This window comes from Ostrinia furnacalis, unplaced genomic scaffold (assembly GCF_004193835.3).
Source record: "Ostrinia furnacalis isolate ACB-3 unplaced genomic scaffold, ASM419383v2 OfSCF3832, whole genome shotgun sequence".
Taxonomy (NCBI): Eukaryota; Metazoa; Arthropoda; class Insecta; order Lepidoptera; family Crambidae; genus Ostrinia; species Ostrinia furnacalis.
The window spans coordinates 1-288,358 of record NW_021134071.1 but is presented as its reverse complement, the minus strand read 5'-3'; the positions used below and the strand labels follow the sequence as shown (position 1 = coordinate 288,358).

Genomic DNA, 288,358 nt, shown 5'->3' with positions numbered 1-288,358 from the left:
GAAATTCCAATTCCCATTTTAACGAGCTCTAAAAATTTCAGCCGTGGAATATAGAGAAAGAATTCAATAATACTTTTCAGCGTTAGTTGAAAAAACAAAACAAAAGAGACGGCAATAGCTATAAAACAAACGAAAATAAGGAGTTTCTAACTTTCTACTTCATCATGGTAAAAGAAGAGTGAATCATCAATGAAATCGCTCAAGGATCGGCTTTTCTTATTGCCAAATATTCAATCTTTGCATAAATACTTGTGAAGATGTCTATCAAAACTTATTTTTAAAATACTAACGTCTATATTCTTTATTATTATAGCGGCAAAGGTTAGAAGAATATTTACCCACTGATCTATTTTTGAACTGAATTCCAACTACTTTTGAATTAGAAAATGTCTTAAACCATAATGTATTAGGATAGTTGATAGCATGAGATATAAAACGTTTCATATTATCTAAAGTTATAAAAGTTTGATGTATTGGAATCATTCGTTAAATATTTCATAGAAAGAGATTTATACAGAAAACTTTACTAGAATGCCTGGATTTTTCTGCAAAAGAAGGTAAATTGCGGTATTAGTAGTTATAAGTGTTTCTAATGAAGTAAAATAAAAGTTTTTTTTTTTTTAATTTCTAATAACCAGCTTCTCAAGCACACATTTCGTAATAATAGAGCATTATTAGTATTAGTTGGAAGTTTATAAATGTATTAATAACTCTATATTAATCAATACATTTGGTAAACACAAACATGTCGGTCGAGTAAACACAAAATCTGTTTATAACCTCAGAATAACCAACTGTGAATAATTTATACAAACAAAATAACACAACTATCAAATGTACTCGTAGTTGTTATATACCTCACAATATTGAATTTGACGAATGTCTTCGGCCCCTGTAGGGTTCCGTAAGTAAATAATGTGCCCACAAATCGGGGGATTTGCTTGTTTGACGTATTCATCAACAGCCCTTTACAGTCCACTGCTGGACTATGAGCCTCCTCCACTATAGTGGAGGGTTTTGCCATAATCTCCACGCTTGGCAGGCGGGTTGGAGATCGCAGTTTAAAAGATTGATGTTTTTCAGAGAGCGCTGCTGCATTCTCTGTTTGATGTGTAGTCCCTAAGTCGCCTCTTACGACACCCGCGGGAAGAGTAGGGGTTGGTGACAAATGTATTCTACTCTGCCGTCACCACACGGCTTGACGTATTACACGTTAAGGAAGACAAATCTGTATCGACTTATTGAATTATAAATATATCCGACTTTAGTTTACAACTGAAATAGTGATTTATGTGTTTTTCCTATCACATAGGTACTTACCTAATGATCCAAGTGTAATACTGACAAGTTGAGGGGACAGTTAAAACTCTTTTACCTAGACTAGGCCTGTAAAATCGGCTAAAATGACACCAAAAACACACACCTATACTTTTTTTACCGTCAGGAAAATACATAAAACAGCAAACCTTTCTTCTCCAATCCCAGATTGGCCAGTTAGTAGCGGTCTGTATTACGGATTAGCAACCTGAAGTGGCAACAGGCAGAGCACATAGCACGCAGAAGAAACGGTCGGTGAGGCAGATAGGTTACTGCCACATACTGTCAAAGTGTCAATCGCAGGGGACGTTAACTCCTAAGGTGACCATAAAGTTCATAATTTAACTCAGCGAAACTGACTGTCGATAGGGCCGCAAGATTCTAGAATGCTCATATACTATCAAGCGCAGGGGACGTTCAATCACAAGATGACCTTAGAAGGTTAACATAAATTAATTTAATTTAAAATAAGGGTACGGAACTCAGCCAATTTCCCTAACAACGTGCCAACTTGACCAATTTGTTATGCTCATCTCCAAAATCTCACAGGACGTCCCCGAGTTTGTGTAGATATTTGCCTACTTTGATTCCAGCCTCTACTTCGGGACTTGAAATTGCTTCGGGACTTCAGAACGTGCTACGGACAGGACAAACGGATTATTGTCATAAATAGATCTTTATAAAAGCGAAAGGTCACTGACTGACTCACTCATCACGAAATCTCAGAAACTACAACACCTACGAACTTGAAATTTGGCAGGCAGGTTCCTTATAGGGTGTAGACATAAGAACGGATATTACGAAACTTCACCCCAAAGGGGGGGAATAAAACGGTGTCCATGCGTACTAAGTCGCAAGCGGCCGCTAGTATTAACTAAAAGAAGCGTTGGTTCTGCATAAAATATCTAAAACTTGTTGAAGAAATTAGTGCTCTAATAAAATCATAAGATGAGCCAAGAGTTTTTTCGTTGAGCATAGAAAAAAAAAGTTTTTCCCGATATAGAATATTTACAAAGCAAGCTACAAGCAAAATAAATCAAAACACGCTAGTACTTAAGACTATAGTGAGTAAGCCTTCATTTTCGTTGTCGTCAATCGACACTTTTTTTTACAAGAGATTCATACAAATAGTGCGGTACTGTATAATTTAACTGCCATTTCATCCAATACTGCCACGGACGTAAGAAATTCATTAACTCTATGTCAAAACGTGCGGGACACTTCAATTTCCGAGTGTCGATCACCCTGGCCTAATTACAAGTGCAGGGCGAGGAAATCCGGGGCATTCGATATGTTTAGACGACGGGCACCACGTCATAATGTTGATTTGAAACAATAAAATGGTTTAACTGACAGATAAATAAAATTCCTAATAAGTTATCAGGGACCTTGTCAGTAAGTTGTGTAACGGGCCTTTGGCAGTAAGATCCCTAACCAGGAAACTGTATTTAATAAATATTTATTGTGACACATAATATGAATCTAAAACTATAATTTTCGGGTAACTGGTATCTATGTGACATCATAATGATGGAAAAAAATATTTTTTATTTTTTTAAACACTATTTTAACAGAATTAAACGTTGTATCGATCGCTACTACTCACTCCGTTTATTTGTACACTCATCATTCAGTCATTCATTCGTTCGTTCACATTATTGCGAATCAAGTAGGCCAGACAGTCAGTCGCTGTCGAACCTTTGCCGTGAACGGACGTCTAGGTGTAAATAGTGAAGTGATTGTTAGCGTTCATACCGTTCAATCATTCATTCGCTCGTCCACTTTATTACGAANGATACAATTTATTTTGTATGTAGCTAAATAGATATTTTATCATCTGATTTCAAAGTTATTGTTTTAACATATACCGTTTATGAACTATTACTGTGTGACCATCAAATTTGAGTGTAAATGAGAAGTACCCATGTATTGTAGACAGAATACTTTAAAGTATTCTTATACCTACCAAATTATTTATTACTAAAGCTTGCAAATGATGCACGTACCTTCATAGTGAGGCATCGTTGGCATCTCAGGCGGTGTGCATGCCGCATACCAATCAAGCCTTTTGTTTATTAGTTTCACATGAGCATGCTTTTAGGCGAGAAGGCTGCATGAGAATGTCACCAAATTAAAATGTTTGGCATTTTGATACCCCTCTTACGCTCTACTTTTTATCGAATAAAATCCAATCCATCCGGGACGCGCTCACTCGTTTCATCCCGCAACCTTTTAGTATATGCGGGGGTTGCGAGTGTATGGTTACAGGCTTTAATTGAGGTACCTTTGTATCTCGCTAGCTTTTTTGACATATTGTATTGCTCTAGTTTCAATCCGAATGCAACGGGAAAATAAAATGGTAACTACTACATCCATTGTTCTAGAGTTTGAGTGTCGTTACGGTATGTCATTTTTGTTCCACTGTAAAATCGGCATAAAGCACCGTTATTTTGGTACCCACTTAGCCTTTAGACATAATTAAGCTAATCTTGCCGCCTCCAACAATTCATTTATCTTTTAACCCACAAGAAAATCTTCGACCTGATGTCAAACGTTTTTGTAAAATGCCTCAAGTAGGTAAGCAAAACGACAAATATCAGTTGAGAACCGCTGGAGTGAGATGACGTGACCGACGACCTCAAGGTGAACCGCCGCAGCCCAGCCGACGCCGGACGTGCCACGCACTGTAACCTCTCGCTACCGTATACCTGCCAGTTATTTAAGAACCTTTATCTGGAAAATACTCACTCACAGTCAATTAATTTAAACTGTTAAAAATACGGGCGCGACACAGATCGCGCGGCGCGTGGCGGGAGGCTCGCGTGTAAAAGCATGCGCAGGCTGCGCGCACGCAAGTCACGATGTTGCGCGCCGCGCTGTGGACGTGCTCGCTGCTCGCGCTCGCTTCCGCGCACATCTACGAGCGCTGCGAGCTCGCGCGCGAACTACAAGCCCTCGGCGTGGAACGCGAACAGATATCCACGTGGGTCTGCATCGCCTTCCACGAGTCTCGGTTCGACACAGCCGCCAAAAACCATTACAGCGGCGACCACGGACTCTTCCAAATCAGTGAGCTGTACTGGTGCGGCCCCGGCAAGGCTTGCGGCCTCCCCTGCTCTGCATTGAGGGATGAAGATATATCAGACGACTTGGAGTGCGCCTTACGAATAAAAGAAGAACACACGAGGCTGCAGGGCGATGGATTCCTTGCCTGGGTAGTGTATCCTCAACATTGCAAGCATAACACGAAGAAGTACATTGTAGACTGCGACAGTCAGCTGAAGGACGTACCAGCGAAAACTCGTATGAGACCGCGCACGTTCAATTCTTATGAACGCAACAATGCATCTTTCGACTACAATCCGAACATCGACGATTTGAAACCGCCGTACCTCTCCATCAACTCGATTGTTCGAGGTGGCTTTAGTAAAATACTAGAATCGAGCCATTATCAGAAAAATTCTGATTCTCCATATAGCTGGTTGAATTATAAGATAGACAATATTGATGAGCTTACTTTACCCGTGTTGGGAAAGGCGTCTGAGCCGTACACAACGCCCCGAAGGACAACAACAACTACAACGACGACTACGACGACTACTACTCCTTCAACGACCACTACATGGAGCACCTATCCACCTATCAAAGTATGGAGGAGGATTGAAACAAATGATTTCCGGAAAAAACCAGCTAAAATTGACAAGAAAACTACCCCATCAAAGTGGTCTGGGTTAGAAAAACCATCGCCGTCTTACTTTGAATCATCAACGCCGAATACTACACCTTCAAAGTGGTTGGAGTTAGGAAAGCCATCACCTTCATACTCTGTATCGTCAACGCCGAGCGCTACACCTACAAAGTGGTTGGAGTTAGGAAAGCCATCACCTTCGTACTCTGTATCGTCGACGCCGATCGCAACGCCTTCAAAGTGGTTGGATTTAGGAAAGCCATCGCCTTCATACTCTGTATCGTCCACGCCGAGCGCTACACCTACAAAGTGGTTGGAGTTAGGAAAGCCATCACCTTCGTACTCTGTATCGTCGACGCCGAGCGCAACGCCTTCAAAGTGGTTGGATTTAGGAAAGCCATCGCCTTCATACTCTGTATCGTCGACGCCGAGCACTACGCCTTCAAAGTTGTTGGAGTTAGAAAAGCCGTCACCTTCGTACTCTGTATCGTTAACGCCGAGCGCTACGCCTTCCAAGTGGTTGGATTTAGGAAAGCCATCACCTTCGTACTCTGTATCGTCAACGCCGAGCGCTACACCTACAAAGTGGTTGGATTTAGGAAAGCCATCGCCTTCATACTCTGTATCGTCAACGCCGAGCGCTACGCCTTCAAAGTTGTTGGATTTAGAAAAGCCGTCACCTTCGTACTCTGTATCGTCAACGCCGAACGCTACGCCTTCAAAGTGGTTGGAATTAGGAAAGCCTTCATACTCTGTATCGTCAACACCGAATACTACGCCTTCAAAGTTGTTGGAGTTAGAAAAGCCGTCACCTTCGTACTCTGTATCGTTAACGCCGAGCGCTACGCCTTCAAAACGGTTGGAGTTAGGAAAACCGTCACCTTCATACTCTGTATCGTCGACGCCGACCATTAGTGCAAGTTACGAGCCCCGAACCCTTAGGACTTCGACTGAAGCTACTACAGTCACCAAGCCGACTACTAAAGCCCCAACCACAACCATTTCTACAACCAGAGTCTACACGACTACAACTACGCCATTCATTTGGACCACCACTACCAAGCCTACTCAACGTCAGTTCTCATCTATAAAGTTCAATACTAAATCTTCTGTTGTACCTACGACAAGGTTTCCTTCATTTTCATATTCTACAACTAGCAAACCCTCAACACTCAGTTCGAACACTGCCAAACCTTACTACCAACGAGAATTATCTATAAAGAACACAACGGAACCTTCTTTTGTAACTACGAGGTATTTTTCATCACCCACATATTTTACAACTGATAAACCCGCAACACGATCGACTACTGCCAAACCATACTATAATCGTGAACTAACTTATGCAAAAGTCACAACGGAAATTCCTACTGTATCTAAGGCAAGAGTCCCGCAGCCCACATATTTTACAACTAGTAGACCCTCAACAACTACTTCTACTCAAAACCCAACAACCACAACTAAAACACCCACAACATTTACCTTTACTACTCAAAGGCCAACAACTACAACTAAAAGACCCACAAGAACCACCTCTACCACTCAAAGAACAACAACTACAACTAAAAGACCCACAGATTGGTCCTTTACAAGAAGTCTTTCAAGTTCAAGCAAACCGATTTATGGATCAGCTATAACTAAAGGTACAACGACTACGCAGAAGCCGATAACCTTTACCAGCCGAACACAGAAACCCACAAACTCTTGGAGTTATACCCGAGGAACTACACAACCAACTACAAAACAGACGGTCGTAACTACAACACCAAGGAATAGATACAGCTTTTACCAGCCAAGCTCATCTACGACTGTTAAACCTATTTTCAAAACCACAACCGAAAAACCAGATGCATTTAAAGTTTTCAACACGTTCAGAACTTCGAGGTTTTTGACTGAAAATACCTCTCAAAGATCGACTAGTCGTTCTTTTTCGGCTTTCACAAGCCGGCCGGTGACGGCACCTTCCACAAAGGCGTTTACGCAAAGGCAAGTGACAACTCGTGGACCTACAGCACAAAGCTCGTCAACCACCAAAAGTTGGCAGTCAATATTTGACCTCTACTTGAAACCGACTCAAAGGCCGACAATGAAACCACTGGTATTCAAGGAGCTTAGTAAAAATGCATATAGACTGAAAATATTTTCAGGTGGCACCACCACACCGGTCCCGCTTAATACTTTAAGTGGGAGCGCCAAGCTATAAAAATACTGCCAAATATAAGAATGGAGAGCCTCCATTACGTATCATGGGGATTCCGGATAAGATTATATCGATCTTTCTTTACGAGCGCACCTGCTGATCAAAATCTTGAAAATCTCGAATAGCGCGCACGTTAACCTTTAAAGCAACACCAGCTTGACAGGATCTTGCGATAGCACGTGGAGGCCCTCGATACGTCAATGTGCCATAGAAACGGCACTAGTGTGTACTTTAAGTGTGTGTAAATATTAGTTTAGTATATTTCTATTTGAACAGGCAAAAAACCTTAACCTCCTACAACGTTTATTTGTCTGTTCGAAGCCATTAAAATTAAACCAAAAGGCATTTATTATGTTTAATGTTTCGATCGCAAATATAGCTTTGAAACAATCATGTTATTTTATTTAAGTAAGGCTTATTATATTCATCACACAGCTTCTGGCGATGATCTTAATAATAAAGCAGCAAAAACATAATTAACGTTACAAACACGTTTTTTAGATGAGGAAATCATAGGTGCGAATGACTGCTCTTTGCAATAATGAATATTTTGAATATTATTTGCTGTGTTTAAATAAATAATTAAAAAATAGCAAAGCGAATTGCTCAAACGCAAACATTTGATGAATCTGTGAATGTATGGACGCTGATATTATGTTTCGTATTAATAATGAAATAGCGACTCGTCAGAGAATTTCCATTAACAGCCCTGAGGTCTGCGTTAGTTTAATTCCGTGCCCGCTTTCTCTGATATTCAATTACTTCCTATTAACTAAAGGAGGATTATGTTACCTTTCACGAAAGCAGAAACCGTACATTTTATTTAAGGGAAATTTGAAAAGCTAGCGATTGGAATCAAAAATTTTCTAAGCTATGCTATAAATACTTACCTTACGAAATATTTTATTAGTGTTCGCGAAAGTATATTTATTATAGGTTTCTGTAATAGTTAATTTCACTGCCAGAAAGCTTTTTTAAGCCAAATGACATTTGCTACTTTGATCTTTACATCCAGAGGAATGCGCGAATGTCAGTAAATCATCGCAAGGAACAATAAAGTAATATTTACTTTGTATCTTAATGGCTAATTAACATACATGCATTATTGAAATCACAATAGACAAAACAGCACAAAAATAATCGCGAAAGGTCTGACAACATTCACGTTTCTATATTATTTGTATAATTTAAATCAATATGATTTTTCAATATCATTATAATTAATTACCATTTACTAAAATTCATTAAAGCTGGTATAGCAGCTTAGCATAAAAACGAAATATGACTTTAGCACTATTATAATAATAAAAATGTATGTTCATACTAAGCTCAAACGTGAATTAATCAAATTACATTTAAAGCAACCTATCGAGCTAATTGAGTCTACGTTGGATATCGTTCCTTATATTTTTCTACTGTAAAACATTTAACCGAAGGCAGAATTAATGAAGTGCGTTTAAAGTTCAAATATTAATATTCATGGGTTCTTATTAGTGTAATCTCGTTTGTCCGGTCGTGTAGACTGAATCGACGGTGACACATCACTCACTTTATTTTAGGGACTTCGATAGGAATAATAATTAATATGTTTATTTTTTAACCTTGATGTCGTTGCCGCTGTCACTACCAGAACAACAACTGTAAACGGATTTAGACTACTCGTACGATTATGGTAATAATTGTTGTTCTTATTAATTAAATGTTACAACAACTCGAACAACGCTATTTTGCTTCACGGTCACATCCATAACGTGGACCATTAATTAAATCGTAATTTATTACACACGTCCCAATAAATTAATTTTCTTTCATCTTACTATCTCATGAGAACACAAATGGCGAACAAATGTATGATCAAAGGCTTTTAATAACTGTATAAGCGGTTTTTTTATATCAGATACTATTCAACTTTTTATCCGCGTCGATCTGATCCGATAATTACGCTACATAATAGCAGCAAATATTATAAGTACAGCTTTTTGTTCGCGTCGAAGCGAATGCGCTAATTACATTAAATAAATGCAGCCTTGTGGCTGAATGTCGGCGGCTGATTGATTATTTTGCTACTGTAGGTACTGTACTATGTAGCAAGTATGTGTTAAGCTTTATGTTGACAAAAACAGACCGAATTCACGCACTTTAGGGTTGTCAGACGACCGGGAAATCCGGGATAATCGTGGAATAAGGCGCCTATCCATGTCCAGTGCCTAATGGAATTTAACGACTAGATTAATATAGATAGATTATACCTACATTTAAACTATGTAGAAGACGCGCAAGTGGATTGAGAGATTGATAGAGAGAGATGGAGGGAGATCGTGCGGAGAGTTGTATCCGCCTCTACAACCGATGTAAACAACGCCTCAACGTGACCACGACCGCTCTGCCAAGAGCGTAACGACCTCAGATTAACGACTAAGAAGAAGAAGTGGATTGATCCACTTAAGGGCAAGACTGTAAGTTTTTTTCTTTTGGCGGTGCATGAATTTTTCGCAAATTATGATCTTATGTTTTAATTTTATTTGAAATCTGCGCATCCAAAACTGGCAACCCCACTTTCACTAAGTACCGGGGCTTACAGTAAGCACCACGTTGACGGTGGACAATACGAGTAGGTACATATTGGTGTGAACGAGCGACTTGGCGTTTAAAGCTCTTGGGCGGGAAAACTTCTCCCGTCAGGTGCCGGAAAACCGGAAAAATGTTCACTGAGATACAGATCTAGAAAACTCTACACGTAATATGTAAATACATTCGACAGCGCATAAAACTACATTTTTCGTTGCTAATATACTCGTAGCAGTGATATAACACTTGTTACAGTTATATTATACCAGACTTCGTACGCGTGAAAATCATTTTTACTCGTAGCGTGATGGTATATAAATGGGCTATCTAATACTGAAAGAATTTTTCAAATAGGACCGGTAGTTCCGGAGATTAGCGCGTTCAAGAAAACTAACTCTTCAGCTTTATAATATTAGTATAGATCCTAGTATAGATGTATAAGATGCCACAATGTTAAGCTCTGAGGGCTTAATGTTAGTTAATATTGATATTTATAGTGTGAGTTTACAGTGAGAGCGCGTTAAAATAATGAAAATTTTAGTTCTTGAAAGTTTCCGCTAGGGGCGCTGTACAATCCGTCATACATTTAATGACATTTTTTTACTCGCTCACTAGTGATGACGTTTGATGTAAACTCACACTCAGACCTCTGTGCCCAGCTCTCTGACCTACATTTGTCTACGACTAGAAGCGAGTGCGAAAATATTCTGGTACAGTGACTGTCAAAAATATTCCTAAGAAGACATACAAAGATGCACTCCAACTCTAAAATAATCCAAAACAGTGCCTTTTGCCGCACTTTGCCCACCCTTTTAGTAGCACTAGTGCTATGTAAAATAGATTTTCTCTTAGAATTTTCATGTTACCCGGAAGGCTTCTAAGAAAATCTCATCATGTGATGACTTGTACGGTTAAAACGGACAAAGCCTGGCTTAAACAAGCTTTATATTTAGATGCTACTTCATTCTATCAGATCAGATTATAAGTATTTACGCGATTTATAAAACTCATAAAAAACTCATAAACATAAACTAAACTATAATTGGAACAAAAAAAAATAATGTTGACCATACAATAATTCAGGATTATAAGTAGATATTCATTATTATAATACATGCTAGCTGTGCCTTGCGGTTAAACGTACCCTATGTGTTAATACAGGGTGTCAGATATCAGCTAACAGCTTCAGCCGTTTAGACGTGAAGAAATAACAAACATACACACTCACAAACTCGCCTTTATAATACATATTAGTGTGAAGTATACGCTATCGGAGTCGTGGGCTTATGGTAGTAAACCCCTACCCTACAGTAGGTACAACCATTTTCGCTGTGGAATTTTATTCCCGACCGCAGACTGAATCAATCGGGAAAACCACTGGAAATAATCCCTTTGAAGCGGCCGCGCGTCCTTTTAACTACGCTCGTATTCGCAAAGACTACTATGAGGTCTCACAGTGCGCGTAGACGCACAGGGTGACACACGAACCAATCACAGAGCTCTATTCAACGTTGTGCGCTCGATTTGCTGCTTCACTTAAGCAAGTATCGTTTGTGAATATTATATTATAATAAGTTTGCGTTAACTTAAAAACGATATACATGCTATCGATATAAAATCATGTGTTTTTGTTCAAAGGATAAGTATGTATATTAAAAAAAACTTACATAATGAGCATTTTATGAGCATAACAAAATGAAAATGTTGTTGAAATACCTGGATAAATAAATAAAGACAATTGTTTTAGGAGTGTTAACCGTGCTATTTTAGTGAGTTGTTATTGTACCTACTTCACTATTAGGCGTTTTTAACTGTCACTAAGAAATTATATACAATTATGATTGAAATGAAGGTGCAATAATACAAACTTTACAAACAGAATGTCAGGTGCATAATTAGAAAATGGCTTCCTTTGAACAAAGTTACAAGTGTATTCGGTCGCACGGTCTCTCACACTCTACCCTATCATTTTCCCATATAGGTCTTTAAGTTAGAATACAATGTAGGTCATGTAGTGCTTTTATTATCTTTGATTTTACATGCACAAGCGCATTAAACAGTAGAAAAATGATTACGATATTTATTTACTCATTTGGAGAAATATTAAACTATGATTGCTACGAGTATTTTCGGGGTTTTATAGCTAGTTACAGGTAACTACAATGCCACATGCATTGAGTCACACGATCATACTTTTACCCTATAATTTTCCGATCTAGGTCTTTGTGCTAAATTAAATATACAATCTAGGTCATATCGTCTTTATTGTTTACTTTTCAGTTCCTACCTATTTAAGTACCTATTTCAATGTTAAACATAAAAAATGGGCTATATTATTTAACGCGACACTTGAGCCACACTGTTACCTACTTGCGACCTGTACTTAGTGCTAGTTTAAAGTCAAGCTTTAGGTATAAAACTAAACTTTGCTTTTATTAGAGAGGCACTTCTCTGACTTTGATCAGGATTCCAACAGCGTCAAACTCGTTAACTGCTGTAAACATTTGTTTTCAATTACACTGGGTCTCCCAAGAAATTGCGCGAGGAGTCCAGATATAGGGCATCCTTAGGAGCACCAACACAAACTGTGATTAATTTACTAGATGTCTGTCAATTTTAGTCAATGTTTATCAAGCGGTTCTAAGACGGCCAAATGGTAACTGATATAGACCAATCTCATATGCCAATCAGACCTAGGGTTGCTATGTCCTCTGCCACTTAATCAGTTGTAAACCACATAACGGCTTAGTTACCCGAGTACATAGGACATCAACACATGCACTGGCAGCATAACTAAATGTACCATCAATTTGTACCCAGCATTTGCAGTGCGTGAATCAATATTGCGCGGGCTGAGGTAAGGAGGGACGTGCGGATTTACACGGCCCGATTTTCTCCGTGGTTACACACGACCAAAAGCCCTCAAAGCCACTTACACAGTTGATTGGTATCCAGGTATTGTCGAGTGGATGGTTGATTTCACACAGCAAAAGTCGGAACCTGCTGTGGCGTTTGCGTTTGAATCACGAGCCCTAACGATTTGTTTGTTATACTCCCAATTAGAGATTGCAACCCGGTATGTTTCTCAACCCGGCCGGGCTCGGTAGCTTTCGTCGCCAACCCTGGCCGGGTTGTGTGTTAGCGATGAAACCTTTAAAGTATTTTATGAAAATTTCGAGCACGTTGTATATGAACAGAGAAAAACAATGATTTCGCCGCCCGGGCCCGGTTTGCAATCTCTACTCCCGATTAATGTAACATTTTGGTACAATACAAGTAAATTGTACGACGTTTGGTTCGTGAAAGGGTAACACTGACACTGAAACTAAAACATTTAATAGAGCGTTTCGTTGTTCTGTTACAAGTAAACGTGCCAGTCTATTACTCATCTTAAGAGTTAGAATAAAAGAAGACCCACCGCCGTATCAGCAGGCGTTGCGGTTCCAATGACAGTTTAACTTTACCCCCGGGACAAACTTCACCTTCACTGGTTGGGTTTTAATGGCGGTCAAGCTGTAGATCTTGCGATCTTGGCTACACAGGAGTTGCAGCGGTGGGGAACCAGAGTTGGGAATAGTCCCGTATTACCGGGCTATGTCAATTAATTAGACCCTGTTTGCAATAACCTTTTTAGATGAAAGGATCCAAGAAATTTTGAAACAATGCCCGTCTTGGTGGTTAGAATCGACTCATGTAAACATCACAAAAGGTAAACTAATTTGCAGCGTCCGTCCGACGGTCGCATTTCGGCGCTAATTCCTTCAAGTCAAATTAATCCATGTAAATACAGGCGTAACGTAATCAGATACACAGATAATCCGCTGCATGCGAATATGTGGAACGCAGTCATTTGCTGTTAAGCTGCTCGGAGGTATATGCAGTCCAGGCTTGCAGTCTTGAAGGGCTTGTTGTGAGGAATTCTTCACGCACCTCTGCCGATTTATACTGAGTTGCACTACCCAACTTTAACCGTGACTATGACGATAACCGGTGTGTTTTGCTTTTTAACCTTTGTTAAAGTCGAAGTAAGACGGTGCAACCCAGCCTTGTTCGTAAACGGTAAAATTATATTCCTGCATAAACATTTTGACAGAAACATCTACAGCAAACATAACTTGTCTGGACTCCTTAGTTTTGTCTTGATGAGACCTAAAATGTTTAATATTTAGTTACTTATTTTATAATTATCTTTTTGATTATTTTACGCTACTCGTATATTTTTGACCGTTCACTGTAAATTTTAATCTACTGAAACTGCGCGTCCTTTTAATAATGTTTCATAAAATGTATCACAAGCTCTTGAAAACACTTTATCAGTCCACAATTACGATAATAAGCGCGTGAAGCGTAGCGATTAATTATCAAATGATTGAAGGGTGACACGAAGGTCCGAGCAGCACGTCAAGCTTGACAATGTAGCATCGGATGTAGTCGTTTCGTTTGCAACAAAAATGAAAAGTTTGACGTGGTCGCGACTGTAAGAAGAAGAAGTGTGTATCACACTAATTTATAAAGGCGAAAATTTGCGAGTGTGTATGTTTATTATTTCTTCACGTCTATGCGGCTGGAGCGATTTTAATAGGTATGAAGTTAGCTGACACCCTGGATTGACACATAGGCTACTTACCGCGGGGCACAGCTAGTTAGTTAAAATAGTTTACTAAAACAATTTGGACAACTCTTTCAGCAGTATAAAGCCTGAGAGATTAAAGTTACATATTTCTGTGATGCACCGAAATACTTGTGAGTTAATCCGCGGGCAAAAGCTATAAGTTATTTACATCCTTTTTCGATTGTTCGACACAATATAATATACTACAATGCACATACACATAAGTTATATAAATCTACTGGAGCATAGAAGCGTCAAACTAATCTCAACTTTGTTTCAGTTGGCATACAAATATAGGTTTATTCAAATCTCTAGAGACGGAAAGTTCGGTGTCAATGTTGGTCGGCTTGACCTATATGTACAATGAGTGTTATGTTTTAACAATCTAAAATAGAAAAATGCAAACTACTGGCTTTCATTAATAAAACTACGCTTATCACGTCTCTATCGGATTTCATATTTATTCTAAGCTTAATTGTTTTTCGTTTTACTTTTGATATAATTATTAGTTCAAATTATCGCTTTAATTTAAGCTTGTGTGATTTGATTACCAGTGTACCTACCATGAGTTTACGTTAGGTGTGCTCGCTAGCGAGTACGTCAAAAATCTCTATGAAGATTTTGTTTCTTGGAAGTAGCCGCTAGGGGCGCTGCACAATATGTCATACAATTAATGTCATTTTTTTACGCAGTCGCTAGCGAGCACACCTAACGTAAACTCATGGTAAGCACACTGGTCATAAAACTCACAAACGCTACTAACAACTAAATTAAAGCTTATTGAATCAGTCAACGACAGCCGATGGGGCAGCAAGGTTCTGGAGTGGAGGCCACGTACCGGAAAGCGCAGCGTAGGACGTCCACCCACGAGGTGGACTGACGACCTCATAAAGGTAGTAGGAAGGCGCTGGATGCAGGCCGCTACAAACCGGCTTTCGTGGAAATCATTAGGGGAGGCCTATTATATGTTCAGCAATGGACGTCCTATGGCTGAAATGATGATGATTGCAATCAATACGACTGTAGTCGAATCTCGGAAAGCCCAGGTACACTCTAATCAAATTAGTTTTCCTTTGTCCAGACATCCTCTGCTCCCTAAAATGTCTTTGATGCATTTGCCTTTGAAAAATGCTTTTCACTGAATTTTTGATACGGGCTTTTAATTTTCTTCAATTAAGAGCACTAAGGTCGCTAATTTGCTGCCGTGGGGCAGACAGGGGCTGCGATGCACGCGCTTTAATCGCATATATTTGTTTTGTCGAGTCTTTGTAACTTTCTGTTCAATGGAAGAGCAGAGAGTTTTGGCCTGTTTTTTGTATGTTGCAACTTTCATAAAGCTTTTTTACCACAGCGGGAAAACTCTAAGTCTGTATCTCGCCAGATGGAAAGTGAAGCCGAAAGTCGAAGCCATACTCGAAATGCTCAACCACAGATAAAACTGCCTGTAATAACAGCTGCCTTTAAGTGGCGGTGCTTGTTCAACTAACCGAACGCCCTAAGCCTGGAAAAACATATTCACGAGGGCAAAAGCAATATTTGGTTTATATTGCTTTTGCCGCTTTTGCAACGGTATTGACACAAACAAATAAATCTAAAGCTAAACGGGACATAGGTAAGGGCACTAGAAGCGACAGCGCACTTCATTACACCACAGCGAACGCTCGCTCCGCTCCAAATTTCAGTCCTAAAAGCGAGCTTGTTGCGAATGTGAACAAGGCCCTCCTAATCTATGGTACTTGTTCTAATAGTCTAGCTAAAACGAAACAGACTTCCTATGGGATTACAGGTGGCTCTATAGAGTTTGATTGAACAGTAAGACGTAGATCGTAGAGTCTACAAAATGGGAAACACTTATGTAATCAGATTACATATAACTAGGTATTTCAACAAAAATCTGAAACGCCGCTTGAGCCTAACACTTCGACACACGCTCTTATCATAGATAGGTACCTTGTTTTAATAAAACATTCGTGCACTGACCAATTAATTTATCTGCAATCTAGGGCTACATGTTTCATCTTTCCCCTCACATCAAATCTATTACTGACCGGGAATTAAAATTCCTCTTTGTTTTGTTTGAGAACTCACCCCTTCTTTGCCGGTGCAGGCAGTTCATATTAAAAACTAAATTAATATTACTCCCTGTAAAATGGATTGGGGATACAAAGGGGGGTAGGGGGTGGTGGGGCGGATTTTGCGAGCTCTCCAGGTGCCTAGGGCTTTGTAGCTTGGTTAAATATTGATTGATTCGTCCGGTAGGGGACGCGGGTGTTATTGTGCCAATTGATTTATCACTGTATCGTACTTTATCGTATCGTTCGATAGTTTCATTTTAAAACACGAGTTTTAGTTTGAGATTAACTTGACTTTTGAACTAAGTATCTCCGTTCATACGTAGCAAGTAGTTCTGGCCTTTGTTTGTAGGTATGGGGATTTGTAATTCAACAGAACACTAATCTTAAGTATGAAAATTCGCTATCGCAAATCTACTCGATATTTTTGTAACATCTTCCTTAGGTCGACTTTCGGAATTTTGTAATCCACTTCCGTATCTACCTCATCTCATTTTAATAATATAAGTAGGTATTCTAAATTATGTACCAATATCCTAGCTCGTCAAGCTTCATGTGTAGGACAGTGACGAAAACATGTGACAAAAACGTCCAAAATGTGCGAAATAGGTTTTCCGTAAAACTTAATAATTGGGTCACGAGGCTGTCGGTCCGTCAAGAATATTCTTTCACAGTTGCTGTTGCTTCGATAGTGTATATAGTGGAAGTTAAAAAATTAAATGACGAGTAGACTGTACAAATTATATTATCTATTCAGACTTTGGTAACTAGTTACAAATTACCAGATAAGACCGTTAAATACGAAGTAGTTGAAGAGAGTGGCGTCAGGGCCGTTTTCGTTGATATTCGCTCGCGACCCGAACATTGCTCGTTCGTTCGCAGAACGTTCGGTTCGCGTCGCCCGCGGGCAATGTCCATACGTAGACAGGTGCGTTACATTATAAAACTGCTCTTTGATGAGGAAGACCAATATATGTATAAGTTCAAGTATCGGTTAAGCTACCTAGCTAAATTGAGGGTCACGGTCACGGCCAAGTTTCTAAAACATTTGCTATTTAGGCAGTACTTAAAGGAAGTGACTGTAAATATTTTGATAGTTGATATCATAATTATGATGAGACAAAATGAACGGAACCCTCGGCACGTAGGTAAGTATAGTTCTAACATAAGCGGATTTTGGTTAAGTACTAATAATGTCACCTGTTACGATTGTTACCTACTTAATAATAAATAAAGTCTTATTTTAAGAAAGAGAATGACATCACAATAATAAATGCACAACGTTAGTGCCTACGTATTTGTAAATGGGTAACATAGCTTCTTAATTAATAATATCCATAAAATATTTTCGAGTTTTATGAATAAATCATTGGCAACCGCGGATGGCGCACAAAAACAAAATATGTCAACTGCGTTCGAGTAATAAAAATAGAAATGACTAAATTTTTGTTACCTTTGACTCTGCGCAGGTAAACATTTTACGAATAGATAGATAAGTTCTATCTATTTCAATGATGTAGGTGTTGATGATTGCACAACTTAAATTTATACAAACTTCAGCTTCTAAATCAGATTTATCATATAAATTATTTATTATTTATATTTTTTGCTTTTTGCACCTCAGCTTAAAAGCTGGAAAATTAAAGATCATCTACGGGCATTGCCAAGTATCTGATCTATAATAAGATTAATTAAGTATTTTTATTACGATGGGCCAGCAGAAGTGGCAGGCTCATCCTGATGGAAACGACGAAGTACTATCGTTAAGGATAATTGCCCTACGTTGGTCTCCGATTATTATTATTATTAAAATAGTTTTATGATAGACACAAGGATGACCCGTTGGTTTGGATCCCAAACTAAGCCTGAAACAGTTGCAAGTTTAAATTCCGAAAGGTCATATTTTAGGGTCGGGGAGTACGATCGTCATAGACGTGAAATGTAATTTTTTGGCAATCAAAGTAACATCATTTAAGTTTATTCGTTAACTAGTCACGTAGTATAGACAAAACGACGAAACGAGACATAATCTATATATATAAAAGAAAGTCGTGTTAGTTACTTCGCTTATAACTCAAGAACGGCTGAACCGATTTAGCTGAAAATTGTCAGGGAGGTAGTTTAGAGCCAACAAAGTTCGCCGGGTCAGCTAGTGCTAAATAAACATTAGCACCTAATATGGTTTTATTTAAACTATAAGAGTGGTCTAATTTGCCAGTGACTTCCGAGATCGCTTAGTTTCGATTCGGTAACCACCTTTTTTGAAGTAATCCTCCACAAAGCTGTACACCAATATTCAAAAATATTCACGCTGCCTGCGTTTGCAACAAAACTGTGATGGACAAAAATAAAACGTCGCAATCGACGACACGCCGTCGCCGTTCACTAATAGCGCGCAAAAAATGATGGACAGGTAGGTATTGGTACTGCGCCGTGATTGCATTTCCTCCCCAACCCTTTGTGATGGTATTATCGAGGGTTGAGGGAGGATCAAACGTCCTCGCATGTACTCTAGTGCGTATGGAGATAAACAGCATGAGGGGAAAAGATAGCCAGCCCTATTCATCGGACAAACACTTTCAAATCAATCCGTATGAGTCATACCTACAATTACGTTTTGGTGGTAGTGCTCATCAACTACCATAATAGGTACATAATTTTGCCCCGGCGGGACCTAAACCAGGAAAATTCATAATGCGAACCACTACTCTTATCAAGCACAATTCATAATCAGAGATATTGTGGAAGTTATAAAATAAAATCGCTGCCTATCTGTGCGCTTTAGATCTTTTAAACGATGCAACGGATTTTAATGCAGTTTCAGAAATAGTGGAAAGTTTCAAGAGGAAAATTGTACTTTTACTAATTTTCAGTATGTAATTTGTGTTGAATTACTAATAGTGTGTTACAAGTGGGTTCAGCAGTTCGACAATTAAGTCCGACACCTTCACCGTTGGCCTATTTAATTGTCACGTGAAACGAAGTTTTACAGCACCAAACACGAGACAAGAGCCAATTGTTAAAGGATTTTCTTAAGTGATTAAAACAGGAATAGAACCTGGGACCTACTGCTATCAAAGTAGCACTCCACCCTTGAAGAATGATCGAATGATCGAAGTCTAGAAAAATACTTAAATGCAGCGGTGACCTACATTGTTGACCCACGCTTGACGCTTATCAAAATCCTTTCGGTACAGTATCATTATAGTATTATAGTACAACAGTATACATTGGACAAACACAACTTGCGTCAGAAAAAACAAGTCGAGGGACATCAATTTATGATAGTTAATGATTTACATTTACGTACTGGGTCACATGAATACATGTTATGTACAATCGAAAAATATTTACGTTGGAGCTGCATTTTAAATGAAGCAGGTATATTTTTTATGGGATGGTTACATTAAAGAAGCTTCGACCTTATTATTGTTCTGTGACGACGTATGCGCTCGTACAAAGTGACTTTCCGTCGACGTAACGATCGCGATATGAAACAGTAGGTACAACTACAAAGGGCCAGGTATTGTACTGAGAATCGACTGTTCACGTTCAAGGACTCCGATTCTGTAGTTCAGTATTCTGAGATGACGCTCAATTATGAATCTGTAAACTCAAGAACAGACGACTGAGTGTAAGTTTACATCAAAATAATGTCGTCACCAGTATGCGCGTTTTAAAAAATCTATGAAGATTTTAGTTCTTGAAAGTATCCGCTTGGGACGCTGTACAATCCGTCATACATTTAATGTGTAATTTTTTTACCCGCTCACTAGTGACGACAGACGTTAGATGTAAACTCACACTACGCCTTCAGGTCCTGTAATTAGCAAATACTGACATTGTATCATCCATATTCTTAAATATTTGCTAGAGTTTAGAGCGTGGTGTCATGTAACTAGGCTTTGATGTTAGACTTACTCGTACTATCTTACATATTTTTCATGTTCAGAACAGACTCACTGACTAGATACTACTAATTATACATAAATGCCTCAAACAAAGAATATGTATTATTCCGATGCGCTTATATTTAAAATGTCACATTAAGCTTTGTGTATTGGTAATTAACTCTACCTCCATTATGCCATGCCATTTCAATTGCAACAACCAACTGAGCAGACGTGCACTATTTTTAAATTTACTCAACCAGACACAAAGTGAGACTCCCAGTTTAAGTTACAATTCAAATTTTCAGACTATCCCTCTTTTTCCTAAAGAAAAGTGGATATCATTTAGTTCTAAACCGCCTGGTCTCAGAATCGGGCCCATGGCAAAGGCACTGAATTGTTTTATTTTTCCGAAGCGGTAAAGGGAAAAATACAGGATTCTTCTTTTCAATTTCCCGGCTCTTTTCATGTAGGTTCGTTTTTCAGTCACAACCCTTACAATGGCGTGTATAACTTGTATTGAAAAATGAATAAATATAATATAACAATAAATATGGCAAACAAAATGTCACAGTGTCAATTGGCACAATATAAGTTATTGAAAATGTATGTAAATGTAATGCACTAAGCCAAAACTTCCTTCTATAGCAAACAATCGATCCACGTGCTGACCCTCAATCGAAATATCAAAGAAGTTTCCACCGGCGGTCAGGGGGCATAAATTATTCGTACAACTATAGTATCGATTGGTACCTTCACAAATGCAGTTGACATTTGTAAAAGTGACATCGTTTTCAGCCAAATGACGTCCACTGCTGGACAAAGGCCTCCCCCAAGGTTTTCCACAATGAACGGTCCTGCGCTGCCCGCATGTTATTATAAAAAGAATAGGGCAGGTAGGGCCATTAATTAAATATTAACAGCGTCAGATTGTTATAGCTACTATTAAAGACGAAGAAAATAAGTTTATAATTTATTCATCAGTTAATACATCAGAGTCTGAGACTCAGAGTAACTTACGACTAAGGAATTCGATTTTTTGTCAGCTTTTAGTTTCCGGAATTTCGGGATTGTCTACAGACTATCATTGGATCCCAATACAATCTTCAGATTATGAATAGATTATCAAAAGACGGAGTACCTATTCTAATCTACCCTTTAATTATCTTCTAATTGCCAAAACATTCAATGTTTATACAGTAATCTTTCAAAAATTCCATTTAACTCCAACGTTGAACTTTAAATCTCTTAAAATAAAAACAAAACTTCCAAAACAAATAATTTCTGAATAATTAATAGTTAGAACAAAAAACAAGAGACTCAAAAATAATACTTAGACGAGGAATAAAAGTTCTAGACCACTAACTGTGTGACCTTTAAATAGGCCGTCCTAGGACAGTGAGGAAAAATCAATTTAAACGCCCTTCGGAAAGTCTAATGTACTCTAACTCCCTTGCTAATAAAAGTTATTTACTCGTTGAACACTTGTTTAAAGTGACGTTTAGTATGGAAATGTCACTTTAAACTACTGTAAAGGGGTTACTTAGAGCTATCAGTTGCTCTCACTTGCAAATGTAGATATAGTAAGTAAGTAGGTATGTAATAGTCGGCCGTTTGGTGTAGTGGTTCAGAACGGACTACTATGCCGAGAGGTCCCGGGTTCGATTCCCGGCTGGGCGGAAATTGAAATGATGAATTTTAATTTCTGTGACGGGTCTGGGTGTTACTATGTATAATATGTATGTATTTAAAAAAAAAGTATATAAGTAGTATATCCGTTAAGCTAGCACCCATAACACAAGCATATTAATTGCTTACTTTGGGGCTAGATGGCGCTGTGTGAGATTGTCCAAAGATATTTATTTATTATTTATTATTTATTTATATCCGTTGTCTAGTACCCATAGTACCAGCTTTGCTTAGTTTGGGACTAGAGGCGCAATGTAAAATGTTCAAGGATATTTATTATTATTTATTTATTTATTTATTTATGTCATATTCCTAGCTTTTTCAATAACACTTATTAATAAACTACTGATATCCTGTCTGTGGTTACATACCTATTTCTCTGTTATGATAGGTTTTTATAATCCTATTCACAGAATCTTACTTAGGCTTGACAGATCCTTCAACTATATTATTTCTAGTTTATGAGTAATAACATCTTTATATGATTTCAATTTCCGGTCCACCGTAACTCGTTCCGCGTTTGTATGACACGCATCATATTTTCTTTGTTAGTCTGTCGTATAAAGTCGTACATATTGCTACTCAACGTTAATTCTGATTGTTTATATGTATTACAAACCACATCATCTTACGTATTTACTTATTAAACTCTCTCTAAACGTAACCGGTTGAGATAATGTTTACAAAAGCATTATTAAAAATTCAATAGCATTCGATAGCTCTTAGATACATTTTAAAAATAATGAGAAGATTAGAAACAAAAATATGCACAGTAGGTACAGGATCCGTTTCCAAGAAGTGACGATATCATATTACAAACATACATCTAATAACGTCAAGGATTTTGTATTCTACGAATTTTTAAAACCGCATACAAATATCTGCCAGGATGACCTCGTTTCCTACTGTCGTGTTTTCCATTACCTAACCACCCACTTTTAAATGTACTGGCACATTAAGCTAACACTGTGGCATCTTACGTAGTGGTAATAGAAGTGATATTGCAACAAAAAATGTGCAGTCTGTACCTCTAGTACGAAAAACTTTCGAGTTCGTTTCGTTGCGTATTCAAAGTGTCATCGAAAAATTTTGTATGAAAAATTAAACAGCGCCCCCTATATTATAGCCGCCCTAGGGGGCGCTGTTTAATTTTTCATACAAAATTTTTCGATGACACTTTGAATACGCAACGAAACGAACTCGAAAGTTTTTCCTACTAGAGGTACTGATGTGCTTTAAACTAAGTGTGCCTTCAGATTTTTCGAAGTGCCTGCGCCTGGGCGTATTAATGCAGAGCGACACGCCATTAGTGTTCAAGAAAATCCTGGAATCGTCGCGGCAAACTCGCTGGATTATTTTCTTTTTAAACGACTGAAGTTTTCTTCTATTTTCAAGACACTCTGGAAGGATCTGTTAAACTTAACTGAACTTAGCTGAGGTTTTATTTCTCCTCTGTTAATGAAAACAGACAGACTTGCGAATTAAGATGCCTCAAAGATGTTTGTGTTGTCGTTTCGCCGTACTATTTCTATCTTCTTCCGATTCACCAGTTCCATTATTAGAGACTACTAACATTACAGTTATTGGACCCATTTTCAGAATGTATTTTAAACTGAAGTCCTAAGCGTAGCAAGTCCAATTCCAGGAATATTACGTCCTCTTACCCAGTTATACGCGGAAATTTTAAGGGCCTTGTATTGCGAGACTCGAAGGCGGACACTTCACAATAGGTGCTCCTGCCACTCAAGCTGAAAAATCGTGAACAAGATATTACGGTCCAATTCCACATAACATGAGATCTAGAGTAGCTTGCAATGGTCCTCACTTCGGAAATTGCATTTGCAATAACAAAAGACGGTCTGCAGCCATTGAATCCTCAATTTCGGATCCAATCTTAGGCCTATAATTGCTTGATGGCGCTCGCCTGCATATTACATAATAATATCCTGCCTGCAAAGCGGTACATAATGTACTGCGATGGACATCATTTGGCTTACAGAGGGACATAATTAAAACCTGTCATTCCCAGTAACTAATATGGTTAGTAATCGGGTTAGTCTTTGAGGGGCCTGATACGGCTGTGCTGGTCCACTCAACTGTATCCTGTAATTACGTAGACGACATGTTAATTATCACAAGGGGATGGGCCAGGAATCTATTAGGACTACATCTCATTATGCGTCTCGGTATAGTTCGATAATACCGTTCTAATCAAACGTTGAGAAGGCCTTGTTAATATTGGCTTAAGTAGTCGCTTGGATGAATAGGCATCGTCTGGGTTATTGAGTCAAAGCTCTATCGTCGTTCATCTCAAGCCTGAGCCATATTAATATCGCAGTAATGCCAGAACATTTGATTCTATATCCTAGAAATATTTTTTGAAAAAAAGCAATATTACCTACTTATGTCAAGTAAGAAATAAATAAGTCCTTGGTAGACCAGTTATACCGATTTTTTCTTTCCTTTTCCACATTGAGGTAAAATCAAGTTGGAAAAAATATAATAATAAGAATGTCATTTAATCTTACACTTAATTGCATTTAGTCCCAGATAAAATTGCCAATTGAAATGGCTTAAAGTACAATTACGAGGATATAATAATTGTTCGTAGAGCACAATTCTTCTATTTTTCTGGGCTTTCGCGGTTTGCGTTTAGCCACAACGGTAACAATTCTTTTAGAATCGCTTCTCCACAACAACAATCACAGTTGGAACGGGTGAAGAAAAACAGATTCTGTAGTGTAATCTATACAAGTAAAAGGAATTAAGATTATCAATAATGATGATGATGAGAATGATGATAATAAGAATAGAGGGGGCGCCACCGCGCAAAGTAAACATGAGCTCCGCGATAATTAAAATCGTAAAAATAGTAAATCAGTGAAAATTACTAAAAATTCTAATAAGTTTAATAGATAAAGTGCTAAATATTTCGTGTGAGTGTTTGCAATGTGATCAGACTGGTTTAAAAGTGATTATCTAAATGAACAATCCTACAGTGTANACAGTGAATAAGTGCCGAAAACTTTATAAATGCTTCTTTTTTTGGACATCTTCGAGTTGTGTAATAGATAAAATAGTGAAACCTATTGTTATAAACCAACATAAACTTCTAAAAACTGTTTATAAAAGTGTAAAAGTGAAAAAAACATTCATAACGTCTTTTACTATTTCAAAAGTTGTGAAGAGTTAGAGCACCAAATACCAATGTAAACGATCAGCGCCATCTAACGAAAATCTTTAGAACTACGTTGTCACTAGTTGAATTGAACAAGCAAGCACGAAAGCAACCTCTTCATTAATAAGTAACAATACTTACCGCAAGATGGCACTAGTTTGTGTGAGATGTCTGCAAACCATAACAAGTAGACGGCATTTGACTTGTTGTCGATGCAATAAAACATATGACCTGCCATGTGCAAATGTCCCTGAATGTAGATTTCGCAACACAATGACTGCGGAAATAAAACGCAACTGGGTTTGCGATAGCTGCCATAACAAACGACAAAAAACAAGCAAAGCTAACGTAATGACGAGCCCTCGCGCACCAATACCTAAGAAGAGCCCATCCCAAGACAAATCTAGCCAAGATCCAAATGTGACTATAAGAAAACCTAGATCACTAGATGCAAATGATAATGACTCGTCCTTAGATGAAATCCTTAACAATGATGACAGCTTTCCTGGAAACACGCCTATCCCCTACAAAACGTCAGCCATAACCATTGATCAAATCAGCCAGCTGTTAGATCAAAAGCTGAAAAACAGCGAGAGTAGTCTACTAAGCCTAATCAAGACAGAACTCAGAAGTTACATCCAGGAAGAAATCCAGCTCGCGCTGACCAGTATGAACTCTGAAATAACCGGCCGATTTATGAAATTAACTACTGAACAAACCGCACTTCGAACTCAATTAGGGGACCTCACCACGAAGATCAATATATTAGAAAAAGAACGCAGCCTACTCACCGAGTCCATAAAACACCTCGAGTCTAAATGTTACCATGACAGCCAGCTTTCATCCATTGAGGACACAAGTAGAAAACTAGTTCTGTATGGACTTGAAGAACGTAGATGGGAAAATGAAAATGAACTCCATAATCGAGTCACTAACATTTTTCACGATATCCTGAACATTAACATAAACGGATACATAGAGGGTCTCACAAGGCTAGGTAAAAAGGGCCGCAATCGCCCAATTCTGATCGAAGTAATAAATAAAAAAGTTTGTACACATATCTTCGAAAACAAGCGGTGTTTCATGGGAACCGGATTAGCAATAGGAGAATACTTGACAAAGGAGGGTTTGGATAAATACAGACAGCTTAGAAAACTACTTTCAGAAGCTAGGAAAGAAGGCCACCATGCTGTAATAAGGAACAACAAATTAATCATCAATGGAAAACTATCGCCCCCATCGCCCCCAGCTTCTCAAGATAATAACAAGACTAATGAACAACCCAGCAACTCCGACCCAATACAATTAAACAAGAGCAATATCAAAAACCATTCCTTTCGCAACTACGAGTAAATACAATATATTAATACAAAATGTACAAAGTATAAAAAACAAGACTCCTCTACTAGAAAGCCTACTCGACAAACAAGACTACCAGGCCCTGTGCCTCTCTGAAACTTGGATCACTGAAGAGCAGCAGCCACACGTGCACGTCGCCGACTACGAGTTCGCGGCGGCGTTCTGCCGGCGCCAGCGGCGCGGCGGCGGCGTCGCCATCCTGCTGCCCGCCGGCGCCCGGCGCAGCGCGCGCCCCGACATCGCGGCCTTGTCGGTAGAGTATGTGGTGGAATGCTGCGCGGTAGAACTGCAGCCTAATCTTTTGCTAATCAATGTGTATAGAGCCGATCGTAATATTGACACATTTTTCAATTTCATTTCCTTGCTATTAGATAAAATCAAGTCCCAATGTCATAAGAAACACATAATTATAACCGGAGATTTCAATTTGAACGCCCTACAAAACTCTAACGACTACAAAAAACTTGTGCTATTAATGTTGGAATATAACCTGCATCAAATAGTTACAAAGCCAACTAGAGAGACGCCTACTAGCGCTTCTTGTATTGACCTATTATTCACTAACAACAAGCAATTTAGTCTGTCTATCGATGACTTAGGTATCTCTGATCACAAATGTGTGTCTTACAGTTTTGATGTAGCTCCACAAGCACCACCAGCCCCCTTCTCTAAGTCCGTACGCCCCATCAACAACCCAAAATTTATCTCGGCTTTTAAATTAGAATTACGTAAAATTGACTGGAACAATATTTTGCATTCTAATACAGACGTAAACTCCAACTACAATAATTTTGAGGATAAACTAAAACATATACTTGACACTCAAATCCCATACAAAACTATTAAAATCAAAAACATCAACGGAAAAAAATGGCTAACAAAAGGATTGAAAGTTTCCAGTAAGCATAAGAGACTACTCAAAATAATGGTTAACCAGTCAAATGATAAATGCCTTAAAAATCATTATAATAAATACTCAAAGACACTAAAGAAATAAAAAAAAAAATCTAATAAAACAAATTGAAAATTTTTGAATAACCTAAAATGATATTATCATATTTTTGAAACCACAAATCAATATTTTAATTTTAAATTATTTAAGTTAAAATCAAATTATCACATAATCAATTTTTAAAATTAAAATATTTAAAGGAAATCAATGTAATATTAATAATAGATATTCACGAGATACGCCTATATAAAATCTATAAATTCCTAAATAATATTTTCCATGTTGTGTATATGAATATAAATATAATCTATATCCAGCACTAAAAAAAGAAATCAATATTAATATAAATATAGAGATATAAGATCATCTTAATAAACTATTAATTAATCTAATTTCACCTATTAAATTTAATGAAGGAGGAGCTGCTATATTAGAAGATAAAAGTAAAAATCATCATAAACTTATTGAAGGTATTAAATTTATTATACCCTTATTAATAAATAATCTTCGACTATTTAAACGTTCATAATTAATATTAGCTAAACAAAATATTCCTGAAGAACATAAACCATGACCAATCATTAAAATATATGAACCAATAAACCCCCAATAATTTATTGTTATAATACCCCCAATTACTATTCTTATATGTGCAACCGAAGAATAAGCAATTAAAGATTTAATATCAACTTGACAAAAACATTTTAAACTAATATAAAATCCCCCAACTAATCTAATAATAATTCAAATAATATTAAACTTTAAACCCAATCTTTGAAATATAATTATAATACGTAATATTCCGTAACCTCCTAATTTTAATATAATACCTGCTAAAATTATTGAACCTGATACAGGAGCCTCAACATGAGCTTTTGGTAATCATAAATGAACAAAATATATAGGTATTTTAACTAAAAATGCTATTATTATACAAAAATATAATAAATATAAATCAAAATTAAAAAACTTTAAAAAATATATTATTATTGAATTAGTATAAAAAAAAATATAAAAAATTCCTAACAATAAAGGTAAAGAAACAAATAAAGTATAAAATAATAAATATATACCAGCCTGAATTCGCTCAGGCTGGTACCCCCACCCAATAATTAATATTAAAGTAGGAATTAATCTACCTTCAAAAAATAAATAAAATATAAATAAATTTATCACTCTAAAAGTTATATATAATATAATTAACAAAAATATTAAATTAAAAATAAAAAAATTTATATAAAATCCTATTTTATATAAATTTTCTCTAGCTATAATTATTAAAATACAAATTCAAATTCTTAATAAAATTAAACCATATGATAATATATCACAAGAATATATATATCTTAAATTACAATAATTTTCAATATTAATCATTAAATTTATAAACATAAACATTATTAAAAATAATATTATTTGAACCATTCAATATATATTAACATTAAAACATAAAGGAATTATAAAAATTATTATAAATAAAAATTTTATCATTTTTAAACTATATTAAAGCTTTGAAAATAATCATTACCATGAGTACGAATTATTGAAACTAAAATAGATAGCCCTAAAGCACCCTCACAAACAGAAAAAACTAAAAAAACTATTAACATATATAAATCATATTCAATATAATTTAATATAAAAATAAATAAAAAAAAAATTCTTAAAACAATAAATTCTAATCTTAATAAAACAATTAATAAATGTTTATGTTTAAAAACAAAAATTATATTCCCAAAAATAAATATAATAATAAAAATAATTCTTATATATAAAAAAATTATCATTAGTAAATTGTTTTTATAATTTAAATTAAAAATATTGGTCTTGTAAACCAAAAATAAGATTATTTCTTTAAAAACTTCAAAGAAAAAGAAAATCTTTATCAATAATCTCCAAAATTATTATTTTTATTAAACTACTCTTTGAAATTATAAAAATATTTATTTCTTTATTAATTATTTTATTATCATTTATTATATTATTCCTTAATCACCCATTATCAATAGGTTTTATAATTTTAATTCAAACATTATTAACATGTATTATTACAAGAATGATTATAAAAACATATTGAATATCTTATATTTTATTTTTAACTTTTTTAGGAGGATTATTAGTTCTATTTATCTATGTAAGAAGAATTGCATCAAATGAATTATTTAAATTATCAATTTCACTAAAAATATTATTATTATTTAATCTAATCATTATTTTAATAATTAGAATATTTTTTAATAATAATTTATATTGAATTAATTTAAGAATCAATAACCTAGAAATAAATAATTTTTTTAATATATTTTTATTTTTTAATAATGAAAATAAAATTAATTTATCTAAATTATATAATAATCAAACATTTTTAATAATAATAATAATAATTATTTATTTATTTATTACCTTAATTGCAGTAGTAAAAATCACAAATATTTTTTATGGTCCTTTACGATCTTCATTTAACTAATGATAAACATTTATAAGCCAATTCGAAAAACCCACCCTATCTTCAAAATCATTAATGGATCATTAATTGATTTACCAACCCCATCAAATATTTCTTCCTTATGAAATTTTGGATCCTTATTAGCTATATGTTTAATTATTCAAATTATTACTGGACTATTTTTAACAATATACTATACAGCTAATATTGAATTAGCTTTTTATAGAGTTAACTATATTTGTCGAAATGTAAATTATGGTTGATTAATTCGAACTCTTCATGCAAATGGAGCTTCATTTTTTTTTATTTGTATTTATATTCACATTGGACGAGGAATTTATTATGAATCATTTAATTTAAAATATACATGAATAGTTGGAGTAATTATTTTATTCTTATTAATAGCAACAGCTTTTATAGGATATGTATTACCTTGAGGGCAAATATCATTTTGAGGGGCAACAGTTATTACAAACCTACTATCAGCAATTCCTTATTTAGGAACTATATTAGTAAATTGAATTTGAGGAGGATTTGCTATTGATAATGCAACATTAACTCGATTTTATACATTTCATTTTATTCTACCATTTATTATTTTAATAATAACAATAATTCATCTATTATTTTTACATCAAACAGGATCTAATAACCCTTTAGGAATTAATAGAAACTTAGATAAAATTCCATTTCACCCATTTTTTACATTTAAAGATATAATTGGATTTATTATTATTTCATTTTTATTAATTTTTTTAACATTAACCAATCCTTATTTATTAGGAGATCCTGATAATTTTACACCCGCTAATCCATTAGTAACACCAATTCATATTCAACCTGAATGATACTTCTTATTTGCTTATGCAATTTTACGATCAATCCCAAATAAATTAGGAGGTGTTATTGCACTTATTATATCAATTTTAATTTTAATTATTTTACCACTAACATTCTTTAAAAAAATTCAAGGAATTCAATTTTACCCAATAAACCAAATCTTATTTTGAATTATAGTAGTTACAATTATTTTACTAACATGAATTGGAGCACGACCAGTAGAAGATCCTTATGTCTTTGTAGGACAAGTATTAACAATTATATATTTTTTATATTATATTATTAATCCTATAATTAGAATTTATTGAGATAAATTAATCTTTAACTAAATTAATGAGCTTGTCAAATAAGCATTTGTTTTGAAAACTTAAGAAAGAATAAATATTCTATTAATTTATACTAAAAATATTAACTTAATTAATTAATTTTACTAAAATAATAAAATTTTTAACCCTAAATAAAATATTAAAAAATTTAAAGAAATAGGTAAATAAATTTTTCAAGCTAAATATATTAATTTATCATAACGATATCGAGGTAATGTTCCACGAACTCAAATAAATAAAAAAGAAATTAATGACAACTTTAAATAAAAAAAAATTCTTAATGAATACCCTCCCATATATAATAAAACAAATAATAAACTTATAAATAAAATTCTAGAATATTCAGCTAAAAAAATTAAAGCAAATCCCCCACTTCTATACTCAATATTAAACCCAGAAACTAATTCTCTTTCACCTTCAGCAAAATCAAATGGAGTTCGATTAGTTTCAGCTAATCTAGAAGAAAATCAACATAAACCCAAAGGAATTATTAAAAAAAAAAATCAAATTAAATTTTGATAATACATAAAAATTACTAAATTAAAATCTATAACTATAATAATTCTTGATATTAAAATTAAAGCTAAACTAACCTCATATGAAATAGTTTGAGCTACTGCCCGTAAACCTCCTAATAAAGCATAATTAGAATTAGATGACCAACCAGAAACTATTAAAGTATAAACTCCTAAACTAGTACAACATAAAAAAAACAAAATACCTAAATTAAAATTTACTAAATTAAAATAATATGGAATTATAACTCAAATTATTAAAGATAAAATAAATCTAATAACAGGAGAAAAATAATAAGATAAATAATTTGAAAATAAAGGATAAGTCTGTTCCTTAGTAAATAATTTAATAGCATCTGAAAAAGGTTGTAAAATTCCTATAAATCCAACTTTATTAGGGCCTTTACGAATTTGAATATAACCTAAAACCTTCCGCTCTAATAAAGTTAAATATGCAACCCCAATTAAAACACCAAGAATTAAAATAATAAACCCCAAAAAAATTAATAAAAAATCAATATAAAACATTTACTATCCATATAAATAAATTATACATTTATGATTTCTAAAATCACTACACTTTTCTGCCAAAATAGTTTTTAAATTTAAATTAAACATTAATAAAATTCATTAAATAAATTTAATTTAAATATTTATTCCTTTCGTACTAAAATATTTTAATATTTTAAAGATAGAAACCAACCTGGCTCACGCCGGTTTGAACTCAGATCATGTAAGATTTTAATGATCGAACAGATCAAAATTTTATACTTTTGCATATAAATTTTATCTTAATCCAACATCGAGGTCGCAAACTCTTTTTCTTATTTGAACTAAAAAAAAAAATTACGCTGTTATCCCTAAGGTAATTTTTTCTTATAATCAAAAATTTTGGATCAATTACTCACTTATCTATGAAATAATATATTAAAAAAAGTTAATTTTATTTTTTTATCACCCCAATAAAATATTATTAAATAATTTAATTAATAATCTAAAAAATAATTTTATTATATATTAATATAAAACTCTATAGGGTCTTCTCGTCTTTTAAATAAATTTTGACTTTTTAATCAAAAAATTAAATTAATTAATAATAAATAAGAGACAGTTTATATTTCATCCAATCTTTCATACAAGTCATCAATTAAAAAACTATTTATTATGCTACCTTTGTACAGTCAATATACTGCAGCCCTTTAATAATTATCAGTGGGCAGATTAGACTTTAAATTATTAACAAAAAGACATGTTTTTGATAAACAAGTGAACATAAAATTTTGCCGAATTCCTTTTATTTAAATTTTAAAATATTAAATAAATTTTTTATATAAATTTAATACTAATTTTATCATTATAACTAAATTTATAAAATTTAAAATTATTTTTTTATAANTATTTGTCTCATCATATATTTTATACCTACTAATGTAGATATTGTTTCCGAAAGCGAGCGGGTTCATTCCGTACCTGTACGCTTCATGCGTTCTCTAGAAAAAGCTGAAAATCAGTGTTCTGCCCTTTTGAGGGTAGTGTTCATTAAACTGAGCTCTTTGCTTTTTGCATCGCTGCGGCACACATCAGTCTGACGCAGGGAACTATTTGAAACGCTAGTCATCTTTATCGGTTCTATATTGGCTCACATAAAATTCTAAATCCTATTCTTTGTCTTACTACCGATTTGTGTTCATAATAATCTCTCTTCATAATTTTATTTTTCATACTTTTTTTATTCATACATTTTTATTACTACCATCGGAGCTCATAACAGTTAGTAATCATATTTTTTTTTATCAATACTGTTACTACCAAGATCCATTTAAAATCATAATTTTTATTTTCAGATCTTTTTTCTTCATAACATTCATTGATCATATTGTTTTAATTAATAATGTTGTAAGTAAGAACATACTTCAACACATAATGTTGTTGTTCAGAATAAATAAAATGGCTAACAAAAGGATTGAAAGTTTCCAGTAAGCATAAGAGACTACTCAAAATAATGGTTAACCAGTCAAATGATAAATGCCTTAAAAATCATTATAATAAATACTCAAAGACACTAAAGAAATGCATTAAATCTTCAAAAAAACTCCTTTATACGAATGAAATGAATATGGCAAAAAATAAAAATAAACAAATGTGGAATATAATTAAAAGAATAAGTGTTAAACGTAAAAACATTAGCGCTAATAACAATATACAACTTGAAACACATGATAATTTATTGATACAATGCCCCCACGACGTCGCCAACACCTTCAATAACTACTTCGCCTCAGTAGGCCAGCAACCACCGTCTCAAAGCACAAACTGCCCCCCAGCCCCTCGCGGTCACCCTGTCGTATCACCTACCACCAATTCCATGTTCCTACAACCTGTAACTGAAAAAGAAATCTTTAACATAATCCGAAAAATCCCTAACAAACGAAGCTGTGGAGTTGATAACATCCCCCCTACATTGCTGAAAGCNGCGTGGAAACAACTTCATGTAAGTGATTCCATACTTTTGCTCGCAAGTGTAGCAAACGACAAAAAGTTTTACTATCCAAGTGAGTCAGATTTAGCTTAAATTTTGGTTTAAAAACTGGGATATGTGATGCCAATAATAAAAGCTAGCAAAATAGTAAATCGTATTGGCATACCAATAAACTAAACTAACTACCTCAGCTGGAGAAACAACTCAAAGTGAATCATAGCCCCCGACAATAAGACTTTCGGTCTGTTTTGCGCCACCTCTCCAGTTATCAACGTGGAGATCGCAGGTCCTTAGTGTCCTTAGCGACTTCGTCTTCCCAGCGGACCTGAGACGACATTGTAATACCAATGCTATCTATTTTTATGCCAATGCGCGTATATGATAAGTACGATAACGCTCACCTCTGATTAGTTTTGGCACGCCAGACATAGGTGGTCGCCCACTGCGTCCGAATCCTACGTACAATGTTACAATGGACGCTGGTATATTTTTATCGAGTGATATGAGAATACTCCAAGTGAAAGATAAATCAAGGCTAGAGCTCTACTCAATGATACAGTTTTCTTCAAAAGTAAACATTGTTGATAGGGGCGTAGAGATAGAGAGAGAAAGATATAGCTTCTTGAAGTTGTAAATAATATCAATGAAACTGTTATGTATAAACTGTATCTAAAGAATAAAGAAACAATGACCGATTCGCTATTTCTTTAGCGTCCTTCATTTGTTAATCTCATTTATTTTTTGCATAGTAGGTACACTACAAAGGTGCGATGCGATGTATGTATGGCTTCAGCTTCAAACCCTACTAGGGCATGGGTTTTCAGCTAACGCACTTTACTATGACCATAATATTGATCAACTTTATTAGGTACTTAAAAAGACGACTGCTAACTTAGCTGAAAATCAAGGAACAGTAAATACCAAGAAGATGAACAAAACTGTCACTAAATAAATAAACAGGGTTGACGACAGTTGTTTAGAAAGAGGGGACGGCGACGAAGAATATCGAATTACAAAAGACAAGCATGTTTATTCAATAAGAATAACAATACGTCGAAACAAAACACCGATCAAAATGATCATGCACATAATGATGCGTACGCGCCTCATTGATATGTGAGTGAATGGAGAGAAAATAGCGTGACGTCACGCGTCACGCGAACAGTTCAGTGAGAGTGTTAAGGGGCTGACGTGTGCTAACTAGCGCCAGTTTCTTAAATAACATTAGTTTTAATATTCCTGTTAGCACCTCGTGTGGGCTTACCATAATAAATCGAAATAATGTGCCCACGAACTGACCCCCCCGCTCACCATGCTCATTAATCAGTCATTTTCAGAGGGAATTTTCCCCACTAGGCTTAAAACGGCTATAGTTAAACCTATTCTTAAAAAAGGCGGTAAACCTAAAGACCCTGGCCAGTATAGACCGATCGCAATCCTCCCTGCATTATCCAAACCGTTCGAAAAAGCAATTGCAAACCGATTAGGCAGTTTCATGAATAAATATGACATCCTAGACGACAACCAATACGGATTCCGAGAGAATAGATCCACGACCTTAGCAATCTATCAGTTCATTCAGGAAATACTAAATTTCATACGTGATAAAAGCTATGCAGTTGCTGTACTACTCGATATGACCAAAGCGTATGACAAGGTCTCCCACCCTATTCTACTAGAAAAACTACACGGCGTTGGCATCCGAGGATTGACCAATGATTGGCTACGATCTTACCTCAGTGACAGAAGACAGTGTGTACAGATTGATTTTTTTGATGATATTACTAAGGAACAGAAGCATATTTACTCGAACTATCTCATCACAAATTGGTCTATACCACAAGGTAGCGTTTTAGGATGTATCCTCTTTTTAGCATACATTAATGACCTCCCAAAAATCTGTAACTCATTGTGCCTACTATTTGCCGACGACATCTCGCTTTTGTTTAAAGTCCCCAACAATGATACGGTACATACTGACNAGGGGTCCCCGCCAAGGCGCATGCTGCGTCGAAGCCGACGGTGCGATACGCCCTGGCAACCCTCTGGGCGATGGCCCGTTGAGGTCTCCGGAGGTGGGAAGGAAGTGAACCTAACCTAACCAACTGCGTATTTCTATACTGTGTAGCCGCGAGAGCTCTTTGGCGCGCTGTCTTCGGCGAAGTATTGCGCGCGCAGATTTTGACAGCGCGAAATACCTACTTTAGCAGAAATACCAAGCCTTAAGTTATAAGTACGAGTCTGATTTTCGCTTATACCTACCGTCTACTCTTATGTAAGTAAATAACGGAATTTTCAATAGGTATTCTAAACTAGCGGCCTCCCGCGACTTCGTACGCGTGGATCCCGTTTTACCCCTTTTGGGGTGGAGTTTCGTAAAATCCGTTCTTAGTGAGTTCTTGAAGGAAACCCCTATGCAAAATTTAAAACTCGTAGCACTTGTTTCTGAAATTTCGTGATGAGTCAGTTAGTCAGACAGTGACCTTTCGCTTTTTATCGCTTTAGTATAGATTAAAGTTCGAGATAACAATACATTTAATTCGAATTTTTGTAACGAATGTTTCGGTGATGAAAAGAGGCAATTTAAAAAAAATACTTAGGGTGAGTTGCACCACCTAATTTTAACGGTAACTATGACGATAACCGATGCATTTTGTATGGAGTTTGACAGATTTTTGACGTTTGTCAAAGTTAAAGTAAGATGGTGCAACCCACCCTTAGTGTAAATTCTTAAAAGCTCTTAAAAAGTCCCAGTGCACAAAAACTGTTAGATGCTTTAAAGTAAATAAAACAAATGCACGTGAAACACAATGCTGTAGTTTGAATTACGTTCGAATTAACATTCAGTCATGCAATGTCAGCAATGATTATAGTATCACTTTGATCCGCCCAAGGTATCTGATTCGATTCCAGTCGCTAAATTGAGGGTAACTTCAGACGCAGTGTACGCTCGAGCGAGTCACGCGTGAGGGTATGTCAAGAATCTCTACCTCTCCATCTTTGAGTGACCCTTGTCACGAATTCAGGCAAATGTCTGTATAAAACTTAAGATATTTTTGTAGCACGTGTAGTGTAAGATTTAAATTGAAGGTATCTTATGCAATGTAAACGCTATAAAAGCGGTTTTACAACAAAATTTAACAATAACATAATCTTGGTCTAATATTATTAGGTAATACCAAGAGTCTTGAGGTTTTGTGGGGTGTAACACGAGTATTCCTTGTTATTTGACAACGGAACCCTAAATGTAATTAATTACAAAGTCTACAACCATTTGTAGAACGTAAAGTTTTTGTCTCCGTGTGTCTCGACAAAAACAAGACTGAACTTTACTTGTATGGATGAAGGCACTTCGAGCTAAACACAGTGGCTTCTTATCTCGTTGTAACACAGGCTACTTTGCAACAGAAATAGAAATAGTCTTAGAGTAGGCGCACACCGTTGATTTTTCGTCGGCCGATAGTTTAGTCGGGCAGTTGATCAGTATGGGCATGTATGGGAGTGCGCACACTACGCCGATTCGATTTGGCCGATTCTTCATACAAATTAAAATCAGGCACAACTATCGGCCAACTAAAAATCAACGGTGTGCGTCTACTCTTATACCGTGGGTCTCGAAGCAATATTTCAACGATATTTCTTGTTTGAAAACATGTAGGTACCATTACTTATCTTCTACAAACTTAGCAGAAAACGGCGCTAATAAGAAATCTAGGAAACGATTTGTTATGTTCAACGTAAGATAAATGAGATATCAAGCCGTTTTATAAATTGATAGCTTAACTAAACGGACAGCGGAATATCGACAATCCTTTTACTAACTACCTAGTCTAGCCATAGTTTCACTTTGCGAACATTTTGAAAGAAAGAGAAAGAAAAAACGTTTATCAGTTCTATTCTAATATTATAAAGCTTGTTTGTTTGTTTTCCGGAACGCGCTTGCAATATTATTTTTGTGTTGAATAGCCCATTTATTGAGGAAGGCTTTGGGCTATAATATAACATTAGCCTACAGCCAATAGGGGCGGAACAGTAAAGAAAAATGATGCAAAAAACGGGAAATATTATAATTAAACTATTTTCACGCGTACAAAGTTGTGAGTGGGACTGTGGGCACATCTAGTTTGTTATGTACTAAATTAATGACGAAAAAATAAAACCGAACTTAATATTTTAAAAAGATAATAAAATTAAATTAATGTACATTAGATCCTATAATAGTACACCTAACGACTTCCATTGTGTTCAAAGCAGATCGCTGAGCTTACCGACTGATAGAAGAGCTTCCGCGTTATAACGATGTCTTGAAATTAGGGATGTTATGGATATGTAGTTTCGGTTATGGATACGGTTACGGATATAGGAATAATATTATACCGGTTTCGGTTAAGAATATTTTTTTATTTCGGATATCCGAAAGTTACGGTTACGGATATCTGTGCTTTAAAATGCAATTTGCAATAGTTGTCTAACACGGTTCATTCATGGCCGCACACTTTACATCGAATGAAGAGTAATTAAAAAAAATTATAAAGGTAAATCAGACATAAAAAAGCCTTTACATATAATGCTATAGATACAATAAACAATTTAAACTGCCTACATCCGAAACTATACGAAACTTTTGAATCGGTTAGGTACGGTTACGGTTTCGGATATTTTTTATTTCGGATATCCGAAAGTTTTGGTTACGGTTACGGATATCCATAACATCCCTGCTTGAAATTCACAGAAGCTCCTTTACAAATGGCGGCTCCACACAAAGCTGCCGCAGATAGCATAGTTACTAAGTAGTTATTGTACCGTAATTATTCGGAGAAAGCTCTAAAGGCTTTCTCGCAATGGAAATTTACGGTTGTCTGTCTGTGAATATCGCATTAATTCCAGCTGACATCAATAAGTTTGCACTCTTTCAAGAAGGAGATTTGCGACTTAGTAGGTAAATAAAAACACACACACACACACACACACACACACACACACACACGCACAACCTTTTCTTTTTTGCCCCTTTGACTGTTTTTTACGAGATTGTAATAACGTAGAATTTATTGTAGAGATGAAACGGATAGTTGTTTGGCCGGATACCGGATACCGGATATCCGGCCAGCTGCTAGGCCGGATAGCTGGATATCCGGCGGCCGGATAGTTGGCCTATTTTCTCGTTGTATGTCGTGACGAGTTTAGCGCCGCACAGGTGCTTCGAACGCGACCAGTGGGTCTTTAGTAGACTAGACTAGTCAAACTTTTTAAAAATCGAATCCGTCCGAATCTCAGATCATAGAAGTTTTCCCCTTTCTATGATCTGAGGTCCGAATAGAATGTCAGATTTTGCCACTTGTCTAGGGGGCAGATCAATTCGGGCGATTTCGGTTGCCATCGTGAGTGTGTGATTGAATAGCGAAAATTAAATTAGTTTACTTGCTGCGTAATCTGACTGAACTGCATCATGTCATCAGAGAGCCTAGTGTGAGTTTTCATCAAACGCGCTCACTAGTGAGCGCATCAAAAAATGACATTAAATGTATGAGGGATTGTACATCGCCCCTAGCGGGAAACGTTCAAAAACTAAAATTTTCATTGAGCGCGTTTAATGTAAACTCACACTCAGCCCACAGACCACAAGTGAAAAAAACATCGCCTATTTTATTTGGCAATATTTCGACATTAACAGATATTTACTATTTATGTATTTGTCATTAGAGTGAATAGTGAATTAGTTTTTTGAAAGGCTTAATATGGCTTTTTTGTAACTTTTTGGAACTTAAGATAAAAGCCGTCAGTATTATAAGCCATTTAATTTATATTTATCTCAAAGATTAATGTATTTCATGTTATTAATAGGAAATTGTCGTAGTTTTTTAATATACCGGATATTAAATTTACTATCCGGCCGGATAGTGAGCTACTATCCGGTATCCGGCCGGATAGTAAATTTAGGCCGGATATCCGGCTTACCGGATAGTTACCGGATATCCGTTTCATCTCTAATTTATTGGCTGTAAGAACAAAAATACCAGTTTGTATTATTATTATAAAGATCTGTGGTTTTCTGAATAAAGAAAAATAAAATAAAAATAAGTTAAACATACCAGTAATTTCAGAACAAATGCAGAAAGGGCCTAGTGTGTGTGAAGGAATTTGGGACGGAATTTATTTGGATAAAGCCAAGTTCATTATCAAATAGCATTTCATCCCAGGACCCGATTTCCAGGTAAGGTATGGCGTTCGAAGTTGTCAAGAATGTCTTGTAGGTATTAGGTAGGTATGTGTTGGGAAAGTTGCATCATACCTATAATATCTCTCCGCCACTGCTACGATACAATTTCTGAGAAGCAGGTATTCATATTGATCATGAAAGAACTGGCGTTCCATAAATGTGTCACCGAAAAATAACAAGATCCGCAAGTTTATCAATTTCCTTCGAAATTATCTATCTAAATACCTATAACTCAAAGGTGACTGACTGACTGACTGTCATAGTGATCTATCAACGCACAGCCCAAACCACTGGACGGATCGGGCTGAAATTTGGCATGCAGGTAAGAAAGGATTTTACGAAACTCCACCCCTAAGGGGGTAAAACGGGATCCACACGTACGAAGTTGGGGGCGGCCGCTAGTCTCATAAAGGTGACAGATGCCCTTTTGAACAAACATGAACAATATGACTTTAATAGTCTCTACAACTACTTGGTAGTCAGTCTGCGAGCAATGGAAATCGATGGCTAGGATAAAATTCAGAACTAGGTCATTCGGCAAAGGCTAAATGGAAATAGTTTAAAAGCAAGATAAAGTGAGCAGAACCGATTTAAAGGTAAAGCCCGGTCTGTGAGCACGTAGAATTTTGTCCAATGACCCCAACCTACCGGTCCTTATTGCTCGCGCGACAGCAACATAATTACGCGCGAGCGGTAAGGATAGGTAGCTTGGGGTCATTGGACAAAATTCTACGTGCTCGCAGACCAGACTATAGAACCAGTTCTTGAATCGAGACAATGTCTTTCCAACATAAGGAAGGAGCTTATACTACTCAGGTACTAATTCTTCTTCTTGTCATGTTGACAGCAAGCCTAGACAGTGTCAACCCCAAACTCCGCTACAAGCCGCTGGCGTCGTCAGTAGCTAATTAACTGGATGGACCGACTAATATAAGATGGCTAAGCAAGCCTGCAGTACAGCAGTTGACTGAAATTGTGAGATAGGTATATCGTCTGTCATTTCATAGATAATACAATAAAACTTGTAGTAGCTCTACCAAAAGATAGAGAAGATTGCTCAGAGTATAAATGAGGTCAATATGCATTTTGCTAGTGTCGGTCAAAATTTGGCTGAAAAAATACCAATTTGCACTCGACTTGACTGCTCTTGCAAGGCACTCTTACGTAGTCGTACTTCACCTAGCAGTTCACTCGCAATAGCCCAGACTGATGATCTCGAAGTATTTCAGATTGTGGCCGGACTCAGGGATGGGTGCGCAGTCGGAGTTGACCAAATATCTACCACAGTCATAAAAAGATACGCGGGGTTACTGGCAGCTCCCATCGCCCACATCATTAACCTGGCCATTTCTAATGGCGTGTTTCCGAGTTCCCTCAAACTGGCACAAATTAAACCCATATACAAGAGCGGTGACAAGAGTTTAGTCGACAATTACAGACCCATAGCTATCTTACCATCTCTTTCCAAAATCATTGAGCGACTAATGAATAATAGGCTTGTCGCCTACCTTGAAAAATATGACCTTCTCTCTCCAGCACAATTTGGCTTCCGCAGAGGAAAGTCCACTAACGATGCGGTCCATGAACTTGTCCACTCCATCACCACTGCTCTTGACAATAGAAGAAANTTATCATTAATTCCGATTTACCAGAGAACTCTAAACTTTAAAATCGCTCCCCTGAAAAGTACGCAAAAATGACATGTCAAGTTATTCCCGCGCGGTACGGATATAGCCCTTAGAATCGCCTAAATTTTTCAGCCTTTTTTATGTATTTTTTTCTTTTCTTTTTTTTTTGAGATGTACATTATTAAAAAGTTGTATGTCTTTTACGTAATAACTATAATAATAAAAAGTAAAAACAAATTAAAAAGCCACCGTTTTGCATGTCAAAGGTTAACAGTTAGTANATGTAACTTTGCTACACCCTTACAGGGTCAATGTATGAATGCATGTATACCTGTATGTGCTGAATATGTTATTGCAAATGAATAAATAAATAAATAAATAAATAAATAAATAAATAAATAAATAAATAAATAAATAAATAAATACGTATAATTTGCACTGTTTTCTGTATCACAACACCACGACTCGACGCCATTTTTCTTGTTTTGATTAGCAGCGCCTCGTGTGGTAAGAAAAAGAACTAAATACTTCAATTTGCCGCGGCTATCAAATGTTTTGGCATATTATAAAGTGCCCAGGCAATTTACATTTTGCCTTCGGCATTTCATAGAGCAGCGAGCGTTTGTGAACTGACGACGCCGTTTGTAAAATGCGGAATCATACAATTTGCCTGCGACATATTTATAAGATCTATGGTCGTGAGCGTTTTTGAGGGCTATGTCAAATATTATTTTTAATGCAAAATAATCCTTGGAGATGAGCTTTTTTTCTTGCAAAATTATTGATCTTGAATTGTAGTAAAAATTATTAATCTAAGAGTAAATACAAATATTTGTAGGTATGTACAGTTTACAAGTTACTGTTCAGTAACACGAATTACCTACTTTTATGATAGGAATTAACCTGTGCATAATTAAGCCTAAGCTTGTTTTCAGTTGTTTGAATTAACAAACAAAACTACACTGATTTATCTTATCAATCCTCTATTAAAAGACTTTAAAACTAAAACGAAATGAAATGTAAATCACCATCATACTTTAGGACTTACAATCATATAAGTAAAAATGTAATACATATTATCTTAGCATGAAATAGGTTGATGACAATTTTTCAATATTGTTTCAGATGGAAGGGGACTTTTTATCAGAGAATTATATAAAATACAAAAACATGGGATTGTCGAAAGGACAAGATTTTTGTAATAGTTAAAAAAGATATTATTACACAACTGCTTCAAAGAGTGAACACTACAGAAAGGAGTTGTTACGGGAAAATATAGGCATTATTTGTTGTAAAATAACCAGAAACTCTTAAACAGACAGGTGCACTTTAAAGGGTGTTAAATTGTGCAATATTTAGACTTATCGTGTGCACTTCTTGATATCATGTTTATCAGTTGGAAGACTTTCATTTCAAATTGAGTGACAATAAGTGATATAAATAATTTTCAAACTGTTCAGTCACATCGACTGTTCGAGGTGTACATGTGGAATTCGTAAATGGCACCGCAGATCTCTAAAGTGGAAAGACAGCGGATAATTGCACTAAGACGAAGTGGGTGTAGAGTCAAAGAAATATGTGCCCAAACTGGAATAACGGTGAGTGATTTGTGTATTCAAATGTTTTTATTACAGAAAAACAGTGAACTATATAATACTTATAATCTTTTTGGTCCAATTAATGTGATTAAAAGAATGTGAAATTCTTTTTTTGCTTAAAAAGGTCATTGTTTGATAGACCCTGATATGATTGTTTTGTTTCTTCATTCTTTATGTATTGTGGCCTTCCTTTATTTTACTGATAATATAACAAAAATAAATGAGTTAAGTAACTGAGATAAGTCTGTTCTCAATTTAAAAATATCACCACTTTGGGACAACAGAATATTTGCTAGTGCGGAAAAAGTAGGTCTATTCCACTTTGAACACCTAGATTAGCTCACCCAGGTGTCCTTTGATCACCTACATAGCTAAGAAGTCCAATCCAGTCGGGTTAGGATGCACGCCGTGATAAAATCGTATCGACGATTTTAGGCGAGAAATCACAAATGTATAATCCTATCACGGCGCGCATCCTAGGCGTACAGGTGATCAAAGTGGTGGAACAGACCAAAAAACTATATTTATTAATTACTAGCTTTCCGCCCGCGGCTTCGCCCGCGTGGATTTTTGTCTGTCACAGAAAAACTTTATCGCGCGCGTCCCTGTTTCAAAAACCGGGATAAAAACTATCCTATGTTCTTTCCCGGGACTCAAACTATCTCTATGCCAAATTTCATCAAAATCGGTTGCGAGGTTTAAGCGGGAAAGCGTAACAGACAGACAGACAGAGTTACTTTCGCATTTATAATATTAGTTGGGATGCTTCTTTGCCAGCGTAAAACCGTCTACTTCTGGATCCGACGCTGGGAGGAAGAGGGCACGCTCGAGGCCAACCACCGGCAGCACTACGAGCGGGTCACTACAGAGGAGGAGGACGCCGCCATCGTCGCCGCGCACAACGCCGACCCGCGGCTCAGCACGCGAGTCTCCTCCGCCACCTACAAGGCGAGTGTGCGCACTAGGCGAGCCAGCAGCGTGGCGCACCAGGCGAGCCACCGGCGGCACTACGAGCGGGTCACTACAGAGGAGGGCTCAGCACGCGAGTCTCCTCCGCCACCTACAAGGCGAGTGTGCGCACTAGGCGAGCCACCGGCGGCGTGGCGCACTAGGCGAGCCACCGGCAGCGTGGCGCACTAGGCGAGCCACCGGCGGCACTACGAGAGGGTCACTACAGAGGAGGAGGACGCCGCCATCGTCGCCGCGCACGCCGCCGACCCGCGGCTCAGCACGCGAGTCTCCTCCGCCACCTACAAGGCGAGTGTGCGCACTAGGCGAGCCAGCAGCGTGGCGCACCAGGCGAGCCACCGGCGGCACTACGAGCGGGTCACTACAGAGGAGGGCTCAGCACGCGAGTCTCCTCCGCCACCTACAAGGCGAGTGTGCGCACTAGGCGAGCCAGCAGCGTGGCGCACCAGGCGAGCCACCGGCGGCACTACGAGCGGGTCACTACAGAGGAGGGCTCAGCACGCGAGTCTCCTCCGCCACCTACAAGGCGAGTGTGCGCACTAGGCGAGCCAGCAGCGTGGCGCACCAGGCGAGCCACCGGCGGCACTACGAGCGGGTCACTACAGAGGAGGGCTCAGCACGCGAGTCTCCTCCGCCACCTACAAGGCGAGTGTGCGCACTAGGCAAGCCAGCAGCGTGGCGCACTAGGCGAGCCACCGGCAGTGTGGCGCACTAGGCTAGCCACCGGCAGTGTGGCGCACTAGGCGAGCCCCCGGCAGTGTGGCGCACTAGGCGAGCCAGCGGCAGTGTGGGCACTAGATGAGCCACCGGCAGTGTGGGCTCTAGGCGAGCCACCGGCAGTGTGGGCACTAGGTGAGCCACCGGCAGTGTGGGCACTAGGCGAGCCACCGGCGGCACTACGAGCGAGGGAGTAGAGTAATGCGGAGCGATGTTGTGGACTGTTACTGTCTATAGAGGTGGAGGTGGGTAGCGGAGCGGAGAAATCACGCGGAGTGGAGTTGCAGACTATGTCCATAGACGCAGAGGCAGGTAGCGGAATAAGGCGGGTTTTAGAAAAGCGCTGACCGCTCGCTGATCGTCGGCGCTGACAGATCAATATATTGTATGTAATTGAAAGGAACGTTCTTGAGTGACGCTGATCGCTCGGCGCCGACGCTTCATACATTTAGGCTGTCAGCGCTGACGGTCAGCGTGCGTCAGCGTGACTCAAAAACCAGCCTAAATGAGAGAAGTATGAGTGAAGTTGTGGACCGTCTATCCAAGTTTCCAAAGATGCGGAGCTAGATACTGGAGCGGAAAAAGTATGCGGAGCGGAGTTGCGGACTGCGTTTTTCCCACAGTTTTTCCGTACGCATGCAGGGCCGCGATTTCGCGACCAGTCATTTGTTTTCCCAGTATTTCTACAACAACCGGTACTGCGCTGCCTGCATCAAGGTACTTCCCGCGACCTTCGCCAGATCGTCGGTCTACCTAGTGAGAAGCCGCCCTCACTACGTCTTCCAGCCCGTGAGCGACACTCGAGAACTTCTGCCCCAACGGCCATCATCTCTACGAGCTATGTGCCCCATCCACTGCCACTTGATTTTAGCAATTCTGAAAAGGAGGCTGACAATAGTGACTGATTTTCTTGCGCTTCTTCTTCTCAGCACTGGCCCATTTATTGTCCCGAAGCAGTGGTAGGGTTAATACAGGGACGTGTAAAAGTGCTTTTTAAAAGCCTATTTGCAAAAATAAATGAGTTTTTATGAGCTTTTTATGCGGGCAGATTTACGGACTGTGTCTGTCCAATAACTAGTATTATACAGGGTGTCCCGTAATGTAACGTCAAGCCGAAACTGGGTGTTGAGGCATGTTGTGCTGGNATGTAACTTTGCTACACCCTTACAGGGTCAATGTATGAATGCATGTATACCTGTATGTGCTGAATATGTTATTGCAAATGAATAAATAAATAAATAAATAAATAAATAAATAAATAATAGAACGCGGGTTCATCCCAGCGGGGATCGAACCCGCGTTCATCGGATGACGACCCTTTTACCGTTCGGCTATCGTGGCTTTTAGAAATGGATTTATTTTATGTCTTACAGGCTAATTATAGAAACTAACTGGGTGACAATGTCACGTGGCTTTAGGATCGCCTTTTGTAACCTGTTACAAATTGAAAGTAAAAGGCAGTAAAAAGTTAATCTACTCTTATTAAATGCCTGACATTCCTTGTACGCAAGCTTCATTGTTTCCTTTTCTTAGAATTGACCTTATTATAGAGTTAGTTACATTAAAATTGCTGGCGCTATGTGCTAGTTAACTCAAGCCAGCCTCTTAAGATGACAGTTCTTTCTTCGTGGAGAAAATTGTTGGGGCAGTCATTGTTCTTTGCTTGTTGTTTGATTTCCTCTAACGATGTTAATTAAAATAAACTACTTATCAGTTTCATCTAATTTTAAGAATCATGAGAGATTAAGTACTTCTAGCACCACGTAGACAAACAAATCGATACTTCGAATTCGATGCTAATATTATAAAGAAGAATTTGTAAGTTGAACGCGTCAATCTCAGGAAGTACTAATCCGAATTTAAAATATTGTTGTTTTCCGATAGTCCATTTATCGAGAAAGGCTAGCAACAAAACCTTAGAAAAAAAATTATGGTTAACTATCTTGGTCAATAATAGGTAACCTTAATGCAAATGACTCTACAAGGACTTGCATGCAACTAAGTGGGGTTGTTACAATAATCTGAAGAAATCAGTTAAGGTTCATCTGATAGGGCAAATGCAAGTTAAATGTTTAATGCATGATTTTATTTATAAGATAATTTTTAAATCCCCACTATCTCTTTACATCATAATCCGCCAAAATCCACTTCTAGGCTTAGGTGTCCCGCAAGGCACTTCACTGAGCCCGATTCTTTATTCTTTTTCAACCGCCACCAGTCACTTTGCAAGTCAATTTATCGAAGTATGTATTCGATATACGAGGTCTCCACTCTATTTTAACGTCATACGTATCGTCGATGGCAATTCTCGATACACTTTGTTAGACGAATTCATCAAGGCTATACGTTTCCGATCGATACTCGTTTATTATGCACCGTTCTCGATTATTATCGGCGTACTATGAGGATACAGAATGGTAGTAATCATAGAGCTGTATTGTTGTTTAATTTTCCTGATAAAAATTGTAATTAATACTGAGGTTCAAATTTAGTTTTTCATGTTTGTAATTTATGTTGAAAATTCTCATCATCAGATTATTTTCTGTGACGACTTTGTGATCTAATTGTAAGAGAATTCGACTACCCTCATTTATAAAATGTCCTGGGTTTGATTCACAGATGTAATAAAGCAATTGCAAAGTCAATATGCTCCTAGTTTGGTTTGGATCAATTTCATCCATCAAGAAAGAATATTTATTTTAAATTTCGTAATTTAAGATTCAATTACCTACGATGTTTCATCAAGTCTGGTCAACATGGTTGTTCTTGGTAGCGTTTACCAACAATAAAAGAATAAGTATCATTATTTAACAACTTTATCAAATATCCGCATAAGTTTGAAAATAAATAGTCCAACAAAACAGTTTTATCAGCGCAAAGTTATCAAAGGGATGAAGTACAACAATAATAGTGTCAGCGACAGCCGAAAAGATAAATACTATCTACTTCCTGATAACAGCGTTGAATTATAACTGTTTTGATTTACAATCTCCCAAATTGTTGATAACAGTGTTATTGTGGCAAAAAATGAAAATATGACCTTGAGTTGAACAGCTGAATAATATCCGAATATTTTTGCCAGCACGTAGACAATTCGTAATTTTGGAAGCACGTGTAAGTATTTATAAGACGTTTTATCATCATCATCGTAAACTTTTTGCAGCCTTAGGACGTCCACTGCTGAACATAGGCGTCCCCCAATGATTTCCTTAATGACCTTTATGATGTCGTACTTATAAGACGTTTCACTAGTTTAACTAAGTAAGTTCAAAATTATCAAACAGTGTTTCTTCTGATCTAGGTTTTTTTTTATCTAGTAACAGTTGTACCTACTAGGTTCAAATGCGTAGGTACATGATAAGTCATGTAGCTTAGCTGAGTTTCCCCCACCTCTTTTCAGCACCAGTTTTCTACTAAAGTGGTTGTAGTATAGGACAGGCTATACTATTTCAGGAAATTGTATAACTTTCCTGAGAAGGACCTATAATATCACATAATAATAATAAGTACCTACTCCTATATTAAGTAGTTCATTACTAATAAATAATTTGAAATTCAACGGTTTCAAAACCCAAGATTGTTGTCGTCAAGATTGATGATGACAATATTACTTGGGTCAAAGGTTACTTAAAAGCTAAAGGAATGTAGCACTTACTCACTCACTCATCACGAAATCTCAGAAACTACAAGTGCTAGGAGTTTCAAATTTTGCATGGGGGTTCCTTTTAGAACGTAGGTGCTCACGAGATTTTGCAAAATTCAACCCCTAAGGGGGTAAAACGGGATCCACGAGTATGTACTAAATCGCGGACGTGCGCGGGCGGCCGCTAATTAATAATATAATTTCAAAATACTAGCCCAATTTTAAATTGGAGCATATTTTCAATACAATGAGCTAACAATAGCACCTAATCTTATCGGTCTATTGTATTAATATTATCTACACTAATATTATAAACAGATTTGTTTGTTTGTATTGAATAGGCTCCAAAACTACTGGACTGATTGGAAAAATTCTTTCACGACTAGAATCCTACTTTCGGATGAACATAGGCGGTACGACGTTCGCCGCGTCAGCTAGTCAACAAATAAAACCTCTGTTCGGATTCTTAAAGATACTCGTAGCTCTTCCAATAATCACCTAATGATAATTATACACTCACGCCCGTATTCACAAACGATGCTTGCTTAAGTGAAGCAGCAAATTAAACGCACAGCGTTGAATAGAGCTCTGTGTCTGTGTGTGATTGGTTCGTGTGTCACCCTGTGCGTCCACGCGCACTGTGAGACCTCATAGTACTGTTTTTGAATACGAGCGTCAGTCTTTTTCAAGCCTACTGAAAACACTGATGGTCTCTACTATCCTGGATTAAAACCTGGATTCAAGTACCTAGGCCATAGTGCTCAAAATATCTTTCTTGCATTTGGTTCCCGAATCTTTATGGTATTTTTAATGCGCAAATTCGTAGTAGGTATTTAAATTACGGGTATCACAGCAGGAGGTATGTAAATTATTTCCGCAGCTAAACACACATGTAATAACTAGTTATTTAATAATAAATGAAACTGAATAATAAGTAGGCGCCTTACGCAATTGATAAGCGTGTAATTTACATACAAAACCTAGGTATTAAAATTAGGTATTCGACTTAGTTAATCTATGCACTCGTTTTGTACTTACTTTTAGACTAACGTTTTATGATTACGCGTACATTCAATACCTACAGATAAGCGAATAAAAATTCAGAGCAATGTATTGTAGGTAATAAATAATGTATAAAATGTAATAGTATAATGATTTATTATCACAGTGATATGGAGTTCGGCATATTATATCATTCTGAACATAGCTATTTTGTGAAGTTACCATAGTTTTTGTGCTAGCGTACCTACTTTTTTAAAATAATTGAATACCTATGAACATTTAAAATAGGATCTGTATAGTAGTTTTGCATGTCGTTGGTTATTTTATCGGATATTATTTATCATTAGGTTTTAGTCCAATATTTTCTGTATATTTTCCTTCCCGTTAGTTTGGTTTGGATAAAAATATCCAGTTATTTTTTACAATCCATCTATTTTATCAATTTCACTTTCATCTATTTTCTACATAGTACTCGTAGTTTCTACATGCTGAGCCAAGGGTTAAGGAAACCCTTAACATACAAAACTTGCACAAAAAACCAGTGTGAAGTGTGACCACACAATAGCTTTATAGCTTCTTTCTTTTTTAAACATCTGTTGAAGTAGTTGGTTCTGCGGAAAAATAATCCATAAGTCTTAGTGGCAATACAGCCTAGTTTTGCAAATAACCGGATGGAGAGGAAAAAAGTTATGTTTTGAACTTTGGACGTTTTATAACGCGGCACGGTCCAGCGGACTTTATCGCACGTCCTGGGGTTACTGACTTTTGCCATTATTACTAATTTTGCATTATTTACTGATAAAAATTGAATAAGGAAATTTAAATATGTACTTATTTTAAAATTGCTTAATTGCAATTTTAATAATACTGCTTCACAGCGTTAGGACTTAGGTCTATATTTCACCGGGACACCATGGCGGCGCAACCAGTCGCCGGCTACCAACAAAATGTATACAGCTCTATAGAGAGCTACTCACCTGGTGTCCGTTTGGTTGCGCAAAGCTGCATACATTTTGTTGGTAGCGGCGACTGGTTGCGCCGCCATGGAGTCCCGATGAAATATCCGTACCGCGCGGGAATAACTTGACATCTCGACCTGCACTTTTTTTTTTTTATTAGCTTAAACGTTTCCTCTACCTTATACCCTTCTGGTATAAAAAACTCAACTCGAAATACCCAAAAATACTTGAAATACAGCTCTTGTTCATAAGTAAATATCTCTAATTTAAGCNGACAGTGGTGACTGAGTTTGTTGCGGCGCTTCTTCTCAGCACTTGCCAAATGTTGGTCTCGAAGCGCTGGTAGGGTAAAAAGATTATGAGACATGTAGAGGCTCCTTAAGAGCAAAATGACGATTTGTAAGAACTATTTATTAGTCCAAACAAATAAAGAAATTTTGACTTTTTTGAACTAATTGGCGTTTTTTAATATACCACTTAACTGCTAATGGTTTCTTGTATCTTACTTGAAACTATTTTTCCTCGTTCATATTTTTTGCAATCTAAAAATTACACAGACAATAATCGTGTTAGGTATAAAATGCAATGTTTAACCAATTTTGATTTTATCTTCGTATTATTGTTCATTTTGTTTTTGGAAGGCCATTGCCTAATTTTGGGGCAAACAATTGCTTATTTATCGAACTCGTAAAAGAGGATAAATATTTTTCAACAATTAACTATAGTTATTTTTATCGAAATATCCTTTGCGTGACTCGTCCACAGGCGGGCCTTATAACCAGTTAGGCAGTACCTTCCTGGCAAACAAAAACTGATAAAAATCTATGTCTAGTTTAAGACGTAGTATCTAAAAATAAATGAGAGACCTACACACTACATATAAATGAAGTAAGTAGTAGGTAGTACTAATTTTAGGAGTCTTATAAACAGACTTTTGCCAGTTTATTTAGTATCTAGGCCAGATCCACATTTTGATAACACTTTTCAATATTTAGTTAACCCGGAATCGATCTTATCACTTGAAACTATAATACGCTTAACATTCTTAATTTTTTTTTAATTAAATTAAAGAAAACTTTTTAAACAAGTAAGTAGTTAAATATTTATATTCATAATTATTTTTTTCTTTGCTGAATACCTACAAAACTTCAAATTAATTAAAAAAATAAAAATAATAAATTGGTTTACTCGTAAGTCAACGTACCTATTTATGTGAATGAAAAAATGGAAAACTAATGAAAACAAGTTTAAAATTTTCCCATAAGGGTTATTTAAATACTTCTCATAATTGCCATAGCTCTCAAGACACATGGCAAGTGCAAAAGAAGCGCAACAAACTAGTAGGTAGCCTTCAACAAACAAAAACATACCTCTCCCGCCACTGAAATTTCGCGGTATTTTTTCCCTCCTCTCCGTACTCCTACTGAATCTCCGCTCCAACCTTTTCTGGTGGTATATCGTGAACACTGTAAAAAATACCACAAGGGACGTGTACACGATAAAACAATTGTTTTCTAGAGTCCACACAGTCAGCGACACGACGTTCATGTTTTTAATTTCGCGATCTATTAGTAAACACGCGCGCGCGCGACCATGCCTAGCCGCGGACTGGCTGGATTGTTTGTAGTTTTGTACTCAGCTTTACCGGCCTGTATCATGTGATAATCCTCTATTTTGAACTCTATTTGAAAGTAGTAAGACGCTTAAGAGCTTTTGGTTTTTCCAAAAAACTTGTAGACTATGCTATTCTTCGAAACGGCTTCGCGAGCCTTGACTTTACGAAAATAATTGATGCAAAAAAATAATGCGGTGTATAAATATCTCACTAGCTGGGAGGTGCGGAGTTTTGCTGTTACTTGAAGGATTTTGAACTTTGTGACACTGTATTTAGAGTATTCTAGAGTGGAGAATTTCTGGTTAATTATCAAACGCCTTCCGCCTTTCTTTCATGAAGTATCTAGTAATTTTATAATGGGCAGTAACTGCGTGCAGGGTAGCGAGTATGAAGGTATACTCAAGCTAATGTTGCGTATCGATCAATACTATTATTATAACTAAGTACATCTTCATTCAGCAGAATTGACTGCTTGACTATGTTTAGAATTGGAGTTTTTAAAATCGATGGTTAGATTATTGTTATAGTTTTCATGGTTGCACAAACTGTGCAGGTATCAATCAATGAATAAAACTAATAATAAAACTACGCAGTTTCTCTTAGACTAAGACAAAACTCATCATTTGGATTTAATAATTTTAATATTAATAGTTAGTTAAATATTAACTCTGTACTTGAAGATGCCGAGTGAAGCCGCTTCTGTTCTGGTCTGATCATCATTTTCCATCAGGTTTCTCGTTGTACTGTTAAATAACCTAAATAAATAACCTTGGACATTTTACACTGCGCTTCTAGTCCCAACCAAACTAAGCGAAGCTTGTACTATGGGTACTAGACAACGGATATAAACATACTTAAATACTTTTTTTTTGTAAATACATAGGTACATATACATAGAATACACCCAGTCCAATACAAACAAATATGTTCATGCACACAAATGTTTGTACTGTGTGGGAATCGAACCCGCTTATTATTTACGTGTCCGTACTTTTACACGTTACAAAAATTATTGACAAAAAAGTCGGGGCGATTAGAAATGATAGGGGTAGGTTAGTGGTAATTTTCAATTTGCTTAGCAATCCCTTAAAAGTTCGGAAAAAAAACATCTAAAAGCGAACAACGCCATCTTTTGTTTCTTAGAGTAAACTCAAATTCAGCTACAGTGCTGCCACAATAACGTTAATTTTTTTCAGCTGTTAGAAAACAATACGAAAAGGAAAAAAGAAAATCTTAAAAATATACAGGCTGTCCCTATAAGTATGGATCAAACAAAAAGATTGATTCTACTGTGCAAATGCAAAAACTTTCCTACAGGAACAATATCCTAATTCTCAAAATATATTGACGTTCCCATACTAATTGGTTAATACTGAAGACAATTTATGTATGAAAAAGTTAATTTTATTCAGAAAATTTGAGCTTCCTTCTCTTGGGGAAAGTTGCTTCATTGGACCCATAGAATCAATCCTTTTTGTTCGATCCATACTTAGTGGAACAACCTGTATGCGCGTCTATTAACCACCTTCCAACTCCATCATCATACCATCTCCATGACATCATTATTTAATTGTCATCCAAGTATTATAATTAGTTTAATTAGTGAAACATTTTTGGTGTCATTTTCTTGATTATGTTTTAAACCTGTCAAAGCAATTGAAGTGCCGCATAATACACACCTAAGTACATAATTAATTGCTTAGTAGATAGGTGTAGTAAAAATATGTAATTGTAAATTAATTACCTTTCGAATCATATTCAATCAATTAATGTTACTGCTTGCTATTGCTATAAACGTTTAATAAGAATGCGGACTTGTTAATCTATGCATTACATAACTGAGTCAGCTGAGCAAAAACTGATTTAGTTCTTACATTACTTACAGAGTTAATTTGCAGGCTTCTTATAGCATGCTTAATATAAAGCGTCCGTTTGAGTGAAACCTTTTTTTTTTCTTTGTTTGAATCATAAAACATTTATTTATTAACTAACTTAATTTTTTTATTGTTCATATTCGCATTTCAGACCGAATTACAAATAAAACTTACATACTACTTTATTTACAATAAACAGAAATGTTTAAATCTAAAGCAAACTTAACTCTATACAAAAAAAAATAACTTGATCAAATCGAACTGCCTATGTGGGAATCGAATCCACTATCTTTCGCTTGCCGCGCGAATGCTCTTCCATTGCATTCAGTTTTTTTAAGTTATTTAAAACGAACTTAATGTTTTACTCTTAGGCCAAGAAATTGCAGTAATAAGAAATGTTTCTAGTTAAAATGCAGAAGTGCAGTATAAAAAAACATTTAAAATTGTGAAAACTTTCATGTGAATAATTTTCCTACACCCTGTATGCAAATTTTAATGCAAATATTTTAACACCCTGTATGCGAAGTAATGTATTTACCGCGAATGCCCTATTTTCTCTTGATCTGGAATCGAACTTTGACCCAAATGAACTCAAGGATACGCCCTACTTGAGAATTAACTACATAAACATTAATCATATGGGGCCCGATTCTGTTAAACAGATCTATTTTGGCAAATGAAATTATCTGTCAGTATTTTTATAGGAAAGTAATTAAGTAGGACTTGATTACTAAATAATAGGTCATTCACGAAATATTTTATTACTTAAATTGTTTTTTCTCAATATCCCTACATAATTATGTTTTTAAGGCCGGCAACGCTCCTGTAACTCTCCCAGGGCTGGTGGTAATCACTTACCATCAGGTGATCCGTCTGCTCGTTTGCCTCATGTCCCCTAAACACTTTATTTTTTTGTTTGTTTAAAAATGCTGCAATATTCAAAGGAACTTAACTACATACCTATCTATACACTATAAGGGAAACTTTCTAAATTATTTTAACTGAAACTGAATATCCTGCAATACATATTATTTTTTTGATTGTCTTATTTAATTCAGTATTTAGTAACTTATTAATATAATTAGTAAGTATTATAAGAAGGTTCACAGAATAGGGGCTGTAAGGAAGACGTTAATATTATGACCTAGAAATCATTATAATGATAAGAGTATTATTATTATAAATAAATATGATAATAAATAAGCGTTATGTTGAATTAAAATCAAATAAACATCGACATAATTATCAGTCCTGCAACGATAACAGTCCTTTAAAATGACAAACATCTTGCAAAATAAGTATATATTTTATATAAAACTAGCGGCCCGCCCCGGCTTAGCACGGGTAGTGGCCCAAAGGGTAATTTACAAAAAAATAAAGAATTAAAAAATAAGCATTGATGACGAGAAAAGAATTTTTAAATAGGTCCAAGAAACTCATAAAAAGCACTCATGAAATTCATTTATTTCTGCAAATAGGCTTTAAAAAAGCACACATTAAGAGTTTCGGAACTATTATTACAATACAGGCAAATAAAAATACAGATCATCCCTCTTTATAATATTAGTAATAGAAGCATAGGTACATTAGTCAACAAATACAATAATATTATTATAGTACGTAGTGATGGTAAATGTCGCCTATGCATTTTATAATGCACTCATTGCAAATCATCAGCTGTTGACATATAGACCAAGGGACGCGGGACCTTTCGCGAGCAAAATGCCAAAGCGGCGCAGGTGCATCCTTGCAACGTGCGGTGCATAGGAAAATGTCATTGGAGTTTTTGCATCGTTGGTCTCTTAACTTTTCAATAACTCATTGAACCAATTTTGATGAATTTTGGTTTACTGAAATCATGATCTAATGTAATTAAATAAATATGAATTATTTGAGCCTTTTAGAAATAAAGTCAAAGTCAAAATTTCTTTATTTGTTTAGACTAATAAATAGTTCTTACAAATCGTCATTTTGCTCTTAAGGAGCCTCTACATGTCTCATAATCTTTTTACCCTACCAGCGCTTCGAGACCAACATTTGGCAAGTGCTGAGAAGAAGCGCCGCAACAAACTCAGTCACCACTGTCTGCCGGTTAATATAAATAAATAGAAATAGTAGTAAATAACTTGAAGGAGGTGATTATAGGATCTTTTATCAAGTAATAAATTCAAAATTCATCATAATAATGCTTTTGGTAAAAATAAGTTTAATAATTTTTATAAAGTAGTAAGTATTTACTGTAATTTGATTGAAAAACAGGCTGGCAAAGTTTCTTCCGCCACTTCTTCTCAGCACCAGCCCATATAATTATTATTATGTTGTCCCGAAGTGAGGGTAGGGCAAGATATTTGGGACGTGTACAAGCGCCCTGGAAAGGGCTTAGTACTGAATAAAAGATTTTTATTTGTATTTTTTTTCCTAATGTCTACTGCTATATTTCGCAAACAAACTTCATGTTTAAAACCGATTTCCTCAAATCAGAGAGGATATGACGTAGAGGAGTAGTGACGTAGATACTGCTGTAGGGATAAAACTATGAAAGGAAATATATTGTACTTCTGCTAAATATACCTAGTTATTAACTCTTTATTTACCTAACCTTGACTTAACCAATATTTGATTACCTACGTCTCTCTGAGGTGACGTCGGCAAGTCAATACCAATCGTTACCTTCCATAATATTAATAAGAAATTAGCACTGTCTGTTAATCTGTAATTGCGCCTTAACTGGCCCCCAATTTTTATACCATCATGGATCTCTATATAACTTTGATTAAAGCACTTTTTGTAGACTTATTTATAAGAGGAATCAACCATTTCTGAAGTCAGGAGTATAAAATCCTAAATAAATAAACTTTTTCTAAGAAAACGGTGCAAAGATTAATGGCTATTTTCACCATCAATCCCTAATTTTTAAGTGACCCCTATGAAAACGAAATTCCTGTTATATGTTACCATAGGAATCACTTAAAAATTAGGGATTGATGGTGAAAACGGGCGTAGGTCCGCCTTATGTACAGTGTTTTATGAGCATATTGAAATAAATAAATATCCACGAACGCAAACCCTGGGCAGAAGCTAGCAAAAGGTTAAATAATTATTCATGGTCGACAACAAAATACCTATCAAAATTATTCAAATGTGCGAATTTGACACTGCTAATCCAACCTTGCCGGAGGCGGATATTTTATTGTATGGAAAGTATCTTAAAATACGTCTTATGTTATTTATATTTACCTATACGACTTCTACCTTGAGACTAACTCTGCAGAATCCTTGAAGTGATCAACACTTAAGATACTGACGGGTACCTATAGGATTTATAATTTAAAACAAACTCTAAGATTTTTCTACAATCTCCACGAAACAAAAATAAGTCTTACCTACATGAAATTAGCGTATAATTACTAGGTACGCTAATTTCATGCCTCAAAACTTCAGAGGAAGTCCTTTGACGTTTAACTAAACTTTACGCTCAAAAGGTTCTCTTCTGTAGATGAGTATTTTATTAAGATCTTATCTATGCTCAATTCGGGATGGCTCCATTTAAACTTATCTTACACAAAACAAAAAAAGAGATACAGAAAAAGACACAAGACAATTTAGGTGGTCTTGTCTCTATGAAGCGTTCTCTTCCAGACAACGTAAAGGACAATAAGACTGAGTTTCACCATCTTACTTTAACCGTAACCATAACCAGTGTTTTGTATGGAGTTTGACAGACAGAGTTTGTTAAAGTTAAAGTACCTAGGTAAGATGGTGCAGTCTAAATAAAAGAGCAAAATATGCCTTTCTGTACCACTGTTAAGTGAACTTGTTTATATTGCATTTTAATTGGTCCCTATCGTAACTATTTCCAACTATCCAGTTATAGTGCTGCAACACCTGCAACACCTGCCTAGGGCGGCTGCGCCTGCGTCGGAATGTGGTCTTTCCGACACGATGCGCGCAGGACTGCGCCAAGGACGACCGGTGAAGGCTAGAACGCAACTGCGACCTAAATATAGGTCCTGGCTGGGCAAGACATTTTGATGTAGATACCTTATTGCAAACTAGGCATTTCTATGCCTAACTTGTTTTTTTTTTCTAGGAATTAAAATTAAAATGTACAAAAAAATAGGAAGATTATCTACTGCATAGTTGTTTACTTGATATTGATCTGATAGTAAATAATATGATTTTTTTATTTTATTTATGCTAGACAAGGCAGGTATTTGACCGCAATCGCACCTGGTGTTAAGTGAGATGCAGTCTAGGATGGTACATATCTGCCCTGTAAGTGCCTATTCACTATCGCCTTGAAAACGCCCGGATTTCTTCAATCAAAAAGCAATAAATGCTTACTCCTGCGCGTGAGCAATAGCAAAGTTTTTCATGGAAGCGATTTTACTACTTCTCATTAAGTAGGTAGGAGTTAGTTCGTCTAATATTAAATTGTTGTTAAGCTAATTGTATCTAGGTGGGGAATGGTTTATTATCACTGATAACTTATCAGATTTCAATAACTTACTCAGAGCAACAACAATTCCCTACTTACTTATCATTGTAAAAAAATCCAAAAACATACAAGATTTATCGATAAGTTTATGGATATTAAAACTTGACTTTAAGAATCCTTTTATTATAGAGCAATGAAAGAATTCCGATCTGTAAATCATTCCAAATTAAGACCTACCTTAGTTGACTGACAGGTAAAATATATAGTTACCTAAGTTGGGAAACATTAATCATTTCTGAAACATCGATTTGTTTCATTAATGTTGTCATTAACACCACATTTGCCAAGATTTAGGTCAGCGAAATCAAAAGACCGGAGTAGGTAGATAAATAGGCATTTTTTTCAATGGCCAATTCCTAGAAATGTGTAATCTAATCTTACGGAAAACATCGAGATTAATAAAATAGCTATCCGTGGAAAACACCAATGAACAATATATCATTCGCTTAGTTCAATTACACTTGAAAAATAACATCACCTTTCCCCAAGAGATGTTCTTGCATAAATCAGCCAAATTGAAAAATTCCTCTGTCGGTCCACGAGCTGTAGACACGACAGAACATTACTTATTTACTCCCTTTTTCAATAAAATAGGTTAATGGGCTTTCAGTTCCGAAGACAAGCTTAACATTAGGTTTGTGTTAACCTAACAAAGTTAAATTTTCACATTTCTAAACTCTATTGTGATTGACGTAGGTTTTAAATTGTTTTGAGTGGAGAGAGTAAATGGAAAGTTAAAAATACGCCTTCGGCAACGATCGGCGGTTTCCGGCGCAAGCTCGGCAGTGCGCGGTCGACCGCCCGCCCGCCCTATCTGCGCGCGCGCTTGGGCGGTTCGATTTCTAACACTAAACCTTCACTCTACCATATAATTATCGCAAACCGTTATAGTATTAAATACGCGGAATTTATAGTGCAAACCGTAACCAAAGGAAAAGCTTTAATAGTGTATATTGTGTGTGATTGTTAAGTGCTGAGTTACTTGTATCAGTTAAATATGAAGTTTACTTTTTGAACAAAATACCTTGCTTAACCACTACTTAGTTTAATAATAAGTAAAAATATTAAATATTTTAATATAAAACATTACAAAAGTCGTAAGGGAACGATATTAATAAATCCAAAAGAATGCATTCCGGTATAAAATGTCCCGCAACCGCTCCACCGAACGATGCACGTGCGTTTATTTTCATTTATAAATAGTCCAGACACAGAGCACTCCCCAGACTCAAAATGACGTCACCAAAAGAAAGTGGTGACGTCATCGACGGCAAGCACGATGAGGACAAAAAACAGGAGGTGACAGAGTTAGCCGACCTCCCTCCCAGCGGGACGTCGTTGCACAAAAGAAGGAGAGGGGAACCGCCTGCTTCTCTATCAGTTAGGCCACCTCAAACGCCATCAGATCCTGAAGGATCGTCTCCTTGCACTGCTGCTATCACGCCTGATGAGCATCGGAGCTTCCAAGATGCCGAGATACCAGATCCTGAAGCCATTTGTGATAATATCCTCCAGCGGCTCAAAGACCGTGACGACCTGGCCTCGAAGCGAGGAAGAGACCTAGCTGCCAGAACGAAGGACACCTTCGAAGCGTTAGACCAACTGGAAAAACTCTTAGAACTTGTCGACCAGTTCCTCACCTTAAAAGAACACAACTCTCGCCTGGTAAAGAAGTTGAGAGACGTGAACCATTTAAAAAGATGGCACAGTGCGTACCAGAAGATACATTTGGAGAACGAGAGGATAAAAGCAGAACGGAAAGACTTGGACCTGCTAAACGAAATAATGGACGCTGAGCTGGAATCCGAATATGGTCAGGCGATATTTGACTCCATGATTGTAAGTGGGAGAAGTATGAAGAGGACCGGGTCTAAGTGGAAAGGTCATTCCAAGTTCGGAGGGACTTTGTTGAGGAAGCAGAGGTCGAGGTCCGCGGGAGGGGAGGAGAGTGACGCTCCTCCTGGGACTCCTCTACGGAGGAGGTCTGAAGTGTTTTTCAATAAAGATATGGAGAAATCGAAGGTGTCGAAGTGGACTAGGGTTAAAGCAGCATTTAGGTAAGATAATAAGTAATCTATATTGATAATGCCTTCGTGATCTTTTCGGTCAAATAGAGTTATTCAGTCTCAAATATAGAAAAATACAAGTTGTTTCCTTCAAAATTACACGATATTTTACATGATTTTTTACACAAGCGTAGGTTCTACATAGATTAGACAAACATTTTATACTTAAATATCTTTTCATAAAAACATAAAAGATTTATAACTGTGTTATTTAGTGTAGTGCTAAGATTGACGAGTAAACACTTGTCTGTCGGTTTGTCAAAACAATGCTAGCAAAAATATCTACGAAGAAATGGGTCTACAGAGTTTTCGATCTGAATAGTAACTAGTGATTTCTTTTTGTATTAGGTACCTATGTATAGTTAAAAACGGATAAACAATTAACTTATTAAAATTAAAAAAACAATTAAAAAAACAAGCTTTTATGCAATAAAATATTGAATTCTATCAAACCCAACAATTTATTACTCGTACATTAGTGGCCTCTCACTATAGGCCTTATACAGAAGCTCAAAGTTGCACAGCGTGCTATGGAGAGGGCTATGCTTGGTGTTTCTTTGCGAGATCGAATCAGAAATGAGGAGATCCGTAAACGAACCAAAGTCGCTGACATAGCCCGACGGATTAGCAAGCTGAAGTGGCAATGGGCAGGGCACATAGTACGCAGAACTGACGGCCGATGGGGCAGAAAGGTTTTGGAATGGAGGCCGCGTACCGGAAAACGCAGCGTGGGACGTCCACCTACAAGGTGGACCGACGACATCGTAAGGGTGGCAGGGAAGCGCTGGACGCAGGCCGCTACCAATCGATCAACGTGGAAGGCATTGGGGGAGGCCTATGTTCAGCAGTGGACGTCCTGTGGCTGATATGATGATGATGATGATGACATTAGTTACTCAATTTATGGAAAAATTTCAGCTCAATAGACATATGGGATGTGGGTCAAATTTAACTTACAAGATTTGATTAATGGGACACGTGAAACTAAATAAAAGCTTGTAAAAATAGCCGGTGAATATATTTTATGACGATAACACGCCTATGAGACTAATATAAACGCACATTTCATCCTACAAACATTGTTTCCCGCAAATTTTTAAAACCATACAACCACAGTAACCGTTAACTTCGCAGTCCGCTAACCAAAAAACAGTCCTGGCTGCGGTTTAACCGAATTTTTAAAAAAGTGGAAACAAAAAATTTGGTAAATTCGGGCGTATGATATTTATGCTTTTGCCTTTTCCTCTAAAAGGAAACAACAAAACTAAATATTTTATCTTGAGAACTAAATTATTTGTTGATTAAGACAGTTTACTGAATCGCCATTTTAAGATATTTATTTCACAATTGTTGCGTTCATAGTGTGTTTTGAAATCGGAAACGTGTTATTGAAACACAGATTTAAATCGCATTGTTTACTTACAGTGGTATGTATTATACTTTTGTGTTTGTATTCCATTTTGTTTGTTTGGGTTCGTTCCTTGAGCACTTGAGCATTAAGTATTGGAAACTTACTTTTCCTAACCTATGCAGCTCTGGCCCGTAATACTAATGTTTGTAATATGGGGATTGGGGACTATGGCCTGTGTGAATATTTTGTTTTTTTTTTTGGTTCATAAGTACGAGTATTAATTATTATTTTTATGTAAATTAATACCATTTCTCGAATTTGCAAATCAGTGGCAGGCAGGACGTGTCGTGAAACGAAGCGATAGGTTAAGGTAACCATTATAGGTATTTTCTTAAAAACCGAAAGTAAAATTTACTTTAGATCTTAAGATTTCCGTTTGTGAGTAGCAAAACTTGAAAACGCCATGATTATTTTCTTTATTTTCTTATTATGTACCAATCACAATCGTGTCGATTTGATTTAGTTTTATTCAAAGCGTTTTACTCGTTTTTTTATTTTTCTATGCAAGACAAGGCAGATAATATTCGACCGCAATCGCACCTGGTGTTAAGTGAGATGCAGTCTAGGATGGCACATAACTGCCCTGTATGTAAGTGCCTACTCACTCTCGCCTTGAAAGTTAAAATGTCCAAGGATTTATTTAACCAACTTAAATATAAATGCAGTTGTGATATTTACATCAGGATCAAGTCATTATTCATCATCATCATCATCATTTCAGCCACAGGACGTCCACTGCTGAACATAGGCCTCCCCCAATGCTTTCCATGTTGCCCGGTTGGTAGCGGCCTGCGTCCAGGGACTTGCTGCTACCTTAAATTGAATTAAAGGTAGCAGTCATTATTATTGGCGTACGCGAAATATTTGTTTATAAAAGAACTTTTGTCTTACCCCCAGATGGGAGAAAGCCCAATGGCAGCCTTCAGCCATGGGCGGCGCCGCGGGCGCCGTGGCGGCCGGAGCCATGTTTGGCTCCGTGGCGCTAGCTGGCTCCTGCCCGACGTCAGCCTCGCTGCCTCCCGAGCCCAGGGACTCCGCTAGTCTGACCCCCGGGAGCGCGCTGTCGCTGACTCCTAACTCCTCGTGCGAGGAGCTGAGGATGGATTCAGGTTCGTGTTTGTTTCATTATAATACTATTGAAAGAAACCAGTTGATTTCATTCCACTGGATGCACTCGCGGTCGAATGCCCAAATACCGAAATTTCTATGAGGTAGATGGGCAGGCCATATAACACAAAAAGTGCTGCGCCTATGACCTCTAGGGTACCTACCTATTTGCAAAGTAGTTCCACGCGTAAAAATGGTCTGTTTTGCTTCATATGATGAAAATTTTATTTTGTGCTTCGGTAGGCATATCTGCTTAAAACCTTAACTTTTCGTCTGATAAGACGATCTACAAGCTGAGTTACGAGAGCACAATCATTAATCTTACGCAAACCCCCTCCAATATGTTTTTCAGAAACGATTGTACCTAAGTAAATATGAATTACGATAGCTTACTCATAGAATCCTTACCAATAATATTGCACAAAATATTTATTGCAAGTTCCATATGCGTTGCATTTGTTTACAATATCGTAAACGTGGAAACGTTTCGCCAAAGCAGTTATTTAGAAACATTAATTCGCATCGCGGCGTGATCAAAGATCGACGAATGAGTTAACGCCAGCGAAGATTAACCTGCTTTACTCATCTTTGCCTATAAATTGTAATATCGATGGCCGAGCTGAAAAGCATTTTCTAAGAATTGCGGATATGATTCAATTCATTAAGATTCATCAAGGAAACTCATATATGTAGGTAGTTAATAAACAAAACAAAGAAAATCTGGCTTTCACTTAACAGGATTTCTGTAGGTACCTAGTACCTACTTAATATTAACGACAGTATTTTGCTATAAATTGCTAACGATAAAAGCGCTGTAGCATCGATACTATCGGATTCGCATTGAATGAATCGCGAATGTATCACTGTTATTCTTATGTATCGCGAGTGCATCATGCGTGTATCATTGTTTAGAAGCACATGTACGTGTACATCGTCGCTACATCCCGCGACTGAATCATCACAGAAGCACTGCATGCAATTCTGAGTAAAGGGTTAAAAACAGAGTAAATATTATGAAAACGCTTCCATTCTTCCAGTTACTAAATAACAAATTATTGTCTCATAAACTAGAACATTATTGCAAACAAAAATACCAATAAGTACTTACCATTATCCATTAGGTATTATTGTATTCGTACCTATGTTGTTTAGTGTAAGCCGCCAACTCTCTACAGTATGTATTTCGCGGTAAAAGTATAGGAATTTACTGTAAAAAGCGCGTCATCATCATCGTTTCAGCCATAGGATGTCCACTGCTGAACATGGGTCTCCCTCAACGATTTCCATCACCCACCCTACGACCTCATAAAGGTAGTGACGTATTTCAATAAAACCCACATTTAATGGTAGGTGCTGGATGCAGTGAAAAGCACAGCAGATTATAGGTACATTTTGTTGCAAATTCGTCCCTATTCCAGTTGCATAAGATCCAGCATTGTATAGCTTGATGCGCTGTTTTTTGTATCTACTTGAACCCGGTGATACTAACGCGCAAATATGTGAATTGTTCCAGGCACGTGCCGCAAGAGCGCGCCGCTGCGTGACGACACCAACAGCGCATTCCTCCATGCGCCTACGCAGGTGACGTCACAATGTTCCTAAACGAAACATGTGTTTCGGAAGATAATGAGGAGTTCCGTTTGATTTCAGTGAATAGAAATAATGTTACTTATAACCGACTAGACCACTGTAAAAATAAAGTTTTCTTACTTCTTTCATATACCTTACATTTTGGACTACAAACTCTTAGGCTGAGTTGCACCACCTAACTTTGACCGTAACTATAACGTTAACCGGTGTTTTTTGTATGGAGTGTGACAGATTTTTGACGTTTGTCAAAGTTAAAGTAAGATGGTGCAACCCCGCCTTATACCTAGTTTTTTCTTTGGTAAAATTGCAACAAATACTGGCATAGGCAAGAGTTAATAATGGAAATTCGATATCAATAATTCCTGTAAAATACATATTAAGTCCTACTCGTAGATGGATAACACTTTATCAAAGACATGAACTTTTTTGCAAAATAATAATGTAGGTAGGCATATGGACTTCCTAAAATAGCATTTTATTCACCAGGATGACAGTTCCACCTCTCCCTCCCCGAATAAGCTTCACAAGAGCCCGTGGGGCAAGATGCGGGACATCATCCAGACCCACCGGGAGTCTGTCAAGAAGAAGTCCAGCAGAGGCTCCAAGAGTTCCCCAGATGTGGTGCCAACAAGAAGAAGGTCTTTGAGCGATGGAGGTGACAGCGATGCTCCTCCGGCGTTGACGTTGACGATTCCATCTTCTGAGGAGTTGGGTAAGTCCTGGTTTTTAGGTAGACAAAAACAACCAGCTAGGTATCTCCAAACTCACCGGGAGTCTGTCAAGAAGAAGTCCAGCAGAGACTCCAAGAGTTCCTCAGATGTAGTCCCAACTAGGAGGAGGTCCCTGAGCGATGGTGGTGACAGCGATGCTCCTCCCGCATTGACTCTGACGATACCGTCTTCTCAGGAGCTGGGTAAGTCCTGGTTTTTAGGTAGACAAAAACAACCAGCTAGGTATCTCCAAACTCACCGGGAGTCTGTCAAGAAGAAGTCCAGCAGATGCTCCAAGAGTTCTCCTGATGCAGTCCCTACGAGGAGGAGGTCCTTGAGTGATGGAAGTGACAGCGATGCTCCTCCCGCATTGACTCTGACGATACCATCTTCTGAGGAGTTGGGTAAGTCCTGGTTTTTAGGTAGACAAAAACAACCAGCTAGGTATCTCTAAACTCACCGGGAGTCTGTCAAGAAGAAGTCCAGCAGAGGCTCCAAGAGTCCCCAGATGTAGTCCCATCTAGAAAGAGGTTTTTGAGCGATGGTAGTAATAGCGACGCTCCTCCGGCGTTGACGTTGACGATACCATCTTCGGAGGAGTTGGGTAAGTCCTGGTTTTTAGGTTAGACAAATAAGTTAGCTAGGCCAAATCTGCAGATCCAATGGGAGTCTGTCAAGAAGAAGTCCAGCAGAGGCTCCAAGAGTTCCCCAGATGTGGTGCCAACGAGAAGGAGGTCCTTGAGTGATGGTGGTGATAGCAACGCTCCTCCTGCGTTGACTCTGACGATACCATCTTCTGAGGAGTTGGGTAAGTCCTGGTTTTTAGGTAGACAAAAACAACCAGCTAGGCTAACATTCCTCACAAGATTTTAGTAACGATGTATTGATTCAGAGGAAGACTCTCTCTTACAATTAAAAATTGCTTATCATTAGATATAGCCTCATCTTTTTTGGGAAGTTGGCTAAAAAGTTAAGATAATCTTAAAAACTTTCATGACGCCGAATGCATAATATCTGCTACATTAAATAAAGCAGACTTGCATACTATAGGAGCAAGATAAAAATTCTCAGTTTACAGAAAAAGGCAAGTCTGGCAATTTGCCTCGTCTATAGTGTAAAGATACAAATGCATAGAAATTGGAATTGTTTGCAGCAGTTTCAAGCTAGTGCCAGTTGTAAATTCTTTAACCAAGATTATCCTTAATCATATTTCCTGCAGAATCCGAGCCTTCCCACCCGATCCTCCGCAAGCAGCGGTCCCTAGAACTGGGAGCGAGACCTCCCCAGCACCGGCCTCCGAGGGCGTCCAAGTGGACCAAGGTCAAGAGGGCCTTCCTCACGTCTGCTTCCGCCTCCGTGCCTTCCAGCCCGAGCAGGCATTCTGCATTCTTCACTGATGCTGGTAAGTCTACTTTAATATACTTATACCTCATCAAACCTTCGTGTCAGAAACTCTTGAGATATTCAATCAGTTCAAAATTACTGTGTGAAGAAAAGCGGTCACTTGCGAGTGTGTCACAGTCGTTGTTGGCATAATTGTGCTATGTTGTTGTGTTAAATGTATTGTTATTAATTGTTCTCTGTAGCTGTGCCTTAAATAAAAAAATAAAATAAATATGAAGATGCTTTTGATAGTAAATTCTGTAGTAATAGTTGTCTAGCCAAAGACTGGAGTGAATAGGCATTTACTGAGAAAGTGTGCTCTATCTATCTTACACCTCATCATTATTTGCCTTGAATGAGATTGAGGTCAACCGTATAACTCAGTTGAGAATAAAATAAAAGATACAAACACGATTATACATAGAAACAAATAAGCTGTACGTTTTTTGTAACTATTTGCAAAACAGTTTGCAAACTGATTGATAAGCAATTAGGAACTACCTGCCAATAATATTTTTCACAAAATCGCTTAAAAGCACGGAAATTTTTCCTTGTCGCGACAAGATCGGTGTAATAAATTGCGGAAACAGATGTATGTAGTATTGAATTAAGCATTATATCACGTTCATGTTTCCAAAGATCACACTCCCACAAGATATGATGGGCAGACTGCTCATGACTGACATCATCAGTGGAACACTCGCAAAAAGGAGACGGAACTAGTTTGAATTCGTGAAGTTTATGTTTAAAGTTGCCATGTCCCGTGAGGAACTGCGACGAGCAATGGTCGACGAGATAGGCCCCCTTAATTTAATTTATTGTCCGTGGTGCATAATCTTTTTCTTAAAGGTTTTAAACCTTTGTTTGTCACCTGTCATCCGCTTTGCAATGGAGGGAAGTCGAACCTTAATTTCGAACTCCTGCTGTAGATCCTGGCTACACAGGAGTTGCAGTGGTGGGAACGAGAGGTGGGAATAGTCCCGTAAACTGATTGATAACCACTTGTTCACTCCTCGGCATCATGTCAGTTGCACTGAAAAAGCTGTTCTAGATTCGCGAAGAATAAGGACGATCTCAATCAGTCAATTTCACGTCTAGTATTCTTCAAACTCTAGTTTAAACTAGGTGGTCAACAGTTGTCCATTATCCTTTCAACAGAATCTTTCCAAAGAAATGAAAACCAGCAATAATTCATTGCACCGTATCACAATGTGGCCGACAGCTGGCAACGTTCCAGCAGTGCGTTTATACGATGCCGTCTGCAAGTTCTTTGCTTTTAGAACTGTTCGGCTGTTTCAAAAGCACCGAGAAGAATGTTTTTAGACGATACTATTGCATTAGGCTGATAAATACCGATAGTTAGTTTTCGAAAATTCAATAGTTTTAATTTTACGTAGGAATGATATTTTCGTAGTTATCTCCAGTAAGTATGTCATGAAAAATGACAAGAATATTGTTTATTTTTATTATTATTTATCTTATGATGCTCAGGCTCGTTACAGTAAGTACTTTGAATTCTGAAAGAAGTAAACTTACGCCCGTATTCACAAACCATTCTTGCGTGAAACAGCAAATCAAACACACAGCGCGGCGTGAAATAGAGCTGCGATTGGTTCATGTCTCACCCTGTGCGTCCACGCGCACTGTGAGACCTCATAGTAATGTTTGTGAATACGGGCGTAAATTTTGTGTACTAATTACGTTTCATGCCAAATCAATCTACACAATGTTCTGTTCAATAGGATCTGATAAATCGGAAAATTCTTTGTAAAAATGCTTTTAGACTTTTACGCAAATAAACCAAATTTACAGACGACGGCATTAAAAGTAAACACTGGCTTCTTGTGTAGTTGAAATAGGTACTATTTTGCAACTGAAACATGATTGTCTGATGGGCTGACGACTGTACAATCGAGTCTGGGCAGTGTATGCTTATGTCGGAGCTTTTTGCTAAGAAAGAGTTAAGATGATGGATTTTATAAAATAATGATGTACGGAACTGCGAAGAATTTGGGCATTTCTGTGTCGACGAAACATTTCAAATTCGATGAAAGTTTGTGAAGATAATTTATACTCGTAAAACTGCTTGCTATTTGCTATTGATTGTGAATATGACAAACAAATGTGTCCAAAGTAATCTATTGCATGTTGAGTCGTTCTAAGCATCATTATTAACACTAGAGTACACGCGTGGCCTACTATAGTAGACCAGGGTAACATTTTACGCTATAACTCTTTAAAAACTTGCGCCAGAGAGCTGGCATTCCAGGAAAGCCTCGATTACTAAATTTGTCAATAAGCCAGTAAAGCTTGAGTCACCAGCGTCTGCGCATTTTTCTAAAATTGGCCGTCAAAACTGCGGTTCTACTCAAAAGCCCGAAATCACTCGACAAAAAAATTATGGAAGACTTGCAAAAAATGGATTTACCCCATGTACCAGGTAGTAGAAAGTCTTGAATGCTATGAAAGATAAAAAACAAATCTTATTTTTTCAGTAAATAATTTTTTTGCTAACATGGATCACAGAGTGCAATTTTGGTCCAAAAATTTACAAATTTTAAATCCTTTTATAATTTTTGATCCCAAATAGTTTTATAAAGAAACTTTGATTATAAAAGAACTATAATAAACACCTTTATTATTGACATAGTAATTTTATTCATAAATTGCTTACAAAGTGATTTACAGTGATTTTAAATTGGCTTACCAGAGTAGGCCGCACGTGTATTGGTGTAAAAAAAGGGGCGCGTGTACTGTAGTGTTAAGATCTGTCAGAAATACTGATAGCAAATCGGTTAGGAATTTAAAAAGAGGAAAAGGTAATGGTTATTGAAATGGCTCGTGAAAATTTTCAAGATGTTTTCAAGGTGTACTTTCATTCTAATATTGTAACAATGCCAAACAACAAGACAACAATACATGTCATTGTAATGATATCGGGTATTTGGTCACATGCTAGTCAGTACGGTATGTTTTGCCCAAAACACAGTATTTGCTTTGGAATTTCGGCCAAGAGACCAAAATCCATACTATTAGTAGAAGCGCAACATTATTGCCATGTTATTGTTGTATTTAGTATTCTGGTAACATTACTCATGGTTCAGTCGGGCCTCTCCACGTCAGCGAGGACCTTGGCTGCTATTAGCGGCAATCAAAGATTTACTATGTCGATAATATCGACACATGTCGATATATCGACACTTATCGGATTCCACTACGAAGAAAGTTTGATGTTCTTGCGGTTTAATGGGAGTAAAAAAGTAGAGATAGCTCCAGTTAAAATAATAATTCTAGGCTCAATTTACAAGATTCAGTTTGGCATGAAAATAAGTTATTGTCATTAGAATTGTAGTAGTAAATAAATCAGGCGAATCTTTAGATTTCTTTCTTCTAAAGTAAAACTTTTAAGTTTATAATTTCAAAAATTTATTTCAGAAATTGGTAATTCAATTAACTTGATTTTTAGGTTGCTAATTACGAGTTTGTTCCGCAATAAATTTCCAGAATTTCAAATTTTAAGTAAATTTCCAGAAACATGTCCTTTTAGCACAATTTCAGATCAAAGTTGTCCTGAATCTTCACACATTGGTGAGTAATAACGCTGCGATTCGGCTCATTTCCCCAAATCTCGAAGCCCAAACAACGTAAGCAACAACCCACTTACTGAACACCAACAAAAACATTGAACACGAGTACACATTAAGGAACACGCGGATTCACCCATTAAAAGTTGGCAAAGAGCCACGTGAAAAATGAGTAATTAGACAACGGGGGACATTCACCTTTGCATACAAGTCTGGTGGTGAACCATAGCGTTTTTCAAAGATTTTCCATTACTGACGATAGGTCTAGCTAAGACTTAAGAGCTGGTGTTGAAAAATTTAGTAAGAGCAAAGTCAACGTGGACTTGGAAAACGTTAATTATGTAAATGATGTGACGACGTCCATTTGAGTGAGAGTGGGAAGAAGGACATGACGTGGAAAGGTGAATGAGAATGTGAAAACAGTATTTGACCGAGTTTTTCGAACCACACATACCTACGTAAAATAAAGTTTAATTACCTACTTACAACAAAATGTATTTCTGGCTCTACATTTCTAACTAGACGTCAGCTATGTTTCTACCTTCATTAATCATACTAATGAAACCCGATAGCCTACACGAGTCGAACATTCCCAAGAGATCGCGGATATCTTGAAGCACTTGCACTTGTCGGCCATTTGGTGTAGTGGTTCGAAACGGACTACTATTCCGGAGGTAGCGGGTTCGATTCCCGCACAGTACAAACATTTGTTCGCATAAACATACTTGTTTGTATTGGACTGGGTGTTTTCTATGTATAATAAGTATGTATTTACAAAAAAAAAAGTATTTAAGTATGTTTATATCCGTTGTCTAGTACCCATAGTACAAGCTTTGCTTAGTTTGGGACTAGAAGCGCAGTGTAAAATGTCCAAGGATATTTATTTATTTATTTATTATTATTTACTTACAGCTCTGCTAATAGTTCCACAACCACATCCTGCGGCCGAAATAGTTCTCTTTAATCCCTGACAAAAACAAACCACTGGAACGTGTTTCTGCTTATAGCTATTTTGAAATGCTAGAATGTAGAATTATTGGGAACTCAGTCAAAGAAATAGACATTTAGATCAAAGATACTGACTACAAGAAATACGACATCTGATTTTCTAAATAGAAAAGTTGTATATTTTTAGTTTTTCTTCCATTATCTATGGATAATTCTTTAAAAATGTTGCAATTGAAGATTCTTTCGATTCAGGGATCCGTTTACGTACCTAATTCAGTGTCAAAAGTATTTCATACGTAAATTCAGAAGTGCAGATTCATGTCGCGTTACAATAAATATGGTATGGTCAGACTACCAACATACAATTATTTTCTTTCTTTCTATCTTTCTTTTTTTCTTATCTTTCAATATTTTTCAGCAAGCGCGGCATAAAACTGCACTCGATCCGTTTATTTCTTTTAATTTCTCGTATACCCAACCATAAATCTTCAGCTGGATAAACACGAGCGGTATAAACATTCAAATGTATCGTAACCGCCGTTTCGTAACCGACCTCTTTGCGTGTGCTCGATTAAAGTGCAATAAATGCAAATACAAAAATATGTAATCATAAAATGTTACGATTTTACGCCAAAGCCAATAACCCAACTTTGATGAATTTTGATATTGATTTATATTAACTTTAGAGTAAAGATACTTTTGGTCGCAAAATACTTATCACTAATGAGGGATGTAACTAATGAGTTAAATTTGGGGGTGGGAGTACTATAATCTGTCATGTTAGCAACATGAAAACGCAATTTTATGTTGTTTGTAATAAATGAAGTTTCAAGTATTACGAGGACTAATGGCAAAGACTTTACAGCAAAACCGCTCTCAAATACTAGTATCCCAACTAATATTATAAATGTGAAAGTAACTCTGTCTGTCTGTCTGTCTGTCTGTCTGTCTGTCTGTCTGTTACGCTTTCCCGCTTAAACCTCGCAACCGATTTTGATGAAATTTGGCATAGAGATAGTTTGAGTCCCGGGAAAGAACATAGGATAGTTTTTATCCCGGTTTTTGAAACAGGGACGCGCGCGATAAAGTTTTTCTGTGACAGACAAAATTCCACGCGGGCGAAGCCGCGGGCGGAAAGCTAGTTTAACATAAAAAAGATTTCGATAATAATTATAACGTGAACTCGTGAATATTTTAGTAAGATTGAAATAATAATTAAAAAGATAAGGAGACATGTAAAGTGCCCCATAAGGGCTACCTTTTCTTTTTTTTATTATTTTCTATTGACGTTCATAAGTGCCACTTGTGGTCTAAACTGAATAAATATTTTTGATTTTGATTTTTGATTTTGAATATTAAAGACGAATTTTAATAGCAACTATTTATCACCTTTATTAGTTTCCTTTGAAATCAAATTTGTATTCATTGAGCCTAAATCACTTTGCAGTTTAGCTAGCTTCTGTTTCAAGCTTGGCTGTAATTCATCGTTATTCTCAGCAAGCATTCTTCTGATTATATCATTTACGTCACTTTTAGGTTTATCGCTTTTATGTTTATCTTTTTTAGGTTCTCTTTTATCGACATCGATGACTGTAGCATTATTTTCTTCAATAAACCTATCGACATATTCTTGGTTGTAGGTTTGGTTGCCATTGACACAGTTTCTAATTTTGTACACCAGTTGGAATGCTTCTTCTTCGGTGGTCTTGATGACTTCTATGAGGCAGGCTTCGTGCATCGCCCCGTGAGCCATGAGTTTTGTTAAGCCAACCACTCCGTCTATAAGCTTGCCGGTGACATCCATCATGGCTGACTTAATTATAGGAGACTGGAATAAAATAAAATATTGAACAAATCATCTGAGACTTACTTTACCTACTCTGACATTATTTTCGAATCAAATTAAATCCGAAGAGTGATTTCACTTTGTCCTGAATTTATAGTTTAATGTTTGGAGTTATTGTTCCGGCACGAGCTGCGTTAAGAGAAATTCAGATATTTTTAGAATACAATTCTTGAGTTTTACTATGATAGCAATTTGGGAAAATTAATGTACCATTCAGTCTAATAAGCAACCACCAAATACTCGGTCTTTATTAATTAAGGCATTGTTTTCTATCATCACGTAATCTAAAAATAGATTCTAGATACCTCACTCAGAAGATGTAAATGTTAAATAAACAAGAAATTTTAAATATCATGACTTAGCCAAAACTCTAACGAGACACAACACTATCCTTTTGTTATCTAGTAAACAAAATTCTCTCTCTCAGCTCTTGCAAACAGTCAGTAAAAGCGTAACAAGCTCATAAATGCTTGTCCATCAACGTATTCTGTTACATCAACAATGTCCAGCTCCCAATATGCATCTCAACACTTACGATGACCTACATTCTTGGAGACTCTTTGATGATTAAATTTAAACTCATCACCTTCGAAATGACGCACTTGATGACCTTCTTCAGGGTGTCGTGGTCGTGACCGCAGACTTTTAGCAGGTTGTAAATTTCGTTCTTTTGTTCGTAGAGCTGCAAATGTATTAATAGATGTAGTGTAATCCATGGATAGATGGAATAATGTTTAGTCTGCCCGATTATGGATCTTTTGTGTTTATTATCTGTCTGTCTATACTTGTGGGTTTGTTTACATTATCCACGTTAAGATTAGCAGAAATTTCATTATATTAATAGTTTTATTGTATGCTATAAAACAGAACAAAGAATAGAAAGTGGCGGGTACAACATTCAATAAAATTATTCTTATCATCTAAGATACTTAAAATAATATGACGTCTTTCCCAAATAGAGGCAGGGCTCAATCAATTTAAGACTTCATAGTTGGGGTAGTTGTACGAGTATATGACTCGATTAGATCAACCACGCTTTAAACAATAAGATGTTGTTAGCCCAATAAAATAAATAAATAAAGATTGAATTCCTTTTAAAGGGTCCTACTTTTAAAGGGATAGATCGTAACAACAGTGAATCCTTGCTTGTGTTGTGAAATATTTTATAGCATTTTTGTAACTGCCAACTTTAACTGTGATCTTACCGGCTTCAATCCAACATTGATCATGTTCTTCAACACCATGACCTTCCGCACCGCCTGCGCAGGGTCGTGGCCGATGAGCGCGTACCCGCAGACCACCATCTGGTGGAGAGCCTTCTCTGCCAGCGCTGACGTATCGTTCTGGCGGGCAATTAGGCAGGCGTCCAGCTAAAACACCAGTGTAGATTAGAATCGAATTCTCTGTACTTCTAATTTATAAACTATCTAAAAGAAAGCCTTTGCAGCGGTTATGACGTATCAGCCTATATGCCACGGTGCCATGCTAGAACTACAATGATGACAATAACATAAAAAGCTTCAATGTAGTCATAAGTTACTATTCCGTAAGTAAGTAGTCACAGCAGTCACGTAAGCGAAAGGTAGATTTTATCCTAGTGGCAAAATTACTGTTACAAAGGGATCTCAAAGAGGAAAAATCATGAGACAGATCACTTTATTGTGGGGATATAATTATTACATTGTATACCCATTCAGTTCCCAAAAAATATCAATAAGTAGATGCAATTGCTCGTGCCCTTCCCTGGGTCTTTGAGAAGAAAGATTATTTCTATCTTATGGACAGTTTCTTAACTCTTTGGGAACATGTAGAGACTAGAGTCACCTCAGTCTCGCTGTCCTTCTTCATGCCGTCGAGCTGTCCCTGCAGCTCCACCAGCCGGTCCTGGATGTGCATGGTCCCGTTCTGCAGCAGCAGCTTTATCTTCACCAGCACCATGTCCACTGATCTAAATTATGAAGATTCTTGGAATTGCTTCTCAAAAAAGGACTTTTCACAAACCGTCATTAACAAAATTAATAAGGAACCCACTGAAAAACTTTTATTTACAATGGAAAACATAACAAGGTAACTAATAAAATTTACATTAAATCAAACAGTGTTTTTAATGATGCATAAACCAATTTAGTGTGATGTTACCGCAGCATCATCCAAACTTATTGGCAGTTTTTATCAAATTCATGACATTTCTATTAGTCACTTGTATCAAATTATTTCATGGAGTACCTTTCCAAATCCACCTGGAACTTTCTCTCGATGCTCTGCAGCAGGTCCTCGGCCAGCTTATGAGTGAGCTCTTCTTCAATCACTTTGTCGACCTGGTCTTTCGCCACCTCTATGCTGTAGCTGCCTTTTGACAGCTAAAATACGAGTAGTTTGAGATGTAGTTTTAAGCTTAGTTTTCAGTCGTTTGGAGAATCGTTGAGAGAACATAGCACGTTAAGAGTGGCTCACAAATTAACACACGATTCGTCTCTACATTATGAGTTACAAGATATAAAGTATCCTTGGACATTATAAATAATACAATTAGCATCCTACCTTACGAATGATTAAAAAAATATCATAATACTAATGTATGTTATCCATATAGTTCTGTGGTTTTTAATCAAAATTAAAGTCATAAACTCACCACCAACACAGATAGCATCGTATAAAACATGCGTAGACACCCGGCATCCCTCATAATACCCGCGTTAAAAATGGCGAAAATAGCCGCGCCGAAATAACTCCTTCGAAGTACCCTCGCGTTTACGACCGCGGATATCGTAAAAATTGATTTTACTGCTATCGGAGTGTGCTGTAAAGTGCCATTCACAACTGGATAGCCGAATTTTTTTACCTAATTGCAGCCATCAATACATTTTTCTTTAATACCACCAGCCTATATCCTTAATCTTCTGTAAATCTCTCACTAGAAGAAAGTTACAGGAGGTTTAAACCTTTAAAGCCTGTGTAATTCGTCCAAATCCCTCCAAATTCTTTGACTCTGGTAAATTGCAGAGTCGTGTTGCTGTAATGGAGGCTAAATGACTGACGATGGCAATAATATGCAGACTAATAGGATTGCACTCTCCTCAACTAGCACATGTTCAATTGCCATATTTAAAAAAGCTTCATTCTTAACATTATCATTATCATTTCAGCCACAGGACGACCACTGCTGAACGTAAGTCAATGATTTCCACATCGCCCGGTTGGTAGCGTCCAGCCTACATCCAGCGCTTCCTGCTACCTCCATTGTTACCTGATTACAAATATTACAAATAAAATATTGTTGTTATAACTTAGATTTTCGTTTTTTTTTTTAAAGAGTTCATGCGAATGGGCCCTTACAGTTTTTGTGGAATAGTTAATTTCGGCCAAACGCCGGAGTGTTTGGCAACCGCCGACATCGCCTGTTCATCATTATCGTGACAATTAAACAGTTTTATACCGGTATAAATTAATCCTAAGAACTCCACTATGATCCAAGAGTATCTAGGATTAGCGTGATTCTGAATTAAATCATCATAACTGTCAGTTTGTATCTTAATTTCGAAAATAACGGAGATTTGATGGGTTGATCGTGGCCCTTTAGAAATTTTCAATGTTGTCCGTAACCAGAATAACTACGGACAAAAAACGGGTGGAATCTGAGTAAAAAAATACACAGAAATTAGTTAAAACAATATATTTAAAAGCACAAGTACAAGCATTTTATCCGCCAAATCACACTCTTCTCCGACAGCATTTGTTGCGACATTTACACATGGATTTCTTTTCCCTCACACAATCAGTGTCATCCTGAAACAAATAGAATAATTGAAACGAAAGATCTACAAACAAGTCTGGATTCTTACATAGCGCTTCTGACAAGCTGTAAAATAGTAACTATCCTTCGTTCGTTCGTTCGTTTCAGCCGAAAGACGTCCACTGCTGGACAAAGGCCTCCCCCAAGGATTTCCACAAAGACCGGTCCTGCGCCGCTCGCATCCAGGTACCTCCCGTGACCTTCACCAGATCGTCGGTCCACCTAGTGGGAGGCCTGCCCACGCTACGTCTTCCGGCTCGTGGTCGCCACTCAAGAACTTTCCTGCCCCAGCGGCCATCAGCTCTTCGAGCTATGTGCCCCGCCCACTGCCACTTGATTTTAGCGATTCTGCGGGCTATGTCAGTCACTCTGATTCTCCTACGGATCTCCTCATTTCTGATTAGATCACGCAGGGAAACTCCGAGCATAGCGCGCTCCATCGCTCTTTGGGTGACCTTGAGCCTTCTTATGAGGCCCATAGTAAGCGACAACGTCTCAGATCCGTACACCATCACTGGCAACACACACTGGTCAAATACTTTTGACTTGAGACACTGCGGTATTTCGGACGTGAGAATTTCGCGAAGCTTCCCGAGCTGTAACTATCCTATTTTAAGCAAAATATTTCAAGTCAAAACTAACGTAAATGCGCCTATTACCGCCAGTTTAAGCTGACTTCGGATAAACCTTAGAAAATTAGATATAAGACGTGGTGATAGAAAAGACACTTTAATTTATTTATAACAATGATGAAGTAATCTTTGAATTCAAGTAGTAACAATGAGTATTCAATCACACAATAATTAATAAATAGCAATTTAATCTGAAAAAGCAGTTGTTTCTATTACCGACCTATAGACGAGGTGTGTTTCTATTAACGTTTTTTCTGTTTCTATTACCGACCGCTAAGAATATTGCTCTTCAATTGGGTATATTCCAAGAGGCACGGGTTCGATTCCCGCTCAGAGGTTCGGGAACCACTTGATTTATTCAAGTTAAATTTGTTTTGCTTTTAGTTTTAGTTAAATATGTTTTTTTCAATTTATTTTTTTATTATTTAAAAAAAAAGCACGCTTCTCGGAAATAAATAAATAATCAAGCAGAAAAAGTAGAATAATAAATTCCTCTATTATACTTGATTACGCAGAACCCGGTGTTCTAGTGAGTAGTGGGGGTCATTATTTAAACTATATTTGAGTTTTAATTTAATTTAATTTTCATTTAATATTTTATTTTTATTTTTAATTTGACTATAATTTTTAATTAGTTTTTGACTTATGTTTTTGATTTTAATTGTGTATTTTAATTTAAACTATGGACAATTGGACACTGTCTGTATACTTATTTTAAATTATTTTTTTATTATTCAAAAGATCTTAAAAAGTTACATAATAGTTGTGATAACGCATGATTGGTTTGGTGCCATGTCATAAATGTTAGTTATATACAAAATACAGGCTTATAAGTCTTCGCAGGTGGCGTTATAGTTATGAGGCGGTAATAGAATTAAGTATGAATATTACTTTATTCTATTAGCGACCGTAAAAAAAACAGTAACCAGCTAAAATATCTACTTTAATGAAGACGTGATCAGTGAAGTATCATTTTTATTAGGTTTATTTTATATCAAATAGGTACTAATTAGAATTTAACAGGTTTTTATAAAATCTATTGTCATACATTATTAGAGATATTCTTTAATGTTCATTGCAGTTTTATGCCAAACCTATGACAATTAACGTATGGCGTTAATTGATTTAATTATGTGAAATATTCTTATGAATCGATCAAGACAACAAAATGGAGGTTAAATGCGTAATTAAAGATATAAATACTAAAATAAAAAACTTTATCAAAATTCTAACAACGCCATGGGTCGTTATTAGGAACCGAATTATGAAAAGTGTTTCTATTACCGCCCTTATTTAAAAATGTATTTAAGCCACAAAAATACAGCGAGAGGGCTATATTGAGGGTTTATTAAGGAAACTAAAGTACGAATTAATATTGTTATGTAAAAACATATTGGTATACTCATTTTAAATGTGTTAAAATCGCTAATTAATAACAAGGTGCACCTTAAGTAGCTGGGAGCGCGTCAGTATGAAAAGTGCGTCCGTTGCGGTCGCGTCCCATTTAATGTCAAATAACTCCGTTTACTGGTTATTTACGAACACAAACTTTAATCCTTTTGATAGTCAATAAACATATCTAGATATTTTTTAGGTAACGTGTTTTCTGGAACCTGTTATTATGTTTTTTATGAAAGAAAGAAAAATAGGGCGGTAATAGAATACAAATTTTGGGGGGTCGTTAATAGGCGCACTTACGTTACCTATCTTTGACAAGAATACAGATAAAAGTGTATTTGATTGATGGTAAAGCAATGAAAGTAGCAAGTACTACCTTGTCAGAACAGCAGCCAGCTCTGCAATAATCGTCTCGGTCGTAGGTCGACAGTGCCATGTAGAACTGCAATAGTTAACGTATAATACTGGTAAAAGTAATTTTCTTTAAGCTTCAAACGGAATCGATAGAGAAAGGTACCTTTATTTTAGCATCGTACAGTCCATCTATGGTTTTACAAATCATCTTATCAATTATCACAAATGTTTTATCTGCAAATCTGTAAAGTTTAATTTACTGAGAAAAGTAATTATAATAGTGAGAACTGTAGTATGTAAATTGTAGCGAACATAACAGACTTCATACTAAATTCTAAAGGTCAAAAAGTATTCATAGAAGGTCGAATCATCAACCAATTTCTTACCTGACCATGAAATCGTAGAAATCACACAAACAGATAAGGCCCTTTTTGTTTGCTGGGACATTTTTTGCGTCACATATTATTTGAGGATCACCAAGTGGAAGATACTGAAATATTAAATCTGGATTAAATACAAATATAAAGTTCAATACCTGCTCATTTGTATTGCCAAATGAAAACAAGAATCCATCATTAACAGCTCCTTTCCTTTATCTTTCGGAAAGTAAAGCACTTACCAATACAAAGAAAGTAGTGACTATAAACAAACAAACTTTTGTTAGACATAAAACGGGACAAGCACTGTGACCTGAAATCATAAGACATATCACTGAAACTTGTAGTTTCTTATGAAGAAGGACTTAGTTTGAGAAAATATAAGAATAAATCGAACTCACCACTATAGTTTGGTGGCATATTTTAGCCACATCACCAGAACAGCAATCACATTATGAAAAACATCTCCGAAAGCCTTATTTGCTTTCTTTAGTGACTGAGAACCTGTTATTCTCAATTCATTGTAACAAAAATATTAAAATTCACGTTGAGTTTTACTACAATTTCATGTTTTGACATTTGACGCAATCTTTAACGTTTCCTTTGAAAGATGCTAGAAATCTCATATTTTTCAAAAAGGTTCATTACGTAAATCTATTACGATTCCACTATGTATGCCACTACGTGATTCCATGATGGGATTACAGTTCTTCATTATCCAATGAAGAACAACCAACATAAGTTGCTATTGAAAACAATAGTAAAAGATAAATTACCATAATAAAACATCATACTTTATCTAGAGATTTATTATTTAATAAACACTATTATTTACACTTTTCACAGAGAGTTTTAAGTTCCAGAACCACATTTAATTTCATTACTATTAGACGTTAACTATTTTTTAGTATCCTTCCTCTCAGCCCTTGGGCACTCTTTCAAACAGGTCCTGCCTTTTTTAATACACTTTGAGCAGAATCCTTTTTCGGCCATCGATTCTTCTGAGCTTCCTGGGCCCTGTGTTGCAGTATCAGGCACTTTTAGATTCTTTGAAAAATCAGCAGCCATTTCTTTCAATTTTAGTTTATCGTCCGGGTTATCTAGATTAATTTTGTTCTTATCTTTACTTGTTCCTTCTTGTGTTGGTTCCATTTTTCCGTTTCCTGCAGGAGCTACATCGCCGTCCAGTTTTTTGCTGTGATTAGAAATGGCAGATTTTTCCCTGACGGCACTTTTTACTTTGTCTATAGGGTTTTCTTTATCCCCCCTCTCAAAGCTGAAGTTTTCATTTGATTCGCAGTATTCTCTCGTACTTAAGAGCTGTAAAAAGAGTTTTGGGTTGGGTGATTTCACACAAGACCGACGTACTCATAAATCCCATTAAACCTATTCGTCTTACAGTAACTAAGTTATGAAGATCGTGAATGTTGTTTCATTTGTATGAACATTGAACAATAAAACAACTGATCAGAAACTTACTTGAGCGTTTCTCTGACAAGTGATATTGCATTCAAAAACTCTCATAAGGTATTCGCACAAATCTTCAACCTGAAAAGGGAAAAAATGATTTAATTCACGAGGTCACAAATTAACCACCAAACACAAAAGACTAAAATGATTATTTTCTTGTCATGCGAGTTTACAGGTCACACACATTCGGTTAAGTGACTTACCATTTGTAAGAAATAGGTGACACAGTTGGATGTGCATTGGATGACCTCTGTGTAGATGTTTGTTGCAGGTCGACAAGTTCTGAAATAAAACAGATTATTTTGAACATTTAACAGTGTTTTTTGATCAAAAATCTAATATAGTCATCGAGATATTTGCAAAAAGTTATAACAATTTACCTGAGAAAATGTTCAATCAAAGCACAAGGGCAAGATTCACAGTTGCAGTCCCGACTGGGCCCAGCAACGCTGCCTCGAGCTGTTATCTGACCTTGTCGTAAGCTGGGACCTTGTAAGCCTGAGCCTTGTCCTAAATTCGGGCCTTGCCCCAAAGTCGGGCCTTGCCCCAGAGTCGGGCTTTGCCTCACAGCCATGTTAGGGCCAGGTAAGCCACTCAGGCCACTGAGTCCACTATGCTCGCTGTGTCGGCAGGAGAGTCGGCAACTGCCCGACCAGATCTGACGGATAGCGGACGCTGTTGCTGCGAATTGGTTTTGGGAGGTCGTCTGCAAATAATTCAGATACATAAAACCTGACACACAACTATTTTAGCACAAGCTGAACACTAGAGACCACTACAAGGTGGACCGACGACATCGTAAAGGTAGCAGTGAAGCGCTGGACGCAGGCTTTCCATGTTGCTCGATTGGTAGCGACCAATCGATCAACATGGAAAGCATTGGGGGAGGCCTATGTACAGCAGTGGACGTCCCATGGCTGAAATGATGATGATGATGATGAACACAAAATAAGAAATATGGAACTCCACGTAGGATCAGGACAAGAGGTTACGATCTTTGACACTGATTTTCAGCGAAATACCTATTCGCAAAGCCAGCGATGACAGAGGCAGAGGTTACTTTGTATCAGAGTTTATGAAACACATAGTAAAGCTAGCGCTTAGAACTTACGTATGAATATATCAGTGCAAATAGTATCAAGAGAAAGATGAGATCGAAGAGCATTGGTAATCACGGTTTGCCACCTGAAACAATAAACCAATTTTTCATGCCGATTTTCCACATTTTCCTCGTGAATCACAATTTCTGCGTCGTAATAATGTACTGTTTATTATGTTAACCTTTTAACATTGTAATTCAAATACTAACTACTTATGATAAAAAAAATCTTAAAATACACTTCACCAGAGATATTCACGAATCTTTTAATAGAATTGTATAAACCCGTTAGTATTTTTAGTTACTTTGTAATGATTATTTAATTAAATTTAAAGTCATGACGTGTTTTAAAGCTCTATTTAAAAAAATACTATTGCTGGAGAAAGGCTGGGGATTACAAAAGGGAATTATGATTACGAATTGAAATAACTGCTAAATCTTACATTGTTTCAATATGTTTACTTCTCATAATAACTTTTGTTAGACCATTCTATTTTCTTTGCTTATTTTTCTTCGTTTTATTACATTTTTATGCGTTTTTGTCCAAAAATGTTTCAATGGGTAAAGAATTCAAAATGACACAAACGTGACTGACAGAATTTATGATTGAAACGTAATTTTTTAAATTAATTACAGCATTGAACTTCTGTAAAGGGTACAGAGAACGAAAAGTAATTTATAAAAGAGGTTAATCCATCTACGAACTTTAAGTTCTTTAGGATTTTTCCCGATTTATTATCATTTTTATACTGAACAGCTTGTCTAGTAACTCTACTTCTTATTCGTTTCGCTCTTGGTAGAGCGGTCGTGGTCACTTTGAGGCGTTCACTTCGATTGTAGAGGCGGATGTAGCTCTCCGCGCGATCACCCGTCATCTCGCCCTGTTGGCAGACTGTCTGGTGCAGTCAGTTATGCGGTTTCCTACTGCTGATTTTACTTGGTCAGGACAGTCTAGTAACTACTAAAATAGTTATAGGTAATTAGCATTCTGAGACCTTTCCTAACATGTTTGTTTTTAAATTTCTTCCAGAGACCGAAGGGCTAAGCAGCGGCTGCGAGGCAAGTGGAGTGCGTGAGGAAATCGCGCGAAACTATGCTGAATTGCAGTCGCGGCTGGGCCGGGAGTTCCAGGATAGGAGAGGGAAGCTGCAGTATGCAGGTAAATAGCCCAAGGTCTTCAGGGCATGAGTAAACAAGTAAAACAGGCATCTTCTGGCTATATTATATATTGTTTCTGCACCCTTCAAAAGAGAATATTTTAACAAACATTGGCTTCAGTTCCAGTTAATATTGAATTAAACTTACACGGAGTATAAGAGCCGGGTATATGGCGTATAGCCTAAGTGCCTTGTATGCAAAAATATTTTTCAGGGAACCTAGAATCTGAAATTCTGAATGTATCTGAAAATCCTGGGTTATATTTTTAATATCAGACACTTATTAAAGTCTGATGAAACCTTTGACAGTATTGTAACTTCATATAAACAGACGAAACGAGATCTTTCTTTCGAAATTCAAATCTCGGTATGCGCTCGGTATGCAAAAGTCAGGGGTGTCGCGAATGTGCCGAAAGGACGTCGGTGGCCAAGTGTTAAAATTGACAAAACTGATTGAATTTGACTGACCGTCATTTACGGTCAAATTGGTCAAAAACTAGTCAAATTGTCATTTTCAGTCAGTTTGATTTGAAATAAAAATTACATTGTATTAAACCAGCTTTTGCCCACGACTTCGCCCGCCCGAAATTAAAGTAACAGATCATTATGATTATTAAAGTTTCGAAATTATTTAAGTAGTTTTTACTAAATTCAATCTACTAATCACAAAACAATACACATTTTAACCTATTCCATTCACAAAGTATTTTGTGTGTCTAACTAAATAAAAAATACAATAAAAAAACTAGATAGAAATTCTAAGTAGGCAGATGTAATTAAACTGGTTACTGTAGGTGGGCAGCCCTATCGCATGTTGTCATACTGTGACGTACCGCGCGACTGTATATAGATAGTATTACCACGGTAATACTATCTATAGCCTGACCAGGAACATAAAAACCCTCGCCATGTTGCGGAAAACTAATGGTACTAATTTCTTTTAATGGCAACAGTAACGGAAAACTTCATTGACATGTCACCTTGCATGTCAGTCTATTGCTGTCAAAGTGTAAACAAACTTTATTTTAAATGTACGCAACTGATTTAGTGAATTAAATTGCTAAAATCTTTTTATAGTCGTGAAAGAAAAGTGGTTCACAATGTGTTAAAGTATTTGACGAAGAGAAATACTAAGGGTTCGGACAATATTTTCATTGAATAATGTTTCCGACAAAGGTTGTCAAATTGACTGACATGTGTATCGTATTAGTACAGTCCACTATGAAAATTAGCTGTGGTTTGTTTCAACTACCTATTTTAAAATTTTTTGTCACTTTCTAAGTGTTGAATTTTATGGAANGACCACCCTAGTGTGGAGGTATTTTGGTTGTGTTTAGTACCTATCCCAGCCCACTAAGCAGTGACTAAGCTAACTGCTCTCCACTAAGCAGTAGTGAGAACAATAAAACATCCCGGATTTTTTATAGGTTCAAAACCCCATAATTACAGACGCCGAGTATTGAGAGGCCATTTTTCCGAGTGACCCAACGGCATGTCTATAATTTGTTGTTTCGGATCTTTAAATATTATTAACTCTTGAATTTGATGTTTGTTTTAGATGAATGGAAACGCATGAAGGAAACTAATTCAGTCCCAGCTTGGGAAGAAGAAGCAAAACCTGATGAAGTACTGGTTCAAACATCTACTGGGCTTTTCAAATTCCAAGGTAACATTAAAACAATGTAGACATGTTTTTCATTCTTTCATCTTTTGTTTACAGTGTAAATTTTTTAGATCGTTACATCCACGAAGATGCGCCCCACCATTCTTCCGCTAATGCTTGAGTGATATCGGTACCCACTAAATTATCCATGAGTGCACACGCACACTCCAATAATGACGTTCGGATTGCTCGGATCAAACCCGCGCTACCCTCGATCAAAAATTAGTGGAGCGCGTCTTCGCGGATGAAACGATCTATTCCTTATAAATAAATAAACCAATCGGATGCACCCATATATCTGGCTATAATGTTATATTTGGGTATTTCTCATCGCCACGGTTCTCATCGTCACCTTCGTGGCGAATTTTATTTGTAACTTATTTCAACTTTTTGTAAATAAAAATTGTAGCGCTTGATGTGAAGATTGTATTCTCAGTAAATCAGTAAAATAGTGAGTCTCGTTTGGAAGCTTTAACGTTTTGAATTTTTTGATGCCACGAAAGTGATTTTGTACTTCACAGCAATAATTTTTTCAAACTTTACTACTGTAAATGACTCTTAAGTGTTTATAAAATATATATTTTGTCTTATGTCCATAGATAAATAGCAATAACATAATATAAATAGGTACCTACTTAAATACAAGATAAAATTTTACCGATTACGTCACCTACTAAGTTACAAGATTCTACGCAATTGGTTTTAAGGGTGACACTGGTGGCATTCTGAAATGCTAAAGAAGCAGAAAAGGGATTATCAGTACCTCAACAAAAAAGAACTCTAACTGATTATCAGTCCTTCAAAAAAAATATATTTTTAGTTAGGCCAGAGGGCCTCGTATTTTTGTTGTACAACTTTCAAGTCAAACTTCAGATTAAATTTATGTTATAAACAGATAGACAGTCATACAGGGTGTCCCGTAATGTAACGTCAAGCCGGAACTGGGTGTTAAGGCAAGTTGTGCTGGTTATCAGAAAAATTTAAAAAAAAATCTATGTGGCATATTTTAAAAATAATAGGCATTAAAAAAAAATCAAAAATTTCTACTCCAGGTGACGGTCCTTTTGCTCGTGTTGCCACAAATCTTCACTTTTTCCAAATTTTTTTTTTGTTATGTAACCCTGAATAATGCTTCTCTAAATTGTTATCAAAATTACAAAACCAGCTGCTCCAGCTTGGATGAAAAAAATACATTATTCCCAAAAAAAATTTCAAAATAAAAATTTTGCCTAGTTTAAACTGACTGTACTGAAAAAAAATTGTACTACGCGAGTGTGGCAAGTGACGTCATAATTTGGCGCATTTAGTAAGGATTCCAAAATGGTATAACACTTGGTACATCTTTGCTGTAATTGTCGACAACTTTTGTTTTTTTGGAAATAGTCCCGTTTTTAACTTTATCTACCTTGGTTAAAAATTATTATTCTAATGTGCCCAAAATTCAAGTTTCTGTGACTGACTACCGTACAAAAGTCACCCGTGTGCGCGCGCCTTTACTACCTGCTCTGCCTGCACTTGTACTTGGTAACCGGGATAATAAGGATATGAAGTTTCGGTTATGGATACGGTTACGGATATTAGAATAATATTATACCGGTTTCGGTTACGGTCACGGATATGAAATCATTTCAGATTATCCGAAAGTCTCGGATAATTTCGGTTACGGAATTATTAGAATTGCAAAAATGCAGGTATAATACAAATAGCAAGATGCTGCGTGAGCGTGACCCACATAGCTACTTTATGTACCAACTAAGACGACACCTATGTATGATAAAGGTAAAACAGGCTGGCATATTAGATGGTGCCAGCGAATGCCAGACAAGTTGGTAACAAATATTAAGATTTAAGGTACAATTCCAAGACGGGCCGCAGACCGCAAACTGCAACCGCAAACTGCAAAACTATGAAATCGGCAGCGCGGCATTGCAGCTGCGGCGTGTATACTGCAGATTTCATAGAGTTTTGCAGTTTGGCCTTTATCCGAAACTATCCGTAACTTTTGAATCAGTTTCGGTTACGGTTATGGACATTTTTTTATTTCGGATATCCGATAGTTTCGGTTACGGTTACGGATATCCATAACATCCCTGCTTGGTAAGATGGCCCTCTCCGTCCCGCTCATACCTTTTAAAATGGCTTCTCCACCTCACTTAAGCCAGAAACTTAAATTTTGGGCACATTAGAATAATATTTTTAACCAAGGTAGATAAAGTTAAAAACGGGATTATTTGCAATATACAAAAATTGTCGACAATTAAAGCAAGATTTTACAAAGTGTTATACTATTTTGGAATCCTTACTAAATGCGCCAAATTATGACGTCACTTGCCACACTCGCGTAGTACAATTTTTTTTCAGTACAGTCAGTTTAAACTAGGCAAAATTTTTATTTTGATATTTTTTTGGGAATAATGTATTTTTTTCATCCAAGTTGGAGCAGCTGGTTTTGTAATTTTGATAACAATTTAGAGAAGCATTATTTAGGGTTACATAACAAAAAAAAATTTGGAAAAAGTGAAGATTTGTGGCAACACGAGTAAAAGGACCGTCACTTGGAGTAGAATTTTTTGATTTTTTTTAAATGCCTATTATTTTTAAAATATGCCACATAGATTTTTTTTTATATTTTTCTGATAACCAGCACAACTTGCCTCAACACCCAGTTCCGGCTTGACGTTACATTACGGGACACCCTGTATACAGTCATACAGACAGACAACAAAAATACGAGGCCCTTATTTATTTATTGATGTACTGATCTCTACTTACCAAGTATAATTTATTAGTTATTAAAATATTATAAAAACATAAACACCAGTCACTATATTTTAAAATAAACCAAAGCAAGAAATCACTTTCGTGGCCTAAAATCACCTTCGTGTTTAAAACACCACGAAGGTGATGCCACGAATGTGACGAAAATTTTAGTTTTTTATGAATTATCCCTAAATTTGACTTTAACGGTTCAAGTTGAATACTANAGTTGTATACATACAATATTTAAGCTCACATTAAGTTTTCTTATTCTAAAAACTAATGCTTATCAAAATAAACGCAAAACTCTCAAAAGTAGAATCTCGTAAACTAAGTACTACAAAAAAAAACACAGTAAGAGAAACTGTACTAAGTAGGTATGTATGTATGCAGAAGAAAAAATTGTAGGTACCTACTAGGTTAGTAAATAGATATTTTATATTTTGTATGTAATCCTATGTAAGTAGGTATATTATTCTAAATGTACACTTTTTGCACCGCCTTACTCTTTCTGCATGACCCGTGGTTGACTGGCAGAGAATGCCATCCGGCATTAAGTCCGCCACAGTGCATTGTCTCTATGTGTGCTGAAGTTTAAATAAATAAATAAATAAATATTTTATAACAGACTAGTTATGACAATTTAATCCTAAAATTATCAACGCAAAAATCGCCGTCCCCGGCGAATAAAATAGCAAAAAAGCGACATTTTGGTACCTTTTAGTGTGTTTTATTTTTTATACTTGTTTAAAATTAAATTTATAAAAAATAATATTTAAATAATGTAGCCATTTTATTGGCGTAGTTTTTCTGAAATAGTTATATTGAAATATTATTATACAAAACAATGTTGCGCCCGCCAAAGTATATTTGGGCAATAAGCGATAAAATTCAGTCAATTGCTGATGATCTGTAATTATATTAAAACATTAAAATACCTTTTTTGCAGAAAGCAAAACATAGCCAATACAGCTAAGTAACATTGAATAATTACATAATAATAAATAAATAAATATCTGGGGTCATCCAACGCATTGCTATTCTAGCATACTTCTACTAATAGATAATTTTGTTAGCTATCGTCTTAGATTAAGCTAATCTAAGGCTATCGTATGATAATACNAAAAAGCTTTTAAAACATCATATATTGAATGCCTAAAAATAAATTAAATTCAAATATAATATATATTATACATTATATTATTTACAAATTACAAACATAAAAAAAATAATTAAATAAATAAAAATAAAATAAATTTAAACAATAAAAATAATAATAATAACCCGCCAATCATCATTATTAAGTTATAATTAATAAGATGAGTAAGTTAATTACAAATATGTACATAATATATTATACTAATTAAAAATAATATACATAAAATACACTTATTAATACCAATTATAATATTAATAAATATAACGTCAAAAACTAACAATCATTATTTTATCATAAAATCATTATAAAATATCAAATTTGTCAAATTATTATGAAAACAGCCTATAAGCCACTCGCTCAAATGTTAAATGTGTCCTATCCCGTACAAAACATGTTTTCGAATTGTACCTATTCATGCTCGCCGCCGCGCCGCGTAGTGACTTACTGGATGGCTTGTATTTTATTTGCACCTACCTACTTTAAAAAATAAAAAATCACTTTTAATAGAACTGCTACGCTAAATCGTTTTTGTATTGTTTATTATTATTAAGACAAATTAATGTTTCTCTGTAAGTGATTGCATTGTAATCTGTTTGAGAAATAAATATCTTTAACCACATAAATGTCAACAGCCCCGCGGTACGTCACGGTATGACAACATGCGATAGGGCTGCTCACCTGCAGTACCCATTCTAATTACATCTGTCTACTTAGAATTTCTATCTAGTTTTGTGATTGTAATTTTTTTTTTATTTAGACAAACAAAATACTTTGTGAATGGAATAGGATAAAAATGCGTGTTGTTTTGTGTTAGTAGATTTAATTTAAAAAAATATACTAAAATAATTTTGAATCTACTAACCATAATGAGTACTTAATGACCTGTTACTTTAATTTCAGGCGGATGAAGTCGTTGGCAAAAGCTGGTTTAATACAATATAATTTTTATTTCAAATCAAACTGACTGAAAATGACCATTTTTGACTGTTAATAACTTGTTTTTGACAAAATTGTCCGTAAATGACGGTAGTCAAATTCAATCACCTTAGTCATTTTCAACACTAGCTAGGCCATCGACGTCCTTTCGGCACATTCGCGACACCCCTAACCCTAACTTTTGGATTTCGACCGCGTCCCGAGATTTGAAATTCGAAGGAAAGCTCGCTTTTCGTCGGTTTATATGAAGTTATAATACTGTATGATATTATTACCGTGGTATTACTGGTATTACCGTGTTTGAAGTGACTTCAGTTGCAACCTATACGATTGAAGAAGACAATTTAAGTTTTTACTCGCCCATGATGTTACCATACTGTTATTGCCAGTTTGTTAAGAGTGAACTATCTCCTATAGTTTCAGCCACCCGCCCCGTGGCGACGGAGGAGCAGCTATCAGCAGACTTCCGCAAGAAGCTGACAGAGTGGCAGCGCATGAAGGGCGTGAGGCAGCCGCCGCCGGTGCCCGCGCGGCAAGACCTCAGCGAAGACTTCCTCAAGAGATGGGGTGAGGACAGGGTCGAAAATGATATGATCCTAAAGTCTAGCCCAGGGGTATCCAAACTACGGCCCGCGGGCCATATCCGGCCGGCCACTGGCATCAATCCGGCCCGCGACAGCCATAGCTGGGCAGAAAATTTTAAATTATTATGGTCCTTGCAACATACCGAATTTAATTATTATGGCCCCAAGGCTTCAAAGTTTGGAGACCCCAGGTCTAGCCTATTGATATCAGCCTTCCCTTTGGAAGACATTGGTTGGCCAACCCTTTGAAGAGCATGATTGTGTGGAGTAGGGTGGTCCTTATTCCTACGAAAAAAAAATTTTTCTTATATTTTGCGGGGCACCACGTAATTTGAATATATACCATATGAAAGTCTTTCATTATTATTTTTTTAATTTTTAAAAGACATTTAGGGGTCGCTACCAAGGTTTGAATTTTAAGTAAAAACAAATTCTGTATTTGTTAGATTCATTTATTTTTAAAGCGAAAGCCAAATAAAAATATTACAAAATTATTGTTGTTGCTATGAACTAAGACATTATGTACAATGTACATATTTGAATCAATTATTTTTAAAATATAAGAGTTAACTTGTTAGTATCTCGACGCGTCGGTACCATGGTCGGTACAGAAGAGGGGTTGAGGGGAGAAGGGGACAAGAAGCGATTGTCTATTCTATCTATGCGATGTTCATTTGCACGTAAAATGTGATATAAACACTTAAATAAAACATTTATGAAACCATGATTTAAGATTTTCAAAGCTTTTGTAAATATTTTGACAGCTGGTAGCGACCTCTAAATCTTAACTAAAAAAAAAAAAAGACTGCATGCTTCGAGTCTGAGCGTCAATGATGCTGATGACTTCGAGTCGGAGTACGAGGGTCATCATTCTGTAAGTAAAATATACTCCACTTTGTTTATCTCACGCGCACTCAGTCGGATGGTAGTGTGGCGCCATCTGCGGCTGGCTCGGGGAGACTGCATGCTTCGAGTCTGAGCGTCAATGATGCTGATGACTTCGAGTCGGAGTACGAGGGTCATCATTCTGTAAGTATAATATACTCCACTTTGTTTATCTCACGCGCACTCAGTCGGATGGACAAAAAGTTACGTATTTTTTTCGCGGAGCGACGATCGACCTATCTTACCTCCCCAATGGTCGAAGCGCGACTGACGTTAACCGAATAGAACGCTGTGATTGGTTGCTGGTGTTCGGTTTAACGGCAATCTTGTATTATTACTCAAAATTTTAGGTACCTAAAATCGTGTGACCAACGTATTTCGCTTTCTCAATCCAAAATAATTATAAGAAGATATTTTTTTGACTATTGTGTGGAAAGTATATTTAATTACGATGATTTTAGTATATGCTACACACAAATTGAATGAAAATTGTGAATGCAGTAACCAAAAGTTTCATTGCAACCGAAGGTGTGACACGATGAGAACGCGAAAAATGACCCCGTTTTTTATGGTTGCATGTGATTTTTTCGTATTATTTTTGCTTCTATTACAATAAAATTTATTTTGTATGTAGCTAAATAGATATTTTATCATCAGATTTCAAAGTTATTGTTCTAACTTATACCGTTTATGAACTATTATTGTGTGAATTTGTGTGACCATCAAATTTGAGTGTAAATGAGAAGTACCCATTTGTTTATTACAGGAATATCCCGCTCCTTCACCCGCAAGCTACACGAGTGGGAGAAGTCCCGTGGGATAGCCCCAGAAGCCTCCACCTCCGCATTACTGCGGGCTGCGCGCGCGCGTAACAAAGCCCCGCCTGCGCCACTCACGCGCACCCAGTCTGATGGCAGTGTGGCGCCATCTGCGGCTGGGTCCGGAAGACTGCACGCTTCGAGTCTGAGCGTCAATGATGCTGATGACTTCGAGTCAGAGTATGAGGGTCATCATTCTGTAAGTAGAATATACTCCACTTTGTTTAACTCACGCGCACCCAGTCTGATGGCAGTGTAGCGCCATCTGCGGCCGGCTCGGGGAGACTGCATGCTTCGAGTCTGAGCGTCAATGATGCTGATGACTTCGAGTCGGAGTACGAAGGTCATCATTCTGTAAGTAGAATATACTCAATTTTGTTTATCTCACGCGCACCCAATCTGATGGCAGTGTAGCGCCATCTGCGGTTGGCTCGAGGAGATTGCACGCTTCGAATCTCAGCGTCAATGATGATGATGACTTCGAGTCGGAGTATGAGGGTCATCATTCTGTAAGTGAAATTGAATGTTCTTTATCCTACTAAGTCAAAAACCCGCCTGAATTATCACACCTTCTATTGGTGGTGCTTCTTCGTTTTCTCAATTGAGCCGATTTGAAAAAAAACTACGTAGTAGGTACTTATTATCATTCTGTGCCAAAACTTACACTTTTTTAAATAGGTACACTGATTCCATTGGTCTAACGTTACTCACAAATGTAGCACACATTAGCTTTCAGGAATGACGCCAAACCTTATTGCTATTTCAGCTGGAAGCCGAAGACGAATGCGACGGCGTCCGCGGCGCAGTTCTCGTAGAAGTTGAAGCCGAAGAAGTCTGCACCGCCGCCCCCCTCGTGGCGGTATCCCCTCGCCACACCCCGCAGAAGCCCGTGTATACGTACGGGCAGGCGGAGGCGCGACTGCTGTGCGAGACCAACGCGACCGTGACGGGAACTGCCGTGCTGCAGCCCACTGGTGCTGGTGTGGATTTGGAAACTTATTTTGTGCATGACTAATCTGTTGACAATCAGCATCATGAAGCGTGGGATCTCTCCACGAAAAACATCATTTAATTTGAGTAGTTATGTTTTCAGATTCTCGACGAGTGAAGGCCAAAGAAAAAACTGAATCTGTGGCTAAAACTCCACGTGAACAGGTAATTCAGAATAATAAAATATTAATGTGGATAATAATGCTATTTTATGTAAACGAATTTAAATTGAATATTACTCCACAGTCAAAGGACTTTGATAAGAGCAATAGAAGAAAAATAATCCGCCAACCTAGTATAGAAGAAGATGCTTTATTTATACGGAAGACAATTGAAGAAATAGAAAGAGGAAGCTCATCTCGTTTCAGGGAAGACAAAGATACTGCTGATGAAGAAACTGTGATTGAAAAGATAGATAAAGACGTGCCATCTACTAGTAAAGGGGTTATTTCAAAGAACTCTAAACAAATAAGTCCCATAAAGGAAAAACAGTCTAGTATGGAAGAAATTCAAGATGATAACAAACGGAGGGAGAACGATAAATCCAATGGTAAAAAGAAGTCAAAATCCAGAGCACGGTTAGAAAGAGAACAATCCAAACCTTCAGAAAGTGACACGGAGCAAGATGTCGATACAGTTACAGTAGAAATACCAAGAAGAAGAAAACGGCCACGAAAGGCATCTGAAAGACCAAGAACTCCGCCAATGGCACATTATCATACTGATTCTGAAGGAGAGGTAAGCTTATAATATTATATACCTTTTTTAATAAAACCAAGAAAAACAAAGTAAAATTAATGTCAATTCATCATTTAATTCCAGGTCTTTGTCCTCAAGCTAAAAGCACCAGAACCTCGGGATGGCTCACCAGAAGTAATAGTTAAGACCACAAGAAAAATATTTTCACCTGTAGTTCGTAGTGGCGAGTCAGTACCAAGAGCAGTCATACCATTGGACGTAGAAGATTTAGCTGAAGTCACACCTTCGATGGAGCACTCTAGTCACCAAAATGAGCCTAAAAAGAAATCGGAAACTAAAACGAGTAGGATCAAAAAAGATGCTGATAGTAGATCCAAGGGTTCTGGTGACCTTCAAGATATAGACGATCAGAGGCCAAAAACAAGGCCGCCCTTGCCATCATCTCCTTCGTCGCAAAGGAAGCCTCAACCAAAAGAAACTGCTCCGTCTATCCGTATCATGATTCAACGGTATAACATGAAGATCAACGAAGACGGTAAATTCTTGATGAGTTTCGTATTACTTTTTTCTACTTAGCAAAACTTATTAATGAGGAGTCATTGTTTTACAGGTCATACATCTGGAAATAGTAGTGGTGCTTCTTCTCCTGCTTGGCGATCACCAACGGCGGAAAGGCGGCGACCTCCTGACATGCCCGTAGGGGTGAACATTAGGTCAGTTATTAACTAAATTTTACTACCTACTTAGAAGATATTCGCTGGTTTGTTATCTGGATAATTTGTTACAGGAATAACCCATTCCTCGAAAGAGAAGTTCAGAAGTCAGCGAGTGCATGTCAACTATCCAGACGTGACCAAACATCGGTGGAAAAACGTCTCGTTCCCGTTCCTACCACTGGCATGGATGGCGTTTTAAAATCCCATAGCGCTAATGCCTTACACCCCGAACAGCCCAAAGTGGAATCTACCGCTACTTTAAATCACAAGAAAATCGAAGGCAGTCAAGAGACTATCAGATGTACCACAGCAAGCACAGATACTATTGTGCCGGATTTGACGAGAAATCTTCCAGAATGTTCAAGAGAACTACCCAACCCTTTGCCAGTTTTGAGGCAGATGTCTGACGTTATTGTCCCAAGTGTAGCGAAGTTGATATCAGCTGACCCTGTATGCTATCAGAGGTCTGTATCAACAGTGGCTTCTCCTACAAGCTATGTTGAAACTGAAGCTGCAGCAGCCAAATTATCGGAGAGAGCAGCGAGGATCCGAGCGGCTAGGGAACGGTTTCTTGCTTCTCCAGTGCCGATGAGGAAAGATGGAACTAGTTCTACCAGCGATTTGAGGCCAGGAGACAGGTAATTTATCTTTCTTATTCTCATCCAATTCAATTTTATGTGGAACTCTATTGGTTCTGCAACTTTTCAACAGAAACAACATTTAGTACTAGTATACGAGAAATTATCATTATTTTTCTAACAATCAGATCTAGCCGCATAAGCTGTGAGAGTGACGTCACTGAATCTCAAAGTTCCAGCACGCAGGAGTCGAACCTGGGCAGGAGCGCTTCCACCGGGATGGTCAACGTAGACCGAGAGGCCTGGCAGAGGGTTGCTGAAGGTAACTACTTACTACATTATATTGCATGTCTTCACCACATGGAAATCTACTAAAGCCTGGTCCGTGAGCACGTAGAATTTTGTCCAATGACCCCAAGCTACCCATCCTTATCGCTCGCGCGTAATTATATTGCTGTCGCGACTGTGCGACGGGCGCCCGCAGTGAGTGTGCGAGGCTTTAGCGTGAATCAAGCGTGAATCACGAAATTCTAGTTTCCTGCCGGCCGGGCTAGGATGCGCGCCGTAATATACTTTGTCAACGTCATGTATGGGCAAATTCGATAAAATGGCGTGATAACCGCTTATCGCGGCGCGCATCCTAGGCCTACTGCTTTTGGTCCTAACACCTTTTTAATGTAGAGTTTTTAGCTTTTCAGACTTCTGTAACGTTTTAATCCAAGCAACTAGGGTCGTCAACTCACCAATCAACGGTGTCATGATCAAACAAGAAATCTTCAAATGTAACTCTACCTACTTGCGTAGGTATTGAAGCATATTGAAGCATATTGAAGCAATATTCTGGTCTTCTAACCTACAAATGTATCTCCAGTGGGCGGCGGCCGTCGCGAAGGCAGGTCCCGATCGCGGTTCAGCCTGGCGCGACTGGCTGCCAAGCTGAGGCGGCGCGACGAAGGCGCTGTCTCCAGCCTTTGCCGACAGAGCCTGCTCGTGCAACTAAGGAACAAGCACTGAATAAACATTATACACTCTTTGAGCGTTTTATTCGGTTGGTACAATTCTTTATTCTTGTAATGGTTCTTGGTATGTAAAATTATTTGTTCACTTTTGCTCCCGATATAATGTATGTGGGTGTATGTGAGATCTATGGTAGAGCGAGTTTGCCTAAAAATGATACACAATATAAAAAGATGTAGATAACGTACCTAGCGCTTAGTGCGAAAGGTGGGTAGTATTTTTAAATAATTGACAGAAACATTTGGATCTACCACACAAGTCACCTGGGTGATCTAATCCAGGTGATCAGCGTGGAATAGACCACCAGACAGTCATTACGAAAGATAAGTTTAAAATTTTGCCTAAAATTTTACAAACATTTCTTTTACAAGGTGATTAATGGAATATTTATATAGGGGATTATGATTTGAAATAAAACAGCATTTAAATGCTTTCAAATTTAATATCATCCGATCACGACAATACCAATCGGCAGTCCACCACATTCAATATTCTGGTAACAATAATTACCATATCAAAATGGGATAAGTTGGAACTAATTATAACTTTATTATCAAAAACACTACAATTCAGTAATTATTAGTAATTATAAGACTCAAAAGAACACTTACAAACAACATTAATGGGTAATTTGGTTGAGGTAGATTCAATTATAAATATAACTAATATCGTTAGCGGGGACATACCAACTCCAAGTGGAAAATAACTTTATACACACAAATATTATATATCAATATGTATAAATTAAACAAATGCAAACTTATAACAAAAGCAGGTAGGTATTACTGCAAGTATAAAATAATTAATCATACTCATAATTTCAAAAAATATGATACATAATTATTGAAGCTTGACTATTGTAAATTTTATAACCAGTTGGGGAATATAGAATTTCTGTATAACATTGACCATTTTTATAGGTGATGAAATTAAAACAAAAATGAATTAGCATGTCCCCATTTACGTCACATTCCGATGATTTTCTTACATACGAATTCGAAACTGGAATATTTTAAAACAAAATATAAGTTTTATATTTAGATTTTATTAAAACTTTTTTTTTGTTAATACATCTCCAATGTTTAAATTACTTTTCAACTTCCATTTATATTGATCAATCTCCAATATAATTTGTATAATATAACGGTTGTACTGTAATATTTTTTCTAGTATTAAAATACCCCAGTTTCGTTTTAGCAACTTTTTAATACAAATATTTCATTTTATCAGGGTTTGTGGCTAATAATAGGTACCTTACATTCAAAGTTGAGCCACCACACTGGTCGATAATATTTTATATTAATTTACACAACAACATCTTAACTTATACAATGCTATTGGCTCTTTGCAACGATTTTAAGAAACAAACAATTTGAAATTAGGTATATTTATATTACAGAGGTCGTATTGGTCCCCTGATTTATACATATCAATATAACTGTTAATAAATTGACTTATATTTATTTATTATGTTAAAACAGATTTTTTAAATATTTAAATTACTATTTGTAACTTTTATACTTCATGTATAATCGTCACAAAGTAGACCAATAGCATGAAAATGGTCAAGTTATGAACGTAAGTGGAACAACATATTTATGCCAGGTCAATTGAGACTCGAACCAAAACTCGTGTTAATACCAAAATAAGCAGTTACAAGAAAACATTTGGACGCATTATTCTAAGTACATGGTAAATCGTCATCACACCAAATAGAGCCTTATTACAAAAGGCAAAAGAGTGAGATTACTAAACCGAACCTAATATCAAAGTGAGATTATTCTATAACAGTGGTTTAAAATATGGTAAATTCTTCTCTCTTGTACAAATTTCATATCATTTAATTTAACAATCACTTTAAAATTTAAACATTATTGCTTTTATTTTTTTTAATAGAAAATAGACATATAAATAAAATGCGAATAAAAACTAAATAAACAAAGAAGCGGTGCTGCCAACAATTTTTAAACACAAAAAAGGTAAACTCCAAATCATTTTTGTAAAATATTAAAAAACAGATTAAAAATATTACATGCTCAGATTGGTATACATAAGTGTGGTAAAAACTTCATGCACATTATCTTTGTAAATACATAACAATACTACAAATAAATCTCTATGCTATTGCTTTAACATTACATTGTAAGCATACGGTAAAGGTAGAGTAAAACAAAATAAATTAACAATTATATTTACAAAATTTAACTGTCGTAAGAATACTATTGCAGCCGATTATGGAATGTGTGGTAATAATAAATGTGGGCTATTGTAAAGTGGAATGGTTTTACCCGCGTAGAGTGTGGAGTAAAGTTTGAAGTTATGGCAACTCAGGTGCTGAAAAATATTGTTTCAGTATTATTCATTTCACAGCGCAAACAAATATTAGTTTCTTTTAACAATAATCTTCCTCTGTCCATTCGTGCATCAATAAATTTTCTATTTTAATGTTTTTAAATGTCCCAATTCCAGCACCTATAGTTGCCAATGTTGCCATTTGTATAATAAATGTGCCATATAAAAAGGTAAGTTAATCTTAGCGAATTAATTGCTTACGTATTTTTTGTTATATTGCGCAATGTAATATCAAATAATAAGAGAGGCACAACATCAGGCTTTCAATTTTCACTTTTCACTCCAAGGACGGAAAAGCCAATGTAAAAGTGTAAATTGAAATAAAAACTGTAGATACTAATAAACTTAGTACAATTACCAGAAACGTTACCTAACTTATGCTATATAAAATATCCACGCACATATTTTGGCTAAATTATTCTAACGTTTGGTCAAAAATTGGTGTTAAAATTTTTATTACTTATACACCTTTTAAAACTTATATTAACCGAGGAAGATAAATTAACCAAAATACGGCATGCTGTAATTATATACTTAATGCATCGTGGTTGCATGTATCCTACTGAATAAATATCGCGTATCAATAAATTACAAAAATCATTGTACATAATTCAGGTATCAGTTATTGCGACGACAATAAGCATTTTGGTTTCACAAGTAAATTATAGGGAAATGGTTTCACAAGTAATTAAAAATATTTAACAAGAAATGTTGACTGATACTTTGATACCATACGTTGATTGAAATAAATATAAAAAGAAACACAACCTAGAGTGAACGTGTGACGTTGCACTTACAAGTAGGTACAAAAATATGTGTCATAAAATAACTACAAGTCTATAGGTATAGTACAACGACGGCACATCAAGTGTAACAGTTGCACTGCAAAGATCGCTCTTATTCCGTGGGACATAGAGACGCCTAGACGGTACTGAGGTCGAGTTGTTAAGACTGATGAGCCGCGTGTGTAAATCTAACAGGTTACACGGTACTTGAACATTAATGTGTAACGTATCTATTTCATCATCAACATTGTCAACACTCCTTATTTTTCAACAATTTACATGAGAAACATTTACTCGCATGCCAAAAGTGAAACAGTATTATAAATGTGCTTAATATTATCATAATATTTGGCTGAAGTTAGTCCTTAGAATGGGGTAATTTAAAATGTTAGTAATACACAAAGAAAGACAACAGCGAAATTCTTACACGCGGAAAATACTGCATAAAATTATTGTAAAAAAAGTATATAAAACACAAGCTTACCCGTCGAGTCACCGCAATCAGAATCAAATGTAAGACCCTGTGATAAACCTAGCGTCAAATATAAAATTCTAGACTTTCAAAATACCTAACACTACACCTAAGTCTAGTTAACTTAGTGTAATTGAAGATCAGGTACAATGTCGGCGTTTTCCCATTTAATTTTAAATTTAAACTGAGTTTATACTTCGTTTATAATAATTATATTTACAAGCGGCCTGTAGTGTTTTAAAAAGTACTTATATATTTTTCTCAAGACAACTTTAATCATCTTATTACTTTTTAAAACACTTAGCTCTTTCAAAACTTAATTATTAATAATTGTACCTAGGTGCAAAAATTATTTAACTCAAAATTATATAAATACTTATCGATTGTTACTATATTTACTTGTTTGTAGTGTTAAAGGAAATAAACCGACGGTTAAACTGCTTGATATTTTAAATGTAACATCAACAATAGTACAATATTGAAATTATCAGATTATTATCAGACAGAGAAAATTATTTCGTAAGTATTTTAAATTCGTTGCGAATTAGTATTGGATGTGTATAATCGGTATTTTATATATATAACCCAAAATTATATAGGCGGAAAGTACCTTAGGTAGATACAATATTAAAAATGTTTGTGCTAATGTTGATTTTACGGATAAAACTCTAGAATTCGTTAATGGAAATGCCTGTAATACATATTATTATAGTTTAGGGTCCTAACAATAAATTAAAATATGTCTAATTAACCAGTAAGTGCCGTATCGAGCAGTATTACCTACGCACAGGTCGATGGGCAGAAGTACACGAAACATAATCGTCTCAACATTAAATTTTAACATCTAAAAGAATCTTACAACGAGAAGTGATGAGGTAGATATATTGTGATATGGAATAATGAACAACGAACTAAGTAAGGCCCCGATCACACTAGCGCTGGGCAAGCCTTAGCGTTTTTCAAACGTGTGAAAAGCATCAACACGTGTATTACAATCAGACACAAAAAGGAACAAACGGGAAAAACAGTTTCTAAGTCGGTATTCTGCTAAACAATACAGGATTTGAAATTGGCCTGCATTAAATTAACTTTAATCAATTTCCGTATGCACAAGATGACGTTAAAGAAGATTGAAGCATTTTATTCACAAATAATGTATTTTGCCGACAAAAAATTAAGCGTGTGTGCCCGTTACACGCACGAGAAACGCGCACGCTTAGCAAACGCTAGTGTGAGAACGGCCTAAGTTTTAGATTAAAAGAAAGTATAACTTTTAAAAGTTGAAAAAGTCAGCTCATAAATAACGTTTAGTAACTTTCTAATAACGATAACGTTTCTTTATAAACTATTTTACGTTTCTTAATATCAGTAGTTCGTTGTAATAAATTATTTTTTTTATATATTTTTATTATTTTTACAATTACATATTATTACTTTTATGCTATCTACTTTTTCTTAGGTTTTTAAGTATCTAATGAAACAACTTTGTGTAATGTTAGAGTGTAAAAATAACTGCTAATAAAACTATAACAGGGATATATAAAAAAACTGTGCGTTCAGACAGATAGGTACGGAGATATAGTGTGTTAAATATATAAAATTCTGGAATGTAAGTGTGAAGGTAACATAATGTAGCTTCTGAGGCTTTGTCTAAGAACTGAGCGAAGTAAACAAAAAAATAATAATAGAAAAAAATAAATATATTATTATTTTTATCAACATGAATAAATAGTTTTGTGTTATATGTGAATTTAGGTAATTACAGGTGTTTGGATTTATTTTGGTCTATATTTTGTACGATCATGTTGCACTAATTGTGTAACTATTTGTATCTCGGTGTTCACAGATGTGTACTGTGTACTTCGGAGGCACTGTTATATGTATAACAACATGTATAAGTTATATGTACAATCGTACGCTCAGTCGCGAAGGCTACCGCGTCATGCCTACTTTATTGTCTCGACGCTATATCTCAGGCCTATAACTCTATATACATGTGTCTACGCCTAAAACGGGCACTATATACATCATCAATAACAGACAACACGTCGACGCTATCGCGGTGTGTGAACGCGGTTTAAGCGAGAATAACTCAACGTGCGTGGGAACAGGAGCTATTTCCGATCGGTTCATACCCGTATTTTTTACAAAAAAAATCAGCCTTAAATTAAAGTCTATTAGGAACGAAACGCCAAGCTATCCTCGCGAAAACGAGCCTCTAATCGTATCTCCGTCGGACAACTAGAAAAAAGTGGTTCTGTACAATCTCATCGAATCGACGCGTGAAACCGTTAGGCTTCGGGGGCCGCCTACCCCGCGTGTAGTTCTGGGAGGGAGGGGCGGGGGGGTCCTCAACCGTTGGGTTGAAGCGTGGGTTGAATTTTGCTGTTGTCGGTGTGGAAGGCGCTGCGGGTGAGCTCGGAGTTCATGTTGTCGTCGGGCAGCTTGGCGAACGACTCCTCGGGCGCGGGGGGCCGCTCGGGGGGCCACTCGGGGGGCCGCTCGGGGGGCCACTCGGGGGGCCGCTCGGGGGGCCGCGACGTGTCCAACAGGTCGAGCGTGAGCGCAGACGCGTCGGCGTCCAGGACCGTCTCTAAAGTGCTGTCGGGGTCCTCGAGGCGGGACAGGTCGAACGGCATGCGGCCCTTCTTCATGTTGCCGTTTGGTGTTTTTGTTTGCTGCGGAATTGAGGATACAATTTATGACAAAATTCTATCGACAGATCAATTTTCAAGACTCCGAAACTGAAGACGATGTTTTCTAAAGTAGAAAGAGTGGAAGGAAAGAAATAGATGAATGAGGGTCAGTGAGAGTTCCACTCGCACTTAGTATGCGAACATCAGGCCTTCCCAGCCCGTCTGCCCAGCTTGGGGAGTGTAGGCCAAATCCTACATTTGCGGCTGATAAATTAGACAAGCTCGTCTCCTGCAATGTACACTAAATGACCAGACAACGATCTTCTGAATTCATTCCGAATGTAATGCGATCGTCCATATACCTAACGCGTGATTATAAATCGACTGTTATACTTCACACACTCACACTGGTCAAGCTGTGAATCCTGGCTATACAGGGTTGCAACGATGGGAACGAGAAGTGGGAATAGTCCCGTATCTGACGGGTGTTTAAAAGTCGACTATATTTCGTTCCTGGCTACACAGGAGTTGCAGCGGTGGGAATGAGAGGTGGGAAAATTCTCGTTAATGATGATGAGGATGATGCTATTATAAATCTTTGATTATATTATAAATATTATAATATAATGATTACTATTATAAAGATTTATAATAGTAATACAGGTGTTACAATGTGATAATACAGTTATTAAGGACCCTGTTGGGCGCTGCAATTTAAAATATAAGAGAGGAGGCTTTTTTAATTATTAGACTCATCTTATTTTATCATCTAGATATTATATAATAGTGTAAAGTCTGTTCGCCGAGAGTTGATAAATGGGTCATTCTAAGTTAAGAGGTACTTTCGATGGCAAGGGCAAAAAAGTACCTTTTTTAANTTCTGTGACTCCAGCCAGAGTTATGTCATCATTTTGAATTGGGTACCTACTTTGGATTATCCACAAACACATGCTAAAGTCACTGTTTCTGTGAAGGAAACTACGCAACATCTTTTCGTCCAAAATACCTCAGTGTCTATAGACGAAAGTCTTCAATCAAGCCAACCTCAAGTGGCAAAGGGCAGGGCACATAGTACGCGGAACTAACGGCCGATGGGGCAGCAAGGTTCTGGAGTGGAGACCTCGTACCGGAAAGTGCAGTGTAGGACGTCCACCCACAAGGTGGACCGACGACCTCATAAAGGGAGCAGGAAAGGGCTGGATGCAGGCCACCACCAACCGGTCATTGTGGAAATCATTGGGGGAAGCCTATTTTCAGCAGTGGACGTCCTATGGCTAAAATGACGATTATGAATTGATGATGATGTTTCTTTAATCTCCTGGGATCAGGTTTTAAAAAAACTACCCTAACATAACTTAAAAATGAGAGGGCAGATTTTTTATGCTTTAATGAATTTTACATAAAGATTTTTTTAGTTACCTCTCAATTCAAATGGTTGTTTATGTACAAGAAAAGTTTAAAACTGTTACAGAGAAGTTTTTTTTCTTTTTATTTCGTTATTGACTATTGATAGTTGTTTTGATGGAAAGTAAAAGTAAGAACCTTTTTAAGTTTTGTACCTAGGCTTAAAATACATTTTTGTTAACAAAGTTTGCTAAAAAATGAAGTCTGATTACAAATAATTCATAATTAGAATTAAAATAAATAAATAAAGTTGATTCCTAAAAATACACTGTTTTTAGTATCTCTATGTCTCTTCCCTGTCCATAAAGTATCCTCCCGTGTGCACCTTGTCTCTACCCTGGACTGAGTATTTACCCTGGTCGCTTATAAAACGAGAAAAAACCAACAAATTGACTGGCCACTTTGTAAACATTTTCAACTTAAAGGTTTCCATAAAACACATGTATACTCAAGTAAAAATATTTAAAAAAATGCCGTGCCGTCGCTCCATACAACACATTACCTCTTAACTTAGAATGACCCAAATATAATGAAATGTCTTGCAATAGCGACTGTCGCTTAATTATCGCATTCTGTATGGCGGGCGTCGTTTGTCACAACGCGCACTGAGTACCATGGTACGAGCCACGCAGCTGTCGTCAAGCGCCCCGGCCAACGGGCCGCAATGTGTGAAACGGAATAGATTTATTTTACATAAGACCGAAATGAATGGTATGACAGTGGGTAGGGCTTTGCCCAAGATTGGGATACACTATAAGCCACTTGATAATAATTAAATACTTTTTATCCAACACATGGACGCCACGTGTTTGATCCGTATCCCAACGTATGCCCTAACCGGAATAATTCCCGTAAATTTAAAAGAGATAATAATGATAATTATCTATATCTACCAACTTTTTCATTATATCGACAAAAATAATTAGCGGGCCGCAATTAATAATGAGTTTAGAACCTCTGATATTTTTTTTTATCAACTCTCGGCGAACAGACTTTAGTAACATGATGATGATGATAGGTCCACTTACCGGGTTCTCGGTGATGTGCACGTGTCCATTCAGCAGGGGCTCGCCCGCGTCCTTGGAGCCGCCCCCGTTGGCCAGCCGCCCGCCCACGGTCTGTCACAACACCTTACGCTGATTATTAACGCACTCACCACTACTAATATAGGATACAGTCATTTTATTTGGTCCTATTTGTCTTTAACATAAGCTGTAGTGATCAAACTTGGTACAGCCATTATTGACCACAAAAATATGTTTAAATATGGACATGCCGGGATTTGGACTACAATATAGACTCCCAGTATTGCAATAATTGAGAATGTTACTAGGTATGCAAAATCACTTGAAACCTATGTTACAGTTAAGCTTTTACATTTACAAATACATTAGTTTTTATTTCATTCAAAAATACCCAGTAGTTATGATTTTATAGGCATTCAAAGTTCGCTTAAATATTGAGTCCCGCCGACGGTCACGTGACCCCGTGTGACGTACATTCACAGCGTCCGCTCACTAGAAAACGGATATAAACATACTTAAATATTTTTTTTTTGTAAATACAAACTTATTATACATATTAACACCCAGACCCATCACAGAAATTAAAATTGAACCAAACCCAAACTTGATGCGATTGTGTCGTTTTATTGCGAATTACCTTCCAGCTCCATCATTAGACCCCGATTACTATATAGAATTAAAATACTCATCAATACAAAACGAACGAGCCCAAACTCGATGCATTTAAGTCGTTTTATTATAGAGTTCCTATGGCCACCTTCCAGCTCCATCATCAGATCAGCTCCATGTCATCATAATATTGCATGGTCATCCAAATCACATGTGTTTGCGAAATTTCAGCTTAATCGGTTGCCTGGAAGTGGGTCTTAATTCAGTTTGCAAGATTCCACCCATACAAATATGAGCCAGTCGTTGTAATATGACGTCACGCGCATAAAATGGCGGGCCGGCCGCCGCCCGCACTTTTAAAATTCAATATCTTGGAAACTAATTAAAGTATCGAAATAATTATTTCACGTGTATTTTTTATTTTTAACAGAGAATACAGAAAGCTAAAAAACAAAATTAGTGAACATTCTTCATAAGGAAAACAGTCACACAATACCTTACGCTGATTATTAACGCACTCACCACTACTAATATAGGATACAGTCATTTTATTTGGTCCTATTTGTCTTTAACATAAGCTGCAGTGATCTAACTTGGTACAGCCATTATTGACCACAAAAATATGTTTAAATATGGACATGCCGGGATTTTGACTACAATATAGACTCCGAGGATTGAAATAATTGGGAAGGAAAACAGTCACATAATACCTTACGCTGATTATTAACGCACTCACCACTACTAATATAAGATAGTCATTTATTTGGTCCTTTCTGTCTTTATCATTAATCTACCGTAATCAAAATTGTCATTAGTCGTGAAAAATATGTCATGAACCGTGATCAAAGTTGTCATTAACCGTGATCAGTTGTCATGAACCGTGATCAATTGGCATTAAGCGTGATCAATGTTGTCAGTAACCGTGATCAAAGTAGTCATTAACCGTGATCAAAACTGTCAAGAACCGTGATCAGTTGTCATTAACCGTGATCAGTTGTCACGAACCGTGATCAGTTGTCATTAAACGTGATCAAATTTGTCATTAACGGTGATCAGTTGTCATTATCCGTGATCAAAGTTGGTACAGCTATTTTGCTTCATTTACCACAAAAAGACTTAAATATGGGCATGCTTCGGAATTCGGTCTAGAATCCTAGAATTGAAATAATCGGAAAAAAGAAAACACTAAAACACTGTGTATCTGATTCTGTTCGCATACTCAAAAACTACTGAATGTAGGTAGATTCAGAATTAAGTGTTTCAAAATACAGATCTGTTTCTTTTTTATTGCAATGCCTACCTTCATCTCGGCGGCTTCCTCGTCGTCGTCATCATTCGCCGACGAGTGCCTTCGACGGGCCCTGAAACAAACAATCATTATCTTAGAACAATGAAAACGAAATGAAAGGATAACAGATTAAACACACATTCACTTAAGAGATGATTCCACTGCTCAAATGCAACAACTTTCACTATCGGACGAATTTCGAAATCTCAAAGCAAAAAAATGCTTGTATAGTCTGGTCACCGAGCAATTTCGTCCAATGACCCCAAGTGGGTAACTTGGGGTCGCACACTCACTGCTGCCGCCCGTCGCACAGTCGCGACAGCAATATAATTACGCGCGAGCGATAGGTATAGGATCTTGGGGTCATTGGACGAAATTATACGTGCTCGGCGACCAGACTTTAGATAGTGATTGATCTTGAATAAAGGATACCATTAAAAATAGATTTATAGTTGTAAGTACTTTAAACGATCGCTTGATGGTCACAGTCAAGTAGATTGAACCCGCAAACTTGGAACAACTTACCTCAAGGGAGTGCCTGCCCTCTTCCTCTTGCGCCAGATGCAGACCGCTGCTGCCGCCAGGATGAGCAGCAGGCACACGCCTACTCCAATACCCACCCCTGGAAACAATCGGTATAATTACTAAAAGTTACTAACTGTTCCTTAAACTCCTCGTCAATAAATAAATAAATAATACAAAATATAATATATAAATAATAGTTATAATTTCATAATAATATTATTATATACTTACATAATAATAAATATAATACTTACATAAATATGCACAAAAAAAACCTTAGTATGTACTCTAGGTACAGTTCAAACTCCACATAAAACTACTTATAACATTTTGTTGCCAAATTAATGCCTTAATTATGTTGTCTGTCCAAGGTCTTAATTTTGGAATTGCTTAATTCCGTTATGAGTATTCCGTTACTCGTAAAGCCTTACTCGTTCAGCCAAACCAAAGCGCAGTAATCGCCATTGCCGACGCGATCTGCACGCGTTGGTTTGGCTGTAGCTTAATCTATCGAATCAATAACGATGCAAAGTTGTGACAATTAAAGTTATAGCGTTTTGATATACTTATTTATTTATTTCTACTAACTGTAAACTCATGTTAGCTAGAATTTATGTAAACATCAAAAATAAGAAACGGTTGTAAAAAGTTCTTGCATTTATTTACCGACTGAAAAATCCAACTCCGGGCAGTTAATAATATTTTGTTAAGCTACGTTACACAAGTCCAAAATTTTATCAACAGATGGCGGTGTGCCGAATTGTATCTCGATATCGTTTGTTCTCCTTCAAGGAATATAGGTAAAGATGACCTAAACTGAACTGTCCCACCAAACTCAATGACAGGGGGGCGCTACCATCGTTTAACTATATGGTTTCCAACATGGCAAAAATCGGAACCAGTTATCCGGTATTGACGGTGGCGCCCCGCTGTCAATGTCATGGATAGGACAGTTCAGTATTTTGGAACTATACACAAGTGACTTCGCGTTCGTCTTAGGTTGTGGTCTGAAGGATAAATTTGTTTCTAAAGCCCGGTCTGTGAGGCTCGCACACTCACTGCAGGTGCCCGTCGCACAGTCGCGACAGCAATATAATTACGCGCGAGCGATAAGGATGGGTAGCTTGGGGTCATTGGACAAAATTCTACGTGCTCACAGACCAGACTATAACTTGAAAATTGAAATCAACAGCATACTTAGGTTTATTTTAGAAGTAACTAGCTGACCCGGCGAACTTTGTTCCGCCTTAATGGCAATAAATAAGCAGACTTTTTTTAATTTCGAACGGGATAAAAAGTATCCTATGTCCTTCTCCTGGCTCTAAACTACCTCCCTGACAATTTTCAGCTAAATCGGTTCAGCCGTTCTTGAGTTATAAGCGAAGTAACTAACACGACTTTCTTTTATATATATAGATATTTATTTATACAGTGGTAATATTTGGTGTATGAACGATCTTTATACCTAGAAACAGCGACGGCGGCTCGACGGGCCGGCTGGGGACTGTGAGGACTTGGCTGCGCTGGCTCTGGCCCGGCGCCGCCACCATCACGTACGTGGGCAGGGACGGGTCCAGGTTCGTGATCTGTTGGGGACAAAAAGGTTTTTTGTAATTATTATAAAAGGTATCTTAAAATAAGCTTGAATCCGGTCTGCGATCGCGATCGAACGTCGAGTCTTTCGTCATCGTAGTGCGCACTCGCTAAAATAATATTTTGTATATCTGAAAGTGTTGTGAATGCTTATACTAAAACGTTTGTTTTTATTTGTATAGAGAACAATAGTGTCTAGACAAACCTTAAAAGGATTTAGGACGCTATTTGGATCAAATATGTAATTGCTCAATAATGAATAATAAATAAAAAAATAAATTTAAAAAAAAAAAAAATGACGCTGTTATAAAGGATGCAGAACCGACATATTTTTTAGTTAAGTAAGCACCGATTAGACCCGGTTTCCACCAAGGCAGCGCGGAGCAGAGCTGTGCGGAGTAGAGAAGAGACATGGTTATAATGAAATCTGATTGGTTATTCAAAACACTTCTCCGCTCCGCCTTAGTGAAAATCGGGCCTTACACTACCATAAAGTTCAGTTAGACACAAGTTCCATCGACACACGCTGATAATATCAGTTCCAGTGTGCAGTTCCTCTGTTAGATTGGACATATTAGTAAGTAGGTACATTATGCCAATCGTAAATTAGTAACCCAAGCACCTTTGCTTGGCGTGAAAAAAACAAAACACATAAGAAGTTGTAGTTTTACGATTATAGCAGTTTTATTTTACTACTTACTTCGGTACTACGTAGACGAAGCAAGTTTCGGGTGTTCCCCGAAGAAGTGAAACTTTGTATAGTTGCAACAGAACTATAAACTTTGTAGGTATTTAATTAGAAAATAAGCTGCCAACTCCCTCAAACTTACACACTTACACAAAAAGATCTACAAAGATCAATAGTAAAACAAATCCGAACATTATTACCTCAATGCTAGATCCGGTGGCGTTCAAAGAGGGCCAGAGGTCGAGCGAGTGCGTGAGGTTCTGGGAATACCGCACCACGCGCGGCCCGCCGCCCGCCCAGCGCACTTCCACGCCCGAGCGGGTGAACGAAGACTGAAGGTCTTTTGCTTCTGGAATTACACGTTTAATAAATAATAATAATATTTTTCATTAAACCGCCTCTGTGGTCTAGTGGTAAGACCACCTGCTTCAAACGCAGAGGTTTGGTTGGTTGTAGGGCTTGTTCTAAGTCCGCCTGGCTAGTTACCACCATCTTACCTAAGTCTGTTGCCATAACAACAATGTTAACAGCATTGTTGTGTTCCGGCAGTTAGAGGTAAGATAGCCAGTTCCTCCGTGGTTGAGGATTCCGGGTGAAGCTCGCTTCCACCTTCGGCTTGATCATTGCTTACCATCGGGTGAGATACAGGCTAAGAGCTTCCTCGTTGTCGATAAAAAAAAATCATTAAAAATAAGAGCGTTTTAATAACTTTTTATACCAGAGTTTACATAAGTCATAGTCTTTTTAGCCTGAAGTCCACCATCCCTAATTTACTCTAGCCTTACTGGTCAATTAGAACGAGCTCTTAGAACGGGACTATTTCCACCTCTCGTTCCCACCACTGCAACTCCTGTGTAGCCAGCATCTACAGCTTGACCGCCACAAAAACCCAACCAATGAAGGTCAACTATGGGCCTCATAAGAAGGCTCAAGGTCACCCAAAGAGCGATGGAGCGTGCTATGCTCGGTGTTTCCCTGCGTGATTGAATCAGAAATGAGGAGATCCGCAGGAGAACCAGAGTGACTGACATAGCCCGCAGAATCGCTAAAATCAAATGGCAGTGGGCGGGGCACATAGCTCGTAGAGCTGATGGCCGCTGGGGCAGGAAAGTTCTTGAGTGGCGACCACGAGCCGGAAGACGTAGCGTGGGCAGGCCTCCCACTAGGTGGACCGACGATCTGGTGAAGGTGAAGGTCGCGGGAGGTGCCTGGATGCGAGCGGCGCAGGACCGGTCTTTGTAGAAATCCTTGGGGGAGGCCTTTGTCCAGCAGTGGACATCTTACGGCTGAAACGAACGAAGATGAATAAGCGTCTCTAAACCAGCCGATTAGTTCATACGCATCTGGTGAATTGAGGTGCTTCTACAGTGGCGACTTATTGATGATGACTGATGAGTAATGTCCGACACTTTTGTACGGTTTAATGAACATCATCAGGTTATTTAGTCTCCACTATCAAAGGCCATGCATGCAATTGATGGATTTGGGCTTAGATTGGGTCTTTTATTCTTTAATGACACTTGAAATGGATAGGATTTTTGTGGATACATAATCTATATATATAAAAATGAAACCCGTTTCGCGTTGTCACGGCATCACGTGTGAACGGCTGAACCGATTTCGATAATTCTTTTTTTTAAATGTTTGTGGAAGTCCAAGGATGGTTCTTACGGAAAAAAATATTAAGAAAATCTCTACGCTAAGGCGGTACGAAGTTCGCCGGGTCAGCTAGTAGTAAATAAAGGAAAAGGGACACAATTCGTCGTTGTGGACTACGCTAGAGGCGTGACCCTACATATTAATAAGATCTCATACCTGATATTTGCGCCGGTATGGTCTTGATGGGGCTGTACACGTGCGGGTCGTAGCTCGTCACCATGACGTAGGTGTCTCTTGTGGGGTCGATGTCCGTGATCTGAAAAAAAATGTTTATAAGTTCTAATGACATTTTTCATGAATCATGAAATCATCCAGGTCTTTTCAATTTCAAAAATTTCAATATACAGCGACTATTTCTGTGTTCCCTGCATTCAGTTCAGGTGTTTTCCTCAACCTTTACCAGGTCTGTAATCCATCGAACCTGCCTAGCCTACGCTAGTAGTGTAGAACTACGTCTTTCAGTGCGTGGTCGTCAGTCGAGAACTTTTGTACCCTCAGGAGGCCAACATTTCTACGAGCTATGTGCCTCGCCCACTGACACTTGGGCACTTGAGTTTAGCGATTTTGCATCATATTCCGCTTGCTGTATGTGTGGTGCAGCTTATTGTAAAAGTAACAATCATAGCAGTTAAGGCTCACCAGAGCAGTTGAGCTAGACACGGAATACTATAGTCTGGTCCGGGAGCACGTAGAATTTTGTCCAATGACCCCAAGCTACCCATCCTTATCGCTTGCGCGTAATTATATTGCGGTCGCGACTGTGCGACGGGCGCCCGCAGTGAGCGTGCGAGCGTGACAGCAACAGTAGCTTGGGGTCATTGGACAAAATTCTACGTGCTCCCGGACCAGACTATAGGCAGGCGCGGCATTGCAGCAGGGTAACTCCGAAAAACAATCCGAAGTTTCGAGTGTTGCCATCCCTCTCACGTAAAGCGAAATGATAGCATGAGCAACGGTGACCGATGGACCCGAAACTACGTAAACAGCGTTTCGGAGAAGCCCCCCAAGACACGAGCACTGCTGTCGCGTTTTCAAAACGCCAGGTTAAGTCCTTTGAACCTTGCGTAGTATGTTGGTTATCCTATGAATCCATGGTTTGCTTACCAAAGCAGTATTGCCCACGGTGTCGATAGAGTCCCACATTTCCACGGGCACGTTAAGCTCCAAGCTGTAGGACACGGAGTACTTGGCTGGTGCAGCGTTCCAAGACACTCGAACTGCTGTCGCGTTCTCCAAACTTCATGTCGTCCTTAATTTTTTTTATGGGACAGGAGGCTAACGATCACATGGATTTCCTGATGGTTAACTCTTACCGCCGCCTACAGACACCCGCAGCCCCGGGGGAGTTACAGGTGCGTTTCCAGCCTTTAAGTTATAAGTACGCTCTCTTCTTGAAAGATTGTAGGTCGTATTGGTCGTGCCTTGCGTACTATGTTGGTTATCCTACGTACTATATGCCCTGCTGTGCTTACCAAAGCAGTGTTGCCCACGGTGTCGATGGAGTCCCACATTTCCACGGGCACGTTAAGCTCGGAGCTGTAGGACACGGAGTACTTGGCGGGCGCTGCGTTCCAGGATACTCGAACTGCTGTCGCGTTCTCGAAGCGCCAGGTTAGGTCCTTGAACATCTCTGGAACTGGAGACAAGAGAAAAGAACATGTTAGGAGTCAGAGTCAATCAACTTTCGAATCAGTATTACGCTTATTATCGCCCGAAATAGTAATGTCATGCAGAGTTACGAGTAACTTAATCGCCTCTATGGTCTAGTGATAAGATGCTCAACGAGAAAGAGATGGTGGATTTTTAGTGGGTAGGCCTTTTCCTTCTGGAGGGGAGAGCCCTAGAAATATAAAATTCAATGCATTTAAAAAAAAACATATAACTACACAGGTAACTTAGACAGCAGTTCCTCTGTGGTAAAATCTCATCAAAGCTCGTTTTTAAACTTCGGCTTGATCATCACTTTCCATCAGATGTGATGTACTTAGACGGGTAGAGGGAGCTTCGTCGTCGTAGTTCATAAAACGTACCTTCCTGGACCCCTATCTGGCAATCAACGTCGGGGTCCAAGCCATTGAAATTGCTTGTCTATCATTACACACAACCATTTACCCTCTCTAAGTGTGTTATGGGCCTCATAAGAAGGCTCAAGGTCACCCAAAGAGCGATGGAGCGTGCTATGCTCGGAGTTTCCCTGCGTGATCGAATCAGAAATGAGGAGATCCGTAGGAGAACCAGAGTGACTGACATAGCCCGCAGAATCGCTAAAATCAAGTGGCAGTGGGCGGGGCACATAGCTCGTAGAGCTGATGGCCGCTGGGGCAGGAAAGTTCTTGAGTGGCGACCACGAGCTGGAAGACGTAGCGTGGGCAGGCCTCCCACTAGGTGGACCGACGATCTGGTGAAGGTCGCGGGAAGTACCTGGATGCAAGCGGCGCAGGACCGGTCTTTGTGGAAATCCTTGGGGGAGGCCTTTGTCCAGCAGTGGACGTCTTTCGGCTCAAACGAAGCGTGTTAACAAACTGCGGCTGGCTAAAGGGCCGGCCCTGGACCCCCACTTAGTAATCCACCTTGAGGCCTAAGCATCGAAATTAGTCCTCTATCAATATCCATGCGTCCGAATAAAGCCGGACATAGTTAGACTTTTTGATTGCGTGTCCGGCCAAAATAACCGATGTCCGGCCTGTCCGGCTTTTGTTAGGCTTTTTATTTGGCTACCGCGCCAGGCGAAAGTCGAGCCACAGAATAAGGCACGCACGCATCAGGACGTTAGGCAACCGATGATGATAGTAGTCACTCGCGAGCTCACTAATTGCACCCGTCGCATGTCCGGCTTTTAGGGTAAAATGTCCAGCCAAATGAAGCACAGAGACCGGCTTTTGTGTTTTTGGACCTGGCAACCCTAAATTTGCAAGATCACTTACCCTCTCTAAGAGTGGTGACGGACTGCGGCAGGCTGAAGGGCCCGCCGGTCGAGCGGCCCGGGATGCGAGCTTGGACCTCTACCTCGTACTCCGTCTCGGGGTCCAAACCATCCACTGTTGCAGAGTTGTTGTAGCTGGAAGAAAGTTATAAAATGTAAAGTTCATCTTATTAACTACACTTACACTACATTCAATCAATCAATCAATCATTTATTGTCTTAGTTATAGGTATTACAATAACACAGATCTTGATAAGCTTTGTCACCTTTTCTTTTTCATAAGCAAAATTTTAGTTAGTGCGACAGTACGTACACCTATTCAAAGTAACGAAGAAAGTTATTTTTTATTTGTATTTTCTATCATTTCAACCAAAAGACATCCACTTTTGTACAAAAACAAAGGTCCGGTCCTGAGCTACCCACTTCCAGGAGCTTCTACCGACTTGAAGCCTACTTACACTACGTCTTTCGGCCCGTGGTCGCTACTCGAGAATTTATCTGCTCCCCAACAGCCTATGTCCTGCCCACTGCCACTCATCGTCAGGTATTGACCTACCTGTCAATACATTTGCTGGAGCCGTCTGGTCGCCTCGCACAGACGAGAAAAGCGTAAGCCTCGCAGCGCTCGCAGCGCCAGCGCAGCGCGAACGCTCGCGCCCATACACCCGTCACGCGCACGTCGCGTGGCACCACCGACACTTCCCTGAGAAGAAGAAGGAACCGCTGGTATAGTCAACAGCACGTCAGACTATAAGACCGTCCCCATCGACCAGAGAGTTATGTGGGACTCTACGCCAGGAGGGTGGGGCCTATCCACTAAAATCTAACGGTATCTTCCGGGGCCATTGAAATGAAGTTACGAGTTAAACTTCAACCAACCGCGACCTGTCATTGGCCTATGATCGCGCCGGCGATGGCGATTTGCACGCGTTGGTGTGGTTGAAGCATTATTGTGATAATATTGTAAATTCAACCGCGGCTCATTGGACATTCGTCCGCAATTGCTTACTATCAGATAAGACGATATTTAGCTTAATGTGCTGTCGTTCATAGGGATACTGAATTATGCAGTGTTACGTCAACAGGGATCTATTGATAATTGTAACTTTTATTATGACATCTGTTCGAAACTGACCTCTTTGCGAAACTGACCTTTATGGTAAGGAGTCTTGTTTGTTTTGATAGGTAGTTGCCACTTTACCATTGTGAAATACAGATCAAACACCAATCAATGTCCCTAGTTTTCATCAGCTTCAAAAAGCAGCTACACCATAACTTCCTCATTCCTTTCTTTGAATGGTTTCAATGAGAAAACAACCGCTGTTAACCATGTTATTTAGATAAATAAATAGCAACTTTTTGTAAGATTCTGCTGATTTTATCTCTCTGTCACCATTGAATCCCTATTAGTAACAAACTAACGCCCGTATTCACAAACGATGCTTACTTAAGTGAAGCAGCAAATCGAACGCACAGCGTTGAATAGAGCTCTGTGATTGGTTCATGTGTCACCCTGTGCGTCCACGCGCACTGTGAGACCTCATAGTAGTGTTTGTGAATACGAGCGTAAGTCCCGGTTTTTTGATTCGTAGTTATAATAACCAATGGTCAAATGGCAATGCCAGATTTTGTATGGAAAGTGGCGTCTTTTTTTTTCGCGCGGCCTTCGACCAAACTTTGTTTTTTGATTACAAAATAGTGTAATAAACCAAACTTACTATGGCATGTATACCTCTAAACTCAGTCTGAACTGAGTTACGACGAGCAATAGAAGTTTGATTATTTTCATACTAGATTTGCTTTTTGTGCGCAAGTTTTGTAAGAAATTGCAACAAAATATTGCGCTATTTTTTTATTGCGCTGATTCTGCTCCATACTGATGTCTGGAGCCTTTAATGGATGATATTGTTTGTTTACACATACAATCTCACTATTTTGTTGCAATTTCTTACAAAACTTTGCGCGCAAAAAGCAAATCTAGTATGAAAATCATCAAACTTCTAATGCTCGTAGTTCAGTTCAGACTGTGTTTTAGAGGTATACATGTCATAGTAAGTTTGGTTTATTACACTATTTTGTAATCAAAAAACAAAGTTTGGTCGATGGCCGCGCGAAAAAAAAAGACGCCAATTTCCGGCATTGTCTTTTGACAGATGTCAAATGACAGTTGGTTAAATATCAGAAAAAAATGTTTTTCGAACAATGGTTAGCTTGACTTTTAGTACATTTTTTAACTATTTGTTTACATTTTGTTAATATTTAACTATTAGTAGCAAAATTTAACAATTAGTTATTTTAACTAAGAATCAAAAAACTGGGCCTAAGTAGTAGTGTTGGAGCCCAACGGAACCTCACCCGGCGTCGTCGCGGCCGGCCGTGGGGCTCCAGGGCAGCAGCGTCAGGTTCAGAGGCAGCCACTCTTCAGAGCGCGAGCCTAGCACGCGGACTTGTAATGGCGCGGCTGCAGACGCTGGAACAAACATTATTTTAAAAGAAAGATACAAAAATAGCGCCTTAAAATAGAAAGAAAGATACATTTATTACAATGAACATCACAAAAATACAGGCAATTACATAGACATGACAGTGGCACATAATAATGGAAGAAGAAAAAAAAAATAAAAACCGGAGTAAACTGAGCAGTGCCACCCATCCACCAACAAGATGCCCACTGCAACGGGACCCCACTCAGCATATGCCGTGGCCCACGGTGACGAAGGCCACGGCGCTGGTTTTCAGTGTGCCCCATGCCGAGTAAGGGTCATGGACCATTGGTAAAATAAATAAATAAAATAGGCTAGCTGAGCTAGACTAAACCGGCAGAATAGCATAAAACGACTCCCACTTCTCCCATTTATCATCATCATTTCAACCACAGAAACTTAAATTATGTTTCCCCAAAAATTTCTTCCACATCGCTTGGTTGTCGCGGCCTGAATCCAGCGTCTCCCATTTCTCCAATGATTATCTTAAATGGCGATTAAGGGACAAGTATGCGCCAATCAAAATTCTCCAGCCCAACTGTTCAGTGTGAGAATTGTAGACCCAATCCTCCCAAATTCCCCGTCTTCGGCTTGTCACATCTTACTTTTGCTGGTAACTTTTCGCAAGTCATCACCCTAGTAGATGAACATCCATTCATAGCGTCAAAATAACTGTTGTTACATTTTAACAAGGGAGAGTCTATAGTCTGGTCTTCGAGCACGTAGAATTTTGTCCAATGACCTCAAGCTACCCATCCTTATCGCTCGCGCGTAATTATGTTGCTGTCGCGCTCGCACACTCACCGCGGGCGCCCGTCGCACAGTCGTGACAGCAATATAATTACGCGCGAGCGATAAGGATGGGTAGCTTGAGGTCATTGGACAAAATTCTACGTGCTCACAGACCGGGCTTTAGACCGGAATAAAACGACTCCCACTTCTCCCATTTATCATCGTCATCATTTCAGCCACAGGAACTTATGCTTCCCCAAAAATGTCTTCCACATCGCCCGGTTGGTCGCGGCCTGCATCCAGCGTCTCCCACTTCTCCCATGATTATCTTAAATGGCGATTACGGGACAAGTATGCGCCAATCACGCTTCTCCAGCCCAACTGATTAGCGTGGGAATTGGTAGGCCCAATCCTCCCAAATTCCCCGTTTTCGGCTTGTCAGCTATACCAGGCCTGTTCATCTCCACGAGTTTACATCGAAAACAAAACACGCACGATGACCCACCTACAGGATACTATTCGACAAGGCCTCACATACGAGCGAACATTGACTCACGCACGCGTATTCTTGTGTATGATGGAAGAAAATAAAGAAAATGGTGTATTTAACTGTGCAGTATTTAACTGCCTAAATAATAATAACAACACAGAATGTACTTTTTTAAGTTGCCTCAAGATACTGAGAGGTAAATAAGTAGTTAATATTATTCATGATAATTCATGCTAAATCATGTATTTCCTGGGCCATTTTCCGCAGTTTGGCACCTCACGTCACACCATTTTACCGAAGTCAGCCCTATAGCTTCGGAGCAGTGCCGATCACTGACTTTTGTCAACAAAATGGTGCTTGACTCTTGAGACAGGCTAAATTATAACATATTGTTAATGACATTGAGCATACATTTTTTAAATACCTTCGCGAAGTAAAACTTCTGTACGTAGTACTTATTATTATTCTGTGGCTATACTAATTTTATAAATGCGAAAATAACTCTGTCTGTCTCACTTTCGTTTGCGGAAAGCTAGTATAATAATAAAATAAATGTTTTGTTTGACAAAAAGGGCGACATCACATTTACGCAAATTACAAAAAGAAAAACATTGTGCCCTGGTGTCAAATAGGGGCCCGCTCAGTATTAATCGGGGCACGCCGTGGGAATGCCTCAACACCTAGATGAACAATGAACATCCATTCATAGCGTCAAAATAACTGTTGTTACATTTTAAAAAGGGAGAGTATAGTTAAGCCAAAGTTTACTCGTGCTTAAAGTATGTAGTCATGTAAGAGTATGGTTCACGCGGACCCTCAAATCCTCACCTGGCAAAGTGTAGCTGTGCACGTTCTCCGGCAACGTGACGTTGGTCTCCTGCGAGGAGTTGTCGCGGCGGTACTGCAGCATCCACTGGACAACTCCTGGAGTCTCCTGCGCGAACTCCTTCCAGGAGACCAGGACAGAGTCCTCGCCTTTCTTCGATATTTGGACCGGAACTGGGGACAAAGTAAAAAATATATCTCGTTCGTTCGTTTCAGCCAAATGACGTCCACTGCTGGACAAAGGCCTCCCCCAAGGTTTTCCACAATGCACGGTCCTGCGCTGCCAGCATCCAGGCTATTCCCGCGACAATTACCAGATCGTCGGTCCACCTAGTAGGAGGCCTGCCCACGCTACGTCTTCCAGCCCGTCACGTACAGTAAAAAATATATCTCACTCATCCCGAAATCTCAGAAACTACAAGTGCTAGGAATCTCAAATTTTGCATGGGAGTTCCTTTTAGAACATAGATACTCACTTAGACGAGATTTTGCAAAATTCAACCCCTAAGGGGGGTAAAACGGGGACCACGTGCACAAAGTCGCGGGCGGCCGCTAGTTTAAGATATTTATTGGACCATTTTTGTTGCAAAATCATATAGCAAAAGTTCAACTACATTATACATAACAACAACAGTTGATGATTCATTTCAACGAAATCCACTGCTGAACTAATGCCTCCACCAAGGATTTCTACAACGACCGGTCCTGCACTCCCCCTATAAGTTGGATGCTTTAGATGCTTACGAATCGTCAAACATTGATGAACAATAGGCGGTATGAAGTTCCCTGGTTCAGCTAGTAACAAAATAAATTGCATTTCATACTTCTGGAACATACCTCCTTGTCCCTGGCAGACGATCGGTGGCTCCGACATGTCGCTAGCTATGTTCTTGCCGGTCCCCTTGATGTAGGCTCGGACCTAAAACAAAAGATTCATCAATCATCTCTTGAAGTTTCTATCAAGCAGCAAATAAGAACTATTGTGAAGGTGTGGTACTGACCTGGAAACCGTAGGGAGTGAGAGGCTCACTGACTGTTATTGTTTCTTCTGTATTTGAATGAGGCTGCCCTGGATACGCTGAAAAAGAACAAAATTATTTAAGAAAGCTAAATAGATTAAAAATAAATATTAGGTACGTTTAAAATACAATGTTCTGAAATTTTCGCCAACGGTTCCTTAATTCAAGTCGTGGTAATTTTCCAAAAAATACAGGTTCATTCAGACCAATGTCCTATTCAATCAATCTAGGTCTTTCCGGACTGAGGGAGTCAAACTCTTTAACCCAAGGGTCGCTTCTAGCCGATCAGCATCATTCAAAAAAACATCTTCTAAATTATTGAGGCTGCTTTACACCATACCACTCACCAGGCAAGGTGGTCTGCACAGTATACGCCATGACGTCCCCCATGGGTCGCTCCCATCGGATCAGCACGACGCTTACTTCCAGTGGCCAGCAGTAAACGACTCCTTATATATCATTGAAGCTGCTTGTATTCCATACCACTCACCAGGCAACGTAGTCTGCACGGTGTACGTCATGATATCCCACATGGGTCGCTCCCAGCGGATCAGCACCACCCTGGCAGCCAGTGGCCAACAGACATCTCCTTGTATCATTGAGGCTACTTGTGTTCCATGCCACTCAAGGTGGTCTGCACAGTATAAGCCATCAAGGATCTCTCCCAGCCGATCAGGGTCATTTTAAAAATAGCTCCTTCTATATCATTGAGGCTGCTGTTATACCATACCACTCACCAGGCAACGTGGTCTGCACAGTATACGCCATGACGTCCCCCATGGGTCGCTCCCAACGGAACAGTAGAATTTAAAAAACATCTCTTTCTACCACCCCTTAAGAAGCTATATTTATGCCATATACCTCTTACCAGGCAAGGTGGTCGGCACATTATACCCAAACTTCAGCATCTAAAAACCAACTCCTTGTACTCTTTCTAAATACGTATTCTATTCCATACCACTCACCAGGCAAGGTGGTCAGTATACGCCGTGACGTCTCCCATGGGTCGCCCCAGCTTATCAACAGCACTTAAAAAAACAGCTCATTCTAAATCATTGAGGCTGCTTGTATTCCATACCACTCACCAGGCAATGTAGTCTGCACGGTGTACGCCATGACGTCCCCCATGGGTCGCTCCCAGCGGATCAGCACCACCCTTACAGCCAGCGATCAGCAGTAAACGACTCTTTATATATCATTGAAGCTGCTTTATACCATACCACTCACCAGGCAACGTAGTCTGCACAGTATAAGCCATTAACTCCCAAGGGTCGCTCCCTGCTTATCAACAGCACTTAAAAAACAGCTACTTCTAATTCATTGAGGCTGCTTTATACCATACCACTCACCAGGCAACGTAGTCTGCACGGTATACGCCATGACGTCCCCCATGGGTCACTTCCAATGGATCAGCACCATCCTTGCAGCCAGCGGCCAGCAGAAAACAACTCCTAGTACATCATTGAGGTTGCTTGTTGCCATACTACCACTGACCAGGCAAGGTGGTCAGTATACGCCGTGACGTCTCCCATGGGTCGCTCCCAGCTTATCAACAGCACTTAAAAACAGCTACTTCTAATTCATTGAGGCTGCTTTATACCAAACCACTCACCAGGCAACGTAGTCTGCACGGTATACGCCATGACGTCCTCCATGGGTCGCTCCCAACGGAACAGTAGAAATTAAAAAACATCTCTTTCTACCACCCCTTAAGAAGCTGGCTATATGTATGCCATATACCTCTTACCAGGCAAGGTGGTCTGCACATTATACCCAAACTTCAGCATCTAAAAACCAATTCCTTGTGCTCTTTCTAAATACGTATTCCATTCCATGCCACTCACCAGGCAACGTAGTCTGCACGGTGTACGCCATGACGTCTCTCATGGGTCACTCCCATCGGATCAGCACCACCCTAGCAGCCAGCGCCCTGCAAACAGCTCCTTCTAAATCATTGAGGCTGCTTGTATTCCATACCACTCACCAGCGCAAGATGGTCTGCACAGCATACGCCATAACTTCCCCCATGATTCGCTCCCAGCCGATTTAAAAAACAGCTCTTTCCTATATCATTGAGGCTGCTTTATACCATACCACTCACCAGGCAACGTAGTCTGCACGGTATACGCCATGACGTCCCCCATGGGTCGCTCCCAGCGGATCAGCACCACCCTGGCAGCCAGCGGCCAGCATTTGACGCCAGAGGGCGCGGCAGCGCTGGCCCCGCCCACGCCCAGCGACGCCCAGCCTGATGCTACTGAGCCCAGGCTGCTTGCGAAGCACTGGTATATGCCTGGGGAAGTATCAAGAGTCAGTATTGGTCTAAAGAAGATACATACATACGCCCATATTCACAAACATTACTATGAGGTCTCACAGTGCGCATGGACGCACAGGTTGACACACGAATCAATCACAGAGCTCTATTCAACGCTGTGCGTACGATTTGATAAGCACACTCACTGCGGGCGCCCGTCTCACAGTCGCGACAGCAATAAAATTACGCGCGAGCGATAAGGATGGGTAGATGGGGGTCATTTGACAAAATTCTACGTGTTCATTTACCAGGCTTTAGTAGTTGTCAATAGAAGCCTGAAGAAAAAGTTACATAAAATAAATTATAATCAAACTGCTCTATGATAGTACTACATACACACTTCCAAAAGGTTTATGAGACTGAAAAACTGAAGGTTTGTGGGTTAAAATGGTAGTTCATCCAATTCAGTAAGAACGAGTACATCTCAATAAACAAGACGGCTTTCACAACAAAACGCAGGATGTACCTATTGTTGATGTTGGACCTCTGTTAACTCCATGTTAAACCCAAATAAGAGACGAAAAAGTTTAAGCGCATGAGCAACATTTTCTGAAGTAATATTTACCTGCATCAGCAGATGTGACACCGCCAATGACCAGCTCGTATCGGGACCCAAAATTAGCAGAGCGAAGATTGAACTGAAAAAATAATGTATACAAAGTTTATTCATATTGATGACTGGTGTGTTTTAGAAACAATCCAATCAATAAATTAGAGTCGACGAAGCACATGATATCGTGGCCTGCGTGCCCAAACAACTGCACGCAGGAAGATTTAATGAAGGCTACTGACGACGCCACTCTTGTGGCGAAGTTTTGGGCTGACACTGTGTAGGTTTGTTATCGACACGACAAGAAGAAGAAGAGGAAATCAATCTTGAATTCAAGCCTTATGAAGCATAAAAATGTTCTTAGAAAAACTTAGTCTATACAACGTTCACATCATAGTCAGCACCATAGAAAAGAAAAAATAAGGCAAATTCTACACACAGTTTGCAATAAAAAGTGTTCATCCTTACCCGTCCGCCAAGGACTAGTGGCTGTCCATCCTTGTACCACGTCACGGTGGGGGCCGGCCGTCCGGTCGCGGTGCAGTTGAACCGGACGGTGCTCGCCCGGATCACCTCCTTGGACACCGGGGGTAGGGTTATGGTGACCGGTTCTGTCATGGTCACGTTGAAGGTCTGTGGGAGAATGGAAAAAATTAAACATCAATTTGCTCTAAAGAAAGCAGAAACAGTGCTTATTACTCGTATAGTCGAGTGTAGATTGATTACTTTTATACAATGGAACATGGGTATTTTAGTACTATTTTTATTCGGGTATTCCGTGGTGACAATTATTCCAAAGGTCAAAGGTCCAAAGAGAGTTGTTCCTATATTAATTGTGTTGTTAACACCCACTCAACACAAGATGCGCGTTCAAATTCGAAGAGTTTTAATATTTTTACATAATATTTGTCACTTCACAGCACTTTAGAACACAAAATGACACCAGGTTTATACACTAAAGTACATAACTTACTAAATTAAAACCATAAAAACAGATCGACAGTGCTTCCCGTTCAACTACCTCCACGGAATCTCAAAGACAAAAATTAAAAAAATAACTGACGTTTCAACCGTGTTGCACCGACCGTGGTCACTGGCTGACTGTAGCATCGAATAATCAATCCTTACGTGGGGTAGAATCATCTAATTCTACCCGCATGTTATTGTATAATCGCGTATCGCAATTTTAGTAATTTGGATCTTAAAATGTAACCTAACATGTGGCTACTTTTTCACGCGCATGGAATTCCGGGCACAGTTACATAAAACGAAAAATAATTAACAAATTATTCTATTTTTATCGCAACACAGAAACTTTTGCCTTTTGCCCAACAGAAGTCACGTACCTTAAAAGTTAATAAAATTACGAAAGTTAATTAGCAGAGAGGCGATGCAGAATAATAAATATGTTAATTCTAATTAGTTAATGTTAGTGTTAATTATGCTGCTCCCGGAGGAAGACGATTGTTGAAACAAAAATGTTACTGTTAATAAGTTATTTATATCAAAAGTCACAAAATAACATCAAGATAATCAAACAAAACTCAAAATAAAATAATGTGCGTGTCACCGAAACGGTATTCACTCAGTATCGTGCCGAGATGTTTTTCTCATAAGTTTGATTAAAAATAAAATAACATCTTCAAGCACAAAGGACGTTAAATTCGTGTGACTGAAGAATAAAAACACAATCTCTAATCCTTTTTTAATTTTTCAGTATTTTATTTTCTCAATCCACCAGTGACCAGTCTTGTGTACTATCTTCGTGAATACGACAAAATATGCTCAAAAAGGTAAAATCTTTCCAAGGGTCAAGGCACTTTGTTTTTATTTTCAGTGCTTAAATCCTGACAGGTTAGGGACATTTAGCGTATTTATTCTACTGTCTTCACAAAGGGGTATTCCTACAAAACGCTGGGGCGTTAAACTCAAAGGATACACGTGTTCGAGTTATTTAACATAATACGATATTACCGTTTATGAACAAAAAGTTTTGTGCTTTGCGCCTCGGGTCTGGGGTAGGTACAAGTCTTAGAACTAAGCGGGTATCTAACAGTTTTTTTTTTATTTTATCTAAAGTCTGGTCGCGGAGCACGTAGAATTTTGTCCAATGACCCCAAGCTACCCATCCTTATCGCTCACGCGTAATTATATTGCTGTTGCGCTCGCACACTCACTGCTGCCGCCCGTCACACAGTCGCGGACTATAACAACAGATAGGTCTTACGCCCGTATTCACAAAATTACTATGAGGTCTCACAGTGCGCGTGGACGCACAAGGTCACACACGAACCAATCACGGAGCTCTATTCAACGCTATGCGTACCATTTGCTGCAAGCATCGTTTGTGAATACGGGTGTAAGTCTGCATTTCACTTGATGGAATTGATTATCAGGCCGAATGGAAGCGTTACTTCAGTTCACCCGAAATCCTCGACCACAGAAAAACTGGCTATCTTACCTCGAACTGCCGAAACACAACAATGCTATGAACTTGGTAAGATGGTGGTAGTTAGTCAGGCGGACTTCTAACCAAACCGAGCAGAAAATGTTGACCCCACTGGGATTCTAACCCTGGACCTCGGGATCTGAGAGACTAGACCACAGAATCGGTTGAATTCAATCTGAGTAAAAATCTCACTACAATCGCCTGTAGTTCCCATTTTAGACCCCTAACGTAAAGTTGACAGCTTTTGTAGAAGTGCCGCATTAAAGTTGTGCCTTTCGATTAGTTGTTTGTGAGTATTATATTATTATGTACAATATTATACACAGCTAAATATTTCATATGCCGCCAACTCTTTTTCTTAGGCCTCCACTGGCAACCGGTAATTTATGTGTACCCAAGAAACTCGGCGAATATAATAATATTATATTATGAAACTTTGATATTGGGTACACAGTAACTTTAATCTGGGGAATTATTTTGAACATTATCTTTTTATCTAGCCTGTTTCTAAGAATATTTATGTCTGTAGGCTTCTTTTAGGATACCTACTATTAAATTGTAAGAACTTTACCACGGATTTTCATCTTCGCAGGCTGTGATTTTCGAGTAATTTTCTTATCATTCAGAAAGGGAATGTCTAACTTAGTAAACACCGAAAACGGACAAGGAAGGCGTAGAATTAGTACGCCTTTTGCTTTAGTATTTGCGGTTGATTAAGCTAATCAACCGCAAATGCTAAGTTCGGAATCGTACTTGGGATTCATATTATTTATTCTGTCTATCATAATACTAATTACAATGGTGCAATTTGTATCTTTATGTGCCCTCATATTTGGTATTATATACGAACATAGAAATCTATCACAGAACTATGACGTAATAATGTACAATTACAATTTAGTATCCTAAACAATGTCCATGCTTTGTTCACGCTCAGAGTGCCAAAGAAGTTGTCATTGATCAAAAAGACAGTAAGAAAGCAAGAGAGTAAGTGCTTAGTATTATAGCAAACTAGCGACCCACCCCAGCTTCGCATGGATTCTACAAGTAAGTATACATTATAAATGTTCCTTTTGAATCACTCTCTGAAAAACATCAATCTTTTAAACTGCGATCTCTAACCCGCCTGCCAAGCGTGGAGATTATGGCAAAACCCTTCACTGTAGTGGAGGAGGCTCAAAGTCCATTATTGGCTGTAAAGGGCTGTTGATGATGATGATGATGATAAATCACTCTATCTATATAAAAAACGCATCAAAATCCATTGCGTACTTTTAAAGATCTAAGCATACAAGGACAGACAGCGGTAAGCGACTTTGTTTTATACTATAAAATTAAAAATAATAAATCTTTGGACAATTTCACACAGCGCCAGATAGACCCAAATTAAGCAAGTTAATGCTTGTGTTATGGGTGCTAGCTTAAGAGCGTTGTCACATTTTTCATGCAGAAATCGAGAATTTGGCAGATTTCGAAATGATTTTAGTCATATAATTTATTGTTATAGCTTCTTTTGACTTATATCATCGTAATTATCATACGTTTTTACGGAATGTCTATTGACAAAATCTCGTTCAAATTGGATTTTTGCCTACGAAAACAGCGAATTTCGAAAGCCCGATTTCCAGGTAACTCGCGAAGGCACAACTTTGAACTAATATTACAACAAATTTATTTCTAAGTAAGAAGATAGAATGTATTCATTAGANTTTGGTTTTACAAAGGTAATACGATAGAGAATAATACAAAACAATAAAAACCACCTGTTATAGGGGCATTTTTTGGAGAAATTTATCAAATAACCAAAAAAACACGAGTTTTTAAGCAGATTTTTTTCAAAAAGTATCATTTTTTATTATTTGTTGGCAATTTTTGTGTATTTTATGTATTTTTTTAGTATCGCCTGTTATTTAGCATTATCACTGTTTTTATTTTATCAGGATAAACCGCTTAGTTTAAAAGTTATTACGTTTTCTTTACAATACGTAATTGGAAGAAAAAAAATTGTATAAAAAATTAAAAAAAAATCTCAAAAAATTTTTGACCTCTTTTTTGTCGATAAAAATAGGTCTAGTTTCATCTATTTTCATATGTACACTTTAACGTGACTCACACTGTACAATAATCAAACAACAAACTCGTAAATTGCATTCTTATTTAAATTATTTACGGAAAACATGATTTTAGGTTTAATTTGCTACAATATCATCAAGAGATACTAATTAATAAATACTAAATAAACAGATAAAGGGGACGGCATTAAGGCACTCAGAATTCTCAGAAACCATTGATTTCGTGTTTGTTTGTAACTGTATTAAATGTATGAAAGCTGGAAATATAGGTTTTTTGAATAGATTCAGTTCGTTCTTAAACATATTATTGATGCCGTTTGCTAGGTCTCATGAAGCACTTTTTCAGTAAGTAACCATTTGTTCGACATCTTGTATACCTACTATAAGAAATATTCGAGTGAGATCACTTATCGATTATTTTCGTCATCCTTATTTGTATTAAATTTAATTAAAATACACTAAGGCTGAGATGCACCACCTAACTTTGACCCTAACTGACAATAACCGGTGTTTTATGTTAGACAGATTTTTGACATCCAAAATTTTGATGTCAATGTTAAAGTAAGACGGTGCAACACGGCCTAACAAATGTATCGTAGACAGTACTTTTTATTTTCTTCATAAATCTTTCTTTTCTTTGTAAAGCTATCTACAAGCTTTTATTTTCTTTGACATCTGGAGTTGTAAAATCTTGCAACTTAAAATTTACTTACTTCCCGTTTTCCCATTGAGCTGAAATTTTGCATGTCTACACAGGCATGCAAAATTTCGTTTCATTTCGCACTAAATAATTTAATTTACACGTGTTTTCATGCGATGGCCAAGTCAATATATTTATGTAAAACGTTAATGATTTCCTGGACTGGACTTGGTATTACATGGATCTCACAACTTTTTACCGTAGAACAACTGAGTAGTGAGACTTGGTTTTTTGACAAGTATTGTTTTTGATGGGTTTGTATTACAGAACGCATGTGTACCTAATGGGATAACTGTTTAAAAACACGATTAGATAAATTTTGCTCTATGGATAAAAATCTTAAAGTTACCTCTGATTTTTTAGCATTATACGACCGTGGTTTATAATAATAAATTCTATAAAATCACAATGATATCAGTATTTACCTCTTTGATTTCCTGACTTGTTTAGATTTACAAAAACTAAATATTTATTATTAACTTTTAGATAATAATTTGAATGGCGCTTACGATGTTTAGTTACGAGCTCTTTGATGGACACAGATATTATAGATAACGTTTAAAAAATGGCACGCTCGTTTTCATACATTTCATTCTATTTATTTAACCTATCCATATTTATGTGCGGAAACTTACGCATCATAAAAACTAAACAGTCAAAAGTTCATAATCAAGCTTTTGATGTTGTAAAAATAATAAAATAAAACATAAATTCTTTCAAACCCATCAACTTATTACTTTACTCAATTTAAAGATTAAAAACTTGTCGCGGGATTTACTAGTGTAAAAAATACATTAATTACCTACGTAACTTGATTTTGCTAAAAGTCTAATCTGAGAAAAAATCAAATAGGTAAATTATATATTATTTCTTTATTATTATGTATGATGTACTGTCTTAGGTACGATACAACTACGGATTAAGATCGTTTAGTCGACGCAGCGTTGAAATTGTACAGATAAATGCAGTTTGCGCACTCACTACGCGACGTCAAGCAATAAAAACCTAAAATTCGAACGTCAACTTTTTGCTACAACGCTCTTAATAGTAACTCAAATAATCAAGGAATATTTCATGATCTTTCGGAATTATAAGCTGACTGTGAAAGAATTTAATACGGCATTAAGTTAGCTTTTTCAATCTTTCAAAAAGGTTTTAAATATTTAGATAAAAATAATATTATGATCTTCAAAGACCAGCAGAAATCACAGACTATGCAAAACACCCGTAACCTCTTCAGTTAAAATCGCAAACAAGGCGGCGCAGACGTCGGCTTTGTGATGCAAATCAGAACTCTTTGCTGTACAGTCATTGAAATCTAAACCTTATGACAGTGAAATAAGCGTAGTTTGTCCTTTTCTGTGCTCGAAACTCCAGTACTATTCTGAAAAGCTTTTTACTTAGTCGGGTCTGTCTGTCACTGTCGCTCATGCTGAATCTCGCTTTGCGTGAGAGGGATGCATTCTAAACTTTGAACAACGTTTTTCGGAGTAACCCCGCTGTACCAGCCTGAATGCTGGAAAAGACAGTGCGACGGACGCGGGCTGAATGATCATCCTGCTTAATGGATGCTAGGCTTTCCCCACGGCTTTGCCTCTCCAAAAACGGTCACGGATTTCTTAAGAAATAATTCCCGAGTGTGTGTCCTCGTGTTCTTATTTTTGACACACTGAATTTTAAACCACGTTACACTATAACCCAACAGTTAAATATTCAGAACCTGGCACTCTTAGGTAATATTGAACCATTTTCACTGATAAGTTCTTGCTGGGATTATTAATATTAGATACGCTATTATTTTTGAATTTTTTTTTATATTCGAATCCATCGATTAAAATACCTACATAGGTCTACTCTTTAAGGATACGATTACGCGACTTAACAACAACATCCATTATTTAAATACAAAAAATACTATGCAGTCTGAATCTTTTTATAGATTCCGTTTTCTTTGATCCCATAAAATTAATAGTTAAGTAATAAAAGTTTAAGGGAAAACAGAATACGTTTTGATACTTTAAATTCCGGGAATCATTCCGGGGGAGTTTGAATATTTTATGCAAAAAAATTGAGGTGAAGCGATTTTTAAAAATGAAAGGGAGATTTGTATCGATAGACAATTATCCCAGCCGTTTAGGTTTCATGAAAATTTTAAATGTCTCCGAATTTTTATGCGACACAATTTGATTTTTATGGCTGTTTAATTATTCACTTTTTTATTTTCGAGGCATTGGTGACAAGGCGAAGATTTAATATTATTTATTAGCAGATTTTGACGGTCCCCTTGTGTCGCTGTTCGATATACCACCTAGAGTTGCGGGTTCGAATCTCACTGAGTGCGAATATTAGTATGATGATTTCTTTTTCTATATCCAACATTATTAGATATCAAAAATATTGACACACTCCTTAATGCGGACAAAAGCATACTCATATAAAGCTTATTGTAGTAACATAATTTTAGGTTGTTAATGACCGTTTAGTTTCTTGGTCTGTGTAATTTACACTATTTTACTAGTGAAAGTATACAGGGTGTTACTTTGCATTCTTGCCATATTTACAGATGTAACTATACCTATTACTGATACGGAACACAAATCCGTTAAAAAGTAATGCCCGAAAATTTTGATTTTTAATTTTGAATATTTTATTTTATCGACAATCTGTTAAACACATCACTAACTATCGTAACGCATGCACATCACTTGTTAGCGATGGCGATGGAGACTTTTTTACTTTTTAATGTATTTTTAAATATCTATTGCAATCTATTGTCTTTAAAATGTCTTTTTGACACTTTTGTAAAAAACTGAGAAATCCATCAATCACAAATCACGTTATAAATAATACAAAAATGACTGAAGTGTATTCAAACAACGAATAATTTAATCANGGCATGCAAAATTTCGTTTCATTTCGCACTAAATAATTTAATTTACACGTGTTTTCATGCGATGGCCAAGTCAATATATTTATGTAAAACGTTAATGATTTCCTGGACTGGACTTGGTATTACATGGATCTCACAACTTTTTACCGTAGAACAACTGAGTAGTGAGACTTGGTTTTTTGACAAGTATTGTTTTTGATGGGTTTGTATTACAGAACGCATGTGTAGGTACCTAATGGGATAACTGTTTAAAAACACAATTAGATAAATTTTGTTCTATGGATAAAAATCTTTATTTATTTATTTTATTTGGTTTATAATAAATAAATTCTATAAAATCACAATGATATCAGTATTTACCTCTTTGATTTCCTGACTTGTTTAGATTTACAAAAACTAAAATTTATTATTAACTTTTAGATAATAATGTGAATGGCGCTTACGATGTTTAGTTACGAGCTCTTTGATGGACACAGATATTATAGATAACGTTTAAAAAATGGCACGCTCGTTTTCATACATTTCATTCTATTTATTTAACCTATCCATATTTATGTGCGGAAACGTCACAAAATCAGAATAAATTTTAATTTTTCCATCCCGCATCATAAAAACTAAAAAGTCAAAAGTAAAATTTAAATAGTAAATATTTTTCATAAACAAGCTTTTGATGCTGTAAAAAGAATAAAATAAAACATAAATTCTTTCAAACCCATCAACTTATTACTTTACTCAATTTAAAGATTAAAAACTTGTCGCGGGATTTACTAAAAGTCTGATGTGAGAAAAAATCAAATAGGTAAATTATACATTATTTCTTTATTATTATGTATGATGTACTGTCTTAGGTACGATACAACTACGGATTAAGATCGTTTAGTCGACGCAGCGTTGAAATTGTACAGATAAATGCAGGTTGCGCACTCACTACGCGACGTCAAGCAATAAAAACCTAAAATTCGAACGCCAACTTTTTGCTACAACGCTCTTAACGGATCTACTACTTACATACTTGTTTTTTAATACATAGATATGATACATAGTAACACCCACACCCGTCACAGAAATTAAAATTCATCATTTCAATTTCTGCCCGGCCGGGAATCGAACCCGGGACCTTTCGGCATAGTAGTCCGTTCTGAACCACTACACCAAACGGCCGACAACTACGGCTACAACTATGTAGTGATAGTGAAGGAACATACCTTATAAACGTGTGTGAATCCGTCCACGGAGCACTTGTAGACGCCTTCCAGGTCCAGCTCCAGGCTGGTGAGGTCCACGATCTCCTCCGTGTACTCCATGGTGGCCGTCCGCCCCGTGGAGTCCGTTATTTCCCATGTTATCTGAAGGACAAACCAGTTTGAAGAAGTCTATCCATTTTAGAATGTCTTTAAGTATAGACAGAAAGACTTTAAGATAGAAGATTCCTTTTGTAAGAGAGGCTCTAAGTGAAAAATCCGAAAGAACCGGTGTACCTAATGTCCAATAGAAGTTCTAAAAGTTGTAATACTTAATAAATAAATAAATAATAAATAAATATCCTTAGACATTTTACACTGCGCTTCTAGTCCCAAACTAAGCAAAGCTTGTACTATGGGTACTAGACAACGGATATAAACATACTTAAATACTTTTTTTTTGTAAATACATACTTATTATATATAGAAAACACCCAGTCTAATACAAACAAATATGTTCATGCACACAAATGTGTTTGTACTGTGCGGGAATCGAACCCGCTACCTCCGGAATAGTAGTCCGTTTCGAACCACTACACCAAACGGCCGACGATACGATGGTCAACATCTGGCAAATTAAAAAACAAGAGCTGATGCAATATACCAGTAGTATCCATGAGACTTAGGGCAGCGGGACTGATCCCACCTCTTGTTCATGTATTTCCAGGATCTACAGTTTGGCTTTCATGTAACAACCAGTTAAGGTTGAGAAGTAAGACTTAGGACAGAAGTAACCTAGTCGTTCACCTAAGCCCACTGGGTCTCCTCTTTAAGCCACCTACTCAGGAAAGTAGATGAAGCACTTGATATCGTGCCCTGCGCGCCCAAACAACTGCACGCAGGAAGATTTAATGAAGGCTACTGACAACGACACTCTTGTAGCGGAGTTTTGGGCTGACACTGTGTAGGTTTGGTGACAAGAAGAAGAAAATTAGAAGTAAGGATACCTTAGGTCTAGGCCAGCCAGTGACAAGACACAGCAGCCGGACTCGACTGTGCCTCGCCGCTGTGATGTTGACTCCACCCTGGATGTCCAGTAGAGCCGGCTCCTCATCCACTGGGTCTTCCACCCTCAGCCACGCGGAGTCGCTGATGCGGTTCTTGTTCAGGTACGTATTTGTTGCTACACATCTGTTAACGAAGAATGAATATTAATAAATAATTATATTAACTCCTAACCGTATTCACAAACATTCCTATGAGGTCTCAAAATGCGCGTGGACGCACAGGGTGACGTACTAACCAGTCACAGAGCTCTATACAACGCTATGCGTTCGATTTGCTGCTTCACTTAAGCAATCGTTTGTGAATACGGGTGTAAGAAAATTTTGTAATGTGTTTTATTTGTACCTACTATTAATTATGTAGTGGCTAAATGTAAACGTTGGGCCTAAATGTTGTGTGTTTCGTGTCTTCGGGCTTTCGTAGATGTAATTTAATACTCGATATACGGTAAGAACATAAATATAGCGTACAATAAATTATTTACAAAATCTACACTTGGAAAATGTATGTAACGTGAAAAATAGAGGGTCGAGCGAGAAGAAAAAACAAGAGAGCATCGATATCGGTCGTCGAAAAGGAATTTAGTTTTTTCTTAGCGGCCAGTGTCGCAGCCACCACGTAAGTAGTTAAATACTTTTTTTAATAATATGAATAAAGGTATGGTTACATAATAAAAGTCCCAAAAAAAAATTTTTCATTGACAAATTTTTGCATTGTATGTAGGTATGTGAATTCGGGTCCGTTTTCACGAATTCATATCAAGCGAGGTGCGTATTGGAATTTATAGTAGGAAAATTTTCACTGGTTTCAGATTCATGGGAAAATGGCCGCTACTGTGTGGTCTTTCAATAAACAGAAAGCTCAAATTCGCCGTTAATTGAGCTACGTAACCGATCCGTTTGTTTGCACGATGTCACGCGGTGGTGTCAGCGACGTAAACACGGCTTAAATATACAGACTACGGTACAAATCTTTATTAAATTGTAATAAATGTTATTTTACAACAAAAATGTAGAGATGTGCTGTCGATTGTATATCAAAAATGAGGGACGAAATATGGAATTACAGTATAGAATGTGAAACGAAAATGCCACCAGCACTTTTTTATCAATGAAAGCCTAGTCAAAATGTTGGACTAAAATATAATAATATTATTTTAATAAGGAATGGGTACATACTTGTACACACCAGCATCTTCTTTTCTTATTTGTGTGAAAAGCAGCTGGTTGTTCAGGAAAATGTATCTGAAACAAGACAGGTAAATTAATAAAATATAATGTGGACTTAATCCCTAAAATCATAAAGTAATTTATTTTTTACAATATTTGGATTTAACGTGAATTTAATAAAAAATTAAGTAACTAGCTATGGGAAATTGAGAGTCGAGCAGGAGAAAAAACAAAAGAGTAACAATATTGGTCTTCGAAAAAAAATACATTTTCTTAGTGGCCAGTGTTGCGCGACCAAGAGGCGGCCGTACGGCCACAACTTAAACATTACCACTGCTTCAGAAAAAAAAAATCTGCCAGTACGAGTAGATACTGCGAAGAAGCCGTGCAAGAAATCTCTCAGGTAACTATTCTGTTCTGCAGGAAATTAGGGATATTTTTTTATATCTATTTCTATTGTACAGGATGTCCAAAAATTAAGGATAATGCCGTAACTGCGAATAAGTAGGTTATTAGGCCTATTTTAAATGCCATTTTTCTTTAGGTAAAAGTCCCACCATTTCGAACGGCTGGACAGATTTTGATGAAATTTGATATAGAGATAGCTAACACCCTGAATACGCTACCCTAAAAAGAGAGTAATGTTTTTAGAGTACTTGTCATAACTGAGGATAGTTAACCCAGCTAGTAAGTATACAGAAGAAAGTTACCTGTCATCATGAGACAAGCTCTGGCCGTCCCTCAGCCAGGAGACGGTGGCGGCGGGCGAAGACGCCACCTCGCACGACAGCGCGTACGGCTGGCCAGCCCTCGCTGTGCCGTTCTGAGGGTGACGAGAGAACTGCTTGTCCATGGCTGAAACAAAGGAATGTCAACTTAATAATTGAGACGACTATAGCAAAACCGTGTTATAGACTGGCTGAATCGAAGGCACGCGGGTGCGAACACCGTTGCCGCTGGACTATTGTGGAACCCAATCGTAACACAAGCATTCCCACTAGGGGTTAAAAAATAAGAACTATTTTAGGTGTACTTGCTTGGATTTTGGTCTGTCAAAAAATAACGCTTCTGTTTTTGCGTTTTGAAACAAGAAGTTTCAAAACTTTTATACTGCGCTACGCGCTTACTGCGTACACGCTTTCATCCAATCATTTCTTATTCTAGGTCTCATTCCTGATCAAACTTCATCAAAATTGGTTCAGCGGTATAATGACAGAAACTTTTGCCTTTAGAGTTACTTTCGCATATTAGAAGTCTATGGCATATCATAAGCTTTGATACTAAACTTGTTGATTGGGTCCAATTAACGATTAGAATGTTTTAGTAGTGACTACGGTGTTTACAACAAAATAGCGTTTTATTTTAAAAGGTATATTTTACTTTTATGAATCCATTATTAGTTCTACCATGATCTTGCGAATACAACAATATTATCGTAACCTTACTAAGTTTTTCCTGCATAAAGTTTGCGTCAAGCGATATCGCCAAAGGGTATGTTTTCGTTCCGTGGTACGAGGGCGGGAAGAAGTTATAAACACGTCCATTACCAACTCGGGGACCGATTCGCAAGATGGCGCCCGCTTCTCACACGCCCAATGCTCGTTACTACTGTTTGTTGGGTAATTTTGTAATGGGATTGCTATAATATTGTGACATTAATACCTACCAATAAGTTTTAAACAAGACCTTATTAAAACTTTTATGGGAAACCATACAGTCAATGTTAACCTGACAAATATCAATTAATTTCAATGATCCACTGTTTCGGATGTGCAGAATTTATAATAAAAACGTAAAAAGCTTGGATATATATTTCATCAAAGTTTATATTCATATCATAAGGTTATAAATAGCCTAACTTTGTAGTCTAACATTGATGTAAGTACATAATGATAGTTAAATTGTAACATCTCTGCATCGATACCCCTTTCTTTTAATTGTATCTATTCTATGTAAACGTTGTGTGCAACATTTATAGGAATTCAATTTGAATGCAAAAAAACTAATGTTATTCTATAAAAAATGTTTGAGATAGTATTCTGTTGTTGTACCTATAAATAAATAAATAAATTGGCACCCGTTGTCATCACCATCAGGTCATTTAGACTCCACTCCACTACTCTCTAATTTACCAGAGGCAAAGGGAGGTTTGGCCAACACCTCCCATGCCAAACGAGTTGTAGACGCCTGAAGGATAATCGTCGTCGTCGTCGTCGTTTCAGCCAAATGACGTCCACTACTGGACAAAGGCCTCCCCCAAGGTTTTCCATAATGAACGGTCCTGCGCTGTGCCCGCATCCAGGTTCTTCCCGCGACCTTCACCGGATCTTCGGTCCACCTAGTAGGAGGCTTGCCCACGCTACGTCTTCCAGCCCGCAGTCGCCACTTGAGAACTTTTCTGCCCCAACGGCCATCGTCTCTACGAGCAATGTGCCCCCCGCCGAAGGATAATCGCACGGTATTATTTCTACCTTAGTCGCCTCTTACACCATCCGTTCTATCCTATTCTACTGTGCCGGTATCACACGTCTAACGGAAAATACTTATCATACTATGTACAATCCGTTTGAGTTCACTGCGCACCTCGCTGGAATGCGACTCTCCCTCGCACTCACCCGCACACCTCCCCGCATTCGCCCCGTCCGTACCAGAGCGTCGATATGACGTCACGGCTACCAGGTAAGCAATTAACACGACCGGGTTGTATTATTCGTAATTTTTATCGTACCCACTACTAATAACGACATTTTCGTTACAATGGGGATGTTGGCTGGGTCAAAAAGCAAGAGTTTCCGTCAGTTAACTTATCAAAAAATACTCTACACGTATTTTTCACTTTTTCAAAGTAATGAAAATTTAAAGAGATAAAGCGCCCCAAAGTTCAAAGAAGAGGCCCGTGACGTCAAAGCTTGCTTAAAAATGCCGCACGTTGTGACGTCGTGCGCAACTTCAACGCACCATAACTAGGTAATTATTTGTTAGATTGACAAATAAAATGTGTCCAATATTTTTTGATATTAAACATTACGGACTAAAAAAATTTTTTTAGGCAACTAGCCTAAGACTACCCAAATAACTATAAAAAATATGCCAACATTTAGGTCTTCTGAAAAGGGTCTATTATTTTCTTTTGACGAATGCCTAAATAAATAACAAAAGCATAAAGGCGACGTCAAACGGAGGTAGCAATCTCGGGACGTCGGGCTTAAAGAGGGTTTGCGCCTGAGGTCTGACCTCTTCCAGAGGAATACAACAAACGAAAGCTTTCACGGATAAATTAGAAATAGTGGGCCTTAAAAGAAACGAATAGTTTTGGATTTAATATTCTTAATACCTAAATAAACCAATTGGTATTTCATAGAACCCTCATCCTTTGTTTTAGTTTCCACCACATTATACATTGACATATTTCAAACCTATTGAAACTGATAGTACCAGTACTGTAGTACTATTTCAATTGTCTTTACATTATTTACCTTACCTTTGCAATCAGATGTAGATAGGCTTTAATTTTATGGATGGATGAAATTCCTAATTTTATTGTTTGAAAAATTTAACATTTTGAACATCTTGTTCCCTACTCTTTATTGTTGGAACTTCTGTAACATTACGAAGTGAATAAATGAATATGAATACATACAACTAGGTACTTAATGATAGAGATGAAGTGGCTAACCAAGTTGAATGGCTACACGAAGTCCACATGGCAATGATTTTCATGGAACATTCCCATAATGGCAAGGTTATTTGCCCAAACCCAAACAGGAATATAAAACTCAACTCTAGGTATATTCCATCGTGGAACTGACCAATACCAATCGGTCATCTGATATACCACTTTTCTCAGTACCTAAGGTCAAAGCACAATGGTCGAAAATCAATCAACAATGGACAGTCCTTCCTTTGATAAGTTCCTAGAAACGAGTTACACTATTACTATCCAAAATAAGACAAAGAAAGAAGCCAATCTACTATCAAAATATTGTTTTTCAAACAAACGAAGCAAAAGCTTCTAGGAACCAAATCCCCGATATCCACCTAAATAATATTCTTATTTCAATATCGGATATTTACTTGGAAAAGTTACGTTTGAGGTGACAAAAATACTATTATCATGAATTCGATCATGTAGGTACTCGTACGTACAGTACATTACAATATAATTAAATATAGCATCTTTTACAACCTAAGATACCTACCAAAGTATAGCTTGAATCTTCTTTATAGTATTTGTTACCTAACGTATTACTTAGGTACCACAGAATAATATGGTATTACGTTAAACATATAAGTAGCGAAAGGTCACTGACTGACTTACTCATCATGAAATCTCTGAAACTACAAGTGCTAGGAGTTTCAAATTTTGTATGAAGGTTCTTTTTAGAACGTAGCGTGGGTGCTCACTAAGACGGTATTTTGCAAAATTCAACCCCTAAGGGGGTAAAACGGGATCCACGCATACGAATTTGTACGAATTCAGTCGTGGGCGGCCGATAGTAGATTATAAAATTACGGCACATTTGCCGATCCTACACATTTAGTTTTATTCGAAAGCAACAAGTTGCGCGTCAATTTTTCTCTAATTTTGAGCTTCAGAAGGCGCTCATCATTATTGCTAGAAGAAATCAAACTATTCGCCCATACAAGTCAAATTCTTGTAACTACACAACTAGATATTGTGTCCTTATCATTTTTTGTGTTCGTGAGACCGTGTTATTATTCCAGGTCTCCACCCTAGTGATAGATTTACAAACCACCATCTCTGTAACCACCTGCCAGAGCGAAATGTTAAGTAAGTAAATAAAAAAAAAATCAACTTAAAAAAACAGGTCTCTAAATATGCTGGAAAGTTTATCGGATTATTTCCTGGTGATCAATCAGCAGGGTGATGGATGGATTGTCAGCAAACCTGGCAAGCGTGCCTGGTCGTCGACGGGACTGAGGAAGATGGATGCGCTCAGGAATTAAGGTAAAACTGAACCTGTGAAAATACTACAAGAATCAAAGGATTATTCCCGTTCGTCCCACCAAGCTTTGTCCCACCAGTGGGACGAACGGGATTTAATAAAATATTTAATTTTTATTCCCATTCGTCCCACCACCAGTCTTGGTGGGACGAACGGGTAGGATATTTTTTTTATAATAATCCAGAATCAAAATAGAAACTGACAATGTTACAAACATTAACACCGAGCTACTTATCTCGTCTATGTATTGATTTAAGGAAACTTATCGTTGATTGCAAATTGAAGTACCTAAGTACCTACCTAATACTAAGTAGGTACTGAAAAAACAGTAGTTTATGTTTGTCAAGGTATGTATGGTCTTTCGAAGATAATACTTGTTTTTACTATATCTAAAAGATAATATAGTGTGTGTAATAATATTAAGGTTTCGTAGATCTAGCACACTTTTTCATCTATTTTCTCAAATACAAATAAAATGTATTTCAAACGGAGGAGTTAACGTGAAAAATACATTATAGGAACTTTCCGTTCCATCCAAAATTCCTGGAAAACATCTGTAGCTATCTTAATGTAAATCAAGAACTGTGTTATTATTATATCCTACTTCTTAGAATGGAAATTAACCCATTATAGACTAGCGGTCCCATATGGTACCATTTTTTTGTGTGTTTTAATTTGGCTCTATACATTAATACATGAAAAGATGCAGTGCTCTGATTGATGCAAATCGTAGCCAATAGATATGGTCTATGCTTCTGGGAATAAATATTGACAGTTATTCTTTTCAGTTGTGTGTAATTAATGATTGAAGTGAGCGCATCAAAATTTTCTCTTAAAAATTGACGCGCCATTCAAGTAAGTGATCATATTTTTTTTGTGTGATAGTGAAATACTGATTTTGTTACAATCTTGTATTCTCCATAAGTGCTCTTATTGTGAAATGATTTAAAATTACGTCGATAGGTAATAATAATGGGAAATACTGTATGTCAAAATTACTGGTACCGTACGGTACCGCTAGCCGCTTACCGTGTCTTTTTAATTATTTTATGATTTTTAGTTTTTACTGTATTTATTGGGAAGCATGCGATATATTCAATGGTACATAAGGTATACAGGAAGATAAAGTAAAATAGTTTCCTATACTTTACAAAACCATGGGTTTTTATTTATTTTAGATGTAACTTTCACGAAACATTGGCAATTTTGGAGGACGATGAAGGTCCCAAGACGAAGCAGATATTTATAGAACGTACTCGAGATAATTGCAACTCTCGAACAATATTAGAGTATAGGAAATGTTACGTGGGGCTAAGGGCAGCGTGCAATGCCAAGCTCCATTCCAAATTTTTGAATATTCAAAGATAAAAATGAATATTCCTTACCCAATATACAGTTTTTTCTACATTTAATATCACTTCTGTTATTTGCTTGTTTATTAATACATATAATAATAATAATAAAATACATAATTTACCCTATTTTTATAAAGTTCATGATAAAGTTATGTTTTAATCGACTGACACGGTAAGAGGCTAGCGGTACCATATGGTACCAGCATTTTTTTTCTAGATTACAGGTCGGGTCATTTTTTTAATGCTTGTATAGCATTATGTAGACCATAATTATGAACATATTTCAAAAAAACAAAAATCTGACACTTTAAGAAAACTCAGTCTATAATGGGTTAAGTAGGTACCCAATTCAAATACAACAACATCAAACGCTTTGAAAAATCATTTTCTTTTTTATTCATCCTACCTACAACTAATACGAAACAATAATTGTATCAAATACAAGCAATTACCTCTAATCGTATAGATTGGTTTTATCAAGAGAAAAATCACACTTGGGAACTCAAAAAACCCATTAACCATGTGCCAATTAATTTCAAATTTTATTATAATAGACAAAAGACCAAACATACTTAATACTGACCAAAAGTAAGCAAAGTTTGTTATCGTATCAAACCGTTTTTATGGTTTTTCGTACACACGATTTGGCTAAAGGAATTGCACCACTTGTAAGCTCCCAAACAGCGTCTTCTGGATTGTATTTATGAACATAAATATTTATTACACATTGTTTTGCGAAACGTCGTATATCAGAAATGTAAATTCATTCTAATGGAGTGTAATCCATTTAGGAAAATGAACGAAATCGTAAAATAAAACATTAAAAGGCAAAGACTCTACGCAATAGATTAAACTACTTAGTTTTAGCAAATAAATCAAGCCAGAAAGATAATTATCGTAACCTTTTAACCTATCCTTTTTAACCTCTGGATAATTCTTATCTTTTTTGCTTGTGGATTTATTGTAATGTAAGAAAATAGGACCATTTGTAACACTTCGAGACCAGTGTCTCTTGATAATGTAACTTGAAGACGTATCGCAGCAAGCGATCACGGTTTAACGACCCCCAGTGGCGTCAAAAGAAAATTTCTATAAACTCTATGTAGAAAAATCATATTGAAAGCACATAATCTATAGTTGAGGATTCCGGGTGAAGCTCGCTTCCACCTTCGGCCTGATCATCACTTACCATCAGGAGAGATACAGGTTCCTCGTTGTGTATAAAAAAAAAGTATGATTTGACTGTGGGTCTCAGTGTCGGTGTGGTGGCGAACCCTTTTACAATCCTGAAGCGATATGCCCAACATAGGACACACCTGTTAAATGAATCTTAGCGTGACTGATCCTCTGCAATCCCTTACCTCCATAAATTTCGTAGAAAGGTAGCAATTCTCAAAGGTCAAAATTCTTAAAACAATATTGGCGAGTGAAAATTCGCCGGCTCCGATCAATCACTGTGATCCTTTGAGATAATTTTGCTTTGCTTTACTTTTGGGAATAACTGACATCTTTGAACTATCGGTAGTTATTAAAACAGTTTGTTATGAAAATCGGCCTTCTCAAATTTTGTCGTCAAGTCAAGGTATTGAAATGCCAATTAAAATCAAAGGAAGGAAATTTACCTTCGTTACTAAGATACGATAAATTATACTTTAGAAACATATAAAATGTTGAAAGGATTTTATTTTAATATCCCTGGTTTATGCTGCTTTAAACGCGTACTTTCCGGTTTAAGTACCTAGATGTTTTCAAACATTAGCCTTTTATAAACTTTGATGTAAAGCTCCAACGTAAGTCAAATTTATTAACGGATGAAAATTATTTTATTTATACCTTCTAAAAAGGACCAAATTAAAAAATCTGCGAAGTTTCCTAACTGATCTTTTGGTTGGCTAGTTATTTGCAATTACTTAAAGTTCTCTCCTCGTCGCTAAGCCGTTTTCATGGCAGAAGTGGCCACTTTTAATAAGGACCCTTAATAGATAAAAGATGGTACTTAGGTGGTAAAAATATTCAATAAATGTAAGACTTTTCTTACAGTTATATTTTTTAAGTTTTATTTTGCACTGATGTACCTATGTTGGAGGTTATTCATCGAACCAAACGCACCTTTTAGGTGCGCTACCACAACTTATTCTGTAGTTCAATTGAAAGGTGCGCTTCGAATAATTAGAAGAACTTCATTAGGTGCGCTTAAAAGTGGCAGCGATTCGAGTAATAATTTAGGTGCACTTGAAAATACGCGTAGATGCGCTTTAAGAAATACCTTTGATGCTGACATCCATCAGATACTGTGGGCCTAGTGTGAGTTTACAACAAACGCGCGCGCGTAAAAAATTACATTAAATGTATGACGGATAGTACAGCGCCCCTAGCGGATAAGTTCAAGAACTAAAATGTTCATACATTTTTCTAACGCGCTCACTAGTGACGACGTTTAATGTAAACTCACACTCAGCCCACAGTATCAATATAAAATTAAATGGTGATTACACTCGTCCAACCGAACCTTGTGCATTCAATACTCGATTATTTGATTAATTACAACCACATTCACACACCGGTCCTAATCACTGATGCATTACCCAATCGCTTGATGTCATCTGCATTTCCTACATTCCATACAACTTTAGAATAAGTTGATTTAAGACGTAAAGTTACGTGTACATGGTCACAATAAGACACGCTCTCTCACTCACCTTAATTACTCTTACCAGTTGGCGCCATTGTCAAGTAAAGTTCTGTCACTTTCGTATGATCCTAGGCGCAGACCACCGATTTTTAGGCGGTTGATAGTTGGGCCCGATTCCAATTTGTATGAAGGGTCAATCGGTATAATGTGCGCACTTCATGCCCATACTGATTAACTGCCCGACTAAACTATCGGCCGATAAAAAGTTTGCTGTCTGCGCCTAGGCCGCGCCTAGGCTAAGATTGTGGCGCCAACTGGTAAGAATTGAAGTAGTAAGTAAGAGGATTAACGCATTTCAACTAAGGTAAGTGCCCCCTACTTCGGTATGTCATATAAATTCTAGTGAACGAAACATATACCGAATTTAGATCATGAGAAACTTAAATAAATGTATTATTTGTTTCATAACTTATATTTCAATTAACATAAATAATTATTTAAAAACCAAGCATCAAAATATTATCCATAATATCCTTGATTCGGTAGTATCACGAAACAGGGGACACCCGAAAAATAATATGTACGCTATTTCGTGAGTCAAATAATCGCAATTTTAAAGGAATTCTACGTTTTCATATAACTTTTTTCTAAGCCAAATCAATTGTCAAGGAACACATGAAACCACTATTACAAGTTTTATGCAAATGGACGTTTCTTCGCCTTTCTATAAGCTTAAGAAGTTGGAGCACTAACCTTACTGTGAGAGCAACATTTTCACGCCGCACGGCTGTTTTTGGCTCTCTGAGAGTTTGAAGCTTCGTATTGCTCTCATTTTTGGCGCCACAATGTTGGTACTTGGTTTTTTAGATAGCTTAAATAATACAGTTTTTGTAGTAATAAAGAATTTTTATAAATAATATTCCATTTGCTTATTATTTGAGCTAGAAAAAAAACTTACGAACTTACGTACTATCACGAACTAGTAGCCGTTTACCTTACCGCAACTAGATTGGCGCCAGTGTCAAGTGAGGTATATCATTCGCCAGTGACGCCAACTGGTAAGCGCAATTACGTAACTCTCATTGAATTTATTGAACACAACAATTTCAGTACCTTCTTGTGTGAAATGGAACGAAAATGCTTACTTTTATATGACTGTACGTTGAAATAAAAACACATAAAAAAAATCCAGTACAAGTTGTATAAAACATTCTGAATTCGAAATTCCTACCTTTTTGCCACAGATTTACTTTTATGGAATGAAATTTTCTCATGTCATCGCCATCAGCATCGTCATCGAAATACTCGGTGTACCCGATTACTCACGCACGGATATGTACTCCCGGTGTGAACGCACCATTATAATTAAAAATTAAAGTAATTATCCAAAGTTGGACTTCCATTACACGTTTGAAGCAACGCCGCGTCGGTGTCTAGTCTTTGATATGTACCTAATTACTATTAATTGGGACGGTAATTGTAATTAAACCAGAACTGGCATTAGTAAATAGGCAGAGGTGAATAAATAGTCGGTGTTGTAATGCTCTAAATACTAATTAGATCATGGTATTGTTTGAATTAATTAATCTGAATAATATTTTCAATACGACGATATCATAAAGGTAGTAGGAAAGCGCAGGACGCAGGCCGCTACCAACCGGGTAACATGGAAAACATTGGGGGAGGCCTATGTTCAGCAGTGGACGTCCTATGGCTGAAATGATGATAATGATGAATATTTTCCATAGAATAGTATTGCTATCCAGCGAGGAAATGCAGCCAGCATCCTCGATGTTTGTAACGAATAAACTGAAAAACTGTGGGATTGATTGAAAAAGTCTTTCCGCATTCGAATCCTATTTTTTTATATAGGCATACTTATTTTTTAAATTAATATTCCTATTATATCTACCCGTGCGCAGTAGCCGGCATCTGTAGTAATATTCTACCAGAATAGGTAGTTTCAGGGCAGTAAACAATAGTGGCTGTAAAAGAAGGGTTTGTTTAAGCTCTCGGATAGCCAAACCAGGCCAAACCTTATCTTGGAAGGATTGCTGAAGGCAATGTACTCGTAATATGCCTGAATCATTATCCCGCAAAAAACACAACGGAGGGTAGTCAATACTCGATGATTTATTGCTAAACCATGACTTGAGTACTTAAGATGTCAATACATCATTATTTTTTTCTACCCTCCATAACGGCAATGTGTTATACATACCTACTATACATACGTATACTCTCGCCCGTATCACAGCATTCACAAACATTACTATGAGGTCTCACAATGCGCGTGGACGCACAGGGTCACACACGAAAAAATCACAGAACTCTATTCAACGCTGTGCGTTCGATTTGCTGCTTCACTAAGCAAGCATCGTTTGTGATTACGTCTGCGTCTACCAACAATGCAAGTACTTAAAATGGTACAGGTTCGTATCTTTAAATAAATATACTGGTACCATATAAAATTTCCAAGTGATTATCAGTTTCAAATGTCTTTAATTTATCCAAGATCCGGCGTGTAGATTACTTTGTACAATATGTTCAATCCAAGTTTCATGCGAAGTCATTAAAGTATTAATACGATAAGATACGATATATTACAATACCTCTTATATTTCAAACTAGCTTTCCGCCCGCGGCTTCGCCCGCGTCCAATTTTGTCTGTCACAGAAAATCTTTATCGCGCGCGTCCCTGTTTCAATAACCGGGATAAAAACTATCCTATATCCTTTCTCAGGACTCAAACTATCTCTGTGCCAAATTTAATCAAAATCGGTTCAGTGGTTTAGGCGTGAAAGCAAGACAGACAGAGTTACTTTCGCATTTATAACATTAGTATAGATAGATAATACCAATTATCCTGCTTTCGCCTCCGAGATTTATTTTACCGTGTAGTACCCCTGTACGACAAGCCAATCCGCACACAATATTCAGCGTAGTAGTAGTAAAAAACAAAAGAGCGGGCAACCCCACCCCTACCACGCTGTGGGCTCGGTGTCCGAGCGGTCTCATTCCTTTGTGCGCACGCGCAACGACCGCACGCAGTATAAGAAAAATGCTTAAGTGACGTCACCAGGACGTTTTTACCGACAAAAAACGTAATTATTTTAAGTTGTGCAGTGTAGTGACGAGAATTAGACCCAACACAAGGTTGGTTGTAACAACTATTTTGTAAATCTCTTCGGCGAAAACAGGATAATTCAGATCGAACTTCACTTGGTAAGTTCGTTTGATCATCTAAATATTACCTACATGTTGCCAAGATTATGGATACTCTGACGAATCACATTTTATATTCGTTCGTTCGTTTCAGCCGAAAGACGTCCACTGCTGGACAAAGACCTCCCCCAAGTATTTCCACAAAGACCGGTCCTGCGCCGCTCGCATCCAGGCGCCTCCCGCGACCTTCACCAGATCGTCGGTCCACATAGTGGGAGGCCTGCCCACGCTACGTCTTCCGGCTCGTGGTCGCCACTCAAGAACTTTCCTGCCCCAGCGGCCGAGCTATATGCTCGTAGAGCTGACATTTTATATGCGCAACATTAATTTTGTTCGCTAAAATAAAGCAAAATAACGAAATATTCCAATTTCTAACACCGTCTTTGAGGAAACACAAGGGTGGTTTCCGGGAAGACATGCTTTGATCTAATAAAAATTCAAACAAAGGAAATGTTTGCTTCTGTTTATTTTCATTATACCTATCGATATTCCTAAACGCCGTTGTGGTATTTGTAAATAGGTATTTTAAATCTACACGTGTATACCGTGACGTCAGCAAACAAAACAAACCTTCATTATATTAATAATATTACATAAGTAAAAATTGGCTTTACATTTTTAAAAACAAGCTGGTAACCATCAAAGGAAAATAAATCACCCATGAAGTGTATTTAAAGTTTCGAGCACACGTGACGTGTTTCTGGCAGTGACATCACAATGTTTTTGATATTAATTTATATTTTTTTACATTTTAATCCCATCCCAACTAGTCCCAACTATCCCATCCCAACTAATATTATAAATGCGAAAGTAACTCTGTCTGTCTGTCTGTCTGTCTGTCTGTTACGCTTTCCCGCTTAAACCTCGCAACCGATTTTGATGAAATTTGGCATAGAGATAGTTTGAGTCCCGGGAAAGAACATAGGATAGTTTTTATCCCGGTTTTTGAAACAGGGACGCGCGCGATAAAGTTTTTCTGTGACAGACAAAATTCCACGCGGGCGAAGCCGCGGGCGGAAAGCTAGTTTTTATATAATTTTATCTATTATTCCTACTCTTTTTGAAGGCTTTCGGCCTGTGAGATGTCTAACGCCCGTATTCACAAACGATGCTTGCTTAAGTGAAGCAGCAAATCGAACGTAGAGCGTTAAATAGACCTTTGTGATTGGTTCGTGTATCACCCTGTGCGTCCACGCGCACTGTGAGACCTCATAGTAATGTTTGTGAATACGAGCGTTATAGTTTCCTCGTTGTAGTTAAAAAATCAGTTAAAAAAACAACAGCAGCAAGACTATTAAAGCCAAAGAAGAAGGTAATCTATACTAATATTATAAAGTTGAAGAGTTTGTTTGTTTGTTTACTTGAACGCGCTAATCTCAAGAACTACTGGTCCGATTTGAAAAATTCTTTCAGTGTTAGAAAGCTCATTTATCGAGGAAGGCTATAGGCGATCACCCAACCCGATACCATCACGATACGAGTAATAGGAGCAGAGCAACAATGAAAAATGATGCAAGAACGGGTTTTCACACTTACGAAGTCGCGGGCGCAGGTAGTGTTCTAATATTTAAGCAATAAGTGGTGACTGAGTTTGTTCCGGCGTTTCTTCTCAGCACTTGCCATATGTTTGTCTCGAAGCGTTGGTAGGGCCCAAAAGATAAGGAGACATCGCACCCTTAGAATGAAAGTGACCGAATCCAAAAAATGCAATTTGTGGTAAATGAACAAGAAAGTCTTCAAAAAAGTGTAGTCTTGAATACATTTTACTATATCTCTTTCGTGTTCCGTCGCATTTGATTGATTTTAAGTAGATTTATTGATTAACCTTTTGAGTTAACATGGGCAGAGTATTTTTTGTAATTATACTTTATTTAGTATATATTTTGACATAAAATATAAAGTACTTCTAAATTAGGTCACTTTATTACAAAATACTTTTGAAACTGATGAGATTTTTTATTAATTAAGTCTGTTTATGACGCATATTGCAAATGAATCTGTTGACATAAGTCACTACTATACTGAATGTTATGTGAATATAAGGTAGTAAACATGGGCGTAGCCACGGTGGGGCAGGGTGGGGCAAGTGCTCTAACCTGTCAGGTACCTAACCAAACCTAAAAAAATAATTATCTAGGTACTAACTACAATACGATGTACACTACCAACTACTTTTTGGGTGAAAGATTTTTTGGTGTAGGTAGGTGAGCAATAAGACAGTGTTGGATAATTCAGATAATTCGAATTACCCATTTAGATATTGGGTGCTATAAGGTAGCCTTTTTGTATGAAAAAAACTAACCGAGGTATAGCCCAAGGGTATAGTTTGCTTCTTAGTCGTTCGTTTCAGCCATAGGCTAGTTGCCTAAAAAAATTTTTTTAGTCCGTAATGTTTAATATCAAAAAATATTGGACACGTATATTTTTATTTGTCAATCTAACAAATAATTACATAGTTATGGTGCGTTGAAGTTGCGCACGACGTCACAACGTGCGGCATTTTTAAGCAAGCGTTGACGTCACGGGCCTCTTCTTATGAACTTTGGGGCGCTTTATCTCTTTAAATTTTCATTAGTTTGAAAAAGTGAAAAATACGTGTAGAGTATTTTTTGATAAGTTAACTGACGGACTAATTAAAACTCTTGCTTTTTGACCCAGGCAACATCCCCATTTAAGGAGTTCGTAAATGACGCATACCTCTTTAGTTCCTCCTCGCCCCTCCGCCGATAGGGCTTCGCCCTCGGCCTGTCTTCCTCCAAGGGTGGAGGAGGCCGCCGCCACTGCAGCCGCTCCGCCGCCGCCACCACGCACGGCACCGCGCCGCGGGGTGGCGTCAGCCACGTTATATGATCATCTGTAGATAGAAAACGATAATGAGTACAAAATATTGGAACAGCAAATTTTGATACTGATTAGACCTGTTTCCGTAACTCTTTGTGTATCTTATATTCATCTATTGAAAAATACATGACTCTGAATTGCTTAAAAGACTGACTCTATAGAGGAAAATGTGTAATCCATATTAAACAACAACCATTATAGTATTGCCTATAATATTAACAATATGATTCATTAGTTAAACAGTTGAAATAATGATGATTTTATATTTTTCTGTGTGTGAGAATGAAGCGTAACACGCAGTTATAGTTCCAAAATACTGAACTGTCCTATCGATGACATTGACAGCGGGGCGCCACCGTCAATACCGAATCGCTGGTTCCGATTTTTGCCATGTTTAAAACCATAAAGTTGAACGATGGTAGCGCCCCCCTGTCATTGAGTTTGGCGGGACAGTTCAGCGTGGGTCATCTTTACTTGAACTATTTGGGTACTCTATTACTTAATCTGTGTGCCTACCATGAGTTTACGTTAGGTGTGCTCGCTAGCGACTGCGTAAAAAAATGACATTTAAATGTATGACATATTGTGCAGCGCCCCTAGCGGCTACTTTCAAGAAATAAAATCTTCATAGAATTATTTGATGTATTCGCTAGCGAGCTCACCTAACGTAAACTCATGGTAGGCACACTGATGGATATTTTTACACAGTAATTTATCTGTGTCAATCGTTGTATCAAGCATACATTTTTAAAAATAGATGTCTTTGCTTTAAGCTTTAAGTAATCCACAGTGAATTTATAAATTATGTTTATCGACCAAAATTATAATCTCTTTGGAGTAGCTAGAAGCTATTAACTAATTGTGTTACTACGCTGTTAAGTTTTAGCCACACATTGCAAGTTTTTCTCTGATCCTGGGCCTTTATCGTCATCATTTAGCAGCAACCATCATCTGGACATAAGATCCCCTAGGTGCGCTAAACAGCAAGATCTTTGGCTGCCAGTTCTCTAGTTCATCGATGTGGTGATGATTTTGTCTTAATGGTAGTCAAATTGAGAATCATCAGTCCACCGAAAAAATTAGACACAACATGCTTGTTAGTCGTAGGAAACTTTTCTATCCTCGGATAAGTTCTTATCTCAGATCTGTATTACAACAGCTATCAATGTTGTTGTTTCAAAAAGAGCCATGTTTACAACATTATTTCAGTATTTTTGCTGTTTATAATACAGTGTCGTATCACTTTATTGTGTCAGAACTGGTTTATTAACATGTTCCATTTATGCCCCCGCGAGATTGACGCGCAGTAAACACGGAATGATTGATGGGGCAGACCGCAGAACTGTGCTCGTATTCAAGTTATTCGCTTGTTCCCCACGAGTCACACCCAAACGAGTAACCCTGTTAGGCCAAGAACACACGGTGAAACGCAATTGCAACGATACTGCAACTTCTAGTTACTTTTGAGTTGCATCTAAGTTTCTGCCATAGATTCCGTTGAGAGATCATACATGACGCGACCAGTTTGAAACCGGTTTGAATGGTTTGAAACTTAGATGCAACTCAAAAGTACCTAACTAGAAGTTGCAGTTTCGTTGCTCGTTGAGAAAAAAAATCCCAATCAATCACACCGTTACTCGATGGGACATCTCTTTAAAATGTTTTGTCCCAACGAGTCACACTGCTACTGGCTGCACTGTGGGCTGAGTGTGAGTTTACATCAAATGCGCTCACTAGTTCACTAAAGCCTCGTCGATTTAAAGGTCAGGTAGCCGTTTTTAAATAAATATTTTATACTAGCTTTCCGCCCGCGGCTTCGCCCGCGTGGAATTTTGTCTGTCACAGAAAAACTTTATCGCGCGCGTCCCTGTTTCAAAAACCGGGATAAAAACTATCCTATGTTCTTTCCCGGGACTCAAACTATCTCTATGCCAAATTTCATCAAAATCGGTTGCGAGGTTTAAGCGGGAAAGCGTAACAGACAGACAGACAGACAGACAGACAGAGTTACTTTCGCATTTATAATATTATTATATATTATATATATATAGTTGGGATTAATAAATGATGTTTTTAAATTAAAAAGGATTTTTCTTCAATTATTACACCTAACAAAATTCGTTTGACTGTACATTATTTTGTTGATTTCAGTTATCATTTACGAGTGGTCCCAGTTGCCGGAAGAATATTATTTAATTTCTACGGATCCGGCGACTGGGACCGCGGTCCCTGTTAATTGCGGTCCCAGTAGCCGGAAGCCTCCATTTTTTGACGCTCACTATGACTAGTGTGTAGTATGGCCTAGTGTGAGTTTTTATCAAATCTCACACTAGGCCCTCTGTTAGTGAGCTGCCACACAGGCGGATTACAGTGCTGTGTGACTCTTTGAGCCAAGACATTTTTAAGAAATGTCCCATCGAGTAACTGTGTGACTGGATGAGATTTTTATCCCCAACGAGTAACAGGGTTACTAATTGTTTGGGTGTGACTCGTTGGGATCAAGCGAAGTAATGTGGTTGAAAGAGCTGTGAAGCAGCTAATTGATCATTAGCTATTATATTTCAGCTACATCAGCTTAGTTGCAAAAGTTACGTTAGAAATTGTACGACGAATTTGAAACTGACTATTTGAAATAAATTATACTAAGCATTTTGTTTGACTATTTATTTGTTTATTTTTAAAGACAAAATGGATTTATTAAAATAATGTACTTTTTAAAATGGGTTTCTGTAATTTACGTAGTTCTCACAATAAATACCTATCTATAGAAAAACTGAATAGAAACTTCTACATACCCTAACTACTTTAAACAATAAAATAATGCTCCTGCTTTGAACACAACGTAGAATACGGAATCAGGTCTAGTCGATAAAATATTATATCCTTAATCTAGACTTAGGTATAATTTTATAATAATGAAAATAAATAAACCCCTTACTTACCTTAATTTGAAGATAAAAATGCTGGTGTATTTCAAGCGGTGGAGAACTAAAAATAGCCTTACCTTTAAATGGCGTATACAGGGTGTAGAAGGCAGTGTGGCAAAAAAATTATAACGAATTCATCTCAACTCCAGATAATATTAATATTGTTTCCCGGAAAGGAAAGAAGAACGTCTTTAATGTTTTTTTTCATTCAAACATAGATGGTATCTAAATCATTACTTATTTTGAGTCTTTCAGTATGCAGTGTACCTACTTACTATTTTCTTTTGTAAATATTTAAAATCTTTCAATAAAGAATTACAGATTTTTTTGGAATAGTGAAATAATTATATCCACGATGGAATTCCAAAGGATTTCAACTCATTATGAGAACTGGTAATTTTTCGCCAACCTGTATTACACCCTGTAATACTATAAACCCGGTGTTGTGTAACTGCGCCGTTGAGTCAAGATCTCGTTTGTTATTTTAGAGGTCATTGAAGAAGTAGGACAAAAACAAACTAGGATGAAGGGAGGAATAGGGGAAACGATTTCAATGGCTGTTAGTGGTGCTTACCAATAGTTGAGGCAAAAATAATAGTATCGATAGTGCACATGGTGATACTATCGATAGGGCATTTTGAGCAAAAGTTACTATCGATAATGGCAAAGTATTGTAATTTATAATAGCACACAGTCTAGCCTTTGCCCGCGGCTTCGCCCGAGTGAATTTCGTTTTGACATAGAAAGTTCATTTTTCAGGGTAAATTGGGGCCCATGACACTCTTACTTAATGTGGCTTTCTATTGATAAAAGAATTTTCAAAATCGGTTCAGTAGATCCAGAGATTACCCGCTACAATCTTACAAACTTTACTAGAGGTATTAGTATAGATTATTCGTATTAGTATAGATTAGCCAAAAACAATGGATGCTGTCAAAGTACTTAATAACCTAAAGAGGATTTCGGACGCCATTTGGATCAAATATGTAATTGCTCAATAATGATAATAAATAAGTAAATAAATAAATAAATATCATAGTTGCCAATTAATAATGCTCAAAATTATTTATCAACAATATCGATACTATTACATATGGCGATACTATCGATAGCTATTCCAACACTACTGGGTGTTCCTCGCACAACGCGGAGGTCAAGACGTAAATATGAAGAATGGCTCTCGATGGTGGCCGCTGTATTTATACTTTTCTTGATTTATGAATACAAGTTGTATAAAAGACTGTAACTGTTCGAGTATTTAGCTTTTTAATGGCACAATAAATCTGGTTTAGATCTAGCGTATAACTAAGTCAGTGTCTGAGGTTTTTTTATGTAAGACAAGGCAGGTATTTGACCGCAATCGCAATGGTATACAGGGTGTCCCGTAATGCAACGTCAAGCCGGAACTGTGTGTTGAGGCAAGTTATGCTGGTTATCAGAAAAATATAAAAAAAATCTATATGTGGCATTTTGTCAAAATAATAGGCATTTAAAAAAAAAAACAAAAAATTCCACTCCCGGTGACGGTCTTTTTACTCGTGTTGCCACAAATTTTCACTTTTCCAATTTTTTTTTTTTGTTATGTAACCCTGAATAATGCTTCTCTAAATTGTTATCAAAATTACTAAACCAGCTGCTCCAGCTTGGATGAAAAAAATACATAATTCCCAAAAAATTTTGCCTAGTTTAAACTGACTGTACTGAAAAAAAATTGTACTACGCGAGTGTGGCAAGTGACGTCATAATTTGGCGCATTTAATAAGGATGTATGGATGATGTATGTAGGAGTATAACACTTGGTAAATTCTTGCTGTAATTGTCGTTGTTGGAACTGTTTTTTGGAAATAATCCCGTTTTTAACTTTATCTACCTTGGTTAAAAAATATTATTCTAATGTGCCCAAAATTCAAGTTTCTGGCTTAAGTGAGGTGGAGAAGCCATTTTAAAAGGTATGAGCGGGACGGAGAGGGCCATCTTAGCAAGCATGGATGTTATGGATATCCGTAACCGTAACCGAAACTATCGGATATCCGAAATAAAAAAATATCCATAACCGTAACCGAAACTGATTCAAAAGCTACGGATAGTTTCGGATAAAGGCGGAGTCTAAGGGTACAATTCCAAACTTTTTGTTTTTTTTTATATTTTTCTGATAACCAGCATAACTTGCCTCAACACCCAGTTCCGGCTTGACGTTGCATTACGGGACACCCTGTATATGGGAGCGGCACCGGTGGAGTGACATTGACATGACCTGACAGAGCATACAAATCTGAAGCATATCTGACGTATCGCTGACGTTTGACGTTTCAAAAACGCTTCCGTGCCGCTCCCATACGTCAAGCACTGACTCAGTTCACAGCTAGGTCTATTCCTGCCCCCTAGACAAAACGCACTTTTTGATCGAATCGAAAATCGAATCCGTCAAAACTCCATACAAAAAAGGGGCTTTTCGACCACTTTTCTACTGGTTTGCGATTATAATTTGCACTTTGTCTAGACCCACTGTATCACCTGGGTGATCAAAGCCAGGTGATCAAAGTAGAATAAACCTAGCTAGACCTTATAGTTTTGAGATTGGATAGAGAATTATGACGTCAAAGGTCAAAAATCCCTCACATAAGTTAGCCTAGATTTTTGTCGCGAAAATAAACTAACGTGTGTTAACAATGTGTTTACTGTTTATTATTAAACTCAAAGTAAGATAAGACAAAACTTCTGCCCCAATAATAAAATACATACCTACTTGGCCACTTAAGTTAATGACTAATAATATTTCACTGCGTTGGCTCGGTTTCAATTTTAGCGTTTTCCTATTCTGTGAGGATTTTGGTTTACATATTGTTTTATGGGCTCATGGAAGTGGATTTGTGTTCTTTGGCAAATATCATTAATTTCGCTGCCCAGTATGAATCATGATAGGTATACCTAAACTATGTTGAGAGAAATACTGTCAGTTTAATAATAAATCACTTTTCTTAGGCTGTAAAACTTACAAGCTTTTATTCAGCTTAGCTTTGACCATCCCAATATTTAATTTTTATCATCATCATTATTTCAGCCATAGGACGTCCACGGCTGCACATAGGCCTCCCCCTATGATTTCCACATCGTCCGGTAGTGGTCTACATCCAGCGCCTAATTTGGAATAATTTAGATAGCAAAGCAATATTTAAGGTCTACAAAAGGGGCATATGCGAGCTTTTGTCTTTTGAATTTCATGGGTCTTTACACTGCTAGTCTCTCACAAATAATATATCCTCCTGTTAGATCGTTACCACCCCATCTACAGCAGTAGCCAGAATCTACAGTCACATCGCCATGAATTCGCCCGTTTTTGGACTAATTTTAGGCTGCCCCGGATAAAATAATGAAATGCAAATGGAAAAGAATTGACCATCGATTCCAACACAAAGATGAAGTAATAAATATGTAACAAAGAGCATTGGTTTTATCCCGGATAAGCCTTCAATATAAAATACGGATATTATCCTACAAACCGATCCGGACCCACCTTAAATTTTACGAGGTGAGATCTAATAAACTGTAAAATACAGGGTGACACTTGCCCCCGCCGATAAGACCCAAATTATGTATTTAGAACATAAGCCTACCCTCATTTTTTATGAGAGGGCCCAGGACTCACACAGTTTAGTCGCTAAAAGGTCTAATTGTTGGGATAATGGTAACAAACGATTCATTTTACCATTTCACGACGTTTTGACGATAAATAAGGGATTATTTATTTTTAAAAATCACCGAAGCACACAACAAAAACTCGTTAAAAATGTTTTTCCGTGAATAATTTCCTAAACAAATCTTTAGACTTGCAAAGCATTGGGGCGTTATTGTGGAAACACTCGACAGCTCTTTATGCATATAAATTACAGTCGTCCCTATTCAAAATTTGTGCCGAAATGGAAATTCGCAAGTATCCTGTAAGTAACGAATGTAGCAGAAGATCTCAACTTGTATTTCTATTATTTTGAACAGGTCAAGCTTTCAGATATTTTATATTATAATGTGTAGTTACCTATGTGTAGTGTTATATGCATAAAAATATTGTTCAAACAGAATACCTATATTTTATTGCCAACAGCAATACTCGTAAGTACTTTCCCTTAATTTACTTCTGACAAAGGTTTTAATCTTAATTTATCTGACATACTTCACTTGTTTCACGCCCTGATCTAATAGGATGTTAAAATCATGCCAGCAGAAGTTCCAAGTTCTCTACGGTTTCAGGGATTGAGCCTTGATATTAACGATTAATAAATTCCAGGAAATTGAAGGACGTCGGATGATTATAAAAACAAAGCCTTATTCCCACCTAGAAACAAATTCTTCGCTCATATTTTACAGTAATAAAATGAAATTAATATTTCTAAATATTAGAAAATAGACATACAAATAGACGTTTTCGCTGAATTCACAACACAAGTTAAATTAGCCTTAAGCAAGAAAACTTTGGTTAATTGTTATTACACCTATTTTGAAATCAGTGTGCTTACCATGAGTTTACGTTAGGTGTGCTCGCTAGCGAGAACGTCAAAAAACTTTATGAAGATTTTATTTCTTGAAAGTAGCCACTAGGGGGCGCTGCACAATATGTCATACATTTAAATGTAATTTTTTTACGCAGTCGCTAGCGAGCACACCTAACGTTAAGTCATGGTAAGCACACTGTGCCTCTGTCAATATGTCGAAGGCAGATAGAGAAAGCGTTAAGACCATACATTTTACAATAAGTGGGTTAGTAATATATACCTATCTAAATATATTCCTTCTCCAAAGAGATAATATTTGTTTAAGATAATACTGAGAACTCTACCGGCATGGTACAGTTACCATTATTGGAAAAACCTTTGATGTCCAGGGCCCCGATTGCGCTAAAAATTCTCAACTGCAACACGAGTGGACGAAGAACGAAATTCAGCTGTTTTGACAAATCCGTATCACGGTGCCATTTTGACAGCTAGTTCAAACGAAGTTGTAACGCAACTGCGCCTTTCAATAAAGCCTACAGAAAGCTTTTTTTTTTTTAAACGCAATTCAAACGCTTCACGGACAATTATTTCTGTATTTTACTCATTTTAGTTTCAAAAAGGTGTTCGGACTTGTAATGAAAAGTGTGAACTGTACCGCGATACCGAATTGCGCATATGCTGGAATGAAATTGAAGCGTGACTGGAGTGTGGACTGGAGATGAAACGCGAATGAATTGGAGAAATAAAAATTTGCGCAATCGGGGCATAGAATGTGAACTTCAAAGAACACTATCTTACTATAGAATAGACCCGAAGGTACCTACTACATACAAAACATAGTCCAACTAATAAATATTACCGTTTCTTAAGAAATATTACAATCTAATAATGAATATGGATCGGTCTGCTTGGTTCATGTAGCATTATCAATTAGTTAATTACCTACTAAATGTAAAGACGGTCGAGACTTCGTTAAAGAGCTGGCCATCTGAAATCCATAAGTATATTGGCCCTAAGACCTTTATTTAGGTGCTTGATATGTGAAAACATCTTTTTAAGAGAAAAATGTCTATAGGGCTACCGCGCCCTACTCGTATCGCCGTATTTCCGTATTTTCTAAGGTTTTATGTAGGGTTTATCAATTTTGATCTCTAACATAGCAAAACACTAGGACAGGCTGAAAAGTGATAAAACAGACCCAGAAGTAGCATTTATTTTACTTTTCCACAAGAAAAGTTTAACCTGTATTTTACACCCACAGGGATTAGTGGGTATCGTCCTCTTAAAGGGTCAAACTTCGTTTTGCAACCTTTGACACACTACACCCGCGTAAGTAATCGCAAAATCCACGAGGACTTTGTCAAAGTAACTTTAGATTTTTTTTTATAAAAAATTATCTCATAGAACCTAAAATAAAGGCGGGAATAGGGTAGCCTTGGTGAAGCTCTACCTGTTAAATATCACCTGCTATAACTTTCTGGGACACTCTGTATAGTTAAACATTTTTATGTCCACTTTACGCCCCGCGCTAAGCTCTACATGTATAAAAACGCTCTTTAGATTGTATTTGTTTGTACCCGACATTATGTAACACAATAGAATCCGAACATACGCCCAAACGAGCTTAAATAATTCTGCTATCCGAAATAATGTTAAAAATATTATTTTAACACGCAACATCCAACGTAATGCGGGTCATATCAGATTATTCAATTCCAAGAATATATCCTTCCCATCATTTTGCGCGCCATTATTCTAGTTCCGAAACCGGCCGCGTGGCGCAGGGGCGTACCCATCTACTGCGCAGGTCAAGGCTACTACTGTTGTCCCCTTCGCGCGCGAGTAAATAGTCTGCCCTCTAGCTCGCACTCTCCTTACCCACGTGACGACTGCCTCCGTTTTCCAACTGCGTTTTTTCAAACTCTGTGTCACTATTGCAGTAGTATTTTACGCTTGTTCCGCATAATATTGACACAGAGATACCAAAAAAGTAGGTTTGTATGCGGAAAAGCAAATAGAGAATTCCAAACACGTATGTTTTGTTGAAGCAGGCTTTTCGTAGATTTTTATCATTAAAGTTTATTATCACATAAAATTCTCAGGTGAAGTAAATTGCTTTTATTGCATTTTAAAATGTTTTCGCGCTATCAATGCTAGGTTTCTATGTTAATTAATTTCTTTCTTATCCTATTTCAAATAAAAAACTTTTGATAAAATACCTAATCTTTGAAAAGCCTTCAAGTGTTTTAATTGATTACTTTTTAAAAGGTCCGAGATCTGACCTTTTCAATGCTTTGTTTCACTAAAACACGTTTAAATACTATTTTATTTCTGGTGCTATTAGTCTTTATTCTGCCCACCTTTTTACTGCTCAAAAAAGCCCAAAATAGATGTCTCCAAACAATACTTTTGTAAATATGTACTTTATTTAGGACTTTCCTAATAGAAATTATAAGTAGATCACGAGTGCAATAACTGTCCTTCCAGGACTTTTCACTTTACATTCCTGTCTTGGATATCTCATACGTGTTATGATATTTACAGTTTTTCTCAAGGCCCAGCTATCGCCACTCCAGCTTGTATTTCGAAGAACGTGCCCAGAAGTTCCGAGCGATACTTGGCGGTCGTTTATTGGCTATTACAGATGCCGAAGAGAAAATCACGAGGGCAATTTCGAGAGTAACAAACTCATGACACAGTTTTTGATGGTCCGCCAATTCCTGGAAAACAAACTTCCAATATTTTGTGGGAGTCAGCGACAAATATCAAAATATTGATGATAGAGAATATTGGAATTCTATGGAAGTTTGGTATGAATATTATGGAAATTCGTTTTTTTCTAAGCAGTAGGTGCTAACTAATTACATAATACCGCCAGTGCATGCCAGAAGAGGCACTGCCTCACCTACAACACGATGATGCCATGTGATTATTTAGAATAAGTGAGCTTAAAGATATTAAGATACCTACTCTGCACGGTTAGAGCTATTTAAATTGAGTCTTTATTGTCATTCCAATAAAACCTGACAAACCCAATTGCGCAGGAAAACGTCCAAATAGAGTCCATTTTAAGCCAAATCTAACCCAGCGATGCCCAGTACGATAGATTTCACTTAGCCGTACCCTTCTCGCGGGCTACTTTAATCTGGTCGCTTGTGCGGCTCAACCGGCACTTTGGTCCTTTGTGCCGGATAAAAGCCCGGTAAATAAGTCCATTTGAAATCGTGCACGTATGCAAGACACATTTTTGAACTATGGAAAGGGATATAAGTAGTTGTAACAAAAGTGATTCAAGTCTACAAGCTTTTGATTATATTGTGCGCTAGCACCACTAACAAAGTATGTACGTGTCATACAAGTGTACAATAGCAAATATATGGATGTTTAATTGGGATTCGCAAAAAAATTTAGGTTACTTAAAAACGCAATACCTAACTTAGTTATTAACATAAGTGCTACAAATTGACCCATCATTCAGTGGAGGGGTCAGTGGTCACCCTCCATGCAAGGGATTTTATCAGATCAAAAGGTATTACAACATTCCACCCCTATCGGATCGACTTAGTGACTATTCGGATTGCCGCAGATAATTATATTGGACTTTGGATAAGTTTCCCTTTATTCACAATCTTCTAGCACTGACCTAGGGTGTGACAACAACTATGATTTTTTATCAGGTGGCACCACTATGACTTATCTTCTTCAAACATAACTCTACGATCTCTAAACACAAAAGAAACTATGCCTTTATCTTAGGTCAAGCTATCTTAGCTATCTTCATAGCTAGGGTTGCCAGGTCCAAAAACAAGTAAGCCGGACTCTTGTGCTTCATTTGGCCGAACAATTTACCCTAAAAGCCGGACATGTGACCGGGGCACATAGGTAGATTTCAATGATTTAGGCGGCCAAAAATATTTTTTGCTTGAAATTAGTTATAAGTACAAAATTAAATTAAAATAAACCATTTTTGACTGATTTCTTTTATTATTAATGATAATAAAACATTTTTTCACTTAAATATAGAAATTTAAAAAAAGTATATTAAAAAGTTTCATTGTTATCATTAATACCCCATCGTGTGTGGTATCGTTGGATAGGTCATTTAAAATGACTTAGGGGTTTCTAAGACTATTTTTTGATTTAGTGATCCGTTTGCAAAATATTAAAGTTTAAAGTGATAATTTTTTTTTTCGAAAATGGCTTCCCCCCCCCCTCTAAAAACTAAAGTGTTGGTTTGAAAAATCTGGAAAAATTCATAATAATAGTGCTTTTCATGAACTTTTAAGGAAAACTATGACAGTTAAGATAGATCAGTTAGTTCAAGAGTAATAGTCGTTTAACTCGTGTAAAATTTCATACTTAATAAAAAATCCTTAGAAGAAAATATTAAAAGTGACTTTAGATGAAGTAATTGCTTGCTTATGAAATATATTATGGTAACGACTGCCAACTACGGAACCCTACACTGCGCTTAGAACGACACGCACTTGGCAAATTATTGTATTTTTATAAAATAACAATAAGTAGGTAGGTATATCAATCTTACTTTGAGAGCATTCCTTATTGGGTCACTACTTGCTACTTGGCTTGGCAGACATCAACATTTCCATTGTTTCAGGAAGGAACGCTTTGCGAGAAGGTCTTATTGTGTCTCCTGGAGCTGATCAAGGGGTCTGATGTTAATAAAAGCCTATCTACATTGCGTTCCTTTCTAGAAAACTTTCTAGCAAAGTTAAGCCGATATGACCGGAAATGCTTGTTCGGGGCTTCTGCGGCTTGTTTTTAAAAAACACTTCTTCATGTTTATTGGATTTCATCCACCTCTTCTTGAATTAGCTTTTCACATAAGAAGAACTTTGCTTCAAACTCTTTTCAGCATTTTCTGTGTCTCCATAACGACTCAAAAGAAAATCTTCATAAAAATCAAGTTTATCACTGAAACTTGGTAAATTTTGCCTTTGTATCTGGTCAAATAAGTAATTCCGAGTAACTACTTTAATACCCGAGGCACTAGACAGGCCTAAAATAAAAAGTAAATGGATTTAATACAAAGTAGCAATAAAATGATATTTTGCTCAATTTTTTCTCCAAATCTTCAAATGCTGTTAATTTAAAAAAGCGCGGGTTTCCGCGGCAAATTTTTTTGCAAATTTTAAGAACAATATGTAAACTATTAAAAAATAAAGAAATTATTGCTCGGACGGACCCTGAAGTTAGTTAAACGACCACTTTAAAATAAAAAATACAAAAAAAATCTCATTTCTGATACAGCTATCTTTGACAATTTTTAAATATATTTAGGAAAACAAAAACTAAGTAAATTACTGTTGAAAAACATAGGCTCTATCCTTAATTACCGCAATCCACCACTGTTACTCGAAAACAATGGTTTTGAAAATAAATATGCAATTTACAAAAGTTGTAAGTTTAAGAGCGCCCGAAAACAAATACCTACATACACGTTAAGCGAACTATCGCATTCAGACTACTCTAGAGGGTAGATTTGCGCTCGTTCAACATTGAAAAAGGTACCATGGTATTCCTGGAAGTGTGTACTACCCGCGTACATGGTTTATTTTTCAATAGATTGATTTTGGAAAACTGGGTTTTGGCCGCCTAAATCGTTGAAATCTACGTATGTGCGGGGGGGGTGCAATTAGTGAGCTCATGAGTGAGTACTATCATCATCGGTTTTGTCCAAGGTCCTGATGCGTGCGCTTTATATTATTCTGTGGCTCGACTTTCGCGTGGCGCGGCAGTCTAATAAAAAGCCTAACAAAAGCCGGACAAGCCGAACACCGGTTATTTTGGCCGGACACGCAATCAAAAAGCCTAACTATGTCCGGCTTTATCCGGACGCCTGGCAACAATATTTATAGCAAAGATCAACAAATTCAGTTTGGTGTTTTATTCATGAAAGCAAAGACGGTCAGAGCTATTTCCATGTTATTTATAACAACAATATTATAGGACACAATGCCTTTTTGGACGCCACCCCACTCACAGCTGGGGTATTTATGCCTTGAGTGTATGCGATTTTCGGGGGATATAGAAAAGCCTTTTTAACTTACGTAGGTTAAAAATAATCTTTTCCCGGGAGAGATTACGCCCTCCGAAGCCCTGCACCCTTAAGGTGTTACGTAGTCGTAGCACAAAATAATAATAAGTACTACGTCGTAGTAAGTTTTGTTGAAGCACCTGTCAACTTTATTCAAGTTTTCGCTGCGTTAATGGGTTAATGATCTCTACAACTTTTAATGACTATTATAAAATATGAGTAGCGGTTTGAGACCACTAGTATGTAAGTTAATGGCTGCAAATTAAGAATCTTTTGTTGATAAATGACACAGTTGAAGAATTTGACCACAAGTGACACTAACAACTAGAGATAACTGACTTGCGCAATAACTTCAATGCTTATAAAAACCGCGTTCTAGGGACAATTTACCATCTTTACAGAAACATGCAGAAAAGTTCTCGAGTGGCGACCACGGGCTGGAAGATGTAGCGTGGAGGCCTCCTACTAGGTGGACTGACGATCTGGTAAAGGGCGCGGGAAGAGCCTGGATGCGGGCAGCGCAGGACCGTGCATTGTGGAAAACCTTGGAGGAGGCCTTTGTCCAGCAGTGGGCTGAAACGAACGAACGAACAGAAACATGATTAGGAGAGCCATTCCCAACTAGACAACTAGAAGAAATGAGATCAAAACAAGACAAAAATCTAGTCTCTACAAGTAGCCTCTGCCAAAATTCCTAGATCCAAATGCTTACGTCTCCATCGCACTCTAAAGTAGAAAGGGCGACACATGATATCTCCAAACATTCTTTTCACGGTCATAACGTTACGATCTTTTTTATTAAAGCGTCCTTGTATGACCAGATTGATGACACGCACATTCATATACAGGAGAGAATTGAATTTTTCAACAGGATTAAGCTTGGGTTATTTTAAGCAAATATTGAGTGTATTTAAAAACATATTCCGCGGAGTTCGGACCCTCGAAATCCTCATGTTATGTAAAAACAGTTAACATTTTTAAGATACATACTGTTACGACTGTATATTCAGGATAATCAATAAGTCGGCTAGTGCGGGGAATCTAGTATAATCGAAGGGATGATTAAAGTACCTACCAAATACTATTTAATCACAAAAATTAATCCAATTTCTAAACACCATAAAATAACTAAGCTTCTCAATTGAAATTTTTCAAGGCGAGAGTGAATAGGCACTTACAGGGCAGATATATACCATCCTAGACTGCATCCCACTTAACATCAGGTTCGATTGTGGTTAAATGCCTAAAAAAAATCTTTATTGTAATTATCAATTTTACTAGTATTGTAAGAAATCCAGTAATCATGTTACATCAAGCAGGAATTACAGTTTGTAATGAGCTGAGCAAATTAGGCCTACGAGTAGTAGGTGACTAGCTACTAATCAGCTAACTAGCGGTCACGGCCAAATCATGATTAGTGTTGTTGTGTTGTTTGTAGAACGCCGAAAACAGAATATTCGAAATATTCGGTAGATATGTCACGTCAGATTACAGCAATGGAGGTTTATGTGCGTTTATTTGTCCACCATCTATCGCCATAGTGAATGATTTTCTTTGTTTGGTATGAAGGAAAAGTGTATTGCTTTTTTCCAACGGTATTTTCTGCATGTGTAAGCTGTATGAATGCAAATTAAAGCATTGAGGGTCATACATTTTGACAGAAACAAAAAACAAAATGTTATACAAGCCCAATAAAAAGTACTTTAAAGTATTTAATAATATATTTGTTTGTAATATTACAAACAAAAAAGGCCTCCATCTTTTTACGATAAATGATAGACGTAAAAGACAAGAAAAGTTTTATCAACTTTGCGCTCAATTTTAAGTTTCTAAATAGAAAAAGACAATCATTTCACAGTCAATTAATCTCTGCTCAAGACGGTACTCGATAAGATGTCGATTCAGCACATCACTACAAGTTCCCGTAAATTCGGATGCCGAGGGTCCAGCCCACGGGAGGGGATCACATGAGGGTAAGGGTACATTTTTGAATAAAATATCTCGTGTTGCCTTTAAGAATTAAAGGGTAAATAGCACTCGGAATACGAACTCTACATCTCTATAAACGATTTATCGATTTTGACAGCAAACGCGTTCAAAATTATTTGATTACTCCTTCTCAGCACCAGACCATATGTTGTCCCGAAGTGGTGGTAGGGCAAGCTATATTTGGGACGTGTATAAGTGCCCTGGAAAGGGCCTATGTACTGAATAGACTACTTGAATTTGAATTTGACCCAAGCTTATGCTCGTGTTTTCATCAGTCTTAATTTTCGGCTTTTCACAGAAATTCTTCGAAAATTGATGAAATCAGTTGATTTCTTCCTGTAAGCTAGAATGTTGAATCTTAAATTCCGTGTTTGGAAATCTGCTGTCATCGCATTTTCACCTCTTTTGTGACATAAACCATTTATTTTGAATGACTTAGATTTTTCAACATGAGAAAATGTTTTAAGTATTTTTTCAAACTCTTTCAGTTAAATACAGGACCACAATCATAACTTGATCTCTAAAGGATCGAGAATAAGCGCCGTAAAATTTACATGAGGCATATCTACTGAAGTTGCTTTCTTCCGGGAAACTCCGGGAAAGTGCTTAGAAGGCTAGCCACTGGCCTTAGTTTTGGCCTAGGCCAGCCATTGGATCCTCAGAAGTCTAACTCAGTTGATATTCTTCTAACACAAATTGTTAGTGACCATGAAACTCTCACTATGTTTCTGCAAGCAGACACAATAACATAAATACTAGGAGCGTGGGCGGTAATAACTCGAGTAAAGCCCGCACCACGCTTACCAATGTTGTAAATAAGACTAAACTACTGAAACTACATTACACCGTTTTAGTGATCTCAACATTATTTCTATTAACAAAGAAATAGTTACACAAAGATCTTCTTTCAGTAATAGGTAGTTTAGTGGTTAAATAAATTACATCGGTATCGTTTAGGGCTTGTTTCTATTGCTGATAGGAACTTTAACAGTCAGTGATGCCTTGTTAAATCTTATTTGTCAAATAATCTACAACTTTTGGTCTCACAGGTCTTGGATAAAGATAATATCTATCTGGTTTGTTACATCAGTATACCTACACCAAAACTATTAGAAACTTTATTGTAAAACGGTGGAACTGGCTCCCAGAATAAAACAATTAGGTGTAAATCTTATTTAGACATAGGCAGGTCTTTGTTAGTAAGATTAACAAATTATGTTGATGACAGTATCAGGTTTTATGAACCGTCGTAGTACGTTGTCATCATGGCCCATGTAATCATGCAAAAACCGTTCCAGGATGCCGTTATTGGAATCGAAACTATAGAAGCACGATATCACCTTTTAGTGGACAATCTCGTTGATTTAAGACCGTAATATCCTAAAACAAAGAAATTATTTAGTATCCAGTCTAAGAAAACCATGACCATGGCCATTAACAGAAATGATATAGGTAATAAAACTACTTTGGATTTATATGCAGTTGATTTTCCTTATATGAATCATAATTTTGTCAGCTGCATAGAACGTGGTTCGACCATCAATAGAATTCTTAGTGTTCTACTGCGAACGGTTTTATGATTTAAACTTGTGTTACTCAGTGTATCTTAGGCCATATCAATAGCCTGTCTCTTTCTTTTCATATACAAAAGAGAGAAAGGATCACACAAACTTAAAATCAAGTTTTGAGTGGACGCATTCAGGTCCAAAATCGATATTTTAATCGATTTTTCTCTACAACTCTAGTTTTGAATTTCGTTATTCGTAACGTTTGAGTGCTGAGTCATCCTTTGAGAATGCCTTCGGATCCCCCTTCACCTGCTTATTCCCTTCGCAAATATTACACTACGCAATAACTGGTTGTATGCTACAAACTTGGTCAATACATTCCTACGCCGGTCCCGGTTAGAGCAGGACGGAACCACGCCCACCCATAAGTGCGAGCAGCACGCGAATACTGACCTACATCAATGCCTGGAGAGTTCTCGGGGCGGAAGAATGCAACACACACACACAACAGCGGAATGTACGAATAGTTTTATTAGTGCATTTTGCTGAATGCCGTTCGATGCGGCCGCCGCGCGATAACCAACTTTATTCTCAAGCATTTAGGTTCGGAATCCAGCGGCTGTGGTGAGAGGGATAGCTGGTATGTTGGTCGGACTCAACGCGCAGGATATTCGCATTAAGTGCCAAAGAACCGCAATTTGCTATTACGTAATCTATTGAGAATGTGCGCGAATTCTTCCTTGTCTATGATAGGGTTGGGCTAATTACTACGGGGACAACTTCGTGCTAAGATCGATTGCAAATCAGACAGCCAATAAGGTCTGAACGAACGAAACGTTACAGGAGATCAATAGCAGGATGAGGTAATTTGCGTATTAGATTAACAAAAATAGAAGGCGACGTATGATTCTAAAAATAGAAGGATCAATTCGTTCTGAAATAAGTCTGATATTACATACGTATAATAACATTAATTATACTGACAACAAACTGAAGCTTGTGCCTCATCATTTTGGGCAAAAATGTGAAATGTTTTAGGAGACAACGTGGCCCGTGCCATTACTCTTGGATAAAATCATAACTAGCAACGTGATCCGCATCATGCAAATGTTACAGGCCTTTGGACAACGTTGCAGCGCCACTTAAAGAAAAAAATTAAGTAAGCGTTAAAATTCCTCTCCCTCTATCGTCTCGTATCGGCTCTAGAAACTTCGTAATAATTATTTATCAAATTCAAAGCGTATGTCATTGAAATGGGCTGTATCACCCTCTTCCGACGATTTCATATTGCGCATCATAAAAAACAGGCAATAAAGCATGAATACAAAAAGATTTGCTAAAGCCTCTAGCACACCACATGAGTGCGACTGTAAGACTAATAATAAAATAAATGTTTATTTTCTCTTCACAAAGGTAACAAAGAATAATGGGTACTACAATATTGTGAATGTTACAATAACAGAACCTTTGCGAGAGACTGGTGTCTAAACTAGGGTAATCCCTGTGTGATAGATCACCAGGACATTCTTTTCAGACTCCATAGAGTTTGAAAAGAATGGCTATCATCATCATGATCAGGTGTCATGGTGTCTGGTGATATGGGTCATTTAGTCTCTGCTGTAAGAGCACGTCTTATTTACCAGCAATGGGGATTGAGGGATAATGGAGGAGGAGGAGTTTACGGCTGTATTCTGTGGAAAAACGTCACTTCCCGCCACGTTGACATTCTACCACGCTCTCGAACTTGTGACTATGTGCACGAGCCTTAAATATCAACACAATGGTATACCTACACTTACATATGTATTTTCGGCTTAATATTGTGTGGAAGCCCTCGAAGTTTCTTTCTGACATATTCAGCAAATTTTCAGTTTGATAGACAACTTCTGAGGATAAGAGAATTCGAGCAATAAGCGTTGTGGATCAAAAGGATAAGCTGATAATGTGGTGTACTTATAGTGCCTTCTGTTTGTAACAGATTTATCAGCAACTTATGATTCTCTCTCTGTGACTCTTTCTTGATCTCAATGACTATTCCTATGATTTTTAACTTGAATTAATTGCTTACTGCACCAGTGTGAAGATTCGAATAAGATTTTTTCAACTTCGTAGGAGCTTGAATGATTCTAAAGCATGTCCTATGTCCCAGTCTTAGCACACCCAAATTCTTGAGTAGAAACGAACCGTTAAATGACCGTTTCCCAGTTAAAAGGGACCGATAAAGGTTTCCATTATGGCGACCAACCAATCTGGCAAGATTAATAGAGGAAGCTCGTGCTCACTGATGGCCTATACCTACATAATGATGATAAATACAGACTCCTGGGGCTAATCCCGAAGCTAGCAAAGGTTAATCTTTTCGTATTAACCTTCCTTCGCAGGTTATTAAAAAATATTTCCTTGTCATTTATTTAATGAATTACTTTCATTTGTTTCCGCAAAACAATTACATTTTGTTCTGTCCACCATATTGAGATGAATAAGGACTTTCTTATTCTTAAAATTCTTATTTTAAAGCTTAAATGCTACTTTTTTTCAAATCTTTTGATTTTATAATCGTTTCATTGGCCTTTGAGTCAGTTGTGTAAAAGCGCTTTTTAAAAGCCTACTTGTAAAAAATAAATAAGTTTTATATGAGTCTGGATAGATAGTAAGTGAGATCATATAGGTACAGTGGGAAGAATCATCATCATAATTTTAACGATAGTCATTGTTGGATATTACCTGGCTCCCTCCCTCAAGAAACGCCACAAAGCACGTACTCTCGATTTCTCATCCAGTTTCTACCATGTCATTGAGTGAGATCTAATATGGAATACATAATACTTTTATTTTCTAGGTTTTTTACGTTATTATTGTGACTGGTGGCATATTGCGTAGGTGGTAGTTGCGAAACGAAATATAATCATGTTAAAATATTCTAAACAAAGCTTTGTCTTTGTGAACCACGTGCAGTCTGTGTTTAAATGAAAAGTGTTTTATTCATTGTGTAAATTATTTTTTAGCAAAACATGTCTGATATTCATTTTTCTTTTATGACCTCTATACGTCATACGTGGTTTACAAAAAACCTATTTAAATTTGAGGCTACATAGCCCAATAGTGTCTGTGTTAGATTGTCGATTTAAGAGTCGATAGTTCGAATCCTGTCACCGTCATTGTGATAAACCAAAATTTAAGCTTGTGTTAAGCTAATTTGGGTATATAATAAAAAACATGGGTTAACGGGACTAATAATTTGTGTAATACAAATTACTAATACTCGTACTTGAGCGACAGTAGCCGAACAGTGAAAGGTGTTGGACTGGCCGACTCGAGATCCGAGGAAACGCTGGTTCAAATCCCGCTCAACTATTTTGATGAATCTACTCTGAACACAAGCATAATTTAATATTATTTCTAAGAAAAAAATGTTTTGCACAAATTAATATTAGGTATTTCTAAGAAAAAATCTTTAAAAATGTCTTCCATTAGAACCAAACTGCATCCAAGTTAACACTTCTGCGTCTGCGCACAAGCGTATTGCATGACGCCATGCGCTTGCAGTCAATGATCCTGATGAGCTCTCATTTAGAGTAAACATGCAATTTAGCTCGCAGCTTATGCATTGCAGCTTGCTCGCTTCATTGGGCATTATGATACTTTTTAATTCATACTAATGTGGTTTTCTCAATGGTTAGAAGAGCATGATACAACTAATCATTTGCTTTATGAATCTAACATGCATTTAGCAATTTATTAACTATTCAATGAAATCAACTAATAAGTTATGTAATAAAATAATATATATATTTTTTTATGTGATAGGAGGCAAACGAGCAGACGGATCACCTGATAATATGCTAATATGCGTCAAATAGTTACCTTATTCCAATTGTAACAAAACTGTGTTGCGAACTTTTTGGCTACTTTGGGCGTCACGGACTATTTGACGCTGACTCTACGATAGGTGTTCAATGAGAATTTTAAGTGTAATGATCATTATCATCGTTTAGTATCCACTGCAGGAGAAACAATTGCAATTTACCAGAGGGAATTGGAGGATTTGGCCCACACTCCCCACTTTGGCCAGAAGGATTGGAGAGATGCAATGAGGCTTCATTGCATCTCTCCAATCCTTTCGGATTGGAGAGATCCAATGAATTGGAGAATCCTTCCCCATCGGCCGTCCATTCTGCGTAGTTGGCTAACTACGCAGAATGGACGGCCGATGGGGCAGCAAGGTTCTGGAGTGGAGGCCGCGTACCGGAAAACGCAGCGTGGGACATCCACCTACAAGGTGGACCGACGACATCGTAAAGGTAGCAGGGAAGCGCTGGACGCAGGCCGCTACTAATCGATCAACGTGGAAAGCATTGGGGGAGGCCTATGTTCAGCAGTGGACGTCCTATGGCTAAAATGATGATGATGAATGAAGCCAAAACTAACTTGAAACTTTATTACTTGGAAATACCTTATACATACATATATTGATTATATGACTCATTTATCACTTCTTTCCAATGCTCTACCATTACAGCCCTTTATCATTAAATATGTACTAGGCATAATTGCCTTTAAGGTTAATTGTAAAATAATAACAGCTCAAAATTAAGACTATATTTAAAACTAAATTATGAGACCACCAAGAATTTCATAAACAGCTTATTAGTAAAGAAAACACAACGTAATTATCAATGCACTTATAAAACCGTTGGGCAAACGTATTTAACTTTTATTGAAGAAATGAATATAAGTAGTTCAGTAATTAAATGCAGGCATTCAATTTAAAATCAACAATGATCTTGGAGATGACTTCTACTTATACATCTTAAAATATGCAACTACTTTAATCGCGTGAAATTTAGCTTGTCACAGATCGTTATAAATAAATTATAGCTTATTTGTTATTCTGGTGTACTTATAAACAATAATACTGTAAAGTTTCATCAAAATCCGTTCAGTAGTTTTTACCCAACTGCGCCAGAAGGAGGGTTATATTTTTTGCATAGCCTCAACTCACTCAGTCATCACGAAATCTCAGAAACTAGAAGTGCTAGGAGTTTCAAATTTTCCATGGGGGTTCCTTTTAGAACGTAGGTGCTCACTAAGACGGGATTTTGCAAAATTGAAAAGGTAACACGGGATCCACGAGTAGGAAGTCGCGGGCGGCCGCTAGTTTATAATATTAGTAGGACTACAATATTGCAACGCATTAACGACTGTCGTAACGACCCCTAACAAGGGGCAGAATTAACAATTAAAGCGATGTTTTAACGAATTAGGAACCATCTTAATGTGTTTTAATTACAAGTTAACGTTTTTTTATTACCTACTTTACAAACGTAGGTATTATGAATCTAACGCTACATTTTTTTTACATTTAATTGAAATACATGGAGTTTATGAACGCTTAAAGTAGAGTCATCTGTTTAAGTAAAAGTTTTGAACTTTTTAAAGAGCCATGGTTTCAGGAGCTTACTGGCTCAAAACTCTAAACTTCTGAGTATTTGAATACTTTGGTTGTAGCTCTAGTAACAGTTGAGAATAAAAGGACAAAACTGATCACATACATTAATATTATTAAAATTTTCTAGCGTTAAGAGTCGCAGCTCAAAATACATTGTAAAATAACTTGAAAACGTTGAATTGAGTCAAGTGGGCACATCACATTTACGACGATTAGTTAGCACAACAACAAATGTATGAACTAAATAACGGATCTGAACACAATTAAAAAACAATTGTTACGTGTAAAAGCTCCATAAAAAGTTCTTATTTACGGAGAATTATTGTTATAATGAGTTAATAGCTCCATTCCTTACTGCTTATTTATTATTAATTAAGCAACACATATCTTAACGTATTTTAACCTTAATTTTAATTGCCCACCGGACATTCGATACATGCTATTTGGCTCACGCACATCGCAATATTTACACTCATGACAAATATACATAATATGTATTTGTATGTACTTAATGTTAAAGGTGGTTTCTCACCAAGAGCATTGCCATCTAATGTACAATCGTGTCCAGTCAGGTTTTAAGTCAGTTACTTTTTGGTTACACGACCAAAGCTCCTTTTAATGAGTCTGTTAGAAATCATAATACCTACAATAAAACATACAGTTAACAGTTACTTCAAAACCACATTACAAAACGAATATAAAATAATCAGGATGTTGAGGAAATGCGATAAATAATGTACATAAAATACATATCCAATCGAATCTTACATAGTTAGGTAAGTACATTACACACAAACGCTCAGGGTGAGTGACCACCTTAACGATCGTAGCAGGAAGGCGTACAGGATATCACATTAATCGTGACGTCACACAAACCCTTGGGGAAGGATATGACGTCAGATGCCTAATGAATTATTTATCGATTACTCTCGCGCCATAATAGCATTGTCATACCGATCTGATTAAAGATATTGTGCTTTACGATTACTGATTTTGCATGGAAATAGGCCTTTTAAATATTTTTTGACGTTTAGGTACGTGAGCCACAGTTCCAGCTACCTATTTTCGCTCATGTCGTCTCGTTCTATCGTAAAAAATACCTTACTTAATTTTTAGTATGATGAGAGCTTTACAACTTCAAGAATCAGACTTCATGAGCCACCATAGGTGTTGGAAATAGCTTAACGTGCCTACTAATTCAAAGCACGCATTCTTTTTATGTCGATTAAAGCTGTTAAAGATGAGTCCACTCAAATTCCCAACTCTGAAACCTATAAACGAGCCTTAACGGCTCTATAATAAAGACTTTACATTTAAAATTGGCTTTGCCAAACGCTTCGCTAAACTTTGTAAATTTTTGTTTGCAAATCTAACGTCACATAAGGCAAAGAACAAATGGAGAACGTTCTTTACAGGATCAAAGGAAATTTAATAAGCTCCCTGACAGAAGGTGTTGTATCATTGGGTGGTAATTTGATAAAATTTGAGAAATGTCACATTTCTTCAAAGATAATTCCATTCTATATCTCCTGCAACATTCGCATTTGTCACAGTCTGGTAATGTTGAAGGTTGAGATATTTCTGCTTTGCATAATATGAGCTCTTTGACATTATATTACTAGCTAAGGATCGCCTGCGACTTTGTCCACATGTTTTGGTAAGAACAATTAATTTATCTACTATACTTCAGTTATATGCCAGCGACTTCATAGATATAATCATCGTCTTCGAGCAAGTCTCAAATGTGTACTAAATTCACATTAATCCATTGAAAGAAAAGAAAGAAACATTTATTACGATGAACATCACTTAGTTAAGGACAGAGAACGTATACCTACAGAAAAAAAAGACAGAAATAGCACATAAATATTACAAGGAAATAAAAAGTGAACCGAGCAGAGCGATGCCCATCGCAATGGGACTCCACTCAGCATAATATGCCGTGGTCCACGGTAGGGAAGGCCACGACGCTGGTTTTCAGTAAGCCCCATGCCGACATTGTGTGAACTGTCAAACACACGAAGTTAATTTAGTGCAAAATTTTACTGAAATTACCCGTTTTTCTGCGCAATTTTCTTACTTCTCTTTCTCTAAGAGCCTAAAATGTACCTATTAGAAAACTTTTATAAAGAGAAATCATAAGTCTTTTTCGAATTTTTGCTTGATCAAAGGAAATTGGGAATTTTATAGATTTTGTGATCCAGAGCCTTCGACTTTCCTCCCACGCTGAATTCTCACATTGAGGATATGACACGAGTCATATCCTTACCTACATCAATACAGTATAAAACATCAATAAAACGTAACGGTGCTTATTTTACATTTGCGGTAACCGTGTTTTATGGATCGAATTGCAATTTACGGCGACGATATATCCGACTATAAAAGTGTTAATATCAGAATCAAACAACTGCTCGACTAAGCAAATGTTCCTGAATTAGCATTTGATAACATGTTGTGATGTTTAAACAGTTAATTAATCAATAGAGATAAAATTAAAAAACTGTTAATGTTAGTTAACTTACGATGGACTTTGGAAGCAACTGAGAATGTAATAATTATTGAGTGAGCCTCTTTATCTCTTGAACAAATTATTAGGCTATCCCACGACATCTTCTGAGCTTTTGGATTTTTTTATGCAAGATAAGGCAGGTATTTGACCGCAATCGCACCTGGTGTTAAGTGAATCAATGGTCTAATCAGCTTTAAAATGATTGGCTACTGTAGAGAAGACAAAGCCTTATTATAATATTTTAATCAACATTTTGAAATTACTAGTTTTAAATAGAATAGAATAGAAAACTATTTATCTATTTTTACATAGTTTTTCTTGTCTTCTGACAAAGCATAGATAAGTATACCATGAGCTTGTCAATTATATGATTTTTAAAGCCTTTATGTTTAGGTATAACATCAGAGCACCTTATTGCAAAGTGTTCAGGTGATAAGATGTTTTTAAATGAATTCTAAATTGAAGTAACTGTTGTCGTGAAAAGTTTTCTGTTGGTCAGCCATTCGCTCTGAATAATGCATGCGGTGACATCACTGGTTTCCACATAAGTGACGAATTCAAATGAGTACGTCGTCATCGCGATCGCGATTCAGGAACAGCAGAACACAGGGTCATGACTGGAAGAGGTCTGGTGAAAACTTGACATGGTGAAAAGTTCACATTCATCTTTTTACTGTACTCGTATTTGTTCAAAATCGCCGTGAATAAGAATAAATTATCGTCCTGTTATCCTTATTTGGTAAAATACGCAAAACGGGAATATTCTGGGAATCATCGGGAGACGCTCTTTTGTCTCTTCAGTTCACCTTTCATTCTTTCATCCTTATCAAAATCACCTTGAATAGTGACAAATTGTGGTTATAAATACTTTCCTGATTTAGCAAGATAGGTTATGGGGGTATTTTTGTGACATAATTGGATAATTCCGGGAATACGAAGATCCTGTGTGTGTAAATATGAACATACGAATAGGACTGTACGTACAAGCAGGATGGTACATTCAATGAAAATATCATTTTGCGACAGTGTGATTTAACATTTCTATTAGCGCAATTCTAGTGCTTTTAAGTGGAAGCTGAGCTCGGTCACCTTTATTTGAGTTAGGTTTGACCTTGACCCAAGCAAGTCCTGGAAAATCTAATTAGTGGGAATTATCCTTCTTAAGCCTTTGAACCTATTTCCTTGGATACTCCCTAATCCCTTCAACTATACAGCTGAAACTAAGTTTTTCTCGCGGCTCCGCATTTATAGGTTTGGATTTATCTACAAAAAACTCTAGCATCCCTCAGGACTCTTATCTCGATATTAAGAGTACTCAACTTTTTATCAATAAATTGTAGCTAGGCTAACTACTCTAGAAATAATTCCTATTAAAACTATTTCTCTTAAATATTATTGAAACGTTTTAGAAGAATATAAATAAGTGTAAAACAATTAAATTTTCATTAATATCAGATTATTGCTATGAATACTGGAATATTTATTTATTTATTCATTTGCAATAACATATTCAGCACATACAGATTATTCTTATTTACCTTATTCTTATTTTTGTTTCTAATCATACTTAAATTAAAATTAGAAAAACTGCTATCGATACATAGATGCTATCAATACTTCGTAACTTTTTTAATTTTAAAGCATCTGTTTTATTTAATTTTATAGTTACTCAGATTTTTCTCGTTAAGTCTTGTTTTTTCCGGTTGGATCTCTCGTTTCGAAACCCCATCGTGATTATATGTATTTGTCTAGTATGTTGTACCATCGCATTCCTGCGTTAGTGATAGTTTTTGGAACTAATAATAGCCCAGCTCCGAGACAGACAAATATTGCGTAAGTTTGTTTTTAGCAGGGCTGGCACTTTTACGCATAACAGATATAATATTATTTAGGGAAGAACCGAAATAAAAAAGCATACGTAGGTACAGTCGAAGTTAAACCACCACCTTTGTGAAGTCGTAGAAAATAAAGCATTTAACACAGATCATTGTTGTACCGAATTTAACTTTTCTTTCACAGAAATAAAAACAATTATTATTTATTCACTTCTTACATAAAAGGTAAGCACTGTTTCTAATACCATTGCGACTTTAAAGTTCCCAATTTCAAGTTGACATTCATGAGAAAAAAGGTTAGAACTAATTTTTAAGTTTTTAATAGAGAGTTAAAATACATTTAGGATCGTTCTGCGGACTCCACAGAGACCCTAAGTGACAGTAAAAGTATTTTGAATAAATAAATGATATTATTACTATTATTGATATGATTAAATGTCTTTTATGTGTGCATGGAACAGTTCGGAACAAACTGCATTGGATCTACAATAATATATTGGCATGTTGTGTCAGCCTATAATGTTGTTGCATTGTAACTTTGTTCATATTTGTTATTTTTAAGTGTACGTGTTCTTATGTAACAATGTTGGCAGACCTATGTATAATAAGTATGTATTTACAAAAAAAAAGTATTTAAGTATGTTTATATCGTAGTCTAGTACCCCTAGTACAAGCTTTGCTTAGTTTGGGACTAGAAGCGCAGTGTAAAATGTCCAATGATATTTATTTATTTATTTACCTAATAAATAAATGAGGCAGCAGCAGCCCTATCCGGAAAATGTCTCCGTGTGTACCGGCGCACGCGCATGTGTTAGCGGCGTGAACGGCCTCCGCCAAGGCTGTCTGACTGCGATGCAAGTCAATCAGTTTCTAAACAATAACAACTTTTTACAATTTTTTGGGAGAGATACCTTGCGGGGATGATGGAGATGACATGTGTCATGGTGAACAAGAAGCAAGAACGAAAGTAATCAAGTAATCCTAGGAAACATAAAAGAGAAATAAGAGCCATAAGAAACGGTCAGGCCAATGTCTAAGATAACGGTTAATACCTCAAACATTATTATTAATAGCATTGTTGTGTTCCGGCAGTTAGAGGTAAGATAGCCAGTTCCGTGGTTGAGGATTCCGGGTGGAGCTCGCTTCCACCTTTGGCCTGATCATCACTTACCATCAGGTGAGATACAGGCCAAGAGCTTCCTCGTTGTGGATAAAAAAAATCTAGATTCGTTCAAATCAGTTTACACCAATGAAAATTAAAAACCTAAGAAAACAATTTATAAAATATTGAAAACACTAAGAAAATATTTGCAAAGATTTGGAATCCCTACACTTATTAGGTTTCATTGATCGCCGTAAATCTGTAAAAATTGAATTCCTTCGCGTAATTTGCTTGTTTAAAAGAAAAACGCGATATTTTTTGTTTTTTAAAGTCACGCCATTATTTTAGTTTTGTTTTCGGCCAGTGTCAGGATACTTAAAATTTGTCTATGAATATTTTAAAATGATTCTACAAATATTTAAGTGTCTCTAGGCGTTGGTAGTATAGGTAGAATTGTTGAAATTTTAGCTAAGCATTAGCATAATTTTAAAATATTTAGTTGCAAATCGTCTCTTAATAAGAATGCTATATTGTTTCTGTATAAAGCAAGCAATATCGTAAATTCTAGACTTCTGCGAATGACTAACTGCAGTGTCCATTAGTATGCAGTCCCCACCACATCCTCACGCGCCACTCTAAGTAATAGCACAGAATACATAATAGTAGCAACAGAAATTGCACTCCTTTGTGTAGGATCAGATGCCGACATTTTAACGGTAATAATAATAATGCAAAATATCCAACGCACATGGTGCATTCGAAATCGCACCTTACTACTACGCTCACAAGAGCGCATTTTTTTTGTGTTTAGAATTGATCTACGTCACCGCTCAAGCGTCAGGGTTGTATGAGCAAAGTAAAATAAATAAAAACTTAATTTTAAGAAGCATTTATTGTATTTACGATTAGAAAACTTTAATCTAGTGGAGTTTGTATAATCGTACCATCTCTAAAGTACCTATTAATAAACTTCAGTGTTGCGATAATTCGAAATTAAACAAACAGTTTTAAAAGGTGTAGTGTCGGAAAATAGACACGGTGAAGTAAAGTTAATGTTTTTATTAGCTAAAATAATTTTTTTGCTATAGTTTTTTGTCATAAGTATTTCAAAACAACTTATTATTTAAAAAGTGTAGTTTTTTTTAATTATTTAAATCACTACAGTTAATTATTATTCCTAAATATTACAATTTTTCATTAAAGAAGAATAACAGTGCTGTTGGAACAATAAAGCTTGATTGCGACGATGATCGACCGAGCGTGTATAGAAATACGCGTGTGCAAACAGGCGCGTGGCGGCCCGGACTGATTTGCAACTTGAAGTTGTCGCGCGCTGTAGGTAATTATCTCGGCCGGCATAGGCGAGTGACGGAGGCCTGGTAATAGACTTAAAAGATTGCAGGAAATGCAACATTCTGGGAACAAGTAGACCTAGGCCAGACGAGCGCTCCTGTCTAGAATACTAAGGTCTACAATTAAAAAGCATAGGAACTTTACTTCCGCCGTATAAACAATAGCAAACGACGTGCGGTGAATCCAAAATGGCGGCGAGTAAGGCCCGGCGCAGATGAGGGAGAATAAGGCTGTTGAAGTTTGAAATGCTCAAAATTGAATTGAATAGGAGATAACTAAGTACAGTCGCCAGTAGATACGGACTATGCATTTTAATTGCAAAATTGAATTGATATTTGATAGAGGTAGTGCTAACTTGTCGCCACTATACAATTTCTACATTTAAGTCCGTAAAGATCAAACTAATAAAGATTGGGGGATAGTTGATTAAGTACCTAAGTTGAAAAATTAAAAAAAGGTTTGTTTAAAAGTAATAAAGTCATTTTTTATTTTCAACAAAATTTAATAGGCTTTTATCAAGCGCTTTTAAATATCCCCGAATCATTAACCCTACCACTGCTATGAGACAATAAATAGGCCAGCTGCTGAGAAAAAGCAGCGCAAAAAAGTCAGAAATATTTTCTGTGGTAACCGCGCGCCATGATAATATCATAGTTGTAAACTGTAACCTTCCATGCAGGTTAAATGAGCTAAGGTTAAGGTTAACTGGAGGAGAAATCCAAATGGCATTAAGTTCGCCTCATGTACTGTGTTTATGTACATATAAATTTCAATTTAATAAACAAATGTGCATTAAGCTTTACATTAACATAACAACTTCATAATGAGCGCAAAACGCTTTGATTTATTTCCCACCAAATATGGCGCTGTTTTGATCGGAAGTGGTAGATCGCGCGGGTACTTTTAAGTGGATCATTTCCGAACTATTTATATGGACATTGTTTTTTATAGCTTACTTCATTAGAATATTTTAATTTCAAATTGTCATGGTCAGTGACACACGTTTCAAGTTACTAGATACCTACTTGAGGTAGTTCAGATAATACCTGTACCTGATATAGATTTTCAAAGATTATTAATAATTTGAGATGTACAAATCTTGTAGTAATATGCTTGTGTTAAAAAGTAAGTTCGGCACATAGTCAAGCGGTCGTCGGCAGTCCAATGCCAAACTTTAAATAAGAAAATTATTTTATGTATAATTTAAGTTATCACACACAGTAATGGAAAACCTTGGGGGAGGCCTTCGTCCAGCAGTGGACGTCATTTGGCTGAAACGAAACGAAGTAATCACAGGAAGATAATCAGAATTTACTTTTACTCAGTTTTTTTATCTGAAATATACTAGTATGTGCTTTAAAAAATCAACAACATTTATAACTGACCCTGTAAATAAATGATAGGAATTCACTAGAACTCCCAATAAAAATAATTTCCTTACAAACCAAGCATTCCAAAGTATAAGTAACTTTCGAACAAGAAATAAAATGTCAAAGTGGAAACCGCGTAATGCAATAAAATAACCCTTGCCGTAAGGGGTGGTTCCGTGGACCTTATCCACCGGTGATAGGGGTCATGTCGCGTAATGGGCGTAAGTGCGATTTGCATTAACGACCTTTGCGGTATAGGTCCAATAGACACGTGTGAAGAAGGCTTGCGTCTTACCGGCTTGTATTAACCCTTTTATGTCAGTGGGAATATAGTTCCCACCTCATTTACAACTTCATTCCTTTGACCTAAGGTCAAAAAAAAAAAATTTGGACTTGTCATGCCCGTTAAAGGCTAACTAACGGCCAAAACAAGTTCAGAATGTTAAAAATATGTTGTATATTTCCTCTGCTATATTAAGGAATCCACCATAGACGTTTGATACGGCTCAATTGGAACGGTTTAACGTGTTTTCTAAAGCCCATAATCTTATATTCCGATAGTCCAGGTGAATTCAAGTCTGCAATGTTCTAACCCGTTGTTTCTATTGCTCATGTGTTTTCCAATGCACAAAAAGTATTCCTAGTTACTGACGATTAAATAAGAATTACCATTATAAAACATTGCCATAGTTTTATATGCCAAAATATGAAAAACAGGTTAACAAACCTACTGCACCTATGTCTCTTGTGGCCCAACCGCAAGGAACTTCCCAAAACCAATACATTCTATCTTAACTAAATAGTATAAGGTCTAAATTCCAATAGCTATACCGTTCGTGTGCGATACGCGATCTTGGCCGATGTGAAATATGTGAAGTTGCTTGTTTTACTACTAAGTAGAATGCCTCCTGCGGTTACACCCTGTATCTTGGATATTAACTCGAGTTTGAGGCAGTAAAACTATTCCATATTAATTCATAAAATTATCCACGTGAATACCTATAGTCTGGCATCTAGAATGTTCTACTGAGGAAGATTTTACCTACCAATAGGCTAGTATTCTGCTCGTAACTTCACTTGCGTTATTTTACGTTATATCCTATATCCTTCCTGTAAAGAAACTTAGTAAGTTCACTTTGGGTGTTTAATTTTTTAGGTATTGAGTTGATACCGCGATTTAAAACAGGAACAGCGCCATCTATTAGTCAATATACGAACTAAAACAATCAAAACTGCGAGCAATGGAGCTGAAATGCGTCATTTGTTTTTTATTAAATAAGTAGGTGGATTTATGTTGCAACTTATTTCGTTATTTTCAAAGGAATATATTGACAGTTTGTTGGCACTTAGGTTTTCAGGTAAAATTGTGACATCTCTATTATACAAATAAAGCTTTTTACTCACGACTTCACGAACCTGCCGAGCTTTATGCCAGCCAAAGTCCTAACCAAACTAAGAGCCACAAAGCTAGGCAATTCTGTGTTGACCTTCGTGTAGAAGTTGTTTTGATGAGCTCTGTTTACCTCAAAACTCATTATACTAATTAAAATAGGCTGTTCTTAATTACTAGTGTATAGTTTAGTCCAGCATTTAGAGCATAATTATATGACTTCATTCAAATTCAAATCTCAAAAACTTCCCCTTGGGACCGATATTACTTAATTCCACCAAAATCTATTTAAACTGTACGGGAGCTATGATGAAACAAAATACTCCAGTGAAAATTATAAAATTCCCTTTTTGTGTCAGGGACGAAAAACAAATCTGTATAACCCTCTTTACGAAAACTCTACCACATTCTGCAGAAAAATGCTCAAACATACACACAGGAAATTAATCAAAACCCGTCGCAAAGTTATAATCCGTAAGCAGCATTGTTATTTCCCATAAAATTTTTACTCGATTACCCATCGATTTGCATATAAACCAGCTGATCACCTCTCGAATTATGGTGAAGTAATTTTCAGGTAATCATAGAGATTCCTTGTCAGTTTAACGAGAAACGGGAACTGTAATAGCTATAAACCAGTTTTCTTTCACAAATTATCGGGTAATCTATATCTATTATATAAAAGAAAGTCGTGTTAGTTACTCCACTTATAACTCAAGAACGGCTGAACCGATTTAGCTGAAAATTGTCAGGGAGGTAGTTTAGAGCCAGGAGAAGGACATAGGATACTTTTTATCCCGTTATTTATTGCCATTAAGGCGGAACAAAGTTCGCCGGGTCAGCTAGTATTTAATATAAATATGATTACTGATAGGGATACTTGAGAACGCAGAAGCCCTCTAGCTCGATGGACTGACGATAATGAATAGGCAGGTAATGAAAATCTTTTCTTAGATAATAAAAAATATTTATCTTGCAAATTATTTGAAGTTATTGCAAAGCTATAAGTCCTAACATCGCCATATTTAATGTAGGAAGCACATTATCACACGCCATAATGTGTAAAAAGCTCTTTTTGCTACTCCGTCTAACCTCACCACTGTTTCAGAATAACAATAAGTAGGTAAGTATAGAACAATCTCAGTCATTATCAGCCTCATATTTAAAGCATACTTATACCTAATACTAGCTACGTCATACGAGTGGATCCCGTTTTACCCTCTTAAGGGTGAAGTTCCGTAAAAACCGTTCTTAGTAAGAACCTACGTCCTAAAAGGAACCCCCATACAAAATTTGAGACTCCTAGCACTTGTAGTTTCTGAGATTTCGTGATGAGTGAGTGAGTCAGTCAGTCAGTCCATCAGTGACCTTTCCCTTTTATAAATATAGATGCTATTAAAAAGAAGAAGCACAAAAATCTCAGTCAATATCAGCGTCATATTAAAGCATAAAGGTTCTGGAATGGAGGCCGCGTACCGGAAAACGCAGCGTGGGACGTCCACCTAAAAGGTGGACCGACGACATCGTAAAGGTAGCAGGGAAGCGCTGGATGCAGGCCGCTACCAATCGATCAACGTGGAAAGCATTAGGGGAGGCCTATGTTCAGCAGTGGACGTCCTATGACTGAAATGATGATGATGATTAAAGCATATACAATATTCGGAACAATCTGTCAATCGTTCACAAAGCACATAATATAAGCACGTAATACTCAAATACATATTATTATGTACTTGATACATAATAGCCAAGAGATAGACTGGATGACGTGTTTCTCGTTGGGATAGGTGTACATCCGGCTGCGGCCTCGCGTGAACTAATTTATATACAATATACATACATACACAATACATAGGTATGGTCGTAATAATCGATGACGGCATACGTGAAATCTTATGTTGTTATGTTACTTGTAATAGCTGCTACTCTGTCTATGAATAACTGTACAAAAATAAAGACGAATGAGTGCGATATTTTAGTTCATCTAATTTTATTATGATGGATTTTGTGTACTTATGTCTACAGACAAACTTTAAACTTGAAAACTACCTACTTAGCTAAAACTAATATAGCATATGAGTAACCTAAGAGGGGTTAACTAGGATACTGGTCAGGTTTTTAAGATTACATTCATTCATAGACTTATATCGCTATCACTTTAGACTCCGAAATCAAGAAGGATTCACTTATAACATACGAGGAGTGGTGTATACTAAAAATATCTAAAAATTAAGTCACACTAATACTATGCTAGTATTTGTAGTATTAGATTTAAACGCAAGTTAATTTGTAGAATCCCGTAGAGTAATACATTATTCAATTCAGTTTTGGTGAACTAAGCGAACTCATTAACAAACAATACACCGTCGTTCTTAAATCCATTCAACTCGTATTTTCCATTTTCGCACAAAAGAACAATGAAAGCATCGCGTTCGCCTGAAAGAAGTACATTATATCTGAGAAGTATAACCCAAATGATCCCCAACTGGGCCACAACAGCTCTAAAAGAAACAATAAATTCCTCCACTGAATCAAACTTCGCCGTAAAGCTTCCCGAACGATGCCAATAAAGTAAAAATCATAATAAACCGGCGTATCTGCAATAAAATGGCGGAAAAAAATATTACTACACAACTTTCAGGTTGGCAACACTGCCGTGTGAACTCCACCGGAAGTGCCCCCTTTCTACCCTTTGCGCCCCGCCAAGTTTCCGGTCTGAATATTTTATGAGGAGAGCTTTGAAGGCACCATGTTATGATGGGATAAATTGTTTATTGATCCGGACTTGTTTACGGACTAAACAACTTTTCTAATTTCCATTCGTGGTTAAGTCAAAATGAGTAATGACTATTTGTACAAGTTTAGTTTGACTTCACAGTCGATGTTATTGTTGAAATTAATCGCTTTCTAAAAGATATAATTGGGAGCATCGATTATGATTTATTGGTCAGTAAAGCTGCGTAGTGGCTTCTTTTGAAGCTTAACCATTTTACACAAACACTAAAGTGCGACAAGAAAACATTTTTATAGGACTTCCTCTTGGTATAAAATTCCTTAGACGATATAGAAATTAAATTCATTGCGGGTTCCAAGACAGCAAGCTATCCCTCGGGACTACTCATACTCAACCTTCACTGGTTGGGTTTCATTGGAGGCCAAGCTGTAGATCCTGGCTATACAGGAGTTTCAGTGGTGGGATTAGCCCCTTTTAAAACCTTATTGCCTTAAAACTATTAAGTATTCAACATAGAAAGCTATAGTAACTGATATAGCTATTTGAAAAGATAGTTGAACCTCCCGCGAGAGGTAAGGTAAACCCAACCCCTGAAATTAAACACCAATAATATTTCTGTGAATACCTAATTTAGGTACGCAGTACCCTTATCAACTTATAACCACTTAGGATCCCCAGCTCAAACGTTATTAATATTGAGTCGTGTTGAAACAATATTTTAATTATAAAGTCCCTCTACGCTGCGTACTTTGGACAAACATTCACGTGGAAGGCTTTAATTTCTGTGTAACACAAAGATACTAAATATCTAAATACTGAATTTACTACGCAGTATCGTAGCAAATAAGGCCTTATGGGTCACTTCTCTATCAATGAAAATGCGTAATTACTAGTACCTACATAAAGTCGCTTTGAAAATAAGGGGATTGATGCTTTTATTTTTAAACCAGTACGCCTAGGATGCGCGCCGCGATAAGCGTTGTTCACGCCGTTTTATCGATTTAACACGATAAGCCCATACATTTGTCGTCTAAAATCTTCGATAAGATTTTATCACGGCGCGCATCCTAGCCAGGCAGGAGGCAGTGTGACTATTTTTGTTACGGGACTACTTTCAGCACTTGCCAACTTTATTATATACATACAGGAGACATACGAGTATAACTCGACAAAATTCATTCTTATACATAGTTAACAATAAGTGAAGGCACGATAAGCTAAACATTATGTCATCTTCTACATATAGCGGTAAAATACGTCGTCTTGCATTAAAATGTAGAGTTCAACGTATTGCCGACACATTTTATTCACTAACTAGCTGTGCCCGCGACTTCGTCCGCGTGGAATAATGACTTTGGGTAGGCACTTTTAATAATTTAGTCTAATTATTTTACAAATAGCTTTTGCCCGCGACTTCGTCCGTGGAGAAGTCGAAAACGTTCTCATACGATTATTTTTAAATGTTTTAACGTTATTATCTAANAAATAGCCTTAAGCCTTCAGGAACTAACGGGCTATCCAACACAAAAAGAATTTTTCAAATCGGTCCAGTAGTTCCTGAGATTAGCGCGTTCAACCAAACAAACAAACAAACAAACTCTTCAGCTTTATAATATTAGTATAGATAACATAATTGTTAAATCCAAACCAATGCTCGCAAATATATCCCAAAGGGTCGAGTTCGTCCCACCAAATGAAAACATCCACCTAAATACCTACATTTCAAATTTGTTTGCCCGATTGTACTTAATTACTCCTATAATTGGTTTTCGGGAACCCTAATTGTGAACAAAAAGGTTTAGAATATGCTGAAGCCCTTTTATCTTTAACGTATTTGGCCTAAAATAATCTGTTACCTGTATTTAATTTTTGATGTGAGGTTTTAATACCAGATTTAAGCCTCTTTAGTAATTGAATCAAGTAATGGTTGTTGAAAATAACTTTCATTACATGAAATTTTAATATTAAAAGTAGGATACGAGTATTATGTATTTCACTCGATTTTATTTATTTATTGATCACCAGACACACAATACATTATTTTATAATCGTTCGTTCGTTGAAGTCCATGGATGATTTTTACGGCGAGAAAAAATCTAATTATTTCAGAGAAAACCCTAAAAACAGCCCTTTTATCACGCGGGCGAAGCCGCGGGCGGAAAGCTAGTAATATAATAAATATTCAGAGTTGTTCAGTACATACCGCTCAAAACAATTCAAAAACTGTACGAGTACATATTAACGACTGCCTGAAATTATAGTAATAATGCTGAACACTGAACTACTGTCAAAAATCACCTTTCTTGTCAGCTGAACTAATTAATAACTACAATGTAAAACGAGTTTAAATAAAAGTTAATAATATACTTCCAACTTTGACATTACCAAAGTGCTTTTGTTGTTTGTTACATGTACATAAGTGTAACTAGATGTACAGTCGTAAAGCAGATCAGCCTACTCAAAATGACTAAGGCTGGTTTTAGTGTCACGCGGACTGTCAATGCGGATCGCTCCGCACAGCCGATCTGTATGAACTGCTAGGGAGCGAGCGGTTCCTCCGGACCGCATTACTCTAAAACGCTCCCTAGAAGTTCCTACCGCGGAGCGGGTCCGCGTGACACTAAAACCAGCCTAACGACCACAAACGATGCTTACTTAAGTGAACCAGCAAATCGACCGCACAGCTTTGAATAGAGCTCTGTGATTGGTTCATTTGTCACCCTGTGCGTCCACACGCACTGTGAGACCCATAGTAATGTTTGTGTGTGTGTAATACGGGCGTAATTAGGCATTACCAATGATATTATAAATCATTGGGCATTACGATATATTGAACTTTTTAAACAAACGATTGCGTCTTGATATGTGATTTTTCAGGAGGGTCCAAAGTTAATAAAACTGTGTCTTTTATTGTGCAATCTGAAATATTATTCAATTAGCCTTAGTAATTTTCATGAAAATTGATAGACTTTTTTACCAGCTCTACCAGCGCTTCGAGATATTTGGCAAGACTGAGAAGAAGCGCCGCAACAAACTCAGTCACCACTGTCTGCCAGTTAATACAATAAATAAATAGAAATAGCAGTAGTAGGTACATTATTGATTCAGGAGCAACCACGCATTCTTGTATGGTGTACCATCAAAAACAACATATGAAACGAGAGCCAAGCTCAAGATTTACATGACAATAAAAGCGAATTTTTAATTATACAGGATTTTAAATACTGGCGACTGTACATTTTAATCTGGAAACCACAGGCCTATGATTACGCTAATAGTCGGGGTTGCCAGCGCCGTAATTAGTGGCATTGTTCTTTGATATGGGGCATTTATTTATTCTTGCAACACTGTTGCTGCGTGTGTGAAGCGACAACACTAACACCCGCAATTTGAGTTTCTAAGAGTAATTAGTTTCGGTAGAAAGTTATTAAAATTGTTGAGATACGCTGACCCTCCATCTTGGTGGTGGTTTTCATTCAAATTCTCTGATTGTCTCTATTTAAATTGATACAACTTCGTGACTTTTGTGTGTTTTTACCCGTTTCAGCCAAACGACGTCCACTGTTGGACAAAGGTACCCCTCAAGTATTTCTACAACGACCGCTCCTACGCTGCCCACATCCAGGTTCTTCCCGCGATCTTCACTAGATCGTCGGTCCACCTATTGGGTGGCCTGCTTTTGACTCTACCTATATTTAAGCTCTAAGCTCTCATTCACGTTTCATATAGACAATTCGAGACTAAAAAAAAATCAGTTACTGCTACAAGAGGTTACTTAAGATACTCTGTCACCTTTATCAGATTTTTGTTTATTTCAGGAAATTACAATTTAAAACGTGCTAGAAAGATCAACTCCCCACTCCTTATCCTTAATCCTCCCAAAATTCAGTAAAGTTCCATAAAAAAGGTTATCAAAACTCACAAAACTCATGTCATTATCATCATCATTTTAGCCACAGGGCGTCCACTGCTGACCAAATGATTTCCATAATGACCGGTTGGTAGTATCCACCTTCTAGCTCATCTTACTAATTCTAAAACCAACATCATAATTGTCAAAAATTTAAAATCAATACATCTTACTATCATTTTAGAGCAGTGTCTACACTGAGCTCTCTGCTTTTTTGCATCGCTGCGGCACACTTATAGGTACCTTAGCGCGCAGGATTTTCTTTCTTACTCTTTGTAATGTACTAATATATCTTTCCTGCTACTCCTGTTAGACTAAGAGCTAGTGAACGCCAGACCTACGTTATTTTATAAAGGCTGAAAGTTTGTCAGCGCATGCTCCCAACATAGCTAAGAATCATGGCCAAACATGAAGTTTGGGTCATGGTGGCTTTGGCAGACAGACGGTACTAAAGGTGTGTAAAATACCAACTTAATTACGTCAAAGTATAAAGGCTGATTTTTTGATATTTCCTTCAAAATGTTATTAGAAATGACGTCATTAATTGACAGACACCTACCATGGTGGCAGCCCTTAGCCAGACACCTTAAAGTTCATGAAAATGTAGTCCTACTTACGTCATACTATAAAAGCTGATATTTACATAAAATATTTGAACTATCATTTGATGAAGTTTCCTCATCAGCCAGACACTTCTGATGGTTCCTTCGCCTTGCCAGACAGCTTTTAGGGTGGCTGAAAGTGCGAACGCGAGGCACTATAAATATTGTTTTTTGTACTCTTTCTTAAGTTATTTAAGTATTTGAGTCTGTAAATCATCATCTCATGTTGATGAGCTGATGATGGAAGGTAAGTACAACTCCTTAAGGCTTAGGAGTTGGAGGACAATTCTTTAACCAGTATATATAAGTATAGTTTCTAAAGTTATTTGGTTGTTTGCATCAGCTAGTCATCATCCCATGTTGATGGAAGGTACAACTTCTTAACGCTTAGGAGTTGTAGGATAATTCACGTCATGCTCCCCGGCGGAACTACTTTTGATTTAACTAGTCTAGTGTAAGTTTCTAAAATAAATCTTTGAAATGTCTATAAAATTCTAGTCCTATTTTAAAAAAAAGTGTCACAGGTTTCGCCGTATTTTGTTATTGAAAGTGGTTGCGCTGCAGAGTATCCTTCCAGCGAAACCATCACGATATATCTATTACTATGCATAGTATAATCAAATTTATAGTATCAAATAATACTATAACAATTCTATATTGAATTAGGACCCCCAAATCCTCACTAGAATTTATATACGCGGAAAATGTGGTGCCACAAATTTTATCTTCAAAATAGTTGCTAAACGCCTAGAGTAAAGTTCTTAGCAACATTAGCATTAACATAGGTAATGATAATGTTGCTAAGAACTTTACTCTAGGCAACTTTCAGAGGTAATCACTTTAAAATTAGGGATTACCTAAGCCTTAAGGAGTTGTACTTACCTTCCATCATCAGCTCATCAACATGAGATGATGATTTACAGACTCAAATACTTGAGTAACATAAGAAAAAGTACAAAAAACAATAATTATAGTGCCTCGCGTTCGCACTTTCAGCCACCCTAAAAGCTGTCTGGCAAGGCGAAGGAACCATCAGAAGTGTCTGGCTGATGAGGAAACTTCATCAAATGATAGTTCAAATATTTTATGTAAATATCAGCTTTTATAGTATGACGTAAGTAGGACTACATTTTCATGAACTTTAAGGTGTCTGGCTAAGGGCTGCCACCATGGTAGGTGTCTGTCAATTAATGACGTCATTTCTAATAACATTTTGAAGGAAATATCAAAAAATCAGCCTTTATACTTTGACGTAATTAAGTTGGTATTTTACACACCTTTAGTACCGTCTGTCTGCCAAAGCCACCATGACCCAAACTTCATGTTTGGCCATGATTCTTAGCTATGTTGGGAGCATGCGCTGACAAACTTTCAGCCTTTATAAAATAACGTAGGTCTGGCGTTCACTAGCTCTTAGTCTATGTGTTTATTAATCTTACTTTTTGCTTCTTGTGTGTCAATGTGTTTTGCAAATAAACCATTTATCTATCTATCTATCTTCGCGGTATTTTCACGAATATTTTCACACCAAAAAGGTCCCAAAGTAAGGAATAATAGATGCAGTAATATGTCCATGACATATGTGACATTACCATGGAAATGCAAGGCAGGAATGCAACGGTCAGCGTGCATCTGGCCGCGTAACTGCTAAACCTAAGCGTCCGCGAATTTAAACGGATTGGGGCAGGTGGACGGAGGCGTGAAGGCCGGTGGAGGCCATTTTGAAGTAGTGGTGTGTAAGTATCGATTGGTGGATGTCGATAAAATTAACTTTTTAGTTTTGAAAATAAGATATATAGGAAAAACTAACGAATTTTCAAAAGTCGTAGTACAAAATGTTTTTGTATGATGATGTCTACCCCTGCGAGGTTGCCGGTGTTTTAAAAATAACCCTGTATAAATAGCTCTCATATTCCGCTATTCTCTGTTACTTATTTATATTTGACTTCATTTATTTAGCTGTCAGAGATAATGATCTACTATAGGCATTTAATATGTTCAAATGGGTAGATTGGCTATTTTTTCCTGAAATAAACACATAACTTTCCTCATTATCTCCTGAGGGGATTAATCAAAACCACTTTTTCCCTTATTAATTGATTCTACCTATCCCAAACGTCTTACCTGCTGTTGTTCTTGTACAAGTAGTTAGTAATATTAGTTACCTAGCTAACTGTAAAGAAAAAAAACATCGATATTTGAGTGAATCCCAAACGAACGACTTACGAGTAGTACTGTTGTTCTTGTGCTCGTAGTTAGTAATTTCGCTACCTAGATTGTTAGCTGTAAAGAAAAACATCGATATTGGAGTAGCATCACTACCCCAGGCCTTGCGAGCAGGGCATCGAACTCCCACCCCTGTGCCCGCACGCGATGCAGCCCTTAGCGCCAAAATGTCAATACTCCAGCGGAAGCTTTGATGTTTCGACGAAATTTTAATAAAATTCGCTTTGAACTCGCCGAAACGGGGTCGGGTTGTGTTTTTGCGATGTTATTTGTAAGTTAATTAACACATAAACGTTATTTGAAGGGTGTTTGTATGATATGTTTGTGGAGGAAGCCAAATATAAACGGTGCCTTTATTTACTTACTGAAATATACCAGTATTATTTGCCTACGCCAGAAATCAAAATTTTGCTGAAGAGCAAGTAGCAAATCTACTTACTTCTACTAGTGGTAGCTAGTTACTTTCAATACCTACGTTATTAGCAGATCAAACCAAAAAAAGAAACGACCTAGGTACTATCGTTACAAGTATTTATCGATAAATACACCAGAAAAGTGGATACCGATCCTCACTAATACAAATTGACTTTGTTTCTAACTCTTTTACTGTTACTAAGGCCGTATTTTGACCTCTCACGAAGTTCCGTACTTCCCCTAAAAACCCCAAAAAATATAAGACTATCTGCGCAATATAAAAGGAGGAAAGGTACACAGTTTGTTCGTAGGAAACACAACAAATTATGTGCCAATATACCCGAATTATTATCCGCACGAATTACCTTTACTTCGAATAAAAACAAACAGCATTTAAGTTGGACAACAATGGAGGCAGGTTGAGTAGCTTTATAAAAGGTTAGCTTTGCGTTCTTGTAAAATGCTGAGACTCGAACGAATTACCTGTCACTTAGTAACTTTATGGCCCAGTTATCAAGTTTTAAAGTAATAAAATTAAGTCTACTGGTAAGTGGCAAACTATTAGTCATTTTTCCAAAATGTAAACAAACGTATTAATGCTTGTTTACATTCCATCCATTAATATAGACATTAATCATATTGATCGAGGAAAGAACCGATGGCTGCAATAACGTTTTGTTGGATTGATCAAGATTATGTAAAAAGCGACCGCGCTAGAACCACTTTATAAACATCAAGTATCATAATAAGTTGCCCAGTATGACTAGAAAATTATCCTGAAAAATAAGTTCAATAATTTTGAATGGACTTGGTCACAATCTTACTAGAGAGATTGTTGTGTTCCGGCAGTTAGAGGTAAGATACCCAGTTCCTATGTGGTTGAGGATTCCGGGTGAAGCTTGCTTCCACCTTCGGCCTGATCATCACTTACCATCAGGTAAGTTACAGGCCAAGAGCTTCCTCGTTGTGGATAAAAAAAGGCCATGAGATCTGTAGTAATCTGTTCAAAAGATGCCTATTCTCTCGTGGCTTTGTCCTTAGGGTATCTGTCACCGTAAAATATTGAATTCCGTCAGATTATAATCTGACGTAGTTAAATTACAATCTAACCTAACCTAACCCACTGTTAGTTTACAATCTAACGCGTTATATTATAAACTGACAGAGTTCACAATTTCACGTTGACATATCTAACACTGGCGGCCGCCCGCGACTTCGTACGCGTATATCCCGTTTTACCCCCTTAGGGGTGGAGTTTCGTAAAAATCCTTTCTTAGCGGATGCCTACGTCATAACAAATATCTACCTGCAAGTCAAATTTCAGCACGATCCGTCCAGTCGTTTGGGCTGTGCATTGATAAATCACTATGTCAGTCAGTCAGTCACCTTTGAGTTATATATATTTAGATTTCAAAAGGAGCCTACTACACCTGCCTCCAATGCTCTCTACACACGCCCCCACATTATTACAAACGTGTTTACTCAGAAAATACACAGATATCAAAGGACCTCGCAAAATGGAGAAAATTGGAACTTCTCTGGAAACGGAACACATTATAAAGTTTCTCGTGAAAAATTCCTGGAATCTAGAAGATTCGCTCGCGAATAGATATCGACGGAAAAGTTTTCGCAAGCAATATTTACACGACAGCCTGAAAACAGAACTTGTTTGAGTTATATTTATGTGTCCTGGAAACGACTTCGTATTTGCCGGGGATTATCAAAACCTTCTTGTGAGTTAATGAGATTTAAAAGCGTGTCGGTATTTTAGGCCTGGAGCACCTTCCTACGCAACATATTATGTATAAAGTCCGGAGGTTTTATGATGAATATTACATGGTACGGCAATTTTACGGCACACTGACCACTCAAGACGTAAATGCATAAATCATCGAAAATTATTCTATTTTTAATCAAAAATGAGTTATTTTAGCCTAGGCGCAGTCCACCGATTTTTAGTAGGCTGATAGTTGGGTCGGGCTGTTAATCAGTATGAAAGTGCGCACACTACACCGATTTGGTTTCGGTCGATTCTTCATACAAATTAAAATCGGGCCCAACTATCGGCCAACTAAAAGTCGGTGGTCTGCGCCTAGGCTTAAGGCTTCTAAAAGCCAATATAACTAACTTCCTACCTTATTATCATAATCTCATAACAAAAAAATATATTTTTTCAATTGTTTTTAAAACAAGTAATTCCATAAAGATATTAAGCTTAAAATACTACCTTTATTACTACTTCAGGAGTAACATAACGTTAGTAGCACCTATTTCATAATAACCGAGACGTAATAAGAAACTGGGAACACCTGCCTGAGTAAATCTGGTCGGATGATGGATGTTCGAAAAAGACCAGTCATGTCGCATGAAAATTATTCATTTATTTTCGATATTTCACAAAATATTCCAGGCGATCTGGTGGATGACTGTCTAAAACGGTAGGAGACGACCCTTAACTTTATAATATCTGTTAGTCCACGGTCATCATCATCATCATCATCATTTCAGCCATAGAACGTCCACTGCTGAACATAGGCCTCCCCCAATGCTTTCCATGTTGATCGATTGGTAGCGGCCTGCGTCCAGCGCTTCCCTGCTACCTTTACGATGTCGTCGGTCCACCTTGTAGGTGGACGTCTCACACTGCGTTTTCCGGTACGCGGCCTCCATTCCAAAACCTTTCTGCCCCGGTGTTTCTTTGCGAGATCGAATCAGAAATGAGGAGATCCGTAAACGAACCAAAGTCGCTGACATAGCCCGACGGATTAGCAAGCTGAAGTGGCAATGGGCAGGGCACATAGTAGGTACGAAGAACTGACGGCCGATGGGGCAGAAAAGTTTTAGTCCACAAATTAAATAAGTAAATAAATAACGTAGTATGTTGAGGTACCTATCCATATTATAATAATGATAAGAATTTTCTATAAAGAAGTTAATTGTTGCACAGATGTCTTTACTGTAAGGTTGAAAATTAATCGAGATACTCTCACATTCTTTGGTATGTTGACTTTATTTAAGTCAGCAAACTCTTATGATCTTGAATCGAAACCGAATGTTGTTTACTTCAACAGGTATTGCAATGTACAACGTTCTTTAGATTACATTATCAATAAGCAGCTTATGAGAACGTTGTTGCTTTTCCATTATCAAAAAGGTTCAACAAATTAGACCATTTTCTTTCAACTTCATAATCCAACCTTGACTCACGTCACTACGCATCCGAAACGTAAACAACTCGACGCCAACACTTGGCCCAATATTTGCGTTGTAGTAACTTGGCCAACTCTGGCGCCAATCAGCCGGAATTTTTTTATGGAGTGCCAACAAACCATACACGATGGTGTTTTGTGAAAGTGCTGACATCTAAGTATCTATGGTGTAATGTTTTTGTATAATTTTCTACAGAATTGACTAGCTTATATAAATTACAGTCGACAGCATACATCTTTATTACAAAAATAACAGCTATTATTACAACAGACTTGTTTTAGTGGTTTGTTAACACAAACAAGTATCTTTGTAACTTTAAGAAAGACGGGGCCTCAATGGAAACAAAATGTAATACTTCAAAGATACTGAATAAATATTTTTTTCATTTTCATTTTTCAACTACTTAAAAAGTCCTCAGTGTTGAGCTGTGGTATTAAAGCTGAAGTCCTAACTACAGATTTATTTAACTAGCGGTCGCCCGCGACTTCTTACCCGTGGATCCCGTTTTACCCCCTTAGGGGTGGAGTTTAGTAAAATCCTTTTTTAGCGGATGCCTACGTCATAACATCTACCTGCATGCAAAATTTCAGCACGATCCGTCCAGTGGTTTGGGCTGTGCGTTGATAGATCACTATGTCAGTCAGTCAGTCAGTCGCCTTTGAGTTATATATTTTTTTGTTTTATTTTATTAAGACATGCCTACAGATAAGTATGCGGATACCTAAGTGCTGACGATAGCACATAAACCTAAACTCCATCTTATCAAAGTTGTAACACGTGCTATTTTGCAGAAAACAATCTCATTGCTTTATGTACTTTTTATTGTTACTTCAAACTAAAGATCACTTAAATATTTAAGTACTAATATAATGAAATAATAAGTTAAAACTAGTAGTTAAAAAACGCGATCTTATCTCACAAATAAAAGCTTATTCCCAGTTTTACAGTCGGTTTTCTTGAAATCGTAATTTAATAGAATCGTTTTTATTATTTATGAGCCCATAAAATATAACAATCGCATTATCGTATTCACACGTTCGTGAAACGTGAAAAATTACGAATACGTTAAAATCTATCCATTAGAACGAATGGCTAGAGAAAATGTTATAGAAAGAAAACTAGTATTTCATCATCATCATCATCATCATCATCTCAGCCATAGGACGTCCAGGTCCACTGCTGAACATAGGCCTCCCCCAATGTTTTCCACGTTGCCCGGTTGGTAGGATTTGTCACAATTATAATTTAAGGTTTTACGGGGTTTTCCATAAACATAATAAATAAATAAAAGATCGATATCCCTAAGATCTTGTTAATGATCTGGCCTATCTCTTGAGTGATCTGGGTACGAGTATAAGCATTTAAGTATGTTTAGGTTTACATCAGTTTTCTGCTATCCTGCCGCACAATTTATAAACGCAGTAAGTACCACTTACTGCATTTATGATTGTTTTGAATATTCTGAATCCTGACATCGCGATCTATAAGAATCAAAGACCCGTTTTTTTCTATCTATCTTAGAACGGAAGATACATGTTATCATAAACGCAGTAAAGAGCAGATTGTAGGTNACACTCCCACTCATAAATGCAGTAAGTTGTAAAGATACGGCGCATATATTACGTTGTAAGAACTAAAATTTAAATCAATCATTTAACACATGTACCGTAAGTAACGAAAACTACTGATAAACGCAGTAAGGAACAATTATACTGCATTCATGGGTAGTAAGTATCGAACGAAAACTTAGTTAATCCATAACATAAACAGTTTTTTAATAATTTTAAATACAAAATATTAATTAAAATACAAAAACCTCATATCAAAATAAACTTTGAGTTTAGCTCTATAAGCCCATATATTTTTTTTTATAAATATTTGCGTAAGTAATTGTAGACACCCCAAAATAAAATTTCAACTTTGATCGCGTTTTTCTCGAAACTGTTCACGTGTTACTTACTGCGTTTATAAATTGTGCGGCAGTATCGTAGTACAATCTTTGCTCTCTCTGAACAAGGAAATTAATTATTTATTAAATTAAAAGTAAAAGAACTTCCTAAGTTTTAAAGCCAAACGTGCTCAGCTGATCAAATATTTTCAATGGGAACGATTACATGACTACCTGGTATAGTCTGGTTTAAGGTTTAACATTGTACAGTCCTACAAGTACAGTCACGGAATGAAAAGGTTCGTCAGTTTTCAAATTGATTCCTTTAACGAATCGCGAGCACATATTACTTTTTGAAACTATGTTACAGAATAATCTCGAGTTAGAGAAAATAATCTTTAACTGTTCGTCAGTAAAGTTCAAAATTATTCAGATCAAAGTTGTTTGACGATTTATCTTGTCAAGAAGATTATTATGATTGATAAACTAAAACCTTCTTGTTGGTTCAACCTGCCATTATTATTTCTTATAAAATAAAAAAAGCTATTGTCAATTGGTCAATGTCATCATTGCATTGCACTGATGGGATAGAAAAATAAACAAGCAAAACCTTATTCGTTAGCAAACGTCATATTTATTTAAATGTTAGCAGCACTGTTTCTTGCACTGTTATGTTGGCAGGTTTAACTCTTACAGTACCTAGTGCAAGCGAAAACCGACACTAAGGTGACGAACCTTTTCATTCCGCGACTGTACAAGGTGGACCAACGACCTCACAAAGCAGCAAGGCGCTGGATGCAGGCCGCTACCAACCGGGCGAAGTGGAAATCATTGGGAGAGGCCTGTTCAGCAGTGGACGTCCTGTGGCTGAAATGAGATGAAGATTGTACAGTCAATATCAGAATATACCTAAGTTTTTGTTTCAAAATCACCCCAATTACAACTGTATAAGAGGTACCTCACTTGTCTGTAGGAACAATCCAGCGTGGATGCATGAGTCAAAGAGCAAACAATATCAGAAACCTTCAGAAACTTAATAATGTTTATGTTTCTTTGTAAATATAGATTTAGTTAGTCATCGGATTGTTATTTTATGTTCGACCGTGAAAATAATGGAATTTTATTATATTTAAATACATGTTTTGTTTCGTAATCCAAAGAAAAACATCCAAAAAACACCTTTTCATTAATTTTATGTAATTAATTTATAAGTCTCAGAGAGCGCCAAAGAACATTAGAAATCTATTTTGTGTATATGTTACGGCTAAAGATAGGTGTGAACATAAACTTAAGATTAGCCGGCTAAACTTAAGTTTATCTTTGATGAGGTGTTAATGTTAGTTTCTTCTATCTTTAGCCGGCTAAACTTAAGTGTAACCGCAGGCCCTTGGCTAAAAATGTAGAAGGAAATTGAAAAGGAAACAATGTAATAATGTTTACTATTTTGACACGAAAACTTTAATAAAAATAATCACTTTGATTACACATGTACTTTTATGTACCTATGTAGGTATTCAAAATTACAATTATTACAATAACAAATTATTAATTACTTAAAACAATATCTACCTAATCATTAAAATAAAATAATAAGGAACCATTTGGTCATTACAGAATCTTCTGTAGGTATTTAAAATTACAAAATAAAAGTGCACGCGCGTTGTCTCCCCACCGCCCCCTCAAGCCCTCCGCCGGCCTGGCGCACCCATCGAACACATTTTTAGCCGTTTCGTTTTGGCTAATGTGCACATTAGCCGGCTAAAGATGGAATATCACGACGCAAACTAACATGTTATCGAACTTTAGCTGCTTCTCGAAGATAAACTTAAGTTTAGCCGGCTAATCTTAAGTTTATGTTCACAACTATCTTTAGCCGTAACATATATAAATTACAAGTTAAATTAAAGCAAGTTTCCATTGTACCTATAGCGCAGTTACGTATTTCTTTGGCGTTTTGTATAGTTTGTTTACTTATTTTACTTGTTTTAATATTGACAAGGGTTCAATTATAATAAGTTTTACAGTTAAACTTCAAGTTTATCGGACCAGTAAATCAGAGCACCTGCTAAACCATCTGCTTAACTAACAGTTTGCTAACTGCCAGTTAACCCTTGACCATAATCGGGTGAAAGGAATCTAATATGCAAAAACATATTTAAGTAATACAATTTCATTGTTTCCAATAAGATAATAACTTAAAGCAACTCAAACTATAATTTTAGACCAAAACAAATCCTGGCTTTTTATAATATGAAAAATATTTTTCCTACATAGGTACATAGATGTAACTCTCATAATAAAGTTGCTATAAATCAGCTGATTTTGCTGAAAACTGCTCTGTTTTTTCAGCATGTAATAGAAAAAATACAAGTCAAGACTAAGAAAATAGGGATAAAATTCATAACAATCAGTTCATAAAAGGTACAGAATAGTTGGGAATTTCCACAAAAACTCTTTTTACGCGACTTTATTTGTTACTTTTGTCGTTCTAGCCCTTTGCCCTTTTGTATCAACGTTTTTCTCCATAAAATGTATATTTTATGTTAATATCCATTATCACTGTACGAAAAGGTAAGCAAGTCTCAATCTGAAGGAAAGTTTCTGTAGAAAAATATCAAGTGCGAGAAGGACTCGCGCACCGAGCGTTCCGTACAATAAATATTATAAACATCACGGGATTTTTGCTGTTTTTGTTTTATTTGTAACCGTGTTAGTATTGTTTCCTTTGGTCTTACTTAAGACCTTCGATAGGCACATCAATTCCCTTTAAAGTTTCAAAATTTATAGCATAAACGATCTTATAAATTATGATTGCACTGACTCTGGTTTTCCTACGTTTCTAATGGATTGCAGGTTTCCTGACAAAAAGTCGGATAGTGAAGTGATAATGTTTACCTATGGAACCCTAAAAAGAATGGCCCATCTTCCAAGCGAGCACTAAGATTGTCCCAATTATAATAATACCGTGTTATTTATTGCCAATCCAATAATCAGTCCTTAATTGAGATCTACCCACCAATACCGAGAAATCGCACCGAAGCTCAGGGCCCAATTACTTAAGCTCAGGGGTGTCACCGAGAGCTTTCCTTTTTTATTATTCCAACTATAAACTTGCCAGAAGTTTTACAGTCTATAAATTATTTCGCAAAATCACAACTACACTGAATCGCAAAGAAAAAGGTTTCGGTTGGAAAATCTTCAATATTTTCATAAGTACCTACCTACCTAGCGTTATGATGAAACAAAACACACTGGAAAGACTACGCATTTTTTAAATTTATTTCACTATTTTAGACCCTTTTTCATTACAGACGAGTTTATAACACTAAATGAAGCTACCACAGTGCTTAGATTATGTGTTTTCGTCCAAAACTTAACTTGATTTTAACTTTTTCTTCTTTCTTAAAGTTGGTAGCCCTATTAAATATTTTTCCGTATCAAGAATAGTTCTATTGCCCTTCAAGTGGAGGCGGATTTCAAAGATTCTTTCAATTACAGTTAGTTTCGTCAAAAACCGATTTAACGAACCAAATGGTAAATCGAAATGTATCCGACTCGCTTTGAAATGTAGCAGATTTGTCAATTATTTATTATTCATGGGCGTTAGCGAAGTATTTATTTAAATCATTTGGTAAAATCGGAAATCGGAAAAGGTCCTGAAACTTTTGCTATTGAGGAATATTCATACTGATTTAAATACAACGACTCAATAAGGAAACTCTAAACAAAATAAATATATATTCTGTTTAAGGAAAGTTCACTTATCTCGTGTGTTTTATTGTATTTAATAATGCCGGAAACATGTCAGTTTGCGCCTTTGATTTGTTATAACAAATTTTGTAATGTTTATTAAACACGTGTTAGGGTTAGAAACCATTTTACTTTTCCAAACTAAATTCCTTAAAGAAATCCGTACAAAGCTCAAAAAAATCGTAGTCCTTTACAAAATTGATACCATCATCTAAAAATTTAGACACACCTAACAAGTACTTATATCTCTCTCTTTCGCACACAGCACCTGCAGGCAGGAGTGAGAGAGATGATAACATCGAAATCGTTAGAGCTGCGCTAGCGCAGGTGAACGCACTGCCCGTTGGGGGTCGGAAATCGCTCGCATTCCTCAAGCTAGGCACGGGGAAAACGGAACAGGGCAAATATTTCTGAATATTTTAGTACTATCTTGCAATGTAGTTAAGTTTTGTGATTTGTATCTTAATAAACACATTTATTTGGCACACATTAAGATACATAACTTTATTCTCACTCAACATCCTAGAGAATATTGGGCATGGCTGAAAACCAGTGTTGCAAGGATCTCTCCTTACAACGTAGACTGAGCCAGGTCCAATTGCCTTCGGTGTACTTCATATTATTATAGTTGTAAGTCTAACTACCTGTACCTGTCTAATGGTTCGAAGGCAATAATTACATTTTTTTTTTATTATTATTTTTTTCTTTCAATGTGTACGCCATTTGCATAACAGATCAATGACGGGAGTTAACAAGTAGATATTATGTGTGCCATAAGCGTATTTAACCTACGTACTACGTATTTTTGAAAAAAATCCTTGAACTCTTTTTAAACTTTCTCTACTCTTTAAAATTAGGTAGGTATGTGTCTAGACGTCCGAAAAAAAATATGCGGCCAAGCACGATTGTTTTTCCTTATAAAGATATTTGTACCTTTTCATAACAAAGCAGGGTCCACCTTTTAGTCTCCTATTGGATTGTGACTTTAATTCTGAAACACGTGTGGTAAATTGAACAAGAAACTAAAAATACCTACATAAACTTTTTTCTTCCTCTTTTTCTTCTCAAAATGATACAAATTAGAAAAATTATGGTTTCTTCAACTAAAACACTGTGATCACTTTACCTATTACCTTCAGCTTGTTTAGGGAAAACGGATTGAGCAAAATGTTTGTGAAGTTGCGATCTCACAAAAACACAACAAAAGCTTTTCTGATCAAGCTGAATGGACTCAGATGAATGAAAGCAATTGATTTCGGCCCAAAATTAAAAGCTTTGTCATGACTTTTATTAAAAAAAACTAGCTCACTAAACAGTTATTGTATCTTTTAAATTCAACGCTCTTGTTTCTAATCAAATCAATTCTAAATTATCAAGATCAAAGGCGAATTTAAATGCAATAATGTTATAATTTATGGAGCAGATTAACTTTTTTATTTAATTTACGTATTTATTCGTACGCACGTTGGTATTTGGCTTCCTAATGTTATGAATATCACCAAATTAGCTAACGGCCGGTGCCGTTAAATTGCTAATACACCTAATGGTGAGGTCATCGATATTTGGTTGCATTAGTTATTATATTAGCAATTATTATTAATAATAATACACGTGGATTTTTTTTAATATTATTAAAAAACTTATTAAAACTAAAACTCATTAAAACTCATTTATTTCTGTAAATAGGCTTAAAAAAATCACTTTTACATTATAGAAGGCTTCTCGAATTAGTCCTCATAACTTGGCTTTCAGACAGCTTTCTCAAATACTGTTGAAACATCAAAATCTATTGTTAGTCGGTGTATTACGTTAACTGATAATATAGATGGGGCATTGACTCTATAACGAAATGTTTGTAAGTAACATTAGCCTGCATATTTCTATCATTTCCTCTTTTTAAGCGAAATACTGACTTTGTATCAGTGTGCCTACCATGAGTTTACGTTAGGTGTGCTCGCTAGCGACTGCGTAAAAAAATGACATTTAAATGTATGACATATTGTGCAGCGCCCCTAGCGGCTACTTTCAAGAAATACAATCTTCATAGAATTTTTTGACGTATTCGCTAGCGAGCTCACCTAACGTAAACTCATGGTAGGCACACAGAGGCTTTACTGTACAGTCGCTACTGATCAATCGACTACAAAATGTCAAATGTAATACTACATATTAAACCTTATTTATAAGAGGTATAGGTCGATTACTGACGACAGTATACCAGTAACCGCTTATGCCATTCAGTTCATTACAGTCACGATCGCGGTTAATAACGTAAGAACGTTGTTTTAACGACATTTTTCGACGTTTAACTTAAGCAGTAAACCTTACCTTCATTATAACATAAGGTACCCTTAAGTTGAGGCAATCGCGGGGTTCCGTAGTTGACGTTGAAGTGATTATAAGCACAACATTCAGTCTGCAATTAGACCCGCTTGGCTGACTGTACTTCGATCAAAAAGCTCGTAAAGCTTAAAAAGCTAACCGATTATGCAAATACTAAAGTTACGTTTGTGTGAAACCGTAAAAACGGTTGTTTTATATCTTAATCGTATGTGTAAATACGAGTATGTCTTTAGTGTTTGTAATAAGCACTTACTTTGCGAAAAGCTCATAAGCTTCAAATTCAAATGGTTTATTGCATACTTTTTATGGAAATCCTTTTCAGATGCTGTTTAGTATCTAAATAGGTAGTAAACATAAGCTTATTCGAAAGAACCCTTAATGTATTTAACTCTACATATCCTACTATGTCCTATCCTACTACATATAATAATAAATGCGAAAGTTTGGATGTCTGGATGTTTGATACTGTTTCACACAAAAACTGCTGAACGAATTTTGATGAAACTTTACAGTATTATTGTTTATAACCCAGAATAACATATAGGGTATACATAATTTATGACAATCTGTGACAAACTAAATTTCACGCAGGTGAAGCCGCGGGCAAAAGCTAAGTAGTTACTGAATACAATAAAGTGGTGGTAATAATTATGTCATAAGGATTTAAGTAAGTATAACTGAAAGGACAATTTTAATAGAAGTAATAAAAATCTTTGTTTGATAGTAATAGCATAGGTAATCGTATTTGGGATTATTTTAGGTGATTGACGCCTACAATATTGCCATCAGTTCACTGCGTCGGCACATAAAAACTTTAATGGACTTCTGAGCTTACACACCGTGTCATAAAACTTTTAATTCCTTTTATACAGCATCGAGCTGTAAAAATAGATAAGTTACAGCTGAAAGGGTATTATATGGGGTCAAATGAAAGTTGTACAGATAGCTTCGAATCCAGGGTTATTTTAACTTTACTACGTGCGTATTTTCTATTGCTGATATTGTAGAGATAAAGTTTGTTTAAATGTACAAATAGATTTAGCAATAAAATTGGTTCAACCATCAATAGTTTACAACTAAGATAGAGTCAAAACATTATTGGGCATGCGAATATATTATCCAGATTTGTTTACTTGTAGAGATTACGTGTTTCTTTGATGAACCATTTCACTTAAAAGCAAAATCTCGCTCGCGAGTCGTCTTATATTAAAAGTTTTCTCAAAACGTAATATTCCTACCTCATTACGAAATTTTTGTTCAAATTCAAATCGTTTAAATGCATCAAATATGGTTTAAAATATGTTCACGTTTAATTACTAATTAGTTAATGAATAGAGACTAGAAGTACCTACTCAAAGAACATACTGTCATCTACTCGTAGTTACTACAGAAGCAGCGTAAAAGTAATATTTTTCACTTTTCCAGCAATAGTACGAGCACGATGAATATGCAAGCGTGGCTGCGTCCTATATTCATAAGCGCCGCAGTTATAGTAACAACTTCACCCTCCCACCTCGTAGTAGGCTAAAGTACACAGTGTAAGTAGAGCAGTGCTTTTGTTTGCTACAAATTGTAAGCAAGTGCAGTCCACAGTTTAATTGACTGTTGTATAAAATCGAACCTCTTTGAACTACATGAGAATTCAGTGTTTACCTTAAACTGCCATCGTCTGTACATTGCAGTATAGAGACTAGAGAGCCAACTCGTACCATACATGGGATTTTAAAAAACTTAAAGTAGATTATGCAAAAGTAACTTGTCAGTCTGTAATGTCTCTTAGCTTTTCCCCGCCCCTGAACTAACTTTAATCAATTTGATTGAGCTTTGGTGAGAGTTAAAGGCTACACTAAAACTTGAAGAGGTTCATCCTCCACACAGAACATCCGAAAAATAGAGCCTTATTGTTAACTAATTATTGAGCTTTCCCTACATGTGTTCAAGACTTGGAGCGAGATCAAACGCGAAGCTCAAGACCGAACGCGATGGAGGACTGTTGTGGACGCCCTCTGCCCCATCTAGGGGTCATAGGACCTTAAGTCAAGTCCTACATGTCAATCAAACGACCACCAAGCAACACTGTGATCGATCAATGATAATTATCGATTGATAATAACAAAAAATGCGCTCGTGAAAATTAACTGTATTCGAAGTTTTCGAACGTGTATTTCCGCACTTGCATCTAGTGTTGGGCTTTAATCAACAATGATCACTAGTTATCTAACGTCAAAATATTTATCTATTTTCTAAGCTTTATGCGACTAGCGATGGATAACTTGACAACAATTAGCAACCAAAAACATAAAGCAACATCGCAATCAGAATATATTATGAATTTCGAGCCCTGGCCTAGCATGATAGTAGTCTCAACTTGATCTTAACTCTTTTCCAAACTTAACCTACTGTACCCCTTTACACTATGTCCCAAAGCTACACGAGTTAGGGCCCGTAGTACCTGGGTGGCGGGGTGAACGGCCGAGCACGATGCTCCATCAATTGGCGGCTGAACCTAGATCTCCTAATTGTAACGTCGTAATGAGCTGGGGATGGGAACGTGGGATTAATTATGATGTACTTGTATCTGGTAGGTTTTTAATTACTGTGAGATAAGAGATAAATTTATTGAATAAAAACTTAGCCTAAATACAAGAAACTTAAATGGGACTATGAAATTATTTGGTTAGTAACAATATGTTAATTAAGGTAGTATACCTAAACTAAGCAAAAATGTTTGCCTGTGTTTTAGGTATCCATACTTATTATGTAAGTTAGTGCTTATTAAACAGATATTATAAATAATTACACCAAAACAATGTTGATAAAGGTAAAGGTTGACAATTTTGTTACATAAATAAAATTTTGCTGACAGAATGTTTATTTATAGTTAGCATACCTAAAGTAAGTAATTTAACTAATAACTATTAACAGGTTTTCTGTGTCATCATATGTTTTACCCTTGAGCCATTTCTGCAGTGCATATTTACATTCTTTGCTGTTCATTGGGTATATACAGAGATACTTGTTTATACTGTTGTACAAAAAGCTTCCTAGAAAACAAAAGAATTTGTGGGTATGCTGTCTGTTAAATCGCTCAGAGGGACATACGATGTCGGCGCGCCTTTTGTTGGCTTTGAGGTCGGGATTAAAGGGAGTTAGTGAGTGTTTTTTGAGGATTGTTAGTAATACGAAAAGTTGACGTACTGATAGAACGTCGCATTTCGTAAGAAGCTCTACTGTAGGGAAGCGTGTTGGTCGGAAAGTGCTTACTTTCAGAACAGCTCTTTGAGCTATTTCTAAGCGTATTAGTGTAGTTTTATGCGTGCCTCCCCAGGATGTAATACAGTAAGTAATTAATGACTGACATAGCGTGAGGTAGACAGCTTTGAGAAGAGGACCCTTAGCCACGTGTCTCAGATTTTTGAAGGCAAATATCAATTTTCTGACTCTAGACGTGAGAGCTTCGACGTGAGCTTTAAAGTTCAGGTGTTTGTCAATGATTAGACCTAAGTATTTCATATTATCAGTACTATTTAAATAAGGGCATGCACATGCTTGTTGAGAATTAGTGCAGGAATGGGCTTTAATGGAGTATAAGTTTGAGGTAGGCTGCGAGAAAGCATTGTAGGAGAATGTTATGAACTTAGTTTTATCTACATTAAGGGTTAGTAAGTTGTTTTTAAGCCACTGATTGACAGAGTCGAAACCGAGTTGAGCTTGTGCGAACGCGTCACTCCAGGTGTTTGCGCTAAACTGTACGAGTAGTTCACATCGGAATATAATAGTTAGTGATTATAATTAAGGTAGTGGGTACATAGTTCACATTTGAATATGTAAAAAGCTTCTTAAGGTTTGATTCTATGTGCTCTATAGACTTGCTGTGAAAATCTAAGCTTTGAGTTTATATAGGATGTTCACTATTAGAAGACTCTTTTAGACTTTGTATACAGAATAATATACGTATTACTATTTTCAATACATAACAGTCGTCATCGTGGCGAACGCGAGCAATTTTGTCCTCAAATGGACGCTATAACGACCGGCATAGAACATTATAGTGTCATATTCATATTACACATAATATACATTTCCTTACGGCCATAATCCAATTAACAAAACCTATCGGTTCGATACAAGTGTTCCACTTCTCAAACTCCAGCGTCCAAATAACAGAAAACCTCAAATATCCCGTAACAATCAAGAGGGATTTACACGGGTCGATTACCCGTCGATTTCGTAAATCAACCGTAAGACATCAAATCGACTGGACCAAAGGACGACTCAATTGAAAATGCAAGTGACCGTGTAGAGATTTCGACTTTTGCCGTCTTACTACAGGATTGCTTGCGATGGTCGAATTAAATCAGCCGTGATTGTGATCAGATCAATTACATGTGACATGCAATCACTCAAATGATGGTGTCTTTGTGATTTCGTTAGGAAAGCAAGATTTGTCCTGTATCCTTTGTTTTTTAAGACTTTGAGGAATTTATAAGTATACCTAAGTAGGACTGCGAAATATTTTGAAACAGGACTACTACCACCTTTCCAGCACTACAACTCTGTAGTCAGAATCTACAGCTTTTTGTAACGGACTGTTCTCACCTCTCGCACTGTAACTCCCATATATTCAGAAACTACATATAAGTAACTTGACCACCATAAACCCAACCAAAGAAGGTCAAGTTTGTCCCGGGGAAGAATTAAGTACATTGTGTAAGCAGCAACTCTACATGGGTGGCTCTATCTAATTTGTTGTCCGTTTAGTTTGCGACTAGCTAACGACAAAAATCGTCCTATGTAAACCTCTTAGCGGAAAGCTTGCGCCGGCGCCGGAATGCGCGCGCGTCACGACTACGTTTATCGAATGATACCGCGACAGCCTGCACCGGGACCCGCAATTATCTAGCCTCAATGTGGATCAAATTGACGATTAATCCTGTACCTGAAGAATTCTTCTTCTTCTCAGCACTTGCCACATGTTGGTCTCGAAGCGGTGGTAGAGTAAAAAGATTGAGACATGTAGAGGCTCTTTGAGAGCAAAATATTTGACGATTTGTCAGTACATTAGTCTATACAAGTAAAGAAATTTTAACTTTGATCGATACACCGTTGTATAATCCAGATTTAGGACGTATTCTGAAGCGAACCTCGATTCAAACAGGATAAGAGACAAGGCAGTGAATGGTCTAAATATTTAATCCAACTAAGCGTTTAGGCGTACTGAACTATTAGGTTAGGACGCCTTTTCATAAACAATCTGGAATCATTGGATTTGAGAAAGACTATTAAAACTATCAAACGTAAAAAGTTTAAAAACACACTACGGAAAAAAATTAGCTTATGTTACTCGAGCCATAATAACAAATCGATTGACACTTATTTACCAAAATCGGATGAATAGTTTAAACGCTACGAAAGGAACATAAACATACATAGACTGCAAAAATCAACCCTTTATTTATCGCCGTAATCGGGTAAAAAACTTACACATATAAGTTTTAAGGCCAGCACACGAAAATCTAGCAGCAATCGTCCGAATTTTGCAAGTTTTTTGAAGGATATTCGAACTGTCTTGTCTTCGTAATTTATGTGTAGTGACGTCAATAGGTATCCTAATGAATAAGCTAGCTAATCGAGCCACCGTGGGAATGGCAGACCACGCGAGTTTCCGCAAACTAATCGCCCGCTGTATGCAGATGGGCGCCATTTTCATTCGCCGTGCAAGCCTTGCACGCTTCTCGGTAGGGAAAATTAGTTCTACGTGTCATAGTAAAAGAGAATAAATAGTAATAGAATACTTTCTACGACAATTAAGACGAAGACTGTCATTTTAATAGCTCTTATAGGTTAAATTTCAACAACTTACTTTTTATTTGGAACTTAACAGCCTAGCATATGTTGGACTTTCGATTGTTTGCATTGTTGTTTGCTCATATTTTACTACACAGGCGCTCTCTTCGACAATAGTAACTCAACTCAGCAGCAAGTTAAGTAAGCTGTTCAACTTATCCAAATCTATCAAGTTTATTTAATTGATCTCCAACCTTGCCCTTCCAACATAAAGTTCTCAATTCGTTGCGAAAATCTTGACATAATGTGCAAGATTGATATGCCTCTACTGTTCCAAGTATTACGTAGTCGGTGCCTGATAAGCGTTCAGATGAATGTACAGTAGTATAGGATAATATCCTTTTCCAACTGTACATTAATCTGAATATTATACAGGGTGTGTACTGTGTACATGATGGGAAGCCAGATGACTTACTACTTGAAATGGATGTTGTAGAGTGATTTGAATTCTAGCCTTGTTTTCATACAGGAGTACGCCCCCCATCTTAAGAGCTATTTTTTTTTGCCCCTTTGACTGTTTTTTTTTACGAGATTGTAATAATATATAGAATCCATTATTGGCTGTAAGAACATAAATACCTGTTTGTATTATTATTATAAAGAGCTGTGGTTTTCAGAATAAAGAAAAATAAAATAAAATAAAATACAAAATATATCCACTTCCACAGCGTGACCATTAGGTAAAGCATAAAAAATATACGAACATTTTCAGTAATACAAGAAAATATTTAACAAAATAGTGTAACTTATGACAATATTATTTCTATACACAATCTAATTCATCACAATTAAATAACTAAGTATGATTAGTGGCTGAGCAGCAGGAATCCAGATGTGTTGATTCGTTATTCAAATGTTACATTTTATTGTTTTCTTAAAACGACCATCATAAGATGTTTTCTTACAATTACTTAGATGCGGGTTTCGTAGAATTCTTGGGCATACGAAAATCTTACTGTATTTTACGCAATAAAAGTACCCAAATAATAAAACTAACGAATCTTAATTATAACATAAAAAAGTCCTCAGTGCTCTCGGCTTTTAATTATTTAATTTGCTTCTTCATTTTAGGGGCCCGTAAATCTGAATTATAATCTACATAATAAGTTATAATTTTTACGTAACATACATAATGCACATAACATAGCATTATTAATATTAAGGAAACTGGCTCAATTCTTAATAAACGTACTTACATATATTGATAACAAGAAAATACAAAGTCGCAGTTTCCAGGAATACAAAACTACGATATGCATATAATATGCGAATTTCGACCTAATTGCATTAGAAAGTTAGTGAAAACATAAATTTAAGGTGGGTCAGGATTGGATCTTATTTGCTTTTGTTAAAAATGTTTGTATGGAAATAATGTTTTTGTATAGTTCCACCTTATAGCAACTTTTCCTTACTGCCTTCTCTCAAATACACCCTATATTCGTACGCTGTTACTATCCAATAATTTATTACTTATACTTAAGTTATCTATGTGCCTAAGTTATAGATAACCTTTGTATATCTATTCGAAAGTAATTAATATAAGTCTCATACAATGCAGCGGTTCTCATTTCTATGTATAAGCCGACCGGTTCCAAAAATAGCACTGGGCTCTATTATTAATAATCACATCCGCAATTATGCACCAAATCTTACTTTCAAATATTTAACTGCGACACTAAAGGTACCAGGTTCACTTACTGACTTTAAAAAAAGATTTAATTTGGCTTTGTCAAAGATCTCATGGCTACAGTTGACTCTACATTTTTACACAAAGTACACACACCGGCAGATTTAGCGGAACGCAAAAAAAAGTATGAAAATAAGGAAAATTACTACTGATCTATGAAATATTTATTATACAAAATAAAGAGATAATTAAAATAAAATAAAATAACATATATTTTTTAAATATTTAGTCGTTTTTATTTAATAAAAAATCATCAAAACGAAATTTCAATTTTTCAGTTTTGAACAAAAATTAGAAATTGTGGCCAGATTAAAAATTAGGGTAGCTTATCACTATCCAAATGAATGAATTAATGATGGGTATTTCCCCCTCTTGCTCTGATGATGGTTTCCATTCATCTGAGCATGCTGCAGTTAATGATATGAAGGGTATTTTGGGGCAATGTCTGCCATTCCTCTAGTAACGCGTTTCTCAACATCACCGGTGGTATTCTGAGTTTAACACATCTTTTAAGAAAGTCCAAGACATGCTCTATAGGATTCTTGTCTAGGGATCTTGCCAGCCACTGCATCATGGGTATATCCAAATGGTTTAGATGTGCCTGTACTGAGCGAGCACTGTGAAAACGAACATTATCGTGAATTAAACTAAAGGAGTCCACAATAAATGGAGTAAATGGCACATCATGTTCTTCTAAAATGTTCCTAGTGTACCATTCAGAAGTCGTATTTCCTCCATCACCCACCACTAACTCCGTGCGAGCTCCCAAAAAAATCCTTCCCCACACCAGAATTAAGCTACCTCCATAAACCACGATATTTTCAAAATTAAGACTAAATGTTACGTTCTCTTTGTGTCTCCATATTCGCTATCTTCCATCGATCTGGTTTAAGAGAACTCTGCACTCATAAGTGAAGAGATCATGCCTCCAGTCGTTCAAGACCCAATCACGATATTCACGTGAAAAGTTCAATATGTTTTTTCGGTGCTGTGTCACAAGTTGGAGCTTTCTCGGGTATGCACGACCCTATACCAACTTCAGTAAATCTCCTGTGAACTGTGGGCTCAGTCACTCTTACTCCTCGAGTGTCTTTAAGGTTATTTCTGGCTTGAACAGCAGGTAACCGCGACTTTCTGAAAACTCGAAGTTGTAAAAAACGGTCATCCCGTCGCGAAGTACGCCTTTTTCTGACTTGAACCCTCCTCCTAACGACAGAAATGATCAATCTGTACCGTTGGTTACTGCCATGGGTGGTCGATACTGATCAACGACGTCTTACGGCAGCCGATTTGTATGCATGGCCGTTACTTCTCATTTCATCTGCCTTAATGATTTCTGACGGTGCTAAGCTGGGCATAATAAACCCTTATAAGTAACTGAATGCTTACACAACAAAATTCTCAGAAAAAAACATCTTTCACGTAAAAGAAATCCAAATTAGCAAAAGCTTCATTCAATTCAAAACACTCAACGAAACTGTTGATGGGGTAATTTAAACAAAATAATTAAAAAAATATACTGTTGGCAATTATTTTTTTCATATTTAGAATTAAATTAAAAAATAATGTCATAATTAGGCATTTTTTTCCTAAAATAATGATGATATTGATGCTTTTTTTTCCGTTCCTCTAAATCTGCCGGTGTGTGTATTTACTAACTGATATCTAATAATAAGTCATAAGTGTTTATTCCATTGAAAAACAATATACGCCGCTGGAATCTCATTAAAATAATAGAACGTGACAAAATAAATTAACAAATGCAAAAGAAACCAGGCACTTAAAGTAAGCACACTTAAATGAAAAGCTCCTACAATACTTCAAGATACATGAGCCTTCTTGAAACGGAGATCAAAATAAACAAAAAAAATTGATATTGTAATTTTGCCTGAAAAAACAAAACATCGGCCTCGAAGTCGCGATCCATGTATGAATACGGGACTAGGCAGCGCGGGCTCAGTCTAGCTTTAGTGAAAGTGACACGCTGAAGGAGGTCAACGACCGCAGCTGCAATATGGCTGTTATCTATACTGTAATACTGTTATAACATAACATTGCCCAGTTACATTATAGTTAAGTTAGTTTTAAGACTTGACTTGCGCTTTACATTGTTACAGGTAGAACTGAATCTTCCGGTACGTGGCCTCCACTCCAGAACCTTGCTGCCCCATCGGCCGTCAGTTCTGCGTACTATTGCCCTGCCCATTGCCACTTCAGCTTACTAATCCGTTGGGCTATGTCAGCGACTTTAGTTTGTTCACGGATCTCCTCATTCTGATTCTGGAGTGGAGGCACGTACTGGAAAACGCAGCGTAGGACGTCCACTCACAAGGACCGACGACCTGATAAAGGTAGCAGGAAGGCGCTGGTTGCAGGCCGCTAAGTACCAACCGTGCGATGTGGAAGTCATTGGGGGAGGCCTATGTTCAGCAGTGGACAGTGAGTGAAATGATTATGATGATGGTTTAAAACTTGTCCAATTTGTGATTTATATTGTTACAGGTTGAACTGAATCTTCAAGATATCGATGCGGAAGCATAAACCTCAATAGAGTAACTGCCCCAATAGAGTAACTGGGGTTGAACTCTCTGAAGGATTTGGGGCCCATTATCAACATTTGTATATTTCAATACATATTTATTAAAAAACTAGCGGCCGCCCGCGACTTCGTACGCGTGGATCCCGTTTTACCCCCTTTTCCCGAATTTTCTTTGCTATAAACCTCACGGAGCCCGAGACCTTTCCAACGAATGCAAAACCGTGGAAATCGGTTCGTGCGTTCTGGAGTTATAGCGTCAGGGAGGAAAACCCGACTTATTTTTATATAGTAGATGAAAACCAACATCAGTGAACAAACCGAAAGTTTTCAGACAGTGGTTTTGACTGACTAATATGGCCGAAATCGTCTCTAGCATACTTATCCACAAGCGGAACTGAAGAATACTTTGGTACGCCATTGAAGATCATGTAACTCAAATAATATTCAAGCAAACCAATAAATTACTTGCTAAACTCCGTATAAAAAGGCACCGCGAGAGGAAGGAATATCTATACTATATTTTTTATGGGGCGCTATCATCTTTGAATTATATTCATGTGTTCCACGTGTATAGAAAAACGTGTAGTTTTACACACGCGCTATGGGACAAGGACAAAAATATACTATAAATACTTATATTTTTTCTGTTCAGGAGGTTGACATGTTCCAAACCGCTTGATAAAACAACGATGTAGGTACAATCAGTTTGAATAATTTATTGACTACACGCGCGTACCAGGTTATTGAAATGTAGGAAATCCCCTTTTATACAAATTTAACGTTCATGAGCGATGACAATGAGGAAGATAAACAAATCTGGGGGCACGGCAGTGCCCCCACCAAGTCGAGCAGAAAAGCGGCACGGCCGTACCATCCTTTTCTCGAAGCAATTCAGGCCATTTTCGACCGCCTGTAACTTCGTTGTGGATAAAACTAGAAGGCTGAATTTTCATTAGCTATGCAGGCATTGTAAAGACATGGTATATTTAAAATTTCATTCAATTTGAACCAGTAGTTTAAGAATTATAACAGGTCAAAGTTAGTTAATTTTGTCACTCACTGACTGACTCACTGACTCACTGACTCACTCACTGACTCACCGATCATCAAAACTCTAAGGCACTTCTAGCAGACCTAGAAGCTTCAAATTTGGAATATAAGTAGTGTTTGGTGTATGAATCAAGGAAAAACTAAAATATTTGGGGGCACGGTAGTGCAACCGCCAAGTCGAGTAAAATTTTTCAATTTCGGTCCAGTTTTCTAGATACATAACTGCTGTCTACAAAATACAAAAAGAAATGAGATCCCATCAAAAACAATACTTGTCAAAAAAACCAAGTCTCGCAACTCAGTTGTTCTACGGTAAAAAGTTGTGAGATCCATGTAATACCAAGTCCAGGCCAGGAAATCTTTAACGTTTTACATAAATATATTGACTTGGCCATCGCATGAAAACACGTGTAAATTAAATTATTTAGTGCGATGGCCAAGTCAATAATTTATGTAAAACGTTAAAGATTTCCTGGCCTGGACTTGGTATTACATGGATCTCACAACTTTTTACCGTAGAACAACTGAGTTGCGAGACTTGGTTTTTTTGACAAGTATTGTTTTTGATGGGATAAGGTATTTACCAACATAATATCTAGTTATTTGGTAAACATCCTAGACCGCAAGAAAAACATATCGCCCTCAAAAGATACTAGGGTATCTGTAACTTGCTGATATAACAGCAAGGATCAAAATAGTGTAAAACTGAATCAATGAACTAGAAAAATCTCTAATCGCAATATTATTTACATATCGGAAATATACAAATATTCTTTTGGTAATGATAATATGGAGAAGATACCTCTTGTAATGTTCTGAAGATATGTATGAGTATCTTCCGAAACACCGAGTTGTTTTCGAAGTTAGCAACTAAGTACCTAATTTTCTTTTGGTTACTAAACTAGCGTTTTCCAAGTAGGCAGTTCCTGCGGTAATAAATATGTCAAACTACCTACTCATAGGTATTCTTCGGAATATATTTCGTTAACATAGTTATCTATCCCGCAGGACCACTCAACCTTCACAGGCTTAATTTCATTCAAGGCTGAGCTGTTAGTCCTGGCTGAACAGGGAGTATATAAAAATAGTTCTGTACAAGCCCAATGATCCTATGGTAAATAGGTACCACTAATTTAGTCAGGATAATCACCTAAACTTCGAGTAATAATATGAATAGGTACTGCTAATATAATAAATCTGGGTTTGTGAAGATGTTTGATACACTCTCACACCACAACTCTGAACAGTTTTTTTATCCACAACGAGGAAGCCTTTGGCCTGTATTTCATTTGATGGTAAGTGATGATCAGGCCGAAGGTGGAAGCGAGCTTCACCCGGAATCCACGGAGGAACTGGCGATCTTACCTCTAACTGCCGGAACACGACAATGCTGTTAACATTGTAGTTATGGCGACAAACTTAGGTATTAGAAACCTTACAAAACAATTATACGTGTATTTAGCACACGAGTAGGTACATCTACATACCCTGAAGCAACTGGTCGAAATGGTTATGAGCCTATACACCACTCCATCCCCATTAAAAGCAATATACCTAAAAGCAAATAAAGGCTTTCAACCCTCCATTTTGGACACGCTGGAATACTCGAACATCGCATATTACCAGCGTAATAAATAATATTGGAATGAACCTTTGGCGTTATTTGACGGCAAATCCGCAATAAATGTTTATTGCAGAAGGCTCAAATACTTAAGTACCTACTCGTGTGCTTTTTAGAGCTTTTTCATTTGAATTGAATTTGAGCCATTCTAACGTCCCAATTGATTGGTAAAGGCTCTAAGAAATAGTCTGCGTGAACGCATTTTTGCTTTACTATCTACACTAATAATATTATAAGGTGTAATTTGTTTATAGGTAATCAAAGGAAACTAAAATAATAATTAAACTGGAGTCCACTTGATCACCCAGGTCATCTTATCCATGGGTGATCAAAGGACACCAAATTGTCACTTGGAGTCCACTTTGATCACCTGGGTGATCAAAGCCAGGTGATCAAAGTGGAATAGACCAAATCTTTCACCATTAGAATTCTACATTATCTCAGATGAAAATAGACGGTACGAAGTTCGCTGGGTCCACTAATTTAGGTAAAAAAGCTTTTGTCTCGCAATGGGATACACAAACTCGGTCTAATTGTGTGGAAAGCGTTGCGTCGGTTTTGTGCTAGGGGCTTTAGGTGTCACGATCAATCTTGACTAATCCTAGAAAGATAAATAACTAATAAGAAATGATAACAAATTCTAAATCCTAAGACATTTTCTCGCCATTCATCTGGTCTCAAACCTAACTAAGCTTGTGCTAAGGGTGTCAGTTAATAGATAAACATATGAGTCGAATATTTTTATTATCCACAACGAGGAAACTCTTGGCCTGTATCTCACCTGATGGTAAGTGACGATCAGGCTGAAGGTGGAAGCGAGCTTCACACGGAATCCTCAATCACGGAGGAACTGGCTATTTTAATTCCCGGAATACAACAATGCTGCTAGCATTGTTATAATGGCGACAGACTTAGGTCAGATGGTGGTAGCTAGCCAGGCGGACTTAGATCAAGCCCTACCACCAACCAAACCGAACAGAAAAATCTTCCCCCACTGGGAATCGAACACGGGACCTCTGCGTCTGAAGCAGGTGGTCTTACCACTAGACCACAGAGGCGGTTAAAGGAAATAAAGGTTTGTGTTTATAAGGAAATACCTATGTAAATATTGACACTAATACTTATGGTAGACAATTCCTCGCCAAATCTAAGAGATATTATTTAATAAAATTGAGAACTCTACATGCGAACCTTCTGCCCTTATAGTACCATAATCCGTGAAGCTCTTTCTAATCCGATATGAATGAAGTGTTCAAGTAAGCCGGGGGCAAATGACAAGTGGCATGTTTTATGCCTCTGGTAGATCGGTCACGGTCACCTTGGGTAGCTTAAAGCTATATCCACATTGGTACTGAAAAGGGTATGTTCACATTAATACGACTCTAAAGCTTCTTACAAACATTGCACGTCTTTTAAAGCTACATAGAAGCTGGTGATACCTCTATGTACAGTTAATCTGAAGGATTTATCGCTTTTTTCATCAATTTTAGAAAATCAACTGGCTTCTTTAGGATGCGAAAGAGCTCTACCACTAAGCCTGTACCACCACGCCAAACTTACAATTGCCTCCAGCAAGATTAGAATCTACGACTGCATCTGATGTGGTGCTTATGCGAATCACCAGACCAGTGGTGGATGTCCAAGATCAAATAAGTAGAGGCTTTTTCGTAGGCCTAAAGTATCATAATTAATTAGTTTTTTTATAACAATTTAAAAAAAAGTTATTGCCTTTTATCTTATCTTAATATCAAAGCAAGTTTATTATCCACAAACAGTAACTTATTAAGTAACATTCAACATAATTTCATACTGCACCAAATAATGTCTATTCGGTAAATGGGGCTTTCCAGTGTACCTACCATGAGTTTACGTTAGGTGTGCTCGCTAGCGAGTACGTCAATAATCTCTATGAAGATTTTGTTTCTTGAAAGTAGCCGCTAGGGGCGCTGCACAATATGTCATACAATTAATGTCATTTTTTTACGCAGTCGCTAGCGAGCACACCTAACGTAAACTCATGGTAAGCGCACTGATACTGGTAGCAGGTCAGATTATACACTGTATCTTAAGACGTTGGTAATAGGTGTTATTTTGCAACAGTAATGTACAGCCTGACGTGCTGCCGAGTGTACATGTTGATACACGCTCCGGGCTCGGATGTTTACTTGCGTCTAATTAATGCCGAAACTACCGCCAAGAACCTTAAGGTGGGAGCACATGAATAACAGGAATTGCTAGGAAACATCGCTCATCACTCATCATCATCATCATCATCATTTCAGCCATAGGACGCCCACTGCTGAACATAGGCCTCCCTCTAACATTTATCACTAATGCTTGGTTTTTCTAAAGAGTTGGACTCTCTCATTTCGAATAAACTTTTAATGTTCAATTGCTAGATAAGACACACAAAAGATTTTCACTAGTTGCGATGAGATAGAGTTCGTGACAGCTTATAAATAAATAGTACTGTAACCTCCAACTTTCAGTTTGACAGGTTTACAAATGAGGCCACGGGTAACTAATTAGTCGACCCTCTACTTTATCAGGATTTGGTAAACAGACTTTAGTCTACTTAATATAAAGTAATATTAAAACCCTATAGAGTTAACTGCCCACCTGAGGGTTGTGACGTCACGAGCGAACGCAAGGAGTATAGGTAAGTGGGAGAGAGAGTCGCATTTCAGCGAGCTAGCTTGTATACTACGATTTCATAAGAAACTTCTTACAGAAATTCTGCTAACTTAATAGCTAGACTACGACCGTGTGTAAAAGGCTTTAAATAGTACAATATCCGGAATATTAATGATAATACGCCTTGTATGTACGCCCTTTGATGTGGAATATCCAGTATTAACATGAAGTATGAATACGATTTTAATCAGCCGAATTAGCATGTCGGGTAATCAGACAGACGTACCTACTAAATTAAGGAAATGGGGTACTTACTACAGCACGTGTAGTCAGATTGTTCTAATATCGGATTTCATTTCACAGAACTACACTTAGGTAGGTGTATTCCATGGTTGTTAAAATGTATTATAATAATATTAATTCTTTGTAAACTAGTTTCATAAAATCGAATAAAGTTCGGCTAGCTTTCATTGAAAAGTCCAGATATACGAATCCCGAATCGGTCCCTAAGGCAAGAATGCATAGCAGTGGGTAAGTACGAGTAACTACGAAATCTTAAGGTTATATGATTCTATAGGCTCAATCAGAGACGATTTACAAGTATATTCGACGCATGGTGTTGATGGTCCTCAACCAACCATATACTTTAAAATATCTGAATGTTGGACTTTTAATTATGATAATTATTATGATGGATGTCTACCTGTCATATTTGCTTAGCCATGCCAATAATAAAAGCCGTATTGCCAAATATTTGTTCCTAACATTTCAGTCGCAAGCGTGAATCACAGCGTTCAAAGGTAACCCACACTTAATACTGAATGAATAATTAATTAGATTTTTATGAAAGCGGGGGTATGTGAGTAATATTTTATTATTACGTAATGTTATGCTTTAGTTATGAATGGACGTTAGAGCGGGGTCGTTGGCCGTTTGACGCGCGGCCGGCAAGATGGCGGCGCGCGGGAAAACCAACAGCACTTATTTCGATTACTCCTCGGCCGTTTTTTGTAACGACCGCAGTGGTTTCCTTCGTTTTGTTGATTGCGATTCCATGGATGCGTAGTGGTAGACCATTAGTAGGTACTTTTTGCGAAACTCTTGCTTATTGTTGTGAGGGGTTTATTGTTCCTTGTTTGTCAACAAGCAAAGGAGAATTGTTTTCCTGAATTATCCAATCTTCAACCGTTTCAATGAGTAATTAGCATCTTATGACACATTTTATTGGGAAAAAAATAGCAAATTCTATAAAAATTCCACAAGAAAATTTACAAATAAAAAATTAAAAAATTAAAAATTAACAAAATTAAAAAACAATAACTTATTGGAAAAATTGCTCAATTTTCTCGCCACTTCGATCATACTAATTTTTGCTCCATCCAACAGTGGACAACGAACTATAGACAGGACTTAAACTCAAGTTGCACCGGAGACCTGCTCTTGTCCGCAGATAACAAGTAAAGGGTGACGAAGGTACCACTATAGTTCCACGAGTGCTTTCTTCCTGTCAGAACCACTCCCTTAACAAGGGAAGTGTTGACTAGAGCTTTTTTATAGGCTAAGTATCTATCTAACACCTATTGAGGTGTCGTACTCGTTAGAGTAGCCATATCAGCAGCTGTTTTTAGAAGGGAGAGAGACGTCTCATTCCGAAGTCATCGAAGTAACAATATTTCCTTTTTTTCGCTATTAAAGCTCTACGGACTAGCTCTTAAAACTTGAATTCTCTGATCGCTACACAGATTTTCCCGGGAGAAGAACCAGTTTTATTTCATATTTCATCCGAGATCGATTGTTTTGTTTGGATCGATCTGACGAATCCTAAGTCTTTCCATATAGTATGCCCATGCGACGGAACACAATTGATCTATTATAAAACTTTATGACCTGACTTATGTACCTGTGATTTCACAATAAACACAATTTGAATTTGAATTTGATCGTGCGACGGAAATTTGATTCCATGCCTCGCAAGGCACGTTAGCACCATAAAGTGACACCATTGTAAACTCAGTTGTTACCACCCACGAGATAGAAGAAAAAGACATGCTTTCTTCTTGAAGTCATTTCAATGAATAAACTAAAGTAAAGCTTTGTAAGCTTTTCAAGGTTTAATGCGTAAATTAGTTTAGGTCATCTTAATGTTAATGGTAAAAATCGCACTTACATAGCTTTCCTGGCAAGAGGGATAAGTAATAAACTAGAGTCCTTTTAATGAAGAAAATGTATATTCTTCTGATTAGCACTTATTTTGTGTCATTTAAACAATTCATAGTTCTTTGTACTCTAACTTTTATCAACATCCGCTCCCATTTTTATCAAATAGATTAAATTCTAGGAAGGAATAAAGCTATGCTAAGTATTATCCTATTTCCCCTCAAACGCTATTATCGCCGACGTGCCAGCCGCGATTAGATCTGTATGTGTGTCACGGACTCATGACTTCACATTTTGGCCCACTCAGGGCACTACTTTAGAGCCAGTCTCGTATTAGGTGTTTAATGAAATTGCTGACATTTCCTCGCCGATTCGCGAAATCTTTTGGATTATTTCAATTGCTATTTGCTTTGTTTGAAAGTTGATCTTAGGTTTTGTACCTAATTTGTTTTATCAATTTGGAATTTAAGAACATTACATCATCAATAATACCTAAATACTAACCATTTCAAAGATTCATATTTGTTGTTAAAATTACTTAGCGATTAGAGTCGCTTCTCAAACTAAATTATAAATAACTTTAATAAATCAATCCCGCCTTTAATTAATTTAAATGCTGGCTCTTTCCTTGCGCAAAGGCTTAGTATTGCTATCCAGCGAGGAAATGCAGCCAGCATCCTCGCCTCTTTGCCTCGCGGACACACTTTTATTTTTGAGTAGTAAGTTTTTTTTTGTTTAGAGTTAAGCTTGCTTTAGTTTTAAAAAAAAATCTGTTTATTGTGAATAAAGATCAGATCCCGCCTTAGACAGTTCGATTTTTTATATATTAATATTAATAAAGCGGAAGTTTGTTAGTTACAAAAGGTTTTCCATCATCAATAATTTAACGAAAATGTATTTTTATTCCCTCCCTCCCCTCGTACCGTTCATGTCCGTGGCCGATGGTATCGGGGTTCCTTACGATGGCTTTTATGTCGTCAACGTTGATCAGTATCAATTAAATTAAACGTCGGTTACAAACCTAAATGAGGGTAGGGATGACTACGGCTAAATACTGTTTCTTATCTTGTACCTACTACTTATATGTAACTTAAAATTCTCTGTTGGGCCGTGCAGATCTTTACTTATTTAATCTTTAATGCCACGTAAATCACTAATACATAAGGCACACCTGATGTCTAATGCATTCTCAACTAATCAACCTTATGTAGAAAATTTTAGCTCAAAAACACTTCTTCCTGGACTTTCCTGTTAGAGTGATGATTTGTAGATAAATCATTTAGGGTCTAGCTAAGTCTAGCTTGCATCCAACAATAGACTGTTCTACTTATAATGATGACTTACAAAAGCACGAGATTTGTCTTCTCAGAATGTAGTGAACACCCGAAAAAAATTTTGATAGGTCCTTTGATTTTTCTCAATACAAGTAAGAATCTCGTAAGATACTCATAAGTAAGTAATAATAAATTGTCAGAACACGCAGAGGTTGGCCATTACAGGACATTAGTAGAATTGGCCCGCGGGTCGCGACGTGAGAGGAAACCTAAGAGCCGCTACATATTACGGACTCCTTGCTTTTAGCAGCAGAAAGATACGTTCTTGAGTATATGATTGTGTTTGTGTGTCGAGTTTTGATGGTTTGATGTATCGATTTGCTAGGTTTTTGCTAGCTAAGGTTACTATGAGTATCAGACTTGAAACTTTTTTTTTATGCATAACAAGGCAGTTATTTGACCACAATCGCACCTGATGTTAAGTGGGATGCAGTCTAGGATGGTACATATCTGCCCGATAAGTGCCTATTCACTCCCGCCTTGAAAATGCCCGGATTATAGTTTTCGGGAAAGACAGCAGCAGGCAGCGAATTCTAGTCCCTAGCTGTTCGCATTATAAAAGAGTCATCGAAACGCTTAGTGCGAGCTGGTGGAATGTCAACAATATAGGGATGGTAGTAATATTCGTGTAAGTATTAGGCAGTGGGCTTTTATCTATGTGGTATCAAAAATTGTCAAGAGAGGTCTTCCGTCGCTCCCTAAAGATGATCTTGTTTTTTGTGTTGTTGTTATTTGTGTTGCAAAGATTAACGATGAAGACACATCCTTAGGAAGGCTACTTTTCCGAAAGGTACATTTTTGGATGTAAAAGCATGAAAATTGATTTATGAAAAATGAAATTTAGCCGAAATGGAATTGATTTATTGGTAAATTCTGTTTTAGCCGAAAGGTAAACGTATGATCTAACACAATGTCTTCAAAATCTTATGAAATTACTAGCAGTGCCCGCGACTTCGTACGCGTGAAAATAATTTTTGCTCTGCACCTATTACTCGTAACGTGATGGTATATAGCCGATCGATAAATGGGCTATCTAACACTGAAAGAATTTTTCAAATCGGACCGGTAGTTCCTTTGATTAGCGCGTTCAAGTAAACAAACAAACAAACAAACTCTTTAGCTTTATAATATTAGTACAGATTTGTAGCGGGTTCCAAAGCTTTCCCCCAGGACGATGCAACCTTCACTGGTTGTACAAATTGTATGTATTGGACTAATACCATACTATTAGTACAAATGTTTGTATGTTTGTCAAAGCTCCTAATTAAACATTAGTGTTTATTTAGAGCGAACAACCCTCAAAATTAAATACGCGTTGACAGTACCGAAATACCATGGATCGAAACCATTTACCATACACGGCCTTGACCTCCATGGGGTGGATTGGACCGTGATGCTCGCTTGTCACGCAATAAACAAGGAAATATTTTATGTCACGGAGAAACGTCACCATCGAGTACTTAACATTGATTTTCCGCGTGGAAAAATGTCGCTGTTGTTTTTAATCTTTGCCTTATACAAACAAACATAAACGAATGTTTTTATCAGATCAACTTGTCACTTGATCAACAACAGAAAGAAATGGTCAGGTATGACACATTTTATATTTGAGGTAAGTAGAGCATAAGTTTATAAAATCTCGTAAGTTATTTGACGATTAGTAGGTACTTACTTAGTTACTTTATTAGTCTCTAATAAACAAATAGAAGTAGGAATATTATTTACACTGTTAAGTAACCGAATATTACTTTTTTTTATGGGACAGGAGGCAAACGATGACCTAATGGTAGAACTCTAACTTTCAATATTGTTTTCCAAAGCATTTTTTCTTTGATAAACTACTTTTAGATATTATGTACATAACTACCTATAAAGTGGTTCAAGGTAGATAAGTAAGTAAGTACTTATTCACATAAAAAAATATCAGATTTTCACCAAAAAACATCGGTTTTCAAAAAGCACTCTAATCTTTTACGAATCGAAAACCCTTGTCAATATTATCGCATAGGAACGCTACCAAGCGAATCGCTATTTCAACCACACCTACAAACTGAAATATGGCTTTCCACAACTATTCTAGCACAGGTACTTCCAATGTAGTTGGAATATTTCCCTGGGCAATAATAACTAAGTATTACACATCAATACCCATCGATCACGCCCGATGGCCGAGTGACACGCAATAACCAACAATACACGTTCGATGCTCAGGGGAACACTTCGCCGGCTTCTACATCCAATATTAAGAACGTTATGAGGGAGAAATAACTTGTAATCAGGGATGTTATGGATATCCGTAACCGTAACCGAAACTTTCGGATATCCGAAATAAAAAAATATCCGAAACCGTAACCGATTTAAAAGTTTCGGATAGTTCCGGATGTAATAGGCAGTTTAAATTATTTTTTTGTATAGCATTTTAAGTAAAGCCATAACAGCCCGATTTACCTTTATAATGCCATCTAGTATCAATTTCTTTTTATTTACTTTTTATTCGATGTAAAGTTTGCAGCCATGAATGAACCGTGTTGGACAGCTATTGCAAATTGCATTCTAAAGCACAGATATCCGTAACCGTAACCGAAACTTCCGGATATCCGAAATAAATAATATCCGTAACCGTAACCAAAACCTGTATAATATTATTCCTATATCCGTCACCGTATCCATAACCGAAACTACATATCCATAACATCCCTACTTGTAATATCAGACAGACAAACTCAATGAGTAGCTCGAGTAATATAGCGCTTTATTTGTCATTAGGTACTTTTGCTAGTATGCGAGAAACAAGAGGCAAAAAAAACATAATGTTCCCATTTTTTGTTTACTACGAGTATACCTAACTTTAACAGTAACGATAACTGGTATGTTTTGTATGGAGTTTGACAGAATTGTTTGTTAAAGTTAAAGTAAGATGGTTAGACTAGCATCGAAAACATGGAGTCCATTTCTAATTAATTACACTATGATCATTTTATTTACGTAGTCAAAAATCTATGAACTGCGCCTCAAACTCGTTACACCAACCAAACCAACACAATCACCGAAAGGCACCTCAACTACGCCTAAAAATAAATTCAAACATGGCCCTACAACCTTGGTGCGCGTACCAGAGCCCTGATACTACGTCGCAATAATTCGCGAATGGTACGCAATCGGCACGCTACGTGTTCGCGATCGGGCCTCACGCGCGAGGCCTCATGCCGCGACACTGACGCATGCGCGGCGATAGTGGCAAGAGAGACGCGCGCGCAACGTATAGGTTCAGTAGCTAAATTAAGCTGTGAATGAAAACTTTTGTATGAAAACAGCACGCGTGCGCAACGCTAGGTTCAGCACTAAAATTACGGTGTGAATTAATATTTTTAGACATATAAAAACAGCACGCGCGTCCAACGCTGGGTTTACTACATTACTGTGAAGTAGGCTTTGAAGACACGTCTAGCAGAACTCAGTAGAATCTTTAGTACTTAAAATAGGACATATTCTGCACTACACATACATACTTACATAAAATATGATGTCAACTATGCTATGTCCTACTATTGTCCACAGGATTCTACATAAGAATAACGCATGGTCTATCACAATATCCCAATACGAATTAGTGTACGAGTAGAGTATCATCTGAAATAATTTGCATATTCTTTCAGGCTTTCCACTAGCGACTTTTTTTGAAACTATGATTGTATTCATTGTTTGCACAATAAGCAAAACCTCGTGGAATAGATGATTTTATATTTAGAGATACGTTTAGCAATTGGTGTCTTATCTTACGCACCTTCGCTGAAAAATACAGTGTAATATGATAGACCTAAGTTTGAAAGTAACTGTAAGCGGTAGCATAAGACCGAGGAACACTTTATTTCTATTGTCTCGATTCGCGGTTCTTGAAGGTGTAAACAAAGTTTTCGAGCTTACATAACGAGCGAAGTTCGTTCCGTCTCCACGCCGGCCAAGGGAACCCCAAATTGTTACAATAAATTAACTGGTAACCGATAAGTGTTCGCCAAGATCCGCGAGTTTTACAAATTTTATAATTCAGTCCTGAGCGACTTGTTTAGATACTGCTGATAGCTCTTCTGTAAAGTCCCGATTCTAAAGCTTTTTACTATCTCTATATTTATTTATTTTATTTAAGGCACACCTACAGAGAACAAACAATAACAATACATTTGACACAAAATAATACAATATTAAGTCTGAACTAACATGATTCTTCAGTAGTAGAATTTCTTTATTTCTAACATCCGTAATTATAAAGACTAAAGTATTTTGTATTGTTAATTCATATTAATTTAGTCCCTTTATTACAGCGCAATTAACATTCGACAAAATAAACATTTTTATTACTGCTTATTCTGTCTTATCCTACTAGTCATAATTATAAATGGGAAAGTTTGTATGGATGTTTGGATGTTAACATGTTTGTTACTCTTTCACGCAAAAACTACTGAACGGTTTTTGATTAAACCTTATAGTTATTACCTATTGTTATAGCCCGGAATAAAATATAGGCTATAATTTATGACGATCTGTGACAACCTAAATTTCATGCAGGTAAAGCCGCGGGCAAAAGCTAGTCTTTAATCATTAATTAATCACATTATCTGTAAAATAGAGATCGCCTTTGTCACAGAGAATTCTCAGAATTGGGCCCTTTGTACCTACACTGTTTCCCTACACATGATGGAACATGTGGCGGCGTGGGCCATGACCCACAAATGTCCAACTGTGGCCGTCTGGGCCGTGACCCAAAATAGGCACATCTTCTCCTAATTGAAGAATAAACTGGTTATAGCACTGGGTTGATACGGGCGGCCAATTATCAGCATATACGCACCACTTATCCCTAAATACTTATGGGTATTGTTCTATCGATTACCTAGTCTTAAACTACGTAGAGCATAAACGTGACTGACTACACAATTTTCATCTAGCAGCTTCCTGCATGATGATGTGTATTAGTAGACACATGTAACTTTTCAAAAAGTCTAAAAAAGATAATCCAGTAGGTATTATAACTAGCACGGAGTTGCACGTGTCCTAAAGAGTGATGAAAGAAACATAAAGAACACTTGGAATGTCGAAAAGCCAAAAAAACTCCAATTTTCCACGTAAATAGAACAAAGGAAAACTCCCTCTGTTATTTCATCAATTTAATATCACATCTACGAAGTCTTCCACGTTCTCCAAATAATGACAGGGTACAAACCCTTTGGCCTCCTTTGACTTCGTAATTTATAGGTTCTTGGAACCATGCTCACATAACAGTTTGCTGGAGGAAAAGCGACGTATTTAGTTTAGGAAATTGCCTTCTGCCAACAAATGAACCGGCAAAGATAAAGCAGGAGTACAGGTGTCAATGAACTGCGCGTAATTTGATGCCTAACCGTAAGAGGCCCTTGAGTGAGGCTCCCACTAAGTTTCAGTGTTTTAGGCTCTAACTGGCTGTAACACTCATCCTGATAGTGCGAGGGGAACAAAAGGCGTTATATAAAAAACCTTTAGAGGATTACTCGGTGTAAAACTTGTTTTTTGAAGTAAAATGTAGAGTCCCTTTAGAATGAAGTCAAACTGAACAACTAAACGTTTGCAATTTTACTAAAAAATTGTTGTAATAAAAAGATTTTATACATTTGTACAAAATAAAAGCAAGTGTAATTAATATTTAGGTCCCAATATTTAAGAATCAATTTATTCATGTTAAATTAGCTATCATCTATCACAAAGGTATTGACGATTAAATAATAAAACAAATGCCATCGTTAAGCCAACCAACCCTAACAAGCCTCTCATACGACCGAATCCAAAATACACGGCGTACGTAATCTTTGGAATTGTTTTCCGACTTCTAAATTCGTCTAGGTAAAGCCCAAGGCCGTGCTCGCAGCACGCCTGTGCGTAAGCTGGCAGAAAAAACTCTTCATTAACGACATGACGTAGGGCCAAAGATAAATAGCGTAGATGTGTCATTATTTATTGGAATGGAAAGTCAAATCAATATTCAAAGCTGTTTGCAGTATTAGCTTTATGATTCACACGGAAAACTCAAGACAACTTGTACAAGGACTTGATACAAATACATATTTTCATGTGAAAGCATAAGTTAAACTTTCTTACCAAGCCGATTTATATGAACTTTTTAAATAGCTGGAATGTACAGACAGGTACTTCACAACGAATCTATATACTCATACTTAGCTCTTAAAACTTAATGCAGTGACCTAGGTTCTGGCATAAGTTTTTATTATTTCAGAAACATTACGTAAGAAAACAAACATGTTCACATAATTTATTGTGTAAACCAGTAAATTAATGCCATGTTTAAAACTTTTTTGTATTTCTTCTATGTCATAGAAGATGAATTACTCCGATTTGATTGTTCCATGAATAACAATGTGTGAATTATAATATTTTACATTACATTTTTATATGATAGTGGATAATTTAGTCACTTCCTCATTAAACAGAGTAGGCACAACTACACCATCAGTAGATAACCTTTATATACCAACATGAAGAAATAAACAAATTGAATTTAGGCACAATCCGCGTGCTCTCTGCTAATTACAACGTGTTTACTTCATAGTCTATGGCGCGGTCGATGGCCGGGGCCGCAACTTCTGGGCTGGCACAGACTGACAGACGTGTAAACCTTTCTTAGTTGATAGATAAAGTAATTAATGTTGGATAGTATCGATACAGCAAACAACTCGAGCTGTGAGTAACCCGGGTTCTGGAACTCTGACTCATGAAGCTTGAGTTTATCTGGATAGATGTAGTTGGTGGTATAGTAGGGTGAGATGAGAACAAACACCTAATATCCTTGGACATTTTACACAACCCCATTTACCTAAACCTAAACTAAACATAATATAAACTCCTAAACCGATACAAACAAATATGATAATGCATACAAATGTCGAACCAATGACAAATTGAATTATTGTCCAGTACCTCAACTACTACTAGGTTGTCGTCAATTTGCTAACTAATTGGATCTTACGTTAAATGTTCCTGAAATATAAACATTTTCAGGATACTTCATTAGAAATGTAATTACACAGAATAAAATATAGCTAATTATGGCCTTGAGAACAAATTCGCAGAAAATTAGGTATTATACTTGAGATTACTAGGCATTACCATTTTCCTCTGTTCTTTGATTAGTTAAGAATTTTTCCAAGAAAGACTTTTTCTGCGTCCAAATTGGGAAACTAAAATATTAGATGTACCTAGTACAGTCAACTTCTACAAAGAAGTTCGAACTTCATATCAATTAAATTGAATCCTCTTTACATTCTGTAATTTTATGAAAATTACATAGGTAGCTCTGTAAAATCTGGTATCCAGTTTGAACAACAGGGGTTCTTTTGTAATTTGTTCGTGTAGAAAGTATCTACGCCAAACTCTACATTTTAAGTTTATTAATCTGTTCAGGTGGGGATTCTTGGATGGCTCAAACTTGAAGTGCAAGTGTGGTATTGTTCCCAAGTCGACGAAGCACATGATATCGTACCCTGCGTGCCCAAGCAACTGCACGCAGGAAGATTTAATGAAGGCTACTGACAACGCCACTCTTGTGGCGGAGTTTTGGGCTGACGCTGTGTAGGTTTGTTGTCGATACGACAAGAAGAAGAAGAAGTTTGTTAATCAGTCACTTTCATACCAACATCTTTCCATAAGTGAGAGACAGATAGATACTTAGAGAAACCACGTTAAGGAATTCAGCTGAATTGTAATTCCAAGCCTTCTATTTGAACTTTTGATTAAATTTCAGGGCCCTAAAGAGTGTCCTTTCCTCAGGGACTACCCAACTTGTCAGAAGCCTAAATGCGGTTTCTAGTTTTGATAATGGAGGCTTTAACCCTTATTTCATTTTGCCTTGTCCATCGCAAGGCTTGGAAAGGCTAGGCAGTCAGAGGGTCTATAAATTTGAACATATTTAGCGGCTGCTCTATTATTGACACAGGTTAAAATGTTGTTGAATTTGTATACCTATACAATTTTGATACGTAAAGTACATTACATTATAAGTATATTTGTGACAGCAGCTTAGTAACAAGCCGGGCTCTATTAATGCATTGACCTCATTGAACTAAGCAATTGATGAAGGGCCAATATGGGACCATTGAAACTATCCAAGGACCTACACTGGGCAACCAATGACAAAGACTATGAACAGTTGATATTAATGTTTGAATTTCAAAATCAGACAGTTTTTTTTACCGTAACGCTAACCGGTGTTTTTGTATGGTGTTTGACAGATTTTTGACGTTTGTTAAAGTCAAAGTAAAACCAAGTCGTTGCCAAAATAAAAAAGAAGAAGTCAAAGTAAGATGGTGCAACTCAACCTTTTAATATTTTGATCAAATTCGTCAAAGCTTCTAACTACCTACCTCCTCTGATATTTTAATTTCTTTCTATTGACTCGTGTATAAAATAGTATGTGAAAAGTGAAAAGTTTTCCATTGCTTTTATTAAAAAGCACAAAGCTCTATCGAAGTGATACTGAGCTTTCATCTCTATAATAACGTTATAGGGATGTGTATTTACATAAACAAGCAACCAAGTTAGAGATCTACATCGAATAGGGGATCTATTTACCAACTTATATCCTTAAGGGCTTGATGTTTCCAGAAACTTCGCAAAGTAAGTATAACGTTACTAACATTATAACTTATATCTACTACATTTCTAAATACATATAATAACTCAAAGGTGACTGACTGACTGATATAGTGATCTATCGACTCACAGCCCAAACCACTGGACAAATCGGGCTGAAATCTGGCATGCAGATAGATGTTATAACGTAGGCATCCGCTAAGATTTTACGAAACTCCACCCCTAAGGGGGTAAAACGGGAACCACGCGTACGAAGTCGCGGGCGGCCCGCTAGTAATATTATGAAGCTGATTTGTTTATTTGGTTGAAAGCGCCAATTTCAGAAAGTACTGGTCCGTTTTGAAAGATTATTTTTGTGTTGGATAGCCCATTCAACGAGAAAGGCTTTAGGCTATAGGGGAGAGTTCGGTATATTGTACCGCCGGGTAAATTGTACCACCCTCATATTTCGGAAAGTATTTATTGAATGTCTGTAATTGCAACACTCAGCGAGACACAACTAAATTCAATTAATATCGGCCATGTGGTTTTTGCCGTGACAACAAATACGTGTGTTTTATTTTGAAAAGTATTTTTTCATTGTTTTCAAGTAACTTTTGACAATACATGTTTAGATTGTAATTTTGTTAAATTTAATCACAGGGTGTTTCTAATATATTATTTAGAAGCGTAAATTAGTGTGGATTACAATTATTTGAAACATTTTTCGGTATTTATAAACTATATTTTTTACCGATTTTTTAAAAGCACTATCACCTAGTCGGCTAAATTGTACCACATCAAGTTGTATGGAACTTTACCAAAGGATTTTGAATTTTTTTTTTAGTAAATCATATTTTGAAGTTATAATAGCTTAGTTATGTTTGACTAACAATAAATGAAAGCAAAAGACTGGCAAAGTAGATTAGGTACAAGTGTGCGTTACGATAATTGGAATTACAAAACTTGTACTCAAAATCGTGATAACGTGTAAAACAATATCGATTGTCTATGTTATTAACTACTGTTCCTCTTCGTTTCCTAATTTGTTAAGAATGTATCGTATAATATTTTGCTATAGTTTTTTTAAAGGCTTGAAATTTATTGAAATCCAATTTAGTAACCCTGTGGTACAAATTATCGAACCGGTTGGCTAAATTGGACCGAAGCTCTGAACTCGTACTTTGTTGATTTGTGCTAAATATACAACAATCATTTTAATTAATACTTATGAAATAGTAAGTTGAATAATGTATCTTTTATTATATACCATGGACATTAGCAAAAACAAAAGAAAACTATGTGTAAAATGGGATTGAAAAAAACTGGTCCAAATTAGCGGACTCTCCCTTATAATATTACCCTACTGCCAATAGGGGCGGAGCAGAAAAGAAAAACGTTGCAAAAACGGGAAATATTATTCAAACTATTTTTACGCGTACGAAGTCGCGGGAACAGCTAGTAAGTTATAAGTTATAACTAAGGATATACAGAATTTACAAACAAACAATGGAGAAATCCAAGGGTAATCGAATTGGCAGTAACCATAACCATATCGATATGGTTCACATTATTATAACGACCGACGATTTTACATGGCACCGGCTGACTGTATCGCGATTATAATAAACAATATTAATAAATAAAGCCGACAATAAAGCAGAGTAGAGTCATATTGGGATATTAAAGAAATACTCGTAGTAAAGTTGACAGCCCATATTAGACTCAGACTATAGGTTTTTATTGCAAAATAGAACTTCTTACAATCACATAAGATTGTGCTGAGCTTTATCAATCTTTTTTCAATGAATCACACTAAATAATAAAACTACTACTAAATACTTGAGCTAGATGATCCCATTATCCGCGTCATTTGATTTGTGTTGAAAAAATACAAATAACTAAATATTTTGAAGAGATATTATGTTGCTTAATTGGGTAGTAGTAAATCCAAGTAAATATATCTCGTACTTTAGCGAAATAATTAAGTAATTGAAGACGAAAAATCATACTTAATGAGCACAAAACTTTTATAATACTTAAATAAAAACCCAATTCCTAATGGTTGTGTAGGTATGCTAGGTAGGTAGCTATATGTATAGTAGATATGTAGATAATTGTAACTAAAAAAAAATCCATTCAAGCTACTTCTTGAAAAAAGTGTGACAAATCGTAAAACGTCAAAATAAGTAATACATAACATGACGTATACCGGTTAAAACTAGTTTTCAAAAGCACCGGTCGTCGACAACAAAAACAAAAAGTATTTTTTAACAAAACAACAAAATGTCCGTGTCTCAATCTCGAGCCTTGTTTATCATAATACCAACGTTTAGCTAATAAGTATCGTTCCCACAGAATTTTTCCTAATTCTCAAACGCTCAATAGAGGCCCAAAACGTCTTACTGTGGACTTGTTTTGAACCTGATTTTGCACAATTCCGGCCCCATGATCTTGAGTAGACCTGTCTGTCTGTATGCCACTAGTGAAAAGCGTTAGCCAAAACTTCTATCGATAAAAACAATCTATTATTGTGGAGCAAGTTATACTTATTTGGGACGTTTATAAGTGCCCCGAATGTTTGTGTCGTATGATAATTCAGATATTTAGCGCACAAATTAAGGTATGCGAACATTAAGGTCCAGTCAATGTTTTCTGTAGTCGCCTCACACAGAGCCAGGAATGTTAATGATTGTTTCATTGCACGTAATGAGTGGACCGGCCGGATGCGGTGTCCTGTGCTGTGCGTTAGTGCGTACTAAGTACATGATAAACAGAATCCTTGTGTTTCATTACTATTACTACTATTCTACTAAACATAGCTATTAATATTTAGGTTATGTTTGAGTTAACGTGTTACGCTTTTTCTTATAACACAATTATCCGAATTAGTATTGCTCTTGGATTAAAAACATCAATTAGAAACTGAAAAGGATGTTGTGCTAATGAATTGTTATTTCGGATCAACGTCTTAATTGCTTGGATAATTAAACTGCCTACTAGTCAATCTTGAAATTCTCTAGTTTTTGTGCAGGTAATTAAAATTTAGGAGTTTATTCCACTTTATTGTTTCAGCCTACCCTTAATTCAAGTCTGAATGAAGAACAGGGAAATATAAACGTAACGAATGCGTTCTCAATTTGACGTAGTAGTTTTTACATGCAAATTTATGGTCTCAACCATTTAATCTGTTCATCTTTTGATTCATTCAAGTAATTTTTCGCGTGGGCATGACGGCTTCGCGATATTTCTAAAAACGTAGGTATTTTAACAAGTTTTGTTTTTGTGCTTTTGTAATACCTACAGCGTTGAGTGGTTCGAATTTTTTACTAAATTTAACTTTGAAACGACAAAAATAATTGTTCTTCTGAGAAAGTAGTTCTAAATGTTCCTACGACTGAGTGAAAGTTTTTACAATTGACTGAAAGGGCAGCAAATGGTAATTACTGTTTAATCGGCTGTTTGATTAAAAGGTGAAAGTATGTATTACTTTTTGCTTGACTACCTTCAAAGAAATTTAGTGCCTATTACTATGTTAAACTTCAATAGTCATTAAATACAACTGAACCTCGCACCAGTTCGCCCAGCCAATGAAGTTTAAAATCGTTTCTTTCTTTCAAAGTTCTCGCAGTTGTTTGTGAGACTCAAGCCTGAATCAATCTGACTGATTGTTTAACTGAACATTATCATGTTCGCTGTCAATACAGTCAATGCCTATAGCAATATTATTACTATTAATACAGCCCCTGGCTCTTACAGAATCTTCACAGCGATCAATCTACCGCAGCGAGATTTAGTACTCTATCATTAGATAATAGATTATTTACAGAGGACAAAACCAAACACGTGTAACCTCCCGGTTCAAGACGACAAATTTATTTTAGGCCCTACAAACAGTATTTGATAAATTTGGTAGTTTAGCCACAAATTGCGAAATAAATCTACTTAGAACTGATTTCAGTGCTTAGATAAAAATATTATGATTTGCGACAAATAAAGCAATGGCCTTTACGTCTCTTGGAGACAATTTATTACAGTGCTTAGAAGACAACTTTTGGTGGCTAAACAGCCCAATTGGAAAATGGCATAACTCTCCCATAGGAAAAATTAGCACACAAAATTATCCTTAATAACTTTTTGTTTCTGGATTACACAATTTAAGCCTTTGCCCGAGTAACGGTCTAACAAATAAAAGCTTTATACCGAATCCGGCCAAAACACCGTTCTGAAATTGTTTTTACTATAAATAAGAATTTAATACCCCTAAATTGAGAAAGCGATACTAACTTTCATCTCTTCTTTCACTGCGTTTAAGATTTTTACTAGGTATAAGTGATTGAAGGCTAGGTTCTACGAGTAGAAGGAAGGTCCAATGGTCTATCTCTATAACGAATTCATCAAAGCCAGATGAGGTTTAGACGTGACAATGAAACAAACGTCTTATAGAGCTACGAGTATTTTGACATTTCAATATAAGTATTTAGCTACTGCCGGGCTAGGGTGCGCGCCGTGATAAAATCATATCGATGGTTTTAGACGACAAACGTATGGGCTTATCGACTAATATCGATAAAATGGCGTGATAAAAGCTAAACGCCGCGCGCATTCTGGGCCTACAGCTCTGTAATCCCTTCTGACCCACCGCACTACCAAACCACACTACCAGTAGTGTCGTAAATTATAAGAAAAATAATAAAATATTAATCGATATCGATAACGATTCTCAAAACCGCGCATCCTTAACTTAAATACATATCTCGAAAGCTGAATGGAAGTGTGCCACTTTGTCCTTGGACGCACTTTATTATGCATTAGATTTGAACATAATGCTGTCTGTCGGTGGGTCCTTACCGCGATTATATCCTTCGTCTCATGGCTTAAAATTTAAAGCTTCACGCGCAATTTAACAAGAATTTATAATTTTTAAATATTGACAGGCAGGATACTGAATGTCTTAAGAATTTTGAAAATATTACTAAGTAATCAATGCATATTCATCGTTTTCTTTGTTTAGCAAACGATTTGCGTAAAATGAAGGAAAAGCCTTGTATTTTTGTTCAATGATGAAAACAGAAATCTAACACTGATATTTTACCTTCAAAGCAAAACTGATAAAACAGACAAAAAAGAAAGTTGAGATAAAATGGCATTGTAGTACAACCAGGCACAAATTAAAATACTACAAAAGTAACTGACTGTTAGAAAGAGGAAGTTTGGTATCTTACAACTTTAAAATAAACATGAAGTTTTTGCCTTTGAGCGAATCTCGGAAACTTTAGGCTCTCCGTGTTACGTCATTGTCGCCACTTTACGAGGTTTGTAAACAAAGTAGTAAAATGGGTTTTGGCTTTCAATTTTGGGATAAGTTATTAACAAGAAAATAACTTACTACCTACACTTTTCGAGAAAGACCTTACGGAGAAGATTGTGGCTCTACATTATTTTCACTTGAACAATTCGCAAGCAGCGCTCTCTTGGTCGCTTTTGAAAAAGAATCAAAGGTTAATCTGCTACTCACTAACAAATGGATGAACATTTAGACCATATTTATTCACGTTAAAAGTTTTGCGCCGAATAATAATATCGTTACCTACGCTTAGTCTCATACCGCCCTAGTAAGATTTCATAACATAAGACTGTTATAAGAATACTGAAATAAACTCCTGAAACACACATCCTCATTACTAATCTTCTTAGTAAGCATTTCATTACTGACAATGAGGGAGACGTAACTACACATGGAATTACGAAATCAAGATCTTACGAGGACAAAAGACTCATCCCAGATTCTTATTTTTTGTCTCGACACTTTCTCCGTGTAAACAGGCACTTCCACAAGATTGTGCTGAGCTTGTTGCTAAGCAAATTGACGTATTCGAAGCACGAATGGACCTACCATAAGATAAACCCAGTAACCAAGCACTAAATCCAATAACCATTCAACCCTCAACAATGGAACCGGCCCATAGCGATGCTGTCTCCAAGGGCCGACCCCTTAGGTTAGGTCAGGGTCAGCATGGCCCCCAAACTGAAGACCCGTCATTGAAATCCAGTTAAAATGCATGCGCGTCCCCTCTGAGGGTTCAGATACATGAATAAGTTGTGATACAAAAAGATCGGGGAGAACAGGGGGTTGAATACGTACACAGCTGATTTGAACACAGGTTTTAATGTTTTTGAAAAGATTCAATTCTTTTGTTCTGAAATGAACGTCTATTTTGCAAGTTAGTGCAAAAAAATCCGTTTTGGATTGGAGAGAAGGACCATTCTTCTCTGTCAAAACTCAATACATTGCATCAAAAATGCATGGTAGCTCTGATAGTATCTTAAGGTAATTGTTGAACGTTAAAATCCTAGAGTTTACTTAACTACTGCCTTATATGTCCCAATCACTTCTCTGGTAGAGCTGGGAAAAACTAATATCGAGGCGTTTATCGACCATAATGATGTCTGACTCGTAAACATCATCTTCATAAACCATTTCGTTAATAAATATAATTTATCATAACCATAAACGAGATAAAATGGCGCCCGAGATGTCATTCCGTTCAAAATAATGTCCAGTATGATGGACATTGCGTTTAAATCAATCGACAATAGTCATTGATAATCAAAATGTCCACATTGAAATATTGCACAATTTATAGCCAATCAAATTTATTGCTGCATTGTTATGAACATTAATTACTACATGCAATAAATAATATTACACTCGGCTTGACCTCGTGACAAGCTCACTCTACAAAAATTATATTTATACCAGACTAGTGCACGCTTGCTAGTTCGCGTGAAGTCCAAAAACCTTCATTAAAATCCTTTCATATTGTAATTTAAGAGTTATTCTGATATGTAGGTATAGGTAAATTTAATCAAAATCCATTTGATAGAGTCTGCTAGAATTGAGTCACAAACATCCATCCATCCATTCATCAACAAACGAAGCGCACCTAAACTATTTCTCGAAGCGCATCTATGTTTACGAAGCACGTTGTATGATGAATAAAAAGTACCAAGGCAACTATAGGTGCGCTTCAAGTAATAGTTTAGGTGCACATCATTAGGTGCGCATCAAAATGAGTGCGCTTCGAGGAATAGGTACCTCTATTATTAAATGTTTAATACTTCTGAGCTTCGGGTGGCACGTTGAGTTACGTCGCTCATAAATTCTGATACCAGGGTTATGACCTCCGTAGTAACTCATAGTACAATAATAACAAATATAATACAGCACCATACAGTGACTATACAGTAGGCACCACGCATATCCGAGCCACAATGGTCGCCCAACAATGGAAATCGAGATTATCTTAATAGATTGTGGTGAGTCATAATACGCGAATTTTGATACACACTATTGTTGGAACTATGCTTTCGGGCAATCAAATTATGGAATGTACTATAATGTTAATATTATTTCAACTTAAACAGGTATAGTTAAAGTTTAAAATAAAGTCCACCGATTAATTTAAAATGTTAAACAAACACTAGATAATATTATGGAAATTAAACGTCCTAATGTTGAGTCATGCAATTTTAGAGCATAATAAAATTAGGTGTTACCTACTTATGTTAATGTTTATGACACTGCTAAAATTTGGATTAAAATGTAATGGCGTTACAAAAAACTTAAACAGGCGTTAGATACGTGTTTAAAATGGCTTTTCCGTACAAAATGACAAATTAAAAAAGTGTTCAACGCCCGTTAAACTTTTTGTAAAAAGCCCCTTAAGTCGAAATGTAGAGAATCTTCAGAATTTGATTTATTGAAAGTCAGTTCAAGATCGCGCTGGTTCAGTTTCGCGGCTAATTGAGACTGACGTATATTGAGACGCTACAAACAAATCCGTCCTCAGCCATTTTGTTGACGATCCGCAATGTCACTTTGTTGATACGGATTTTAAATTCGTCAATCTAATATAGCCATTTAGAGAATTGAGATAAAAATGATGGTGTGGTGCGCTTTGATAACGTCCGTAGTTTTTTGTGCAAACATCTTGATACGATCTACGATCAAAAGATAGGAACTTCAGGGAAAATAACGGGCTTCCCTCAAAATACGATAAACTTTCTTACAAAGTTCATGTCTTTCAAATACCTTCTTAAAAGTATTCGTTTGGATCCCACCAAGCATTTAATAGTGCTGACTTTGTTCTATTGTTTTAATTGCTATTATCTTTACATAAGCAAACATGGACCGACGACATCAGGCAAAGATAGCAGGGAAGCGCTGGACGCAGGCCGCTACCACTTGATCAACATGGAAACCATTGGGGGAGGCCTATGTTCAGCAGTGGACGTCCTATGGCTGAAATGATGATGGCTGAATGAAGCAAACATGTTCCTTCTCAGACTTCTCTTTCCCATAATAATACTTAAATAGCAATATTTAGGTAACTGAAGAGTCAAACTACTTACTTTTCCCCATTTCCAAAAAGTTTCGTGGATTTGTTTGACAGTTGAAAGTAATCCATGGGCCGATTCATACCTACTCCAGTTCTTAGTTTAAATTAGCGACAATGTAAAAAAGTAATGTGCATTCACATCACTATCAGTACAAGTGCGCAAAATTATCGTTACACAATTCGCGTTTTATTTGTTGTGCTTGCGCAATTACGCGGGTATACATGGCGATAGTGCACCATTCACACATTCACACTATGCAGTATCGAATCGGGTCGCCCGTCAGCTGTTCACAGACTTTGATGCGTTCGATATGCTTTCATTCAGCGATCCTGAATGATGGCCACGATGCATTGTTATCGATAATAATTTCGGATGCGAAAAAAGACAATAGGAAAAGCTATTCAGTAAAAGCGGACAGCGAAATTGATAGGGCAGTAGAGACTTGTAGTGTGCTAGTAGTTAATTCATTGACAACTCTATCAGGTACTACCTGACGGTTGAAATAGAATGACACGGGTCCTAACGCTACGTTTATTAATGAGTAACATTATGTACTCACGGCTTGACACTTCGGCTGCAGCATAGCAGCATATAGTTTGAAATGGAACGCGAAAGTTTAAAATACCTGACGGTTAGTATTCATTGCCAAAGCGGTGTAGAAATCGCTATCTCCCATAGATTTTGTATGGAAACATACCTACAAAGTCATTAAATCGCGTAATTGAAAATTTATTTATTTTAAAGTTACTAAAATATAATTCAATAATTTTACAGCGAATAGAAAAGTAACTCCGTGTTCAAGTATAGAATAAACTATTTTACAAGTTGTGTCTTGGTACGAGTATTATCGGTTCATGCTGGGTTAGGTACCTACTGTGTAATAAAAATAAAATTTATATCCTTTTATCATCTAGCCCCAAACTATTCAAAGACTATGGGTACCAAATTAGCCAACGGACATACGTAATCACTATTTTTATAAATTTACTCATAGAAAACAATCAGACATAGCATTTATGATTATTATAAAGTCAATCAATAGGCATAGTTTACCATACATTAGAGGCTCTATAATAAAACAAAGGATTTTCATTAAATTTTAAGAAAAACCTGTCACAAATATTCAAAAATGTTTGAATACATAAGTAGGTCTAGTCTAGACATTTTTTGTTGATTTTCTAAAGTTCATTGCCGGAGTCATAGTTAAATTGTTATTCTATGGTGTGACGATAATTCGATGTAAAGACGACGAAACATTGACTTTACATAAACTACTCTGTGATTATAAGATAAGTTGTAAGATGCTCTAAAAGCTCGTCTAAAAGTTTATTTTCATATTTATTAATTAAGTAATTCTTGTTTATTGCTATCTTTTTCATCGCGAACTCATTTCAGGAAATTTACTACTGGTTCCTCTAATGGAACTTCTTTTCGATCATAGGCTGTTTTACAAGCTCTTATTATAGGTATAGAAATGTCGTTTTTTTGTTATTTAGTATACGTTTATGCCAATTTAACGACTTTAAAAGATTTATTAGATCATAAAGATTTTGAATTGGGGTATTTCGTGCATAATATTATTTAAATTAACTCAAAAAAGTGTTTTAGTTTTTTCGTTAATTCGCTGATTACCGCGAATCGCTTTTTTGTATCATTTGAAGTTCTATCTCTGGATTTTGATTAAAGAAACGTGATTACATTTACAATAACTGATTTGTAACAAGGCAACAATAACCGTCGTCTGTCCCGCTCCACTGCTCTTACCCTAATAATTGAGTTCTATAAATAACATCGAAAACTATCAGAATTCAGAGAACCGTGTCACATCCCTAAGCAAAAGTTGAAAAATTTTCCCAAAGGTCAACGACACGAGGCTCTGAAACTGACCGTTGCGCTTGCATTCAAATTACCAAGAAATCGCTATCTAAATGACACTCAATCTCTATCATTAATGGCGATTCGTTTGTACTCTTGCTTACTATGTTTTTGACCTTTGTACAAAAAGAGTTTTAGTTACAGAATTTAAACGAATTAAGATAAAATTGTATAGTTTAGAAAACACTTAAAGAAAATTATTGATATTTCAAACTCTATATTCTGTCTGTATTAATTTGCTTACGAAGAAAAGAGAGATCCTAAATTAGTCTGCTTTAGTGAATAGGTCTGTGGGGAACAGTAAATTATGAATTTCCCAACTGTAACATGCCGGAAAATGCTAATCAGCAACGAAGATGCCGAGTGATATATCCGCAGCGTGTATCGCCGCCATCGTCAAAACAACTCGCGCATGTTTGCAAATATCAATTAAAAACGTTCGCACGCCGGTTTCGTCATCCCAAAAGTTTTTACGCGGTTTTTTGCCAACCGTCGAACTAGACGGGTTGGAATCAAAGTTTTTTTCTTGAATTAAGCGCTGTCACGTGATCAAGATTAGCAGGTGTTGGGCTGTAACGTTCGGTTGTAAATGCGTAGTTCGTAACGTTATTATTAGCGCGGCGGACCGGTATTTCAAAAGTCCAACCGCTTTTCTTATGTAAAATAACTGTAACAAGCCATCGAGTGCCCACTATCTGCGTGCTAGGTGCGTAGTACATGCAGTAGGTACCCATCGCAACGAAAAGCGGAGTGAACCTACCACATTTGGTCAACAGCGCTACGCTCAGTCGCGAGCGCTCGCGCCGGGCCCCTGACCTTGGGCCGCCCCCGCCCCCCGCTCCCCTCTCACTAACAGCACGCCACTTTGATTTCCACAAATTTAATCTATGTCTTACCAAGGTGTTGCTCAGATGCGACGTAAATTAGACAAGTGTGCACCGTAAATCATACTAAACGAATGTTTGTCGAACGCAATGACGTCACCCGAGACGCGAGTGTCGAGTACACTTGTGAATTTGGCAATTTAAATCATGTCCGATTATATTCGCGACTTCGATGTATCGTCTAATACCTATATCCGATTCACTTTGCATCGGAGATCGATAGAGACGGCAATAACGTACGGCCTCTCGTCTATTAAGCAGATAATAGCAGTTTTTATTGTTGTCAAATTACAGATAAAATTATTCCAAACAAACAAATTGGTGGGTAAAGTTTATCCACTTTCAGGTTTGACCTTTCTTAGATATGGTAGACAAGTTTATGTTATTATTAACGTCAATATTAATTGATAACGAGCCTAATTTAAACTTTACAATGTATGTATTTACTACAATGTAAAATAAAAACATTAAGTTTTGAGTGAGTTAAAGCCTTATTAAGCACGATAACAAAGACGATGTAATAATACCTACTCGTAACTTTGCCCTACCTCTGGTACAAAACAATTAAGTGGGCCAGTGGTGAGAAGCGCGACAAACTCTTACTTCACAGGTTTACAGGTTCTATAATAAACCTGCGCAATATTTTCTGTCTTGAAATAACCCTTTTTCAGTGATGGTCTATGATTAGGCACTTGTAGGTAATTGCTTGTAAATCTTCAAAATCCTCATCATCAGAGAACCTCCACTGCAGAAACACTACCCTTTCTAATACCAGAAGCAAATAAAGAACTTGTAAATAAGCAAGTCCAATTTACAATTCTTTATTATTTTTGAACGCAGCATTACATTTACTCATGATGTCTGCTCACGAAATACGATGTCGTCATTCTCCGCCCATATTTCATGTAACATATTGGGCACAGTCCTAGATACGATGCCCTGCTTTCCCTAAATGCTGAGTTTTTGGCCGGCTGCCCGCTCTTCACAATCCTGAAGGCTCACGCGTAGTTATACCCCGAACGGTCCCCATACGTAATGCCTTCTTAAGTCTGTATCCGCAGTACAGCTGCACATGCCCAACAGAACAACCTTGAGGCATCGACGATACACGTAATTCACTGAATTACTACAACGCAAACATCGAGTGTTCCGTTTCAAACTCCGCAGTATCTACAACCACAGCCGTTGTTATAAATGGATCTCCAAGGGCATTTTCATATCGAAAGCCTCCGAGAACAATCTTCGCAGCGAATCCGTTGATGGCCTTAATTACTACCAAAACACAATATGGCCCACCTCGACAATGGGGGCATCGGACACGCCAAACCATAGGAATGCCCGCAAATCTTCAACAATTTATTGGGTAAGTCACTCGGCCTTGATTATGGCTTGTACTACCACGCAACTGTCTTTTTTAAGCGAAACGCGAGTAATAAAAAATAAGTGAGGGCCTCTTTTGGGCATTCAGAATGGAAAACGTCGGTAACTGAGCGTTTTAGACAGGTTTTAGATTGATTGCGTAATAATGGGGACGTAGAAATAGATAACGTAATTGAGTATTTCAATGGATAAGCCCACCGTCGCTCCGGATCGTTCATTTTCATTACGATCAAGACGAAGCATTAGGAATAGATGAAGTAATTAAAGTAACATGACCGTGACGTATCTCCTATCGTGTGGGATTTAGCGAACCGAGTGTCAAATTAAATAAATCCAACGGATTTGTTTTCATAGATAACGTATCCAACGGTTTTATGCCTTGCTTTACAGACTGTTGTTGATTTGATTCTAATCATTTTAATAAGTACTTCAAACAAGATGTTATCTGATTAATGACAATGTTACCCGTTCCCTTATTCATGAGGATACACAGACATGTCTTCATAAATGTAGGTAACACATTCAGCAGTGATTTCATCTAAGATCATATCATTTGTATACTTTATTTGACATTGACCTTTCTTTTCATTTTTTCTGTGACTAGACTAAGAAATTACTGTTGTTTGTCCCGATAAACACATAAACACACCATTACCGCGACCTTGTTTAACCCAGTTTTGATTCCGAGCAACTAAATATAATTTATTGGCTTTATTACGATATCTGTGTGGCCACAAATTACGCGCTGGCGAAAAGAGCTTTACATTCTTACGGATTTACCTACTGTAATACAAGCAAGCGATAAACTAAAAATATCAATCAAATAATAATTATCTGAGCAGCCATTACGCAGAATAACAGTGTATTGTTAAGACTTCGATTGTCTACTTACTGTCAATAAATATTAATGGAATTTATCTTGGAAATAATTCAATGAATACGATCATAGCCTCATGACCAATGGAACATGTCATAAATATGTATTAAGTACCTACACACATTGAAAATTGCCCTTTTTATTCTGTTACATTTTATTCAAATTCGTGTTATTCTTAACAACAATGTGCCTAATCCTGATACTCGTGTTATTCATTTTTGACTAGAAGTCAATAAATGAAAACAGACAGGAGTCAGGAGGCCGTACAACTGTCCCCTTTCATCCAGGACTTCTAAACTAGAACTGTCGAAGTAAATTAAGAGACTACCCTCGTATTCTCGCGATATTTATTGGGTGATTTGAATGAGACGAAATTGCTTTCCAACTTCAGGTGTATTTTTACTTATTTATCTAACGATTTCAGAAGCCAAATGTTTTGATTTGCGTGATTTGAACTTCATTTTTCTGTTTGTTTTTATATTTTTTCGAGCACCATGTCAAACGACTAGTAATGCTTCATGGGGGAAATAAAAATTGTTCTTCGAAATGTTCTTGAATCACAATCCGGATGTCTTATTTAATAGCTAATAAGAAATAAGGCTCTGAGCTTAGTACATTACAAAAGAGTTTTAGACGCAAGTCTCTACTTCTAGTTGCCCAATCACCAGTGGCAACTGGCAACAAGAAACCTCGAACAAAGGAATAGTCGAACTTTCATGTAGACCACGAGTTTTAATTATTAACGCGTGCTTAAATCCCTAAGTTTCTACGTGCCGGCTTCCTAAGCTCACTTTGCAAATAATTCGGCATCTCACTCCGATGGATAAGGGAAAGTTTTTCGGTGACATTGTTAGAAGTTGCCAAATCTTCAGCCCTACGACTGAGCAACTTGATAGGTTTCTTCACGATTGTTTAATAGCTCATAATTATTTATTAACAACAAAATACTGATATCAGACGAAGAAGCCTTTAAGTATCTTTTTAGTGTATCGGCATTAATAGGTTGTTTTCGTAGAAATGTAACGTAGGTCGAACGTTTAATACGTAACTAATCTTGTAACAAGTATACTCCACATTATTTTTCTTCGAATTAAGCCGTATTTGATTAAAGATCTGGCACAATTCTATTTGGATGTTATTTTCCTGACAAATCCACTATTTTGGACGTAAAACGGTTTGGTTATACATAGGTACTTAATGATAAGAGCTGTTTTTGTTGGAAGGATTCTCGCTTCTCGTGTAATACTGCGAGATCCTGGAAGATAGACTATCTTCAGAACGTCCAACTAAAATTATATCTAATTTCTTCCGAATATCTCATGAAACAAAATTACACAAAGTAAGTAGTGTAATAGCGTTTGGTTGTAATTTACTCATTAGATAGTTATTTTAAATGTGAACTCTACTCTTGTTGAAGAACTCTGGAATGAATTTTCCTACCTACATTCAAGTCTGTTATTTGTCTGATGAATATTGGAATTCAACCCAGGTTTGTTATCTATGCTGAACTTTGAATCGAGTCTTGAGTGTCGTTTCTTATCTGGCTTAAGAGGACTTAAGATTTGGAAAGTTTGTTGCTATTTATTGTTTTTATCGTCGACTTTGCAAATATCTCCGTCGCATCTCCAAACTTATTCTGCACTACAGAAACAATAGTTCCTTTTAACATGTTCACTCGATCAGACCTTCGAAATACGTTCTTTAGCGCCCGACTTTCACTTCAACAGTGATATTTGTCTTCTCAATATACTAAAACAGTAATACTTAATTCAATTTTGAATTGTTTACTAAAGTTTTTGACTGAAATTATATCCTAAAATTTCTTTCTACTTTAGGCAGGTTATGTTTTGTATCTAGTTCCGTTATGTTTAAGATTTTCTATAGACATAATTGATGTTGATTGCCGCAAATTGGTACTTTTATTACCTTCGTTTATTTTTGTAACGGGTCTGTGTTATGAAGGATCACCGTAACATAAAGGTCATTTGTAATCCTTAGAGCATCGCATGAGGTGTTAATTTATCAACAAAATTTTGGAAGGACTTTATTTTGCAGAGCTAATAACTTTCGCGCATTTTGGTCTTCATATTTGTTCTCTAAAATGACTGGTTATGAAATTTTCTCATGACAGAATCCTTAATTTTCAAGATCATCATGACTTGCCCATTTGCTACTAACAATAGTTAGGTATAGATATTTACTATGTTATATCTTGATCGTTACCTATACCTACATTAGTTGAAGCTAAGTACGAACAATTCCATTGAGCAAGGATACCAATTAACTTACTATCGCTTTAAAATACATATGAATGAAAGGATTAACATGCCGATAGAGAAGAAAAACAAGCACAATACTAATGTATTTGACAATAAACCTGCTGGAGGCTACGTAACTGCGTCTTAATTAGAAAGTTGTAGACAAATGTTATTGGAATCTTATAAGAAGAATGATCTTACTGAATTGTTATTAGAACGAAATTCACCGAAACTTCCGTGTAACTTCATTTATCTATCCCTTTAAAAAAGGGTAGATTAAAAAGGTTAACTTAACAGAAACGATGTTGTAACAAAAACAGTAAACATGAGAGTAACGCGGTTTATGCTGCACGGTAATAACAGAGCAGTGAGGACGTTTTAGAGGAATGCCAAAACCTGTTTGTTTTGAAACGAAGGAACTAGGCGAGGACGTGAGTGGGAATGTGAGCCGCATCGATTACCTGCCTGCCGGGGCTCGCATCATCTCCTGATCCATATCCTAGACTTACTTGACGCACCAGATAGGTACGTATATGTAGGCTTCGTAGGTTAGGCGGTTGACCCGCGAAGCAAACAAGCGCAACGCATGCGCCCGCCGCCGTAAACACCACCGGCCACCACGTGGGCACAACAACACATCATGAACGCACCGTCGGCCGCCGCCGCGATCACACCCAGCACCAACAGTCGTAGTAATATGAACGCCATAAAAACACAAGCATTTGCACTGCACTCGGAAGTTCCGTAAGCGGGCTGCGTAGAGGCGGTGTCGCAGCCCGCCACCCCGCGCGCACTGAGCCTCGGAGCGCGCGCGGCCGGCCGCCCCGCGCCCCTCCCCGTGTCCATTCAACGCATTTTCTGTCATAAGCGAATCGATAATAGCATTGTAGTTCCGCCTGCACTGAAGTATGTCACGGGTACGCCGGCCGGCGCCGCTGCAGACCGATGACGCGACTGACAAGTTCACAGCTCCGTCTCCGTGACTTCGGCTGCATTTTGCGCGCGTCTGCTGCGGCGGTGTAACGCAGCTGCGTGGTTTTGCAGCGACTTTGCGGGAAGGCGTGAAATGTACCGCGAATTTTGTTCAGAAGTCTTAATGTTTTGATTAGTATTATTATTTACTTATTTTGCCTATTTATAATTTTAGTTGAAGATTTTATATTCCCTCCAAAATATAAGTTTATTTTTTTTGCATTTAATGGGAATATCTACCCACTGCTGAAAAAAGCAGCCCGTTGTTGTCAACCTCTTTTTTAGCAGCAGTAAGAACATTCCACATATTTTTGTCCTTATTGTTGTCTAATAAAATTAAATCTTCTTATTCTTAGGTCGGTTTCACTACTTTCTTTAAAACGAATTAACAATTCTAGCTTCTAACAATTTACTTGATATTGGTAATGGATTTTCCTTGAATTTTCATACTTTACGTAATATTTTTTCAGGAAATTGGGCTTTTCTTAGATGGATGCCTACTCTTTTTATAATACAAGAACACGAAAGGTTTCCATTCGAAACCATTCTTTATTTCCAACACGTTTTAGGAACTGATCCATATTCCCGGCGAGTCTCACCCGAGACCTAGAGCCCGCTCTTTCCCAGAATCCTTTGAATCTCACGCCACGCACTTTACGAATTTCGGGGAAACTCTCCCCAAGATATAAGCCATCAAAACAAGATTTGGAAATAGATATTTTAATTAATACTTCTATTGGATAGTTCTGCCCGAGTCTGAAATGTTTCTTTAATAAAATTGAAAATTAATTACTGAAGGATATGATCAAACGAATCAGTGCCTAACCAATTATTTACCTACTAAGTACTTCCATAAATAAATTAATAGAGGCATACTAGAAGAAGAAGACAAGGGTAACCTGGAACAAAAAGTAAACAATAACATCATCTAAGATCGCATGATTTTTGTATAAGTTAGTAAAATATACAAAGAATACCTGTGTTACGAATAATATAACAACATTGTGGAACTGAAACCAAAGTTTGTAACTTCCTTTAGCATTGAAGTACAATAACAGGACCTTGGAGTCACCATACAACATGGCAGCCGTATACCTAACCACCTGAGGTATGTACTACGCACTTACGCAGTACATATGTAGGTAGGTACTTGTTTATGTAAGCAAACATAACTTCCTTGAATACCTCGATGTACTTGTAGTTTTCACAGATACTACTTCAAACCATGTGTTAGTACGTAAAATAAAAAGACTTGAATGGTTTACCTTTTTACAAAATAATTAACGATGTTAAAGAACTAATACAAAACTTCCAAACCATGTAAAAAATTTAATCAAAACCACTAATATGGTGAAGGCAAGTTAATGGCAGTCTGGAACGAAAGTAACTGACTAGCTTCTAACCAAGAATTTGCCGCTATGAGAGGAACATCATCAGGGATCAGGGGGTCCAGATCGATGATCGATCTGAACGAGATTCTCTATCAATTGGTTAGAGTACGAAAGACAACACAAAACAACCGTTAGCTGTTCGACCCTACTTTAATTTGGGTATTAATAGTTTTTTCTGCGTACCTACTTTTCTTTTTTTATTTAAATATTTAATGATATTTTGAATGTAGTCTGAGAAGGTAGAAGTACCCGCAAATAAAAAAAATATCCATGCTTCATGGGACACGTTAGATCGCCTGATCAATCGGGCCATGAAATATTACTCCACGACTTGGTTATACGGTTTACTGAACTGGGCACGACTGCCTTACTTAGAATTGTCCTTCATTTGCCCACTATTTAGTATTCCGCCCGCTGCCTGCTTTCCGAATTCGATTCCGATTCGAGATATTCAGGCGGGTATCACGGGCAGGCGTGGGGTATCGCCTAAGTGAGAGCCCCATTTGAATCCCAGTAAGGACAGGTGGAAACGGGCTTTTGACTGGGTGTTTTGGATGTACCGTCCTGTATACAACGCTTAAGTCCAGCTTCTTAGACAAGCGGCACTTTTTCATAGCTTCGAAAATCGAATCTCTTCACAAAGCGAAGTAGCTACCTACATACAAAAAACTTTTTTCGATTTTACCACTCATAAAAATTCAGAAAATTAAAAGAGCAATGTGCAGAAAACGTTTCGTACAAAGCCTATTACCGATAGGTATTGAAGAAACACGCCGATGAAGACCGCGTATTACGTTTCTCAAGGAAAGCTTTTTTCTAGGAATCCGTATTGAAGATTACTCGAGGGCTGATAAGTAGCCCTTGTAGAAGCAATTAAGGGCGCTCGAGACACCGGAGTTGGTGACACGTGTCGGGTGTAATTAGAAACTGCTAAAGTAGCATTCGATGTTAGTTCAACTATAAAATCGTTGGATCATGACACAACCGTAGTTCAACTATTTGAACTGAGCAGTTACACCACTGTTACTGTTTAGGGTCTATGATGATATTGTTCCGAGTGTACTGTAGTCCCCGTTAATAAAGTGGACAACGGTAAGTTCTTATGACGTCGCTACTGTTGCCATGATGGGGAAATATTATAAGGACAACGGCAATACAGACAGCGTAAAAATGACAGGTTACGCACATAAACGAAAAGTGGGATGGAAGAGGTCTTACTTGGGTTTACAACTGCAGATTCCGGCTGACCAAAGACGGTTACTAAAGCACTGTGATGTTTTGTTTTTCTTGCTTCTAATGCCTATTATTTTCGGAAAACTTGACCTCCTCTTCTTTTTCTCTTCAGTTTCCTGCAATACAAATTGTTTGCGGAGAACTTTACATAACCCATTTATTTGGCTCATCTGAGAAAAAGAATCATTTACTGAATTCTGTGGACGCATTCTAGTCTCCCAAGAATGTGTGCTTTTCAACCAAGTTAATAATTTACTATACCTTTTTTTTTCAAGATGACAAAATTTTAGTTTGATGGTTGTCATCTGTATCATCTTTATCGATCGTCTTTAATCTTTTGGTATTTATGAATATAGGAATAAGGAAAACAAGATTTTAAGGATCTTAAGAAAACAAATACTGAATGAAATTAACGTTTATTTGACTAATGAAACACAATTGTACAAGGCTCATTTACACTAGACCGATTTCCACGTGCCGTATTTGCTACTGAAACTCAAATACGAAAGAGATTTTTAATTTTAAGCACCTTATAGAGGTTTGTCTCAATAATTTCATTACCTACACTTAAGAGAAGGATAAAAGAAGGTTCAGTTATTTAAATTTTGTCAGACTCGTGAGTAAATACGGTCAAGCGTAAACATACTCTTAAATATACACGAAACTTAAATCTAAACATTGTTTGTATCTCTATAAAAAATGCACATCAATATTTTCCAGAAAATAAACTTCTAAATAGGATGTTCAAAGTCGATTCATACTTATTTAAATTATCTCAATACACTCAAGAGCAATGAATTCGGACCAGAAGTGGTATTGTAAGCCTTAAAAGATATTTATATTGATTTAAAAAATCGATTTATTGCATAATAATTTATATACTTGATTGTGCTTACAAAGAAAGTAGAGAATTCTGAGAACTTCACAATTAAAAGTTCGATAGATAATTTTTTTGGATCGATTTCTATTAAGAATCAAAGACAATGAACATGAAAGTAAAAATATTCACTTCTGTAACATTTATCCTGTTCCTAGACGTCGTCATCACTGCCACAATCACTCATGCTTAGTCTTACATAAAAAAACACAAGTTGTAAAATAATTAATATGTATTATTAAGAAATACGTAGAAGTGTTTTTGTTTTTTCAATTACATGTTTTGTGTATAACATATTTTATTTTAATTTTATATTTTTTTATGTACAATATTTTTGGGTGGGTTTTCCAACATTTTCCGAGTTCATTGTTCCGAGTGTTTACTGTTTTACGGATGTTTTTGAGTCAGTATTTTATTCTAAAAGGCTTTTTCAAAAATATACTAATGTTTTGTGTACGGATAATGTCTATTTATTTTGATATTTACTTTTACTGCAACTGCAAATTGCTAAATACACCGATTTTTCACATAATATTGATATAGGTCAGGTAATGAAATATAGAATAAAATTGTAGTATTAGAATATAATATGTATGTATATTTTTCATTATACACAAAGATATATTTTGAACCTACGTATATCTAAAACATAGATACAGATAGATTACACACATATTTAAAATGACTTGAATAGGTACCTATTTTTTATATTTTATGTAATAACAATTCATTTATTTTGTATACACAAGTTAAATTGAGTCGCTAAAGTAACTTTATTTCATAGACATATTTTTTTAAATCCTAATTTTCTACTCATGGTGCGTGTGGTAACGACATTCATCGTGTATCCCGGATAACTGTAGTGCAGTGTTCAAATCAAGATGTTCGGGTGTAAGAAGCACATTTTAAACATAATTGCCGTGTCTTAACCCTTCATAGGGCACAGCACGTTAAAATTTTCATTTCTTTTCGACCAACGCTATGACATTGACAGGAGGGCGCCACTATCAATGTTGGGTTATTAGTTACCATTTTCGCCACGTTGGACAACACTGAACCGTCCCAGCTATGACATTGACAGGAGGGCGCTACTATCAGTTATATTGGGTTAATATAGTTCCCATTGTTGCCACTTGACGTTTCAGAATCGTTATCTAATATATGATAAATTAATACATAGTAGCCAGTGCCCTATAAAGTGTAAAGTCTAGAAACAAGATTAAAGAGAAAAGAAAATTTGAAAATGCTATCAAAAAACACATAATATTATGACGAAGTGTATAATATGGTGGGTAAATCCCCAACGTGTGTCCATCATAATCCGTAGTCAAACATAGCACGTGCACATTAGGCGCAGACACACCTAGCGCGACGACGACGACCGGCGCCGGCGCCGGCGGGAATCGCGCTCGGTACTGTCGCGGCGGCGCCTGACGGGTTAAATAGTAATCTTTATTATTATATTACTAAGATACTATATTACATTTTAACTTTCGCATTGCATAAGGGTTGATTTTCCACAAATAAATATAATAACAAAATTGTCAATTTTACTTACTCGTTAAACAAAAACTACCAATATTTCAAGCAACAATAAGGGCCTGTTTTGCTACTTGGTTATTAGGAGCTTGTCTGTCTGATATAATCTATAACTTTTAGTTTCACAGATCTTAGATGTTTAGCGAATAAATTCACCAGTAAATTCAAAACTTAATCATGAACCAGTGAAACAGGCTCGGTCATATTTTAGGCAGTTTCCAAAATTTTTGAAGTTAATAATATCTTGAGACATGTCTGTGCCCAGCGAAACATAATTTATACAGTTTAAATACCGAACTCTAAGGACCAGAACAGACGGTGAAACGCAACTGCAACGAAACTGCAACTGCTAGTTACTGAAAGTTTCAAACTGGTCGCGTCATGTGTGGTCTCTCAACGGACGCTATGGCAGAAACTTAGATGCAACTCAAAAGTAACTAGCAGTTGCAGTTTCGTTGCAGTTGCGTTTCACCGTCTGTTCTGGGCTTAAGTGAACGATATCTACAACCCGGTCGAGTTAACTGCGCACCAGACGGCCGTGACGTCACATCGACATTGGTACGGACGGGGCGAACGCGAGAAGGTATGCGCATGAGTGCAAGGGATAGTCGCATTCCAGTGAGGTAGTTCGACCGGGTTATACAATTAAACGATTCAGATTTTTTACTGTCTACAAACGCGCGATTCCAAGATTCTACACTGTCTATAATCTGGTCTGCGAGCACGTAGAATTTTGTCCAATGACCCCAAGATACCCATCCTTATAGCTCGCGCGTAATTATGTTGCTGTCGCGCTCGCACACTCACTGCGGGCGCCCGTCGCACAGTCGCGACAGCAATATAATTACGCGCGAACGATAAGGATGGGTAGCTTGGGGTCATTGGACAAAATTCTACGTGCTCGCAGACCAGACTATAAACGATTCAGATTGTTTACTGTCTACAATCGCGCGATTCCAAGATTGTACAAACTGTCTAGCGTCTAGCGATTCCAAAATTACAAAAGAACCTCAATATCACAACTTACCGAGGGCTCTCGCTTCGCTTCCTTCGCTCGCGGCGGCGTCGTTCGCGCTCGGAGCCCGACGAGCTGCGACTGGAGTCACGACGCTTCTTCGCTTCTGTTGTGATATAAACACCAACTATGTACCCACTAGTCGACTACTTACTGAAGCACTACTTACTAGTTAAAAGCCAGTTTTGAAAAGCTTGGGAAAATGTGATGTGTAAAGAGTATTTTGTTCACTTGGTAATAAAGGATATTTAAAAAGCGGAATGGAAAGCAAAAGCATTGTCAACGAATAAATGAATAAACAATATTATTTGCTGCGATTTTAAGCGCGGTGTAAATACATAGGGCAGTGCCAATATGGAAATCTGGTAAGAACAGTGATTTAACCCGTAATATGAAATTAAAAGGCCAAGAGCTTCCTCGTTGTGTATAAAAAAAAAAAAATAAATAAATAAATAAAGTATAGTATTTTAGAACTTTTTTGTCTTGTTTAATGAGGGTTTTCGCGATTGCAGGATCCGCCAGATGGCGATACGTGGACGCGGGGTTCAGATGCTGCGTTGCTGGTTATTTTTGACATGACATTGACAGATATGTCAAAATCCACCAATCACGCAGCGGTCGGACCCCACGTCCGCGTCCCGCCATCTGGCGGATTTTTCAATCGCGAAAACCCTCATTGACTTAATTTTATAAACACTTAAAAAAAATGACAGGTGCTTAATTTTCAGTAACGTAACAACATCAGAATAATGTTATTAAAAAAAAGCGAGAGCATTACATGCATTACAATATTAAGCATCACGAAATGAGAGAAACGAAAGTGAAAATCATGGATAATGTTACGAAATAGTCTATTCGTCTCCCTCCCCCACCCTGACAAGACTGGCAAGAGTGAGTGAGACAGTCTTCTATAAATAAGCGTAGGTAAAGCATCTAGAACTAGTATCGAACCTGCGGCTTTGTTCTCGCGGTCGCGCTGCCTGGACTTGATGAGGCGGACGATCTCCATCAGCTCTTTGCGAGCTTCGTTGCGCTCTTCTTCCTGTAAAACAATTTAAAGTCAATTTGAATTCATACAAAATTAAATGTTCAACTATTATTTACTAAATCCCGGTCTGTGAGCACGTAGAATTTTGTCCAATGACCCCAAGCTACCCATCCTTATCGTTCGCGCGTAATTATATTGCTGTCGCGACTGTGCGACGGGCGCCCGCAGTGAGTGTGCGAGCGCGACAGCAACATAATTACGCGCGAGCGACAAGGATGAGTAGCTTGGGGTCATTGGACAAAATTCTACGTGCTCGCAGACCAGACTATAGTGTTAATATTCTTTAGCCTTTTTATACCTAATGGATTAAAAGTCAATATTTACCCTTTTCTGGAAGTAATAAGAGAAAGCGTTTATAGAAGTAATTAAAAAAAAATGCATGATACCAAAATATTATGACCCTTGTAAATTTTAAGACCTCTGCACCCTCTTCATTTAATATTAATAACCACGCAATGTTACTGATTCTTTTATACTATGAGCAATCGACTGCAAATGTAACAAGGAAACATAATTATACCATACTTCACATTCTAAAAGTTAAACTGACCTTCTTTTTGTCGTCCTCTTGCGGCGACTTATCTTGCGACTTGTCCCGACTTTTCTCGCGATGGCTCGACGCAGAGTGTTTGCGGTCTCGAGACCTACTGAAAGAACCCACATTGTACTAAAGAAAGGCCACTACATATCATTATCAACACATAAGAAATAGGCAAACATACTGTCTTCGAGGCAAACATTTCTGTAAGCCAATTTTCATGCTGTAACATCAGAATATTATCATTAATCGTTTAACAAAATAAGCGTGGCAAAGCTCAAATTACAACTAAGTATTAATTACTATAGTCTGGTCCGTGAGCACGTAGAATTTTGTCCAATGACCCCAAGCTACCCATCCTTATCGCTCGCGCGTAATATGTTGCTGTCGCGCTCGCACACTCACTGCGGGCGCCCGTCGCACAGTCGCGACAGCAATATAATTACGCGCGAGCGATAAGGATGGGTAGCTTGGGGTCATTGGACAAAATTCTACGTGCTCACGGACCAGGCTTTACAGAATCCTAAACTGTATTTTTTCAAAATTGTTAAAAGAATATTATCAAATCTTACCTCCTTCCCCTGCTAGAAGAACGCGACCGCCTCCTTTTGTCCCTATCATCTTCATCCCTCTTCCTGTCGTCATCCCTACGCTTCTCACTCTTGTCCCTATATCTGTCTCGCTCCCTCGACCGGTCCCGCTTATCGTCCCTCTTATCGTACTTGCTATCTCTGTCGCTCTTGTCCGCATGTTTGCTATCGTGTTTGCGGTCATCTCTCTCGCTCTTTTCAGAGTATTTGCGATCCCGGTCGTCTCTCTCGCTCTTTTCAGAATATTTGCGGTCTCGGTCGTCTCTTTCGCTCCTCTCTGTCTTCCGATCTCTGTCCTCGCTCCGTTCGGGTCGGCGATCGGACTTTTCCGGTTTGCGCGCGTCGTCCTTGTCGCTCATCTCGGAGATGTGTCGCTCCCTCTCGCTCTTGTGTTTGTCGCGTCTGTCTTCTTTGTCGTGGAATTTTTCTTTTTCTCTTTCGCGACGGGGCTCGGAGCGCTCAGGGCGTTCTTCCTTCCTGCAATTAAATACGTAATTTACTCAGTGAATTTGAACTGATCAATGGTTTATCAATCTACACTATTGTCGGAGAATATTATTGCAAAATTGAAAGTAACATGATTTTCTGTGTATTTTTTTGCTAAAAACCTGCTCAGTTTAGTAGGTAGTAAGGCTTATTCAAGTCCACCTGGCTAACTACCACTATCTTACCTAAGCCAATAAGTAACTGGTGAGATAGCCAGTTCCTGTCGATGAAACCCGCTTCTACCGCCTAATCATCATTTTCCATCAGGTGAGGTATAGACCAATAGCTTCCTCGATTTGGATATAAAAAATACAAAAATCATCGAATCCAACTCGATTGGCAAACATTCGGAAAGCTACCGCAGTGTCTCTAATCTAGTCTTTGACCAGTGTGTGTTGCTAGTGATGAAATTTCTATACAACCAGGCCTGTTCATCTCCGCGAGTTTACATCGAAAACAAAACACGCACGATGGCCCACCTACAGGGTACTATTCGACAAGGCCTCACATACGAGCGAACATTGACTTACGCACGCGTATTCTTGTGTATGATGCAAGAAAATAAAGAAAATGGTGTACTAAATACTGTGCAGTATTTAACTGCCTAAATAATAATAAAAACCCAGATTGTACTTTTTTAAGCTGCCTCAAAACACTGAGAGGTAAATAAGTAGTTAATATTATTCATGATAATTCATGCTAAATCATGTATTTCCTCCGCCATTTTCCGCAGTTTGGCACCTCACGTCACATCATTTTACCGAAGTCTTTGACGGAAGTTTGACGGAAGTTTAGCCCTATAGCTTCAGCGCAGTGCCGATCACTGACGTTTGTCAACAAAATGGTGCTTGACTCTTGAGACAGGCTAAATTACACCATATTGTTAATGCCATTGAGCATACATTTTTTTAAATACCTTTGCGAAGTAAAACTTCTGTACGTAGTACTTATTATTATTCTGTGGTAGTACTTATTATTATTCTGTGATACAACATAAAAAAATGTTTACCTTTGCGCCATCTCCCGCCCTTTGAAGGTGCTTCTCAGCAGACTGAAGGGATCGTAACCGCCCTCGTTGTCCCTCTCCTCGTGAGGCCTGGCCGATCCCAGGCCCTCCGCCATATTGGAGACAGCCGAAGACAGCTTGGGCGCGGAGTATACTGCTGATGCTGGGACGTCACGGCGACGGAGCGGCATTCCTTCTCTGGAAATTAATGTTAAATAATAAAAAGGGTTAAATGTGTGAAGTGAATATCAAGCTTCTGGTCCGATGATTGCTGAATCAGGGGGCGTAGTGTAAGTTTGCGTCAAACGCGCTCATTAGTGAAAAATGACATTAAATGTATGACAGATTGTACAGCGCCCCTAGCGGAAACTTTCAAGAACTAAAATCTTCATATATTTTTTAAACGCATTCGCTAGTGAGCGCGTTTGAAAGTAAACTTACACTACGCCCTCTAAAAAACACGTTTGAACAGCGTTAGCCAAAATTATTTTTTTATGCAAGACAAGGCAGGTATTTGACCGCAATCGCACCTAATCTTAAGTGAGATGCAGTCTAGGGTGGTACAAGTTACAATAATGGTCAAAATTGAATAAAATAATTTTGATTTTTGAATTTGACTCGTGTTTTAATACTCCTTGTTGTACAACAGTTTCACGTGAGCTCCCCTGACTTACCTGGAAGTCTTTAAATAGACTTCGGATGCAGGTTGGCCGTAGTAAGGACAATCTGGTCAGGTGGGGATTCTTGCTTAAACATGGAGTGCAGGTGCAGTTTTGTTCCCCAGTCGATGAAGCACCTGATGTCGTGCCCTGAGTGCCCAAGCAACTGCCCTCAGGAGGATTTGATGAATGCTGCTGATAACGCCACTCTTGTGGCGGAGTTTTGGGCTGACACTGTAGGTTTGTTGTCGACACGAAAAGAAGAAGAGGAACAGTTTCACAAACTATTTCTCTGTATTTATTTAGTAATGATATCACTAACTGCTGCGTTCTGCCTGCTGCCGGACTAGTGGACTCCTTTCTCCTCTTGCATCTCCGTCAGCAGGGGTACGCCGTGACAACAGAAAGCCCCCGCTGAAAATCAGTTTCAAGACAAGCCCTGGCGGTCTTGATGTACGCTAATTGTCCACTTGTTTATTTCTCTCAGTTTTAATCAAAATCAAAAATCAAAATTATCTTTATTTGTTTAGACTAATTAAATTAGTTCTTGCAAATCGTCAAATGCTCTTAAGGAGCCTATACATGTCTCATTCTTTTTTTGCCCTACCAGCGCTTCGAGACAAACATTTGGCAAGTGCTGAGAAGAAGCGCCGCAGCAAACTCAGTCACCACTGTCTGCCGGTTTAAAAATATAAAAAAGTAGGAAGTTACATACATTCAGAAGCAAGTTACTTACCACGCGCTCCCGTTGATAGAAGGTGGCCTTTAAGACGCTAATCTATGTCTTACCTGCTTGTATACCTTTCTTGCAAATAAAAAGTTTTATATTCTATTCTATTCTACTAACCGCTGGTCGTGCCGCGGATGGACGCCCAGCGCGCGCGCTAACATGTCAGCTCGACTGCGCGGCGCGCGGCGCGCTTCGGGCTTCTCGGCAGCTGGTTTGCGCGCGCGCACGTGCTCTGGGTCCTCTGTAGATAAAACGAGGTATTAAAAAAAACTACTTACTAGATCTCGTTCAAAACAATTTTCGTTGGTAGTTTTTATAGTAATGTACATCACATTATGTTTTTTTTAGATTTTTCATTTTCTTATTTTAGAAGTTAGAGGGGGGGGGGGGCAACTTTTTTCCACTTTGGAAGCGTCTGTCACGCAAACTATTCGGTTTAGAAAAAAAATATTATAGAAACCTCGATATCATTTTTAAAGACCTATCCATAGATACACCACACGTATGTGTTTGATGAAAAAAAATTTTTGAGTTTCAGTTCTAAGTATGGGGAGCCCCCAATATTTTTTTATTTTTGCATCAAAATCNATGATGTACCTACTACTGTCTTAGGTACGATACAACTACGGATTAAGATCGTTTAGTCGACGCAGCGGTGAAATTGTACAGATAAATGCAGTTTGCGCACTCACTCCGCGACGTCAAGCAATAAAAACCTAAAATTCGAACGCCAACTTTTTGCTACAACGCTCTTAATGCGGTTCACAGAATACATCTACTTACCAAGTTTCAACAGTATAGCTCTTACAGTTTCGGAAAAATATGGCTGTGACATACGGACGGACAGACAGACATGACGAATCTATAAGGGTTCCGTTTTTTGCCATTTGGCTACGGAACCCTAAAAAGCTGGTTAACAAAGGTTGAGGAGTCGTGCATACGATGGTACACCAAGCTAAACACCGTGGGATCTTATGTCTTTGTATAGCCTGACCAGGAACATAAAAACCCTCGCCATGTTGCGGAAAATTAATGGTACTAATTTCTTTTAATGGCAACAGTAACTGAAAACTTCATTGACATGTCACCTTGCATGTCAGTCTATTGCTGTCAAAGTGTAAACAAACTTTATTTTAAATGTGCGCAATTGATTTTGTGAATTAAATTGCTAAAATCTTTATATAGTCGTGAAAGAAAAGTGGTTCACAATGTGTTAAAGTATTTGTCGAAGAGAAATACTAAGGGTTCGGACAATATTTTCATTGAATAATGTTTCCGACAAAGGTTGTCAAATTGACTGACATGTTTATCGTATATTACAGTCAACTATGGAAATTAGCTGTGGTTTGTTTCAACTACCTATTATAAAGTTTTTTGTCACTTTGTAAGTATTGAATTTTATGGAATTAGGAAAGAAGTACCGAGCTTGAAGCGTTCATGAGCAGACATTGTAGTTGAATATTCAAGTTCAGAGTTTGATTATTGATGAATAATAATAAAATCCTACTTGCTCGATTGATGGTTTCATTTAATTTATTTAAACCAGTTTACCTATAATATAATACGTTTTTGTTAATTTATGAAAATATTAAATAAGCCTATAATCCTGAATCCTGATACATAAAGTTAGCCTATTAATTTAATACAGGTACGACTGTACCCAGTGTTGCACTATCAAATGCAATTGAAGCGCCTCTATGCCAGGGTTTTTATGTTCCTGGTCAGGCTTTTGCCTGTGAACTTTTGCTACGTAAATGTAAAGGCTGATGTGCTGGCGTTTGTACAACACAATCGCATATTGCAAGGCCTCTCATGGGCCCTGGGCCCCAGAATGCCCGGTGGGAAGTGAGTGGTGGGTGGTGCCCCGAATCTGGACACGTATTTAGCTGATGAAGACGCAATAGTTGAAGTTCTTTATAAAATGTCATAGCAAATTTTGCTCAAACACTGTTAGTAGCCTGCTCACACTACGTATTTCCAGTCCATGGTCGCCTCTCGAGATTACTCATGATATAAGAGACCATTAAGACCTTCTCAGCACTTGCCAAATGTTGGTCTCGAAGCGCTGGTAGGGTAAAAAGATTATGAGACATGTAGAGGCTCCTTAAGAGCATATTATTATGACGATTTGTAAGAACTATTTATTAGTCTAAACAAATAAAGAAATTTTGACTTTGACTTTGACCAAGGACCACCTGACCAAGACAGAGGGCAGGAAAGTTCTCGAGTGGCGACCACAGGCTGGAATACGTAGCGTGGGCAGGCCTCCTACTAGGTGGACCGACGATCTGGTAAAGGTCGCGGGAAGAGCCTGGATGCGGGCAGCGCAGGACCGTTCATTGTGGAAAACCTTGGGGGAGGCCTTTGTCCAGTAGTGGACGTCATTGAAACGACGTGACTGAAACGAAAGAAGAGACCATTATAATATAATGGTCTGTTATATTATAACAGATATTATGTGTAGTTATATTCATGGCAGGTCACTAATGCGCTGGACCAACCAAGTGACAGTCTGCCAACACAGAGAAATGGCGGGAGATAGTGCGGAGAGTTGTATCCACAGATATGGATAGATGCAGCATGTGTCAAAAATTGTATGAAGCCGAGCGTGCCACTTTTTAAACGTCATTAGTGTCATTTTAGCGAATTTTAGTGATTGCCGCAACGTAAAAGTAATCGTATCATCGTACTGCATTCGCAAAGTCATCGAATGATATCGTGTGACTCGATTCGAAAATTAATTAATTCCGATAAAACTGATATTTTGTTAAATTTATAGCTAGTCTGACTGTGGATTAAAATAATTTTGTAGCGGTAGACGTTATTCTACATTATTAATTTGCAGATAATATTTTTGTTGTGCCTAATGTTTATGAAAGTAATGATCGTTATTCCATTATGTTAAATAGTACTACTAGTAATTTATAAAATAAAGATTATTTACTCAAGCTTTTTATTTTTAATAAATGTAAAAATGCGTAGTTTTGCCAATACGTTTTGTTTCATAAAGCTAAGTCAGGTATCTAGTTTTGAAGATATTTCTAAACGACAAAATTCAATGTGGTAAAAAACGTACTGCATTCGCAAAGTCATCGAAAGATATCGTGTGACTCGATTCGACAATTAATTAATTCCGATAAAACTGATAGTTTGTTAAAATTAAATACAAAACCAAAAACATCTTTATTTACCTTTTTAAAATAAATTAATTCTTACATATAGTCAATTCTCGTTATTTTTTTTACCCTACCAGCGTTTCAAGACATAATTGACAAGTGCATGATTATATGGATCAGTGTGTGTCTTATTGTTATGAGTAAGTACGGTTCCTTGGGATCGGTATGAGTGCACCACATACAGGGACCATGGTTTTAACTCTTAAGAGTACATCGCAGGATATGTATTAAAAACAGTGCTACTCTAAACTTCTTCTACTTTATTCTAATTAATTATTTGTTACTTGTGCTGTTAAATACAATTCTCAATCCGTAAATAATTTCTTCTTTCTACCGTGTTCGTACTACTGTCCTCGTAAAATCATCGTAACCGATTGTTGTAATCGGATTACATGAACATCACTCGACCATGTATGTCCATTTGGACATATCGGAATGGCACGCTTTGACGATCAACTTGCTGTATCTACTCTAATCCATATCTGTGGTTGTATCCATCTCTACAACCGATTTGAACATCGCCTCAACGTGACCATAACCGCTATCTGCCAAGAGCGAAATAATAAGAAGAAGATATTCATGAAAATCGATATATTTACCGTCATGCTCCACATCTGCCTCGAAATCCAGCGCGTTGTAGTCAATCTTCTCATGAGCCGATTTTTCTGGAAAGAGAAATTGGTTTGAATCAACGTCTTTATACATATCTTGCTATATTATCTCATCTACAAAACAAAACTACTGAACAGTTAAGTATAACTAAAGTACGGCCAACTAGCAGCGATACAAAAGGTCGAGCTGACAATATATTCTGTCTCTTCCCATCTTGTGTATTTGTCGTAATGTCTCGTTCTCCCGCCAAAATATGTCAAAGTCAGACAGATTCACCCATGACATTGGGTTTGTTGACATTTGGTATCGCTTCTCGTTGGCCGTACTTTACTAAATGATTACAAACCTAATGTGGTGTCGCATTCTCCTTCCTCTTTTTCGCGGGGTTGCTCCGGAGTTCCTCCCTCTTCATCTTCTATAAGAAGAGTTAACACAATGATTAGATGGTGTATAAAAGCATTCAAAGTTAGATCTATGGTGGAGAACATTGTAACTAGCAGAAAATCGAACGCACAGCGTTGAATAGAGCTCTGTGATTGGTTCGTGTGTCACCCTGTGCGTCCACGCGTACTGTGACACGTCATAGTAATGTTTGTGAATACGGGCGTAAGACCTCACCCAGCCTACAGAATTTTAGTCGGCCGATTGTTGGGCCCGATTCTAATTTGTATGAAGAATTAGCCGATACCAACTCGGTGTAATTTGCACACTTTCATACTTGTCCATACTGATTAACAGCCCGACCCAACTATCGTCCTTTAAAAAGTCTCTGGTATGTAGCAGGGAAGCGCTGGACGCAGGCCGCTACCAATCGATCAACATGGAAAGCATTGGGGGAGGCCTATGTTCAGCAGTGGACGTCCTATGGCTGAAATGATGATGATGATGATGATGATGATGATGATGCAGCCAGGCTAACACACTGATTAGATTATTTTACTTCTTTGATAGATATAGCACTTACTGTTTTTCTCTGCTCGCTTGTTCTTCATTTCTTCTTGATGATCACGCTCGGAACGCTCGTGCTCCACACGCTACAAAATGAGTCGATATTATACAGGGAGTAGAAGACAATACACACAGCAAAATGAAAGCACAGAATAAGTAATAGTACAGGTACAGAAGGATTACTCCGCAAGACGATTTAAATAAATGCGAGTCTTCCTACGACGCGATACAGTGGAATTCAGCTCGCACAGCACTACGTACCTACAATTTTATTCACCTACAAGTTTTGTCTCTTTCTATCGCGTGCCTCTGAACTCTTCTTACGCTGTTAGGGTTGCTGTCTAGTGAAAAAATAATTAATCTACTTATTTGTAATGAGGTACGTATGTAGGTAAGTACGCATTCATTATGGAAAACCTTGGGAGAGGCCTTTGTCCAGCAGTGGACGTCATTTGGCTGAAACGAACGAACGCATTCTGAGCAGTAGTCATGGTAGGTTAGGTTCCTATACTATCCTAAAAATACCTACATGGCCAACATACCTTTCAGCATCTTTGGGAAGCGAAAAAAAGATAAATCCGGTAGATTTCTTTCCGAATTTAAACACCCGAACGCCGCACAATATTTCTTTCTCTTTATGTCCATTTTTAAATAATATTCTTTATATTATCTTCGATCATAGAATTAAGTACTACAACGCACGCCAGCGTCCTGACGGGCGCGCGCGTGACACTCGGCTGATATAATACCCGCCGGCGGGGCGCTTCGCTGTAGGTAATTATCGGATGTACCGCGCGGAGTGAGCCAGGCCTGATGAAAGCACTAAATTATTAAAAGATTACATACTATTGACTAGAATTAAATAAAATGTCATGAGACTTGGATATGACGACACGATTATAATTCTAGTGAAAAACGAATAGGGGGATATCCTATCCTACTTCCTACTAATATCATAAATGCGAAAGTTTGGATGTCTGGATGTTTGTTATTCTTTCAAGCAAAAACTACTGAACGGATTTTGATGAAACTTTACAGTATTATTGTTTACAACCCAGAATAACACATAGACGATATGTGACAAACTAAACGCGGTTCAAGGGCGGGCAAAAGCTACTTCAAAATAAAAAGGTAGGGTAAAAAAAATATCTCAATTCTAACAAAATTTAGTCTGACACATAGCCCACCTCGATGTCAGACAGCTTTACGATGCGGCGCTGCGCCTGGCGCCAGTGCGGCGGCGTCACCGACCGCGAGCGCGACCGCGACCGCGACGGCGTGCGGTAACGCTGTGGGAAAACAATACAGGTATATTCAAAAATAGTCTGGTCCGTGAGCACGTAGAATTTTGTCCAATGACCCCAAGCTACCCATCCTTATTGCTCGCGCGTAATTATGTTGCTATCGCGCTCGCACACTCACTGCGGGTGCCAGTCGCACAGTCGCGACAGCAATATAATTACGCGCGAGTGATAAGGATGGGTAGCTAGGGGTCATTGGACAAAATTCTACGTGCTCACGGACCAGACTATAGTTAATATAATCATCAAATTTTTAGAGATCTTTAGCTATTTTTATAGCCTCACTCGACCGCCAGGGCCACAGATTACGATCTAAAAAAAATCTACCCAAGAAGAGATCGCATGCGGGACGGACTTTTGGAAATGATGTTTACCTAAGTTTGGCATAATACTTATCAACGTCTTATCAATAGAAAGTAAGCTCTAAGGGGCTCTATACATGTCTTTTGAGCCCAATCAGAAAAGGTGCAATTGTGTAAAGCAATCATATTCAATTTTTAGTTCAAAACGTTACGCTATATTCTGTCAAACAACAGATTTTATTGTATGTATTGAACTGTCAAATGAATTGCTTTACAGCTCTTAAAAAAAATCATAAATTGATTATTAATAAGAGGACACAGGATCAATTTACAGCAATTTGTCGCGTATCTTTAAAAAAAATATCAAACAGTAATACTTACGAAAACACCTCTGCCTTTGATAATCCTGCCGCTACGGGTGTAGGAGTGACGATCCCTCTCACGGAACCTCTGCCTGGAAATATACATTTTTAGATGTTATTGGAGTTCTCTTTGGAGTCCCAAAACAAGAGAGAAAGATAGTACACCGAAAAACAGTACACTAATAGAGGAAAACAGTACACTACTAGCATTGCTCAAGATTGGAACCCGAAAACATTGACGTTGTTACACTAAACATTGAAATAAAGTACAAAAAAAATGGAAATTACTCAAGATAACAGTGATTTTTGTATAAAAAAATATTAAACCCATCTGACTTACATCAAAAACTGAGCGAAACTGTAAAACACAACATGTAAACTGTTACAAAATATGTTAAAAACCAATAGAATTAATTATATTTCGCATACAATGTAGTACACCAATCCATGTTAAAAATCCTTAAAAATAGGTAATTTTCACTTTTCCATGATCTATCAAAACAAATAGTGCACAAAAACATCAAGAGCTGAACATCAGTAGTTCATACTTCCATGTAAAACAGGTATTTCCTTGGGATGGATCTTGGAGGTCACGGGTGAGAGGGTGTGAGAGGAGCTTTCCTTCTTCCCAGTGATACATAAAAGCTAGTAAGTAAGTATGCAGAATGACTGCCGATGGGGCAGCAAGGTTCTGGGGTGGCTGTCACGTACCAGAAAGCGCAACTATAAGATGGACAGACGACCTCAAAGGTAGCAGGAAAGCGCTGGATGCAAGCCGCTACTAATCTGGAAATTATGGGGAGGCCTATGTTCAACAGTGGACTTCCTGTGGCTGAAATGATAATTTATTTATTTATTTAACATGAATGAATGATGAAAAACACCTCCAAAGAGTATACCTCTCTCTATCCTTCCTATCTTTGTCTTCGTTTCGCCCGCCTCGCATTGGGAACCTTTGGGCTGAGTATGAGTTTACAGAGTTTTTAAAAAATGTATGAAAATTTAGTTTTAGAACGTTTCCCGCTAGGGGCGCTGTACAATCCGTCATACATTTAATGTAATTTTTTGATGTAAACTCACACTAGGCCCTCTTGTTTTATCGATATTGGAGGTCACGGCGAGAAGGTGCGAAGGCAGCTTCCCTTCCTCCCAGTGTAAGTTACATAAAAACTTGTGGGAAACCTTCGAGTATACCTCTCTCTGTCCTTCCTGAAGTCACCCCTATCCTTGTCCTTGTCCCGCCCGCCTCGCATCAGGGCGGCACCTCGGTGATCTCTTTGGGGTCTATATTGGAGGTCACGGCTAAAGGGTGTAAAGGTAGCCCGCCTTCCTCTTATTGCAAATTAAATAAGAACTTTAAGAACACCTCTAACAAGTATACCTCTCTCTGTCCTTCCTGAAGTCACCCCTATCCTTGTCCTGGTCTCGCCCGCCGCGCATCAGGAAGCGGTTGGCCGGCACCTCGGGAATCTCCTTGGGGTCTATCTTGGAGGTCACGGCCAGAGGATGCGAGGGAAGCTCGCCTTCCTCCCAGTTAAGTAAAAGCTAGTAAAAACACCTCCAAGCAAGCTGAAGGGGCAATTGGCAAGGCACATAGTACGCAAAATGCCAGCCGATGGGGCAGCAAGGTTTTGAGACGGTGGGACGTCCACCTGAAAGGTAGACAGACGACCTAAAGGGTAGCAGGACCGCTAATAACCGGCCAGTCTAGAAGGCCTATGTTCAGCAGTGGACGTCCTGTGGCTAAAATGATGATTATGATGAAGAAAAGCACCTCCATCGAGTATACCTCTCTGTCCTTCCTGAAGTCACCCCTGTCCTTGTCCTGGTCTCGCCCGCCGCGCATCAGGAAGCGGTTGGCCGGCACCTTGGGGATCTCTTTGGGATCTAGAGGTCACAGCGAGTGGGTGCAAAGGTATCTCGCCCTCCTCTTTATACATATTACCTAAAAGCTACCTACAACAAGTATACCTCTCTCTGTCCTTCCTGAAGTCACCCCTATCCTTGTCCTGGTCTCGCCCGCCGCGCATCAGGAAGCGGTTGGCCGGCACCTTGGGGATCTCTTTGGGATCTAGAGGTCACAGCGAGTGGGTGCAAAGGTATCTCGCCCTCCTCTTTATACATATTACCTAAAAGCTACCTACAACAAGTATACCTCTCTCTGTCCTTCCTGAAGTCACCCCTATCCTTGTCCTGGTCTCGCCCGCCGCGCATCAGGAAGCGGTTGGCCGGCACCTCGGGGATCTCCTTGGGGTCTATTTTGGAGGTCACGGCCAGAGAATGCGAGGGAAGCTCGCCTTCCTCCCAGTTAAGTAAAAGCTAGTAAAAACACCTCCAAGCAAGCTGAAGGGGCAATGAGCAGAGCACATTGTATGCAGAATGAATACTGATGAATCTTGCTGCCCGGTTCTGGAGTGGCGGCTACGTACCAGAAAACGCAGCTATAAGATGGAAAGACGACCTCAAAGGGAGCAGGAAGACGCAGGACCGCTAATAACCGGCCAGTCTCAGAAATCATTGGGGGAGCCTATGTTCAGCAGTTGACGTCCTGTGGCTGAAATGATAATGACGAAAAACACCTCCAAAGAGTATACCTCTCTCTGTGCTTTCAATCTTTGTCCTTGTCTCGCTCGCCTGGCATCAGGAACCTGTTGATCGATATTGGAGGTCACGGCGAGAAGGTGCGAAGGCAGCTTCCTACCTCCCAGTGGAAGTTACATAAAAACTTGTGGGAAACCTTCGAGTATACCTCTCTCTGTCCTTCCTGAAGTCATTCCTATCCTTGTCCTGGTCCCGCCCGCCGCGCATCAGGAAGCGGTTGGCCGGCACCTCGGGGATCTCCTTGGGGTCAATCTTGGAGGTCACGGCCAGAGGGTGCGAGGGAAGCTCGCCTTCCTCCCAGTTAAATGAAAGCTAGTAAAAACACCTCCAAGCAAGCTGAAGGGGCAATTGGCAAGGCAAGCTGAAGGGGCAATGAGCAGAGCACATTGTATGCAGAATGAATACTGATGAATCTTGCTGCCCGGTTCTGGAGTGGCGGCTACGTACCAGAAAACGCAGCTATAAGATGGAAAGACGACCTCAAAGGGAGTAGGAAGGCGCTGGAATCAGGCCGCTACCCACCGGCCCACCTGGAAATCATTGGGGGAGGCTTATGTTCAGCAGTGGACGTCCTGTGGCTAAAATGATGATGATGAAAAACACCTCAATCGAGTATACCTCTCTCTGTCCTTCCTATCTTTGTCCTTGTCTCGCCCGCCTGGCATCAGGAACCTGTTGATCGATATTAGAGGNTCAATTACTGACGACTGAATGAAAGAAATTGGTAACGTTTAGTAATAAAGGGGTAGGTCAGGTAAATGGCAAATCCACCAGGGGTCGCTCGATGACACTTAGACAAATAGTTTTATAAAACGTCAACTAAGTTGGTTAGGTATTTGTATTGTAGATACTTATATACAAATAAACGTATAAAATGAGTTTATTTTTAAAAGTATAGGTACAGGGTGGAAACGATAAGTGATTTCACTTGATTTTTAATTATACAAGATATCGAGAAACTGTTTACTGTTCCTGTAAGTGCTTCATGAGCTCTTTAAAACAATAACAATAAATAGGTCAAAGAATAAACTGGATCTATGCGAAAATTCAATGTTTCCGAATTTCATACTGAAAGTATGCCGCCAGCCATACCTACCATATTAGAAGTGTTAATTTTTTAAATTTATTTTTTTAATTGAGTAATATACAGGGTGTTTGGTAAATGGGTATATGAGCCGACACTAGCCCATGTTAACATGGGCATATAAATGGTATAGTGAAGTCAGAAAATTGATATCTTAAAGGACATCATCCATTTTGGTCCAAAATCAAAAGTGCCGGCCAAAAAATAAAAGTGCTGTATTCTGATATAATACGTCCGCCTTAGCATTTTATTACTATGGCACTAAAGCTGTAGCACCACTGTGCATCGTAGTATTTGAGTTCTAAAAATATATGAAACGACTGACTTTGATCTCAAATACTACGACGCACAGTGGTGCTATAGCTTTGGTGTCATAATAACAAATGCTAAGGCGGACGTATTCTATTAGAATACAGCACTTTTTTTTATTGGCCGACATTTTTGATTTTGAACAAAAAATGTATGAATCGTCGATGAATTTTAGATCTCAAATACTCGACGCACAGTGGTGCTACAGCTTTGGTGCCATAGTAACAAATGCTAAGGCGGACGTATTCTGTCAGAATACAGCACTTTTTTTTTATTTGCCGACACTTTTGATTTTGAACAAAAAATGTATGAAAGTCGATGACTTTTAGATCTCGATGACTTTTAGATCTCAAATACTCGACGCACAGTGGAGCATTCTACGGCTTTGGTGCCATAGTAACAAATGCTAAGGCGGACGTATTCTGTCAGAATACAGCACTTTTTTTTATTTGCCGACACTTTTGATTTTGAACAAAAAATGTATGAAAGTCGATGACTTTTAGATCTCAAATACTCGACGCACAGTGGAGCATTCTACGGCTTTGGTGCCATAGTAACAAATGCTAAGGCAGACGTATTCTGTCAGAATACAGCACTTTTTTTTGTTGGCCGGCACTTTTGATTTTGGACCAAAAATATATGAAACGTGGATGATGTCCTTTAATTATTTTAATTTTCATACAAACTGGATTTAAAAAAAAATATTTTGTATGAAAATTTAAAAAAATTAAATGATGATATCAATTTTCTGACTTCACCATACCATTTATATGCCCATGTTAACATGGGCTAGTGTCGGCTCATATACCCATTTACCTAACACCCTGTATAATAATCAAACAACAAACTCGTAAATTGCTTTCTTATTTAAATTATTTACGGAAAACATGATTTTAGGTTAAACTTGCAACAATATCATCAAGAGATACTAATTAATAAATACTAAATAAAAAGATAAAGGGGACGGCATTAAGGCACTCAGAATTCTCAGAAACCATTGATTTCGTGTTTGTTTGTAACTGTATTAAATGTATGAAAGCTGGAAATATAGGTTTTTTGAATAGATTCAGTTCGTTCTTAAACATAATATTATTATTGATGCCGTTTGCTAGGTCTCATGAAGCACGTTTTCAGTAAGTAACCATTTGTTCGACATCTTGTATACCTACTATAAGAAATATTCGAGTGAGATCACTTATCGATTATTTTTGTCATCCTTATTTGTATTTTTAATTAAAATACACTAAGGCTGAGATGCACCACCTAACTTTGACCCTAACTGACAATAACCGGTGTTTTATGTTAGACAGACTTTTGACATCCAAAATTTTGATGTCAATGTTAAAGTAAGACGGTGCTGAAGGGGCAATGAGCAGAGCACATTGTATGCAGAATGAATACTGATGAATCTTGCTGCCCGGTTCTGGAGTGGCGGCTACGTACCAGAAAACGCAGCTATAAGATGGAAAGACGACCTCAAAGGGAGTAGGAAGGCGCTGGAATCAGGCCGCTACCCACCGGCCCACCTGGAAATCATTGGGGGAGGCTTATGTTCAGCAGTGGACGTCCTGTGGCTAAAATGATGATGATGAAAAACACCTCAATCGAGTATACCTCTCTCTGTCCTTCCTATCTTTGTCCTTGTCTCGCCCGCCTGGCATCAGGAACCTGTTGATCGATATTAGAGGCAGGGTTCGAAAATATCCGATATTTATTATAAATATCAAAATATCGGATATTTATGATATATATCCGATATATATCCACTTTGATATATATCAAATTTGTATGAAAGCTATACTATTATTTTATTGTATTATTTATGAATACCATTGCATATGTGTTACATAAACATGTTTTTAATGTTTTTAAAACTTAAAATCAGACAAATAAAGCAAAAACATAAAATCTTCTTGTAAATACGGCAAAATCAACTAAAAAACAAAAATCTTATGTGAAAAAGTACAAATACAGTTACAAATTTTAAAAATTGATATATATCATCAAAACCGGCTGGATATATATCGGATATATATCCGATATATATCAAGATATATATCCCTTGATATATATCCTCGAACCCTGATTAGAGGTCACCGCGAGAAGGGGCGAAGGCAGCTTCCTTTCCTCCCAGTGGAAGTTACATAAAAACTTGTGGGAAACCTTCGAGTATACCTCTCTCTGTCCTTCCTGAAGTCACTCCTATCCTTGTCCTGGTCTCGCCCACCTCGCATCAGGACGGCACCTTGGGGATCTATTTGGGTCAATCTTGGAGGCCACGGCTAAAGGGTGTAAAGGTAGCCCGCCTTCCTCTTATTGCAAGTTAAATAAGAACTTTTAAGAACACCTCCATCGAGTATACCTCTCTCTGTCCTTCCTGAAGTCACCCCTATCCTTTTCCTGGTCCCGGCCGCCGTCTCTCTCTCCACACACATCACATCTCCTTGAGGTCTATCTTAGAGATGACGGCTAAAGGGTGCAAAAGTATCTCGCCCTCCTCTTTATACAAATTACCTAAAAGCTACCTATAACAAGTATACCTCTCTCTGTCCTTCCTGAAGTCATTCCTATCCTTGTCCTGGTCTCGCCCGCCGCGCATCAGGAAGCGGTTGGCCGGCACCTCGGGGATCTCCTTGGGGTCTATCTTGGAGGTCACGGCCAGAGGGTGCGAGGGAAGTTCACCTTCCTCTTCCTCTTCTGATGCCCCAGAATGATGTCTAAGGAATTAATAAAGTATGATATGAAATGCTTGAAGAAACTCTGTGTAACTAATCATATTGTATCGCTCTATTATTGTACATATTGTATCCATCTCGGGCGACACATCATGCACCCGGATGAGATAGCAGATATCACGCTCCAAAGAATCTGGAAATTTATAGACTCAACGGGACTAAGCAGTGAACTCTAAAGACAAGGGCTGCCACCATAGATCAAACCTGGTCGAGTTGCCGCAAATAAAGGCCCAAAAACCAATAATAATAATAATAAATCGCTCTATTTCTGTGGCCACGGTTTCAATGTTCAAGTACTTGTGTATTTCATCATTCCTCGTGAACCACATCGAGAAACTGCACATCGAACGTCTTACTCATCACCCCAATCCACTCGCCTATGGATTACTGGAGAATGACAACGTGGTTCAAAGGCTAAAAAGAAACCACGTAATTTAAGAAGACAGCTTAGGCATAGGCCAGCTGCTCTTTAACAATAAAATGATACTCAACATATCTGATTATAGTCTGGCGACTGATTGCAGAAATCATTATCACAAAAAAAATCATCTATCTACTGACAAAGTTGTTCATACATGAGACGGGCTACGTTGACCTGATCTCAGCCAACAGAACACATCCAGTGTGACAAATCTTTAAATGCACAGAGTTGAAAGAGTCTTTATTTGCACTGGAGGGAAGTCGAACATTAACTCCTATGTTCTTCTGATTAATTTCGATGCGGATCCAATGACAGTTTTACCACAGAATAATAATAAGTACTACGTACAGAAGTTTTACTTCGCGAAGGTATTTAAAAAAATGTATGCTCAATGTCATTAACAATATGGTGTAATTTAGCCTGTCTCAAGAGTCAAGCACCATTTTGTTGACAAACGTCAGTGATCGGCACTGCGCCGAAGCTATAGGGCTGACTTCGGTAAAATGATGTGACGTGAGGTGCCAAACTGCGGAAAATGGCGGAGGAAATACATGATTTAGCATGAATTATCATGAATAATATTAACCACTTATTTACCTCTCAGTGTCTTGAGGCAACTTAAAAAAGTACATCTTGTGTTTTTATTATTTAGGCAGTTAAATACTGCACAGTATTTAGTACACCATTTTCTTTATTTTCTTCCATCATACACAAGAATACGCGTGCGTGAGTCAATGTTCGCTCGTATGTGAGGCCTTGTCGAATAGTATCCAGTAGGTGGGCCATCGTGCGTGTTTTGTTTTCGATGTAAACTCGCGGAGATGAACAGGCCTGGTTTTACTTTCTCCCGGGACAAACTTGACCTTCACCGGTTGGGTTTTATATTGGCGGTCAAGCTGTAGATCCTGGCTACACAGGAGTTTTAGCTGTGGGAACGAGAGGTGGGAATAGTCCATTGGACCACAGATATGTTATTTTTATCCATAAAAAGTAAATAAAAGGCATACCTCTTCTTCTTCTTCTCCTTTTTGTCCTTCTTCTTCTTCTTGTCCTTCTTGTGAGACTTCTCGGACTCGGCATCACTTTCTTCTTTGACTTTCTCCTTGTCTTGCTTGCGCTTTTTTCCTGTAACAAAAAATAACTTAGAAATAGAGTTTCTGACATGACTTTTTTTTTAAAGATTATTAGTAATGTGTATTCCACAAATTCCCGAGTGGCGACCACGAGCCGGAAGACGTAGTGTGGGCAGGCCTCCCACTAGGTGGACCGACGATCTAATGAAGGTCGCGAGAGGCGCCTGGATGCGGGCGGCGAAGGACCGGTCTTTGTGGAAAACCTTGGGGGAGGCCTTTGTCCAGCAGTGGACGTTTTTCGGCTGAAACGAACGAATGTGTGAGATGCACGCACACTCGCTCGCCTCACTCGCCCGCCTCACTCGCTCGCCTCACTCGCCCGCCTCACTCGCCCGCCTCACTCGCTCGTTTCACTCGCCACTCACCCGCCTTAAGCCGCACGAGCTGCCCGCAGTTGGCCACGCGCACTTCCTGCAGCGGGCGCGCGTTGCGGTCCACCGGCAGCGCTTCCAGCTGCCGCACACTCGCTCGCCTCACTTGCCCGCCTCACTCGCCGGCCTCACTCGCCCGTCTCGCCCGCCTCACTCGCCCGCCTCACTCGCCACTCACCCGCCTTAAGCCGCACGAGCTGCCCACAGTTGTCCACTCGCACGTCCTGCAGCGGGCGCGCGTTGCGGTCCACCGGCAGCGCCTCCAGCTGCCGCACCAGCGCCGCGCCGCCCACCACGTGCCCGAACACTACGTGCACACTGCGGGAGAAGACGAGGTTACAATGTCTATCGATACTGGAATAAACACTTCTAAAAATTTAAGCTACTTTGGTTTTTGAAATGACGCGTTCAAAAAAATCGCGGCGTAAAACTATTTTGGTTCTAAAAAATTGTTACGGCATTTTTGTAAAGACGCGACCCACTGAGGATAGGCGCACAGAGACTCGTGAACTCGGCGAACGTACAACACCTCGAGTCTCAGGCATGCGGCTACATTAGTAAGGTTAAGGCGATTATAGCGCGGCGCAGTGTGATAATCGCCTAAGGGCCCTCGCCCACGGCGACTTTTTGTAGCGATGCAGTAACGATGCAATAGCGATGCAATAGCAATTCTGTCACGCGTTCACGTCGATACCACAATGCGGTCGCTACTCGCTAGCTGTGTGCCCTCGCCCACATAAACGCACTTCTGTCGCGATGCAAACGCGATCCAGTAAGGCTGGTTTGAGTGTCACGCGGACTGTCAGTGCGGATCGCTCCGCACAGCCGATCTGTATGAACTGCTAGGGAGCGGAGCGGTTCCTCCGGACCGCATTACTCTAAAACGCTCCCTAGAAGTTGATACAGATTGGCCGTGCGGAGCGGGTCCGCACCGGACGGTCCGCGTGACAGTAAAACCAGCCTTAGGCCCTTTTCACACGTCCCGGTTGCCGGCTAACCGGCGCCGGCTACCCGGCGTCAAATGTATGGGCATGCCGGATTAATTACGCCGGAACATGTGAAAGCTACGTACCATGCCCATACACTTCACCACCGGGTACCCGGCGCCGGATAGCCGGCAACCGGAACGTGTGAAAAGGCACTAACTCTCCCTCCGTTCTCTCCCCGATGTCGTCCGACACGGTCGCGCGTTTGCATCAATACAGTCGCGCTGCTATATCGCGTTAGTAGCGCGTTGGCATCACTTCTGTGGTGCGTTGCAAATGCGACTAACGCGCTTTGGTAGCGATGCTGTCGGTGGTTTACGAAACGCCCGACAGCATCACTACAAAAATTCGCCATGGGTGAGGGCCCTAAGCCCCTTTTATATGAAAACTAAACAACTAAACAATTTATTTTCTTCATCATTAATTTTATTGCTTATTTGATCATTAATCAACTACTTATTTTTAAATGAAAACAACACAATACTAGAAAAGAAATCCCAAAGTTCTAAGGCCTAGAACAGACGGTGAAATGCAACTGCAACGAGACTGCAACTGCTAGTTACTTTTGAGTTGCATCTAAGTTTCTGCCATAGCGGCCGTTGAGAGACCACACATGACGCGACCAGTTTGAAACTTTCAGTTTCATTCATCAGAATCATCACAAAGTTGCAGTTTCGTTGCAGTTGCGTTTCACCGTCTGTTCTGGGCCTATGTTAAATATAAGTTTAATGCGTAAAATTAGTGCTCAGTATACTCACTTGTCGAGATGCGGTGCCGGCTGTGTTGTTCTACAACACACAGAACAGAACAAGAATGATAGCGGGCGGCTGCACAGCGCCGCGACCGCCGCGCCCTCTACAACACACGGCGAGCGTCAACACCGAACTCACACTGTAGTGTGTAAAAAGTGAGGTTATGTTCATTGACAGATGTCATTCTTTTCCCCGCCTTTTTGTCACTTGATCACTTGATGGCTACCGAGCCTACACTAAACTTATACCAAATAAGTGTGGTTTCAATCATAATACACACTTACACATTATGATACTTAGTTGGTCAATAACTACATTTGTAGAATTACTACTGGTCACGATACTCGCTAAATGATAGGGCAACCACCAGCTGCTGATGTCTAAAAAAAAATGTATGATTCTGCTCTTAAAATGTTACTTAGATAGGACTCGAACCTACCATCTTAGTTGTGATTTAATTATAGAACACAAGCTTTACAGCACAGCTTAAAAATCGCTCTGGACCTGGCTATTATAGTAACTACAAAGAAAATTATACATAATGCTTTAAACTAATGATCTCCTGACCCTAACTTACATCAAATACTGATAAGATTAGTAAATATTGAAGAAATTAAATCCATGATCCATCACCAACGACACCAACACACTCTAAATACAATGTACAGTCGACAGCACGTCAACGTAAACACTGTGGTATCTTATGTAGTTGCGATAGGGGCGACTTTGCAACGAAAATGTATAGCTTGATGTGCTGTCGACTGTACTGTCTTCAATATCAAATTGCTGTTACATTCTTCCCTTTATTAACTGAAATGATCTTACCAATGTCCAGCAGGTGCAACTTACATAAAGAACTGCGACCCATTAGTGTCTTTGCCTCTGTTGGCCATAGACAACAAGTAGGGCCGATCGTGCTGCAGCTCAAACGATTCATCTAGAAACAAAAATATTTGTGAGATTAATGCAGACAATTTTATTAATTAATAATAATTTCTAGTCTGGTCACCGAGCATGTAGAATTTTGTCCAATGACCCCAAACTACCTATACTTATCGCTCGCTCGTAATTATATTGCTGTCGCGACTGTGCGACAGGCAGCAGCAGTGAGTGTGCGACCAGACTATTGTACTTCATCATCATCATCATCTTCATTTCAGCCACAGGACGTCCACTGCTGAACATAGGCCTCCCCCAATGACTTCCATGACAATGACATTCCATCGCACGGTTGGTAGCGGCCTGCATCCAGCGCCTTCCCGCTACCTTTATCAGGTCGTTGCTCCACCTTATGGGTGGACTATTGTACAGTGTTTGTCAATTAGTAAGCTTTGACTTAACTTAAAACTTAGGAGAAGCTAATGAAGTCTATTACAGAATAGGTTATTGTTTACCTTCAAAAGTTCCTCCATAGATGGATTCCCCACCAGTCCCGTTAGCATTTGTGAAGTCCCCACCTTGTATCATGAAGTCCTTCACCACACGATGGAACACCATGCCCTTAAAAACAACATGTAATATAGTATCAATAACTAGCTTAAACAACAACTCGTTACAATCAAGCTAGGTTTTGTGGAACGTTTTTAAGTGGCTATTATGGAGCATGATTTTAGGGACTTACCTTGTAAGTAAGGGGCTTGCCTGTCACCTTACCAACACCCATGTCCCCAGAGCACAATGCGCGGAAGTTTTCCGCTGTTTTCGGAGCAACATCGTTGAATAGCTCGAAAACAATCCGGCCAGAAGGTAAGCCACCGATGGATATGTCCATGAACACTCGATCCCGAGGAGGCTTCTCATCTCCGTCAACAGTCATCATTTAATCCTATGTATTTAAACTGAAATGATCAGACAAATATGTTTGGTTGGTTCAAATCAATAAATTAATACCGACGAGGCGACGAGGAACGTGAAAAAATCCAATTATTCTCTTCCTGACACTTATGTTCCTTTAAAAGTAACGGCAAAAAAGGACTACTAAACTGATCTTTTAAAAGCAAAATTACACGTAAAATGTAAATTTTGTCACCAACTATAAAAACTGTAATAAAAAAAACATTAAAAGGAACATTTCCAAGACGCCATTTTGATACCAGAAGAACGTTCAAAAACCAAACATTTAAAATGAGCGTCAAATTATTTACTAACCAAAAATAAATAATCAAAATTCAACTTTTCAATTATAAAAAAATATCCCCAATATATGGTCCAAAATATCTTTAGCATTTTAATGTTAATTAAAATTTTAATACATTTCTCGCCTTAAAAACACAAAATGTATCAAAATTTAAATATACATTTCGAACGTATCGTAAAATGTGTTGGGAAGAGACCTTTACTTAATATCGATAATCCGGAAACCTATTAGGATAAAAATGATTATACAGTGTGTCCGGGCATGTAGTGATCAAACTTTAAGAGCGTAATCTATGGACAATTTTATCGATGAAAATACTTCAAATTTGGGGCCTGACCCATTTCTCGAAAAATTACATCGATTTAAGTTTTTAATTTTTAGTTTACACCTCTTCTTTAAAAAACAAGTGAAAGCGTGGGTAGCTTAAAATATTTTATATCATGCTATAGCCAATAAAATTATCTATTAGCAGAAGAAGAAAGCAGACACAAGTTTCATACATTTTATGGGAGTAAGAATGGATTGAATTAGAAAAATACATTACTTTTTTCACTTCTTTTTCAGTTTTTTTCCAACACAAGAAAAACCAGGTCGTTAATGTATGTTTTATTTGCATTGTATTATTAGTATTTGAGCTATTCTACAAAACGAATGTAAATTTATTAGTCTACGTCTATTAGTTTCGACGTAATTGTTGAATAAAGATACCCCTTCCCAGCGGTTTCCATAGCGCACGCGACATGCGAAAATGCACTGCCTGAAAAAATCATACAACCTATTCCGATTACTATGGAAACCGCTGGGAATTTTTTCGAGAAATGGGTCAGGCCCCAAATTTGAAGTATTTTCATCGATAGAATTGTCCATAGATTTTGATGAAATTTGGCATAGAGATAGTTTGAGTCCCGGGAAAGAACATAGGATAGTTTTTATCCCGGTTTTTGAAACAGGGACGCGCGCGATAAAGTTTTTCTGTGACAGACAAAATTCCACGCGGGCGAAGCCGCGGGCGGAAAGCTAGTTATGCAATAAAATATATGCAATAAAATATAATAAAGCAAAGCAACAATGAATTTAGTTACCCTCATCCTTTTTTCTTGGGGCATACACATAATTATCTAAATGGCGCACACTGAAAACCATGACTGTGATCTTCCCCATCGGGCCTTCCCCCGGTGACCGGAGGGGCCACGGCATATTATTATGCTGAATGGGGTCCCATTGCGTTGGGCATCGCTGTTGCAAGTTGCGATTTTGATTTTGTGCAATGAACGTAAATTGCACCTCTGACAGATTGTCTCGTCACAAACGCTGATAGATTGTCCTGCCAGGACAGGACCGCAGATCGTTGCCCTGATTGAGTGACTGTTGTTCATAGTACAACCCGGTCACGTTAACTGCGCACCTCGTGGAATGCGACTCTTCCTCGCACTCACCCGCATGCCCGCATCCCATCTTTTGTTGAATGTTGAGATGTTTTTGTTGAATGTGTAGAGCAAAATAAAGGGTGTTAGGTAAATGGGTATATCAGCCGACACTAGCCCATGTTAACATTATATGCATATAAATAGTATGGTGAAGTCAGAAATTTGATATTGTCTTCGCTGACATTCGGAGCCAATAAAACTCAGGTTTGATGAATATTTCGTATTAATTGAAAATGTATTACAATAGTGCGTATCGCGCGGCGACTGGAAGGTAAGTGATTTTGACCGTACAAAATAGTATGAAGTTTAAAAACGCCTGCGACAAAGCAATAGCAAACAATTACATGTATTAGAAATTACGATTTAGTTAGGAAAGGAAGTGGACATTCGCACGGTGGTGACATCTGCTACCTGGGAGATCCCATCAGTACCAGGAAATAGTCTGGCGACTCTGCCTAGCAGTAGCAGCGTAAGGGAGGGGCGGTGGGGGCGGTCCCCCGGGTGCCAAGCATCAGGGGGTGACACAAGTCGCGCAGATTAGTACTCACTGGCGCATCTGCATAGCAAATTTGCGGTCTATGTCATGATGAAGTCATTTGGTGAGGAAGATAAGGGATACAAGGGTCGGCTATTTAAGATGGCCTCCACTTGCGCAAACAATGTAGAAATCTCCTCAAAAGTAAGGTGGGTATTTCCCATTACACGTTTAATATGATGTTTAGCTGATTTTATTCGAGCTTCAAAAATTCAGCTCAAAATACCTCCGAAGTGAGGAGCGTATGCTGGATAGCAAAAAAACTTGACACCTTCGCGATTTGAAAAAACACAAAGAGTAGATTCATTTTCCTTTAAAAACTGACCAATTTCTTTGTAGGAAGCCACCGCTGGCTTTCCTCTGAGAGCTATAGATAAATTTTCGTAATGTAATTAAAAAAGCGTCTTTGGAGAGGTAACTGACCACTTCCAAATGTATGCATTTGTATCGCATACAAACAAACAAACATAAATAGCATTTAAATTGCATCATTTAAATTTTTTAAATGTTCATACAAAATAAAATTTGTAAAATCATATTTGTATGAAAATTAAAATGATTATATCAATTTTCTGACTTCACTATACCATTTATATGCAATATGCATATGTTAACATGGGTTAGTGTCGGGCTCGGCTCTTATACCCATTTACCTAACATCCTGTATTGTTTCATTTTTTTTCTGTTTGATTATGGTCACTATAACTGTTGTAAATCAATATTTATAATAAGTATTTTATAATTTATAGCCTGACCAGGAACATAAAAACCCTGGCATAGAGGCGCCTCAATTGCATTTGATAGTGCAACACTGAGTACAGTCGTACATGTGTTAAATTAATAGGCTAAATTTATGTATCAGGATTCAGGATTACGGGCTAATTTGATATTTTCATAAATTACCGAAAAAATATTATTAATGGTAACCTGGTTTAAATAAATTAAATGAAACCATCAATCGAGCTAGTAGGATTTATTTTATTATTCATCAATAATCAAATTCAGAACTTGAATATTCAACTGCAATGTCTGCTCATGAACGCTTCAAACTCGGTACTTCTTTCCCAATTCCATAAAATTCAAAACTTAGAAAGTGACAAAAAACTTTAAAATAGGTAGTTGAAACAGACTACAGCTAATTTTCATAGTGGACTGTACTATACGATATACATGTCAGTCAATTTGACAACCTTTGTCGGAAACATTATTCAATGAAAATATTGTCCGAACCGTTAGTATTTCTCTTCGACAAATACATTAACACATTGTGAACCACTTTTCTTTCACGACTATAAAAATATTTTAGCAATTTAATTCACAAAATCAATTGCACACATTTAAAATAAAGTTTGTTTACACTTTGACAAATAACATGCAAGGTGACATGTCAATGAAGTTTCAGTTACTGTTGCCATTAAAAGAAATTAGTACCATTAGTTTTCCGCAACATGGCGAGGGTTTTTATGTTCCTGGTCAGGCTATACTTAATATTATTTTATGTACTAGTTTTCACTTAATATTATTTTATGTACTAGTTTTATAATTCATGTAAAATAATTTTTTTTTTCTCACTATCGACTATTAATGACACATCACTAAAATGCCACTGACAGAAAAAAGAAGACGCCGCTGTTGAGTGAATGTGAATGAGGCTATTTTTAATTTGCGACTTTTACTGAGTCAAAATCTTTAGGCGGAGTTATTCCTCGAGAAAAGTTTATTAGTGTTTTTAAATTTTGCTTCGTACAAGTTGAAAATGTTGGGGTCCGGGGACAACGGCCACATCATAAAACTGCGGGGGTTGCCTTTCTCCACGACCGTGGAAGATGTCATCGATTTCTTGGGTGGCATCAACATCATCAATGGAAAAGAAGGTAAGATAATCCAATGTTTTAATCAATCTCAATTGAATTTTAGAGATAAACTTACAAGAGACAGCTTTTCAAGTCTTAGATTTTTTTTACCCAAACACCAAAAAGTGGTGCTGCAAAATTTGCACAAGCTATTTGTAAACCGGTTTATTGAGCTTTATTGTTACATTTTAAATATCCAGTCTAATCTATCTATCCAGGCCAAAGTGGCAATAAGCAATAACTGACACAATTTTGTATCAACAAATGATAGAATACATCTCCCTGGGTTTTTTGGCTCATGTTGCGGAAAAATCTGCTATCTAACACCTTGCGGCCTGATCTCCAGCCCGTTTTGGCGTCCTTCCCTATACAGTTGCCAATTTCATCAATCACTATTATTTTCTTCAAGCCAATGTTTGTCATGCTAAATTAAGAGATTTTCTGTGTGAAAGTTTTCGATTCTAAATCAGTCACTAAAACAAAATAAATGTAGGTATGCTTTTTTTACCATATCATAATTTTTACTGATATTTAAGTAGGTGGGACTACAGAATAGTGATATCACTGCATTGTATTTTATTGCTTATGCAAATAGAAGTTTTACATATTCATAGGAGTAACATGATTCATAAGTATAGACAACTGAACATCAAGGTTAACACCAAGACATGTAGTTGTGATATAGTGCTATTTTGTCACATAAATGTATAAACTTCTTCTTTGCCTGGCCCATTCCCATTTTATTTGGTGTCGGCCCTCTGCATCAATGTATAAACTGAGTCTAAAAATGTGCGATGAAATAATGTTTTAGGAGTTCACCTTACTGAAGTCCGTCCAGGCCGACCGTCGGGTGAATGCTTCGTGGAGCTCGAGTCCCAGGAGGATGTGGAAGAAGCCCTAAAGAAGGACAAGGAGAATATGGGAAAGAGATACATTGAAGGTAATCAGATTAAACATCCAATCATTTGTCACTTATGTGTTACTATTAAATATTTTTTACGATTCAAAAGACTTGCTTCAGCTTATATTACACAAATTGTATGAAAATTCATCTTTATGATTACTAATAAAATTACTCTAAAAATTGTTACAGTTTTTTCTACTGACCGTCAAGACATGGAGTGGGCTCTAAACGCCATGCGCCAAGGTGAAAACGGCTTCGACAGTCTTCCCAACCTGAGCGATGACTTAGGCATAGTCAAGCTCCGAGGGCTGCCCTTTGGGTGCTCCAAAGATGAGATCATCCAGTTCTTCGATGGTAAGTTTTGAAACTAACCGAATATAAATCACACTTCAACATTCTGCGATTTGTTTTACCCACGGGGATGTGTAGTTCATCCTGAAGATGTGCTGTGGTAGTTATTTATTATTTCTTTCAATTTACGCAATCACGTTGACATTTTTAATACAAGATGGTTAGAATTAATTCAAAGTTGTGCATGCTAATTTCAAACTCGATTCTGTTCAGTTTTTACAATTAGAACATTATGAGAGATTTTTTTTTATAAGATTTTACCGGTTATACCAGGGCCGCATTCAAGGGCTCGAAAATTTTTGGGGTGCAAATGTACCCCATAGTATTTAGACTTTAAAATGTGGCCCTTTAATCACTGGTAAAATCCAATAATAAAAACAAAAAATTGCTCAATTACGCCTGTAGCACACCTCCGCCGCGAAACCATGACAGCGAAACGATTTCAATATAAATCTGCGCGTTTACTTCGTCACATTGCAGAGATGTATATTGAAATATTTTCGCTGTCATGGTATCGCAGCTGAGTTGTGATACAGGCGTTACAAAGGAGATTTTATTATTATTTTGAAAGCCACAGCCATCTCTAGGCCACTTGTGACATGTTGTTAATCCACTTGGGCGGGACAGGGTTGAGCGTCGCCCCGGACGGGGTGCACTTGCTATCGGACCACTCGGGGCGGGCATCGGGCGAGGCGTTCGTTCACTTCGTTGACAAGGGCCACGCACAGGAGGCCCGCAACAGGGACAGAGAGAAAATAGGACACAGGTGGGGGGACTATGTTTAACTACGCCCGGTCTGGCGTGTTAGCTGCGGTGGCGGTTTTTGGTTATGATGCGTTTGAAAATTGTTTCAGTCTGATATAAGATTTTAAACTTTCGCGTTCCATTTCAACTAAATTATGACTCATTAATAAATGTCACGTTGAGACCCGTGTCTTACTAATTTTGTTTCAGTCTGAGTTGAGTTGTTAAGAATGAAGGACTTTTATTCTGATGAAATCCTTTTAAAATATGGCTCCTATGAACGTTTAATGGCTGTGCCCAGAAAAGATATACAATCTATGTGCCATTTGTGACCAATGTTCCATTTATGGGACAGGATGCTTATCATCCTGAGGCAGGACAAGAATTACTTCGAATAATTACGATATTTGCTTTTAAACTATCGTTAAATTGCTACATAATTGAACAAGGGAATTCCTTATCAAACTTTCATCATCTACAACCTTTTTAAGATACTGCAGTGTTACTAACACTGCACTGGTGGTAGTCAAATCAAATTAAAACTATTTTATTCAATTTTAACCAGTATTTTGGCACTTATGAACACAAAAAATGTCCTTGTTGTAGACATCAATCATAACCTAAAATCTGCCGTCACAGTCTCAATCGTACCAAACCGAGGCAGCAGTATAATATTTGGTGTAGCGGGATAAGTTTGGGACCTCCTTTGTTGCTGGTCCAACTATGGTTTATACTTTATGGGACAGTTCAAACTTCTAAAATATCCTCTTTCTATATCATAGACAACTATAAATCATATAGACTAGCAACAACTGGGTGGGTTTTAGTTGTTTTTGGGATTGCATCTCATAAATTAAGGGATAGATATTTTAATCAAAATGAGTTGGTTAAATTGCTGCACATTAATGCTAACATTTTTTGACAATACATTTTGCTTGACTGATTCTATTGAAATGTGTTTGGCATGAACAAACTGGAAAGATTATGCATAAAGTATAATTAATTAAAATTATTCATAACTGCTAAATAATAAATAAAAGTAACTTGGTCCTATAGCCGTGTCTCCCGCGCATGTTAAGCTCTACACAATCAACAAAAACATGTCAACATTCAACATTTTTTGTAGGCAATTTTGTTGCATGTTGAAATGTTTTTGTTGATTGTGTAAAGCAAAACACGCGCTGGAGACCCGACTTAAGATCAATCAAAATGAGTAAGTTTAAAAGCAAGATCTAAAAAAATACAAGCTGCTAAAGTTGTTGGGGTGGATTTGCACCCCAGCAGTAGTTGTAATAAAAAAGAACTAAAGCCCGGTCTGTGAGCACGTAGAATTTTGTCCAATGACCCCAAGCTACCCATCCTTATAGCTCGCGCGTAATTATATTGCTGTCGCGACTGTGCGACGCGCGCCCGCAGTGAGTGTGCGAGCGCGACAGCAACTAAATTACTCGCGAGCGATAAGGATGGGTAGCTTGGGGTCATTGGACAAAATTCTACGTGCTCGCAGACCAGACTTAAGCAATTTATTTCGATAATTCAAACAAAATGTAGTGGCACAATAAAGTGCAGCGTGTAATGTGCAGCAGTGATTGGATGTTAAAGTGTCTAGAGGGCGGCGGGGAGCGGGGCGGCGGGTGCGGCGGAGGGAAGACGAAGACGAACGAGAAATGTTTATTGTTTTCGGTATTTTTTTTCAACAAATGTTTGTCTATGGTATTTGAAATCTCAACACCATTTAGGTAGCAGAATTTAGAGTAACACGATGTATTTTTTGAGCAATCACAGGATAAAAAAGTGCATTTGAATAATTTAAGGTCACCATTATCAATTTTAGAATTTTGAAAATAATAATAAAACTTATTTCCCACAATAGTGATTAATTTGTTTTCTACTAAAATGCACAACACACTGTATTTTTTAAAGTAATAATTTACTTGGCCTGTTTCATTTTAAAATGTATCTTATTTGAGATCTTTTACATATTTTGTAAAGAAGCTTTGAAATGAAATGTTGATGTAAAAAAATACTAATTACTTTTTAATAAATTAATAATGCAAGTGACGTTGAGTAATTAATGTCTATTAAAATGTATGGTAAATCCAAACCTATAAAATTTTTGATACTTATATTCAAGTACGCTAAAAATAAAAGATACGTTAGAAATTATTTTTCGTTCGTGATTTTACATGTAAGAAGTAATAATTGTGATAAAACCCATACCTATTGAATTGGATAAAATTCTTGTAAACCCTTAAGTTTCTTGACACTCAGCGTCACTAACCAAAGCATTTCACTAGTAATCCAACCTCAAAATCATCCGCAGGTACATAGAGGTGTTTATCAGTAACGCGGAGGAGGTCCGCGCCTACAACTCGAGGATGGAGGGCAAGATGCACTCCGGCAGTCGCGGCTACCGGCCCACGCCGTACGACCGAAGCGACCGGTTCAGTGGCGGCCGCTTCGGTACTAGAGGCAGGGGAGGCTCCTTCGCGAGAGGTAAGAGACTGGAGGCGTGCTTACACTCGCCATGGAGAGCTAGGGACACTCCGTAGCTAGGGCTACCGGCCCACGCCGTACGACCGGAATGACCGGTTCAGTGGCGGCCGCTTCGGGAATAGAGGCAGGGGAGGCTCTTTTGCCAGAGGTAAGCGACAAAGAACGCGCTTAAACTCGCGTATGGAGGGCCAGAGGCACTCTGTAGCTAGGGCTACCGGCCCACGCCGTACTACCGGAGCGACCGGTTCAGTGGCGGCCGCTTCGGGGCCAGAGGCAGGGGAGGCTCCTTCGCGAGAGGTGAGCTACAGGAGGCGCGCTTACACTCGCCATGGAGAACTAGGGACACTCCGTAGCTAGGGCTACCGGCCGACGCCTTGCGACCGGAGTGACCGGTTCAGAAGCAGAGGAGGCTCCTTCGCGAGAGGCGAGCTACAGGAGGCGCGCTTACATTCACAGAAACTATTGGTTCTTTGGCGGACGCTTCCAGACTTTAGTAAATGGGGTTTATAAGTACCCCATCAAACAGTTGATCGCATTATTATCGTTCGAATTAAAGATAAGTAATGGTCTTTCCTAAAAATAAGAATTCAAAACTGCTGTCAGACTATTCTTTAAGTAAGTATACCTAAACCTAAGACTGACCTAACCTTGTAACCAAACTTGTAACCACGAATTGGACTCAGACCAGCTGGCAGTCAAATCTTGGTGTTCGCGTTGTTTTAGAACATTTTTCTCTGGCGTATACTAGACCAAGAGTATCTGAATAATCGTGTCCTCTGTCCTAAACAGAAAGCGGCGGCTTCGGCAACGGGCGCGGCGGGTTCCGCAGCCGCGGCGGCGGCGGCGGCTCGCACTGCGTGCACATGCGCGGCCTTCCCTTCAAGGCTACCCCTCAGGATATAGCCTACGTAAGTTCTTACTTTAGCAGTAGCAATACCATAAAACCACCCTCCTTCTTTTTCTTTAGAATCTAAAGTTTTACGTCATCTAAAGTTTAGATGACGTAAGAGCCGAATAAGACAGAAATATGCAAACATCAGAGGGCTGAGTGTGAGTTTCCATCAAACGCGCTCACTAAATGACAAAAAATCAAAAAAATACATTTAATGTATGACAGGATTGTACAGCGCCCCTAGCGGGAAACGTTCAAAATGTAAAATTTTCATACATTTTTTAAAACTCACACTCAGCCCACAGGCCTTCCTAACCAGTCAAGCCAGCTTGGAGAGAATATACCAAATCCTCCATTTGATTCTGGTAAATTAGAAAAAGTCGTGGTCCTGCAGTGGAGGCTAAATGACCTGAGGTGGAATTGTGTAAAACAATCGTTATCATTTGACAGTTCATAACGTACGATAAAGTCAGTTAAAGCGTTTGATAGAATAATCGTACGTTATGACTGTCAAATGATAACGATTCCTTTACACAATTCCACCTCTGATGACGATGGTGATGTTCATGAGTGCTTACTTATCAGACAAATGTTCTAAGTGACAATACAAAATGTGTCACATCAACTCACAGCGAGCTGGCTACCAAAAACAAATACCAAGCCATTTAATAAATTAAAAAAATGCTAGACTAGATAAATTAGAAAAATCCGCGTTCGACTTGCAGTACCGTTTGTTCGTTTATCGTTTCCAGTAGGCCTAAGATGCGCGCCGTGATAACTTTTATCGACGTCAAAATGTATGGGGAAAATCGATAAAATGGCGTGATAACCGCTTATCGCGGCGCGCATCTTAGGCCTACAGGACCTAAGGCGCCGACAAAGCGACAGTGAGAACGCCCCAAGTTCTAAAAGGCTTCGAGTCCCACAACAGTGTAGACAAACCATTTTCCTGTTTCAAAAGATGGTTGATTCTTGAAGATGAGCTACCATTCTCACACTAAAATTAACTTTATTACCATGGTATATAATGAGCGTGTTGCTTGCAGTTCTTCAAGCCGATCCGGCCGGCTAACATCAACATCTTGTTCGACAACAGCGGGCGGCCGTCTGGCGAAGCGGACGTCGAATTCGAGTGCCACGAGGATGCCATGAGGGTGTGTATTGTTACTACTATTCACAGGCTAACACCATAGTAAATACAAAGAGTAGGTCATCTTCATAGAAACGCACCGAGCGCGCTTTGTATGTGAGCGCGCCAATACGTATGCGGCGCGCACGCACACACTGACAAAATTTAGCGTGGAGTTGCGCCGAATTTCGAATGGTGAAAGATTTTTTCGAATCTGTCCAGGGGGCGTAGTGTGATTTTACGTCAAATGCATTCGATATAGACTAAAAAGGGACACTAAAATGACGGATTGTACAGCGCCCCTAGCGGAAACTTTCAAGAACTAAAATCTTCATATATTTTTTTTAACGCAGTCGATATCGAATGCCTTTGATGTAAACTCGCACTACGCCCCCAGTAGTTTTGGTGCCTATTCAATGCAAACAAACAATCAAATCTTTCCCCTGTCCTCACAATATTTTTTGTATCGTAGGCGATGAGACGCGACAAAAACAACATGGACCACCGCTACATAGAACTCTTCCTAAACTCTTCGCCCAGCGGTGGCGGTGGCGGCGCCTTCAAGCCCAACAGAAGCAACTTCCGAAGCAACTACTAACTTCGACCTTACGCCCGCGCTCGAAGGTACACTTCAGGTTGGCACCATCGGGTAGCATTAGAGGGCGGTACGTGCAATTTTACAAATGTGCGATTTTGAACTTTGTGTTTTAGAAATTTCAAAATCGCACAATTTAAGTTTGTTTTTCATCACCGACTGGAACTTACAATGACAGGATGAAACAGATAATAAAATGACGTGTTGTCTTTTTTTTTCTTTATGGCTTTTCGCGGGAGCTTATGTCTTTTTTATATGCAGCATAAAGTTCAATTTCGCATGAACACGTAGCGCCATCTGGTGTCGTGCAGCAATCACTCAATATAATAAAGTTTATTTATAAAGGATTTTCGGAAAGCTATGGGTTTATAGCAAATAATTTTTATACAGTTCAAACATC

The 288,358-nt window shown here is 37.5% G+C and overlaps 10 protein-coding genes across 13 annotated transcripts; 4 read left to right on the top strand and 6 right to left on the bottom strand.

The window, feature by feature from the left end:
- The first annotated feature begins 4,051 nt into the window (after window positions 1-4,051).
- LOC114358279 (mucin-2) lies at window positions 4,052-7,527 on the top strand. Its single transcript, XM_028312195.1, has one exon. It carries the CDS (start codon window positions 4,179-4,181, stop codon window positions 7,206-7,208), a length of 3,030 nt encoding a protein of 1,009 aa, XP_028167996.1. The 5' UTR covers window positions 4,052-4,178; the 3' UTR covers window positions 7,209-7,527.
- A 35,411-nt stretch (window positions 7,528-42,938) lies between these two features.
- Window positions 42,939-45,161, top strand: LOC114358281 (uncharacterized). The gene is made up of 4 exons (XM_028312197.1): window positions 42,939-42,998; window positions 43,105-43,577; window positions 44,355-44,594; window positions 44,745-45,161. Exons 2-4 carry the CDS (start codon window positions 43,479-43,481, stop codon window positions 45,087-45,089), a joined length of 684 nt encoding a protein of 227 aa, XP_028167998.1. The 5' UTR covers window positions 42,939-42,998; window positions 43,105-43,478; the 3' UTR covers window positions 45,090-45,161.
- Window positions 45,162-59,657: 14,496 nt separating this feature from the next.
- On the top strand, window positions 59,658-96,595 carry LOC114358270 (uncharacterized). Its single transcript, XM_028312183.1, has 16 exons — window positions 59,658-60,911; window positions 63,229-63,440; window positions 64,952-65,019; window positions 65,515-65,740; window positions 66,958-67,140; window positions 83,653-83,781; window positions 90,718-90,861; window positions 92,530-92,780; window positions 93,348-93,561; window positions 93,663-93,736; window positions 93,818-94,309; window positions 94,394-94,805; window positions 94,881-94,983; window positions 95,058-95,624; window positions 95,753-95,886; window positions 96,436-96,595. The coding sequence occupies exons 1-16, from the start codon at window positions 60,088-60,090 to the stop codon at window positions 96,576-96,578; spliced, it is 4,176 nt and encodes a 1,391-aa protein (XP_028167984.1). The 5' UTR covers window positions 59,658-60,087; the 3' UTR covers window positions 96,579-96,595.
- On the bottom strand, window positions 73,032-74,143 carry LOC114358277 (uncharacterized). Its single transcript, XM_028312193.1, has 2 exons — window positions 74,086-74,143; window positions 73,032-73,481 (listed from the first exon to the last, which is right to left on the bottom strand). Exon 2 carries the CDS (start codon window positions 73,458-73,460, stop codon window positions 73,032-73,034), a length of 429 nt encoding a protein of 142 aa, XP_028167994.1. The 5' UTR covers window positions 73,461-73,481; window positions 74,086-74,143.
- LOC114358278 (uncharacterized) lies at window positions 77,189-80,605 on the bottom strand. Its single transcript, XM_028312194.1, has 6 exons — window positions 80,455-80,605; window positions 80,296-80,366; window positions 80,063-80,166; window positions 79,840-79,918; window positions 79,699-79,764; window positions 77,189-77,285 (listed from the first exon to the last, which is right to left on the bottom strand). The coding sequence occupies exons 1-6, from the start codon at window positions 80,471-80,473 to the stop codon at window positions 77,211-77,213; spliced, it is 414 nt and encodes a 137-aa protein (XP_028167995.1). The 5' UTR covers window positions 80,474-80,605; the 3' UTR covers window positions 77,189-77,210.
- Window positions 80,924-83,196, bottom strand: LOC114358276 (uncharacterized). The gene is made up of 6 exons (XM_028312191.1): window positions 83,066-83,196; window positions 82,635-82,708; window positions 81,904-82,229; window positions 81,727-81,805; window positions 81,533-81,601; window positions 80,924-81,373 (listed from the first exon to the last, which is right to left on the bottom strand). Exons 2-6 carry the CDS (start codon window positions 82,686-82,688, stop codon window positions 80,951-80,953), a joined length of 951 nt encoding a protein of 316 aa, XP_028167992.1. The 5' UTR covers window positions 82,689-82,708; window positions 83,066-83,196; the 3' UTR covers window positions 80,924-80,950.
- Window positions 96,596-101,311: 4,716 nt separating the features above from the next.
- Window positions 101,312-135,335, bottom strand: LOC114358269 (neogenin). Its single transcript, XM_028312182.1, has 21 exons — window positions 135,193-135,335; window positions 134,492-134,557; window positions 133,256-133,439; window positions 132,273-132,413; window positions 123,425-123,589; window positions 122,972-123,044; window positions 122,191-122,382; window positions 120,072-120,148; window positions 119,908-119,989; window positions 119,074-119,244; window positions 116,896-117,010; window positions 115,097-115,243; window positions 114,542-114,675; window positions 113,090-113,253; window positions 111,774-111,873; window positions 110,159-110,307; window positions 109,143-109,263; window positions 107,678-107,774; window positions 107,165-107,225; window positions 105,259-105,348; window positions 101,312-102,868 (listed from the first exon to the last, which is right to left on the bottom strand). The coding sequence occupies exons 1-21, from the start codon at window positions 135,333-135,335 to the stop codon at window positions 102,542-102,544; spliced, it is 2,799 nt and encodes a 932-aa protein (XP_028167983.1). The 3' UTR covers window positions 101,312-102,541.
- A 2,724-nt stretch (window positions 135,336-138,059) lies between these two features.
- On the bottom strand, window positions 138,060-246,584 carry LOC114358280 (uncharacterized). Its single transcript, XM_028312196.1, has 3 exons — window positions 246,369-246,584; window positions 149,359-149,515; window positions 138,060-138,081 (listed from the first exon to the last, which is right to left on the bottom strand). Exons 1-3 carry the CDS (start codon window positions 246,562-246,564, stop codon window positions 138,060-138,062), a joined length of 375 nt encoding a protein of 124 aa, XP_028167997.1. The 5' UTR covers window positions 246,565-246,584.
- A 4,867-nt stretch (window positions 246,585-251,451) lies between these two features.
- On the bottom strand, window positions 251,452-276,963 carry Moca-cyp (nuclear cyclophilin protein Moca-cyp). Of its 3 annotated transcripts, none has more exons than XM_028312184.1 (19): window positions 276,517-276,963; window positions 276,290-276,395; window positions 275,745-275,832; window positions 274,902-274,931; window positions 273,336-273,475; window positions 272,661-272,778; window positions 271,038-271,214; window positions 264,523-264,595; window positions 263,726-263,827; window positions 262,555-262,624; window positions 261,937-262,005; window positions 261,578-261,643; window positions 257,920-258,043; window positions 256,417-256,611; window positions 254,904-255,398; window positions 254,344-254,440; window positions 253,697-253,787; window positions 252,758-252,851; window positions 251,452-251,621 (listed from the first exon to the last, which is right to left on the bottom strand). In XM_028312184.1, the coding sequence occupies exons 1-19, from the start codon at window positions 276,712-276,714 to the stop codon at window positions 251,555-251,557; spliced, it is 2,400 nt and encodes a 799-aa protein (XP_028167985.1). In that variant the 5' UTR covers window positions 276,715-276,963; the 3' UTR covers window positions 251,452-251,554. The 3 variants fall into 3 exon arrangements, with proteins under 3 accessions (XP_028167985.1, XP_028167986.1, XP_028167987.1); XM_028312185.1 differs by having other exon boundaries at window positions 254,344-254,437; XM_028312186.1 differs by lacking the exons at window positions 273,336-273,475; window positions 274,902-274,931; window positions 275,745-275,832; window positions 276,290-276,395; window positions 276,517-276,963 and adding an exon at window positions 273,152-273,241.
- Window positions 276,964-280,586: 3,623 nt separating this feature from the next.
- Window positions 280,587-288,072, top strand: LOC114358275 (heterogeneous nuclear ribonucleoprotein H). Of its 2 annotated transcripts, XM_028312190.1 has the most exons (9): window positions 280,587-280,868; window positions 281,659-281,787; window positions 281,941-282,105; window positions 282,730-282,868; window positions 285,170-285,254; window positions 285,403-285,490; window positions 286,132-286,250; window positions 287,281-287,388; window positions 287,836-288,072. In XM_028312190.1, the coding sequence occupies exons 1-9, from the start codon at window positions 280,751-280,753 to the stop codon at window positions 287,959-287,961; spliced, it is 1,077 nt and encodes a 358-aa protein (XP_028167991.1). In that variant the 5' UTR covers window positions 280,587-280,750; the 3' UTR covers window positions 287,962-288,072. The 2 variants fall into 2 exon arrangements, with proteins under 2 accessions (XP_028167991.1, XP_028167990.1); XM_028312189.1 differs by lacking the exon at window positions 285,403-285,490 and having other exon boundaries at window positions 285,170-285,342.
- The last annotated feature ends 286 nt before the right edge of the window (window positions 288,073-288,358 follow it).

Bases quoted from the DNA above. Each gene is read 5' to 3' on its own strand.
- LOC114358275 (XM_028312190.1), top strand. From the start codon at position 280,751: ATGTTGGGGTCCGGGGACAACGGCCACATCATAAAACTGCGGGGGTTG. The intron at 282,869-285,169 runs GTGGGGGGACTA...AATCATCCGCAG, and splicing joins AGAGAGAAAATAGGACACAG to GTACATAGAGGTGTTTATCA. The intron at 285,491-286,131 runs GTAAGCGACAAA...TGTCCTAAACAG, and splicing joins GGGAGGCTCTTTTGCCAGAG to AAAGCGGCGGCTTCGGCAAC.
- LOC114358277 (XM_028312193.1), bottom strand. From the start codon at position 73,460: ATGATGGATGTCACCGGCAAGCTTATAGACGGAGTGGTTGGCTTAACA.
- Moca-cyp (XM_028312184.1), bottom strand. From the start codon at position 276,714: ATGATGACTGTTGACGGAGATGAGAAGCCTCCTCGGGATCGAGTGTTC. The intron at 262,625-263,725 runs GTGGGCTATGTG...CTCATTTTGTAG, and splicing joins TAAAGCTGTCTGACATCGAG to CGTGTGGAGCACGAGCGTTC. The intron at 261,644-261,936 runs GTTTGTAATCAT...TTCTCTTTCCAG, and splicing joins AGAATGCGACACCACATTAG to AAAAATCGGCTCATGAGAAG.
- LOC114358270 (XM_028312183.1), top strand. From the start codon at position 60,088: ATGACGTCACCAAAAGAAAGTGGTGACGTCATCGACGGCAAGCACGAT. The intron at 65,741-66,957 runs GTAAGTCCTGGT...TATTTCCTGCAG, and splicing joins TCCATCTTCTGAGGAGTTGG to AATCCGAGCCTTCCCACCCG. The intron at 92,781-93,347 runs GTAAGTAGAATA...TTGCTATTTCAG, and splicing joins AGTATGAGGGTCATCATTCT to CTGGAAGCCGAAGACGAATG.
- LOC114358276 (XM_028312191.1), bottom strand. From the start codon at position 82,688: ATGCTCTTCGATCTCATCTTTCTCTTGATACTATTTGCACTGATATAT. The intron at 82,230-82,634 runs GTAAGTTCTAAG...AATTATTTGCAG, and splicing joins TTGCACTGATATATTCATAC to ACGACCTCCCAAAACCAATT. The intron at 81,374-81,532 runs GTAAGTTTCTGA...CTCTTTTTACAG, and splicing joins CTTGTCAGAGAAACGCTCAA to CTCTTAAGTACGAGAGAATA.
- LOC114358269 (XM_028312182.1), bottom strand. From the start codon at position 135,335: ATGGACAAGCAGTTCTCTCGTCACCCTCAGAACGGCACAGCGAGGGCT. The intron at 110,308-111,773 runs GTATGAGATCTT...GTGTAATTCCAG, and splicing joins CATACCGGCGCAAATATCAG to AAGCAAAAGACCTTCAGTCT. The intron at 107,226-107,677 runs GTAAGTTGTTCC...TGTTTGTTTCAG, and splicing joins AGGGCAGGCACTCCCTTGAG to GGCCCGTCGAAGGCACTCGT.
- LOC114358280 (XM_028312196.1), bottom strand. From the start codon at position 246,564: ATGGACACGGGGAGGGGCGCGGGGCGGCCGGCCGCGCGCGCTCCGAGG. The intron at 149,516-246,368 runs GTGCGTTCATGA...TTCTATCTACAG, and splicing joins GATCGCGGCGGCGGCCGACG to ATGATCATATAACGTGGCTG. The intron at 138,082-149,358 runs GTATGCGTCATT...GTAATGTTACAG, and splicing joins GGCGAGGAGGAACTAAAGAG to AAGTTCCAACAATAAAGAGT.
- LOC114358281 (XM_028312197.1), top strand. From the start codon at position 43,479: ATGGCACCGCAGATCTCTAAAGTGGAAAGACAGCGGATAATTGCACTA. The intron at 43,578-44,354 runs GTGAGTGATTTG...CTTCTTTGCCAG, and splicing joins GTGCCCAAACTGGAATAACG to CGTAAAACCGTCTACTTCTG. The intron at 44,595-44,744 runs GTCACTACAGAG...CACTACGAGAGG, and splicing joins ACCGGCGGCACTACGAGCGG to GTCACTACAGAGGAGGAGGA.
- LOC114358279 (XM_028312195.1), top strand. From the start codon at position 4,179: ATGTTGCGCGCCGCGCTGTGGACGTGCTCGCTGCTCGCGCTCGCTTCC.
- LOC114358278 (XM_028312194.1), bottom strand. The intron at 79,919-80,062 runs GTAAGAAATTGG...TAAACTTTACAG, and splicing joins TTCTACGATTTCATGGTCAG to ATTTGCAGATAAAACATTTG. The intron at 77,286-79,698 runs GTAGTACTTGCT...TATTTGTTTCAG, and splicing joins CTGGCTGCTGTTCTGACAAG to GATGACACTGATTGTGTGAG.